Here is a 252,828-nt window from a genome sequence, read left to right as displayed (position 1 = left end):
AGTAACACTAGGGTATAGAGCACACCCTAACTGAAGCATTTCCATCTTGGTTATGTTAGGTAGTTAGAATAGGGAAAAGGAGTCCAGAATGGCGGTGGCTAAAAGATAAGGAAGAGAAAAGCCCGTGAAAATAGAACAAAGGAAGTTCCGAGGAGGACCTCAGGTAGAACAAACAGCACTCTTGGCTAACCCAGCTTACATAGGGCAGGCCCAGGGAGGGGGAAAGCGTATAAAAAGAGAAGCCAAAGGGCTCCCGCTCTCCCCCACGCGCTGGGGCACTCTTCTCTTCGTGTCTTTGGGTCGGCATGCCCTCACGCCTCAAAGATGGATTTACCTGCTATTATCTAAATAAAATAGAGCTGTAACACAGCGCTGTAACACTGATTTGTCTAAGAGCTATAACACAGTCTGTCCAAGACCCGAGAGCTGTGACATGCCGAGGGCTTTTAATGTCCGTCACTCCAAATCTCTGTTGTGACGAGACAGAACCGAGGAGTATACTCGCTTGACAGTTATAACAACTGAAGACTAACTGTTCCTTTAGGGCATGTCTCCCCTTCTACTGAAAGGCAATGGTTCACACTGGTACATCTTTGCCATTGTCAAAAACACTGCTCACCCTTGTTGCTGGCTCTCCATCTCCCAGGGACCTGGTAGGAACATACTTCTTAGCCCCCACAGGTTGGGGTGCCATGTAATTGATTTTGACAAATAAAATGTGACCAGAAGTATGTGTGTAGCTTCTGGACAAAACTAGGAATTGCTGGCCTGAAGACCTCCCAACACTCCTTTGTGGTACATTTGAAATGGTAGCTCCTCTATCAGCCTGATTCACTAACATGAGCAGAGTCCTCTATATGCTGTCAAACTTCTGTGGGTATATGGCTTGAGTGAAATATAAACCTCTCCAAATTGTGGGAGTGGTATACTTGTTACATTGTTACTTAGCCTACCTGTCCGATCCTAACTGTAGCAGATGACATGATGACATAGGGAGCTGATCTCTTTCACTTGCCCAGATTGCATCTAGAACACCCAGTTTCCTATGGGCATTACTGAGTAAATAGAAATTGCTTTTGGTCTGAACAGGGCCTATAATCACTAGTATGATTGGGAAAAAAAAATACAGAGCAAATTAAAATTAGTGAAGAAGGAGTGATTATGCTTAGTTCTTAAATACATTCATAACTGCATCTCTCATTTTATAGAGAAATGGATTAGTGGAAAATTAAAGTTAAAAGAAAATAAATCCTTCCTTAGAGAGTTTACTGGCTAGGACTATAAAGAAATGTAAATGCAAATGCAAAAATGGTGAACACACTTTTAACAATCTCTTTATTATATTTGGGAAATTTTTTAGAATCTTAGAAACATTTCTTATTTTAAAAAGCATTTCAAAGTTAATTAAATCTACTTCATATTTCTTGATTACCAAATCATTCTTATTATTTTCATGCCAATGCTTGTCAAAACTGCTTTCTAAAGAACATCAGGCATTTGCTAATGATGCAAATGTACCAAATGGATTTTTGTATTCTAATTTCTAATGCTTGGTTATAACATAATCTAGCTAGTATACTGTAGCAGGTAGTATTTACTGCTCCTCCCCCACCAATTTATTCAACTCCCAGCCAATGGCCAGTATTTCAGAAGACATTGGTACAGTCCCAACACTAGACCCAAGAAGTAAACTAAAACTTGTTTAAGTCAATCTACAGGGTTGCATTTCCCTCCCAGGTAGTTTGGACATGTACAGGTGATACAAATCTGATGAATGGGAGATGAGGAGCATCTTCTGGAGGGCTTCTTAGAAGGCGTTTCTTACTCCAAAAGAGTTCACAGGAAGGATGGTCTCTTCTGAATGTTGCCATGTCTGAATGTGATGCTTGAAACTGCTGCAGTCATCCTGCCACCATGTGGAGGTTTACATTTGTGGTCCAGGCCAACATATGGAAGAGACTCCACTAGAGACAGAGAAAGAACACTTTGTGGACCCTTGTGAAATCATTGATCCTCTGATTTACCCAATTCTGGAGTATCCATGTTTCTGGTCTTCCTGTTATAACAATTTCTCTATAGCATAACCTATTTTTGATTGTTGCTCTGCTATGTGGCCAAAGGTATCCTGATTCAGAAATTAGTCAAGTTCTTGACGTTTGTACCTTCATGATATTAGTAGATTGGTAATATATTTTTCTTTTAAATGACTATAAATTGTTTTTTTTTAAATGGAGAATTATATCTCTTGGTTGATGATACTAAACTTGCATTTGACAAAGGAAGATGAATCCTCAGAAATGGAAACTCATAAGGCAACAATTTAAGCATATAATGATTTCATCATTTTTGAGAAAACTGAAGTTGCCTCTAAAGCTTTCCAACCAGCCAATAATTAATTGTAGGCCTCCTGAGCACTCAACAGTATGTTTAATTCTATGAGGTCAAAGGGAAACCCAAAGCTTACTAAGTCACTACTGGGCGCCAGAATCATGATAGTTTATTAGGCTTCACAGCCACCTAAGACATAGGTATTATTGGCCTCATTTAGAGATGAAGAGACTAAAGATCAGAGGCCAGAATTACTTGCCAAAAGTCTATACCTTGTAGAAAGCAGAGACAGACCTCAAACCTGGCCAGTCTAACTCAAGGACTCAAGGATCAATGGTACTGTAACAATGTTAAATGTGTTGATCTTTATAATTACACTGTGGTTACCGTAGAGATAATAATAGAGATGGCTGCAAATTTTTTACTCTCTCCCATTAAGATGTGGGTTCTACAATTGTCCATTAATGGATGAATGAATGAACAAAGCATATATATACATACAAGAGAATAGTATTCATCTTTTAAAAAGAAGGAAATTCTGATGTATGCTGGCTTAACTTTGAAGACATTATGCTAAGTGAAGTAAATATTGTATGATTCTGCTTATATGAGTCACCTCAAACAGTCAAATTCATTGAAACCAGGATGAGAGCATATCAGAAAAACAAACAACAATAAGAAAAAAAGCTGGATTCTATTAAATTATTAACAAGAATCATTTAGGACTCTTTGACTGCACTTAAGGGCTGATGGCCACTGATCATTCCACGCAGAACGTTAGTGATCACAGTCCTGATTCTTTCTTGTGACTCTAGGCGCAAATCCCTTTCCTTGTCATTTCTAGCCCCTAGAGTTTTGTCTGCTTTCCTTGGCACATGGTTCTCTTCCACCGTATTTGAACCTAGAAATTTCATCACTCCTATCTCTGCTTCTGTCATCACATCTTCCTCCTTCTCTCTTTTCTCTTCCCACTTTCTCTTATCAGAACCTTTGTGATTACACTGATCCCACCCAGATAGTCCAGGGTCATCTCTCTATTTCATCATCCTTAATTTAATAACATCAGCAAAGTCCCTTTGTGCAGGTAAGGTCACACAGTCACAGGTTCTGGAGATCAGGACATAGACATCTTTGGGGAGACATGACTTTGTCTGCCATATCTGGTGTACTCCAAACATCATTAGCCATAAGAGATTCAGAGTTCTCCATAAACTTGGAAGCTTTTTTTTTTAATTAAAGAGAAATCATTTCACAAAGTAGAAGACCAATATCATTCCTAGAAATAGTAAGGATATCATGTACTCTTTGTTTCTGACCCCATAACATGGGACCAGAGATGTTGGAAATTTCCAAAATACTCACATTTGAATATAATCAGGACTGTCTCCTTATCTCATATTTGTTTCTGTATGCATTCTGCCTTATTCTCTATCTCCACAGATGAGCTCTATCACACAATAGAAAACATGACAGCCAGATTCTAAGGAAATAATGAGTGGATAAATCTTGGTTCTCTGAGTCTCAAGTTAAAACCCCCAGGAAGACTCTCCTTAATCTTGCTTCCATAAGATGGTTATGTCTAGACCAATCAACTGTGATCAGAAGGCCAGGTCATGCAGAATAAAGCAGCTTGTGCACTAGCCCTCTGGAAGAAAGAGAGACAGAGGCAGCTATTACCATACCTAATACAATGGTACAATGTCATAGCAAAGCTTCAAAATTTCCATTGAGTTACGAGAATGTGAGGTCTTGAATCAGAGTAATGATAACTCCCTCAGAAAGTGGAGACACAGTTACAGCAACAAGAAATCTACTAACGGTGGTTCCCAAACCTAGCAATCATCAAAACCATTTAGAGAGCTTTTTAAAAAGATTGATTCCCAAGTCCCACCCAGAGTTACTACATTAGAATCTCCAGAACAGACAAAAGCACACACTCAATTAGAAACCCAGTCAGGAAAACTGTTTCAGATCTAGGCTGAGGCAGACAATTTATTATATAACAGGAATCATACTCCCTACCTGCTCTGAGTCACTGGACAATAGCGCTAATCCAAACCCTATCCCTCACCCACTCTCTCACACCCACTTCAAGGCTTCCACAGCTTTCCTCGCCTTGTGCCAGTAAGATCATGTGGCAATAAGACCACATGGCCAGCATTTTCTGAAAGTCGGTTTCTTCAAGCACTGTGCTCAATCAAGTCCTCCACCTTGGCTGGCCCTGCTGGCTGACTCTAGCTTTAATCTTAGGAATCTCAAAAACTCATACCCAGTGGTCAAGGGAAACATTTCATTTCTACTTATTACCTCTAGAATGTTTATGGCTCTAAAACAGCAAGGAATGGAGGAAAAATAAGGAGAGAAAAATGGTAGAGAGTAAAACGACAGGCTGGGATGAAAGAAGAATGTGCCATGTCAAAGGGCAGGCAATTTATCCTCCAACTCAAAAGTTGGTGCCAAGGTCACCTGTACCAAAATTGACTCAAGTTGTGCTACTCAAAATGCTTACCTGTGAATTATCTGTTATGGTCTCCAGAAAGATAATGGGCTAGCACCAAAATGCAAATCATCAAACTGCTTCCTTTATCCATAAAGTCTTGCTACCAAAAAAAAAGGTAGGATAAAGTAAGCAGTGTAATTGGTACTAAAGTTTACATGCATTCTGTCACAGGCTCCTTGTCCCATGGAAACCAGCAAGACTCAGTTCTCAGGAGACACTCCAAGCATGCTTAACCTAGGGTACTTGTCTAAGTAACAACAACAATAAAAATATACTGAATATTTACTCTATGCTTCAGTGTCATGTATAAAGAGATATTATAAATTTTATTAGTAGTCTACTAAAATTGATAGTGATATACACGAGGAAAGGAGATAAGCTAAAAGTCTTCTTAGTAAATTTCAAAATAAATAGCAGAGAGCTATTGATAAAGCAAGTGATACACTTACTTGAATAGAAGTAAAAGCATAAGAGAAATAAAGAAAACGGATTAGAAGGGGATTAGAAATATAAAAGTATAAGTCATCTACCAGCAACACAAAAAACCATGTAAGTAAATAATTTCCCTAAGAGAATTAAGCCCAATTTTCCTTTTTGAATTATTCATCCACTAATTCATTTTAGTATTTATTCATTCAATTGAGAGTTTACTAAAAGCATTATTAGGGACAAGCATTCTTCTTATTCTCATGGAACATAAATTATTATGGAAGAAACAAACAATAAATTATTAATTACTAGTAAGTAAGTTACAGTATTACAAACCGCAATGAGAACCAAAGAGGTGGACGAAGTCAAACAGCAGGTGAAGTCTGAGGGAGAGCAGAGCAGATGTGGAGAACAGCGCAATAAAGACCCTGAGCTGAGAAAGGGTTGGAGATCTTTCCGAGAAGGAAGGCTAATTTAACTTCTGCTTTCAAGCAGGTTGGAGGCCAACATGCTGTTCAAACAAAAAGAAAAGTCAGACATATTTTTAAAGTGTATCTATTAAGGCGTGAAAAGCTATGGAAGCAACAAGGACTACAGGGAATAACATTTCAGAGAAGGAATTTTCAAGAGGTGAGCTGGTGATTTGCCTCCGCCCCTGGGGACACATGCTGATCCTTAGCATCTTCTAGAGACCAAGAATCGATCGGGGCAAAGACAGGCAGGGGGCCAACGCTGGGGCACAGAGAAACCAGCGGGATCGTTTGGTTGTGCAGAATGGAGTGATAAATGGAGAAGTAAATGGCTTGAGGCACTTGGCCACTTTCTGTCTCAAAATACTGACATTCCAGAGATGTAGAACAGGAGGCTAAAACATTAAGCTGAGTCTTGGAAACGCAGAGGGATTTCTTACAGTCTCCCGGTGCTTGGGAGCACAAGATCTGGGAAGAAAAGACCAAATAGGAAGTGAGGAAAAGACCTTGAGGAAGTGATAAGATAACCCTGGCAACTTCTTAACACATTTTATAGGGGAGCATGTACCTATATGGAGTTTCCCTGGTAGCTCAGCTGGTAAAGAAGCTGCTTGCAATGCAGGAGACCTGAGTTAGGCCCCTGGGTTGGGAAGCTCCCCTGGAGAAGGGATAGGCCACCCACTCCAGTGTTCTTGGGCTTTCTTGGTGGCTCAGATGGTAAAGAATCCACCTGCAGTGCTGGAGACCTGGGTTCAGTCCCTGGGTTGGGAAGATCCCCTGGAGGAGGGCATGGCAACCCACTCCAATATTCATGCCTGGAGAATCCCCATGGACAGAGAAGCCTGGCGGGCTGCAGTCCATGGAGTCACAAATAGTGAGACACAACTGAAAGATTAAGCCTAGCACAGCACATGTACCTATATGGGGACATCAGCACTTCTAGAGTCTGAAAATCCAGGCTGGTTCCTGGAAAAGAGTCACAGACGAGGTAAGGGAAAGCCAGCAGAACTTTTGGCAGTCCTGTAGACTAGGAGTGACAAAAATGGAGATTTATGGGCTTCAGCACAGAGTAGGTCTCTCCCTCAAGGCATCTGCTGGCTGAAACTTCATAGGGTGGCAGGCTAAAGAGCTAAGTCAAAAAGCTCTTATGTGTGTGCGTTCAGTGCTGTCTGACTCTTTTGCAACCCTATGGACTGTAGCCCACCAGGCTTCTCTTCCCATGGGATTTTCCAGGCAAGAATACTGGAGTGGTTTGCCATTTCCTCCTCCAGGGGATCTTCCTGACCCAGGAATCGGACTTGCATCTCCTGCCTTGGCAGATGGATTCTTTGCCACTGAGCCACCTGGGAAGACCATGCAAGCCTCTCAAAATGGCCTAAAATTGGATTGAGGTGATGACTGCACAACTCTGTAAATACACTAAATTCCACTGTACATTTAACATGGGTGAATTTTATAGCTTAAAAAAGCTGCTAAATAAAAAGCTGTCAAAATCAGAGTGGAAGTTTCATACCATGTCTCTCCACTAAGGAGATACAAGTCCACAAGACTCATTGAAAAAGTCCCAAAGGACCAAGTCCTAAGAACGAGGGTGACCTGGGGGTAAACCACAGTCCAACCTCAATCAAGCTTAGCAATGAGTGAATTAAAGCCATCAGTTCTGCCCTCTATCTCCTTAACAAAGAAAAGAGAGAAAGTTCTCTGATGAGTGATAACATCAACTGGAACCTCTAAGTTTTTTAAAATATATATACTGTCTGATACTTAACTAAAAATTACTAGACAAGATCATATAAGGGTTATACAATCAATAACCAACAGGAAAAATAGACAATAAATACAGACTCTAATGTGACCCAGATATTGAAGTTAGGACATGGGGCACTTAAATAAGTATGATTATTATATTCAAGAAAGTATTTTTAAAATAGACAAATAAGGCCAATGTAGCTGGACCATACAAGAGAATAAAATATAAGATTGAAGATATAAGCAGGGGCTGCTCATGCAGGCCCTTTTAGGCTATGGTGGAAAGTCTTGATTCTATTCTGTTACAGTTTTAAGTAAGAGAGTGAAATAACTCAATTTGCATTTAAAAAAGAAGAATCAAGGAAATCATCTAAGAAGCCATAACTCTAACCCAGCTGAGAGATGATGGTAGCTTGGACTGGAATTGTTGTATAAGATATGAAGAGAAGGGAATAGATTCAAGATATATTTTGGAGATAGATGCTACAGGACTTGCTGGTGGTTTGAATGTAATTGGTCAGAGAAAAAAAGATAGTAAAGATCTCTCAGGTTTCTGACTTGAGCAAGATGGGGTAGAATGATAGTAAAATAAGTTAGGGAGCTGAGGGAAGTTGGGAGGCCTTCCTAAGATTACTAACTCAGTAGCAAAAGAACAACTAGAATCCAAGTATCCTGATTCTTACTCCAGTACTTTCTACCACACTAAGCTAACTTTTCTCTAGGAATTATTTTTAGTAGTATGATGTCTGTCTGTTTTACATAGACTGAGCAAAAACATTTTGTGTTTAGAAGTCCAGTTTCCAGGTAGTCAAATACCAATTTTGAGGCTTTAAACATAGGTGACAAATGCCAATGCTTTCAGAGGCAGGACATAAGATGGGTAAAGATCAGGCTTTTTGCTAACAGAGAATGGGGTGGGGGATCTTTTGATGAACCTGCAGCATATACACCATCTACAGCCATTCAAATACAATTTTTAAAATATTTTAATTACTCTCCTGCCAATTAAAACATATTTAAATGCAGTTTACCAATTCCTGCTAATTAGATGCAAATGTGTTTGGAAACACCTTTGCTTTTGAACATGAGCAAAAAGATAGAAGAGCTCAGTTCAAGGACTTTACTCTCATTTAGCCACTTATTGGAAATGGCAACAAGCTCCTAGATGCATGATGTTTATATGTAAAATAGAAGTCTAAAGTTTATTCCATAAACAAATAACTAAAAGAATAAAGCAATCATGATAATGTATTGTGATCCAGCATTATGATTCTTCTAATCTTTTACAACAAAAATTCAAATAAATTAACTGGATTATCTTGCCTGATGCACTTATTGTTCCCTTGAGATATGATGCCAGGAAACTTCAACCTCATCACCTAGGAACAGAAAACAGAAAGAGGGGGAAAAGCATGTTTACAAAATAGAAGCTGCCAGTGACATACTAACATATGGGAATTCAATAAGAAAAAAGTGGGGGAAAATTGTGACATAGGAAACCCTAGTTTATGTCTATTTCATGAAATTTCATAAAGTTTTAAGAAAATGTTTAATTTTTATATGTTTCAATTGGGAAGGCATTCAGCTGAAATATTTCTTGCCAGTTTTATAATTTCTAAAGTCATTAATATAAAACCACATTTGGCAGAATATCAGTGTAGTGTGCTTTTTGACAAAATGCCTGAATGTCTCTTACATGCTTATTTTTTGAAAATGTATTCAATGGAAAAAAAAAGAAAATGTATTCATTGAAAGGACAAAAATTCAATTCATTATATAGTACACAAAGCAAAATAATCCAATACCAATGAAATATCTTGAAGACGTAAGACCCACAGGATTGTCATTATCAAGTTAATATTTTAGAATTTTTATTTCACTTTGCATCTGTTTTTTCATAACATGTTATCTTTTAGGGGAGAGAGGATCTCCCAAGATATCTGTTGTGACTTGATTAATTTATTTCCTTCCACTCCATAATAAAATTGGGCTATTTGATCTATTTCTTTTGCCATTTTGCCATAAACAAAGTAGTTTATATTTTATGTAGCTTTAATATAATTATATAAATATAGCTATTTCCCTTCATTGGCTTCCAAAAATGTATGAATGCACATCAAAAGTAGTGCTGTGCATGTAGAAAATCAAATGCTGTCTTTCGAACAGTTTGTAGTTTTTGAAAAGTAGGCTTTTAAGTGATGACAATCTTAATGTGAGCCTACACTGCAATGATTGCTAGCATTATTTCTATTTCTGCCATTGATAATAACAACGATACTTTATTCTAGTCAAATTTACTTTATTCTAGTCAAATTGATGAATAATTGTAAGATTATTCATCAAATAAACAACTTTAATATAATAAACATATAACAATGATAAAATATCTGCATATGTTTTAAAACATACATATGTATTTGTGCTTAAAACATTATTAACCAGATGTTCATGAACCAGAAAGAGAATTACATTTGATTAAGACCCCAGACCTATTGAATTTCAGGGTGTTAGGAGACCAAACATCTACATCAATTTTTAGGTAGCTCGTTAGAAACTATAATGGCACATTGGTTTTTGTTTGTTTGTTTATTTAGTTGCTAAGCCACGTATGACTCTTTTGTGACCCCCATGGACTGTGGCAGGCCAGGCTCCTCTGTCCATGGGATTTTCCAGGCAAGAATATGGCAGCGGGTTGCCATTTCCTTCTCCAAGGGATCTTCGCAATCCAGAGATCAAACCCATATCTCCTACACTGACAGGTGAATTCTTTACCACTGAGCCAATAAGGAAGCTCACATAACGTCACATATTTTAGACAACCAGGGTCAGTTTTGTGTCATAAATTCAGAGATGGGGCTTCCTGTCTGAACAAAGTCTTTTAAGCCGATTCTATATGGACAAAGTAGTAGCATTTGAGACCACAAACTTGGGTCAAGCTATCTGTTGGCTTACAAAATGTGTCTTTGATATTCTCCCAGCATAACAGACCCTTGTTAAAATACCAAAATGAAGTCTGGTTCCACAGAAACCAGCATATTGGACAAAGCCAACTTAAAAATACTAACACAGAGATATGCATGTGGCAAGGGAAAAAGAAAATGCATACAAGGGCACACACACATACATCCTACACAAAATAAACTTGCAAATAAAAATTTTGAAAGCACCTAAGAATAATAAACATCATTAAGCTCAAAAAACAGAAGAAATTATTCTAAAATAATGGCATATATTAAAACAGTCTTCTAAGAACTTTAAAATCTCCATAAAGAGGAGTGGAGTGATGAGGAGAATAATATTAATAATAAAGCCAACAACAAAACAATAGCAGTTAAAATGAATTGAGTACTTCTGCCACCACTCTCAAGTGGACTGACTCATTCACTATAAAAAATCAATGAGTAAAATAAAGGAGAAAATTGTAAATTTTTTCCTGACTCCCATTCATCAAAATCAATGCTTAACTTCTCAACCTCTTAACTTTGGAATCAGCAGACACCTCATAAGAAAACAAATGGTGCCAAATGCTGAGCATTTTTCTGTGAACTTCTACTTTCTCCCCTGAATCTTGCTCTCATCTCTATAATGCAAAATCAATCATTTTGAAACAAAAACCAGGAAGATAGGACTCAAGAGTAATGAGAGCGAGAAGAAAACAAATCACAAAAATGAAAAATACAATCACTGTAATATGAAGAGACAAAATAAGGCTCTAGCTGATGAGATAACTGGTTAATTGGAGGATTATTCATTTGTGCTCAATCATGTCTGACTCATTGAGACCCCATGGACTACAGCCCTCCAGGCTCCTCTGTCTATGGAATTTTCCAGGCAAGAGTACCGGAGTGGGTTGCCATTCCCTACTCCAAAGGATCTTCCTGACCCAGGGATCAAACCCAGATTTCTCGCACCTCCTGCATTGGCAGGTGGATTCTTCACCACTTCACTACCTGGGAAGTCCAAATTGGAGGACAGTGATTAAGAATTTACCTGGAACCAGGGCAGCAATGGAGACACAGACATAACAGAGAACAGACTTAAGGACCCAGGGTGGGAGGGTGGCGGGGGAAGGAGAGGGTGGGATGTATGGAGAGAGTGACATGGAAACTTACATTACCATACATAAAATAGAGAGTCAATGGAAATTTGCTGTATGTCTCAGCAAACTCAAACCCGGGCTCTGTAACAGACTAGAGTGGTGGGATGGGCAGGGAGACAGGAAGGAGGTTCAAGAAGCAGGGGCATATGCATACCTATGGCTGATTCACGTTGATGCTTGGCAGAAAGCAACACAATTCTGTAAAGCAATTATCCTGCAGTTAAAAAATAAAAAACTTTAAAATTAAAAAAGAATTTACCTGGAAGAAAATGTAGAGCATAAGCAAAAATAAAAATGTAGAAGATAGGAGAGAATAGATAAGAAGCTCCAACATATACCTGACCATTGTTACACAATTTAAGACCAGAGATTTTTGAATTAAAAGACTAATGATTTTCCCAAATTAAAGGAAGTCAGAAATTATCAGAAGGAAAACTCTTGGTGCACAACAGAACAAATCATATCAAGCCTACACCTATGAGTTTGATTATATTAAGAGGGACATTTTCATAGCACTTCACTGAGTGTCTCACATAGGGGTTCTGCTTCTAACAATGGCAATGAGGACAGCTGGGAAATCTAGATAACTTGTTAACAAAATTTATGTGAAGGGCTCAGAGAGCTACCACGAAAATGAGGATCTGTGGTAGCAAGATCTAGGCAGAGGGGAGAGGCATAGAAACTGGCTCTTTCATTGAGATAATTGCCAACTCTGAAAATGGCAGCTGAGGGTTGAGAAATTGAACAGAACTATAGAGCAACCTGTGGTGTTACTGCAGTTGAGTTCAAGGATCGCACAAAAAGATGGGAGCTACTAAATATGCCAGGCGCTTGATTGAGCCTATGAAGAGCTGCACACTGAATAATGCTGTATTAGACCACATATAGGTTCATCATGGTTAAACTGCTGAAAACTAAAGACAGAAGAATCTTTAATGTCATTATAAAATGAAAAAAAAAACTTCAAAAGAATAGAAATTAACCTTTCAGCTTACTTCTAAACAGAAATAATGGAAGCCAAAGATAATAGAATTGTAAAGGGATGGAAAGAAAATGTCTATTAATATACAATAAAAATACCTTTTGAAAATGAAAATGATGTAAATATATTTTCTAAGAAACACAGAGAGTTTATCACTGGCAGACCTATAAAAAATGACAAAAACTGTTCTTTAGATAGAAGGAAAATGATTGAGGGGAAAAGGATAATACATGGGTAAGTGAATAGAGAGTGAACATAATCAGGATGTGTGAGGACTGAACAAAAATGAAGAGAAAAATAAATGAAAACAACATTACATAATTGGAGAAAAGAATAAATAAGGTTTAAATGTTCTAAGATCCTTGCATTGTCTAGAAAGTGATATGTGAGGGATTAGTCACTCAGTTGTGTCCAACTCTTTGGGACCCCAAGGGCTGTAGCCCACCAGGCTTCTCTGTCCATGGGATTCTCCAGGCAAGAACACTAGAGTGGGTTTCCATACCCTCCTCCAGGGGATCTTCCCAACCCAGGGATCGAACCTAGGTCTCCCACATTGCAAGAGGATTTTTTACCAACTGAGCCACCAGGGAAGCCCAAGAATACTAGAGTGCGTAACATATTCCTTCTCCAGAGGATCTTCCCGAGCCAGGAATCGAACCAGGGTCTCCTGCATTGCAGATGGATTCTTGACCAGCTGAACTACAGGGAAGCCCAAGAAATTGAACAAAGGATAAATAAGATTTAAATGTTCTAAGGTCCTTGCATTGTATAGAAAGTGGTAAATGTGTTTAATAACTTAAGGATGCAGATTGTAATCTCTAAACCCATGACTAAATAATAGTAAAATAATAATAGTAATATAATATTTATTATATTAATAATAGTAAAATAATATTTTACTAAATAATAGTAAAAACATATAACTAACAAGGTAATAAGTGATGATTAAAAGTATAATTATGATTATATAAATATAATATGATTAAATAAAATGTTATGATTTAAAATATAATTTGAAAGAAGTCAAAAGGAGCAAAATAAAATTTTATTTTGTAAATATTACTGTGTTGATCATTTTAGGAGATTACAACTAGGTCACACAGGAATGAACACTGTTGAAGCCCTTGGTATAAGCTGCCTAACCTTGGTGATGCTATTTAAATACAATATGAGATTGACTTGAAAAGAAACCTGTAAAATGTAAATCCATGGCTAATTCATTTCAATGTATGACAAAAACTACTGTAATGATGTAAAGTAATTAGCCTCCAACTAATAAAAATAAATGGAAAAAAAAAAAAAGGAATCTGAAAAACAAAAAAATTTTGAAAATGCAAGACTCCCTAATGAAGGTTTTCATTACATAGGTACAGCACAAATACAGCACTTTAACATTTAAAAAGAACTTTCTTATTATATGTTGTTTTTTTTTAATACTGAAAACAATTCTGCAGAAGTGATATGACAGATATTGCCATTGGTAATGTGTCCCAAACCCATCAGTTAATAATCTATATGAAAGTGAAAGTCACTCAGTCATGTCCGATGCTTTGCAACCCCATGGACTGTACAGTCCATGGAACCCTCCAGGCCAGAATACTGGAGTGGGTAGCCGTTCCCTTCTCCAGGGGATCTTCCCAACCCAGGAATCGAACCCAAGTCCCCCACATTGCAGGCAGATTTTACCAGCTGAGCCACCAAGGACACCCAAGAATACTGGAGTGGGTAGCCTATCCCTCCTCCAGCGGATCTTCCTGATCCAGGAATCAAACCAGGGTCTCCTGCATTGCAGGTGGATTCTACACTAGCTGAGCTGCCAGGGAAGTATAATAATCTATATAGTTGAGACCAAAACAGGTCTTTTAAATGCATATATATATATATATATATATATATATATGGATCAGTACTAGCCCTTTTTAAATGAGTGTTGCTGAAGTTTTATTCTCATCCTTGTGTTTAAGTTTTATATTAAAAAAAAAAATAGTAAGAACCAGTTCTGGTTTTAACCACGTAATGGCCATACTATCCTTAAAGTCAGATGGCTTCTCTTCCATATGCACAAATAAGTTCCAAGTGCTGATGAGTTTAGACAAAATGTCATGGGTAATTTTCATCTCTAACATAATAAAAGTGATTGTATTACTCCTACTCAGCACTGGAATAAAAATTGCAGTGCTCCAGGAAAGGAAAATATGATAACATATCTAATGATTCTGGTGGAGAGGATATATGTCCCCAGAGATTTTTTTACTTTGAGTAGAAATTTTACAAGGGCTCATCCTTCCTTTCTGCCTCAACTATACAGACTGGCATCCTTTCACAGCCAAAGTCTATATTCTTAGCACTGAAAACCTTCTTTCCACATATATTTTTTGTTTGTTTCTTTGAAGGGAATTTGATACAGCTCATGAAAATTCTTCCATGACAACAAATTTGTTTCCATCCAGTTCTGTAAGGTCAATTTGGTTTTCAAACATACTACCTCATGTATTCCCAGCATGCAAAATCTCTCTGTTATTTTAAACTCCAATCTGCTGCAGTCTCAGAGAGTGCTGTGATGTGTCTGTAATTCATGTTTATTTTTAGAGTTATATGGCTTTCATTAGAAATCACAAATCTGTCTTAAACCCAGTTTAGACTTATGTTCTGACGGAAGAATGCTCTTGCCAGGAGATATTCAATGAGCATGCTTTGAAAAATAATCAAAGGAATTATTCCTGGGGGGATATGATGATGGTGGAAAATGTTCATTGGTATCCCTCTTATAGGATTAAAAGCATCCTTCTAGGTAATTGATTCATACTACCAAAGAATATCAGGTGAGGGTTTCATTAAAGATAGAGATTATGAGTCTTAAAAAAAAAAAAACATGTCTCCATAAAGCAAGATGAAGAGATATTTGAAAGAAAGCATGTTTTAAGAGGGAGGAACTAGCACTTATAAGTGCTTACCAGGTCCCAAGTACTCTCTGCACCATAACAAGTAAGTATTGTTAGCAGCTCCATTTTAGAGTTAACAAAACTGAGCAAATAAAGAGCAGAGCCAAGATGTGAATCCAAAACTGTTTAAATTCCAAAAGCATTGCTTTCTCCAGCTTTTTGTACTATAGTGCACATGTTGAATGAGTGTGATCTTGCTCATAGTGGTAGTCTGCCTTAATGCTCCCAAATTTTCACCACTTCCTGTACAACCACCCTTTGCCATGTGGCTCTCAGCTTTTTACTACTTCCTGCATATAGCATTTAATTATTTATTTTTGTCTGCTCTGGGTCTTCATTGCTTTGCCTGGGCTTTCTCTAGTTGCAGCAAGGAGGGGCTACACTCTATTTGAGGTGTGTAGGCTTCTCATTGCAGTGGCTTCTCTTGTGGAGCACAGGCTCTAAGCGCACGGGCTTCAGAAGTGACAGTGCATGGGCTTAGCTGTTCCATTGCACATGGGATATTCCCAGACCAGGGATCTAACTCTCATCCCCTGAATTGGCAGGCAGATTTTTTTTTTACCACTGGACCATCAGGGAGGTCCCTGCCAGGTAACTTTATCAGGCCTGGTAGCTCAAATGGTAAAAAATCTGCCTGGAGTGTAGGAAACCTGGGTTCAATCCCTGGGCCAGGAATATCCCCTGGAGAAGGGCATGGAAACCTACTCTAGTATTCTTGCCTGGGAAATCCCACAGACAGAGGAACTGGCAGGCTTTAGTCCATGGGGTAGCAAAGAATCGGACATGACAGAGTAATTAACAGACTTACTATAGGTGGAGTTCCTGCTTAGTTGCTCAATCATGTCTGACTCTTTGCAACCCTTTGGACTGTAGCCTGCCAGGTTCCTCTGTCTATGGGGATTCTCCTGGCAAGAATACTGGAGTGGATTGCCATTTCCTCCTCCAGGGGATCTACCTGAACCCAGGGATCAAACCTGAGTCTTCTGTGTCTCATGCATTGCAGACAGATTCTTTACCTACTGAACCATAGGTGGAAAGTAAACTTCATAGCTCAAGTCAGGTCTCAGCCATGTGACTTGCTTTGTTCCATGGGATGTTAATAAACATAATGCAAGCAGGCACTTTAAAGCATTTGCATGGTTGGGTTTGCCCTCTTTTACCTCTGCCAACACCATGAGAAAGACTGATTCAGAGGGAGGATGAGAAAAACATAAACCAGCCTGGACCAGCTGAACCCAGCAATCTGCAGACACATGAGTGAACGTGGCCAAGATCAGCAGAACCATCCAGTCACACCTCTGCCTAACTCAACCATCCACAGCCAGCCTATAGACATGTAAAAATAAATTATATTGTTTTAATGCATTGAATTTTGGGGTGATTTGTTACACAGCAGTTTTGTGGCAATAGCTGAATAATCTGTCCCCACATGACACACAAATTGGATTATATTTTTCTTTTTAATCCTGCAAGTTGCAAAACCTACAAAAGATTGAATATTGCTTGTATGCACAGTGAAGGAAAACCTTTCAGTCAAACAATTAATCCTAGAAATATTCCCTAAGAGTTCTTTAAATATTAAAATGCTAGCCACACTACACAGTTAAACAACTATGTAGGCTCAAGATCAGCAGCTTTTGACTTCCCAGAATGTAATCAACATTCCAGGGGGAAAAGGCATGTTTCTAAGAGACCACCAGCCAGCTATGACTCTGAAAGCAGGAAGATGTAAAAATTGCAACCTGTAAATTTCACACTTTAAAATAACAGATAGGGAAAGTTAATTAGTTTTTATTGTTTATTCCTATAGTTTCATGGGGTCTCTCTTGCCCCAAAGAACTTACTGAATTCTCCTTTATGTTAGAGAAAAATAACTATGTGAAGATACACAAATCAGTTATATCTCTGCTTTTTGCTTAGTATTGCCCTTCAACTAACACCCAGGACATGCTTCTATTTTACACATTCTATAGTGTCTGCAGACCACTTATTAGAACAAGACTTTTTTGTTATATAATGAAATTTACCCATGCTTTGGGATTCTGATACAGTTTTTGCTCTTTAATAAAGAGTTCCATAGACTGTTCTCGTTTTCTAGCCTAATGACTTGCCATCAGCCAAAAATAATCTTTGTCCCAGAGTTCTCCCCTGGCAATTTATTTTAAAGTAGTTTTATGATACTTTCCAGTTGGATTTTGAGGCATGTTTTTGGGCATTTTGCCTCATCTGCAACACTACGGGCCATAATTTGAATTGCCTCCAAACACTAGAAGGGTAATGATGAGCAAAGAAGACTGACGAATGGCAATCATGGGTGGTGGAGTTCCTGGCTAACTGAAAGAGCACATCCCTTCTGAAGGCAAAAAGCTCTACTCAGGTCCACCACATTTTTGCCAATAAAAGAATATAGGCTCAGATGTGACAGATCTACTAATCTTTAAGATTTGAGAATATAGATTTTTATGTAAGATTGTGCAACTTTATGTGCAAGTCCATGATTTTAAATGCTGCTGTGATAGAGATTTCCTTGTTGTTCTGAATTACACATCCACTGCCTTGATGTGTGTGAAATTCCTGGCCCCTCTGAGGAAGGGCTTGGCCATGTGACTTGCTCCAACTCAGTGTCACTGCAGCCGCTGATCCCAATATGGAAGAGATCCCTCACCTGCAATCTAAGGCAGAACTATCCCAGCCAACCTGTGGACTCACGAGTGATGGATATGGATGTTTGTTGTATGCCCTGACATTTCCAGGTTGTTATTTCACCCAACATTATTGTACCTGAAATAGGACTAAAATATTTGACCATAAATTTTTTTTTTTTAATTAAGGCACAAAACAATCTGGTAGCTATGTTTGGTTCACAAGTCCACAGGTTTCAACCTTCATTACTGGTGGTTTTTTGAAGGGCATTTATAGTGAGTGTATTTCCATTTTAACTCCTTCTTCTCCATCACCAAAAATCTAATATTGTTCATATAGATTTTTTAAGTTTTTTATTTAATAGTAATCTCCCACTTTAAGTCAACTCTCTACTCTTTAAAAATAGAAACTTGTCGAGTCAGATTATGGAGAGGTCAATCTCTAAAGGATGCTGAGTCGTCACCAGAATAAACAAACACATTTCCATGCACCGTTCTACACATAAACCCTACTAAAATAGCACCTGTGGAGGGAAATTTGAAAACACCCCTCCCAGCATTGATTTACCTCTTTTGAGGTGATTGGCCCAGATGGGGAGTAGAAAGAACCCTAAGTTCACCTCTTCTAATGAGCACACCAAAATCACAGTGATCTGCAGAACAACCATCTATTAAAATAAAAGACCAGAACCTTCCAGAAAAGCTCTACAACTAAAGACATAGAGAAGGAACCCCAGCAAGGCAGGTTGGAGGGGTGGACTCACAATATAACTAAGTCCCTGCATCCCTAGGTGGGAGACCCGCAAACTGGAGAATAATGATACTGCAGAGGATCTCCCATGAGAGGGAGAGGTCTGAGCCCCACATCCAGATCCCCAGCCTGGGGGTCTGGCATCAGGAGGAGGCGCCCTCAGGGCATTGAGCTTTGAAGGCCAGTGGAGCTTAATTTCAGGTGTCTCAGAGGGAAATAAAGGCTTCACCCTTAAAGGGTGCACACAAGATCTCACAGGCTCTGGGACCCAGGGTGAAAGCAGCAACTTGATAGGAACATGGGCAGGCCTTCTTGCTAGTCTGGAGAGTCCTGGAGAGGTAGGGGGTGGGGGGCAGCTGCAGCTCTCCCTGGGGACACGGACACTGGTGGCAGATGTATTTGGGAGACACTAGTATTCCAGGGAGCCGTCATGCGAACTTCTGTCCAGATCATTAGTGACAAGACCCAGCCCCACCTAACAGCCAGTAAGGCCAGTGCTGGGACGTCTCAGTCCAAGCAACTTATTGGTTGTGTTGGCTGTGTCCCTACCCAACAGCAGAGAAACTGCAGACTTCCTGAGCCCACAGCTGCTTCTAGACACACCTCTACCCATGGCCCTGCCCACCAGAGGCTCACCACCCAATTCCATCTGCCAGTGGGCAGGCACCAGCCCCTCCCTCCAGGAAGCCTGCCTAACCCTTGACCAGCCTCACTCATGAGGAGGCAGATATCAGGTGCAAGAAAATCACAGTCCCACTGTGATTGGATGCCTGGGCATCCAACCCACCACCACAGGCCAGATTCTGTCCAGACCAGCCCTGCCCACATTTCGGCAAGTTTGGTTTTTTTTTAATTGGAAGATAATTGCCTTACAATTGTGTTGGTTTCTTACCTACAACAAAATGAATCAGCCATAAGTATACATAGATTCCCTCTTTCCTGAGCCTCCCTTCTACACCCTACTCCCACCCCACCCCTCTAGGTCATCTCAGAGCACCAGGCTGAGTCTGACAAGTTTTTAAACATTGATTTTCTCTGGTCAGTGTATAAGTAAATCTGTCTCTTTAACAACAAGCAATCTAACTTCTTTAACAAAGACTGCTTTTTCCTCTTACTTCCGTGAGTAAACATTGAAGACAGATATTTAAATAAATAAATTTAAAGCAAGACCATAATTTTAGGCTGCCTGAAATGGCCAGAGGATTTAATCTAGTCTTTTGCTTGTTTACCACAGGACTGATATTTGTAAACTTCATTTTGAAATGAGAGTGGGTGAGTTTCACTAATTATATGCAGGCAGATGAGCTGCATTTATTCATTAAGTGGTTATTTATTGAAGGGTTCCTCTTCACTTTCTGCCATTAGAGTGGCAGAAACTAAACTAAAGAGCCTCTTGATGAGGGTGAAAGAGGAGAGTGGAAAAGCTGGCTTGAAACTCAACATTGAAAAAACAAATCATGGCATCTGATCCCATCACTCCATGGCAAACAGAAGGGAAAAAAGTGGAAACAGTGACAGGTTTTCTCTTCTTGGGCTCCAAAATCATTGTGGAAGGTTACTACAGCCATGAAATTAAAAGAGGTTTGCTCCTCAGAAGGAAGGCTATGGCAAATCTAAACAGCATACTAAAAGCAGAGATATCATTTTGCTGACCAAGCTTCATATAATCGAAGCTATGGTCTTCCAGTCATCGCGTACAGATGTGAGTTGGACCATAAAGAAGGCTGAGTTCTGAAGAATTGATGCTTTTGAAATGCGGTGCTGGAAAAGACTTTTGAGAGTCCCTTGGGCAGCAAGGAGATCAAATCAGTCAATCCTAAAGGAAATCAACCCTGAATATTCATTGGAAGGACGGATGCTGAAGCTGAAGTTCAAATACTTTGGCCCCCTGATGCAAAGAGCTGACTCATTGGAAAAGACCTTGATGCTGGGAAAGACTGAAGATAAAAGGAGAAGGGGGAGGTAGAGGATGAGATGGTTAGATAGCATCACTGACTCAATGGACATGAATTTGAGCAAACTCTGGGAGATAGTGGAGGACAAAGAGCCTGGTGTGCTGCAGTCCACGGGGTCACAAAGAGGTGGACATGACTCAGCAACTGAACAGCAACAAGAACATTTGTTGAAGGGCAACCATGGCAAGACACTTTGCTCAGCACAGAGGATACAAATGGATCCCAAAGCACACATGATCCTAGTCTTCATGGAGATGAGACAGACATGAATCACATAATCGCGCAAGCATGATGACATTGGGAGACTGGGATTGACGCATATATATTATTGATGCCATGTATAAATTAACTAGTGAACATGCTGTATAGCCCAGGGAACCTTACTTAATGCACTGTGGAGACCTGAACGGAAGGAAGTCCAGAAGGGAGGGTATATATGTGTATTTATGGAGGACTCACTTTGCTGTATAGTAATGATAGAAGCTAAAAAATACTGTAAAGCAATTGTACTCCAATAAAAATTAACTTGAAATAAAACAATTCTAAAAAAAGAAAAGAAATATGATGACAAATGGATGTAAGTGCAACTAAAGTTGATACAGAGCTCAGGGCAGTGTGTAGCCAAAGGGAATATGAAAATAAGGCCTCTGTTCAGTTCAGTCACTCAGTCATGTTTGACTGTTTGTGACCCCATGGCCTGCAGCATGCCAGGCTTCTCTGTCCATCCCCAACTCCCGGAGCTTACTCAAACTCATGTCTATTGAGTCGGTAATGCCCTCCAACCAGCTCATCCTCTGTCATCCCCTTCTCCTCCTGCCTTCAATCTTTCCCAGGATCAGGGTCTTTTCCAAAGAGTCAGTTCTTGGCATCAGGTGGCCAAAGTATTGGAGTTTCAGCTTCAGCAGCAGTTCTTCCAATGAACATTTAGGACTGATTTCCTTTAGGATGGACTGGTTGGATCTCCTTTCAGCCCATGGGACTCTCAAGAGTCTTTTCCAACACTGCAGTTCAAGAGCATTAATTCTTCAGTGCTCAGTTTTCCTCATAGTCCAACTCTCACATCCATACATGACCACTGGAAAAACCATAGCTTTGACTAGAAGGACATTGTACAGGAGGCAGTGATGTTGGAGGGCACAAAAAAAATCTTGTGTGCGCCAGAACCCAGGAGAAAGGAGCAGCGACCCCACAGGAGACTGACCCAGACTTGCTCGTGAGTGTCCAGGAGTCTCTGGCAGAAGCATGGGTCTGCAGTGGCTGCTGCAGGGTGAGGGGTACTGAGTGCAGCACTGTGTGCATGGGATCTTTTGAAGGAGGTCACCATTATCTTCATTATCTCCACCGTAGTTAGGCCTCAGGTTAAACAACAGGGAGGGAACACAGCCCCTCCCATCAATAGAAAGTTGGATTAAAGATTTACTGAGCATGGCTCTGCTCATCAGAAAAAGACCCAGTTTCCCCTTCATTCAGTTTCTCCCATCAGGAAGTTTCCGTGAACCTCTTATCTTTATCTATCAGAGGACAGACAAAATGAAAACCACAATCACAAAAAAACTAATCAAACTGATCATATGGACCACAGCCTTGTCTAACTCAATGAAACTATGAGTCATGCTGTGTAGGGCCACCCAAGATGGATGGGTCATGGTGGAGAGTTCTGACAAAATGTGGTCCACTGGAGAAGGGAATGGCACACCACTTCAGTGTTCTTGCCTTGAGAACCCCATGAACAGCGTGAAAAGGCAAAAAGAAGGATACTGAAAGATGAACTCCCAGTAGGTGCCAAATATGCTACTGGAGATCAGTGAAGAAATAAACTCCAGAAAGAATGAAGAGATGGAGCCAAAGCAAAAACAACATCCAGTTGTGGATGTCACTGGTGATGGAGGTAAAGTCCAATGCTATAAAGAACAGTATTGCATAGGAACCTGGAATGTTAGGTCCATAAATCAGGCAAACTGGAAGTGGTCAAACAGGATATGATTAAGAGTGATATTGACATTTTAGAAATTGATGAACTAAAATGGACTGGAATGGGTGAATTTAACTCAGATGACTATTATATCTACTACTGTGGGCAAGAATCCCTTAGAAGAAATGGAGTAGCCATCATAGTTAACAAAAGAGTCTGAAATGCAGTACTTGGATGCAGTATCATAAATGACAGAGTGATCTCTGTTCGCTTCCAAGGCAAACCATTCAATATCAAAGTAATCCAAGTCTATGCCCCAACCAGTAATGCTGAAGAAGCTGAAGTTGAATGCATCTATGAAGATCTACAAGACCTTCTAGAACTAACACCCCAAAAAAGATGTCCTTTTCATTATAGGGTACTGGAATGCAAAAGTAGGAAGTCAAGAGATACCTGGAGTAACAAGCAAATTTGGCCTTGGAGTATAAAATGAAGCAGGGAAAAGGCTAATAATTTTGCCAAGAGAATGCACTGGTCATAGCAAACACCCTCTTCCAACAGCACAAGAGAAGACTCAACACAAGGACATCACCAGATGATCAATACCGAAATCAGATTGATTATATTCTTTGCAGCCAAAGAGGGAGAAGCTCCATACAGTCAGCAAAAACCAGACTGGGAGCTGACTGTGGCTCAGATCATGAATTCCTTATTGCAAAATTATGACTTTAATTGAAGAAAGTAGGGAAAACCATTACACCATTCAGGTACAACCTAAATCAAATCCCTTATGATTATACACTGGAAGTGACAAATAGATTCGAGGGATTAGATCTGATAGAGTGCCTGAAAACCTATAGACGGAGGTTTGTGACATTGTATGGAAGATAAGTCCTAAGAGAATACAAAAAGCTTCTTAACACTCAAACACCAATGCTAGCTCTCCTTGTTTATCTTTTGTTTTGAGGGAAAATCTAAGGGATTTGTGAAGAATATGCCACACAGAAATGTAGCATATTAACTTCTTGGCACCACAGTTATGCTTTTTACGCATGCTCTATTGATAGAGCAATTAATTTTTACTCCAGTCTAGTTTTCTACGAAGAAAACTGAGTAGTCGGTATGAATAATAGGAAACAGCTTTGAGATATGTTTGTCCCAAGCCATATTCTCTGCTTCTCTCATGAAAATCTTGTTGAGCTGCCAAAATGATAATAGACCTCATTAAGAGCATCCCACCAGTCAGCACTCAGCAGAAATTGAGGAGGAGGATGCTGGGAAATAACCATTGCTGTGCCAAGATGCTGGGTGTAAATTAAAAGGAGTAGATTTTTCCTGTCAAGAGCATCAGGTCCAAAATAAAGTAGCATTTCTGGATTATACATTATCCAAGATATTTTACAGAACTGTGGTTTCTACTTTTAGGGTTTCCATTCTGCACACGTTTGTGTCATATTTTATTGTTTATATATAATGAATATTGTTCCTACAAAATCCCACTCAGTCCCCTGCGTCCTTGGCTAGTTGCCCTTTTTCTACACTGCTGCCTCCTCCATGACACCCAGATGCTCCCAAGAGGACACTCACTCAACTCTCAGCTCTGCTTTAAGCCCCTAGAAGTGCCCTGATCCTGTTCTACTCCTCAGTGTTCAGCAAAACAACAAAATTTTTAAACACCCAGAAAGTTGATTTTCCAGCTCACACTGAGCACCTGCTGGCTTCAATACAAAACCCGTTTGCAGGGCAAGAATAGAAGTGCAGATGTAGAGAATGGACAGGTAGACAGGTAGTGGGGGAAGGCGAGGGTGGAATGAATTGAGGGGTTAGACTTGACATATATACACCACCATGTGCAAAATAGATAGCTAGTGTGAAGCTGATCTATAGCACAGGGAACTCAGATGGTGCTCTGTGATGACCTAGATGGGTGAGATCGTGGGGGGCATGGGAGGGTAGTCCAACAGGGAGGAGATATATGTACTCATATAGCTGATTCATTTCATTGTACAGTAGAAGCTAACACAACGTTGTAAGGCAATTATACTTCAATTAAAGCAAATGAAATTAGGAAAGAATTACTCACGAAGTCAGGAGATGTGAACAAGTTGCCATGTCAGTGGGAGACTTGGTATTCTCAACAGTAAAATAAAATATAGTTTAAAATAGCTATCCTTCTTTACCCTGTGGAGTTTCAATGAGATGAAGTATGTGAAAGCATTTTAAAGATGACAACATACACTATATAAGCCAAAGGCATGAGAATCAAGGTATTCCCTGAACACACTAGGTGTGGGATGTTTTAAAGACAAGTAAAATCATGCCTTGTTCATGACTTCACTCCTCCTTCAAATCTCAGAATAATCGAATTTATAATGATACCTGAAATTCAAACAGTTGCCATTTTCAGGGGTCTCCAGAAATCCCCTAAAAATACCCAGATGTACCCAGTACTGATAACAGTTGAAACTTGAGAACAGATGCAGAGAGATATTGCTGCGGATGCATTCTGATATTGCTATGTGGATGAAATATCTTGGAGAATGGGATACAACATGAGTAAATTTGGGCTGAATTCAGGTTTGAACTACTTATGTGCTTGAGTAAGACACAAGGAGGATAGACATTAGAATCAGTCCCAAAAGGGAAATGTGAAGGCAAGTACTATAGAGAAACTTCCTCTGCTTAACCACTTGACTCAATTCTAGATCAGAAGGACAAGATTTGACTAGGAAAATTAATTATCTTTCTTTCGAAGTCCCTCTCATTACAACCTCTGTCAACTTTGGTTTCCTCGTTTGTGAAATAATAATAGCAATACCTTGTACTTTTGTTGGAAGATTAGATATTAAAATAATTAAATGCACCAAGACATCATATTTAGAATCTAGTATGTGCTCAATAACTTTCTTGTATGATGTTTTTATGTTTAAGGGTACAGAAGGAAGAATGGGCCTAAGGGAAAAAGAAAAAGTAAAATGAGAACTAGGCTCAGAGAGAGTCAATTTGATAGATATGGAAAGTCACAAATAAATGTACAATCTCTATAAAACAGTAGCAAAAACACTATGAGTGCCTAAAAGAGCATAGTTTTATTTCAGTTGGGCAATTAGCAAAAATTCTCACAACCGTATAGTCAAGAGAGAGAACTCTATAATGGAGACAAACAGGAAGAAAAATTTGAAGAATTATTGAGCACAAATCCTCAAACAGCTGGTTCATCATTGGCAATATACCCAGAATAATCTCCAGTCTCAAATTTCAATTCCTGCTTGATTTTCCTTGTTCCATCTGCCCCATTTCTGGAAAGTGACTCTCCAAATTCTCCCTTTAGGCAGCCCAGAATCCGCCATCCCCTTTCCCAAGCCAATCTTGACAGCAGAATATACACCAGCTTCTTGTTATGACCTCACATGGCAGAAAGAGGGCTAGGGAACTCTCCTGGGGTCTCTTTTATAAGAGAATGGCACTAATGCCATTCACGAGGTCTCCATCTTTATGACTTAATTACCTTCCAGAGGCTCCACTACTTAATATTATCACATTGAAAGTTAGAATTTCAATGTACAAATTTTTTAATTTATTTTATTAAAGTATAGTTGATTTACAATGTTGTGTTAATTTCTGCTATACAGCAAATTGATTCATATATATATATATTCTTTTTCATATTCTTTTCCATTATGGTTCATCACAGGATATTGAATGCAGTTCCCTGTGCTACATAGTAAGATCCTGTTGTTTATCCATCCTATTTATGAGTTAAGAGTTTGCATCTTAACCCCAAACCCCCGATCCATCCTCCTTTCCCTTGGCAACCACAAGTCTGTTCTCTGTGAGTCTGTTTGTTTCATAAATTAGTTCATCTGTGTCATGTTTTAGATTCCACATGTAAGTGATATCATATGGTATTTGTCTTTCTCTGACTAACTTCACTTAACTATGATAATCTCTAGGTCCTTCTTCAACATAAGAATTTTGAGGGAACACAAATAATCAGTCCACAACACTGACTCTCCTATCCCTCAAGGTCTTTAAAGCCAATTATACCCAAATCTCAAGAACTAGGAGTAAATCTTGGGACCGGGTAGCAGTCCTCAAATTTCAGGGCTAGCCCCACTTTCTTACCCATGAAGCCAAGCCTACATGATCCTAAGCCTTTTCCACCACTTGCTGTTCTGCTTTGCTCCTCTAGCAGCTGCGTTTCGCCTGTTGGGTTGGGGTTGTGGGGGCCTCCAGGTTCCTGCTGTGCTCCTCCCCAGGACAGTCCTTGGCCCTCACAAACTCACTTCTCCTACCTACTAGCAAGGATCTCTCTCTCCTCATGTCATCTGTAGCTATGATTTAGTCTCTATTTGTCTGCCACCTGAAATCCCAGGATCCAGAAGTCTGCTCGTCTTCCTGAGTAAGTGTAAGCATATTTTCTTACTTCTCTAAAAATATTTATCCTTCATCACAATAAACATGTCTCTGGTGCCTTAGTATTCTCTCCCTACTGGCTGGCCAGTGTTATCAGTTTTAATTATGCCTATGGGTGAGATCATCCAATTTATAGGCTCTAAAATATTTTTGAAAGGTTTATTTTTAATGTATTCATTCAACAAATATTTTCTGAGCGCTTATATGCCTAGCATTATTCTAGGAGCTAGAAACAGACAAATGAATAAGCAAATAAAATTCCCTGCCCTCACTTAAGGTAGATATATTTAATTTTAAAATTTTCTAAAAACTAGGGGGTATATTCAGTAAGTTAGGAGACAAAATGATCAAAGCAAATTTTATGATAAATCAAAATAAGTAAAACTATATTTAGAAAAGTAATACATTTGGTGATAGGCTTTTAAAACTTCTTTGTTTAAATATAAGTTGAGAAGATCTTGTATGCTGGCAGCAAGTAAAAAAGGTCTGTGGGTTAATTACAGCATAGAAGCCCAACAACTACCAACAAATCAAAGCAAAAAAACACTGAAATAAGAAAAGTTCAATGTCCACATCTGAATGAAATATTGTGATCCATTATAAATAATGAAGATGGGCTTTTAAACACTAGAAAATATTCAGAAGGAAATGAGAAAGATGGTAAGAGACTTGGAAACCATGTTACCGGAGGTGGGAAGTAAGGAGAACTATTAAAGAGATCATTTAGAGACATTTTTCCTGGAAAACGGGAAATCTGCAAGGGATAGCAAGGTTCTGGAAACGTTTCCACATATTTGAAGTGCTATCATATGGAAGTGAGAACAGAATTTTTCAACTGCAAAGGACAGATCTGAAGCAAACATAAGCTTTCAAAACCAAAGAAACTCATCAGCTGGGTTTTCCAATAACGTTAAGTTGTGTCAAAGCGATGTAGTCTGGCTGTGTGGAAGCAGGAAATTCTCTGTCCCTGGAAGGTTTCCAGCAGAGGTTAAGATGCCACCTGCGAGGAACTGAGGAGGAGGGAAGGAGTTCTGCAGTCAGACACATGTGCGCCTGTATGACCAACTAACATCTCTCCAATTTTAAAGTCCTCTCCTCAATACTTGCTACTCTACCATATACCAAAGGAAGGAGAGAGAATCCCAGGCACTAGAAAACACTCAAAAGAAACCTGATGATCATTCTGCAATGGAGAAACCTATATCTAACAACAGAGCAGTCAGCACAAAATGAGACAAGATAGCCATTGTGAGGATTTCTAGTTCAGTCACTGTCTAAATTGTCTAAATTTAGATGTGCATATGGTATTCATTTAATAAATTTTAAAAGTGATATTTCTTGACAAGAAAGGGAAATATTTAAGTGCCAACTTCAAAACTACAAATCTGTCTGAATACTATAATTTATGAATGAGATACTTTGCCAATTTTTTATGCAAATAAGGTATATACTTACATATACAGACACAAACACATAGACACACACATACATGCTTTTAGAAGTATTCCTTCTTATGTTGTATACTTTATTTTTATAAAGCAAATGTTTATAGCTTTAACTGTACTGTGTTACTGTTTTTAAGATTATTTTCTCTTCTTTTCCTTAATACCTTTTCTTTTTTGCAGCTACACCAGAGTTTTGTAAATTGGGAAAAAGAATTATTGTGTCATAGCCCACATGTTGTTAAGTAACAGTGGGCAGTAGTAGATTTTGCTTCATGTTGCCCTTAAAACCATAAGCAATATTGTTTATGTATTTAAAATTATATATTTTTATCATTCAGATGAAGAAAACATATTTATCATATATATTTGGTTTCTAGCCGTTTTTCTGGCTCATGGCTTCCAAAACCTTTCGAATCTCCTAAGTACTGAGAGTAATAAAGAAGTTTTTGTTATGTCAGTGAGGTGGCTTTCGGAAAGCATCAAAGGATGGGGCAAGTTGCCGATGGAGCCAACCAAAGGATTGAAACTTTCAGTCCATGACCTCTGCAGAAGGGAGAGGAGCTGGAGATGGAATTCAGTCACCATTGGTCAGCAGTTTACTCAATTAAGCCCATACAATGAAGCCTCCATAAAAACCCAGCAAGAGAGGGTTCGGGGAGTTTCTGGTTTGATGGACACTGGAAGATGAGCTCAGAAGTTTTGAGCACTTCCCCCATACCTCTTCCAATGCACTGCTTCCATCTAGCTGTTCTTGAGTTGTAACTTTTTCTAATAAATTGGTGATCCAGTAAGTACAACGTTTCACTGAGTTCTGTGAGCCACAGTAGTAAATCAGTAGAACCTGAGGAAGGGTTCATGGGAACCTCCAATCTATAGCTGGTGGGTCAGAGTGTGCGCACTCAGTCGTGTCTAACACTTTGTGACTTCATGGACTGTAGCCAGCCAGGCTCCTCTGTCCATGCAATTTTCCAGGCAAAACTACTAGAGTGGGTTGCCATTTCCCCCTCCAAAGGTTCTTCCTGATCCAGGGATCAAACCCTTGTCTCTTGCATTTGTAGGCAGATTCTTTACCGCTAACACTACTTGGAGTGGGTCAGCATGGGTGGTAACCTGGGCTGGTGACTGGCATATAGAAGTCTTGGGACTAAGCCCTTTGCCTATGGAATCTGATACTATCTTTGAGTAGGCAGTGTTACAGATGGGTTGAACTCTTGAAAAGAATCCAGCCAAAGTGGAAAACTTCGTCACTCATGGGATTCAGATAGGACTCAGTCGGCATCACTTCAGTAGTGAGACCAAATTAGATCTTTATTTAGGTTGCCTGGTCTCCACACCTTATAAAACTTAAAAGTAAGCTTGAAAAGGATCAAACTATTTCCAGGTGACTTGATTGTGTCACAGAACAAAGCTCAGAAATATTCCAACAAGAAAAAATTAATAATGTCTGCCATCTAATGGGAAAAAAACATTCAAATAAGCAGGAAAATATGACCAATAACAGAAATAACCATAATCAATAAAGAGAAACAGAAATCACATTCTTTAGGATGTAAACAGCAAGGAAAGTGATTTGTATATTTGCTTTTATATAATTAATATACCATCAGGAAGCAATGAGAATTTAAGGAATATTATTTAACAAAATATAATATAAATGAGAAATGCTTAAGAAGTAACTACAATTGGGTAAGGATTACATTCATGAGTATGATTATTTCATAAAATGTCCTGGAAAAGCATGTGTTTTTTTGAAATCAGAAACGGTACTCTTAAAACCTCAATAAGCATAATGCTGCTGGATTGATGTGGTCTGACTAGTCTGTTCTTTGGTTACATTACAAATTTGACAAGAACCAGAACAACACAAGATAACAGGAAACAATAACTTAAAGAAAATTTAATCTTCTCACCTAACCATTTTACAGAAGATGTAAGTGAGCCTTGGGTAGATCAAGTAACTTTATTGCTTAACATCTCTATTGTTTATTAATGAATATGTCTGTTTTCTACTTTAGAAAGCAAAAAATGCTCTCATGGGCTCCAGTTTCCTCTTCTAGAATGTGTGTGCTCATCTCTGTGCCCTATAGAAGCAGAAGAAGACTGACATACATTAGAGTAAGGACCAGCCATGAAAGTTGTGCTTTATTTCTAAATACTGGGTCTAGAATAGAGTCTTGCGATGTGCCTTCTTTCTGGCAAAAATCCCTATTCTGTAACCAGAAATTTTATTAGTTGAAGTTTTACCTAACAGCTGTTGATTAAAATGTTTTGAATAGTTTTATTTAAGTTGTTTTTACAAAATTCATTGAACATTTGTAGAATTATAAAAGTTTCTAAAATGAGGATATCTACATTTTTTTTTTGCCTAAGAGGTTTATTTGTTTAATTAATTTATTTATTTTAATTGAAGGATCATTACTTTACTATGTTATGATGGTTTTTGCCATATATCAACATGAATTGGCCACAGGTATACATGTGTCCCCCTCATCCTGAACACCCCTCACACCTCCCTCCCCACCCTATCCCTCTGGGTTGTCCCAGAGTACAGGTGTGGGTGCCCTCCATTCATTGAACTTGCACTGGTCATCTATTCTGCCTCTGGTAATGTACATGTTTCAATGTTATTCTTTCAAATCATCCCATCATCGCCTTCTCCCACTGAGTCCAAAAGTCTGTTCTTTACATCTGAGTCTCCTTTGCTGCCCTGCATGTAGGATTGTTATTACCCTTCTTATAAATTGCATATATATGCATTGCTGCTGCTGCTGCTAAGTCACTTCAGTCATGTGCAACTCTGTGCGACCCCATAGACAGCAAGCCACCAGCCAGGCTCCTCTGTCCCTGGGATTCTCCAGGAAAGAATACTGGAGTGGGTTACCATTTCCTTCTCCAATGCATGCGTGCATGCTAAGTCACTTCAGTCGTGTCCAACTCTGTGCTACCCTGCAGACAGCAGCCCGCCAGGCTCCTCTGTCCACGGGATTCTCTAGGCAAGAATACTGGAGTGGGTTGCCATTTCCTTCTCCAATATATATGTGTTAATATACAGTAATTTGTCTCTCTTTTTCTGACTTACTTCACTCTGTAAGTTTCACCCACCTCAGAACTGACTCAAATGCCTTCCTTTTTGTAGCTGAGTGATATTCCGTTGTGTATATGTACCACAACTTTCTTACCCATTCATCTGCTGATGGACATCTAGGTTGCTTCTGTGTCCTAGTTATTGTAAATAGTGCTGCAATGAACATTGGGGTACATGTGTCTCTTTCAATTCTGGTTTCCTCAGGGTGTATGCCCAGCAGTGGGATTGCTGGGTCATATTGCAGTTCTATTCCCAGTTTTGTAAGGAGTCTTCACACCATTCTCCATAGTGGCTGTACCAGTTTATATTCCCACCAACAGTGTAAGAGGGCTCCCTTTTCTCTACACCCTCTCCAGCATTTGTTGTTTGTAGATTTGTTGACGGTGGCCATTCTGGCCAGTGGGAGATGATACTTCATTGTGGTTTTGATTTGCATTTCTCTAATAATGAGTGGAGTTAACTATCTTTTCATGTGTTTATTAGCCATCTGTATGTCTTCTTTGGAGAAATGTCTGTTTAGGTCTTTTGACCACTTTTTGATTGGGTTGTTTGTTTTTCTGCTATGATATCCACCTTTTTATGGCATATCTAGAAAGCATTGGAACTATCAAAATCATGAACTGGAAACATGTTTTTAATCTTACAAAAAGTAGAATTCAGTTCAGTTCAGTTGACTAGATGGACCTTTGTTGACAAAGTAATGTCTCTGCTTTTGAATATGCTGTCTAGGTTGGTCACAGTTTTTCTTCCAAGGAGAAAGTGTCTTTTAATTTCATGGCCACAGTCACCATCTGTAATGATTTTGGAGCCCAAGAAAATGAAGTCTCTCACTGTTTCCATTGTTTCCCCATCAATTTGCCATGAAGTGATGGGACCAGATGCCATGATCTTAGTTTTCTGAATGTTGAGTTTTAAGCCAGCTTTTTCATTCTCCTCTTTCACTTTCATCAAGAGGCTTTTTAGTTCCTCTTCACTTTCTGCCATAAGATTACTTATTACAAAAAATAATAGAAATCCATTTGTTTCTTCATAATCAAAGTAAAGGATTTTCTAAATACAAGATACTCACCCATAGGCAATGGAATTATCTCTTTTTGATGATAGTTTAAATTTATTTTTCTCTAAAGTAAAAAACAGTCAATTACAAAAATTAATACAGTAGAACTTAATTTGATGACAAAGGTCCACCTAATCAAAGCTATGGTTTTTCCAGTAGTCATGTATGGATGTGAAAGTTGGACTACAAAGAAGGCTAAGCGCCAAAGAAATGATGCTTTCCAAATCTGCTGTTGGAGAAGACTCTTGAGAGGCCCTTGGAGAGCAACGAGATCCGACCAGTCCATCCTAAAGGAAATCAGTCCTGCATATTCATTGAAAGGACTGGTGCTGAAGCTGAAACTCCAATACTTTGGCCACCTGATGCAAAGAACTGACTCATTGGAAAAGACCTTGATGCTAGGCAAGATTGAAGGCAGGAGGAGAAGGGGACAACAGAGAATGAGATGGTTGCATGACATCACCAACTTGATGGACATGAGTTGGAGCAAGCTCCAGGAGTCAGTGGTGGACAGGGAAGCCTGGTGTGCTACAGTCCATGGGGTCTCAAAGGGTCAGACTTGACTGAGTGACTGAACTGAACTTAATTAGAAATATTTGTTGGCGATATAAGAGCACAATGAATGAAACAGCTGACAAGAATATCACAGTATATTTTTAGAACTATTTTTCTATCCCTTAAAAATATGCTGGTGATTGTTTCTTCTAAGATTTATATGCTTGGGCAGTTACAGGACCCAAGTAATCCATTCTGAAACACTGAGGTAATTGAAGAATCTTACTTTGAATTATCTAGCAGCTGTTAAAGGTAAATTCCTCAACCAGAAAGATAATGTTGTATTTTTCACTAATGCAACCTGTAGAACTCTTGAGAGTCCCTAGGACTGCAAAGAGATCAAATCCATCATCCTAAAGGAAATCAACCCTGAATATTCACTGGAAGGTCTGATACTGAGGCTGAAGCCCCAACACTTTGGCCACCTGACACAAAAAGTCAACTCATTAGAAAAGACCCCAATGCTGGGAAAGATTGAAGGCAAAAGGAGAAGGGGGCAGCCAAGGGTGAAGTGGTTAGGTAGCATCACCAACTCAACGAACATGAATCTGAGTAAACTCTGAGAGACAGTGGAGGACCGAGGAGCCTGGTATGCTGCAGTCCATGGGGTTGCAAAGAGCTGTACATGACTTAGAGAATAAACAAACAACAAAACAGCAAAAAAAAAAAAAAAAAAGCAACCAGAGGGTCCAAGAAGTCACTGACAGTTAAAACTTAGTCCTTCTAAAATCTCTTAAGGGCAAACAGGCTTTGGAAAGCAGAAAGAAACTCTTGTGATGCCAGGCCACAAGAGAGGCAGGGTGTTTGGAGGTACAAAGGGCTTAAGTCATGTCTCACACTACTCCAAATTACAAAAGCTGACTGTGTTCTTCTCCTGACATCTGTTAGTAACAAAGATATAATAGAAATGCCTACTATGAGAAGGTGAAATTTTCTCTGTCGTATCTGACTCTGCAACCCCATGGACTATACAGTCCATCGAATTCTCCCAGGCCAGAACACTGGAGTGGGTAGCCTTTCCCTTCTCCAGGGGATCTTCCCAACCCAGGGATCAAACCCCAGCCTCCCGCATTGCAGGCCGATTCTTTACTAACTGAGCCACCAGGGAAGCCCACGGGGAAAGAATTTGCTAGAAAATTAGTTACTCATCTGCAGGAGTTTAAATTATCTGTCACTTGAGAGTGAAGCCATTTTATAAACCCATCAGCAAGTTCCCTTGTCAAGACTAAACTCTTAAGCTAGTTCTGAATTCCTGAGAGATAACTTTAAGACCATAGTCTCAATTTTTAAATGCTGCATGCTTAATAACATACAGAAGAGTAACTGTTTATACGTGTTTCACATTAGCAGTTCATAACTAATGTCACCTGAGGGTTATTAATCAAAAATCATTCATTGAAGCTTAGTCATTTGTGAAAACATGTTCATATGCCTTCCTTTGCTGTCCATAGCGATGGTTGCCTTGTATTCAATCCCTAGATGCTTCTCCAACTTCCTCTCCCTACATCAGTGGTCCTCAACCTCCGGGATCTAATGCCTAATGATCTGAGGTGGAGCTGATATAGTAATAATAGAAATAAAGTGCACAATAAATGTAATGTGTTTGAATCATCCTGAAACCATCCCCCTGACCCAGTCCGTGGAAAAATTGTCTTTCAAGAAATTGGTCTCTGGTGCCAAAAAGGTTGGGGGCCACTGCCCAACATCACTGCTGCCATCGGGACAAGGAAGAAGGAAGGTTCCCTGCTGGGGAGAGTGGGGGAGAGTGTCAGAAATTCCCTGTCCACAAAAGGGCAGTCTAAACAATTCATTTATACATTTGTTTTTCAGCCGCTCAGTCATGTCCGACTTTTTACGACCCCATGGACTGCAGCACACCAGGCTTTCCTGTCCTTCACCATCTCCTAGAGTTAGCTCAAACTCATGTCCATTGAGTCTGTGATGCCATCCAACCATCTCATCCTCTGTCATCCCCTTATACATTTAGTGTTTGGAAATGCAAAACAACACTGTGCATGGTTTTGGTATCACTGAGAAAGTGAAAACAAAGTTGCTTCAAGCAGGGAATGATTTTCAGGTTAACTAACCAGATCCTTTCATCTTTGCTACTAAAAAACTCAAGCTCAGTCCAGAGAGATTGATTTTTCCCTGAGTAAAACAACTAATTTGTAGCAGAATTTAGACATACTCCAAGTTCCTAAACTCCAAGTCTCATACTATTTCTTCATTTCACTTTTGTTTCCTATGTAAATTTTGCTCTGAAGAAAGAAAGAATTTTTAATATATATTTTATCTTAGTATTATGGTTGAATACTTTACATTTGCATTGAAAACAGTAGCAGTCTAAATCTTGTTAAATAAATAAAAAATCAAGAAATGCTATTACTTATGTTTACTGTTCATGTTGATGACAAAATAGGTTAATTAGGTCTGCAGACTTCTACTTAGAAAACAGAGGAAGTGTGTTTCTCTGTATGTTTTTCAGAGGACTCATCTCCACTATCACATAGACTATCCCAAGCACTACCCCAGTGCTCTGTGGACAGAATTCACAATCCATTTGGGCTCTTTGTTTATGCCTTTAGTGTAACTATCACTACACTGGATCATTTGTCAGCCAGCTGTGTCAATGGGGTGGCTTTGCCCCTCTGGTTGCAAGTTCCTTGAGGTTACAACATAGCCTCTCATCATGATACATTCAAGCACCTCCATCATGGAGCTTCTTGCCCAACCAGTAGCCAGTAAATGTGTGTTGAATTGAATCACAGTGAACTATACTGGACATCATTATTTAGTTGTTATTACTTACTACAAGAAGAAAAAGCAAAGAACGAGCAAGAGAAACAAGAGAAAGAAGAGAGACTAGAGAGGAGAAAAGGAGCAAAAAAGAGGGCAAGAGGGAGAGGAGAGAGGGGGAGGGAGAGAGAAAGAGGAAGGGAAAATAAAAAGAGGAAAATGGGAAACTACTTACAACAAAGACATATTTAATCTGTTTGTCTGTGAAATTACCATCTCATATTTCTTGCCCTTCTGGGTACTAGAGTGCAAGGGATTAGGCTTATATCCTGAAACTAACAAAAATTCAGAGCTTAAATTTCATTTTTGAAATCTTTTATAAGATTCAATATTTCACTTAAAGAATAAAGGATTTGTGTTAAGGTTTAAGGAATTATACTCTATAATTCCATTAAAACCACAAAAATTTAAAATTTGATTTTCATAAAATTTTAATTTCTATATTTTTATATTATTTTCATATATCTATTCTCACATCGCTTTATATTTTTCCTTTACTGCCTTATTAATATCCTTGTCCAATAACGCTTCATTTGGGAACTTAGTGCTCCCATAATACTGATAGGGTTGAGTGGTATCATTTGACAAGTCACACTGAAAGAGGGTGGTTACACCATACCCAGAGAGACACCCTAGTTCTTTAGCAAGTTGAACACAAACCCACCTGCAATCAAACATCTAGAAACAATACATCATTAGTTAGCACATGCCATCCTATTAGCTTTGAGAATTAGAGTTTAGCATGCTTCTAGGGATTCAGAGAAATCAAACCCATATTGTGCTAGCCTAGCACAAAAAGTAGGAAATAATAGGAAAATCACTTTTTAAAAAAATATATCTGCAATACTACTTTTTGAAAAGAGAGATCGATGGGTAAATGGCTTTATCTGAAAGAACATTGAACAAAAAGTTGTTTTGATTGCCCTGATAAATAAATTACAAAGTCAGTATAAATCAATCATCTTCTAACTTCCCTAATCTCTATGAAATCAAGAAAATCTTTATGTATGGACACTCAAAAAAATCATTTGCCACCATTCATGAAAAGAATAGGAAATTGATTGTAACAATCACCTGAATCACTGTCTTTCTTAGTATTGATTCTATTTCACAGTGTTCTTTAAGATTCTAAAAACACATCATTTCTATCATTTTTGTTTCGCTATAAGACATTAAGAGATTCAGGTTTCCTCTCATCACCTTATCACCTCTCCGACCCACAAATTCTTAGCCTATCCTCCAGTGGGTGAGTGAGTCATTGTTCTGAAGGTGAGCCGTTGCTATTCTCACCAAAACACAATAAAGACCTACCAAGTAGGTGCTAAATTTTTAATTATCCACTAACGGGTGATTGCACAAAGATCTTGGCAAGTGCGTCTCGGACTTTAGAGGACCTAAGAATCAGTCAGTGTACTCATTAAAAATACAAATTCCAAGCCCCTTTGTAATTTACCAGGTATGACATGTCCCTGGGGATGGACATTTTAAAATAAGGACAACAGGTGATTCCTGATATAACACTCGTGGACCACACTTTGAGAAACAGTGAAGCTGACTTGGGAAGCTGAAAATACTTCTAATCACCAGCCTACTGAACACCTCTGTAATAGATCCAATGTGAAAATACCTATAAGAAGGACAATGAATCCAAAGGTTTAGGTGAAAGCCTCCAGCCTTGGAATCTGAAATATCCTTAATGAAGGGAAGATAGCTGGAGAAGCAGCAGTAACTGAGACTTGTCCCGGGCCCTTCTCCTCAGCCCCTTTCACACCCACACCTAGAGACTGCTGTTACCCTACTCCCACTTCTCTGACATCTACCACCTTAACATACAATCTGGACATACACTGAAAACTGTGAATACATTTAAGCCTGCCGGTGCGGGGAGAACAGACTGAAGTACTAGGAAAGTTGAAAGCATTATAGCCAAGAGGTCTGGATAAAGAATGACTTGAAAATAAGAAGAGAGGATGAAGTCAGAGAGAAAAGCCTGAGCCTGGAGTGAGGGCAGTATCCAGATCAAGTCAGTGACAGAGGGGACAGGGAGGGAGGCTGGGAAGGTCTGGCTCCCCTCTGTCAGTTGGACATTCCATTCAACTGCCCGTGGTGGGCATTCCAGTCCACTGACCATGCCTAGTTTGTGTGACTGACTTTCACCAGGTAGAACAATCAACAAGGTCACCATAAAATTTTGACCAACACCAGGCCAGTAAAGTGACCACTGAAAACAATTTCCACATTTGTGATCAATGGACCCACGTTTAAGGAGAAGAATTCCTTTGGTCTACCAAAATGGTTTGAGTTTCAGTCTCTGATTTCTTCCTTCTCAGATACTCTGATCTCCACCCAAAGGACACTATTTGGTGAGATGAAGCCAGTTTGTTGGTCAGCAGGAGCTCAGAAGCAAGAAAATGTCCCAGTGGTAGAAGACAGCACCATCTTCCTCAGCAGCAGCCCATCGCTGGAAGTTTCCAGAGCGCTGTGCCAATCGAGTGGCGGAGGGACTTTCATTTAGAGACACTAATGTGAGCCTTATGTGAGAAAATCGCAAACCTGTTTCTTGGATTTGTTAGCCTTACTGTTTCTGATACTTAGGTGCTGTCTCTTAGAGACCCTGAAACAGCCAAGACATGGCTGAGGACTTGGAGGAATCTGCAGGTGAGCATCCCTGGACCCTGAATGAGTTAGACCTTTTGTGTCTGTGTGACCATATACATATGTGAAGTGGGCAAGACTAGCATGATTGAGGGAGATCTGTAGACCTGAGAGGTTTTATGAAAAGTTATATTAAAGTAAGATTGTTTCTCTCTACTTTCCCTTTATTCCAAAATGATAAATATCACAAGATTATAAATTATAATTATAAAAGACCAATGATGGATTGGGAGCCTGAGAGATGATTGTGTCTTACCTCTTTAAAAATGTATATAGTCTATTTGAAGAGACAGTGGCTACAACACAAAGGCAGTCTCTTGTTTAATCTCCAATGCTGGCAGAGTCCTTTGGAAATATTCTGCTTTGCCAAAAATGACTGTATGAAAGGGTTATGTTGTTTGATTTGGAGGCTTGTGGAAAATCATTACATCCAAAAATATCCCTCCTACCAACTTGCCGTGTGGTGTGAAATTTCTCAGTTCCCTTGACTCAAATATGTCTTTCAGTTTTCCAATGTGCTTTATTCAAATAATTCCTGAAATGTGCAAGTCAAAAATATTTGGATCATTTTATGAAAAGAGCAAGGTTGCATGAACATGGTACTAGATGAGCTGGCAGGCCCAGAAGGGAAGTCAGAGAGAAAAAGGATGTGAATAAATAAGATGGAGGGGAGCATGGAGGAAGGAGGGAGAAAATAGCCAGCTCTACTACACTCCTGTCTTCCCCTAATCAAGTCAGGCATAAGAGGCTCAGTTCATGGAATCTGAGAGCTGAGCCTTGCTAAGGAGGATATAGAGTGGTACCTACATGACTGGAAGGGTTAACTGAGACATAGCATCTTGTGTCTTCCCCTCCATGTTTAATTTAGGTTTTGAAGAAAAAATACTAAGCATCTTCTATTGTAAAGTGTGTCAAGTATATGAAATATAAATCACACTGTTCCTGCCACCAAAGAGCTGGCAGTCAAGAGGGAAGAGGAGAAAAGTAGGAGGAAGGGAGAGAGGGAGAGAGAAAAGGAGAGAGAGAAGGGAAGAAGAGAGAGGAGAGAGACAGAAAAGAGAAAGAGGAGAGAGACGTGAATACTGCAAAGTAATTAACAGGAGGGCATTTCAGCATGTTTTTTTGTTAATGTTTACAATGTTGTATTGGTTTCTGCCATATTTAATTCTTTTCCCATCCATTTTAGGGATTTTGGGAGATATTAACCTCACTCTTGGCATGCTGAACAAGGAAGATAATATTAGCAAGGTAAGGAAAACAGAGAAAAATCTCTTCCCCATTCACTTTTTCTAGTCCAGTTATTGCAACATTTCATCTGCATCCTTCTTTGCCTCAACTTCCTCTTTTCTTTCTGGCTTCTTGAGTGGTATTCAGTTTTTCAGAAAATGCACTTTTCATGGAAGTCATTTTAATGTTTCCACCATGACACCTGGCATTTGAGGATTCAGAGTATCCTGTTGTAGAAGCTGGCAAAAGAATGCCCCCTTCCATAACCTCATGCAGATAGATGTGGAAAGAGGGGTATGTCAGACACAACCACATGGGTTAGAGCCTACTCCTGTGCACTTTGAGAGTTGGCAGACATTTTTTGGTGCCGACCGAATGTTTTATGAATGTTTTGGTGTGGACCAAATGTTTTGTGAATGTTTTGGACAGGACCAAATGACCTGCTAGGAATTTGAGGGCTCCTATGAGAAAATTCCCCAAGATCCAACCAGTCAATCCTAAAGGAAACCAACCCTGAGTATTCACTGGAAGGAATGAGGCTGAAGCTGAGGCTCCAACACTTTGGCCACCTGCTGGGAAGAACTGACTCAATGGAAAAGATCCTGATGTTGGGGAAGGAGAAGGGGGTGACAGAGGATGATGTGGTGTGTCCATCATGGACTCAATGGACATGAGCTTGAGCAAACTCCAGGAGACAGTGAAGGACAGGTCTGCTGCAGTCCATGGGGTCACATAGAGTAGGACACCCCTTACGGACAGAACAACGAACAACAACGACTCATCTGTAGTGCTGTTTCACAAAGAGAGATGTATTTCTCTGAGATTTGAAGGTTTTTCTGGCTTCAATAACCTTTCGTAAAATCACAATGCTATCCTTCATAGAACACTTATCTAGGGCACTTGATTCTTTCCAAACAATAATGTATTGTATTATGCTCACTCCTCACAACTTTGTAACATAGGTATTGTTATTTCCATTTGACAGCTAAGAAAAGCGAAACCCAGAGAAGTAACATGCTTGAGAACAGTAGACAAGCCCATTTGACTCCAAAATAAAGCTCCTAATCATTATTCAATGTAACCTCCCTGTGAAGGGCAGTACCTACACCTTTATCTCTTAATCCAGTGCTTCTCAACCCTGACTCCATATTAGAATACTGTCCGAAAAGTGAGTTATCTCACACCTTAAACACGGCTCTTGGAGATTTCAGAAGACCTGTCTCTCATCTTCCAAAGGCCTTGTGGCCATCTGAGAGATTGAGAAGAGCCCTCACACACAACATCTGCTCAAGCCATGTAGTTCCCAGAGGCTGCAGCTCTGTGGAAAGGAGTTCACAACTTCTTCTCCACAAAGGCATAGATGAAGTAAGGGCTTACAAATCCCCTTTAGGAACAAGTTGCATAACTTTGCAGCCTCTTTGGGAATCACATCATATTCCTTAGTGCTATAGGTGCTCTTTAGTAGTAAAAGCAACAATTAGGGTGATGGGCATTTCCATTGCCCTGAGGGCCCTACAATAGAGAATTTCAAGAGACTTTAGTCTGTTGGGTAGCCCATTTCTATCTTCAGTTAGATATTGCCTTAGAAATATAGTCATATTAAAACAGGTTTTAGAATGAACTTTGCTTTACCTATAAGCCTTTGATTCCTAACGATGCATACTATGTTAAGTGCATATGCTCTCAGTCATGTTCACTTCTTTGCTACACCATGGACTATAGCCTGCCAGCCTCCTCTGTCCTTGGAATTTTCCAAGCAAGAATACTGGAATAGGTTGCCATTTCCTACTCCAGGGAATTTTCTGGCCCCAGAGACCGAACCCACGTCTCTTGGGTCTCCCGCATTGGCAGGCAGATTCTTTACCACTGTGCCATCTGGGAAGCCCATATTATTTTAAGGAAGCCTCAATTATGATATATAAAATTTCATAGGGATGCATTGCTTAGTTTAATGGCATTATTCATCTGGACATTATCTGACTCTTAGTTTTGCAACTCAAATTTCTGTGTATAACTTTGTATGTTCACAGGAAGACATTTATGGTCATCTCACTTCCGTTATTCAGAATACTGACATCTTGGATGATGCAATTGTCCAAAGGTTGATTTATTATGCTTCTAAGGACATGAGAGATGACAATGTAAGTTTGATCCTTAATGATGCATCAGTGTCAGGGCCAGTAACAGGTCTTTATGTGACGCAACTGCACCCAGGTAAACATCCATAAACTTTTTTTTACATCACTACAAGGACCATAGATCACTTCTATCTGTTTCTCATGGTAACTTGGATATTATTTACCCCATCACAGATGAGGAAACTGAGGTAGAGCTTCAAAAAGTTTTAGAAATAATATCCCATCCACTTTTAGATGAGGAAGTTGGTGCTTAGAGAGATTGTTTGCGAAGTAACACAGCTATCTATCAAGAGAATGAATAAATTAAAACCCAAATTTCTTGGTTCCCATGTGAATTCCTCTCTCTTCATATGCCTAACTGCCACGTATACTAGGCATTGTATCTGAAAAATTATTTGTAGAAATAGTTTGAGTCTTACATTATTTTGTTCCAGAAAGGATTTTTACTTGTTTACCTGCCAAGGCACAAGCAATCTAATTTCAGGGCTTGGGATTTTTCTGGGCAACTTCCATGACTCAGGGTTGGACTATAGTCCGTGGAGAGCCAATTTAAACTTCCATATCAATGCAGTCCTTTGGGGTCTTAACCTGAAAGGTAAAAGATAGCATGACCATGGTCTCACCATTGGTTGGCCCTGGATTCTGACTATTGTCCAAAAAAACTGCAAAGCAGCCCCAGAGGCAGGGTTTATATCTCTGGATATCCATTCTTGTCCAGATTTCAATTCAGTAATTCATTCCACCTCATATTGTGATTGTCTTTGATGTTTCTATGAGTATATTTGTTAATATCTTGCCCAGCATTTTTTCTTTTCCTCAGCAGGGAAAGTGGATCAAATTGACTTCATTCACCATTATCAAAAGCAAAGCCTCCTCCAAATATCTCAAACATTAAGGATAATTAGATCAGGAAAATACTAAAACTCAAAGCTTGGACTCCCAGCCCATTTTTCTTTCTCCATTCCCTTCAGTAATTCATATCACTTAAACATAAATCTTAAGTTCATGGTACCTGATTAATTAGCTAGAAAATTTCTATGCATGGCTTCGAGCTTACAAGAACTCTATGAAAACCTGGTTTTGAGGTGCTTTTGAATTACCTCTGCTTCCCAGCTGCGGACATCTACCCTAGAGTCTTCCACACAGGGTTTGTAACAGCTTGTTCTCCCTAGATTGAAAAGGTAGAAAACTTATAAATATTATGTCAACTATTTCCCCTCTGCTGGTTCTTGCTGGTTGTTATTGTTATTTCCCTTTTCTTCTTCAGATCCTCAGAGAAATCAGAATGCTAGCTGGGGAGGTGTTGGTGTCTCTTGCCGCACATGACTTCAACTCTGTGATGTATGAAGTACAAAGTAACTTCAGGATTCTGGAGCTACCAAACGAGTTTGTTGTGCTTGCCCTGGCTGAACTGGCAACCAGCTATGGTATGGAGGGAATAGCCTCCACATTTTCCCTGGGAAACCATCATTTTAATTGTCTAAACCCAAATGGGAGCAAACAACAGAGGGGGAGGGTCTCTTATACTTCCTTCTGTACTAAAGAAATGCTGACAGCGACATCTGGGCTACTGTTTGTGAGCTTAGATGGACCTACTCGCCAGTCATGGTCCACGCTGCTCTGAATTTGGCTGGACTCTTTCTCCCACCCTCACTTTTCCTTTCATCTGGCTTTGTGGTTGCAGAAGCACATTTTCCACAAGCCATATTCTTCCAACCACTCAACTCTGACATGAAGTAAGGGTTTCCTAGGATGCTTTTTTCTAAACTACTTTATTTAACAGATATTTATTGAGCATCTATCACCTGTGCTAGGCCCTGGGGATACAGGCAAGTTCTGGTGGGAGGGATGAACATTAATGAAATAATCATTCAAGTAAGTAATTGCTACGGACCAACAGGTACAGACAACTGATAGAAAGCACCTTATTTTAAGGTGCTATAACTATAGTAAGTCCCCCAGATATGACTGAGTTCCATTTCAAGAGCGTGTTGGTAAGTCCAGTTTGTTCGTTCAGTCCAACAGAGTTAGCCTAACATGGTTGGCTGTATAGTACCGTACTGGAATAGGTTTATAATAATTTTCATGCAAATAATGCATAAAAGATGAACACAAGATATGAAGAAAATATTTTAATCTTACTGTACAATATGTTGAAAAGTACAGTAATCATAAGCTACATCACCACAGCCTTTGTGCTTGCTTCCAGACATGATGGGCTTGGAATAAAAATACTGTACTACTGTATGGTCTACAGTCCTGGACGGTAAAGAACATATCTACTTGTAGAGGATGCATGCACATGACATTGTATACCAGACACGTGAACTAACGTATTAGGCTGGACATGCAATTGCACATTCTCATCTTTGAAAGTTTGCAACTTGAAGATTCATATGTAGGAGACTTGCTGCACAGCCTGGTACTGGGGAGTGGGCATGCGGTAGAAAGTCTTCCCAACGCACCTCATCTGCCTTGAAATGCTTGTTGACTGATGATGGTTTGGGAAGCTGTGACAGAACGTCCTCTTGTACCCTTCCTGCAGTGTCCCAGAGCATTCCCTTCATGATGATGACCCTGCTCACCATGCAAACCATGCTCAGGCTGACTGAGGAGGAGAGGATGAAAGGAGCTTTCTGCATTGGTGGGTATCCCTGTGGTTTCCCCTTTGTTAAGACCAGACTATAAGTGGAGCAAATGTCTTATTTTTCCTTTTACTCTTGTCCTTTCTAGTAATAGTATCTACCATTTACTGAGGGCCTTCCACATGAAAGGCCTTCTGCTGGGAGGCCTTACCCCTGTCAATCCTCACTGCAATTCTGCAAAGTACTATTAGCCCATTTTACAGATGAGAAACTGAGGGTCAAAGGAGTTAGGCAATTTTCTCTTAAAGTCATGATAGTCAGTGTGATGGAGAGGTGGCATTCAGATCTGTATGACCACCCAGTCCATATTCTTTCCACTGTCCTACTAGTCAGTTTCTACTAGTCTCCTTTTTCGACTGGACCACACTTTCTCTAGTGTTTATGAGATCTTACTAGCTCTTAGCCATAGGCTAAATTTTGGTATCTCTTTGTAATGCTATATTGTGAAAATGATAAGTAAACAATGTAATAAAAATACAAGCAATCATAAAATCAGGAAAAATGGGCAAACAAACTATGGTCACAAGTCCCTTCTACCCCAAAACTGAAAGACATCTATAGTAACCAACAGTCTGTAGAGAATGACATACCCTTCAGTTCTTGGAAAAAGCATTCTTTGTACAACAAGAGGCTTCTCAGATGAGTCTGAAGACCTGGACTCTCTCCTCTGATCAGTCACTGAGCCATCAGATGATTCTATCCTTCTCTCAACCTCAATTTCACCTCTAAAAACAATAAATGAAGTGACTGCTGAGACTGACTTCTTTCCACCACTGACATCTCTGTGACTATTATTTTATAGTATTTTAAGTCCCATGCTGTCAGAAATGTCTTCTTTACTTATCATCCAAGTCTTCTCTGTTCTATTTTGCCCATTTCTTCTTGTCTGTCCTCAATGAAGGTAAGATTTGTACCTGATAAATACTGAGAATTTCCTATCTACCTGGGTACTGCCATGGGTATTTTTAGATTATTGTTTCATTTAACCCTCACAGTTACTGCATTGAGTGGATAACAATTTCAGTTCATTTTACAGATGAGAAATTGAGGCTTAGAAAGGTTAAACAGCTTTCCTGCAATCATATAGCCAATACTTGGCAGAGAAAAGATGTGAAGTATGACTCTAACTCAAGGAGTCAAACTACTATACTAGATTAGCAGTTTTCAATATTTTTTTTATTTTCCCTACTTACCATCACAGTTAACATTGTATTCCAACAAAACAACATTTGGTGCCTCTAAGTGCATTTCTACCTCCAGTATTAATAACCAAGAGAGTAAAAGAAAATAAAATCAGAAATCACAATGCAATGAATAAGGGAATTCTTATCTGTGTACTATAAAGTTATCTAAGTGCTCTTTGGTCCTAAAGCAATCTTGCCTGACTGCCAGTTAAGGTTACATGTCTATACTATAAAGAAAATGTACACAATTTAATAGCCATCCATCTAGCTGTGCAATCAATCAGCAAAGAAACAGATGTTGTGTTTGTTGTTTCAGAAACAAACAAGGTATGTATACACACACTCACAAAATAGATCTGACAAAATGTAACATGAGATTATATGAGAGAGTCTGGAGGGGGAGGAATAAACCAATAAATGACCAGTTCTAAAGTTAAGATACTCGGCATCTTTTCCATAGTATTGTATGACATATCCTTGAGAGAGTAAACTATAATTTTTTACTATCTAATACAAGGGATAGCATGAGGAGCTGAAGGAAAAAACAATTATTTAATGACTTGATGCAAATATATATGATATTTTGCAGGCTCAAGATTTTTTAATTTTATTAAAGTAAAACATACATGGAGAAAAACATAATTACCATAAGTATACAGAGTGCTGAATAGTCACAAAGTCAGTCATCCATTTGACCACCACTCAGGTTAAAACTTTGGACATTATTAACTCCCTAGAGGCCCCCTTCATCTTTTTTCCCAATCATCACCCTCTCCATCCTTTTTAAGAGTAACCACAATTATGGATTCTAACACCACAGGTTAACTTTGCCTATTTGTGAGATTCATGCATGTTGTTTTGTATCCATGGAGTCCATTTTCATCTCTGTTTACAGTTCCATGTCTATATGATAGTTTTTCCATCCTACCTGTGGACAAATAATTTGGATTGTTTTTTGTTTGAAGCTGTTATCAAAAAGTGAATAGAAACATTCTTGTACAAGATTTTTAGTGCCTATATGTATACATATCCAAGGGCTGTATACCTCAGAGCAGAATTTCTGAGCCCTAGATAAAGCATATTCAACTTTGGTTGGTAATGTCAAACCATTCTCTAAAGTGTTTGTAGCGGTTCATACTCTCACTAGCAAAATGTCAAAATACCAGCTGTACCTTTGTCTTGTCAGTACTTGACACTGACTGTCTGAAATGTTAGCAATTCTGGATGGTATATTGCAGTGTCTCATTATGGTTTTAATTTACATTTCACCAAAGTGGCTGGAGCACTTTTTTATATATTCACTTGGTACTGTCATAGATTTTATAGAAATTAATACACATTTGTTAATCATCAGTACACTTTTCTCAGTTATATTATGGCCCATCCCATCTTGATTTTTTTCTCAGTCTGTGGTTGTTTTTAAAATGCAGCACTAGAGAAGTTCAGCAGAGCCATTTACAAGTATGTCAACCACTGGAGAGATTTCCCCTATCCCAGACTGGATGCCAACCGCCTCTCTGACAAGATCTTCATGCTGTTCCGGTATATCATGGACAAATGGGCCTCCACGACCTCGCCCACGCAAGTGAGTGGGGCTCAGTGTGACTTGAGTTAGCTCTCCTCCCATCCCAATTGAACTTCCTCTTCTCTTTTTAACATGATAATTCATCTTAGTTCTTTTGGAAGGTGATGGGTTGTATTTTATCTGGTTTATTAAGTCTTTTGTTTTTCCTGTTTCAAATCACTATTTACTCATTTATTTCAACTAATATTTATTGAGTCCCCATGACATGTGAGTTATCATTCCACATACTGGAGACACAGCAGAGATTAAACAGACCCAAATCCCCACTCTCATGGAACTGACATGCCAAGTTGTGGAGAGAACAATAAATAACTAAAATGAGCAAAATACATGGAATGTTAGCTATATCATAACCCATATTTGGACTGAGTCACTGATTAGGAAAAACACCAGTCCACAGAAAGTTGCTGTGTCTATGACTATCACAATGAGTTAAAATGACATCTAAAGAATGAGCGTGACCATTTCATAATAGTGTAATACCTTATAAAGAATAGATTACAAAGGGCATTCATATATATAATCCCATCCTAATCTTGTTTAATAGCTATAATTTTTAAGTAAACTAAATTATATTTTATTTCAATCTCTTTATTGCTATATTATAAAAGATTTAACATTTAGCTACCTTCTCCAGTTTCTTTTTTATATTTTGAGCTATTATTTTTTCTAACAGGCTCGGATGGTGAAATCATTAGCAAACATGAAATTTTTAAAATACTCTGTAGACGTCTTTTCTGGAAGTCACTTGAGAAGCAAAATGCAATTCAAATTTGCTCACTACAAGAGTTAGGCAAGTAATAAGAAGGTGCAGAAAGTAATAGGAGAGCAAGCACTTAACACCCGATGCCCACTAGAAAGGCCATGACATGAACTGAGCCTGCAGCCTATGAAGTCATTTACTGCTGGGAGATGCAGTCGCTAAAGAGGGGATAAACTCACTGAAGCATAGGTTGGAGATGGGATAACGTGGTACTTGAGTGCGTTAAGTGGGCGGAGGGGAAGCAGGGTGAGGAAAGTGAATATAAAGAGGCAGAAAGAAAAGAAACCCAAATGGTGATCTTGGCCAACAGAATAAAGAGCCTTGAATTCTACACAGGATGTTTTTAAAGACATAAGAAAACTTGGAAGGACTTAAGAAGAATGCGATCTTAGAAACTAAGGAGTGATTTTCAAGAAGCAAAGACAGATCTACAGAGGCCATTGTTATGGTGTTCGAATAAGGAAAATCTTGAAACATGTCCACTGCATGGAAATGTGGTAGAACCACCTCCCAGCTGACACACAGTCTTAAGTGAAATAAATGGTTATTGTTATTAACCACTAAACTTCTTAAAATTTATTTTTTAATTGGAGTATAATTGCTTTACAATGTTGTGTTAGTTTCTGCTGTATAACAACATGAATCAGACATATGTGTGCATATATCCCCTCTCTCTGGAGCCTCTCTCCCATCCGATCCCACCCCTCTAGGTCATCCCAGAGCACTGAGCTGAACTCCCTGGGCTATGCAGCAGCTTCTCAAAAGCTATCTGTTTTATGCAAGGTTGTGTCTATATATCTATGCTAGTCTCTCAGTCCATCCAATTCTCTCCTTCCCCCATTGCGCCCACAACTCTGTTCTTAATGTCTGCATCTCTATTCCTGTCCTGCAAATAGGTCCGTCGGCACCATTTTTCTAGATTCCAAGTATATGTGTTAATATACAATATGATTGTATTGTATATTACAATATACAATATGCAAAGAGTTTTCCTCTTTCTGACTTACTTCACTCTGCATGACAGTCTCTAGGTTCATCCACATCACTACAAATGGCACAATTTTGTTCCTTTCTGTGACTGTCCCTAACTTGCGAAGATGTTTTGCTCTACAGAAAAAATTAGCTAACAGAGAAAAAATTATATAATATTAGGTAGAGAAAAAAGAATATAGAGCTATAGTTTAAAGAATGATGTCAATTTTTAAGAAATTAAAATACATAGAGAAAAAGAGAGAAAGGAAAAGGTCAAGTAAAGAAATAACTTATTAAAAACATAGCAAATAGTGCCTATTCATGAGTACTGTGGGTGCTGTGTTCTCTGTTTCATCCTAATTTTTGTGATTTCTAAATTTTTATCATCAATATATATTGCATTGATATTTTGTGCGGGTTCACTTTTCATGTCATGTGGAAGCCAGAGTATTGTGGACTGAGAAATAAATGGAAGGTAGGGAGTGGAGATAGTAAAGGCAGACCACTCCTTCAATAAATTTTGATCTGCAAGCAAGAAAAGAGAGAATTGAGTGAGATAACAGTGGGGTTGAAGTGATATGGAATCCAAGAATTTTTCATGTAAGGGAGATTTTTAATTTATTAATATATTCTCATTAGTTGTATAGCACAGGGAGCTCTACTTAATTCACTGTGGTGACATGAACAGGAAGGAAGTCCAAAAGAAGGAGATATACATATGGTTGATTCATCTTGCTATACAGCAGAAACTAACACAATATTTTAGAGCAACTATACCCCAATAAAAATTCATTGAAAAAGAAAATATCCACTTTGTTGTAAAGTAAACTTATAAGTAAATTTTCTAGATTATTGACATTTTAAGCACCATGATGTTTAATAATATTATTCAGAATAATAATAATATTCAGAGGAATACTGAAGAAAATTAAATGCTTTTCATGAAAAAAAAATTTTAATTAAAAAAAATTTAGTCTGTAGGAACTTGAACAGAATTTGTATCCTACTATTGTGTGAAAATTATTTAAACCTTAATTATGTTGATTGGCTCGTGGTGCTTTTCAGATCTACTGTATCCTTCTACTTTTCTGTATGTTCTATTAATTTTTGAGAGTTTAATATTGAAACTCCAATTAAAAATCTTAAATTATTTACTTAAAAAAATAATTGTAATATATAGTGTAGCTACATGTAACATTGTTCCGTATTTTCTGAGTCTCCTGTAACTGTGCTATTACCATACTTTCATGGTTTAAAAAATAAAGAAAGAGAAAAAATTTTTAATAAATTTGTTGATATAGTAAAATAAACTGACCATTAGAAAGAGATTAAAGAAATAGAAGAGGGGGCAAACATTGAAATGAGCATAGATATGGATATGGATGTAGATACAAATACAAATATAATTCTTCATCATACAATGAATACAGTGATCTTAGCCTAGATATTTTTTGAAAAAACCTTGTTTGGTTGAAAGCAGTGAGGAAAGGTTTTTGGAGGTATCTAAAGCTCTTCCTGGTATACTGAGAAATGTACAAAAAGCATAATGAAATATTTTATTATGTACTTATGTAAAGTATAATAGTTATTATATATCTTATATTATTAATATCTAATTATGTATTATAATTTACATAGATATACTATACTTATATATATGTATAACATACATAATGTACACAAATATATTATAATGTACTTATAATATACATAAGTATATTATCCTATGTAAAGTATAGTTAAGTATTACCTTTTTTCTAAGTATCTGTCTGCTGCCTCTGCAGATTTTGGCCATCATTAAGGCTCACGGCCCCACAGTGAGCTTGCTGCTCCATCGGGAAGACCTCCGTGAATTCGCCCTGGGCCAGGTCCCGTGGCTCCTTAACCAGTACAAAGACAAAGAGGTTGACTTTCACGTCACTCAGGTGAGAGCCACATCAGAGAAACTGATTCCCACGGTTGTCCGAAGATCATCCTGAAGGATGATCATTCTCAGGAGGGGTTAAGGAACTCAAACATGTCTTGGGGCAGCTGAATTTACATACCTCCCAGGAAATATGAGGTAGAGAAGCAGTAGGCTTCTAAGACGACAGAAACTCCGGAATGGAATTCCTGTTCCAGCTGCTGGGGCACTGAACAAGGTGAAGCAGCCAGAATCACTAAAGAAAACGGGTAACCACTGGAAGGATAGGGGTATGTTCTCCTCACAACACACCATCATTTGCCTTCCACACCCTGTGCCGCCCCCCTGCAGGCAAGCTCCAACTAACCTTGGAGAGCTTTTGTTCCAGAGTCTAAAGCAGATCCTGACCGCAGCAGTCCTTTACAATGTCAGCCTTCCGAAGGCCTTGAAGAAGGCTATCTTCATCGGTTTACTCCACCAGGTAAGAAGACCATTCTGTTAAATCTGTTTCCTTTTCACTAGTTTTCTGGGTTTCACGTCTACCCCCTTAATTTTTTTTTTCTTCTCATTCAGGTGTGCAGAGTTCCAGAGCCTCCAGAAAAAGAAAACGAAATCGAAGCGTCAAACTGTTTCCTCATTCTAGGTAGGACTCAGCATCCAGTGGGCTTTTAATTAAAATGTCTCTGAGTGTTGATGACAACAAGGATGAAGTGTAAGCAAGCTGCCACATTCATCACTTTCACACATGCACACAAAACGTTCTTTTGACTCACACTATTCTGTGTTTTTTCATACCCTACCTGTTCCGAGGAGTGCAGTAGGTGGGGTGATCGATTATCCTGATCTGCCCAGGACTGAAGGAATTCCAGGAAATTAGAACTTTCAGTTTTAGAACCAGAAAAGTCCCAGACATATTTTGGCTATTAACTCCTTACTGGATATGTGGCTGGCAAATATTTTTCCCCATTTCATAGGTTGCCTTTTCATTTTGTTGATGGTTTCCTTTTCTGAGCAGAAGCTTTTTCATTTGATGGAATCCCACTTGTTTATTTTTGCTTATGTTACCTCTGCTTTTAGAGTCAAATGCAAAAAGTCATTGCCGAGACCAGTGTCAAGAAGCTTAGTCTCTATATTTTCTTCTAGAAGTTTTACAGTTTCAGGTCTTATGTTCAAGTTTTAAATTTATTTTGATTTAATTTGTGTGCATTTGTGTTTTTTGAGGTGACAATCAGATTTCTTTCTTTTGTATATGATTGTTCAGTTCTCCCAGCACCATTCACTGAAGAGAATACTCTTTCTGCATTGTATATATTCCCAGGTCTTTTGTTGAAAATTAATTGACCATATATACTTGGGTTTATTTCCAAGCAAACCAGTGTGAGTTGGTAACCCTAAGGCTAGAAAATACATTTTTTCTTGGTATTTGTGATTATTAGAAACTCTATCAAACTAATGTTACCCTTTTTTTCTTCCCTGTCAACTCTTGGTATTTATCACTTATCATTTTCTCCAGCCTTCACTCTCTCTTTTCTTTTTGCTTTCACATCACAGTCCTGCCCATCACTATGTTAGAATCTACAGCCTGACACAAGTTGCAGAGGGAACACCAAGGTCCCAGGGTCAGGATACAAAACTGTGTTCTAATATAGTTTCTCAGGGCAAGGGACAAGAACAATCCTACACCTCCCACACCTGCACCCTCTCCAAAATATGTCATCTCCACTACCTCACTGCATACCTTTCTGGTATGGTCTAGTTCTCTCCTAATCAGTCCCTCTGTCTCTATACTTTCCAGTTCTCTATATGCCAGCCTAATTAACTACTTCACTTTATCATTTCCAGCCCAAACCTCTCCACTCTACTCAGACTTTTCTTCAGTTTTCCGTGCTTCCTCCCTACCCCCACCAGCTGGTGAAGCGTCACTTTGATCTCTGCCTCCATGTTCACAAGGCTTCCTTCTGTGTCTGTCTGTGTCTTCAATCCATCTCTTATAAAGACACCAGCTATATAGAATTAATACAACTTCATCTTAATTTGATTTCATCTACAAAGAACCTAATAAGGTTACATTCACAGGTATGAACAGAAGTGGGCCTAACTCTCTTAGGGACCAAACTGTTAAATTCTATATACTAAAGAAGTATGGGCCTAATAAGATCTTATTACCAACCAAAGGGTGACTTTGATGATTCTCATAGAATGATCATCTTACCATTCATAAGAATTTTACCTAAGGTGAAAATGAGTTCTTTTGACTCCAGTATTTCTTGAACCCGCAGCCCATTCAAGCCCTGCAGACCTGGTGGATTTTTTTGATGAACAAATGAGAAATAATAACGAAGCCATTCGAACAGGAATCTTGACTTTGTTAAGATCGGCTATCAGTGCTGAGGGTAAGAATAGGGATGACCCCAGAGTTGTTTCTTTTGTATTAAGAAGCAGATTGAAACCTGTGCATTGTCTAATTCTATCCTGTGTCTTTGGGAAGTTTACAGAACATCATATTCAAGTAAAGCTAGGTTTTCTTAGTTGTCTATAATCAATCTACTACTTTTAAATAGGCATTTCCAGTTACCTCTGTTCTTTCATGATATTTACGGATGCAGCCAGTAAAGGAATAGAATATTTGAGAATTGAACCTGGAATTGAAAAGAGATACTGGTTAAGTGGTCCAATAAACTGAGGGTGGATGTAAGGAATGCACAATGTTCTAAAAATTTGTTCTTTTAGAAAAGAGAACTTAATGAATTTTCATATTTTATTAATTCCAAAAACTGTTTATCTTTGCAATTTCAGAATGCATCTTATAATTGATAGCATTTTTAATTATCATTAGCCACTATAATTTTTCACTCTTGGTGCAATATGAACTAACGATGCCTCATAAAATTGATACCTTAGATTCAATAGAATATGATCATTCATTTTTGTACAACAAAATAATAGTTTTTTTTAAAAATTCAGTTTGCCCTGTGATTTACTGAAGAATTGACAGAAGAAAACTGAGGTGGTCTCCAAAATTTAAGGCTGATCCATTAGGTATGATGTATTGACTGCACTTAAGAATCTAACAATTTAAACAAGATTAAACAAAGTATAACAGAGAACCAAAAAACCAGTCAACATCTACAAAGAGTTGAAAAAGGAGAAGGTAGTGAAAAGGGAAGTGAATAACGTAAAATGTTAAGGACAAGAGACTTTGCAATTACGTGCCATAACTCTAATTGGTTTTCAAAAATTCCAGAACATACTGTACTCCTACTGAAGCAGGCCTCTCAATTTCTCCCTCTGTCTTTCAGAGCCCAAGTTGAGGGATCACATCACTTCAATTGAAAAAGCAGTCAAAGTCGTCATGGGTGACCTCAGTATTAAAGTAAGAGAATTAATGGGGACTTTTATTTGGATAATGATAGCTTTAGGAGTAAATGAAATGGTTTTGACTCTTAAGGATGTGCTTATGAGACTGATTTATAAAGAGCTCAGTGATCAATTCTACTTTTAAAAGAACTCCATCTTTCCCTAATAAGATAAACTCTATCAAAGTAAAGTTCTGGAGCACATTCAGTTCAAGGGCTTCTCAGTAGGAAAAGAAAAAAAAAAAAAAAAAAAGATTTTGGCCTAGAGCATGATTTTGCTATGCTAGTTAAATAGTTTAAAAATTAATTGTTAATTATAAAGATGATACTCCTTCCTCCAAAAATAATAACCCCTGAACCCTATTTTGAGCAGAGATATCCTATTTTCCAGTCAGGGAGCATCTATAGAAAGTCTTACACACACAAGAGATTTCTCAATAACTCCTGATTATCTGATTAAAGTATTCCATGTTGGAAAAGACAGAACTTTTATGGGAGAAACTTTTAAAATTAGCAATTATAGTATTATTTTGTATGAAAATCCTATTTTATTTGGATCAAAGCCCTATGCAGAAGCCAATGAAGAGGAGAAAATTCCTCCAAGAGGCTTTGGTCACCAATAACTATGGTTAAAATAATCAAAACTATGCAATAAATAATATTGGAGTGATTATGTATAAAAACCTGACCCAGTAATTGAGCAAGCCATTTGAAGCATTGCTAGGATTTAGGGTAGAATAAAAGAGGACAGAAATTTCCAGGAAAGCGCTCACTCCTTGGGCAAATATAGAGAGAAGGTTTACCTCTTTCTCAGTTAGGGAGATTAGAGTCTGTATGTGCAACCTTGTGACTCTGCTTCCCTGTGAAAAATTGTTTTCTTCCTACCCTCCATTAAGAAACCCATTCACTAAGGAATTAGACCTGAGGTTTCTATCCTCCAGGGAAACAATCCAATAAATGAATAGAAGCCAAATTATTAAAAAATTTGTGACACAGGTTCATAACCATTTATTCAAATCCATAGGGCAAGACATTATTTCAGAATTTACAATTTTTCAGATTTGAAAAAAGCATTACTGTGATAGTAGCCCACAATCAAACCTATTAAGATTTCTTCAAGAAAATGTATGCATATTCACACTACATAGAATGGGTAAAGATGTTGGATGACATCACCGACTCAACGGACATGAGTTTGAGCAAGCTCCAGGAGATGGTGAAGGACGGGGAAGCCTGGCATGCTAGAGTCCATAGGCTCACAAAGAGTCAGACATGACTGAGCAACTGAATAACAACAAATAGCTTTAAAACAGTTCAGTTTGAGTTTCTCCACCAAGTTGGAACCAAATTTAAGAAACAAAATTCCAGTTTTCAGTGTCATTTAGAGTTTGAGTTTGTGGATAAGGAATTGTGGAACTTTATTTCAATGTGCCATCTTCCACTGAGGATTTTTAAAGTGAGGCAGTGTTTTAACCTTCTCATAGGCTAAAATAGAAAAGGAAAAGGCTTTATTTGGGAGGGGGGGCTCCAAAATCACTGCAGATAGTGATTGCAGCCATGATATTAAAAGATGCTTGCTGCTTGTAAGAAAAGCTATGACCAACCTAGACAGCATATTAAAAAGAAGAGACATTACTTTGCCAACAAAAGTCCATCTAGTCAAAGCTATGGTTTTTCCAGCAGTCATGTATGGATGTGAAAGTCGGACTGTAAAGAAAGCTGAGCCTCAAAGAACTGATACATTTCATCTGTGGTGTTGGAGAAGACTTTTGAGAGTGCCTTGGACTGCAAGATCAAACCCGTCAATCCTAGAGGAAATCAGTCCTGAATATTCATTGGAAGAACTGATGCTGAAGCTGAAACTCCAATACTCTGGCCACTTGATGTGAAGAACTGACTCCTTGGAAAAGACCCTGATGCTGGGAAAGATTGAAGGCAGGAGGAGAAGGGGATGACAGGAATGAGATGGTTGGATGACATCTCCGACTCAATGGACATGAGTTTGAGTAAACTCTGGGAGTTGGTGATAGACAGGGAAGCCTGGCGTGCTGCAGTCTATGGAGTTGCAAAGAGTCAGAGATGATTGAGTGACTGAACTGAATTGAACTGAGTGTTTTAGCCAGGATATATCGTGGGAACTAGAAAGAGAGAGTTTGGTTAAAGAGAGCTTTGCTAGTGACACTTAAATCATAACCTTATAGATTACTTCCCGCTCCAACAGGGGGTAATTGTTGTTGTTTAGTTGGTCAGTCATGTCCGACTCTTTTGCAACCCCAGGAACTGTAGCCCACCAGGTTCCTCCATCCATGGGATTCCCAGGCAAGAATACTGGAATGGGTTGCCATTTCCTTCTCCAGGGGATCTTCCTGACTCAAGGATCAAACCTGGGGTCTGCTGGTTGGCAAGCAAATTCTTTACCATTGAGCCACCTTGGGAAGCCCCTTCTATTACAGTAATATTCAAATTACAGGTTTTTGTTTTTTTTTTTAAGATTCCCACTGAATGATCCATAAAGGTTACAGAATAGGAGTATCTAAATTTCCATTCTGCCCAAAGAAATTAAATATTGTGAATGCATTTTCCCTACTCTAGGTGAGGAACTCCACCCTCCTCCTCATCCAAACCATGTGTGAAAAATGCTACATTGAAGCCCGGGAAGGCTGGCCACTGATCGACTACATCTTCACCCAGTTTTCAGTGTCCAGCAAGAATCCGGTACGAAGAGGGCGCCGTCTTGAGTGCTGCTCTGCGACAAGTGCAGTTGACTCAACTGGATTTTTAAAAATACCTGCAGTTCAATTTAGTGACCGAAGTCATATTTAAGCTTTATCACTTTTATTAATAAAGTTTTCAGCATCTAGTGTTCTCAGTCCCCTTCCACTGATACCATTTCTAACTTATCATAAGTGCAAAGTAGGTTAAGTCCCAGTTTTCCCTGAAGAGGAGGCAACCTGGCCTCCAAGGCCACGGGCTGGTTTGGAGAGAGGCAGAGAAAGTGAATTGTTTCTCGAAAACAGGAAACATCCATACTCGTTACACTGGTTCCTTTGGATGAAGAGCCTGAACAAGATGTGTCTAAGATCTCAGTGATCTTACAACCTCACTGCAAGTGAAATTGCAGTCCACTCCATAGGAAGTAGTGGAAATTTTTGTCCCAGAGAAAAATGGGGAAAGGCCTGAGTAGAAAGGGGGCAATTGAAGTTCACAATGTTTGTTTTTCTGTGAAAAAAGCCAGAGGCATTTTTGTCTCCCCATTCCTCCAAAGAGCACTTAAAAACAGGGATTAGATACTGGAGACCAAGGTCACTGGGTTCCTCAAGTCCTTTAAGTTGAGTGACTTTATCCTCCAGCCCAGAGACTAAGAACACACCCCAGGTCAGAGGAGACCAACAACAAGGATTATTAACAAGGCACCTGCTTCATCTTTCTTAAAGGAGAAACCAATAAAACCTAACTCCCAGGAGACTGAAAAGGGAGAGACATCTATCCGAGAAATAAGCCTGGAGGTCTTAAAAACCCTGGACCCACTGGTCATTGGAATGCCTCAGGTAAGGAGTCTTCTGTCACCATTCATTGTTCCTTTGATCACCCTTCTAAAGCTCTGTCCATTTAGGAGTGAAGAAGTTGGTGCTCCATCTGTCATCAGCTTTTTGACGCTCTAGCCAGAGAAATTATGTGAGAATATTCAAGGCCAGCAAATAATGGTTTCTTAAAAACAGGTGCTAAATTAGCTACATACTCTTTTATATCTGGAGGCAAATGGCAATTTATAAGCATCTTAGTATATTATTTCTCTTCTTCCCCAAATGTATTTAGACATATTATCAAGTAGTAATGCAGTGAATGCTAAACTTACCCCCACTTACCTGGGAAGGTGTTAAAAGCACACATTCTCAGACCTCAGTTGAGGTCTAAAATAATCTGAACCTCAGGAACTTTGAGATCTGCTTTTTGCTTAAGAAAAACAACCTGGGAAAGGATTTAATGACCAGAAATATATGGCACAGCCAGAAGACAATCTACAGACCAATTTAAGTGAATCAGAGGCTTTATTTAGGATGGTATTTTAAGGTGTGATTGTAGATTACCTGCAATATTTATTTAAAATGCAGATTTCCAGGTCACATGCCAGATCTAAATGAGTCAGCATATCTGGGCATGGGGCCCATGAGTCAGCATGCAAATAAGTTCCAACATTTCCGATGCATATTAAAGTTTGGGAAATTTCTGATCTAGTAGTAAATGATGAAAAAGTAGCCTAGAGCCAGAATCATAAAGGGTCTGAAATGCTAAATTCCTACCTTGTCTTTGATGAGCCTCTGGAAATTTTAAGCAAGGGCTAAACATTTGATAACTATAGGAAGTCAGTGAATTGACATGAGTAGTCTAAGCACAGAGATTATATATAAGATGAGATAAGATTCATAGGGACTGTATATGGGTCATAAAAGTAGGAAGGGAAATATGGAAGGGCATGAGAAATCTTATAATGAAAGAAAGGTCTAGGCTTGGTGATTCAATGGGGTTTCCCAAGTGGCACTAGTGGTAAAAAAAAAAAAAAAAAAAGAAACCCACATGCCAGTGCAAGAGATGTAAGTGACTTGGATTCGATCCCTGGGTCAGGAAGCTCCCATGGAGGAGGGCATGGCAACCCACTCCAGTATTCTTGCCAGGAGAATCCCATGGACAGAGGAGTCTGGCAGGCTACAGTCCATGGGGTCAAAAACAGTCAGACATGATTGAAGCAACTTAGCATGTTGGTGATTAAATACAGATGGCAAGACAAAGTGCAGAGTCCAAGTTGATACCTAGGTTTCCATTAGTACATGAGCCATATTCAAGTTTTCTGAGGGATGTGAAAGACGCAGACTACAGAAGTTAGCACCTGGAGCACAGACAGCAACAACAGTCCATTCGCTATCCATTCCCAATCTTTCTCACTTTGGAGAGTTCCACTCCAGTCTTGGAGCTTGAAGACATATATGGGGCATTTTTGGTTGTCATATTGACAAGGGGCTTAATGGCACCTGGTGAGTGGAGCCTGGCGCTCCCTGCAGTGACCCACATTGAAGAGTTGTCCTGTCCCAGATTCCAGCAGCAACCCCATGGAGAAACACTGACTAACACTCATGGCAAGTAGCACCTGAAAATGAATGTGCTCAGCAGAGACTGGATTTCATGATTTCATTTTGACCTGGCCTGAAGAGCAAAATAATAACAAGTGAGAGGAAGTTTTCTAAACTAGAGGGAAATACACAGTGAGGACCAGGGAGGAATAATGGAAAAGAGCAAGCAGCACTTGCATCTTGCCTTTGTTTTCCACAGGTGCTGTGGCCCAGAATCCTGACTTTCGTGGTACCTGCGGAATATACGGGAACGCTGGAATACCTGTTTAATATCATCAGGATTCTGTTTATGGCAGAGGAAAGAAAGAAGAAGAATGCCAAAGAGTCAACAGCACTTGTCATCTCTACAGGAGCTGGTTTGTACATTCAAAAACAAAGCAAAACATTTCTCTTACGAGAGACTCATTTCCTGAAGGGCTGCGGGGCTTCGCTGCTACACCCAATCCCAATCTGAATTTTTCTAGCCCCCATAACAGTAATGAAAATTACTTTCTCTTTCTAGTGAAACTTCCTTCACCGCAACAGCTACTGGCCAGACTTCTGGTGAGTGAGTTATGAAAAACCAAGGTGGGATCAATTTAAACCAATGCAGATATTTCCAGTTCCAAATAAATGATAGTAAAAGTGACAAAGATACTCCAAACCAAAAGAAACACTAAAACAGCATAATAAATATTCTGCTATATTAATGATACTCATGAAAATTTATTCCTGGCAAGATTATTTCCTCACTCTGAAATGTTTGTTAAAACTTCATTTATGATTTTTAAATAAGAATAAACTGAATCTGATCCGTAAGAATGATTCAAGCAAATTGCATATCTGTTGTTTAGATTTCTCTCTCTCCTTTTGGCCACATAGTACAGCTGTATCTCCACATGTATCTCCTGATTTAATTCACAGATATATCTGTTAGTACATTTCATTTACTTTCAGTTGATGCCTTCCATATACTTTTTCACCTTTATCCACAGGAAAAAATCAGACAGATGGATGTCTAAGTATTTAGCTTTGCTCTAGAATAAGTAAGAATAGACTGTGATGGTCTGTTAAAAGATTATCTAATGAAGGATTCTAGGGAATACAGAACAATGATTAAAAGGAAAAGCTTGGTGAGCCTTTTAAATACCCCTGAGTTGATCAATAATTTTTCTTCCATCCTCCAGGTAATATCTATGCTCGCTAGTGTGGGGAAATTGCTTGGGGCTGGTGCAATAGGACTTTTGAAGATATTGCCTGAGATAATTCACCCAAATTTAGTAGAGTTGTGGAAAACACGCATACCTGAACTTCTACAGCCTTTGGAAGGTACAAGTGCATGGGATCAGGCCTTATTCAAGGAGGCAAGAGCACGAAGAACAAGGCACCCCTTCTGTGTCTTAAGCCATGAGTGTTCATCTTAGACAATAAAAACAGTGAACTCGATATGCAAGGTGGACAGCTCTGTTTTGTCCTAGACGTCTCAGGTTCTAGTTCTCTACCAAATACTTATACTGTAAGAAGGTCAAGGGGGTTATATACTTAGCAAGAACTTTTACTTGTGATCTGGTCTTTTTCTTGTATTTAGAGAAGTTTTCTTTTGGTATTATTTTGAAATGTTATTATTCATCTATGCTAGAATATTAAAATACTATCATTCAGTAAGTACTGTTGAAATTGGCAAAAAGCCTGGATTTTTATCATGAACTAGCAATTTAAGATTGCTAACATAGTAATTTTAATCTGAAATAACCATCCTGTGTAGGGAGAAAACTGAAAATGGAACACTAGCATCCAGTGGGAACCTGGCAAGGGAGAAGTACATCTTGAATTTTCCTTTTTTTTTTTTTTTTGCCCTTATTGCATCAATTTCTATTTCTAGGAAAGAATACTAGTATCGTGCTGTGGGAGACCATGCTGCTTCAGGTAAAGATGGCTCCCAGACCAACTGTTGATGATGGGGTGACGAAACCACCTAAAATTACTCACCTTGACCAGAAAGAATTAGATTCCCAAGGGCAGGAAACAGGATTTCCTTTTCTTGAGAGAATTGTTAGACTATTAGATGTGATCATGTCAACACTGTGCTCTTTAAATGACCATAATTTGAACAACAATCTTTAGTCTTCAGTTTGGTTCAGAACTCAGGACAGTTTTGAAGATTTCACTTACTAATATTTTTCTCCCTGTTTCTTAAATCTTCTCTAATTTTCAAGTTTTCTCCTCTCCTTGCAATTGCATTCTTTCACCCTTCATATAGAGAAACAGAAATTAACATAATTTCCACTTCTTTGCTCCTAAATACAACTCGATTCGCTCCTATATCTGCTTCTCATTATCTTTTTCCTGATGTCTAAACACCAAAAGGCCACATTGCACCCCTTCTCCAGAAAAGAATCTTACTCTTATCCATAACTTTTTGGACATTGACAGCCAACAGTGCCACGATGTCAAATCCCATAACTGTAAGATAGGACTTGCAGATAGGACTTGGACATTAGCATTACAGACAGCACATTGGTTTTAGGAGTTCACGGGAGATCAATGAGCCCACAGTCAGGAAGCTTTTAATCCAACAGAGCTTCAGTTCTTAAACCACCTATATAAAAATTAACTATGGCTTCCTTATATTTTTATTGAATTTATTGATTTACTGATGTACAGCAAAGTGATTCTGTTATACATACCCATGTATATACATATACATTCTTTATTAATATTCTTTTCCATTATGGTTAATCATAGGATATCGAACATAGTTCTCTGTGCTATACAGTAGGACCTTGTTGTTTATCCATTCTATATATAAAAGCTTACATTTGCTAATCCCAGCCTCCCATTCCATCCTTTCCCTCTCCCCATCTCCCTTGGCAACCACCAGTCTGGTCTCCATGTCCAAGAGTCTGTTTCTATTTCATAAAAATTTTCACTTGTGTTGTAGTTTAGATTTCACATATAAGAGATACCATATGATATTTGTCTTTTTCTGATTTACTTCACTTAGTATGATAATCTCTACTTGCATCCATCTTGCTGTAAATGGCATTACTTTGTTCTTTTTAATGGCTAAGTAGTATTTCATTGTATATATGTACCACATCTTCTTTATTCATTCATGTATCTATGGACACTTAGATTGCTCCCGTGTCTTGGCTATTGTGAATAGTGCTGCTGAACATAGAGCCGCAAGTATCTTTTCGCATTATAGCTTTGTTCAGGAGCAGGCTTACCTAGATCATATAGCAATTTTATTTTTTTATATTCTGAGGAGCCTCCATACTGTTTTCCACAGGGGCTGTACCAACTTACATTCTCACCAAGAATGTAAGAAGGTTCCCTTTTCTCCACACCCTCCCTAGCATTTGTTATTTGTAGACTTTTTAAAGATGACCATTCTAATCAGTGTGAGGTAGTACCTCATTGTAGTTTGTTTTCATTTGGGGGCAGTTTTGAGGGGGTATGTTTATTACCATTTATTACAGAATAGGTGTATTTTAAAAAGTAAGCTAAGCGTATTTTTAATGATATTTAAATTTATATTTTAAAAAGTACCTGTGAAATAACTTTTTAGGACTTTGATTATAAAATTTGCTAGATTTTCTTTTGTATTTTAGTTTTATTGGAGCAGAGTTGATTTACAATATTGTATTAGTTTCAGGCATACAGCAAAATGACTCAATTATACTTATACATACGTTCATTCATTTTTAGATTATTTTCTCATGTAAGTTATCACAGAATATTGGGAAGAGTTCCCTGTTCTATACTGTAGGTCCTTGTTGGTTGTGCTAAGTCACTTCAGTAGTGTCCAACTCTTTGTGACCCTGTGGACTATATATAGCCTGCCAGGCTCTTCTGTCCGTGGGATTTTCTAGGCCAGAACACTGGAGTGGGTTGCTGTGCCATCCTCCAGGGAATCTTCCCAGCCCAGGAATCAAACCCACATATCTTACATCTCCTGCATTGGTGAGTGGGTTCTTTACCATTAGCACCACTAGGAAGCCCCCCATGTTGGCTATCTCTCTTACATAGTAGGTGCTCTCATGTTTTCCCAAGCTCCTGATTTATCCCTCCCCTTCCCATGTTTTCTCTTTGGTAACCATAAGTTTGTTTTTTATATCAATGTTTACTTCTGTTTTATAAATAAATTCATTTGTATCTTTTTAAAAAAATTATATCTTACATAAAAGTGATATCATATGATATTTTTCTTTCTCTGACTTACTTAGTATGATAATCTCTACATCCATCATGTTGCTACAAATGGCATTATTTCATTCCTTTTTATGGCTGGATAATATTCCACAGTATATATGTACCGTATCTTTTTTATCCATTTCTCTGTTGATGGACATTTAGAGTTGATTTGTGTTCCTCTAATAATTAGCAATGCTGAGCATCTTCATTTGAACTATAATTTCTATAAAATGTCATATTTCAGTGACCTCTCCACAGCACCTCTACCCCTAACACCCCCCTTCTAGAATCAGAATCTCCAAGAGTGGGTACATGACAGCTTACAGGTCTTGGTGATACCCACAAATGAGTCTTATCCAATATGAGGTTTGAAAGCAACAGCTCTATTCTTCCTGTTCCTTAAGTCTAGAATCTATCTTCCTCCTATATTAATGCTTCTTTTACCTCTCCCTCCCTCTATCAAAATTTCTACCTTGTTTCCCCACTGCCATTTTAAAATAACTGTTCTTACTAGGAAGGAAAGTTCCTGAATCCTTGAGAACATTACTTTTCCTTCCTCCTATCTTGAGTATACTTCTTGGCTTCTTTTTCCAAAACTGTCTCCATTTGCTTTCTTCCCTTATAATGCCAAGGTTGTACAATTTTTACTTTTCAAAAGATCCATTGAATGAATTCTTATTAAGAAAATACATTACAAACTTTTTCAATGGTTTTGACACTGTGTTCTTTCTAAGCTTAAGGTAGAGAAAACATAAGAGAAATCATAGATTTTAGAAATTGCAATGGATTTTGTCCTCCAAAAAGACAAAAATACCTCTTCATGTATGGTTCAATAAAGAAAGACATGTGTTCAGATGACTGATTGTGGCCCTGGCTCAAAATAATTGGTGAAATGAGGAATATTTCATTACTCCAGTTGAAGTTGGCAACTTATGCTTGTACATCTAATTGGTTCTTCAAGGCCTTTAATTCACTATTCCAAAAATGTCCCTTTTTCTTAGTATATAATAAAACAAACTAACTTTGACAAATGGAGTTTTTCCAAATCTACTGAAAACTTGAAAAATGTTAACTTCAATTTAAGTTTCAGATTAGATGAGTTTCTATTGTAAGTCTTTTGGCAATTTTTATTTAAAAGGAAAACAGAAGGCTCTTACATGGAGTTAACTTCCACTTCCTATGGATCTGATTCTTACTGGAAATTTGGAACAGTACAGAGTATGTCTTCTAAAATAAGAAGAAAAGTTTAAAAGTAATGAAGTTTTTATGGGAAAAGGAATAGTCCATATAATATACATTTTATACTTCTAGAATATATTGTAACAGAAAAGTACCAAGAAAGCACATTAAACAGTCACATTCATATCTGATTTTCACCTCCTACAACAGTTGCTCAAAGAATCGTTATGGAAGATCAATGATGTAGCCTGGACCATTCAACTGAGTCGGGATTTCAACCAGCAAATGAATAGTTACAGCAACACCTCTGTCGAGAAGGTTGGTTTTTCAACTAGAGACCGTATCTTCTAATTTATGACCAAAAATTGTGGTTCAAGTTCCAGCTGTCTGCACTGCAATGCAAAGGAGGGAGAAGTGGTTAGAAAAACGCTCCCTTCTGTTTCCCTTTATTTGACCCAAAGTCACAGGGCCACAGCCTATCTGCAAGGAAAACTGCTGAGTACAGCACCTTCGAGATAAATACATGCCTGACCAAACTTTGGAGGTTCTCTTTTAGAGAAGGGGGAAAAAAAATTACTGGAGAGCAAATAGCAGCCTCTTAACCATAGCACTGGTTTAATGCCAGTTTATGTCTTGGTTTCCATTCCACTGGGCCACTCTTGTGAGGCTGGCTGAGGGAAATAATCTTTTTTTTTTTTTAATTGAAAAAAAAAAAACCAGAACACTCAAATTTACAATTTTTACAAATTTACATTTTTACAAATTTACAAATTTTCATTCCTCTCTCTATACATGACCTCTACCAAACCCTCCACACTGTAGCTGTCCATTACAAGTGGAGTTTGAATCCAGCTTCCACTATTTAACTACTAATGCAGCTTTTGGTAAAATTTTTAACCTTTTCGGAGCCTCAGTATACTTACCAATAAGATGGAAATTTTTATCTCTCTCTGAGAACTATATTGTTATAAGGGTTCAATGAGATAAAGTATATAAAGACCCTAGTAAAGTGTCTGGCACATGGCATGTGTTCAATAAAAAGTAGATTGTAGTGATCACTGTGGTTATATCATTTTGAAATTTTTTCCCCCTGGAAAAACATTTCCTCAGTTATTAAGTGTTCCCAGTATTGAGTGTCAATTCCCACAAATCCTTTATTATCAACCTACAACTCTCCTACATCATTTTCAAATCCTAAATCTTTTCCTGGAAAAAAAATTTCCTAAATCATTGTGTTCCCAGGATTAGGTATCTCTTTCCACAAGTTCTTTATTAGCAACCTGCAACTCTTCTATGTAATTTTCAGAATTCAGCTCATTGATTGACTCTCTAATTTGGTACAGAGTAGTGATTCTCCAAATTGGCCTACCCGGCCTGCAGACACACCCATCAGGAAGATTTGTTGAGCAGTGCCTCATCTTCTCATACACAAACAGCCTTGTGCATCTTATGTAATACCATTCATCCAATGGCTCCCAAACCCACAAGATTAGTCCAAGATAATGGTGGTGAGAGTAGACAAAACAATTCAAGCAGCAAGGTGCCTCGATGTCTCTCAACTGCTGTGCCTAACACCAGAAAAGTAGGAGTGTACCAAGTAGCTTTAAAAGCATGACAAACTATCCTTAGTGGCTTAAAATAATGGGCACCTAAAAAGCTTTTGATTTTGCAGGTTGACAGTTTGGGTTGGACTCAATTGGGAAGTCTTCTGATCTCAACTAGCCTGGGTGTACTGGGGATTGGCTGGTCTGGGATGATCTTATTTAGGACAGCTTGTTTCTACTCCTCGCAGTCCCTCATCCTCCAGCAGGCTATCAGGGGCTTGCTCTCATGGTGGTGGCAATGATGTGTGCAAGATCCTTGAGGTCTAAGCTCAAAAGGGGCATACTGTCACTTCTACCACATTCCAGTAACAAAAGCAAATTGCAAGGCAAGCCCAGATGCAAAGAATGGAGAAATAGACTTGTCTTGATAGGAATCGTAAATTTCCATAGCAGGGAAGCATGGATAGAAGTGAAATAGAAAGATTATGGCTATTTTATGATCAACCACAATTTCCCCCCAATTCAGGCTTTCTGATTTCTGGGATTCCTAACTAAGTCCCCAGTGTGTGAATGCACTATTCATTTAATCTGACAAAATTCAGCAGATAAGCAGAAGTACTGGGAGGCACTGAAGCTATATTATAATATAATATATTTTCCTCCTTCATCAAATCAATATTGCTGCAGCACAAGATTTTCCCAACTCTTTCCTGCCCTTCTCCCAAGATGAAGCTAAATAGACTCTAGCAGCTTTGGCCCTACTTAGGGGATCTTTTGCCTAGACAACTGAGAATGAGTGGATGCTTCCTCATCAGATTCTTACTCTGATCAAGTCTACTCTTTCTCTGTTCCACCTGTTTTATAGCCTTACGGCCCCCTCTCATCCCAAAGCAGATAAATCTGTACAATTTCTCCTGAATGTACTAATTTGACTTTATCTGTTACTCCTAGATTTTCCATTTCTCCTGTGCCATAGATCCTTTATGATCACTAATGATCACTCAATAGCTACAATCCTTTGAACTCTGCAGAGTTTTTGGAGTGGACTTCCAACTGGCCACTTTTCTCTCCTTTCTGTAACAAGATGGACATTTTAAATTAAAAGATGCCAATCTGGTATTAAGTTGCAATATATACCTGCATGTTCATACACCTATTTACAGCCAGGCATGTGCTATAATTTTCCAACACAAGCTACTGCAGGGCTGTCCCATGCCCCTAGTCAATAACTCTACATGGCCTCCAGTGAAAGATGACTGGAAGCAGTGTCTGTTCTACTTGCCTTTTCTCCATCCCAACACTACAGAGGTGCCCAGCGTAGGGCTGACATAATGAACCCAACATTCTCACCACCTCTAGAGGTGGTGGAAGCCATTCCTGACATGCTCTTCACCAGTGTTCCTCCATTGGGAGCTTTCCTTCCCCAATTTATCCAGTGTTCATTACTGAAGACACAATGTGTATGTGAAAGTTCTTATGTGACTTTTTTGCTTCATTCCTAACACCATTCTGACAGCACTTCTGGAGAGAGAGAATGGTTGAGAACCCACGGTATTATTTTCAAAACTACTGTTAAATCTCTTAAACTATAAACCAAGTCAATATACTGTGAAGTTTGAAAATATCAGATGACATTGCCTTCAAAATAACCCAAATTTTCATTGAGCATGTTTATTCAATAAGCACTTATTAACACTTGTTTGTACATAGCAGATAATCAGTAAAAACCTCTGCTACCAAGAACTGAAATTCTAAGCATAGAGACAATAAGAAAATTAAAAATCACAGTAGGTAATAAAAGGTATCACTATGATGACAGGGCACACAGCAGAGGAAGGCAGGAGAACACAGAAGGAGGACAGAACCTGTGGGGAGGGAACACTTTGAAGAAGGGACAGTACATGAAAGGGCTTGATAAGTAAGCAGTCCTAAGTCAACTCAATGTCTTTTTTTTGAATGACTGTTTTTACTCTTTCTACTTTTTATCAGTCTTGCTTTCCAACTTTTAACATTCTGTTGCTTGTCCTTTGTTTTCCAGAAGTTTCTTTGGAAAGCCTTGGGAACCACCTTAGCATCCTGCCAAGATGTGGACTTTGTAAGCTCACAGATTAAGGAATTTCTGGCTGCTCCCCACCTCCTGGGGGACCAACGCCAGGTGGGACCACTTTCTCTCAATTTCCTCTTGTGACGATGATAAGGAATTCCCTCTGGAAAACCTCTGGCAGTTCTCACATTAATATTTTATTTATCCAGAATTATCCATGCATACATTCAAATCAGTCCAACAGAATTTTTTCAGAAAAATGAGGCTTCCCTATTTATTATTATTTTTAGAGTATAATTGCTTTACAATCTGTTATTTTCTGCTGTACAACAGCATGAACCAACTATATATTTACATATATACCCTCCCTCTTGAGCCTCCCTCTCACCCGCTGTTCTGCCTGGGCTGAGCTCCCTGTGTTTGTTTTACAGCAGCTTCCTACTAACTATGTATTTTACACATGGTAGTATATATTCATATGTCAATGTATATGTCATATACATTGTATGTCAATGTATATGTATGTGTCTATGTCTATGTCTATGTCTATGTATATGTCAATGCTACTATCCCAATTCATCCCACCCCATTTCCTCCCAGGGTCCACATGTCTGTTCTTTACATCTGTGTTTTCTATTTCTGTTCTGCAAATAGGTTCCTCTGTACCATTTTGCTAGATTTCAAATATATGCAATATTTGTTTTTCTCTTTCTGACTTACTTTACTCTGTAGACAGACTCTAGGTCCATCCATGTCACCAAAATAACCCAATTTCACTGCTTTTTATGGCTGAGTAATATCCCATCATATGTATGTACCACATCTTCTTTATCCATTCATCTGTTGATGGACATTTAGGTTGAGGCTTCCCTGTTTAAAAATCAGTGCTTCATTATCTAATCAGATTTGTGAAAATAGTGAAAAATGAATTTCAGTCTCTCCTACTCAATAAGAGTATTTTAAAAATATTTTGGCCTTGGCTTTGTAACATAAGGGTATGATTGTAAGTATCGAAATCATTAAATGTGTAAGCTGAAAGTAAGGGTATGTATCATTGGTTTTCCTCCTAGAGAAATTACAAGTATAACCTGGAAAGCTTTGGCAAATAGCTTTTGCCTATTCCCTACCCTAGTCAAAGCTGGAGAGCATATGTGAATCTGGGAGAAAAAGAAAATGTCTGTTTAAGAAAAGAAACCACTCGGGAATAAAGACCAGCCAGTAAAAAATAACTTATCATAGTCTGTCTTTTTATATGCCCTTCTCAGAAATTCTCAGGTGTTTAGGGTCCTTTCCCCATTGTAAATAGCTAGAAAACACTACACTTACTGAAATTTTAAAACTGACTTTAATTCTTATTAGTTCTTTTTTCCATCTCAGATATTCAGCCTTTAATTATTTCCCACTGACATTATTCCTACCACCATTATTTCCATTCTAGTTGCCCTTTTAGTTCTGCTCTGGGCTAGGAAACAACTAAGTTTATTTTAGATCCAAGCATACCATATGGCCATCATTCAAAGTCTGAGGGATTCACAAACCTTAAAAGATGAACTTTGTGATATCCACTTAAGCTTCTCAAATGCCTCTTTTACTTAACTTTACTTAAAGTTCTTGAGTGTATCCTGCACACTCAAGCCTCTGGGTTGGTGAGGAGTTAACGCATAACTCTCAGGTCTCACTGATCAGCTGGCCTTCCTTCTCCTAAGAGTGACTCTCTCACTCAGGTGACAGCCAGGCTCTGATTCTGGTGTCAGACCAGCTGGATTCAAATCCTGCCTCCACAACACACTGCCTGCATCCCTCAAGTTTCTCCAAATAAAATAAAGGAAAATAGACTCCTCGAAGTTCTTTTTCATAGAAAATGCTTAGTAAGGAGTTTCAGGAGAGAAGATCTGAAATGACAACTGTGAGGAACTGGAGAGAGAAAATAGATTAAAGAAGACAAATAAGATATGTATGCAGATTTGAGGGCCACTTGGGGAGTTGAAATCATCTTATACTCCAGCAGTTTTCTCAGTGGTGTCATTTTTTTTTCCCAGCAAATGAGGTATACAGATAAGTGATAGACAAGATTGAGAGTCAGATTTATCCAGGGCCTGGGGTTTGTCAGACTCACAGGATAGAAAGACAGTGGGACATAGGTCAGAGTTGGAAAGTTGGAGAAGGATTTAAGAAGTTAGGAAGATGGGTCAGGAGAGGAGAAACACAGAGCACTGTGGGGTTAGAAGACCCAGAGATGGAAAAACACAGAGGTTTACATCTTGGGATATAAAGGAACCAAGGAACCATGACCAAGGAACACAGAGACACCAGGCCACCAGCCTTTAAACATTTCTTCCAAGCATCTCCTGGTAGTGGAGGGTGTAAGACCTGATATCTAAGAACAGTACTGGTTGAGAGCTTGATGACAGAAGTCTAGTGCCTGGATTCTCATGCTGGCTTTAGCAGGGTTATGCAACCAAATGAAGCAAATCAGGACTCATGAACAAACTGGCATGAAGGTACAGTGGTGAAGTGAGCCTGAAGCAAGAGAGGTGGAATGTGGGCAAGGGGAAACTATGAACACAGCGTGTGAAACAGGAACTTTCAACATTTTAACCACCTAAGGGTGAAGTTAACCTGGGCTTCCCTGCTGGCTCAGACAGTAAAACATTCGTCTGCAATGCAGGAGAGCTGGGTTCGATCCCTGGGTCAGGAAGATCCCCTGGCGAAGGGAATGGAAACCCACTCCAGTATTCTTGCCTGGGCAATCACATGGACAGAGGAACCTGGAGGGCTATAGTCCATGGGGCCACAAAGAGTTAGACAGGACTGAGCAACTAACACTTTCACTTTTCAAGGAAAAGTTTCAGTAGGAGAGTTATCCTGTAGAAATTATAGTCAACTCCAGCTCAAGAAAACCTCCACTTGCTTCCCACTGGTCTAAGATTAAAAATCCAAAGTATTGAGTGTGGCCTAAAAGACCCTACTCAGACCACCCCCCACTTTCTCTCTGACCTCATCTTGCACTTCTTTGTTCCATCTGCCCTCCTTGGTGGACCTCAGGACGTTTGCACTTACTCTCTCTGTTTGGAACTCTCATTTCCAGGAAGTCCATTGGCTCACTCTCTTGCTTATTTCGGGGCTCTTCTCCACGTCACCCTTTTATTGACAACTTCTCTGGCTACTCTATTTGTATTGCCAACTCCCCCAGCTTGCAGAAGTTACCGTTTTTTTTTTTTCTTTTCTTACAGCCCTTATCACCATTTGACATACTATATATTTATATGCTTACTGGATTTACGTATTCACTTTATCTCACTTCCTTGTGACTTCCCCTGGTTTTACACTCAAGAGTTTGGTGTGTTCTGTTGACTCCTATTTCTCCAGTGCCTAGAGTTCCTAATGCATCAAAATGCCCTGTCTTTTCTGATTTTAGGGAATAACATCTGTCTTAGGATACTGTGCTGAGAAACACTTTGAAGTTGTCTTAAAAGTTCTTAAAACATTCCAAGATCGGGAAAAGTTTTTCATGAATCGATGTAAGGTAAAAAAAGATATCCATCTCCTCCAAAGCCCTTGGTCATTGCAAAGGCAAGTGACACTGACTCCATCAGTGGACATCCTTTCTCCATATCACACTTGCTCTCGTCCCCAGGTCTTTATATCAGATTGGAACCATCTGAGCCCAAGCCCTGTAGAATGACCAGCTAGATAACAAGTCTCCTCCATTTCCTGTCACTCTTGCTGACCTGGGAGGCCCTGAGGAGCTGTGTGTGTCTTGTTTTCTCCCTTTACTGGCTCCCCAGGCCTCATGGACCATTTCCATTGCATACACTCTGCTTCCCCTAAAGAAGAGGAATAAATGAGTAAAAATGAATGCAAGCCCTCTCACAAGTACCTCTATTAAAGCCTGGTAGGTCCACCACACCGTTTCGGGTGTTTAAATTTATATCAGCAAGTGCATCAGCTTCAGACTCATTTTAATAATCCCAGTCCCATTTCTTAACTCCCATAGTGGCCCATAGGATTAGGAAAAATCATGAGAGGAAAAGAAACTCCTTCAGTTGTATTTTTCACGCCTCTCTTTTCTCCTCTTCAGGGTATTTTCTCTGGGAAAAAGAGCCTGAGCAAAACAGATGTCATGGTAATCTATGGAGCCGTAGCCCTCCATGCACCCAAGAGTCAACTCCTAACCAGGCTTGATCAGGACATTGTATCCCAAGTCCTGTTTCTCTACGGCCAGTGCTCTCGGGTAATAGCCAACACAGGGCTACTTCAATTTCCAAGACTGGGGTTCCCAAACATTAGAGGAGCTCAGCTCTTGGAAATCTTCATCCTCAAAGGATACAGACCAAAGGGAAGATAGGATCTGGTACATTTGGAAGATGAGAACATATTATTGTTGCTCAATCACTCAGTCATGTCCCACTCTTTGCTACCCCGTAAACTGTAGCAGGCCAGCCTTCCCTGTCCTTCACCATCTCCCAGAGTTTGCTCAAACTCATGTCCATTGAGTCAATGATGTCATCCAAACATCTCATCCTCTGTTGCACCCTTCTCCTCTTGCCCCAGTCTTTCCCAGCATCAGGGTCTTTCCAATGAGTCAGCTCTTCACAGCAGGTGACCAAAGTTTTGGAGCTTCAGCTTCAGCACCAGTCCTTCCAATGAATATTCAGGACTGATTTCCTTTAGGATTGACTGGTTGGATCTCCTTCCTGTCCAAGAGACTCTCAAGAGTCTTCTCCAACACCACAATTAGAAAGTATCAATTCTTCAACTCTCAGCCTTCTTTATGGTCCAACTCTCACATCTGTATGTGACTATTGGAAAAACCATAGTTTTGACTATATGTCTGCAAAGTGAGAACATATGGGAAGAGAAAATTTGATTATGAAATGGAGTTTAGTGATTTGTTTCTTTTGTAAGATATTGGGCAGAGTTCCAAAGAATAGCAAGGGGAGATAAGAAAGCCTTCCTAAGCGATCAATGCAAAGAAATAGAGGAAAACAGGAGAAAGGGAAAGACTAGAGATGTCTTCAAGAAAATTAGAGATACCAAGGGAACATTTCATGCAAAGATGGACTCAATAAAGGACAGAAATGGTATGAACCTAACATAAGCTGAAGATATTAAGAAGAGGTGGCAAGAATACACAGAAGAACTATACAAAAAAGATCTTCATGACCCAGATAATCACAATGGTGTGATCACTCACCTAGAGCCAGACAACCTGGAATGGGAAGTCAAGCAGGTCTTAGGAAGCATCACTATGAACAAAGCTAGTGGAGGTGATGGAATTCCACTTGAGCTATTTCAAATCCTAAAAGATGATGGTGTGAAAGTGCTACACTCAATATGTCAGCAAATTTGGAAAACTTAGCAGTGTCCACAGGACTGGAAAGGGTCAGTTTTCATTCCAATCCCTAAGAAAGGCAATGCCAAAGAATGCTCAAACTACTGCACGATTGCACTCATCTCATATACTAGCAAAGTAATTCTCAAAATTCTCCAAGCCAGACTTCAACAGTACGTTAACCAAGAACTTCCAGATGTTCAAGCTGGATTCAGAAAAGGCAGAGGAACCAGAGATCAAATTGCCAACATCTGTTGGATCTTAGAAAAAGCAAGAGAGTTTCAGAAAAAACTTCCACTTCTGCTTTATTGACTATGCCAAAGCCTTTAACTCTGTGGATTGCAACAAATTGTGGAAAGTTCTTCAAGAGATAGGAATACCAGACCACCTGATCTGCCTCCTGAGAAATCTGTTTGCAGGTCAAGAAGCAACAGTTAGAACTGGACATGGAACAGCAGACTGGTTCCAAATTTGAAAAAGAGTACATCAAAGTTGTATATTGTCACCATGCTTATTTAACTTATATGCAGAGTACATTATGTGACATGCCAGGCTGGATGAAGCACAAGCTGGAATCAAGATTCCTAGGAAAATATCAGTTACCTCAGATATGCAGATGATAACACCTGATGGCAGAAAGTGAAGAAGAACTAAAGAGGCTCTTGATGAAAGTGAAAGAGGAGAATGAAAAAGCTGGCTTAAAACTCAACATTCAAGGTCATGGCATCTGGTCCCATCACTTCATGTCAAATAAATGGGAAAACAATGGAAACAGTGAAAGACTTTATTTTCTTGGGCTCCAAAATCATTGTGGATGATGGCTGCAGCCATGAGATTAAAAGACATTTCCTTCTTGGGAGAGAAGCTATGACCAACCTAGACATCTTATTAAGAAGCAGAGACATTACTTTACTGACAAAGTACGTCTAGTCAAAGCTATGGTTTCTCCAGTAATCATGTACCAATGTGAGAGTCAGATTATAAAGAAAGCTGAGCACCAAAGAATTGATGCTTTTGAACTGTGGTGTTGGAGAAGACTCTTGAAAGTCCCCTGAACTGCATGATATCAAACCAGTCAATCATAAAGGAAATCAGTTCTAAATGTTCTGGAAGGACTGATGCTGAAACTGAAGCTCCAATACTTTGGTCACCTGATGCAAAGAGCCAACTCACTGGACAGGACCCTGTTGTTGGGAAAGAGTAAAGGCAAAAGGAGGAGGCAGCGGAGGATGAGATAGTTATATAGCATCATGGACTCAATGGACAAGAATTTGAGCACTCTAGGAGATGGTGTAGGACAGGAAGCCTGGTGTGCTGTATTCCATGGGTTCCAAAGCATTGGACATGACTTAGTGACTGAACAACAACAATGAATCAGTCTTCAGGGATAGATCACTGAATCTGTCATTTTAGACAGATTCTAAATGTGATTCTGATGCCACACACCCAAAATTTGATAAATAATGATGAGAACTGAAAACGTAGTTAAAGAAGGTATTTTATATTAAGTCCATCACTGAGTAAAGTTATGGTAAAAATAAAATAGAAAGGAGACAAAGATGTTTTAGATAAGGATCACTACACTTTAAGTAAGTCAACTCTGCTAAAATGCAACTTTTGTGCAAGAGAGAACAGGAAAAACCGCAGGGATTATGGGGGAAATGAGATGAGTGGTACAATATTCAACAACCCCATTAATGATGTAGTTTAAGAAAAACAAGAATTTTTTAAAAACAGGAAGTACATAAATACTACTAAAAAATGATGGAAATTTTCCTTAAAAAACCCCTGAAGTCAACTGCACAATTTATGAGCTATTATGAAATGGTGGTGGGAAGGAGGGCTGTCTGAAATCCGACAAACAGTTGTAATGCCAGATTTGGGTGAGAATAGCTCATCACACACAGTAAACAGAGGCAGCTGATGACGTTTGTGGTGTATGTGCAAGTCTTCCTCAGGCTCAGTTCATGTGGTTCACCTTTTTGCCCTCACAGACAAAATTGCACATAAACAAACTCAAAATTCAGAATACGCTAAAAGTATTCCCTCATACATCAATTTCATTGTAACAAATTTGCATTTTCAACACAGGTGTTGTCACAGAACTGACTGTATCTCATTTCCAAAGTCAGCTGCTGCATTAACTTTCACTTTATAAGTTTTCATTGCTCTTTCTGCCAAGAGCTTTTGTGCCCTTTTTCTTACCAAGGTCTGATAGAGCCTTTTAAAATGAGAAGCCTGAAATCCAAAGGCTTGAGATCTTTGTGCTGCCTTTTGTAGTTTAGTCATGATTCATCCAGGGCAAAGAATCCACCAATATACAGATGTCCCTTTGAAACTGAGGGAGGGAGGTAACAGCCCCCACCACTTGGAAAGGCTGAACATCCTGCCTCACTGTTGTCCTTCAGGTTGATGTGTGGGTCTTTGGTTGGGGTGAAGGCACTCTAACTGCTACTCTAGTATCTGCCTTTCCTTCTGATTTTTTTCAGGTTCTGGGCATGTCTGTGGTGAACAAGGTAGGTGATATATTTGATATATCTGAATACCTGTGTTTGAGTATAAGTATATTTAAATACAAATTATGCTCCCTGAAAGTACAGTAAGCATAAATGTTCTCTTGATTTGATTCCACAGAAAAGAATCCCAAAATTTAATTAACTAATCCAATTCTGAAGTAAGGATTCCTGAGCCTAATTTAAGACAGAACAAGGAACTTTATTTGGTTATAGGTGGTTTGGAAGTTGACTGTAAACCAGAACAGTGTTCTTAGAACTGTGGGTTATGACCCACCAGTAGATCAGGAAATCAATTTAATATATCTAATAGATCACAACCAGCAATTTTTTGTAATAAAATAAAAGAGGAATAGAAGATAATTTTTGAGAGTTTGATATTGAAACTCCAACTAAAAATCTTAATTTTTCTACTTAAAAAATAATTGTAATATATGGCGAAACTGTATGTTACTTTGCTCTGTATTTTCCAAGTCTCCTGTAAATGTGCTATCATACTTTCATAATTTAAAAAATAAAAAGAAAGAAAAATGATTATATATAGCAATAATAAGTATCACAAAACTTTTATTTCTGTTATGTAATATATATATATATATATATATATATATATACACATCATGTATTATATACATGCATTCAGTTCAGTTCAGTCACTCAGCCTTGTCCAACTCTTTGTGACCCCATGGACTGCAGCACACCAGGCTTCCCTGTCTATCACCAACTCCCAGAGCTTACTCAAACTCATGTCCATCCTATTGGTGATGCCATCCAACCATCTCATCCTCTGTCGTGCCCTTCTCCTCCCGCCTTCAATCTTTCCCAGCATCAGGGTCTTTTCCAATGAGTCAACTCTTCTCATGAGGTGGCCAAAGTATTGGAGCTTCAGCTTCAGCATCAGTCCTTCCAATGAATATTCAGGACTTATTTCCTTTAGGATGGACTGGTTGGATCTCCTTGCAGTCCAAGGGACTCTCAAGAGTCTTCTCCAATACTGCATTATACATGCATTATATATATATATATATATATATATATATAATTCATATAAGTACCGAGTAGATTTGTAAACTCTTTCCTATTTTGATCCTGGTTAGAAATGTTTGAAAACCACTGTTCTAGAGAATCATCAGTCCATGGTGGAGGCAGGAGTTGGAGAATGACCATAGTTTCTCAACTTCCCTGCAACTTGGATCTGAGACAGAGGTGAAAATGGCAAAAGAAGCACAGTGTCACTGCTGTCTGGGCACATATTTCAACCATAGGTCAAACATTTGTAGAACTGGGTGCAGTGCCTAAGACCCTGACTTGCATTGTGAGTCATTTTCCTTTAGGACATGGATCTGCAGATGAGTTTTACCAGAAGTATCACAGAGATTGGTATTGCTGTCCAGGATGCTGAGGATGAGAAGTTCAAGTTCTCCTACAAGGAGGTGCTGCTGGGTTACATGCTGGTGAGTGTGCAGGAAGGACATGGGCAAGATCCTGAGAAGTTAATTACGAAGAGTGCAAGTTGTCTTTTTTTTTTTAAGTGGGTAAAACTTGCCAGTCCCTAGGAACAGAACTTTGCCATGGTTCTGCCTGAGGGCACCCAACAGTCCAATGAGGCTTCCACCTCAATACATCTAGAAATTCCCCTAGTCTTCCCTGAGACAGTTCACCACCTTGTCTGTGTTGCAGGACTTCATCAGGGATGAGCCTCTGGATTCCTTGGCCAGCCCTATTCGGTGGAAAGCCTTAATCGCCATCAGATACCTCAGGTAGAGAATTTTTTGTTTCTTCTCATTGATAAAATAAAAATTTCCTCCCCCATATACTAATTCTGATCAACTGACATTGATCAGTGCAGACTTTAGTGCACCTTCACAGAAAGGACACAGTTCATCAATGTGTGCATTTTACCTAAGGTTGCTTCAGTCATGTCCAACTCTGTGTGACCCTATGGACTATAGGCCCCCAAGTTCCTCTGTCCATGGGACTCTCCAGGTAAGAATACTGGAGTGGGTTGCCATGCCCTCATTCAAGGTATCTTCCCAACCCAGGGATCAAACCCATGTCTCTTATGTCTTCTGCATTGGCAGGTGGGTTCTTTTACCACTAATGCCACTAGGTTATTTCAAATAGGAGCTTTTTCTTTTTCCAAAGTGACAGAATTGACTGAGAGCCTGGTCATTTGATGACTGACAGGGACTAGCAAGCTGCTTATAAAAGTCAGATTTATTGATATATGATGACTAAAATTGTGTGAAAATAATTTCTCTTGGCCTATAGGCAAATTTTAATCTTCCCGTTAAAAACTTATGAAAGCCTTAGTCATACCCAGGTTTGGTTAGCAGCACTATGCCTGAAGAAAATGATAATTTTAAGCACATTTTAAAAAATAATATTTTCCCCTGCAGTTAAAGAAATAGAAGTTCACTGATAAAACTTGGAAACTGCAGAGAGTCTTTAAAAATAGTAAAAAATCATACCTAAGCCTACCCTATTATCAAAATTTTGGTATATTTTCTTCAATTCTTTATTCCTAATTGTCCATGTTGATTACAGAGCTGAGATTCTGCTCTGCATATAATTTTTATCCTGTTTTTTTTCCTCATCTTATATATTCCCATGTTATTTCCAATTCGTCACAAACATCATTCATTTTTCATTAAATTTTTTATTGTGGTAAAATATACATGTTTATCATCTTAGCCATTTTTAAGTGTACAGTTCAGTAGTGTTAAGTACTTTTACATGATTGTGTAACCAATCTCCAGAAATCTTTTCATCTTTCCAAATGGAAGCTCTGTACCCATTAATCAACTCTTCATTTCCTCCTTCCATCAGCCTTGGCAACTACCGCCCTATATTCTGTCTCTGTGAATTTTATACTTTAGATGACTCCTGTCACTAGCTTCATATAGTATTTGTCTTTTGATGTCTGACTTATTTTCCTTAGAATAATGTCCTCGAGATCCATTCATGTTGTAGGGTGTATCAGAATTTCATTCCTTTGGATGGCAGAACAATATTCTGTTTGATGTGTATACCGTACTTGGTTAATCCATTTATCTATTGGACATTCATCTGTTGGGGGGTTTTCACATTTTGGCTACTGTAAATAATACTGCTATGAACATAGGTACATAGATATTTCTTCTGGACCCTGCTTTTACTTATTTTGCATATACTCATGCATATACTCATGAGTCAGCATGTTGGATCAGATGGCAAGCTTGTTTTTAATCTTTTGAGGAACCACCATACTGTTTTTTATAGCAGGGCACTATTTTATATTCACCAACAGTACACAAGTGTCCTAAGTTTTCCATATCCTTGCTGTCACTTTCTGATTTTTGTCTGTTTGTTTTTACAGTAGCCATCCTAATGGGTGTAAGATGGTGTCTCATTGTAGCATGGAGTTGCCTTTCCCAAATGATTAATGACTTTGAGCACCTTTTTATAGGCTTATTGCCTGTTTGCATATCTTCTTGGGAAAAATATTTGATCCTTGTCCATTTTTCTCAGTTCTTTCTTTTTTTTTTTTTTTTGAGTTGTAGTTCTTTCTATATTTATACTTTTCATATTCTTTCTATTCTAGATAAGGTTATTAACCCCTTATCACATATATGATTTGCAAATATTTTCTCTCATTCCATAGGTTGTCTTTTTACTCTATCATTTGTGCCCTTCATGAACAGAAATTTTTAATTTTGACATAGGCCCATTTGTCTATTTGTACTTTCATTGTTTGTACTTTTAGTGTCATATCCAAGTAATCATTGCCAAATCCAATATTATTCTCCTCTGAATGGTCTTGGAATGTGTTGAAAATCATTTCACCATATGTACTAGAGTTTATTTCTGGGCTTTCTATTGTATTCCACTGGTTTGTGTGTCTGTTTGTTTATGCCAGTACCATACTGTTTTGATTACTGTGGTTTTGTAATAAGTTTTGAAAACAAAATGTGTGAGATCCCAAACTTTGTTCTTTTTCAAAATTGTTTTGGGTATTTGAGGTCCCTTGAGATTCCATGTGAGTTTTAGGGTGGATTTTTCTATTTCTGCAAAAAGTATCATTGGGATTCTGATAGGAATTGCATTAAATCTGCAGACTGCTTTAGAGGGACATCTTAACAACAATAAGTATTGCAATCTAAATATGAAACACCTTTCCCTTCATTTGTGTCTTCTTAACTTCCTTCAGCATCATTTTGTGGTTTTTTTGTGTACAAGCCTTGCACTTCTTGGTTAAGTTTATTTCTAAGTATTTTATTCTTTTGATGCTATTGTAAATGGAATTGCTAACTCCTTTTTTGATGGTTCATTGTTTTAAGTGTATAAAAATGGAAGTGATTTTTGTATGCTGATTTTGTATTCTGCAACTTTAAAGAATTTATTAGTTATAAAATTTTTGTAGATGTTTTAGGATTCTCTATATATAAGATCATGTCATCTGCAAACAGAGATAATTTTACTTTACCTTTCCCGTCTGGATGGCTTTTATTTATTTTTTTTATCTATTGCTCTGGCTGGGACTTGCAGTATTATGTTAAATAGAAACAGCATCTTTGTCATGTTCCTGATCTTAGAGGGTAAGTGTTCAGTCTTTCACCATTGAGCATGATGTTAGCTTATACGGTTTTCATATATGGCCTTTATTATGTTGAGGTAACAAATATTTTAATCACTGCCTCATATCTTGATGCATAGATATGCCTCATATTGTTACCTTCAATTATTAATCAACCTTCTATTGCTACATTTAACTACTTCTTGTTTTTAAAACCTGTAAGTAATACTTTGATGAACATCCTCATGCAAAGAAATGTTCTCTGAACATCTAATTATAAAAGCTGACAATTTGGTTCAGTAAATATTATTGAGTTGCCTCCATGTATCAGGCATTGAGCTAGGTTCTAAATGGACAATGTTGAACAAAATATGACCTTTCTCTGAAGGAGTTTTAGCCAACAAAGGGAAATGAATTCAAAACATATCCACATAATTTTTCTAAAATTCAGTAAGAAGAAAAATAAGGGAAAGGCACAAGTTCCCATATTTATAAAGATAAGGGAGGTTTTGAGAAAGTGCAAAGAAATCTTGAAGATGAATTAAGAATTAACCAGGTTCCAGAACAGCATTGTTGAGTAGAAATAAGTATAATACAAGTCACATTTATTGTTTGAAATTTTCTAGTAGCCACTATTAAATATGTAAAAAAGAAACATTAAATCAATTTTAATAATTATTTTAATCTAATATATCCAGTATATTACTTCAACATGTATTTAAAATAAAGAATTAATAAGATTATTTACATGATTTTCATACTACATCTTCAAAATCCAGCGCATTTTACAATTACAGTGTATTTTAAATCAAACCAGCAACAACTCAAGAGTTCAATAGCCACATGTAGCTAACGGCTTCCCTCATATGGACAGGACAACTGTAGAACTTGAAGACTAATGATAGAAAGCAAATCAGTGGTTACCTTGGGCCAGGGTGGAGGAACAGATGAACTGCAAAGATGCATCAGGAAAAATTGGGGACTGATAGCAATGTTCTATATTGATTACAGTGGTAGTTTCATGAGTGTGAAATTTATTTGATTGCACACTTTAAATGGATGCAGCTTGTTATGCATAAATTATGCCTCAGTAAGTGGATATTTTTACATAGCCAGCCAGACAATAAGGATGAGAAGATTACACACTATATATCAACACATTTAATAGTCAATAAAGCTGTCGCAGCTTTATTGACTTTTACTTCTCTGTGAAAGTGAAAGTGAAAATCTGTCAGTCGTGTCAGACTCTTTGCAACCCCATGGACTGTAGTCCATGGACTTCTCCAGGCCAGAATACTGGAGTGGGTAGCCCTTCCCTTGTCCAGGGGATCTTCCCAAATCAGAGATCGAACCCAGGTCTCCCGCATTGCAAGCAGATTCTTTACCAGCTGAGCCATACAGAGAACCAATTTCACCCTTCTCTGACAGTGTCATCATTTTTTATTTCTTTGCTAATTTTGTTGTGGACAAACAGTGTTGTATTGTCTTAACTTACATTTATTTAATAACAAATGGAGTTTTTCATATTTATTGAATACTTACATTTTCCTAAGTTATGTCCAGGTTTCTTTATATCCTCGGGATGTCTATACTATATGTCAGATAGTGAGAAAGGAAAAGGAAGTTTCCAGTGTCATATAAACACTCATGTGTTTATAGGTGGTGGTTTAGTCACAAAGTTGTGTTCCATTCATGCAACTACGTGGGGAGTAGCCACCAGACTCCTCTGTCCATGGGATTTCCCATGAAAGAACAGTGGAGGGGGTTGCTCTTTCCTTCTCCAGATCTTCCCCACCCAGGGATCAAACCTGTGTCTCCAGCATTGCAGGTGGATTCTTTCCAGACTGAGCGACCAGGGACTACATATGACATGAGAGGACATATGAAATTGATAAAACTCACTGCTCCAAACTTAGAATCTCTCTTCTCTCTCTCAGTCACAAACACACACACACACACACACACACACACACAAACACACATATACTCATAACTTGAGTGCTGAAAAAAACAAGTAGATAAATGCTAGATCATATAATAAAGGGTTAAGTAATGCCAAGCAAGTGATGGTTTGTTTATCATTGTAATAAATTAGGCCTACAGTCTGGTTTTATGTCCCCAATCTCTCTCTACTCCTGTTACCATCTCCCTCAACACTGCATTCCCATCAGAAATGCATCTGACCCCTTCAAGCCCCTTCAGATCCTCAGTTCTCGGGAACTCAACTGAGATATGTGTTGTTTGGTGATATAATATCCACTCCTTCAATTGGTTCTCATTTCAGTAAACTGAAACCTCAACTCTCACTGAATGAACATCTTAATATTCTTGAGGAGAATATTCGAAGGCTGCTGCCCCTTCCACCTCTGGAAAAACTCAAAAATGAGGGTGAGACGGACAAAGACAAGGAGCACATCCAAGTATGTGGAGGCAAAGCTGGAGGAGGGTGAAGAGCCAGGTAGAATGAATCAACTTGAATGAACACGCTGCCCTCAGCCTCACTCACACTCATTTCAATTTCAGTTTCTCTACGAACGATCCATGGACGCTCTCGGAAAGCTGCTGAAGACCATGATGTGGGATAGCATGAAAGCAGAGGACTGCCAAGAAATGTTTAACGTGAGTAGGTCCCATGGACCATAACCTGTGCTCCAGGGCACCCCCCAAACTCAGCCTCGTCCAGGGGACTTGTCCAGCCTGACCCACCAGCCCCCGGCCAATACCACAGAGCCAGCCCACTTACACAGTGTTTGTGGGGAGGCCAGCACCATATTCCAGAAGAGGCAGACTGAGAGTGAGAGAACAAGAGGGGATGAATATGAAGGTTACTAAGGAAAGGAGATCAATATTTCCAATATGCTACCGGAGATCAGTGGAGAAATAACTCCAGAAAGAATGAAGGGATGGAGCCAAAGCGAAAACAACACCCAATTGTGGATGTGACTGGTGATAGAAGCAAGACCCGATGCTGTAAAGAACAATAGTGCATAGGAACCTGGAATATTAGATCCAAAATCAAGGCAAACTGGAAGTGGTCAAAGAGGGGATGGCAAGAGTGAACGTTGATGTTCTAGGAATCAGCGAACTAAAATGGACTGGAATGGGTGAATTTAACTCAGATGACCATTATATCAACTACTGTGGGCAGGAATTCCTTAGAAGAATTGGAGTAGCCATCATAGTCAACAAAAGAGTCCAAAATGCAGTACTTGGATACAATCTCAAAAATGACAGAATGATCTCTGTTCGTTTCCAAGGCAAACCATTCAATATCACACTAATCCAAGTCTATGCCCCAACCAGTAACACTGAAGGAGCTGAAGCTGAACAGTTCTATGAAGACCTACAGGACCTTTTAGAACTAACACCCCAAAAAGATGTCTTTTTCATTATAGTGGACTGGAATGCAAAAGTAGGAAGTCAAGAAACACCTGGAGTAACAGGCAAACTTAGCCTTGGAGTACAGAATGAAGCAGGGCAAAGGCTAATAGAGTTTTGCCAAGAGAACGCATTGGTCATAGCAAATACCCTCTTTCAACAACACAATAGAAGACTCTACACATGGACATCAGCAGATGGCCAACACCGAAATCAGACTGATTATATTCTTTGCAGCCAAAGATGGAGAAGCTCATACAGTCAGCAAAAACAAGACCGGGAGCTGACTGTGGCTCAGATCATGAACTCCTTATTGACAAATTCAGACATAAATTGAAGAAAGTGGGGAAAACCACTAAACCATTCAGGTATGACATAAATCAAATCCCTTATGGTTATACAGTAGAAGTGAGAAATAGATTTAAGGGACTAGATCTGATAGACAAGTGCCTGATGAACTATGGATGGAGGTTCATGACATTGTACAAGAAACAGGGATCAAGACCACTCCCAAGAAAAAGAAATGCAAAAAAGCAAAATGGTTGTCTGAGGAAGCCTTACCAATAGCTGTGAAAAGAAGAGAAGCGAAAAGCAAAGAAGAAAAGGAAAGATATACCCATTTGGATGCAGAGTTCCAAAGAATAGTGAGGAGAGATAAGAAACCCTTCCTCAGCAAACAGTGCAAAGAAATAGAGGAAAACAATAGAATGGGAAAGACTAGAGATCTCTTCAAAAAAATTAGAGATACCAAGGGAACATTTCATACAAAGATAGGCTCAATAAACGACAGAAATGGTATGAACCTAACAGAAGAAGCTGAAGATATTAAGAAGAGGTGGCAAGAATATACAGAAGAACTGTACGAAAAAGATCTTTATGACCCAGATAATCATGATGGTGTGATCACTCACCTAGAGTCAGACATCCTGGAATGGGAAGTCAAGTGGGCCTTAGGAAGCATCTCTATGAACAAAGCTAGTGGAGGTGATGGAATCCCAGTTGAGCTATTTCAAATCCTAAAACATGATGGTGTGAAAGTGCTACACTCAATATGCCAGCAAATTTGGAAAACGCAGCAGTGGCCACAGGTCACTGAAAAGGTCAGTCTTCATTCCAATCCCAAAGAAAGGAAACGCCAAAGAATGCTCAAACTACCGCACAATTGCACTTACCTCACATGCTAGTAAAGTAATGCTCAAAGTTCTCCAAGCCAGGCTTTAGCAATATATGAACTTCCAGATGTTCAAGCTGGTTTTAGAAAAGGCAGAGGAACCAGAGATCAAATTGCCAACATCCGCTGGATCATCAAAAAAGCAAGAGAGTTCCAGAAAAATATCTATTTCTGCTTTATTGACTATGCCAAAGCTTTCAACTGTGTGGATCACAATAAACTGTGGAAAATTCTGAAAGAGATGGGAATACCAGACCACCTGACCTGCCTCTTGAGAAACCTGTATGCAGGTCAAGAAGCAACAGTTAGAACTGGACATGGAACAACAGACTGGTTCCAAATAGGAAAAGGAGTACGTTAAGGCTGTATATGGTCACCCTGCTTATTTAACTTATTTTCAGAGTACATCATGAGAAATGCTGGACTGGATGAAACACAAGCTGGAATCAAGATTGCTGGGAGAAATATCAATAACCTCAGATATGCAGATGACACCACCCTTATGGCAGAAAGCAAAGAAGAACTAAAGAGCCTCTTAATGAAAGTGAAAGAGGAGAGTGAAAAAGTTGACTTAAAACTCAACATTCAGAAAACTAAGATCATGGTTCTGGTCCCATCACTTCATGGCAAATAGATGAGGGAACAGTAGAAACAGTGGCTGACTTTATTTTTTGGGGCTCCAAAATCACTGCAGGTGGTGACTGCAGCCATGAAATTAAAAGATGCTTACTCCTTGGAAGGAAAGTGATGACCAACCTAGACAGCATATTAAAAAGCAGAGACATTACTTTGCCAACAAAGGTCCATCTTGTCAAAGCTATGGTTTTTCCAGTAGTCATGTAGGGTTATAAGAGTTGGACTATAAAGAAAGATGAGCACAGAAGAATTGATGCTTTTGAACTGTGGTGTTGAAGAAGACTCTTGAGAGTCCCTTGCACTGCAACGAGATCCAACCAGTCCATCCTAAAGGAGATCAGTCCTGGGTGTTCATTGAAAAGTCTGATGTTGAAGCTGAAACTCCAATATTTTGGCCACCTGATGAGAACAGCTTACTCATTTGAAAAGACGCTGATGCTGGGAAAGATTGAGGGCAGGAGGAAAAGGGAACAACAGAGGATGAGATGGTTGGATATTATCACCGACTCAATGGACATGAGTTTGGGTAGGCTTCAGGAGTTGGTGATGGACAGGGAGGCCTGGCATGCTGCAGTTTATGGGGTCGCAAAGAGTTGGACACAACTGAGCAACTAAACTGAACTGAACTTTTACTCTTTGACCAACAGCTTCTCCGAATGTGGCTTGTCTCACAAAAAGACTGGGAAAGAGAGAGAGCCTTCCAGATCACCTCGAAAGTGCTGACAAATGATGTCAAGGTGAGTAAGCCCCTGGAATGGGTGGATGTCATTGCTTGCTAACAGCAAGGACCTTGGAGGCCGCTGGAATCCAAAACTCCTGTGTGATGGATCTCCCGTCCAGGCAGAGTTTTCCCAGAGAACCACCTGAGATCTGCCCCAACCCACAGCACTGTGAGTACAAGCACGGGGTGGCTGAGGGGTTCTGGGGGGTGGGGGGTGGGGATTGGGGGGAGGAGAGTGAAGCGATTCAGTTGTCTTTGCTTGCCTGTCTGCTTGGAAAGTCCGAGATTCCATTTTATTCTAAGGATCTGCATGGAGAAAACAAGGACTTAATATCCAGTGTTGGGACTATCCTGGAACATCATCAAGCCACCCCATCACCTCGGGATCCTCCTTTATCCTGCAGGCACCAGAGAATTTTAAGATCGGCTCACTCCTCGGCCTCCTGGCTCCTCACTCCTGTGACACCCTGCCCTCCATCCGCCAGGCTGCTGCTAGTTCGGCTGTTGGTCTGTTCTGTATAAAAGGTGAGGGAAGGATGGGAACCTCACAGATGCAAAGATACCTGTTTTCATTTTTATCAGCTTTTCTCTTTGTATATCTCTGTCTCTCTCCTTCCTCTCTTTCTCTCTTTCTTTCTCCTCCCTTAGTTCAGTCATTTCTGAGTGATGTCACACAATTTCTCTCTCTCTCTTAGATCTTTTTTCTTCAGTGGCTCTGCTTTTTGGTTTTCTTTAAAAATAAAGATAATAGCACCAAAGCATCATAAAGATCCATTAAAACAGGTAAAATGTTTTGAGAGTGTCTGATTTAAATCACACACCAATTGGGCATATTAGCAAAGCTTTTTCTACCACACAGTTTTCTTTCAGAGGAAATCATACTATTATCCTGGTGCTAAGTGAATTTCAGAGTTCTCTAAGAGAGAGAACTTTGTGGAGGTTTTTGTAGCTTGCATAGCAGGACCTATGCCTGCTCTGCCAGGATGTGTAAATACCTATCAATGTCGGGAAATAGAAGGAATTTTAAAACCTCTGTATCAGGCTGAAACCAACACTCAGGGCTTCCTGATTAAATCAGGATCGGGATGGGGAATACATGTAAATCCATGGCTAATTCATGTCAATGTATGACAAAAACCACTACAATATTGTAAAGTAATTAGCCTCCAACTAATAAAAATAAATGGAAAAAAAATCCAGACTAAATCAGCACGTGTTTTGCCAAGGTGGAACCTGCCTTGCGTACAGTTCCCTCCAGACCAGGTGCAGCCTGGATCCCTCAGCCAGCTTGACAGCCACTCATGCCTACACTAGACTCTTCGTTTTTTTAGGTGTAGCATTAAGAGTCTAGATTGATGGGAGAAATATTAATAACCTCAGATATGCAGATGACACCACCCTTATGGCAGAGAGCGAAGAGGAACTAAGCCTCTTGATGAAGGTGAAAGAGGTGGTTTAGCCACTAAGTTGTGTCCGACTCTTTAGACCCCATGGACTATAGCCCGCCAGGCTCCTCTATCCAAGGAAGTCTCTAGGCAAGAATACTGGAGTGGGTAGCCTATCCCTTCTCCAGGGGATCATCTCAACCCAGGAATCAAACCCTGGCATCCTGCATTGCAGACAGATTCTTCACCAACGAGCTACAGAGGAAGCCCCTAGGGAAATATTTGAGCGCCTTTTTCTGTGTCAGGCACTGTTCTGATGCTGGAACACAAAGATATAACAATTCTAAATTTGCATGCTAAAAGTGTGTAAAAGACAGAAGGTGCAATTTGGTTAAGGGCAGGTGATAGAGTCAGTCAATAGGGGAAAACTATTCAGCAGAACCTGAATAGATCTGACAGTCCCTTGGGATTTGGGAAGATAATTTATGAAGGGTGTATGATTTTATCAAAGCCAGAAAACAAATGAATTAAGGGGTGCGAATTAAAGGACCATTCTAATAAGACGAGAAATGTACCACAAAAGGACCTCATAGGAAGAAAGGAATTCTGTTATTGTTCTGCCTGGTCTTCCTTTGTTGTTGTTCATGTCCGACTCTTTGTGACCCCATGGCCTACAGCATGCCAGGCTTCCCTGTCTTTCATCATCTTCTGGAGCTTGCTCAAACTCAATTGAGTTGGTGATATCATCCAACCATCTCGTCCTCTGTCATCCTCTTCTCCTCCTGCCTTCAATCTTTCCCAGCATCAGGGTCTTTTCCACTGAATCAGCTCTTTGCATCAGGTGGCCAAATTATCGGAGCTTCAGCTTCAGCATCAGTCCTTGCAGTGAATATTCAGGATTGATTTCCTTTAGGATTGACTGGTGTGATCTCTTTGCAGTCCAAGGGATTCTCAAGAGTCTTCAACACCACAGTTCAAAAGCATCAATTCTTCGACGATCAGTCTTCTTTATGGTCCAACTCTCATATCCATACATGACTACTGGAAAAGCCATAGTTTTCATTATATGGACCATTGTCGGCAAAGTAATGCCTATTTATTAATATGCTGTCTAGATTTGCCACAGCTTTTCTTCCAAGGAGCAAGTGTCTTTTAATATCATGGCTTCAGTCACCATCTGCAGTGATTTTGGAGTCCAAGAAAATAAAGTCTCTCACTGTTTCTATTGTTTCCCCATCTATTTGCCATGAACTAAGGGGACTAGATGCCATGATCTTAGTTTTCTAAATGTTGAGTTTTAAGCCAATTTTTTCACTCTCCTCTTTCACTTTCATCAAGAGGCTTTTTAGTTCATCTTCACTTTCTGCCATAACGGTGGTGTCATCTGCATATCTGAGGTTATTGATATTTCTCCCGGAAATCTTGATTTCAGCTTGTGCTTCATCCAGCCCAGTGTTTCTCATGATGTACTCTGCAAATAAGTTAAATAAGCAGGGTGACAATATACAGCCTTGACATACTCATTTTCCTATTTGGAACCAGTCTGTTGTTCCATGTCCAGTTCTAACTGTTGCTTCTTGACCTGCATACAGGTTTCTCAGGGGGCAGGTTGGGTGGTTTGGTATTCCCATCTCTTTAAGAAATTTCCACAGTTTGTGGTGATCCACGTAGTCAAAGGCTTTGGCATAGTCAATGAAGCACTAGATGTTTTTCTGGAATTCTCTTGCTTTTTCTATGATCCAACAGATGTTGGCATTTTGTCTTTGATTCCTCTGCTTTTTCTTAATCCAGCTTGAATATCTGGAGCTTCTCAATTCATGTGCTGTTGAAGCCTAGCTTGGAGAATTTTGAGCATTACTTTGCTAGTGTGTAAGATGAGTGCAATTGTGTGGTAGTTTGAACATTCTTTGGCATTGCTTTTCTTTGAGATTGGAATGAAAACTTACCTTTTCCAGTCCTGTGGCCACTGCTGAGTTTTCCAAATTTTCTGGCATATTGAATGCAGCACTTTCACAGCATCATCTTTTAGGATTTGAAATAGCTCAACTGGAATTCCATCACCTCCACTAACTTTGTTTGTGGTGATGCTTCCTAAGGCCCACTTGACTTAGCACTCCAAGATGTCTGGCTCTAGGTGAGTGATCACACCATCGTGGTTATCCAGGTCATGAAGATTTTTTTTTTGTATAGTTCTTCTGTGTATTCTTGCCAGTTCTTCTTAATATCTTCTGCTCCTATTAGGTCCATGCCATTTCTGTCCTTTATTGAGCCTCTATTTCTCTGCATTTTTCACTTAGGAAGAGTTTCTTATCTCTCCTTGCTATTCTTTGGAACTCTGAATTCAGATAGTTTTATCTTTCTTTTTCTCCTTTGCCTTTTGCTTCTCTTCTTTTCTCAACTATTTTAAGGCCTCCCACACAATCATTTAGCCTTTTTGCATTTCTTTTGCTTGGAGGTGATTTTGATCACTGTCTCCCATACAATGTTAGGAACCCCTGTCCATAGCTCTTTAGGCGCTCTATCAGATCTATATTTCTCCCTTTAGGTTCCTTTATTTTCCTGAAACATACAAAGTTCCAAGTTCTTAAATATTCTTTGTTAGCAGGAAATACCATACTTCATTATTCATGTTAACTCTTTTTCCTGGTTGATCAAATAAACATGGTAGAGAGAGAAAGAATATGATCATTAAATTAAATATACTCGATACAAGTAACTAGTGTTTTACTGAATTAAATGCCCACTTAATATTTGTAGATGTTGTTAAGCCCATTGTTAATGCAGATAATAGACCAGAAATTGAGAAATTTACCAGTTGCTTGGACAACTGAAAGCAGTGAAGCTGGACTTTGAGCCCAGGTCCTCCACTCATGAGGCTAAGCTACCGCCCAGAGAATGATTCAGGTGTGTTTCCACCAATTACTAACTCCAAACAACAAACAGAAAATCATTACCATTGAGGTCTGCATTGCAAGTCCATATCAACAATCACACAATTGCAATGATTACAATGGTTACCTTACCATTCCCTTCAACAGAAGCTCACTGCAGAATAGAACTCCACCAGAGCCAGCAGTAGAGCAGAGTAGCAAGAGCCTTGGCAGTGGTGTCAGACCAGGGTTCAAGTTCCAACCCTCTATTTTCACTCCCTGCATGACCTGGCCAAATGACTTTACATCTCTCTGTGTCAGTTTTCTCAACTGCAGATAACCTCAGATGATCTCTAGGAGTAATAAATGAGATGAGAGTATTTAGCATGCTTTCAGCATGCAGAAACTCCTCAATCAGTGTCTGCTCTTATGCTCATCAGAGAGGCTTTCATGTGTTTGTTAAAGGCATCCAGCAGCTGAATTAGTGTCACATCAAAATATAAACCATCTCTTCAACCCCTTTCAGCTCTTTGAACTCCCATGTCACCCTTTGTTGATTGTAGGTGTTCACCTGGAAGTAGAAAGACTACAGGATTTGCAGGAAGGGCTGCAATGTGATGATGTGCAGGTCCAGATCAAGATTTCCTCCAAAATAGCAAAGGTAATAGATGTGGAGAACTGATCAAGGGACATAAGGATGATTCTGGGTTGATTTTCAAATGAGTCAGCTGTATACGCTCCTCTACCAAGGAGGGCAAACAGTCTAGTCATTCTAGTGAAATAAAAGACTTTTGTCCATTCATTATATCTGGGTCCATGTATACAGGCAACACCTGCTAATCTCATTTCAAACTCTGCAAAACCTAGGGAACCATGCAGCCCTCTCGAGGTGAAGGAGGCAGTAGGGTAAAATGGGAGAAATGGGCATTGGAGTCAGTCAGATGTATTCTGTGTGCACCCCTTGAAGTGTGCGCGCTATGTGATCCACTTCCTCATCTTAAAAAAATGCATAACCTCCCTCTCAGAGCTGCTATGAGAATTGGTCAATCAATTCATTCATTTATTCAGTCACTTATTCATTCACCACATGTGCCCTGTGCATCTACCATGTGCCAGGCTATTTTCCAGGATCTTAGGATAGAAATGCCTGCCATCATTGAGTTTATGTCCTAGTGGATGGAGCAGTGAAATAAATCTGATGTCAGGTAGTGAAGAAGTGAGAAATACAAAGTCAAGGAAGGGAATAAAGAGTAAGGTGGGGGCAGATCCCCTGGGGATCACAACTCTGAAAAAGAGAACCACCAAGATATCTGGCAAGAACATTCCAGGCAAAGCAGGGAACAGTATGTGCAAAGGCCCTGAGGTGGAGAAAGAAGTGGGTCATGAGATCCAAGAGATAGCCCACAGCTGATTGAAATGCCTTCCAGGCCTTATTAAGAACCTTGGTTTCACTCTAATAAAAATCAAAAACCAGCAGAGGGATTTGAACAGAAGAGTCAAAACCACTACGTACAATGTGGCAGGTATGAAATGTACAACTTGTGTGAGACAGCATTATTCCTAATGCAGACACTATGGATTTATATGTATACTATGGTAATTACCCACTGAGGGCAGTAAACAACAAAATTGGCCATTAGGACAATAACAGAGAAAAGGGTATTTTCTTGAGAACAAAGCATTTTTCCTAATTTGCAAAACTCCATATGGGCTAGTGGTGGTTCTGTGAGGAAGAATATGATACAACTTTGTTTCTGAAGGGTCACCTGGCTGCCATGTTGAAACTAGACATAGGCTGGCAAGAGTGAAACTAGTGAGGTCAGTTTGGAGGAAACTTTAAGAATCCACATGCGAGCTCAGGTGGCTTGGACTAAGGAGGCGGCAGCAGGGACAAGAAAGTGAGGAGTATACAGGAGAGAAACTCGTGGGGGCACAGGGAGAGAAAACAGGTCCGGTGCCTAAGACAGTGTCTGATGCACGAGAAGTGTCCAAAACATGACTGCCCTTCCTTCCTTTATTCCTAAGCCAATATCGTCCCAATATGAGAAAGAAAAAAACACAACTGTGGAGCTTGGACCCAGGCAGACATTTGGTGCTCCGTAGAACAGACACACGAGTCTAGGCCTTGATCTTAGAGCCATGGTAACTCAGAATCCAGCTACTCATGAAAAGGAATCCATGTCCTCTCAAAGATTGTTCTACCACACATCACTGGGCCATTTAGTACAGAGGGAATTCAGTTGTGAATAGGAATGTTTTCATACCCACAAACTCATAACCATGACCTTCTTGTTTGCTTAAGACCCCAGATATTGCTTCTGGAATTTATTCAGACTGCTAACTTTTCACCTCCCCTGCCTGCCTTTTCATTCACACATACACAGAGACATATACAATCAAACATTCTGTATAATTATTGTCTAGAGACAAAAATTGCAAAGTCTTATTTTCTTGACCTTTTGTTGACTACTCAATATTGAAACACACAAAAGCAAAAGACAGGGTTCATCTTAATTCACCCTCCATTTGGATACTGTGAGGCACAGACTATTTAGCCAGGCACTTAGTACTTGGTGATAGATTTCCTGAATCCTCAAGCCTAGCTACTAGCTACTCTTTGGCAGACACAAGACATTTCTATGATAGATGAAATGTATATGAAAGTACTTGACAACATTTAAATTACCATTTATGCATTATTTTTCCTTTATGGGGCATATTGTAAATTCAGGTTTGGAGAGGAAATTGCCTTGGAAGACCTAGAATTTAATAAATATGAAATGATTTTTAAAAAGCAACTTCAAGGAAAGTTTTACTTAGACTGAAAGGCCGTGTCTATGTCCTATTTTAGTATTTTCTCTAGTTTCTGTGACCTCAATCATACGCTAACTCTTTGGAAAGTCCAGTGGTTCCTAATATCCTAAAACAAAGGACAGCATGTTTTGGGTGTCCAGATAGGAAATGAGGGGCTTGGTTACATGAGTCTTTCTGGGTCCAGATATGAAGTGAGGGGTTGGTGACATGAGTCTTTCCGGGTCCAGATATGAAGTGAGGGGTTAATGACATGAGTCTTTCTGGGTCCGTTCTCAGATTGTCAGTAAACTCATCCCCAGTGAAGAAGTGCTCATGTTCCTGGAGGAAACCCTGGATGGTCTGGAGAGCCTCAACCCCCCATGTACAAAGGCCTGTGGCGTCTGGATGATCACCGCCCTGAAGGAACAGGGAGCTACTTTGGAAGACCAGGTGAACTGACAGCCAGTCTGACAACTACTGAGCACGATTTTAGCACTTCTGAAATGCTAGTACAAGAAGCAGGCCATCACTGCTCAGCTGGTCCTCTGATGAGTCACAGGCAAGAGCATACACAGCCTCAGGAGGCCTCAGCAGAGACCCAAGTTGTGTATGAGCAACCAGGCTCAGGCGGAGGGCCCACCTCAGCCTGACTCAATTGCCTCTCTAGTCTGTGTTGATGAGCACTTTCCAAGCTGCCACTCTGGCCAGAGGAAGAATATCTGAACCAGAAGCATGTGGGGTGTGGAAAACTGGGTTGTAAGATCTGCAAGCATAAGACTGATCTTGTGAAACTTTGAGATGGCCACTGAGGGCCAGGCGGGTTTTCTAACTCACTGCCACCCTGTGAGCTGCTCTTTAACACCCTTTAGGTATTTTCTGATAAAGAAGGTGATCCTCGAAGAATTGACTAAAAGAAAAGTCCTCAATCCTTCCTCCCAACTAGAGAATTAAGCAGAAAGAATTGGATTTAAATTCAGGAAGTCTGGTTAAGAGCTTCAAATGGATATGCTGTCTTCTCTCTCCTAAAGTCAGAATCAAAATATTAGCAATTCAGAGATCAATGATGAGGAAAAGAATTTTTAACGCAGAAAGGCTTCCTTCCCAAAGGTAACAGGAGGAAGAAGTCATGGTCCCCAGAGCCCGGAGTTAATCATCCTAAATTAAAGAATTCTCCAAAGCCTGACTTTTACAAATGACCTCTGTTCTAATTACTGTCCAGTCATTTGTTTGTTTGTTTGTTTTAAAAAATATTTATTGAGTCTATACTCTGTGGCAGGCCCTAGGCCAGTCTTGGGGGAATGAAAAGTTAATAAATTTAGAATATCCATGTGTTTGTGTGTTAAACATAAAAGGGGAAGTTGTTCACATGCTAGGTAAAGGCTAGGGACCTAAATGTTTTCCAAGAATCACTAGTATGGGACTATGTGATAATCAGGCTTGCAGGATATTTATGATTAAGGAATTACAATTCCATGAAAAAATGTTATATTTAACCTAAAAATGTCTATCCAAAGTAAACAAGAGAAATATCTACTGGATGCAAAGTCGCTTTAGCATAGAGACATGTCCTAATCCATGCCAAAAATCCAAATGCATGATATCATTCCCTACTGCACACAGACTAACACCCGAATTCAGAAAGGTGGCCCTCAATGCCCTTTTGGATTCAGCTTTGTCTTTTCTATCAAGTTATCCTCCTCTTTTTTCTCACCTTCATTCTTTCTGTGCTCCAAACTGAAGCAGTCTCCTATTCCATAAAGCTTTTCTACATCTGCTTCTACCAGGCTTCCATGTAGTTTTTATATAGATTATACCTTTTAAAGCCATTAGGTTCACAGTAAAACTGAGCAGAAGTTAGAGTTTCAGTACACCTCCTACCTCAGCACTTCCAACATCCCACACCTCAGGTTACGTTTGCTACAATTGATGAACCTACATTGACCCATCCTATAATCACCCAAAGCCCACAATTCACACTAGGGATTTCAGTTTTGGTGTTGACAGATGTATAATGACATGTATCCAATAGCGGAGGATAGATTAGCTTCACTGCTCTCTGAACCCTCGGTGTTCTATTTGCATTTTTACCTGTCTTGTTCCTTCTGATGAGGATTCCTTTCCTCGCCATCTCCACCTTGCCTTTTGGAATTGGTATATATCCTTTGAGACCCAGACCAGACGTGGCTCCACAGTGACCTCAGTTACTTCTGGATTCCCCTATCAGTCCCGTGAATCTCTTGTACACCATTTGCCATACACAGTTTTGTGCACAAGCCTTTGGATGTAAAGCTGAAGTCCTTTATGAGATGACTCAATCCTTTTGAGAAAGGACTACATCTTATGCAACCCTGGTAAATCCCCCACAGTGGCTAACTCAGCGCACCTGGCACAATGCTGCCTTTTACTAAATGTTTGCTAGACTGATTTAAGGATAAATGCCTAATTTATCAGTAATTGTCCTGAGCAAGAGACAGGTCATGTGTAGAATCAATCACTACCTTAACATTATTTCTAATTCATCAATCACCACCCACAACTTGCTGACTGTACATGACCTAAGCCAACCACGTCAAGGGAAAATGGTGATTCACTGATTGAATTGGCTTTTTCTTTTTAGCTGTTGGAGATCTTGGGCATAATTTACCATCACATGCCGGTCCTCAGACAAAAGGAGGACAGTTTTCAGTTTATGCTGGAAGCCGTCTCTCAGATCGCCAGCTTTCACATGGACGCAGTGGTTGCCAACCTTTTACAGAAGCCTCTGCCCTTTGACAGGTAGAGTCAAACTAAGCCTTTTCCCAGGGAAGACCCCTCTGTAAGGCACTGGAGAAGAATTTTTGGTTTGAGAGAAAGATAGCAAACAAAAGTTGAAAACATCTCACCTGACTAATTTCAGAAACAGTGCTTAAATCACAGGTAATGGTTTTCCAAGTATTTTTCAAATATATGTCCTCATTGGATGATGAAAATTTTAGGTATGTGTATATGTATGTGTGTGTGTGTGTGTGTGTGTGTGTGTATTTAAAATAGGAGTAAGTGAGTTTTAGAAAGTAATTATTTCTCCCCTTTCTGATTGCTGAGAATGCATCTACATGAGAGGTTTCTGTCTTGATGGATATTAACAAACCACAGCAACCCAAGACTCGAATGCTAGGTTATTAAATAAAGCATCTTTATTATCCTCAGGCATGTTGGCATGTCCACTCGTCCCCGCAATTGTGATTAGTCATAATCACAATGTGATTTTAGAGTGGATCCAATGGAAAAGCGCATCTCCCAAGGAGTTGAGCCTCATCAGCTTCCTGCCTTCCTTCCCTAGGGACACAAAGACACTGTGGAAATCTCTGGCTGAGAACTCAGCTTCCAGTGGCAAACTCTTGCGAGCCTTAGTCGACAAACTGGAGAACGAGCTAGAAGATGACCTAGCTGGGATAGAGGCGATATCTGTGAGTTGGACAACCCGACACATCTGAGCTGTCCCCACCTGGCGCTGGGCGGTGCAGCATGAATCACACTTCTTCCCCTCTTATACTCTGGTTTTAAATCGACTCCAGTTTGTACTGGACAATCACGGCAGTGGTATGGCAATGACTTTGTCTGTGGCTGATCATGTTTAGAAGCCAATTTCTCATCAGCCCAAGGAAAATCTGTGCCTCTGTTTTCAAATTATCCTTCAAGACATCTAATTGTTGTCAAAAGACCCTAAGCCTACCTGATGGTGCTGACTAGACTTTGGAGTCACCCCACACGGGAGCCTTGAGAGAAAAACACAGCCTGAGTTGAGAAGTTTCCAGAAAAATAAACCCTCCGTTTTCTCCCTTTTCTGTGTGTTTTTACCACAAGTGTGGTCCACCTGGGAAGCAATCCTGTGGAGGGACAACAGCCTGGAAGGTCAGCCCCGCCTGACACGAGACCCTTCCTCCCCGCAGGTGGCCTGTGCCATGTATGAAGTGGTGTCGACGGGCACCCCTGTCGGGAGTCTGTACCCGGAGCTGTTCGCGCTTCTCCTGAAGCTGGTCAGCTGCACACTCGGTCAGAAGATGCCCACCTCCGCCCTCAGCCGCCGGCGGCGGGTGATGCCGCAGGGCGAGCAGCAGCAGATAGCTGACCCCTGCAGGTAAACGGCCAGGCAGGAGGGCCTTCTGGAGACATCCTGACCTGAGACTCCAGAAAAGGGCCTGGCATGGCCTCAACTATCCATGAAGAAAAAAGGTCCCGCCATCTCTGAGTCTCATAGCTCTTCCCGAAGCTGGTACCCAGGCGCTGTTGTCCAGAACAGTCTTAAAAGCTGCAAATCCTTTTCTCTAGAGTGCCCCATCCACTTCCTTTGTCTTCTTGCCTTGAAACCTTTCAAGGAAAGTTGGAATTCTGTAATATTCAAGGCAGGTGGCACTAGTGGTAAAGAATCTGTCTCCCAACGAAGGAGACTGCCAATGCAAGAGATGCAGGTTCAATCCCTAGTTTGGGAAGAGCCCCTGGAGAAGGAAATGGGACCCACTCCAGTATTCTTGCTCGGAAAATTCTATGAATTGAGGGTCCTGGGGGACCCCAGTCCCTGGGATTACAAAGAGTCCAGCACGACTGAGTATACACATATACACCATACAAGGAAAAAATAAATATCATATTTCCTCAAATCTAAGACTTCATCAATTGAAGGAAGCAATATTATTTCATGAACCATTGAAAAAGGTAAAAAAGGGTCCCAATTAAGTCATAAATTAGTGCTTTCTTAAACTATTAAATTCGTATTTTATATTGTTCCATAGAGCTCTTGAGAATTATTAGGTATAGATTTTTATCCTGTAACACATTGCTCTGCTTCCCTGTTCTCTTGCCTAATTTTATTCCAAAGTCAAACCAACCTATTAAAGGGCATTTTAAAGAGCAGTTAGACCCAGTGAGCATGCATGTTGGGAGGGTGGGCAGGGGTTGGGTCTGCTTGCTTGCCCGTGCAGGCTCATGCACTCAGTCACTCCCATCTGACTCTTTGTGAACCCACAAACTGTGTAGCCCACCAGGTTCCTCTGTCCATGGAATTCTCCAGGCAAGAATACTACAGTAGGTTGCCATTCCCTTCTCTAGGGGATCTTCACGACTCAGGGACTGAACATGGGTCTCCTGCATCGCAGGCAGATTCTTTATCATCTGAGCCACAAAGCAAGCAGTTAGGCTCAGCACATGTACATACATGCATATAACTTTAGTAAAATACCTATAGCTCTAAGCATGCATGTGTGCATGCTAAATCATATCAGTCATGTCCCTCTCTTTGCAACCCTATGTAGCCTGCCAGGCTCCTCTGTCCATGGGATCCTCCAGGCAAGGATACGGGAGTGGGTGGCCAGGTCCTCCTCCAGGGACAGCTCAAACAGCCATACCTAAATCTGTTTGTGTACACGAATTGTATACACAATCAATAGAGACTGCATCACAACTACTGTTTGGCCAACAATTGCAATGCACTATCCATTGAGAGATGCAACCTGGTTTCCAAGGTGCTGTGTTTAAACCACTCAAATACAGTATTTCACACTTTCTATCCTCAGGGCTTGATTTTCTCAGGAGCGGTTAAGATTTTGTGGGATTATTGACTGACTTCCGGACATGTCAATATCCCCTGTGGCCCCAACACCAAAGTGTGAGATCAAGGCTGCCTGTGTTTTCCTTGCACAGCCTCCATTCATTCAGGAGTAAGGGACCATTGTGGGGAACATTTTTTTTTTAAACAAACAAAATGTGTTATATGTATTCTGTAGAATATAGTGGTTATAAGTAACCATATTCATAGACATCAATATAGAGCACCAAGGTATAATATGTGAAAATACAGAATACAGACAACTTGATGATATTTATTATGGATTATGGACTTGGGGGCTTAACAATTCCCTGCCCGGTGTGGATTTATTTTATGATGCCAACTGTCTCTTTCAGGCTCTCAACTACAGCTCTGAAGTGTGTGCAGGCCCAGGCCATGAGAGAAGGGCTGACCAAAGAATCTGATGAGGGAGACAACGTGTGGAGCCTCCTCAGCAGCCCCAATACCCACCACATAGGAGTCTGTGCACTGGCCAGGTAATGTTCAGATACTCCAAAACTAGATACCAAAGAAAAAACTGAAAACAAAGTGAAAATGCAGTGCAGGCAACTTCACTGAAAGCCATTGCGCCACCAAGGACTTAGAGTCAAGGAGAAAAAAAAGAAAAACAGAGGAAAAATCAAAGGGGATTGGGAAGACATGGTAGGATCAGCTCCAAACCCAGCAATTCCTCAAAAAACTTTGATACAAATGAACAGTTTTAGGCAAACTACACTTTAGAGTTTGAGTAAACTCCGGGAGTTGGTGATGGAGAGGGAGGCCTGGCATGCTGCAGTCCATGGGGTCGCAAAGAGTTGGACACGACTGAGCGACTGAACTGAACACTTCAGTCAGGTACTTAGATAGGGTGTTACAAAATTTAAGGCTTGATGCTCTTTCTTTGTTAACATCCCTTTTTAAAATAATTTATTTTCCTGATAGAGAAATAGACTAAAGTGTCTTCCATTGTTTAGAAAGAAAAAAGTCTCCGCTACAATGGGAGCCTTGGTTTTCTAGGAGCATGGCCGTGTGGCAACATGGAATCATACTGAACATCACAGAACAACTCCTCCCATCCCTGACCTCCTCCTCGGAGAACTACCGGATAACGGGCACCACTTTCTTCTCTGAGGCAAGCCATCCCAGCAGGCTCGTTGGGTCCCACGGGGTATCTCTCTCAGGAGTTCAATGGGAACCAGAGCTGCAGAAGAGGGAGCTTCACTGGGAGCTGTGGGAGTGAAGAGGCCCAGTGACTGCCAGGGGTACAGTACCTGAGCAGAGGGAGAAGGGAAAAAGAACCCAGGCTTGTCCTCTTCCTGCCCTCTGGTCTGTAGACATCAACCTCCAAAGCAGAGAAGGATAGAGTAGTAACCTGGAAAAGACAAAACAAAATATAACCAACAAATATATCAATACTACAGTCCTTCCACGCTCTAGGGTAAAGGCTGGCCCAGCCAGTCCAGAGAAATAACATCATCAGTTACTCCTGTTTTCCATGCTCCGTTTTCCCATTTAGATTAGAATTATCTTTTTAACTGGGCTTCCCTGGTAGCTCAGCTGGTAAAGAATCTGCCTGCAAGGCAGGAGACTCCAGTTCGATTTGTGGGTTAGGAAGATCCCCTGGAGGAGGGCATGGCAACCCACTCTAGTATTCTTGCCTGGAGAATTTCCATGAACAGAGGAGCCTGGCAGGTTTTATTCCATGAGGTCGCAAAGAGTCGGACACAACTGAGCGACTAAGCACGTGCATGTGTATTAACTAGGTGTTTTGGTTCTCATCAGCTCATAACCTTGACCTGTGGGTTGCTCACCGATAGAGCTTAGTTCCTGCCAGTTTTGAATATTCACCCAAGGCGTCTTCTTCTGCTCCACAAGCAGCTGGGTCCCTACCCTTTCATCATAGCTGTGATGCCTTCAGAACTCTCCTGAAGGGAGGCCCTTCCCTCAAATAAAGGGGAGAAGTATGTCATTTTCAGCTCATGAAGGAGCCAATCCTTTGGAAGCATGGGAATCTACGCGATGTGCTTGTTCTGATGGATCAGAGCGCCTGGGACTCCAACCCCATCCTGAGGCAAATGGCCATCCGGGGTCTCGGGAATACAGCTTCTGGAGCCCCTCACAAGGTAAAGGGGGTTGGGGAGGGACAAAAAGTAGTTCATCTAAGTAGAGTTAGGGGCTTCCCAGGTGGCTAAATGGTAAAAAAAAAAAAAAAAAAAATCCATCTGCCAATGCAAGAGACACAGGAGACACTTTCCATCCCTGGGTTGGGAAGATCCCCTGGAGAAGGAAATGGCAACCCACCCCACTATTCTTGCCTGGAAAATCCCATGGAGAGGAGCCTGATGGGCTACAGTCCATGCAGTTGCAAGGAATTGGACCCAACTGAGCATGCATGCACACAAGTAGAGTTTTAAAATAATTATTTAGTAACCCATACCCCATGGTTACACATGGGTAACCATGTATGCTAATTTCAGAATTTAAGTGAAAATCCAAATAAGTTACTGAACTAGTGGCTCTTGGGTTGAAGGATCTGTGACCTTAATAGAATGTCAGTCCCCTTGTCTGGGGTCTCCTACCCTATTCCAGATACACATAGAACAGTTTTCAAGATTAAGAGACCTTTTTTTGAAATAGGTGAAGAAGCACAAGCAGATAATGCTAGAATCTGTCATCAGAGGCCTCTATCACTTGGCCCGCACTGAGGTCGTCTGTGAAAGCTTGAAGGCTCTAAAAAAGATCCTGGAGCTGCTCACAGACAGAGATGTGAGCTTCTACTTCAAAGAAATAGTGCTGCAAACAAGAACCTTCTTTGAAGATGTAAGTGAACCTGTTCAGGAATCTTCCCTCCCCAGAAGAAGTGAGTGAACAGAAAGAGGTTCAGGCAGTGCTTGCAGCAGACCAGCCATACTCACTAATATTCCCTTTCATAGTCTTCCTCTCTTGTCCATCTTGCTTCCTGGGCTCACCTCCCACATAAATCCCTTACACTTAAATCCTTACCCCATGTTTTCTGTTGGGGAAAACAGATGATGACAGTACTCATTACAGGGCTAGACGTTGATGCCTCCAACACTATCTTTTTCATGTGCAAGATTTCAAAGATTCAAAATGCTTGCGTAGTTCATTTCATCCAGGAGTCATTAAACTTCCCCATGGCTCATGGGCCAAATTTGACCCAGAACATCTTTTTGCAAGTGTAGTGTTATTGGAACGCAGCCATGCTCATTGGTTACATATTATCCATGGCAGCCTTCACACTTCATATGCAGAACTGATTAGTTGTTACAGAAACCATGTGACTCGCAAAGTCTCAATTATTCAGCGTTTGGTCTTTTATGGAAAAATTTTGTCAACCCCTGATGTGGTTTACAGACCTCATTTCAGAAAAGATCAGTCAATGATCCTAGGCAAAGGAAGGTCATTTTTCTTTATACCTCCTGGGAAACTAGCTTTTAATATTTCTTCTTGGTTTTTTCACTGTCATTAATGTAGAAATCTATTTCACTTCTAACATAAACCTATTTTTTATCATCTATACCTGTCTGCTCCTGTTGTGTGATGGGAGGAGATGGAAACTGTTGGCTGCCTCTAGTGCATCCTTCTTAAACGTTCAGGCTTTATTAAATTACCTATTCACCTGATAGTCTCCAGAATGAAAAGTCTTTATTTCCTTCATGATTCACCATAAACCTAATTTTTCAGCTCCCTAATATTTTACAAGCCAGTGACTGTGTTGTATCTCTAAATGAGACCTGAGAAGTACTGAATAGAATCTGAAGAAAAATCACCTCTCAAGGCCATTTTTTTCCTATTTATTCACTCCAGTTTTTTTTTTTAATCTTACCCTTTCTTCCTGACTCTTTAGCAATTTACTAACCACCTCGACCTCCAGATTCCAGTTTGTAATACATGCCCTCAGTCCATATTCCACCAGTTTTGTGTGTTTCAGTTCCTCTTGTATTCCTCTAAACCTGACCTTTGAAAGCAGCTTTCTGCTGGCATTAGTGTTACTTTCTCCAATATATTAGTGTTACTTTTCATTCTCATTTTGTACTCAAAAGTAGTTTATGGGCTTTCACTCAATTCAGTATCTTCTGTAAAATAACAAAGATGTTCTCTTCTTCACTACACAGATAATTGAAACTATCTTTAACAACAAAGAGCTGAAGTCAGCTCCAGAGAGCCCCCCACCTGTTAGGTTTTCTGGACTGTTGTTGATTCAATGCTAGTAACACTCTTGGATCTGAGCCTTCAATAATCACAAGTCTTTCTACAAGTTTTATGGTCAAAAGAATGTTTCTCACTCTTACTGCAAAAGAAAAAACTAGTCTTTCTGGTTGTTAAAACTTTTTCATTTCTAGTATGTTATCAACCTCATCAAATTTGCATAAAATTTGACAAAAATTGAGTCTTAATAATGACATGTTCTTTACAGTCCTGTAATGCTCTTTTGGGGTGGTACTAGTGGTAAAGAATATGCCTGCCAATGTAGTAGATTTAAGAGATGCAGGTTTGATCCCTGGGCTGGGAAAATCCCCTGGAAGAGGGCATGGCAACCCACCCCAGTATTGTTGACTGGAGAATCCCATAGACAGAAAAGCCCGGTGGGCTACTGTCCATAAGATGGTAAAGAGTTGGACACAACTAAAGCAACTATGTGCATGCAATGCTTTCTTTCTGCAAATAAATTATGATACTTTGCCCCTATATTTTTCAATAGATAAAACATGCAATTCTGTAATCTCCAAATTCTTTTTTTCACTATAGAAGTACTTTCTTGAAAATCCAAAAATATGGTGACACTTTGAAAAAATGGTAGAACAGAAAATACAGCTGCTGTCCCATACTCCAGGCCCTGCTCACTGCTATTTCCCATGCCAGCACCCAAGCACTCATGTCACTCTGTATTACAAGGACATTAAACTTTAATACTTCTTTGAGCACCCAAGACACTTCTGCCCTTCTCTTTTCTGCTTTCTCATTGTCCCAATTGGTTAATTCCTCCTTGACCTATCTTTAGGTCTTTGATTTTAGAAAATTCAAATGGGTTCTTTTTTTTTTTAAAGTAAATAACTCTAGCTTTTGGATACTTTGTCATTGGGTTGCTTCTCTTTCTAAAAGGAGATCTTTTAAAAATATACCTTAACCTTACTTCTAGTACATTTAAAGAACATGTCTACTTCCATCTCCATTCTACAAGGTCATATCTCATGTATTTAACTTTTCTAGCCTTTTCCCAACAAGCCATCTTTATTTTTTTATGGTAGATCTTTATTAGCGTCCTTTTTCATAACATTGCTGTTTATACGCCCACTTCTCACACACGTTTTATTTTGCTATCAAAGTTAACTCTTCTGTCTTCTCCCCCTCATGTCCATGGGAATGCTTTTTTATTGGTCCTTGTTTGTTGCTAATCTAAATAACATTCTGTTATCCAGAATGACCTTTCCCCTTATCCCTCTGCCTTCCTATAGGTATTTTAAACTAGTTTTCTAGATACTCAACTCCCTCAAGAAAAAGAAAGATAAAAGAAAACCTCCAGAAAATTCATCAGAGTTTGTTAGAACTCTAAACCATATCAACAAAGTGTCTGAGATAACAGAAGGCCATCTTTCTCCACCACCCATTGAGGTCACATAAATCTTTTGCCTTTTAAAAAGCATCGCCAACCCTCCTGGACAGTAAGCAAGGGAGCTCCATAACTCCCTTGGAGTGGGGCTAAGCACTTTTTTGTTTATCCTCTCTCTCTCTCTCTCTCTCTCTCTCTCTCTCTCTCTGAGACCCAAAACCCAAATTTCTGAGCTTCCTGTAATCCCTTTGGAAAGTGTATGGGATCTTGGAGAAGTATCCTAGACCTTGAGCAGTTTAGATCAGAGGCCCCATTACTCCAGGCTAATGATGCATTCAGACTAATATGTATAAAATACAGAATAAACAAGAACCCTCCCTGGCCTTCTGCCACCAGCACCCCGTTTATTATTCCTGTGGTCACATTTCCTCACTAGTTCCTCAAAGTCAAAAACCAAGTCTCCATCTCTAAACTCATGTCATGTGGGTGGAGAGATACTGGGAAAGGAAGGGCATTCTTGGAACACACAGGAGCTGTGACAAGAGAGCGCAGGCACTGGGGCTCCTTTCCTGCATGGGAAGGGGCAGAGTGGGCTGGGGGGGATTCCAGCTGGGAATGGCCATGTGGGGGACTCACCCATGACATGCATCTGTCACCACAGGAGCAGGATGATGTGAGGCTGACTGCCATCCTCTTATTTGAGAATCTGGCATCCCTAACAGGAAGAAGGTGGAAGATTTTTTTTGCTGAAGAAATAAAAAAGAGCATGATTTCATTCCTTCTCCACCTCTGGGACCCCAATCCCAAGATTGGAACTGTAAGTGGCCCCTGCACAGACAGCTGCGCCTCCTCCTCTGCCCATTGCCAAGAGGTGCCAGGAAGCCTGGTCTGGCTGGACCAGAAGCCATATCTGAAGACACCATTCTCAAATGAACCTGAAAACCAGTTATCCCATCCTGGGTTCTTTTTTGGCCATCACTTCCTGAGTTTGCACTTCCATCTTTGAAACTGGGAAGGTGGTAGCACTGTCTAGCCCTCGCATCACTCTTTACTGCTCTTTTCCCAACACACCAATCAGCCTGCCTTCCCTTCTGGAAGGGGAACTAGCATTATGCACTATGACACAGAAAACTCTGTTTTCCAGGCTTGCCGTGATGTCCTGATCATCTGCATTCCTTTTCTGGGCCTCCAGGAACTCTATGGGGTATTAGACCATCTCTTGGATGGTCAGGATCTTCCAAGGGCCAGGGATTTTTACAGGCAGTTCTGCATGAAGCTGGTGAGTGTGCGATAGGTGCTGCTTCCAAAAATTCAGGCCAAGAGTCCAGGCAAATCCCAGAAGGCAAAGCACATAGCAAAGAATCCCAGCTAGAGCCAGAACCATCTGGGAAGAACAGTGATACCGGAAATCCTGCCACATCACTCTCTACTCTATCCCCAAGTTCCAGCTGGAATCTGCTTTTGATTCCTGAAACATCTGTTGATTAGTCCTATAAGCTCCAGTGCCACCCTGATTAAATTTAGAATGAAATAGCCATAAGACACCTTCCAACAGAACAATTAACGGCTGTATGCATGCTCACTGGTCTTTTGATGTCTGTTCTTAGGGCCTATAGGATGCTGAATTTCTTAGAGTTACTTCTCAGTTGCCCTCTTTTTTTTTTTTTTCTCAAATTTATTTAAGTATAATTGATTTACAGGGCTGTGTTAATTTCTGCTCAACAGCCAAGTAACTCAGTTATACATATATATTCTTTTCATGTTCTTTTTCGTTCTGGCTTATCACAGGATATTGAATATAGTTCCCTGTGCTATACTATAGGACCTTGCTGTTTATCCATTCTATATATACTAATTTGCATATGCTAATCCCAAACTCCCAGTCCTTCCCTGCTCACCCGCCCCTCCCACTTTCAGTTGCCCTCTTTGTAACACATATCTCTTCCAGTCAAAGAGAAACCAAGAAATCCTATGGATCCTCCACACACACTCATTCACCTTCTTCAGCAGCAGCTGGGAGACCATCAGGAGTGCAGCCATCAAACTCACAGGTGAGGCCACATCCACTCTCTCCACTCACAGGTCTGCTCCTTGCCATCCTGTTTTGCTTTGCCTGGAAGCTACCCCAGCATGAATGCTGGTATGATTGTGTGCTCTTGCTTCAGTCATATCTGACTCTTTGCAACCCCATGGACTGTAGCCTGCCAGGCTCCTCTGTCCATAGGCTTCTCCAGGCAAGATTACTGGAGTGGGTTGCCATGCCCTCCTCCAGGGGATCTTCCCAACCCAGGGATCAAACTCATGTCTCTTATGTCTCCTGCATTGGCAGGTGGGTTCTTTACCACAAGTGCCACCTGGGAAGACCAGTATGATTGGTATGACCAAAAAAAGCCAGAAAATTCATTTTATGTGTTACAACATCTTCCCTCAAAAGAACCTGTTCTCTTTGCAGACTTACAGTAACAGCTTCTGAGTTTCCAACACTCATTTTCTTTCTATCAGACCATTCTCCCTGTTCGGGTCCTTCATGCTTCTTCTGGTCCCAAGTCACTGTCCCCTCTTTTCCCCAGGTCTCTGATCCAAGCATGCAGCCCCTGCCAAATTGTTTTCCTTTGTACCACCCATTAACATAAACCATAGTCAACCTTCTAAGCTCAGTTCAAGCTGAGAGCTTCAGCAGCAGCGTGATAACCAGTGAAAAGGGTATGGGTGTGTGGGGGCCAGCAGACCTTGGCTCTGTTAGGTGATTCTGGACAATTCACTGAACTTCACTGTGTTGCCTCTTTGTTTGATCTATAAAATAAAAGAAGAAAGTAAATGGATCTCTGAGGATCAAGTCTTATCATGAAACCCATTCCATCTAATCAGGCCCACAATGAATAGGCCCACTGGGTTGGCCACCTTTAAGAAAGAAAGTGAAGTCGCTCAGTCGTGTCTGACTCTTTGTGACTCCATGGACTGTAGCCTGCTGGACGCCTCCGTCCATGGGATTTTCCAGGCAAGAATACTGGAGTGGGTTGCCATCTCCTTCTCCAGAGGATCTTCCCGACCCAGGGATTGAACCTGTGTTTCTCACACTGCAGGCAGACTCTTTACTGTCTGAACCACCAGGGAAGCCGGATCCTAAGGATCCCTTATTGGATCCTATAGAGGATCCCCTTTTTGTTGTTGTTCAGCCACTAAAATGTGTCCAATTCTTTGTGAGCCCATGAACTGCAGCATGCCAGGCTTCCCTGTCCTTCACTATCTCCCAGAGTTTGCTCAAACTCATGTGCACTGAGTTGGTGATACCATCCAACCATCTCATCCTCTGTCACCCACTTCTCCTCCTGCCCTCAGTCTTTCCCAGCGTCAGGGTCTTTTCCAATGAGTCAGCTCTTCACATCAGGTGGCCCAAGTATTGGAGCTTCAGCTTCAGCAGCAGCCCTTCCAATGAATATTCCAGGTTGTTTTCCTTTAGGATTGACTGGTTTTGTCTCCTTGCCATCCAAAAGACTCTCAAGAGTCTTCTCCAGCTCCACATTTCAATAGCATCAATTCTTCAGTGCTCAGCATTCCTTATGGTCCAGTCTCACATTCATACATGACTACGGGAAAAACCATAGCCCCCTAACTACATTCTAAATTTTTGGAAGACAGGGGACATATATGTTTGAAACCCTGACAACTCACGCCGCGCCCTGCCCCCCGCCCCCCCGGAGGACATAGTGTGTTTTCCCAGCAACATGGTGAGCGAGCAACCACTTCCAGTCACAGGACTCAAGACTCCATACACATCACTCTCACATCATCCTGGAGGTGCATGGGGAGCCTAGCTTGTTCATTCACTATTCAGACCACTTAACTTCTGACCAGGTGCAGAGTCTGTCCTGACTTTTCGTGGCCAATTCCTCTATAGCAAAATCAGTAACTTTTCTTCTTCTTGATTTTAGATGCCATTGTTCTCAATTTGACCTACCAATATGTGGAGCTAATAGACAGAGAACAACTGACTACACGTGAGTACCAACCCTAGTTTCTGTCCAGATCTCTGTTATATTATTTTTTTTTTTTTTTCTTTTTTTTCCCATTTATTTTTTATTAGTTGGAGGCTAATTACTTTACAATATTATAGTGGGTTTTGTCATACATTGACATGAATCAGCCATGGATTTACATGTATTCCCCATCCCGATCCCCCCTCCCACCTCTCTCTCTACCCAATCCCTCTGGGTCTTCCCAGTGCACCAGGCCCGAGCACTTGTCTCATGCATCCAACCTGGGCTGGTGATCTGTTTCACCCTAGATAATATACATGTTTTGATGTTCTTCTCTCGAAACATCCCACCCTTGCCTTCTCCCACAGAGTCCAAAAGTCTGTTCTGTACATCTGTGTCTCTTTTTCTGTTTTGCATATAGGGTTATCGTTACCATCTTTCTAAATTCCATATATATGCGTTAGTATACTGTATTGGTCTTTATCTTTCTGGCTTACTTCACTCTGTATAATGGGCTCCAGTTTCATCCATCTCATTAGAACTGATTCAAATGAATTCTTTTTAATGGCTGAGTAAAATTCCATGGTGTATATGTACCACAGCTTCCTTATCCATTCATCTGCTGAAGGGCATCTAGGTTTCTTCCATGTCCTGGCTATGATAAACAGTGCTGCGATGAACATTGGGGTACACGTGTCTCTTTCAGATCTGGTTTCCTCAGTGTGTATGCCCAGGAGTGGGACTGCTGGGTCATATGGCAGTTCTACTTCCAGTTTTTTAAGAAATCTCCACATTGTTCTCCATAGCACAGAGCCCTGTTATATTCTTAAAGAAAGAGAAACTAACACCACTCCAAGTTCCACATCAGCTGTAAAATCATAGTGTACCCCATCATCAGTGGTCTCTGATGCTCGCCAGATACTGGACTTTCTCCAGAGTGTAAGGTGACCCTCAGCTCCATCCCATTGCAGACACCATTCCCAACAGACTTCAATTTTTCGATAGTTTATAAACCTACTGGTCCCAAGGTCAGCATCTTCTCTTCCCTTATTTCGGTGTCAAAATAGTTTCTAAATTGTGGAACCAAATCCTACCCATTAGGGTGAAATATAAGCCCAGGGGCCTGAGCCCCACGTAGCTCTGATCCTTAGTGGAGGCTTCCCTGTACTGCGAACTTAGGGCCTTGGCTTTCTTCCCTCAGTTGGCATTGCTCTTCTTTCCATTTCAGGGCTCCAAGCACTTCGACAGGACCCCTGTATCAGTGTCCAGAGAGCAGCCGAAGCTGCCACGCAGACCCTCCTAAGAAAGTGTAAAGAGATAAGTGTCCATCTGTAAACCATCAGGAAATAAACTGCTAGGCTTTTTCTATAACTGACTCCTGTCTTCATCCTCACAACTCACAAACTTGTAATATCTTGAGGAAAGAGGTGGCACCCAGGATGGGGATCTTGAGGTAGTGGTATATATCCCTTACCCTCCAGACTCTCCCTGGTGGCTTCTGTTAGCAAAAACCACACTCACCAGTTCACATGAGGAATAACCTGTGATGTGAGTGGTGACAGCCACATGGCCTTTGCACAGGACAGCCTTCTATGGAAGCTTACATCCCAGCAGATGCCCAAAAAATGACAGAATGTCAAACAGTTCTGCTGCCACTGAGGACTGCTGCTACTTTCCACACATAGCCCCTTTTCATATCTTTGCCTGTTTTGACTTGCTACTCATGCTCTTTTCTTTCTAAAAAAGTCTTATGACAAACTTTAACCTGTCTGTTCTTACTTTGTAATTTATGTGTCGAGATTGCACCCCAGGGACTTTTCTACAAAAGGCCCTTCCTGACATTGTATTAAATCTCACTGTCTCCTTTCATTTTTATCCTAGAGCATTCCCCTCTTTGAATTGTGTGTGTGTGCAAGTGCATATGTGTTAACCTGCTTCATGGTATCTGAATCATAACTCTTCACTCTTTTTCACAGTGCACACCTGAAAAGCTATGTACAGGAAGTCATGTTCAGGCAAAGAAACTTCTAACACAGAGTCCGGACTCAGTTAACACCACCGCTATCACAGTCATTCATTAGCAGCCTTATTTTTTGCTATTATTTTTGTCTTGTGGACATAAAATTTCAAACACTGAGCTCAAGTATGATCTGGCCCTTTGTTCAGATTTCTAAAATAAAGATAAACTGATAGTCAGCTTTAAGGGTACAATGTATTTAACACTGTACATTAAACAATTAGAGAAAATCTAGGGGGTATCATAACTACATCTTTTATATTTAGTAGCGCAAGTATAGGGACAAGCCATGCAATTGGAGGAAAAACCTGTTCGGGACTGACAGAGAGGTCCTTGGTTGCTGGCAGGATCTCCTCCTGACTCCAGACTTGAGAAAAACCAGGAGTCTGTCAGTATACGAAAACCACTGAACTCAGGACAAACAGTTACAAGATATTAAGGAACTGGCTCTTGGCAATTCGGATTTTGGGGCCCAGTTTGAGGAAAGCAGGGTTGGCTGGAGACTGGAAATGGTGCAGTTCAAGTCTAGAATCGATGGATTAGCACAGAAGTCTAGAAACAGAATGTTAGTGCCTTCTTCAAAAATCCCCAGTTTTCCAACAAGTTCTAGGATTCTTTTCGCAAACAATGGCAACACTTACTAAATTGACGTCTCTCCTTATAAATTCCTCTAGTCTATATTCTAATCCCTTCATCCTCAAGTTCTTGAGAAAATATCTTTCATTCCCACCAAACATTTTAGGAACCAAAGGAGTCTTTTAGGTCAGAGATTTTAGACCAGAGTCTCATTTATTCATCTGTTCAACAAATATTTATTGAGTGCATATAAAGGTGTAAGGCACTGTTACAGCCACTGGGGCTACAATGATGAGGAAAAAAAGTAGAAAAATTCTACCCTCATTAAATTTATACTCTATGACATCTGTGTATAATTTCCAGAGGATTGAGCCAGCCTCCAAGATGGCTCCAAATGATTCTTGCCTCCTGGTGTTCCTGTAACCCTCTTCCCACAGTGAATAGAAATGCCTGTTCAATCAATACAAAAGTTCAGAAATGACAGTGTGTGACTTTCAAGGCAAGGTCATAAGTGGTACTGCCTTCTCTTGAATCACCCACTCTGGAGGAAGCCAGCTGCCAACATAAGGATGCTCAAGCAGCCCAAAAAGAGATCCATGTGGCCAAGAACTGATTCCTTCTACAAACAACCATAGTTAACTTGCTAGGTTCGTTAAGGAGCCATCTTGGAAATGAATGCATGAGCCCTGGGCAAAGCCTTCAGATGATTGAAGCCTCAGTTGACACATTGACTGGATTATGAGATAAAATATAGAATGCCCAATGAAATTTGAATTTCGGGCAAGCAATGAGTACTTTTTTCAGTAAAAGCATGTCTTGATTATTTCATGGGACACACTTCTACTAAAGAATCATTTATTGTTTTTCTAAAATTCCAAAATTAACTGAACATCTTGTATTTTTATTTGCTAAATCTGGCCACCCCAGTACAATCTAACCATAATCCTGGGTCAGAATCACTAAGCTAAACCACTCCTTGATTCCTGAACCACAAAACTGTATGAGATAATAAATCTATGTTGTTTTAAGCCACTAAGCTTTAAGGTAATTTGCTATGCACTAATGGGTAACTATTAAACAGAAAGTCTGTTATCCCACCTGAAGTCATAAAGTTTCTGTGTATAATTGCATAGGTGTATTTTGGGGTAATGGATTTAATTAAATTCTTAATGGAGTCAGGAGCTATTCCAAAGCATTAACACACATGAAACAAAGCAAGAAGGCAAGAAATACAGTTTAGTTGACTTCTTTGGCAGGTTATTTTAAGTCAAATGACATTTCCAATAGAACTTTCTCCAATGATGGAAATGCTCTATATCTGCACTGGCCAATATGGTAGCTACTAGCCTTAGAATATGGCTAGTCTATCAGAGAAATTAAGTTTTTAATTTTAAGTAGCCATATGTACCTAATAGCTACAGTATCCCACAAGACAATTTCAGAATATGGGGCAAAGAGTTGTAACAGAACTTGGGCTGAGCCACCCATAACTACAGGATATTCTCAACAAGTATAAATTCATTCACACAAGATCTTGTCTGATACTTCTTCACATATCCATCCCCACTATTACTCTTCACCCATCCTGAAAGGAGCCTCCCTTATCATTGATTGGTGGAAGTTAGGTAGAATGGCCACATGAAACACATACCACAACTGAACTTTTGTCTAAACCCTAATCTTAGAGGGATTCACCCTGACACACATTTCCAAGACTCTTTTTATCACATTCCAGCTTCACCCTTTACTAGTTGTGTGACAGGGGGAAAAATCATTTTACCTGCCTGTACTTCAATTTCCACATCTTTAAACTGGGATCATGGAACACAGTTCCTTGTAAACTGGGAACAAGTAACACCGCCTTGTCTAACTCAATGAAACTATGAGCCATGTGGTGTAGGGTCACTCAAGATGGATGGGTCATGGTGGAGAGTTCTGACAAAATATGGTCCACCAGAGAAGGGAATGGCAAACCACTTCAGTATTCTTGCCTTGAAAACCCCATGAACAGTATGAAAAGGCAAAAAGATAGGACTCTGAAAGATGAACTCCCCAGGTCAGTAAGTTCCCAATATGCTACTGGAGATCAGTGGAGAAATAACTCCAGGAAGAATGAAGAGATGGAGCCAAGCAAAAACAACATCCAGTTGTGGATGTGACTGGTGATGGAAGTAAAGTCCGGTGCTGTAAAGAACAATATTGCGTAGGAACCTGGAATGTTAGGTCCATAAATCAAGGCAAATTGGAAGTGGTCAAACAGGAGGTGGCAAGAGTGAACACTGACTCTTGGAATCAGTGAACTAAAATGGACTGGATTGGCTGAATTTACCTCAGATGACCATTATATCTACTATTGTGGGCAAAAATCCCTTAGAAGAACTGGAGTAGCCATCATACTCAACAAAAGAGTCTGAAATGCAGTACTTGGATGCAGTCTCAACAATGACAGAATGATCTCTGTTGGCTTCCAAGAGAAACCATTGAATATCACAGTAATCCAAGTCTATGCCCCTACCAGTAATGCTGAATAAGCTGAAGCTGAACGGTTCTATGAAGACCCTCTAGAACTAACACCCAGAAAGGATGTCCTTTTCATTATAGGGGAGCGTAATGTAAAAGTAGGAAGTCAAGAGATACCTGGAGTAACAGGCAAATTTGGCCTTGGAGTACAGAATGAAGCAGGGCAAAGGCTAACAGAGATTTGTCAAGAGAACGCACTGGTCATAGCAAACACCCACTTCCAACAACACAAGAGAAGACTCTACACATGGACATCACAAGATGGTCAATAATGAAATCAGATTGCTTATATTCTTTGCAGCCAAAGATGGAGAAGCTCTATATAGTCAGCAAAAACAAGACCGGGAGCAGACTGTGGCTTGGATGATGAACTCCTTATTGCCAAATTCAGACTTAAATTGAAGAAAGTAGGGAAAATCACTAGATCATTCAGGCATGACCTAAATTAAATCCGTTACAATTATACAGTGGAAGTGACAAACAGATTCAAGGGAATTAGATCTGATAGACAGAGTGGCTGAAGAACTATGAACAGAGATTGGTGACATTGTACAGGAGGCAGGGATCAAGACCATCCCCAAGGAAAAGAAATGCAAAAAGGCAAAATGGCTGTCTGAGGAGGCCTTACAAATAGCTGTTAATAGAAGAGAAGCAAAGGCAAAGGAGAAGAGAAAAGATATACCCATTTGAGTGCAAAATTCCAAAGAATAGCAAGGAGAAATAAGAAAGCCTTCTCCAGTGATCAGTGCAAAGAAATAGAGGAAAACAATAGAGTGGGAAAGACTAGAGATCTCTTCAAGAAAATTAGAGATACCAAGGGGGTATTTCATGTAAAGATGGGCACAATAAAGGACAGAAATGGTATGGACCTAAAAGAAGCAGAAGATATTAACAAGAGGTGGCAAGAATACACAGAAGAACTATACAAAAAAGATCTTCATGACCCAGATAATCATGATGGTGTGATCACTCACCTAGAGCCAGACATCCTGGAATGGGAAGTCAAGTGGGCCTTAAGAAGCATTACTACGAGCAAAGCTAGTGGAGGTGATGGAATTTCAGTTGAGCTATTTCAAATCCTAAAAGATGATGCTGTGAAAGTGCTGCACTCAATATGCCAGCACATTTGGAAAACTCAGCAGTGTCCACAGGACTGGAAAAGGTCAGTTTTCATTCCAATCCCAAAGAAAGGCAATGCCAAAGAATGCTTGAACTACTGCACAGTTATCTTACACGCTGGCAAAGTAATGCTCAAAATTCTCCAGGCCAGGCTTCCACAGTGCGTGAACCGTGAACTTCACATTCTGTTGAAATCCAGCTTTCTAAATCCAGCTTGGATTTAGAAAAGGCAGAGGAACCAGAAATCAATTTGCCAACATCTTTTGGAGCATCAAAAAAGTAAGAGAGTTCCAGAAAAACATATATTTCTGCTTTATTGACTATTCCAAAGCTTTTGACTCTGTGGATCATGACAAACTGTGGAAAATTCTTAAAGAAATGGGAATACCAGACCCCCTGACCTGCCTCTTAAGAAACCTGTATGTAGGTCAGGAAGCAACAGTTAGAACTGGACATGGAACAGCAGACTGGTTCCAAATAGGGAAAGGAGTACGTCAAGGCTGTATATTGTCACCCTGCTTATTTAAGGTATATGCAGAAGACATCATGAGAAATGCTGGGTTGGATGAAGCACAAGCTGGATTCAAGATTTCTGGGAGAAATATCAATAACCTCAGATATGCAGATGACACCATCCTTATGGCAGAAAGCGAAGAAGGACTAAAGAGCCTCTTAATGAAAGTGGAAGAGGAGAGTGAAAAAGTTGGCTTAAAACTCAACATTCAGAAAACTAAGATCATGGCATCCGGTCCCATCACTTCATGGCAAATAGATGGGGCAACAACAGAAACAGTGACAGACTTTATTTTGGGGGCTCCAAAATGACTGCATATGGTGACTGCAGCCATGAAATTAAAAGATGCTTGCTCCTTGGAAGAAAAGTCATGACCAACCTAGACAGCATATTAAATATCAGAGACAATTCTTTCCCAACAAAGGTCCATCTAGTCAAAGATACGGTTTTTCCAGTAGTCACGTGTGGAAGTGAGAGTTGGACTATAAAGAAAGCTGAGCGTCAAGGAACTGATGCTTTTGAACTGTGGTGTTGGAGAAGACTCTTGAGAGCCCCTTTGACTGCAAGGAATTCCAACCAGTCCATCCTAAAGGAAATCAGTCCTGAATATTCATTGGAAGGACTGATGTTGAAGCTGAAACTCCAATACTTCAGCCACCTGATGCGAAGAACTGATTCCTTTGAAAGGACCCTGATGCTGGGAAAGATTGAAGGCGGGAGGAGAAGGGGAGGACAGAGGAGAAGACGGATGCATGGTATCACCGACTCAATGGACATGAGTTAAAGTAAACTCTAGGAGCTGGTGATGTACAGGGAGGCCTGGCGTGCTGCAGTCCATGGGGTCACAAAAATTGGACATGACTGAGCAATTGAACTGAACTGAAACTGGGATCATACTTATCTACCTCAAGGTGCTATTGTGAAGATTAGACATGTTAGTGTACAGGTAAAGAATGTAGAAATCTGGCACAGAATCTTCATTAACTAAATGTCAACTATTCAATATAAATATTAATGAGTAACAGATTTATTATTAGAATCACAAATCTTAAAAAAAAAAAAAAGAATCACAAATCTTGACATAAATTCCATGATTGATAATATAAAGCCAACTGATTATCCCACCCCACATGGCACATTCCTAGCTCATTGAATGCTGCTGCTCTTCTAGGGAGGGTGGAAACAGCGTGGCCCCTCTAGTCAGAGGATCCAGCTCAGCTGCTCTGGCAGCCTCTTACAGACTGTAATTTCCCACTGAAGCCTTCTTGCTTGCTCTCATAACGTGCAGAATAAGTCACAGTCAGGTTGTGTGACAGGAGAAATTTAGATCTATTTGCTCACCTCAACAAGTATTTCCATTAACCCCTCCCAAACACTACCATCCACTCAGAGTGGCCCACCCCCACACCCCTTGATGCCTCTCTTTTGATTAATCCTCCACTGGCCTCCATGGTTCATCTCTATGGTTCACGCACAGGCACGTTACTCAGCGGGGAGAGACTTCTTGACGATCTCAGGAAATAGAGTTATAGAGAAAACATATATTCAAGTACTTTTGAAGAAATTACAGATTTGTTTTCCAGTCTTACTCCTGCTGCTTGCCTCACTATTACTTGCACATGTAATCATTTTTCAACTTGTGTTTACTTTAGGATAGAGATTCGGTGATGTTCACAGACTGCTTAATGGGTCAGCACTACTCTGAAGCCCTCTGAATGACATTATTTTGCAATTCAGCACTCTGCCCTTTAACCCAACAGTGAGGGCAGTGTTCTGCCAGAAAATCAGAGACGTTTAGCTTGGCTGACTTTGCTAAGAAGGCAGTTTTACCAGAAAACAGGAAAACAAAAAGCCACAAATGGGAAGAAGAAGACACGCTTCCAGAGAAAGAAGCCAGGGGGATTGCTTAATTGAGATTTTCCCCATACCACCACAGTTTTAAACCATAAAATCGAAGACCAGGCACTTCTTCTGGAGCCCTCAAGGGATTCCAGCAAGGTTACAGCAGACATCTTCTAACAGCGTTTTATTCTCAGGTGACTTAGTCCCCAACTCCATGGTTACCCTTCAGATTATCTAAGTATAAAACTAGAAAACGCATGTCAATCAGACATGGTAGCAACCTGTAAGCTAATCAGAATATTTGATCTACGTCCTGACAGAAAGAAACTCTCTGGCAAGAAATTTTCTACAGCTACAGTCTGAGAATTATCATTCTTCAGAATTTCTCTTTCTTTTTAATTTACTTTAAGTATCCCTAAAACCAGGACAGTGTAAAACATGGGATGAGTCAGGAGCAACGTGAGGGAAGGGCAGTGGGGCTCATCACAAAAATACGTGTGTGTTTGTGCACATATAGAAACCACTAAGACATGACCTGGGAAATGCCATTTGCTTCTTCCCTCTGCTTTACCAAACTTTATTTATCCAATAAAACAATATTACTTGTTTGTATTCCTTCTGGACACACTGTCCTGGATTTTATTTATAGCATTAGGTGCTTATCCTGAAAGCAAGATAAATTTGGAGAACACAATTTTCTAAATATATGTGACTCATAGTTTCTTTTTCAATTTGAGAGCCATCGGAAAACACAAGATAAGAAATCCTTCCCTCTACCTTACCTACCACTTCCTCCTAATATTCTGAAGTAACTCTTGGGAGGATTAAATTGACCAATGCCCTAACACCTGAATTGCACAGCAGTCAAAAAGAAACTCTATCTTGAAAACAGGGAACATGGAGAATTGCTTATTAGTCTGCAGGACAGGTTCACCAGGACTTTTTAAATTTTTCTGAGAAAGATGGGGGAGTTGAAATTTATCTTTACTTTCATTCCAGTGGAATTATAATTATCTCACATCCAACCTTCAGTGGCTCTGCTTAGAGTTGAGATGGTGAGAATGTGCCAGGCGTGTGGATGGGGGTAGACAGGTCTATGGGGACATTTTGCAATCTGTAACATTTCATAGAGTGTGGAGTGGAGCCCCATGACTGTACCAAAAAGGTGTTACTAAGAGATAAAGACAGCTAAATAGCAAAGGGCCGAATGTTGAAGGACAAATTGAGTTATACTGTATTTGGAAGACACCAGGTTATCAAAAGAAGTTCTTGATAAAGGTAATGAAGTAAAAAACTAGTATTTTAGCATGCAATTAACAGAGTAGATAAGCTAGCAAGTTAGACATAGGTGACTTAGTCCTTTGGGCTAAGGACTATTATTTTTAAAAAAAGACAGAGACTTCCCTGGCCATCCAGTGATTAAGACTTCACCTTCCAAGGCAGGGGATGCAAGTTCAATCACTACTCAGGAAGCTAGGATCCCATATGCCTTGCAGTCAAAAGACCAAAACATAAAACAGAAACAATATTGTAACACTAAATAAAGGCTTTAAAAATGGTCCACATAAAAAAAAAAAAAAACTTTAAAAAATAAAAAGAAAGAAATGAGAGGGTCAATTACCAGTAAGGAGATTGAATCGGTAATAAAAATTCTTCCAACAGACAAAAGTCTAGGACCAGATGGCTTCACCAGTAAATGCTACCAAACATTTAAAGGAGAATCAATACCAATCTTTCTCAAAAAAAAATCTTACCCAAAAAATAGAAGAGGAAGGAACACTTCCAAACTCGTTTTACAAGCCCTGCATTACCCTGATACCAAAACCAGACAAGGATGCCACAAGACAAGAAAATTACAGACCAATATCCCTGATTAATATAGATGCAAAAGTCCTCAGTAAGATGTTAGCAAGTCAAGTTCAACTGGGTATTAAAAGGATCATACACCACGATATGCTCAAGTGGGACTTATGGCATAACAATTCATAGGAATATAGATCACCTTTCTCTTTTACAGAATATCACATCACACAATTGCATTGCTGATAGTGAGCAAGAAATAGCAACTACTCTAGATTTATTGGTAAAACCTTAACATGTTCGAGGTTGAGAAATATCTACCTAAACTGAGAGCATCTCCCTCAGTGACATGTCTAGGGGTCCAGTGGTATGGGACCATGTGGAGATATCCTATCTATGGGGAAGGATAAGTTATTGCATCCTGCTGCTCCTACAACCAAGAAAAGGCACAATGCCTAGTGGGCCTCTCACTTCACAGCAAAAGAAGTGCTACAATAGGCTTTTGTATTTTGGAGCAAAGGCCTGCCACCCTCTGCAAATTACTCTTCTTTCAAGAAACAAATTACTCTTCTTTGCCTGTTACTAGGCCTTAGTAGAGACGGAACACTTAATTGTGGGTCACCAAGTTACTATGTGAGCTGAGCTGCACACCGTGGACCAGGTGTTATCTGACCACCGAGCCAGAAAGCTGATGAGCACTGCAGCATCCCATCATCAAAGAGCAGTGATGCATACGTGATTGGGCCTGAGCAGGCTGAAGAGCGTAAGTTATGTGACAGTGTGACCCAAATGCCCAGACTCCCTACTCCTGCTATCCTGCCCTCTTTCTCCCGGGTGCACCTATGACCCCTAGGTGCATGATGAGTGCCGCAATCAGCTGACAGAGGAAGGGACAACTCAGACCTGGTTTACAGATGGGTCTGCACAGTGTGCAGTCACCACTCAGGAGCAGATGGCTACAACACCACAGCCCTTCCTCTGAAAACAGCAGGAAGGGAAACCCTCCTGGTGGACAGAACTTGGAGCAGGGCACCTGGCTTTTCACTTTGCGTGGAAGGAGCAATGGTCAGATGTGCATTATACTCAGATTCTTAGGCTGTGTCCACATGACCAGCTGTATAGTAGAGACGGGAGCTATAATTGTCATGAATATTTTCTCTTTGCTTTGTTATGAATTTGTGCATGTATATTAAGCAAATATAACTTTTTTCTTTTCTTCCTTATTTCCCTATCATGCAACATACTTTACATCATGCATGTAAGTATTGTTCATTTTGCATCATAGTATTTATGTTACAGGATATCGAGGAGAAAAGTAAACATCTCTCAAGTTCTCTGCCTCCTCTTCTGGGGAAAGGATGAGTATGTTTTCAATTGTATGTAAGAGAGTTAGGTGGAATTAAGACCTTATTATTATCTTCATTTGGAGATTAAGTATAGTTTAGAGATGTGCATGGGTGCCAAGCTAATAAGGGATGGACTTGTGATGGTTAATATTGTGTCAACTTGACTGGGCCACAAGATGCAAAATATCTAGTTAAACATTTTTTTTCTGGGTGTATCTGTGAGGGCATCTCCAGAAGAGATTCCCATTTGAAAGTGGATAGAATGAAGCAGATTGGCCTCCTCAATGTAGATGAGGACCACCCAACCCATTGAGGGCCCAAATAGAACCAAAAAAAGCAGAGAAATGTTGAATTTTCTCTCTCTACTTGAATACTTGATCTGAGACATTGGTCTCCTCCTGTCGTTGGAATGAGAATTACACCATTGGCACTCCTGGGTCTCAGGCCTTCAGAGTCAAACTGAAATTTACACCAGGGGCTTTGGGTTCTCTAGCATGCAATGGCAGATCATTGGACTTCTTAGCTTTCATAATCACATGAGCCAATTCCTAATAATAAAATTTATTTTATATGTGCTTGTATATATTTATACATGTTTATTTGGAGAACCCTAACAAATAAAATCTACTTATATGTACAATGTTTATACATACTACTTCAATAATCAAAGGGAAACTGGAGTAGCTATGTTAATACCAGACAAAGTGACTTCAAAACAAAGAATATATCAGATACAAAGAGATGTTTGATGGCAACAAATGGGTCAGTTTATCAAGAGGACAGAATAATCCTAAAAGTTTATGCATCTAACAATGGGGCTTCAAAACACAAGAAGCAAAACTGATGGAATTGAAAGAAGAAATAGATAAATCCACACAATAGTTGGAGCTTTCAACACTCCCAATAACTGATAGAACAAGCAGGCTGAAGATAAATAAGGATACAGAAGACTTGAACAACACTGCCAACTTGACCTTATTGACATTATGGAACACTCGACTGAACTGCAACAGAAGGCAACTTCCTTTCAAGTGCAAATGGAGCATTCACCAAACTAGATCGTATTTTGAACCATAAGACAAATCTCCATAAATTTAAAAGGATTGAAATCATTCAAAGTATGTTCTATAACCACAGTGGGATTGAGCTAGAAATCAATAACAGATATTTTGAAATATCCAAAATATTTAGAAAGTGAATGCTATTTAATTAAAAAGTCAATGTTTATTAAACTTTCATATCCTTAAGATAAAAATCACAATAGACATATTTCTGGGTAGATATACCATGTGTGCATATGTGCTCAGTCTCTCAGTTGTGTTCCATTCTTTGTGATCCGGTTGCAGGAAGGGGGACCCCTTCCAGGGCCTGAAACTGTACTCTTGTCTAACTCTTGGAAGTGAATTGTTCAAGGAGACACATGTGCTGACAAAGCAAGAGATTTTATGGGGAAAGGGCACCCGGGTGGAGAGCAGGAGGGTAAGGGAACCCAGGAGAACTGCTCTGCCACCAGTTTTATGGTGATGGGATTAGTTTCTGGGTTGTCTTTAGCCAATCATCCTGACTCAGAGTCCTTCCTGGTGGTGCATGCCTTGTTCAGCCAAGATGGATGCCGGCGAGAAGGATTCTGGGAGGTGGTCGGACATGTGGTGTCTCCTTTTGACCTTTCCCGAACTCTTCCAGTTGCTGGTGGCTTATTAGTTCCAGGATGATTGGCTAAAGACATCCCAGAAACTAATCCCATCACCATAAAACCTGAGACCATGAGCCACGCAGCAGAGCAGTTCTCCTGGGTTCCCTTACCCTCCTGCTCTCCACCCGGGTGCCCTTTCCCCATAAAATCTCTTGCTTTGTCAGCACATGTGTCTCCTTGGACAATTCACTTCCGAGTGTTAGACAAGAGCCCAGTTTCAGGCCTGGAAGGGGTCCCCCTTCCTGCAACAACCCCATGGACTGTAGCCAACCAGGCTCCTCTGTCTATGGAATTTTCCAGAAAAGAATACTGGAGTGGATTACTGTTCCCTATTTCAGGAGATCTTCCCAACCCAGGAATAGAACCTGTCTCATGGATCTCCTGCATTGGAAGGCATATTCTTTACCACTGTACCACCTGGGAAGCCAGGTATAACCGTAGACACATTCAAATACACACAGTAGATTCATGAAGCATTAAAAAAACATTTATTTCAATCCATTTTAAAAGATCAGTTTGAGGAATTCATCATATTTACACAGTTGAATCTTTTTTTTTTTTAAAGACTGATCTGAGTTAACGACAAATATTCCATATTGGTTGCTGAACACCAGAATGCTGTCCAAGGAACCATCATTTAAATAAAACAACCTGAAAATAAGGCAATTCTCACATACACAAGCATACAGCTGAATCTTTTTAAAAGAGCTATGGAAATTACTGTGTTTTCATTCCAGTAACCAAATATTATCTTGACTGTTGGTTTATTTTCTTAATAAGACGAAGTATAGCAAAAATTTTAGAACCGGTTGTTGTTGTTTAGTCGTCAAGTCATGTCCGACTCTTTGCAGCCCCATAGACTGTAGCCTGCCAGCTCCTCTGTTCATAGAATTTCCCAGGCAAGAATACAGGAGAGGGTTGCTGTTTCCTTCTCCAGGGGATCTTCCCAACATCGGGATTGAATCCATGTCTTCTGCATTGGCAGGTGGATTCTTTACCACTGAGCAACCAGGGAAGCCCTTGAATCAGCAAGAAATGCTATTGTCATGCTATTGCTACCTGTTGCAATAACTATTGCCTACCTCCAATACACCAAAATAGTGGTTAAGAGTGTGAGCTACTGAACAAAAGGGCTTGGGTTTAAATTCCGTTTCCTCTAATTGTTATCGGTGTAAGTTGGGTAAATCACTGTTTCTCTATGCCTCCATTTCCTCATTTGTAAAATGAGACTAATAATAGTACTTATTCACGGTGTCATTAAGCTGATTAAATGAACTAATATATGTAAAGTGCTCCCAGCAGGTTTAGGTTTTCGTATTAATATTGCTCCTTTCCTGCATTCAGGTTTTTATGTTCCACAGCCCAAGACTGAGTTCCAGTGTTGCTTTTCAGAAGAGATGGTATATCGCAGCCTGAGTTCCTTGGGACCTGGATTAGACATTCAAAACACTGTCTTTAAAATGTGAGAGAAAAGTGTCTCCAAGAATATGTGAGTTTCCATAAATCTGCTCTGCCCTATTTATATTATTTGCCAAGATTGCCAAAGGGCAAGCTCGTAAGATTCCTCACCAACCCGCTGGAAGAAGCAGCAGGTTTGACCAATAAATCACAGCAGTTTATGGTCTCTTCTATGGACTAAATGTGTCTCATCAAAACCCATACGCTGAAGCCTTAATCTCCAAGGTGATGGTATTTGGAGACGAAACCTCTGGGAGGTAATTAGGTTTAAATGAGGTCAGAAGTCATAAGGGCAGACCCCCACGAGGGGATTGGTGCCTTTATAAGAAGAGGAGGAGACCAGAGCTCCCCCTCCATCATGTGAGGACACAATAAGAAAGCAGTTGTCTGCAAACCAGGAGGAGGGCCTTCACTGGAGGCCCAATCTGCTGGGACCTTGATCTGGACTGTCCAGCCTCCAGGACTGTTTACACCTTCCAGTTTATGGTAGTATGTTATAGCAGCCAGAGCTAAGACATCTTGCTCTTTTACCCACTAAATGGGAAAAAAAGACTGTTCATCACAGATCAGAATTCCCAGTCTGCATCCCAGGGAACTGCCAGCTGCAGCCAGTTCCACTCTCAGAAGCAGGAACAACAGTCTCCTAATAAGCCAGCATCCCAAGATCAACTTTTCCAGAACTTAACATTTTTTAATATTCATTTATTTATCTGACTGTGTCAGGTCTTGCTTGCCGCATATAAGATCTTTACTTTGTCATGCGGGGTCTTTCCTTGCCACACACTGGCTCAGTCATGGTGCAAGGGGCATGTGGCATCTTTAGTTCCCTGACCAGAGATCAAATCCATGTTCCCTGCATTGCAAGGTGGACTCTTAACCACTGGACCACCAGAGAGGTCCTATCAATATCATTTAGATCTCAGGAATTTCTGCTTCCTCCGTAAGTCCTCTGCCTCATTCTGTACCGCCGTTCTCAAGTGCAAACAAACATCCTCATCCTAGGTCAGTCCTCCAACAGGGGACATGATTCAAAATTTCCTAACAATATTCCAAAAAAAGAAGGGAGAGAATTAGGAGGCCCACACTTTGACAGTACAAAAAGAGAAAGCATATCTACTTAAATCCAAGTATTTCAGAATACCTGCCCTGTGGGTGTCATAAGAGAACACTCTCACATAGCACATGAACCTGCCCCTGCCTGGCCAGACCCAACTCAAACACAACAGCGGGTTCACAGGACAGTCAAGGCACCAGCAGTATATAGAAATGGATGAGTACCACTCTGGGAAGCATAAGAGCCATTTCCAGACCAGGTCTGCCAACCAGCTATGTGACAATGGAAAATAACTGTAGAATGGCAGTGTTATTGAGCATATACAGCCAGTGTCCCGAGCCACAGGGCGCACAGAACCGTATCGTCAAGTCCCTACTCTCACCAGTCCAGAGGAGACTTGGAGACAAGATCTCTTCAAATGTGACTTCCCCTCACATCTAATGAATCTGTGCACCATGTCCTTGGTAAACAACCAATCACTGCATTTGTAAGAGACTCGAGATACTTTGGAAATCTTCCTACCGAAGTATTTAATCCTATGGGGCCACAGTGATCCCATCAGTGAGTATATCCAGGTTTACATCACATCTGACTTCAAGATTCACACCCACCACCCACCCCCACCCCCCACCCCATGGTGCTCAGCGTCTGTACAAAGAAGAATTTCTGGACTTAGAGTTCAGTGGGAGCCCTTTATGAACTACCATCATGGTACACACTTGGGTTGCATATGGTCTAGTAATACACCAGTCCTGGGACCTTCCTGTTAATCACTTTCTCCTGAGAATGTCTGGTAAAATTTTCCCTTGATGAGAAAATTCCACTCCACTATTATAGAAAAGTCCTTTGACCTGTCTGTATTCCCAGCCCACTTGGTCAGCAGATTCTTGCATCACAGACAGTTTTTCAGCAGCACATCTGATTTATTCTGTCAGTGCTTCTCGGTCGTGAGCATCATTGACCTGTTGTGTACCTGAGGCCCCTCCCCTGGGATCCAGTACCAGCCCCGTCTTGTAGGGATGCACAGAAATAATAGTGATAACAGAGTAATACTTAATGTTTGTCCTTTCTCAGGAAATTGTCCTCAGCCTGTAAATCAAAAAGCACTTTATTGTTCTTTCTTCTGCCCACCTTTTCACCTTCAGCCCACCCTTTCTGAAACAACAGTCTTCTCATCTGGTCTTATTAACCCTTGGCTAAAAAAGCAAATTTTTTTTTACGTGATTGATGTTTTGAGAATCAATCTGGAGCTTTGCATGACAGGAATAAATAAAAAGACAAATTGCAAGTGCTTTGGTTGTCACAGCAGGGACTCCTATCATGCCATCAGCTTTCTTGTCCCCAAATGTGTGAACTGCCTGAAAGACCAAGGTAATTGAAAAGCATGCATATACCTCGGGTTTCTCAGATATTAGGAGGAAATTGCCTCCTACTGCGGTTGCTTTCTGGCTCAGTGTTCTGAAAGAGAACAGGTCATTCCATTTCTAGCTGAAGTATTGAATCCATTTTAACTAGTCCATCAAGAAGAAAAGTCCTGGTACGCTGGTAGGTAGCTAGGATTAATGTGGTGGCTCAGTTCTGCTACTCCTGTACTAAGGAAGATCCAGTCTTTTTTTTTTTTCCCTCTCTCTCTCTCCCTCCCTCTCTCTCTCTCTCCCTCTCTCTTCTTTTCATTTCTCTTCTCTCCTCTTGTGTCTCCTCCTCCTATCCTACCTCAGACAAAGAAAGAGTCATAGATACACTTGAAAGCCCTAAGTATATAGGATCTTCATTTATGTTTACATTTATGATGACCACCTTCACTAGCTATTACGCCCATCTTACAAATAATCCAAATGCCTGTGGTAGGTCAGTATGCGTGCGGGTATGAGGGTGTAAGAAATATTGGTAGTACAGAAAAAATATAGAGCAAATGATAAATTGTGGGGTTGGTCCAAAAATATTGATAAATACACATACCTTAACCAAAAGCAAAAATAATTAACAGTCTCTGGTGAAGCTGTTTCAGGAAACACTGAGAAAACCAGCTGCTCAGCACCTGCAGCTCTGAACAGCTGCTCACCAACAGGATGGGCTCGCAAGTCCCATGGGAAGCTGAGATTAGCCGTGACCTGCCCAGCTGAGGTGGGGGTTGTGGGGGGGGGGGGTGGCTTCAATCCAATGAGCCAGTCACCTGGCTTGTTGTTAGGAAACTCAGAGTTCCAGGGGACATTTGTCAGACATCCCCCTTGCCATTCCACATCCCCACCATACCCCACCTGAATACCAAGAGCCTGCCCTCTGTTTCAGGGAGATTACAGCCATCCTGGACTGTTGCTGCTGGGAGGGAAGCTCCAAACAGAGCAGTTAGGATGGGGCTCATTAAATCCCAGGGCATTGATAAACAGCACTTCAGTTGGTCAATTGTTAGGAAATGTGTGGAGTGTCACAAGAAGACCCAGTCCAGTGCAATTAGGAGAGCTTCCAAAGCAGCTTCTCTGCCCGGTTGACTCACAGGGTCCACTGAAATTGTGAGTGATGGCCGGTAGGATGTGACTGGGCTCCCATGGAGCTCCCTGCAGCTAGTTAATGCCGAGCCGATTCCCTCCTCTCCCTCTGTCCCCCAGTAGGTGCAGACAGCTTCCACTTCAGCATGTTCTGCCTTCTCCTCCAAGGCTAGATCCCAGCCTGGTGCCCCTCGCCTGGTCTGAGGCAGAGGGAGGGACAGACAAGGGCATTCTCCCACTGTCTCTGTTTGCCTTGCGTCAGTTTTCATGACATAAACAGTCCTTCCAGCTTTCCTAAAGCCTTCTCCTTAGATGTTCAGGAACTCATTTTGGAAATCTCAAAGATTTTTAATGCTGTAAGTTACTTTCTTCCTGCAGCCCTGCTGCCATGATCCTAACTCTCTCATAGACAATTGTGAATGTCTCTGTCCAATTAGAGAGGAAGCCAAGGATAAGGATGTACAGAAAAGGAAAAAAACATGAAATTTAGTATTTCAAGACAGCATCTCTGTCCAATCTCATTCACTGGTCCCTGTTTAGCCACCAGTTATTCACTCATCCAGGATAGACCTGGAGGATATTATGCTAAATGAAATAAGCCAGACACAAAAAGATAAATACAGCATGATCTCACTTTATATAAGGTATCTAAAACAGTCAAACTCATGGAAACAGAGAGTAGAATGGTGGTTGCCTAGGGATAGGGGCAGGGAAAATGGGGAGGTGATGGTCAAAGTATATCAAGTTTCAGTTATACAAGATAAATGAGTTCTAGAGACCTCCTATACAACACAGTGCCTATAGCTAAAAATGTTGTAATGTATATTTAAATTTTTCTGAGAGGAAAGATCTTATGTTAAGTGTTCTTTCTGTTCTTATCATGATAATAATAATAATTACAATGGGGGTGGGAGAGAACTTTGGGAGGTGATAGATATGTTTATGGTCTTGATGGTGGTGATGTTTTCACCCATGTATGCATGCGCGAGTGCCAAGTCGCTTCAGTCATGTCTGACTGTTTGGACTGTAGCCCACTGGGCTCCTCTGTCCATGGGATTCTCCAGGCAAGAATACTGGAGTGGGTTGCCATGCCCTCCTCCCAGGGATCTTCCTTACCCAGGGATCAAACCCATATCTCTTATGTCTCCTGCATTGGCAGGTGGGCTCTTTACCACTAGCACTACCTAGGAAGTTTCTCACAGATGTATACTTATCCCCAAACTCATGTACAGTTCTTTACATGTCAATCATACCTTAATAAAGTAATTTAAAATGTTTTAAATATAAAAAAGAGCACATTAGCCATTCTTCATGGCAAGATTCTTTAAAATTAAACACAGATTTTTTTTTAATTCCAAAGAATGGTATCTTTAATGAGTTTTTAAATCATTGTCATTTAAAGTTTTATTAAAATGTATCAGAAAATACAGATATTATTTGTATATAAACACATATTTTAAAGCCCATTGAAGCCCACACATTTAACCTCCTACAGCTGCTATTTTGTTTTGATGAAAGATGAATAGGGGATAAATAGAAAGCTAATGCTTCAAATGGGTCTACCTGTAGAGTGCCTGGAAAAATCTAGGTGTGTATCCATATTAAAGAACACTCTTCACCCAAATATGCAATCACTCAATAGCTCAAGGATAAATGATGTTTCCTACCAAAAAAGAGAGAGAGAGAGAGAGGAGGAAGGCAAATTGCAGATCTTGAATTTGTCACATACTAAAGAAAAGCTCCAGAGAGAAGCCTGAATCGTATTTGTTCTCAGACAAGAAGGTAGAAGGCGCTCCTGTGGCCATCACGTAATGGATTCCACTTTGATGATGGGTGGTTCAACCCTCTGGTAAGATTAGGGATCTCCAGGTGTCCTGCCTGGGTCAACAGGGTGAAGCCTGGGATTACCATTTGGGATGGAATAATTGGATTCATCTTCCTCCACTCCAGGTCCCCTTTGTATTCGGTTTCACTGACTGAAGCCAGCCTCTCTAATCTTTATGTTTTCCTAATCAATTTGTAGAATGTATTCTGGCTCACGAGCGGAGTCAATCATACTTAAAAGAATCACAGAGCTTTGAAATTTCTCTAGCCTAACACTCTAATTTTCAGATTTTTTAAAAAAAAAAAAAAAAGGCAAGGTCCAGAGAAGTACAAAACATCTGCAAAGGTTCATCAATATCCTTCAGACTGACGTTTTTCAGAAAGAAAAGAGAAAGAAGATTTGAATTCAGGTTTGGGAGGACAAAGGACTGTGGGATTATGCAGCGGTACGAGTTGGAGGAAGGGGACACGGGGCGGGAGGAGAAAGAATGGGCCTTCGTGCTGGGAAGCCGTCTACAGCGCGGCTGGGCAGAGCTTTAGTTCAGCCACAGCGCCTGCGGGACGGCGAGCCGGCCCTCGGGCGCCCGGAACTACGCGGCCTCGGCGGCGCAGGGCCGGATGCTGCTGACGGAGATGCTCAGTCCCCTGCACCTCAGGACGCCGGCCTCGCACTCCGTCATCGTCTGCTCCCTGCCGTTCACCTCCACGCAGACGCTAAATCCTGCTTCCTCGCACTCCGAGGCGGCTCTGCAGACACATTCCCTGCCCTCGGCTGGAAAAAGAAGCGAGAGAGGCTTGATGGCACCTGGTGGAGGCGGGGGAGGCCTGGCGCATCCCCTCTAAAGTTATGCAAGTGGTGACTGGAGAGCTACGGGTCACCCACTCCCTGCCGCGCCCCTGGTGGCTCCGACGGTAAAGAATCTGCCTGTAATGCAGGAGACCCGGGTTCAATCCCTGGGTCAGGAAGATCCCCTGGAGCAGGGAATGGCAACCTGCTCCAGTATGCAGGACCGGGCAAGGGAGGCATTTTGCTCCAGAGTAAGCAGGTTCTGAGGCTGGTGCCAGGCTTCCTGTTGACTGGACCCCCGTGGGGCGGTTCTTTCCTTCAGGTGCTGCCCAGAGGGTCCCCAAACATGATGTGACCCCTCAACACCCAGACCGAAGGTGGAGACCTCAGCAAAGAGCTAGGCGGCAAGCCTCAGAGGGAGACAAAGAAAAGGAGAATTAACTTGCTTTGAGAGAGAGGCCCTGAAACCTGAAAGGCCTTATACCCCATAAAGACCAAACAGAAACGAATGGGAAGGAAAGTGGTGTGGGCGCTGAAGGGGCGAGGCTGGAATACACCGGCCAGGCATCCCCCGAAGGAGGGTAACCAGGTCGGCCTGCAGACTGTGGTGACTGCCAAACCGAAAGTGATGCAGACACGGCCATGGAGTTGTATGTGTCACCGTCTCTGCTGCAGACGGGACAGGGGTGAGGGGAGAGGTGTCCGGGGGTACCAGCCAGGAGCGGGAGGCCCTGAGGAGCTGGTAGAGACCTTACAGATCCAGAAAGCACCTTTAGGCTCCCAGATTTATAGATGGGGAAACTGAGGACCGTGACCTGGCGTGAGCAGCTCAGCTCTCCCCCCTCAGAGGTGGGACCCCTGGTGGTGGTTGTCAAGACCACTGTTAAGTGCTACCAGAACACCAGGACAGAAGGCCAGCAAGTGGTACCTCTTTTTCCATCACATCCTTCTGATTGCTTCTAGAAGAAAGTGTCAGCTTGACACTGGTGTGCTTCCAACATGCCCCTTTGTTATTGCTAGCTTGCTAGGTTGTGTCTGACTCTTTGCAACCCCATGGACCGTAGCCCACCAGGGTCCTCTGTCCATGGGATTCTCCAGGCAAGAATACTGAAATGGGTTGCCATGCCCTCCTCCAGCGGATCTTCCCAACCCAGGGATCGAACCCTTGTCTCTTGCATTGCAGGCAGATTCTTTACCACTGAGCCACCTGGGAACACATTTTTATGGTTATCTAATATTTATGGTAAGTGATATTTCCTATTAAAGATGTGCTATTAAAAACTATTTTTATGTGAGTCTGTTTCCTTTTTTAATGAGTACATAATGTGGGTAATACAAGGACAGAGCACAAATCATGGGGGTGGAATGTGATCTTTGGGAGGACATTCAGATTAGCAGGGCTTCCCTGGTGGCTCAGACTAACAACTCCACCTACAATGCAGGCAACCTGGGTTCAATCCCTGGGTCAGGAAGATCCCCTGTAGAAGGAAATGGCAACCCACTCCAGCATTCTTGCCTAGAGAATTCCATGGACAGAGAAACCTGGCGGGCTACCATCCACAGGGTCTCAAAGAGTCGGACACGATTGAGTGACCCAACAATTTCAGCCTACCAGGAAGGATTCTTCATCCACCACTCCCCCTCCCCAGGGAAGGCAGCAGGGGAGGATCGTGGGGGTAGCAGGAGACTGGGGTTCGATCCCTGGGTCAGGAAGATCCCCTGCAGAAGGGAATGGCTACCCGCTCAAGTATGCAGGACCGGGCAAAGGAGGCATTTCGCTCCAGAGTAAGCAGGTTCTAAGCCTGATGCCAGGCTTCACACTCAGACCAGTCTGAGTCTTTGACATACTTAGGGATGTGCTTTCATCTGTTGCTAAAATAGCAAACTACATTTTTTTAAACTTCACTCCTACTACTGAAGTACTTTTATAATCACAAATATGAAATGTCCCTTACCGTCACATTTTTCCCATAGTGGACACACACCGCAAGCTTTTTCAGCTGGGGCAGGCAGAATGCAGCTCTCCCTACCAGCCACAGTGTAATTTCTACCCTGGCACCGGAGAACGTGCATCTTGCAAACGGTCAGAGGCAGTATCCTTTTGCTTCTCTCATCTCGAGCACATACATCCAAGGAGGACCTGAAATAAAATTTTTAAATTACTTCCTTTACAAAATTTTCTTTCCTCAAAGCTGAGAATGAGAAGTGAAAGGTGAGGCTGTGGGCTCAGTGCCTCAGATGTTGTCTCCCACAGCCAAATGAGGGGACAGAAACTCAAATCCCCCACATTGCTAGGGCCCAATCCCCTACAGTCTTCAAAATGAACATATTTTGCTCTTTATTTGCACACAAGTTTTATAATCTTAGATATCTGGTGTCGATCTAGTTTCATTTAGAACGGATCAGATACAGCAAATTAAAAGAGAAGGCAATGGTCTGTTAGCAACAGCTGGTAGATTGATGACAAAGGAGGAGACAGAAAGTTAGCAAAGATCACCGGAGGAGGGCATGGCAACCCACTCCAGTATTCTTGCCTGGAGAATGCTGTAGGCAGAGAAACCTGGCGGGCTACAGTCCATAGAGTGGCAGAGAGTCAGACTTAGCAACTGAAGCGACTTAGCACACACGCACAGACTCAGAGGGACCAAAGTCAAATGCGACCATGTATACCTATGGCTGATTCATGTTGAGGTTTGACAGAAAACAACTAAATTCTGTAAAGCAATTATCCTTCAATTAAAAAAATAAATAAATTTTGAAAAAATGGGACCACTAACTGCAGAAGAAAGCAGCTCTTCCCAGCCCAGCAGCCCTGAGAATTCACGTCCACATGATAGCATTATCCCCAGCCGATGACTAAATTCTCAAGGGAAGATGAATTCTATTTTTCAATGCTATTTTTAGAGTATCTATGTTTACAAAATAGTTTAGAAATATTTCCTTGAAATGTGTTACTTTTTTTTCTTATTCATTGGTGCTAAAATAGCGCCAGTATTTGAAATGTCACTAATAAAAACAACCATATATCTGAATACTGATGGGTAAGAATGCCATTACTGTAGTGAAACCTTAGACAACAAAAGGCATTTTTGAATAACAGACAGAATCTATATTTACTTACATATATTTAGCTCTAATGTTTTCTTCTCTAACCAAGAGCTAAATTTGTTTGGACAAAGAAATACAGAAATACATAACAGAAACAAATCCTTGTATCTTTTTTTTAACCTGTCTATTTAAACTTTAAATAGAAGGGCTCAGAACAGCTTAAAGGGCAAAGACCTTACAAGCTACCTCCCTTGTTATCCGCGTACATTCAGTCGCTCAGTTGTGTCTGACTCTTTGCAGAGGAGCCCAGAGGACAGGCCTGTCTGTCCGTGGAATTTTCCAGGCAAGAATACTTGAGCAGATTGCCATTGCCTACTCCAGGGGATCTTGCCCACCCAGGGATCAAACTCATGTCTCTTGCGTCTCCTGCATTGGCAGGTGGATCCTTTACCACTTGGGCCATCTGGGAAGCCCATATCTGACATTAAAACTCTTACCATGTATATAAACAACAGGCTGCAGATAAACTCAATGAAGCAAAGAAGTTGAAAAGACGAAGGTGAATCAAAGTAAACAATGATTAATAGAGAATAACAGCACAGTCAGAAGATTCTGGGCTGACCTTTTTTTGTGTGTTTGTCTGCTTTTTCTCCTTTTTCTTTTTTTGCCATTTCCATTTATGTTATTCAGCTGTATATTCTCTTTCATACAAGAAGTTACTTCTTATAGGATACCCCTTAGTCATCACTACCCAATGTAGGTGTTCAAGGAGTTTGATATGTGTCTTGATGACCATACTAACTGAAAGCCAAGCAATTGGCCAATAAATTTGTGTTTTGATGCTTAACCTTAGAGATTAAGAGATTTTGATTCTTAACCTTAGAGACTAAGTCCTAGGGACTGGATGTTGCCCATTTGCCTCTCCAGATTCACACTCCCTCCTGGGAATCTGAAGTGTATGAACCACATCAATAGACTTCCTTGTCCTCTAGCTTCAGGGGTGTTTGATCATTGTGGGGTTCTGACAGAAAAGGAGGGGGGAAAGAGTACAGTTGGGGTGTTTATCCCCCTGGCTCACTCCTAGGCATCTCTGAAGCCCCTAAAATGAGAGACTCAATTCCTTCTCAACTAACCCTCTGTCAACAGGTTTTCATAAATGCTTCTCTCTCACAACTTCTGACTTAGGCATGGAAAAAAATGTAAACCAATTCAGTTCAGCTTCTACCCGTTCAGGAATACTGCGCTGTGGTGTGCAGTTTTCTTCACTCGACCCATTTCTGTAAATAGTCCCACCAATAAACCTCCTCTTGTCCTAATTTAATCATGCCATCTGTATCCAACATGTAGTAATTACTTCAGCTATATTTCTACAATGGAGTGATTTCAAGTGGGATGGTGTTCTTGGAATGCAAATCTAGAAACATATTTCAAGAATTAGAAAAGCAGCTGCTTTCTTCTCTGTTGGTACTGCTTTAAGAGTGTCTGTCTCTGGGACTTCCCTGGTAGCTCAGTGGTAAAGAATCAGCCTGCCAATGCAAGAGAGACAGGTTCAGTCTCCAATCCAGGAAGATCCCACATGCTACGCATAACTAAGCCCATGCATCCCAACTATTGAGCTTGTGCTCTAGAGTCTGGGAGCCGAAACTGCTGAGCCTGTGCGCCCTAAAGGTCATGCTCTGCACCTGGAGAAGCCTTGGCAAAGAGCAACGCGTACACCGCAACTAGAGAGGAGCCCCGCTTGCAGCAAGGAAGACCCAGCACAGCCAAAAATAAATAAATAAAACTACAAAAAAAAGTTTATGTCTCAAGGGAATTTCAGCCCTAATCTCCCCAAACTCTAAATCCTCAGGTGAGGGTTCTGTCATTTTGTCCCATTTTATATAGAAAACATGCAGCCTCAAGCAATCTTTCATTCTCACCAGCCAGACTAGAACACTGCCTGACACCACCAATGGTCAGCCCTGGTGATCCAGGCAAAACCAAGCAGCAAATGGACTGGATTGAAATGCAAAGGGCCTTGATCCTTGGTCAGTAACGGCCTTGATCCAACAGAGACTAACATCTAAGAAATCATTCAATCTATTTTCAATAAAATAAAACAGAGAAGACAACAGAGCTTACCCACATTCATAGGGCATTTTACAAACACATCTTGAATTCTTTAGTTTCTCCCAGGGCTGACATTCAGGCACTTTCGGTGTCAAAGGCGCTTCTAAAAGAAAAGAATAATGGAGATGTGACCATTAGGAGAAGAGCTTCTTTTTAGTAAATAAGAATTATTCCAATTGTTGAACCAGGCAACAAATTCTTATAATCAATAAATCAATAAAGTTATAAAGCATTTTACAAGAGATACAGCGACACAGACCCAACAAAAAACATCTTTGGTCATAATAGCCACAATTTCTTGAGCACTGAGTGTTGGTCCTGCCCTTTTTATATGACATTAATTCTCCTTAATAAATTGCCATTTAAGAGAGATGAAGAAACAAAGAGTCAGAAAAGTTAAGAAATTCCTGCTAGTTAACAAATTGGCCAAGCCAGGATTTAAGTCCATGTTTGTCTGAAGTCCCACGGTATAGACTCCCTTTCTTCAAAAAGGTGGAGTTTAAAATATCATATTAAGAGTGTAGCACTGAAACATAAACATTACATATGTAAAATAGATAGCTAGCGGGAATTTGCCATATGATGCAGGTAGCTCAACCCGGTGCTCTGTGACAATCCAGAGGTATGGGATGGTGTGGGGAGTGGGAAGGAAGTTCAAGGGGAGAGGACATATACATACTTATGGCTGAATCACATTTTTTGTATAGCAGAAACCAATACATTGTAAAGCAATTGTCCTCCAATTAAAAATTTTAAAAACGAAGGTGGGGTTTAAAATCCATGTGTTTATTTGGGTATGTTTTGCCTACTGTGCCTATCACAAGACAAAAAGCAGACCATAACCTGACCTATACAAGAAGAACTCTCATTATCTCAAGGATGACTATAATAATCTCCTACATGTAAATGTCCAAGTGGTCTCCCCTCAACAGTGAGTAAATGCCTGGAGGTATTCACTCGATAAAATCCTTTCCTTCATGTTTTCTACAAACTGATAGAAAGCCAATTACCATTCCAGTTTTGTCAGGGAAACACCTTGGTCCAACTTGCAAGAGCTTAATTTGCCATGGCCACAGCTAGGCCTGACTACAAAGGGAACAGTGTACACCGCCTTGCCATTTCCACTTCCTGGCAGCTCCATTATAATGGAATTCTGTGGCATATAGTTTTTCGTCATCAAACTAGTTACCTGTTAGATATACCTATAAAGGTCATTTGTCTGAAGGTCATGTTTTTATGGATGCACAAACTGTAGAATGCTTCCTTACTTTTGGAAAACTTAGGAGCTTTAGACATGACAGGAAAATCTCATGAACAAGGAAGTCATAAACATAAAAATGGTAGCAAGGTGAAGTATGTCTGTCATGTCCAGCATTGTCTGTAGCAAGTATTTATTCTTTAAGCATTTTTCTTTAAGATGGAATTATCTTAAATGCCATGCAGTATCCTGAATTGGATCCCAGACCATGAAAATGACATCCGTGGAAAAATGTGATGAATGAAGAGTCTGTAGTTTAGTTGACAGTGTTGTACTAATTAATATTAATGCCTTGGTTTTGACCAACTAAAATATGTCAAGGTATGTGAGATGTTAATAGTATGGGAAGATGGGTAAAGGGTATATGGAAACTATACTTGCAACTTTTCTGAAATCTTAAATGGATTCCAAAATAAAATATTTTAATGGTATTAGTTAGATCAATACTTCTCAACCAGGGACAGTTTTGCTCCCCAGGGGACATTGGGCAATGTCAAGAGGCATTTTCAGTTGTAACCCCTGTGAGATAGCAGAGACCAGGGATTCTGCCAACACGTTACAATACATAGGACAGGCTCCCACAACAAAGAATTATCAGGTCCCAAAATTCCAATAATGTCAGGGTTGAGAAAGTCTGATCTAAATGTACCTAAGCTGAAGTTCAATGATTAAGCTGTGTAAATGAATTCTGCATTATTATTAGAAGCTTTTTTGCTAATCATTCTTAAGGATGGAATTTTAGATTTTACATATTTTCTAAAAGTTCTCGTAACTGCTTTGTGAAAAATCGCTTGTGGAATTACCTAGACAAGAGACTTGCATGTAGAAAGAACATAGCTTTGTCATCTTCATAGCTTAATTAACCAAGTAAACCCACTCTTAGGGCCCACCTACAGAATGTACCTTCACTATTTTAAAATCAAATATCTTCACATCAAGGGTATACCCTTAATACCACTGGGGGTGGAGATAAATGAGAGACAAGTGTTTAATGGGTAGAGTTTCAGTTTAGGAAGATGGAATGTTGGATGACAGTGATGGTTGAACAATAATGGGAATGTATTAATGCTACTGAATTGCACATTTTTAAATGGTTAAAATGGTAAATGTTGTGTGTATTTTACTACAATTTAAAAAAAGAAAGACTACTTAAACAGCAGGTATTTTAAAACTCTGGAGGTTAACAAACCTGGCCTTTTTTTGTTTGTTATAGGCTTATTTTAAGGGTAGTTATTATTGTTATCCACATCTTTCAAAAAATACACAGGTTTGGAAAACATCCTTAATTAAAGCCTTAATAGAATTTGCTGAGGGGGAGAAAATTCATACCAAATTGTGCTATAAAGTGACTGAAAAAGACATTTCAGAAAAAAAAAAAGTATATAATCTCATTTAGAGGAAAAGAGAAACCTCATCAACTGTACATTGTTCTCTTTAATTTTAGCAATGTTGGTACAGGTCCCTTACTTTATCCCAAATAAATCGCAGTTCTGCTTCAGTGCGTGTGGAAAACAAAGCTGTCATCTCTGCTGGGTCCTCTGACAGCCACAGAGCATGTGGGATGGGCATGGAGGCCCTTCCACTGAACACGCTGCCCTGCTGTTGTCCTCTATTTGATACCACAGCCCAGGTCTCCCGTCAGCCATAGAACCCTCCAGGCAACCTACTCTCTTTTCAGTTGTGCATATCTAATCTACCCAGTATCATTACTCATGGGATCAACTACTTCATCTTCACCATAGATGACAAACTTCAAACTGAAAGTTGCTCAGTCGTCTCTGACTCTTTGCAACCCCGTGGACTGTAGCCCACCAGGCTCCTCTGTCCATGGTATTCTCCAAGCAAGAAGATTGGAGTGAGTTGCCGTTCCCCTCTCCATGGGATTTTCCCAACCCAGGGATTGAACAGAACTCTGCATTGCCAGGTGGATTCTTTATCATCTGAGTCACCATGGAATATTATTATTACTTATGGAATCAACTATTTCATCTTTGCCATAGAAGACAAACTTCAACATCGAATTAAAAATCATGTACTCATGTACAGCAAAAACCAATACAACATTGTAAAGCAATTATCCTCCAATTAAAAAAAATTTAAATCATATACTCAAGAAATAATATCATATAAAATAGAATGCAAGTATGATTTCTTCCTTGTTTTTAACTGTTGCAAGCATAATATTTTCCATTTATTAAAGTGAAAGTCACTCAATTGTGTCTGACTCTTTGTGACTCCATACAGTCCATGGAATTCTCCAGGCCAGAATACTGGAGTGGGTAGCAGTTCCCTTCTCCAGGGGATCTTCCCAACCTAGAGATTGAACCCAGGTCTCCCACATTGCAAGCAGATTATTTACCAGCTGAGCTACCAGGGAAGTCCATTTATTAGAAAATGTAAACAAAAAGAAAGAGGAGTTTATTTTGAAAACAAATACAACCCATCTTAACTATCTCTGAAAAGAAATAGTTTGGACCATTTTATACAAGTGGATTTATTTACAAAACAGAAATGGAATCACAGATGTAGAAAACAAATCTATGGTTACCAGAAGGTAAAAGGGGAAGAGTTAAATTGGGAGGTTGGGATGGACATATACACATTACAATATATAAAATAGGTACTAATAAGGACTTACTGTATAGTACAGAAACTCCACTCAATACTCTATAAAGGCCTACATGGGCAAGGAATCTAAAAAAGAGTGGATACATGTATATGTATATTCATTTTGTTGTACACCTAACACAACATTATAAATCAACTATACTCCAATAAAAATTAAAAATATTTTAAAAGGCCATTTTAATTTGCCATGTGTTCAAAATATTGGCTATCTGGATTTCTACTATTAAGAATAATTTCACAAACCACAATACTTTTCCTTTCATAACTTCTGCTTTTCAGGCTTAAATGTAAATGCTTTTAAATATTCAATTTCAATAACACTAATAAACATTAAGAGCCTAAAAATGAAATAGGCAGAATTGTATATAAATTGTGGTCTCAACTCTGTATTTCATAAAAGTACATTTTTAAAAAGCCAGGAGGAAGCCAGAAATCAGCTTTTAGAAATTCTTTGTTTTCTTGGTATCCTACAAATATAAAACTAATCGTGGATATGAAGGATTTAAGTTAAAATTTGAGAATCACCTGGGCTATTCTTGCCTTTCCTTGAATTCTGTGAGTCTATGTGTTATGTGCAAAAACATCTAGTTAGCCAGTCTACACCTCATTCTCATAGTGCGGTCTAGATGGAGGGAATGATTCCATTGCAGCAGGTCAGTGCCTTGAAGAACGGCCACAGGAACTCTCACTCCCTGAGTCCACGTGTCCTTGGACAGACCCAGGAGCCACTCACCTCTCTGCACACACTGGACATTCTTTATCTCAGGGCTCCACTTAAGGCTGGAACTACAGAGAAATGTCGAAGGACCTTCTAAGGATCTGCCGCCTGAACAGGAAATGGTCACCTTCTCGCCAATGGTGTAGAAAGGTTTGTGGGGATGACTCTGTATGCCATCCATCAATGCAGGCAGAACGCAGGCAATTTCTGAAGAGAAAAGACAGCAGAATACAAGGTTCCTTGCTTTCCTGGACCATCTTTTTAAAAATGACAGCCCTGAATGGTGCTGATACACATGTTCTGCTTTTTCAAATTAGAGGACAAGGTAGAAGAGGTGAGTTCACTCTTAGGGGGCCCTGAAAGACATGTCCCACCATGCCTGTCATGTAGTGATGTAAACAACTGAAAACCAAAACAGCTCCCACCCTCTCACCCCTGCCCTCAAAGTCATATGACAACTTAAAATGGATAAGCATTATAAGGTCCCCAAGTCCAGCCTGCTGTCAAAACCAGACTTTTCACAGCTGCCATTTCTCTCTCTCATCTGGTGACATCTCACCAAAATTTTCCCAAGAGCCATGTTCATTTGCATATCATTGCATATATCCAATTAGATATTTTGCTATCTGAAATTTTTAAAGAACCACCTTTAACCTTGCAACCACAAAAGTGTTAAATCTTTCTTGGTTTCCCATTTCTATCTTTCCTTATTCTATTAAAGTTATTAGTTCATATCTTCTACTTAAAAAAAAAAAACAAGGAAAAAAATTAAAAACATGCATAATGCTAGAAAGCAAGTCAGAATTCATGACTTAAAAAAAGAAAACACCTTTCTAGTGGGATTTTGGGCAATATCCTACAAGGTCCTGCTCTATTTCTGCACCATTTTTATCAGAAAATCCATTCATTCATTCATTCAAAATCAGCATTTATTGAGGGCCTACATTTGGCCAAGTATGTTGAATGCTGCTAAGGACACAAAATACTGGTCACATACTCTGCCTTGAAATAGCTAATAATCTAGCATCAGAACTGTTTATTTCTGGCCATGATACATTTGCTGGTTTCACATTAATGCTCCCTCTAAGACATATAGGAAGGCTGTAAAAGTTATAAGAAAAACTATTTCTGAGAGCATCAGAGAACAATCAGAGCAGTAGAAATCCCAAGGTATAAGACTCTAGAAAAAGGAAAGTCTAAAGCAGTGATTACAAAATTTGGTAATGCTTTTGTCCTTGAGGCTATTTGTGAATTTGAAAAAAAAAAATTTTTTTTTTTAATGTGCTGAAGGGCTGCTAAACTAAGGAGAAAGCTGCAGCTCAGAGGCTGAATAGCTGCAGAGTTTTTAGCAGTCTCACAGGGCTAGGAGATCAAAAATTACAGTCCAGTCCTGTTACAAAAGAGGAGCCTCAGTAGAAATCCAATACTTTCCCTTATGATCCCTTAATCGTTATAACCTAGGATAAAGATAAACTGGACATAAACCAGCCTTGTTCTTGCCAGAAACAAACCTAACTTTTTTCTAGAGAAGGATAACATCATGCAAAGTCTCAAATTATTTATTTTTTTACAAATAAAATCTGGCATTCAATCAAAGCTAATCTAATATTCAAAAATACAATAGAAACATCTACAGCAGATCCAGGTGATGGGGCTAATAGACATGAACCATGAAATAACTATGATTAGTATGTTGGAAAAAATTAAATTAGAAGAGGGAGAGTTTCAACAGAGAACTAGAAAGTATAGAAAATTGGACAAAAGGTTTATTTGGAATTGGAAAATGAAATTAAGAATTCAGTAGAGCTCTTGAAAGCAGATTATAACAAGAGTACCTAAAATTAATAAACTAGAATATAGATCAACAGAACATACTTAGAATGAAACAGAAAGAGGAAAATTGATGTAAAGCAAAGAAATATAGGGAATTCGCTCATGGTCCAAGGCTTGAGACTCCGTGCTTTCATTGCCATGGGCCTGGATTTGATCCCTGGTCAGGGAACTAAGGGGCTTTGGCTTCCCTGGTGGCTCAGATGGTAAAGAATCTGCCTGCAATGTGGGAGATCCAGGTTTGATCCATGGGTCAAGAAGATCCCCTGGAGAAGGGAATGGCAACACACTCCAGTATTCTTGCCTGGAAAATCCCATGGACAGAGGAGCCTAGCAGGCTACAGTCCATGGGGTCATAAAGAGTTGGACACAACTGAGTGACTAACATTTTCACTTTCAAGTAGCTAAGATCCCAAAATAAGCAAAAAAAGAAAGAAAAGTAGCACATACACACATATATATACACGTATGTATATGTGTATACATTGTAAAAAATGTCTCATCTATGTCTCATGAGCAGAGGTGGGCAAGAATTAGACTGCAATATTTAAAAACAAAGGTGAATAATTTTCTAAAATTGACAAAAGACATTAAAGGATAGGTTAAAAACTGCCTTGAAGAGCAACCAGGACAAAGAAAATCACACTTAGGCATATCAGAGTAGAGTTGCTTCTAAAAAAAAAAAAATTCTTAGAAACATCTAGACCAAAACTGTATATTATTTCCAAAGGAGAAACAACAAACCTGAAAGTTGACTTCTTACTAGAAAATAATGAAGTCAGAAGGCAATGTAAAAAAATCTTTAAAGGGTTTAAAGACAATAACTGCTAACCTAGAATTCCTTACCCAGTAAAAATATCCTTCGAAAGTAAAGATAAAACAAGAATGTTTCAGATGAACAAAGAGTGGGACAATTCCTCACCAGCAGACACACAATAAAGAAAAAGGAGCTCTTCAAGCAAAGTAATCTTTTCAAAGAACCAACTTTTAGCTTTATTACTCCTAGCTAGGGAATATTGATTAATACATTCTATTCAGTAATATTGATATCCTATTTCTTCTGAAAAACTCTAGGGTGGAGAGACAGAGAGACGGAGACAAAGAAAACAGGAGACTTTCCAAGTCATTAAGAAAAAGGCTAACAAACCACCAGAAAAAAAATGCCCAAAAGATTAGACAGCCACTTCATCATAAAAAGTATCCAAATGGCAATAAACATATGAAAACAGGCTTAACAACATTAGTCATCAGAAGAAATACAAATTTTAAAATACAAATTAAAAAACAAGATACTGCTACACACTCACCATTATGGCTAAAAAAATTTTTTAAAGATGGATGTTATCAAGTCTAACATCTGTATCACAGAGCAATCTTGACTTCTTGGATTCTGCCCAAGACGTAAATTGGTACAACCACTTGGAAAACTGGTGTGGTGCTTTAGTCCCTAAGTCATGTCCAACTCTTGCAACCCCATGGACTGTAGTCTGCCAGGATCCTGTATCCACAGGATATCCCAGGCAAGAATACTGGAGTGGGTTGCCATTTCCTTCTCCAGGGGATCTTTCTGACCCAGGGATTGAATTCACATCTCTTGCATTATAAGTGGTCTCCTGGCCTGCAAGTGGATTCTTCACCAAAACTGGTAGCATACCAAATCTAAACGTGTGTACGCCTGATAACTCAGATATTTCACTAATAGGTATGTACCCAAGAGAGTAAAATGTATGTGTGTGCACTCAGATTTTCCTCACATAGCACAGAACAATCAACATAGGAAAAATACATCCCAGTAGTGCTGTCTATCCATCTGCTGCAGAATCTTACACTGTAGTACAGCTGAGATGGAAACCAGAGAACAGTGTTAGGGGGATACAACGTGCAAAAGCACTTACTCAGATACCTACATCTAAACAGACTAGGATCCAAAGCATTTGAGGAAGTAGATTGTAGTAAATCCCTGCTAATTGAACTCTGAAGAATGTCTTAAGTAGAACTGAGAACTGGTTAGAACTGAGTTCCCTGAGCTATTCTGATTTACCCCAGAAACTTTAAAATTGCAATTAGGATTTCTCTGATGGTCTAGTAATTAAAATTCCAGTAGTCACATGCTGCCAATGCAAGCGATACTGGATTAGATCCCACATGCCATGTGGTGCAGCCAAAAAAAGATTTGGGGAAAAAAAAGGAATAAAAATGTAAAACATGCCTCACTTAACAGGACCACTAGCAACTAGAGAAAGCTGAGGATTTTTCAAAGTACTCCTGAAACCTGAATGGTATCATATGAGCCTCTCAGAAAGAAAAAGATCAAGATAAGAGCATACGATGAGTAGCTATTTATTCTGATTTATTCCCTTCCACTCATCTTAAATGAAATACCACAACCAAGACCACTCACTCTGACAATGCATTTTCCCAACAAGCCACTGCAAATCTTCTCCACATCTGGCAACAGGGTCTCCAACCAGAGAGTATCCTTCATTGCAAGTATACATTATGTTTTTCCCAACAGGAAATGTGGCACCTTCATCCTAAACAGAAATAAAAGATGGAAAGAGGAAGAATACATCTCTTTTGCATTAATAAATTGTTTTTTAGATATATTCAGCCTATAAACCATGACTTCTTTAATCACTAGGCAACCTACATTCAAATAGCTCACTTTGAAAACTGTCCATGAAATCATTTTTTCCTGTACAGTCCTAATTAACAACACTGATAACCATCATTTATTGAAATAAAGATATTAATGTCACTGTACTATAATTTATTGACTGCTCCCCAAATGAAGCACTGTACTAAACATTTTATCAAAATTATTTTAGTGGATGCTGCCCAAGTAACTTCTCTTATACTTTCAGGAAAGTCTGTTATCAGATTTTAGGAATGTCTTTGTCAGTCAACTCTTCCTAGTGAGGTGTTATGGGCTGTCCACTGGCAATCACGCCCAACAAAAGCCATTATGAACAGGGAGAAATGTTTACATCTTATCAGCATGTTCATGGGAGTCTGAGTTTCCCACTGATGACTTTTAAGAGAAGCATAATGTTGCTCTTCGCCCACCACTCTCCTCTGCCCCATCCTGTAAGGGAAGTGTTGCTGGAGCTGAGTCAGATTTGAGGACATGTTATTAGCCTATAATGCCAAGAGGTGAGATTTCATGGTGAAGCAAGGAAGAATCTAAAGTCTGAGCCTTGAGGGAGTCCTCATGCTTGTTTGGTTTCTCTATTGTTGCCTTTCCTTATCCTTTTACTTCTCTGCTACTCAGGGGATGATAAAGAAAATCAGCCTGGAAGAGGACTTGCAGCTGGAACAGCTTTGCTGTTGGCATTAGAACAAAATTCTATGGAGCCTGCTTCTCACAGTCCTACTCATCCTAATCCATTCTGGCTCCATTATGGGAGTTGGTAGGAAACACAGCACCCAGATTGGCATTAAGATTTTCAGAAAATGGAGAAAGATACTTGATCTGCTTTAGTTCTAATCCCTAAGCCTTCCTCTTTCTTGCAGAAGGGACCTCTATATGAGAAAGTCTAACTCAACAGTGTCTAAACCTGGCCATCTCTGTCAGAATCACTAGCAGCAATTTTAAAACAAAGAAAAAAGATTCTCAGGCTCTACCCCAAACTTACAAAAGGCGGGGGGGGGGGAGAAAGGTCAAGTAATAATCCATTGTTCAGTTCCACAGGTGCCTGTGAGGTAGCCAGTCCACAGGACAGTGTTTAGAACCTGCAGTTCTTTACAGGACACCACATGCACAGAAGCTGAAGACAGCACATACACCTCTGAATAGTACCTACATTTGGAGAAATTTCAGCAAACGCTCAGTGAGTATATGTTTAAGGGCCTGGCATTTGAGAGACAGAAACTGTCATGGAGAAAGCCAGGCTGGTGGCATTGAGAAAATCCTGATGAACAGTAACTCCTATGTGAGCACAAAGAGACACTTACTGGGGTTTGGAGCCAAAGTCTCATCATAACAAGGAGTGAGAAGAACACAAATTAATATGGCCCCAAAGGCAAGAAAGTTCTCCAGAATGACAGTGGCAGATGACTCGTGTTCCTTCCTGAACAAGAAAATTGCTCCAAGTACAATGACCCATATCTCACCAGACACCAGCTAAATGTCTCACTGGCTCCTGGAGTAAATGGCATGCTTCACCCCAGCCCTGGTAGTTATGAAAAACTTTAAACAACTCCTTTCAGTGATAAAAATATGGAAAGTTCTCTATATTGAAAACCTTGCTTATAGATTCCTACTTTCATGTTCAGAATGGAAATGTTTAGCAGCCCTCTGGCATGATTACATTTCTAATTCATTGGGTGGTGATATTGATTTCCCTTACCGTAGAAGATACACTGCCTTCTGCAGAATTCTAATCACCTCGGGCCAAAGAAGAAAAGTCACAAACCAAAAGCCTCACCGATAAAAAACTAAAATGCACACATAAAACGTTTTTAGCACTGCTTCATCACAGGAGGAGGAAATAGATTATGAACATCAGTAGAGAGCTAGAACTTGGAGCAAAAAGGATATGTAAAGAAAAAAATCTCTTTCATAACCAACTTGAACAAATCCATCTTTCAAGGCAGGAGGTGACGAACAGAATTTTGTTGGAACCAAAGACAAGGGAAAGCAATGTGGTTCGAGCAATCTGAAAGGAAAAGGAAATAAAACATAATTAATGAGATGGATTTTCTACTGCTAATAAATATTTTACACTACAGTGAATTTTTCATTTGCATCTGAAGGGATTCCATCATGTAAGTAAGCTGATGTGATGTTTTTGCCATTCTCAGAACCAAACATCTGATCACATCCATGACAGAAGACCCAAACAGAAACTTGAGCTTCCAAAAGGTAACAACCAGGTCAGTAGTGCAGAAAATAAGCATAAAGAAAAGAGAAAGAAAGAAAAGTGATTGGACAACACACATCTTTATATGACTTCTAGAGGACATCCATCTAACACTACTTTTTCTCCTGCTGTCTGTCTCTTAAATACTTTAAACACAAAACTACTTCTCTATTGAAAATAAGGCAATTCAAGTTCGTAATGCTGGAAGAGTGATAACACACAAAAACCACTTTTGACTGAGCGCTCGCTATGTGCTAAGCACCATGGCAGATGCTCTACAAATGTGCCTCAGCTCAATTCACGTGCACAGTGACCCCCTGAGATATGTGGGAAGAGTCTCAGAAAGTCTGAGTAACTTGTCCAAGGTTATAGAGTAAAAGATACCAGGACTAGATTCACATCTAGCCAGTTGTTGTTCAATCGCTCAGTCATGTCCGACTCTTTGCAACCCCATGGACTATAGTACGCCAGGTTTTCCTGTCCTTCACCATCTCCCGAGGTTTGCTCAAACTCATGCCCATTGATGCCATCCAACCATCTCAGCCGCTGTAGGCTCCTGAAACTTAGGATCTTTCTACCTCTCACAAGGCAATCTCTAGCAGGGCCCAAAATAATTGAATTCAAGCAGGTCCCTGTGGGGCTCCCAGGCAGGGAGGCCTATTTTTGTCCCGTTTCTCACAGGCAAGACTCCAACCTCCATGACCTTCCCTAAGGGCAGATTTAAATAGTTGCTAATCAAGGGAAAAGCAACCAAGAAAACAGCTGAGGCCAGACTAAAGAGACCCATCACCAGAGATGAGATGAAGAGAGTGCAAGCTGGGTACACACCCTGATCTTGTCAGAGACCCCACCCTCGGACTTTTGTTATAAAACCCCCTCAGCAGATCCTCTGCGCTTGGGACACATAGTTTCTTGAGGCAGGAGCCTGCTATGTCCTCCTTTGCCTGGCACAGTAATAAAGCTATCCTTTTCTACTTCACCCAAAACACTGTCTCCGAGATTTAATTCGGCACCGGCACAGCGAGGCTGAGCTTTCGGCATCATACTCATGGTAACATTGACATTCATCATTAGGCAATGATTATCAGTGGTGCCTCTGAGGTCACTCTTCCACCAATATTAGCTCCACTCCAGAAACATGAAATCTGAAGGGAACCCTTACAAATAGCCTCTGAATGTCACCTCCTTCTGAGCTAAGTTCCTTATATTCTTGTCACAACTGAGGAAACTCAGAAATGTGAAGCAGTAAGCATAATTTTCCTTTTTGTACTAAGGAGGAAGAGGATATTTTCTCTCTTCTGAGCACCAAGAAGAGTGAGAATTCTCTCAGAGCTTCCATAGGAGGCTCATGTCCATCCAGTTTTATGTCTGCGGGTGGGGAAACACACCCGCTGGGGCCAAGGCTCCCTCAGAGACCCTTGCCTTCCCAGAAATCTGTGCCCTGAATGCAGCTTTCTCCTCCTTCCAGATTTCCTATGTTTGCCAGCTGCCACAGCCAAGAGATGGGACTTCCAGGTGGCACTAGTAGTAAAGAACCTGCCTGCCAGTGCAGGAGATATAAGAGGCACAGGTTCAATCCCTGGGTCGGGAAGATCCCCTGGAGGAGAGCATGGCAACACACTCCAGTATTCTTGCTGGAGGCACCCAAGACCTGGGAATAAGGCACCCCATTTCCCTATGCTAATACCACACACCCATGCATCTTACACTTTCATCAACTCACGTGACCTTCAAATTATCTTTGTAGAATGTTTGATAATCTCTGATCAGAAAAGGCTGATAAGGACAGTGTTAAAGAATAGGGTGTGCCATAAAGAATTCCAACCCAGGGGAACAATTCAGCAATGAAGCATTTTTAAGGATAGTTTTGGCAAGATCCTGACCAATAGGAAGCCAGTATCAGACAACTGGATTAATCAGTGAAGATGTTAGCCATCTCAAATATGTTCTTGATGCTTCATCCAAAGAAAATAAATAAGAGGGGGTGGTAAATCTGAAAATAATACAACTGTTATTGACTGCCTACTATGTGCCTGGCACTGTACTAATTACTTTGTGTTCTTAACCTCATTTAATTCTGACAACTTTCGGTTATCACTGTATCTACTATTTTTATCCTGATTTTAGGGGTGTGCAAGTAACTTGTTCAAGGTCTCAGAGCAGGAAGGTAGCAGATCTGCTTGACGCCAAAGCTGCTGCTCGCATCCACTGAGCCAGACCACCTCCCAGTTCCCCAGCCTTTTGTAACAGCTGCATCAGGAAAACTTGAAGCACACACATGAGGACTTCCCAGGTGATGCTAGTGGTAAAGAGCCCTACTGCCAATGCAAAAGATACAGGTTCAGTCCCTGGGCCTGGAAGATCCCCTGGAGTAGGAAATACAAACCACTCCAGTATTCTTGCCTGGAGAATCCCCATGGACAGAGGGCTACAGTTCATAAGGTTGCAGAGTCAGACACAACTGTAATTGCCAGGAGGTCTGGTCTCCATTACCGCAAATGCTCCAGCTCCTCGTCTTCGCATTGCCTGGTTTCTGAGGTTTCTCCAATGCAGGATTTCCCACCCCCACTGGGAGGTGGGTTATTGCATTCTCGGCTCCTTGTTTTCTTCCCTTGAACACAGGGACCCCAAGAGGACCAGCAGTTCCACCCTCCATCCACCCCTCCTGCAAATAAGAAAGAGATTTTTTGGAGAGCACTTAGAGAGAAAGATTCCTGAGCTTAATACTAAGCTCTCTGCAAAGTGGTTATTGAGGGCGGCGACAATTCGGAGTGTACTCCCCTCACACTGTTCACTGAGGCCTTCCACCATGGCAGACAGTCCCTGCATGCTGACTAGGATTGTCCACATTAAGACTGCACTAACAAGCTTCTTGCAACAATACCTTAAATTTGTGTATTATTTTACAACTATTTTCAAAGCACTTCCACGTGCATTTTTTCATTCATTTACTTCTCACTAAAATGAATGGAGGTGGCCAAGAGGTCTGTTAACATTTTCATTTGATAGGCATGGAATCCAAGACTAAATGGTTAAATGCTATGTCCAGTGCTGTACTGGCAGCTGAGTGCCACATCCTGACTGTAACTCGGTCTTACAGCTGAATCCAGGTTCTTCTTTTATCACCTCACAGTCTCTCAATAAAGGCCCATAAGGTCCTATTGTTAAAGCAGTGATTGGGCCTGAGAAGAACATAGTCTTTTGGGTATCCAGGTTGCCAACCCTAGGGTTGGAGCTGGATAACATGAGAAAATATGCAAGTAGGAGAAATGTGTCTACCTTCTGTCAGAATCCTTCTTAACCTGCAGGCACCTCCTCACTCACTCTGGCCACCTTCCACCTCAGGGCTGGTTCCTGTCTCACAGTTTTTAGTATTTTCCCCATCATGGTCCTTGGGGGAGGTAAGAGAGAATTTGAAGCATATTCTAGGAACTTTTCTTTCCTAGTTAGAAACCAGTCAGGAACCACCCGCTCAAAGCATTATTTTCTGCTAACAGAAGGGGTGTTTACTGCTCCTTAGCTATTTCTACTGCAGGACCTGCATCCCTCTTCCCCTCTCGCCCCCAGCACTCACTCCTCAGTATTGTACACAGCGAAACTAAAATAATTTGTATAATAATTTCCCCCAATCTTCCTTACTCTTTCTTCCACAGTTAGAAGTTGTGTGTATGTGTGTGCTTAGTCGCTCAGTCGTGTCCGACTCTTTGCGACCCCACGGAATGTAGCCCACCAGTCTCCTCAGTCCCTGGGGATTCTCCAGGCAAGAATACTGGAGTGGGTTGCCATGCCCTCATCCAGGGGATCTTCCCAACCCAGGGATCGAGCCCAGTCTCCCACATTGCAGGCAGATTCTTTACCATCTGAGCCCTCAGTATTAATAGTAGGTAATAAGAGCTTGATGATTTATGATTGCTACTCCATTCCTCACCAGCAGGGGGAGCTTCCAGTTTAGCAAATAGCTGTAAATCAAACCTTCGAAGGAATCAATCACAGAGGTGGTATTTTAATTTATCAAGACTGGTCAACTGGGAAGATGTTAGGAGGCAAAGATGCTTTCTTGATGCTTATCTGTAAGCAACCATGGTTTCGTCATCTATTCATTCATTTATCAAACATTTATTTATTAAGTGACCTTATGAATTAAGCCCTATGTCAGGCTCCAGGAATAAAGGAAGCAAACAGTTCTGACCTTAAGAAATGAGCTTTTGAGATTAAACAGCCACATAAATAAATATAAAAACAAGTATACACAAATCGTCTCATGCTTTGCCTACTCATAAAGTCAACTTCATGTTGACTTCAAGCACCAAATGCTCTGTTGAGCACACAGCTGTTGTTCAACAAATATTTGTGAATGAATGATTAATTGGTGGGGACATAATGGAAAATAGAAACAGTGGTGTTTCCAAAGGCTTGCCACCAGAAAGGTCAGTCAGTTCAGACGAAAGCTCTGTAGACCTAAGTTAAGACAAAACTTTACTGAGATGACCATGGAAGGATGGAACATGTTTCAGGCGATAAATCTATTCTAATAGAGAGTGAAGGATTGAAGGCAGGTCTATTAGTTCAAGGGCTTCCCTGGTGGCTCAGATGGTAAAGAATCTGCCTGCAATGCAGAAGACCTGGGTTCATTCCCTGGGTCAGAAAGATGCCCTGGAGAAGGGAATTGGCAACTCATTCCATTATTCTTGCCTGGAGAATCCCATGGACAGAGGAGCCTGGCAGGCTATGGTCCATGGGATCACAAAGAATTGGACACCGTGAAGCAACTAACAGTTTCTATTAGTTCAGATGGGGAAATCAGTGAGACAGCAAAGGGCCCTGACCCCATTAGCTATAATCTGGAGGTGGAATAGAGAGGGAGAGTCAGAGTCAAAACCTGATGAGACTTCCCCCATCCATCCATGAAGAAGCACAATCTCAGAGGCCAGAGGGAAAGTGGCCACCATAAATGCAGCACACTGACCTGCTTGATCCCCTAAGAGGACTCCTTGCTCACACGCCACACCAGACGTGTTTGGTTTGCAGTAACATTGACACCGGGTTCCCTGAACAGTGGCCATGCCACCGTTTTGACAAGGCCGGCAATGGCAGGGGTCAAATTCATCCAGATACTCCTCGAAGGCCCGTTTCAGGTACAGCTTTTTCACAGAGGCACAGGGTACTTCCTTGACCAGTTCATACAAAGGTGTTAGCTACACAGATAAAGACATCACATGGTCAGGAATCAGAGTTTTAGTAAGAATATTTTCCTTCCAGCATTTTGGCTCAGCCCTATGAAAACATAATCAAAAGCCACTCATCTTCATTCCAACTATTTCTTGTTCAAATAAAAAAAGAAAGCAACCCACTTTCTTCACAAGACAAACCTAGGGAAAACTAGAACCAGATAAGGAAGGAATCTTTTTTGCATTTGGTGTGAATGCATAAAATTTTTTAAAACTGATAGGACCTTCATTTTTTAGTTATTAAAAGATTATTTTGAAGACCACACATTTCCACCCTTGCAAGATTCAGGTTCTCTTCAAGGTGATGTGCCACATTTGTTGTAGACTATGCATTTAACAATTTAACCTGTATACATCTGCAGCTGTTTTTATTGGTGCCTGTCTTTTTTTTTTTAATGAATGTCACAGATCAAGTTTTTGTGTGTTGTATTCCTAACACCATTTTCCCCATAAGCCCTGTGGTGTTTGTTGCACAGTTTTGCCTAACTCTCTGATTTTTAGGAACACATATGTTGTGTTATACAAGAACTGACTGTACCAATAAAACATCCTAAAATTCTGCCAGTCAAACTGATTCTATCTTTTTAGAACTAACCTGCATGACTCCAGAAACTGCTAAGCCATGGGCACAGTAAGAAAGATGATCTGACAAACCTAATACTAGACAAACCTAAGTACCTTCCTATTGAAAGAATCTGTAACTCCTCTGAATCAGGGACCAGGAAAGCATAACCAAAATTAGGTCAAATGCTAGAAATGCAAATTTTAGCATTAATTTCTCTTGGGATTTACAAGACATTTAACCTTTACAACTGAAATATGGACATACAGGATAATGAACCTTCTGTTTCCAATTATGTATGCATTCATTTCACTATACAAACCATAATTGGGATACAGAAAACACTAATTACAACCTTCTCTGTTTAACCACCTTGATTTAATCTCACTCTCCCAGTGCAAATAAACATGTCTACTTTCTGGTGCTTTCTTCTTTTTTTTTTCTTTTTTCTTTTTTTAGTTTTTTATTGGAGTACAGATGATTAACAATGTTGTAACAGTTTCAGATGCACAGCAAAGGGACTCAGCCCTACATAAACATGTCTCCATTCTCCCTCAAACTCCCCTCCCATCCAGGCCGCCACATAGCACTGAACATCACACACCTTTTGTTTTATGACTTCAGGAAGATCAGGTACAGATCCTGCCCAGCGAGAATAGCGTTGTTTGTTTCCAGCAGGATTGTCCAGGTCCAGGTAACTAAGGCCAGCAATTAAGCCAGAACGTCCCCCTCTGACAAATGGGACCCCTCGCAACACATTGTCCCCGCTTTCTGCTCAAGGAAAAGTCAAATAAGTTCAGATGTGCAAATGAACTGAGAATGAGAAAACGAAATTGAAAGTCTGTCAAGTATTTTAACACAACCCTTTCAACTGTATGACATTCTGGGAAAGGAAAAACTATGGAGACAGTAAAAATACCTGTGATTGCCAAGCAGGAGGGATTTTTAAGATCCTTAAAGGATTTCTAGAGCAGTGAAATTGCTGTACATGAAACTACAATGGATTGTTATTGAATTGCTGAGTCGTGTCTGATTCTTTTTCGATCCCATGGACTGCAGCCCATCAGTCTCCTCGGTTCATGGGATTTCCCAGGCAAATATACTGAAGTGGGTTGCCGTTTCCTACTCCAGGGGATCTTCCCAATCCAGGGATGGAACCTATATCTCTTGCATTGGCATTCAGATTGTTTACCACGGAGTCACCAGGGAAACTCACTATGATGTTTACATGTCATTATGTATTTGCCCGAACCCACCGAGTATGCAGAACCCTCATGTAAACTATGGGCTCTGAGTGATTATTCTGTGCCGGTATGGGTTCATTGGCTGTAACAAATGGACCACTGTGGCCTGGATGTTCACAGTGGAGGAGGCTGTGCCCATGGTTGGGGATATAGGGATTCTCTGTACTTTTTGCTCAATCACTTAGTGAACCTAAAATTACTCTAAAAACGGTATCTATTAAGAGAGAAAAGAAAACAGACACAATCATTACCTAATAGTAGATGATTATTAAGAGATTATTATTCATATTCTTAATGTTCTTAGTGAATAAGAATATTTGTTATACAGGTGACTGTCTTGCTTCTTAAAAAATACATGTATATACTTAGGGATGAAACATCATGTTGTTTGAAACTTCCAAGTGGTTCAGCAAATATTCAAATATTTTAAATACATATTTTTGTATTGCTGACAGTCAACATTATAAATACTATACATAGATATATATATAAATATATCAAAACAATAATTATTACATATAAGGGATGGGTACATAGGTGTTTATTACTATGTTCTTTCAACATTTCTGTATGTTAGAAATTTTTCATAAGAAAATGTTGGGAGGGAAAGTTCACTGCATCTGGAATACTATAGTAAGCAAAATGCTTTTAATTAACAGGCTTACATTAACACATAAAAAGTGTTTTAAAAAACTCAAATACTAATCAAATCCCTTTTTTTTTCATATCTGTGCCTTATAATTTCAGAAATATTTTCATCTCCTTGTGTAGCTGATTTCTACACTGATCATGACTGGAAATTCCTAACTTGCTGATCAGAGGTTGATTTTCATTTCCTTTTTTTAATCAAATTTTACAATTTCATCCAATTTTACAAATTAAAAAATTACAGTTTTATAATCAGAAGTTCATATTTTTAATAAAAATACCTGAGTGAGTCCTCATCTTCCTTGTTAGTTACATTTTTAATATACAAATAGAACCACTTTTAAAGCAATGTATTGCTAAGTTCAGTCCCTGAACTACGAGAATCACCTGGAACGACTGCAGATTTCTCATATCAGATGGATATCTAGAAGGAAATAGCTGGGAGAAAAGCCATGGCCTGAGCAGCTGATCAGGCTAACCAGGTAATCCTCATGCACACCAGAGTGTGACAATTACCACCTTAACTGATAAGCTTGTTTACAAAATACAGAGTATAAGAAATCAGCTTTCATATTTATTTTTAAGCTTATAGCCTTTCTCTCTACACCTCAGTAAGCAAGCTCTCTGCTCAGCTGGCCCTCTTCCCCTAGACAATAGGCCCCGGAAAACAGCAAAAGGTCCAGACTACGAAGCCAGACATTGGAATCTCAAGCCTGACACCAACTGTAGTCTTAGATAACCTCTCTGTGGCTTGTGCCCTTGTCAGTAAAATGGAGATATGGAATAATATCCAACTCTTAGGTGGAAGTATATTGGTTAATTCTTATAAATCACTTAAAATGGTGCTGGGCACATCGTAAGTGCTGTTTGTTAAGTCTGAAAGAAATAATAACACAAAATAAAATTGATGAGCCACTTCTGATCACCAACCCAGCTGATAGCTGATATTAACATCTTTTCAAAGCTCCCACTTTCATTTCTATTTCCAGATCATTGTATTTCCACATGTTCAACTACTTGTCCTTCTCTTTTGTCCTGTCTGATCTAAAAAGACAGGCTCTTTCTCTAGCGTGTTCACTGCTGCCTCACCAGTGCCTAGAACAATTTCTGCAGACACTATAGTTTCCATAAATAGTTGATGAATACAGTAAGTAAATGAGGAATTAAAGCCTGGCTTAACAGTGTCTCCTTCCTCCTTGCATTTATCTGCTAAAGAATCCTCACTTCCTTGATGAGGACCTTAGCACCTGCATCAGTCTTCCCCTTCATCCCAAGAGAACTTGAGCCCCAATATCACTCCATGGCCTTACACATTTCATGGCACAGTCTCATTTCTATCCCTACCACACTAGAAATCTCTTCATGTTAGGCAATTAAGTCTTAATTGCCAAATCCAATGAAGAATTTTCAGACTTTCTCTTACTTAACTTCACTCTAGCACTTCTCACTATCAGCTTCTTCTCTACCTTCCATTTTACTCATCTCTTCTGGTTTTTATCCTATCAGATTATCCCCTTTCAATCCCTCTTGTTTCACTACAACTTTATATTTGTCATCTTTCATTTATTCGCTCCCTGTATTGAATCCTTTAATGGCATCCCTCGCCATCAGGATGAAACCCAAACTCCCTGACACAGTGTCTAGACAGTCTAGACAGTCTTACCCTTCCAGTTCCTTCTTCAATCACTCAAAGACTAACACACCACCTCCCCTACTCTGCCACCACCATCACCAAATCTTTGGTGATGCTGCACTGAACATCCATGTTACAGAGAGGCACTGAAGCGTCCCCTCTTGGTGTCATTTTTCTAGACTGGTTTGCCAACCATCCTCACAGGAGACAGGGGTGGTGTACACAGAGGACATAGTTACAGTACACAGGACATACTCAGCAAACCTTCTGTTCTGCATGATGGATCACTGCCATGACATCCGGCAGAAAGATCACAGGTACAATAGCCAAGTGTTTGAAAAACGCAAAATAGAATGCCTGCTGAAATGTCAAAGTCCCTTGGAGACCAGCAATTAACCACAAGGGGATAGAGGTAAACTTGTAATGAAAATTACCCGCTTCTCATTTACCTGAAACCGATTTTAAGGCATCATCCATCGTTGTGCATTTTTGTTTTGATAATGTAAACAAAAACTGGAAATGTGAGGAAGCACATTTCCTCTTATCCTCTGAATGGAAATCTGGGGGGAAAAATTTTAAACATGCTTAGTTTCCACATTTGTTGAAAATCTCCTTTGAGATGCCAGGTGTGAGAGTGGGAGAAGAGGTTGTTTCCTACCACTGTGGCCATATAATCAAAAATGATATGATGTGTGTATTTTCAAGTGCTCTAGGAGGATCAAGGGTCAGAAAAAGCAATATTTGATCTTTGTTATAAACAAAATAAGATACATGCATATATTTAGGGATAAGGCATCAACTGTCTGTCTCACTTTCAAATGATTCAGCCAATATTGACTTCTAATGTCTTTGACCAGAGGGTGGGGTTACATGGATGATTTCTATTTGAAATAGTGGAGGGAACTAAAATTGAACACCTCGGAGTTTAATATCTTTCACCCAACCACAGTCAGCTTCTCAGGCACAAGGCAAATAGGTAAAAATCAATATGCAATGACCTCCAGCCCACCTACTGGAGATGCCAAAAACTGGGTGTGATTCTACAGTAATTAATTCCTAAAACCCTAGTTCTAGTGCCTCAGTCTCTCCATCTTTAACATCTCTGGTTTCTACATTTTCTTCCAATGACATCTTAGATGGTTATAATTTCTATTCATTATCAATTGGAATTTTGCTGATGTAATTTTTAAAAAGAGGATAGAAAATAATAAAGAATAGAAATACATTTTTAATATAATTTTACTAACAATATTATAATAAACACTATTTCTTAAAGAACACTTGTGTGTATCATATCCCAGGAGTCTTGATTAATTTCAATTAAAACTTTTGGGAGGAACAGAAACTGCTCAGGTAAAATTTTTACTCAAAATTTTTACCAACTCAGAAGGCTTTTTTTTAAATCCTCTTCATTTCTTTTAAGTGTTAAAGAAAAAAAAATGATCATGAAGCCGAGTTTAGATCAAGCCATTTTCTGGATTAATTCCCCAAAGAAATATTGCCTCTATTGTTGCTACAAAAACCTGTACTTGTGCATTCGTTTCCAACCTGTTGAGGTTGGAGAAGTTCACATATGTTGAATCACAATTGGTAAAAAATAAAAAAATAAAAATTAAGCCCTGGGGGGAAAATAGTCAATGGAAACAGAAAATATTGTGGTTTACCCACAAGACAAGGCTATGTTCCTCCTCTGAATCTCATCTGAAAAGTCTTACTCTCCTCCAAAGTGGTAAGAAAGTCTTGACTGAAGAATAAGGTACTGAAGAGGTGAATTTGGATAGAGAAGCAAGTGTGGCCATGAGCTTCAGGACAAAACTGGGAAGAAGTTTGGACTTGGCCCATAAATAAGTGAAACTGCTCAGTCGTGTCCGACTCTTTGGGACCCCATGGACTGTAGCCTACCAGGCTTCTCCATCCATGGGATTTTTCAGGCAAGAGTACTGGAGTGGGTTGCCATTTCCTTCTCCAGGGGATCTTCCCGACTCAGGGATCGAACCCAGGTCTCCCGCATTGTAGGCAGACGCTTTACCCTCTGAGCCACCAGCCAGGGCCAAAAGGTCTTTGGAGAGGAGGAACAAATCTTAAGACTCACATGCTCCTCCAACATTGCAGTAGCTGGTGAGGAATATCCTCTCACTGTGGAATCAACCAAGCATGAACTCAGTAGTGTGCCCAGTTTCTAACAAGAATCAGGCAATTCCAGCAGCAACATAACATAAGGATAAAGCTAAGCTGATGCTGGAGCCAGTTAGACCTCCTTACAATCTATATGCCCTGAGATGAGTCTCTTCACAGCACTGAGTCTCCATTTCTCAGCCTGTGGTGCAGGAGCCATAGTGGACATCTCACTGGGTAGCAGTGAGGACCATTGCTGACATAGACAACTCACCTGTTGAGAAGGAATCAATAAATTTAGGCTATTGTTACAAGTCTTAGGTAGTAAACAAACTTGTGATATTCAGAGCAGATTTGTTTTTAAAGGCATGTGAGTGGTAAAGAACAGAGGCAAATAAAAAAATTTCATTGAAACATTTTGATTTCTGCAATATTAGTAAAATCCTCATCAGTTTTCCTCAAGGAATATTAATTAATCTGAGAAATGGGGAGATCAAAAAGTATTATAAAAAGCCAATCAACATCCTCTAGAGATAACAACAATGGTAACGACTTAACTCTCATTTCAGGATACTATCCAAAAGAGTAGGCAAGCTTTTTCTTAAGGCCTGGAAGGTTTTGTGTAGAGTATAATGGATTAATACAATTTTGGATTCCTTTGCAATTTAACCACTATTTTGTCATATTTTAAAGCTCTAAAGTTTAAGTTAACTATAGGTTATTCCCCCATTAAAATCCTTGCAATGCTTATATATAGCAATGTTTTTAATACTCTACCAAATTTTTTGACTTTTTCTGAGTCCATATAAAAGATAACTTTGTATTCTCCTCCTAAGGACCCAGACTGAAGATAATGTGTCCCATACTGGTCAATCAATCTTCGGTAGGCGCTGTAGTCATACAGAGAGGGAAGGTAAGAGAGTTCCTTCCAGAATGACTCAGCCAGTTGTAAAAATTCCGGATTGTTATTGATAAACTGAGCCACTTCAACAGTGTTCCGAAGAACCAACAATTGATAACTCTATAGGAAGAAGAAAGAGTAAAAGGCGTTTTAGGTTGAAGATTAAAAGGCAACGGAAATATTTTCTGGCCCAATGTCTCCATCAACAGTCACCTACATTAATGCAGACTTTATGAATTTTTGTTTTTGAAGCATAGCGAGGTCTCTTCTGAACACATCCACTTGAAGCAATCTAAGGAATTTTTGGAATCTCGAACAGGAATAACATCTGAGTGATGACTTCATAACTTGTTTTATAGCTAACTTTTAAAACCCCAAGACAAAATTGTTATGCCCTCCTCAACTAGCAAAAAGGAATCTGCATCATTAACTACTAAATAATCTCACAATTAGGGATATAATGTCCTTAGAGTCCACATCTTGACAATGACTTTATCAGTAGGGTGATCATCTAATTTACCTTTCATAGTGGGGTATTTACAGGGTAAGCCACTTTATAATGAGATCTTTTAAACCCTTCCTAAGCATCTTTTCATGATATCCAAGACAGAGTTAACTTACACCAAATTCTCACTTATATGAATAATATAATATGAATATGATAAATGTTTTTACACTCATATTTCCACTTAGTCATAAAACAAACAATATTTATATTCCTTTATACATTGCTTATGTGATTTATTTATCAAGTTACTGACTTTAAAAATGAGATGAATTGTGCATATTATGAATGATAATCAGCCTGAAAAATCCTTCAGCACTAAGTATGTATCAATAAGTACAATTCATCTCAACTGTTCAGATTGCCCGTGACGAAAGTCTTAGTATCTCAAAACAATAGAATATCTAAAGTTAAGTCTTTTAACTCCTCAGATGAAAATGTTGGTCTCTCCAAAGTAATAAGGTATATTAACATCTTTTATTGTAATACACCTCTTTGAAAAACTCTAGTATTAGTGTTTCAGAGCACATCTTCATTGAATTTTTGAAATTGCATATAACAACTATAGCACCATCAGTAATCATGAATTAGAAATTTAGGCTAGTTTTAACTAGAAGATTTTAAAGTTATAAGTTTTTTTAGATTTTTAAATAAGAACAAGTAATGAGAAAATAAAAAGTGTAAATAAATACAATATGAAAGAGAATTAACAAGACAAAAGCTATATCTTTTAAAGAAGTATATAGGATTATCTCTTTGAAGAAGACACTATGCCCTAATTAAAAAATGATAGCTGATTTTTTTGGTAAATACATTTTTGTTAATGTTGGAAATACTTAAACCAGCAAAATATGGAAAAGTTAATGAATATTTCACACTAACCTTTTTCTTGATGAGTGTATTCACATTTGAAGAGTAACTGTATGAAGAAGATGAAGAACCAAAAAAGAGAAAACGTCCTTTACTAGATGATGAATGTTCTGTTGATGTTTCTTTTACATAAGCCCAGGTACTATTGTAAAATTCATTATTAAAATCATTATTTATTTTCACCTATAAAGAAAATGAAAATTTTTGCTATGAGCAAATTAAGGTCTTAGATGTAACCAAGAGTAATTTGTCATGGCTTCCCTGGTGGTGCAGAGGGTAAAGAATTTTCCTGCAATGCAGGAGAACTGGGTTTGATCCCTGGATTGGGAAGATCCCCTGGAGAAGGAAATGACAATCCACTCTAGTACTCTTGCCTAGGAAATTTCAAGGACACAGGAGCCTGGCAGGCTACAATTCTTGGGGTTGTATAAGTCAGACATGACTTAGTGACTAAACTACAACCACCACACCTTAAATATGTACCATAAAGAAAATGAAAAATTTTGCTATGATCAAATTAAGGCCTTAGATGGAACCAAGAATCTTTCATCATGGATCCCTTAACATGGATACTTTCTTCACATGATCTCCAAAAGACAAAGCTCCTCATTAATGTAAAACAACAGTGATTCTAAGACCAGGCCTATACAACTGTAAAAAATTAGAGTTCATTATAACAATTACTTACTCCATTATTACAACAATTAGTGCATTATTAGAATTACTCTTGTCAAGCAGGAGACATAGTATTAATAACAGCAATCCCATGTGATTCACAAAATATGTTTGTGTACAAACATCTTGCATTTCCCTTTAATGCCAGCATTTAGCCCAGAAGTGAGCAAATTACCAGAATTACACTAACAGAGACCTACGAAGCAGCTGGCTCTTGACTTTTCATTCAATAGAGGGACACAGAGATGCAAAGAGGTGATATGAACTAGTTAGATCTTTGGGACTTGGTTTTTGAAATGTTCTACTTCTGTTAGACTTAAATTAATGCTAAGATTGGAATTGCTTTTCCTTTGCTAGATGGTAGAAGAAAAAGCCATCCCAGAAGAAGTTTAAAACCGACAACAGGATAGTCACGTGTGTCTGAGAAGTGACAGCTCCAGCGTTCATGGAGAAGACTATCATTTCTTTATCCTTTATTTTGTCCTAGATCAAGTGTCAAAATGAGGGCCGTCAAGTAATATAGATGTTGGAAGCATCCAGTGGAAGGTAGGGTAATGAAGAAGTGAGCATACATCCCATCTAAGAGGGTCTAAACATTCAAACCGATCAGACAGTCTTGTATGTTACTGCAAGTTCTAGTATTGACAGATACCTGATGTCTCAGGAAAATATATATATATATATTATATATATATATATATATATATATATAAATCTTCATAAAAAAACTAATTTTTTAAATCATAGGCAACTTGCTAAAAATGTGAGTCACCAGGAGAATAAAACAAAACAAGCAATATGACTCTCAGTCTGTTCTGTATGAATATTCAAATCAGTAACTCTCCTTTCACAAGTATTTGTCTTTTATTATATGTTTATATACATCTGTATTTAAAATCAAGGTATAAAAATTGCAGAGAAAACTTAAATGATGAATATGATACATTTTTTGGAGAAGGAAACGGCAACCCACTCCAGTATTCTTGCCTGGAAATTCCCATGGATGGAGGAGCCTGGCAGGCTATAGTCCATGGCGTCGCAGAGTCAGACACAAATGAGCTACTTCACTTTCACTTTTCATGACACATTTTTAAAACAAAGCTAAAAATAAAATACAATATTATGCAGCCATCGTAAATGATGCTTGTGAAGACAAACTATTCATGTTAAATGAAAAAGCCAGTATAAATGTGATATTTAGAAATCCAATTAACTACAAATATGTAAGTATATGCTCAGTCAAAAAAAAAAAAAAAAAAAGACTAGAAAGAAATTCAGCAGAAGAATGCCAGGAAATATTATAATACTTTTGTCACTACCCATGTTAAAAATTAGGCATGCCTTCTAAAAACATGCCAGAAGAGAAGAAAAAATGGATTTAGCTATACCTTTTATTTCAGCAGTATTTTCAATATATTATGCAATTGACTTGCTTAAAATTCAAGTGCAAAAATTCAGCTCAAGTCAAAATGAAGAATACACTATTATTCTTGATTACAAAGAGGATATTATCATTTTTATTATTGACTATAAAGAGGACATTATTTTTTTTTGGCTGCACCATTGGCATATGAGATCTTAGTTCCCCAGCCAGGGATGGAACCTGAGCCCCTTGCAGTGGAAGCACTCAGAGTCTTAACAACTGGACCACCAGGCAAGTCTCAAAAAGGACATTATTAAAAATGTATTAGAGATTTCTAGAGTCATTAGATAGTGTCTCAGTCATATTTGGTCTTGGATAGACACAGAAGTTCGTTTTTCCTTTCTTAAAAAAGAAAAGTTATCTAACTTCCTGTCAAAGCAAAAAAAAAAAAAGTCTATTTTTTCTTATCTTCAAATGCACAATTCAAATACTTGATTCATGATCTATGCATATAAGCTTCTTCAGAACATGAATTCAGCATCTCCTCACTCCTGTGAACTCTCCATATAGCCATAGGAATCTTTTCTCAAGGTAGTGTGATCTTAAATTTGCTTCAATTAACACCCTCTTCATTTTGGCTAAGATCCTGAATTCTCCCAGACTCAGTCTTCCTCTGAAATCACAATTCAAACATCCTACACTCTGACTTTTTTACTCTTTCGACTCTCATTCTACTATTGCCATAGCTGATTATTCAACTTCATAGAAAGAAGCTCTGCAAGTTACTTCCCCTTGTCTTTCCCTATCAGCACCCTCACTTTTCACTTCCTTCCTGTTGTAGGTAAGCTTCATGGTTCATGACTTCAACCACTCTCATGCCAATGAACCTAATTCTTGCCAGTGAGCCTTGTCTAGGTATGTCCTGCCACAGTATTTGCCAGGCAAAAACCCAACCCTAGTTCAATCCTCACAGCCAAGCAGCTTAGCACTACTACAGAAAAATCACACAACTATCAACTGGTGTTTTGATAAGTTCATTCATGATTTCTAATTTCAGTGGAACCCTCAATACATGCCAGCAATCCTAAATCTCTAGCCAATTCTTTCTCCCATTCCCTACAATATTGGTTTCAAAAGTTTTGCACCCATCTCAATCCCTCACTCTTACAGCCATTTCTTTCACTCTTAGAAGATAACCTGAACCTCTTTCTTTACAAATATTTCCTCTGTCAGACAAGAGACTTCTCGTACTTCTGGCTAGCAAATCTACAAACTTATGAACACCTTCACTTCCTTTCTGCACATGTGTTCCTCCTCCTATCTAAGGCTAATTTCTCTGACTTCTTTCTATACTGCATTTCTTCCCACCTTTCCAAAGGACCGATTAAATCGATTACTCCCTGTCTTACAGCTTCAAGTTTTCTTTCTCTACTGGCTCATTTCTATTAACACTTACACATATTCTGGGGCTTCCCAGGTGGTGCTAGTGGTAAAGAATTTGCCTGCCAGTACAGGAGACATAAGAGACACGGGTTTGATCCCTGGGTTGGGAAGGAAGATCCCTTGGAAGAAGGCATGGCAACCCACTGCAGTATTCTTGCCTGGAGAATCCCATGGACAGAGGAACCTAGCGGACTACAGTCCATGGGGTCGCAAAGAATTGGACACGACTGAAGTGACTTAGCACACACACACACACACACACACACACACACACACACTCTAATCCTACCAAAGTAGAAGGTACTACAAGGACTCCAAAATCACACTTCTGGCCTTCACACTCTATAGTTGTCATCTGTAAAAATAGTAGATGGTACTACCTGACTACTTAGGTTATTATAAAGAAAGAATAAGGTGCATTTAAAGCACTTGAAACAGTGCTTAGTATACAAAGGGCTCTTAATATATGTGAGCTATTTTTATCATTATTCAAATTATTTTTTTGTTAACAAAGTAGATTTAGAAATCTCAGATAACAAGACTCATACCTTCAGAGGATGCAGAGGATCAGATAACTAAGCATTAGTTAAAATTGCCTTTAGAAGGTGTTTTTGCTATTAATTTGACAGACATATCTGATCTCTAAATAACAAAGTGAAGTAAATCAAAGACAAATATCACATACCACTTATGTGTGGAATCTAAAAAAATGACACAAATGAACTTGTTTACAAGACAGAAATAGACTCACAGACATAGAAAACAAACTTATGGCTACCAAAGGTAAGGAGAGGGATGATAAATGAATTGGGGATTAGCAGATATCAGCTACTAGATGTTAAAATAGATAAACATCAAAGTCCAACTGTATAGCACAGAGAACTCTACTCAATATTTTGTAGTAAACTATAATGGAAAAGAATCTGAAAAGAATGTATATCCATATATATTTAAAGACTCACTTTGCTATACACCAAAAATTAACACAATATTGCAAATCAGTTATATGTCAATAAAATTTTTAATATTACGAAGTACATCCAAGACCAAAACAGGAGGATCCAGAAAGTTATTTTCTCCACCCTGATCTTTGCTTACTCCCATCTGCAACTCATTACATGCTGAGAATACACAAGACTGTCTTTCAGCATGTCCCAAGCTGAACTAAGCAGGGTGGCACCTTCCCAAAGTGGCCATGGAGCAGGAATGTGCTTGAGTTTCAAAGGCTCCCTTGCAGTGTGAAAAACATGAGCAAACAGAGAACATGCATAGCTTCAAAGTAAGTGGCCTACTCGGTAAGGAACGGGGTTTGTCCTGTATAAACTCTCAAGCTGATTTCCAAAACAGAGATTAGAAGAGAGATTGACTGATTCTGTTTTCTGTTTATTTACTAATGTTTATATTCCAACAAGCCAAAAGTCATGTTCTACCTGGAGAGGGCTGAATCCACAGTGGCCCCCAGTCTGTCTGAACTGAAGAGAACGTAGACCACCTCCATATTGGCACCTGGGTTTCGCACTTGCTTGACTGACTCACTGCCTGCTACTTCCACCTCACTTCCCTCTGGCTGGATTCTCAAAACATCTCTACTCTACACTCAATAACAGGCTATAATTTCCCTCTACCTCTGACAAACATTCCTTCAAATTCAGCGACTGAAAAGGCATTTCAGATGTCAATCCAAAAACCAAGCCATGCTGTGAAAAACGAATGGCAGGATTATGCTGCTATTAAATTATTTTTCTTCTTCAGAAGTGGCAGGCTTCCAACATGTCTTCCTTCCAACCACGTCAAAAGTCCTCTCCCTTATTATTTCTTCTGTTCTGTATGTGTATGTATACACATACACACACACAAACACACACACACACACACACACACACACACTCTTCTCCCCCTCATGATAATGAAAGAATTATCAACACATTACCCTAGGAATAAGAGGAGAAAAATCTCTCTGCATATACCTACCTCACATTCTCCCTTGAGGCCAAAGGATAAATTACATGTTTTTTACCATGTTAGAATCTAGAGTTGAAAAAGCATTTAATACAATACATTGGAAGAATAAAATGGGCTTCCCTGGTAGATCAGCTGATAAAGAATATACAGGCAATGCAGGAGACTCCAGCTTGATTCCTGGGTCGGGAAGATCCTCTGGAGAATGGATAGGCTACCCACTCCAGTATTCTTGGGCTTCCTTGGTGGCTCAGATGGTAACGAATCTGCAGTGTGGGAGACCTGGGTTCGATCCCTGGGTTAGAAAGATCCCCTGGAGGAGGGCATGGCACCCCACTCCAGTATTCTTGCTTGGAGAATCCCCATGGACAGAGGAGCCTCCTGGGCTACAGTCCATGAGGTCACAGAAAACAGCTAAGCACAGCACAGGGACAGTAAAATATACTGGAAAAGTGAAGGGCTGTGAAGTCTGACATACTGGAGTGTGTGCTAAATCATTTCAGCCATGTCCAACTCTGTGCGACCCTCTGGACTGTGGCCCGACAGTCTCCTCTGTCCAAGGAATTCTCCAGGCAGGAACACTGGAGTGGGTTGCCATGCCCTCCTCCAGGGGATCTTCCCAACCCAGGGATCAAACCCATGTCTCTTAGATCTCCTGCATTAGCAGGCAAATTCTTTACCACTAGCACCACCTGGGACATGCTGGAACCAAGTCCTAAGCCCTGCTACTTATTAATTTAGTGACTTAGAGCAAGTCAGTTGAAGTCCTCTGAGCCTTGATTTCTACTTATATAAAACAGTAAAATATTACTTCCCTTCCATAGATATTGTGAAGATATTGTGATTAAAATTATACAAATTTCTTAAAATAGTGCAGATGCCACCAGAGATATTCATAACTTGGTAGCTATGATCATTTTTCAGATCTGTTCCACTTTCCATTTTCATGATTCAATAATTTTTAAATGTAACTTAATTCCATTAAAGTTGGAGGTTGGTGGATTTGCTCCTTATAATCAGAACTGCTTTCTGAAGATGGTTAATTTTGGTAAAGTAAAGACCCTTCCCTCTGAATATTCTAATAGTTTTGCTTTACAAATTTGGGAGTAATCAGTAAAGAGGGTTGAACTGGAAAATTTTGAGTTCTTGAAAGATGAAAGGAAAGGCATGAGAGAGGAAACCTTGGAAAAGAAGAGCAAGAAACAGGCTAAAACAGGATGAGACCAGAAACTTCTTTTTGCTGGGGTGTGGCTGCTGCTGCTAAGTCACTTCAGTCACGTCCAACTCTGTGCAACCCCTAGACGGCAGCCCATCAGGCTCCGCCGTCCCTGGGATTCTCCAGGCAAGAACACTGGAGTGGGTTGCCATTTCCTTCTCCAGTGCATGAAAGTGAAAGTGAACTTGCTCAGTCGTGTCCGATTCTTTGCAACCCCATGGACTGCAGCCTACCAGGCTCCTCGGTCCATGGGATTTGCCAGGCAAGAGTACTGGAGTGGGTTGCCGTTGCCTTCTCCATGAGATTGTGGAAGGACAGACAATTTAAGATGGAAGATCGCAACTGTTGTTGTTGAATGAGTTGGCATTGCTACAGCAGAAAATCTCTATGTTCCCTTTAAATCTTCAGGAATTTCCCCTAAAGCCATTACGCTTTTGTCTGAGTAGATTTTGTGTGGAAATGAAGGAACAGGATGAGTTTAGGTAGTGTCTATGACAGAAACAGCCCACAAGAAGCAGAGGAGACCTCAAGAGCATAAATGAAGTTTAAAAGCCTGGAATACAGATGCTGGCAATGATGTGGAGCACAGGTCTCTCTTCCACACTGCTGGTGGAGTATAGATGGACCATATATATATATATCCATTTTGGAAACTTTAGTAAAATATAACCTATACATAACCTACAAGGCAGCCATTTGAGTTCCAAGTGTTTGCCCTAGAGAAACCCTAGCTCATCGGCATGGAACAACTCATGCACAAGAACATTTAAGGCATTTTCATAAGAAAAAGGAAACAGTAGTAAAAATACCATCTATGTCAGCATGAATAAATTTCAAAACTAATTGAGTGAAAGAACAATTCACAGAAGAAAACATACTACATGATTTATCTGTGTAAGTGGCAAAGAATAAGCGAAACTAAATCACAGATTTTTCTTTAGGATAAAGACACACGGGATAAACATATACAGGAAAACAAGGAAGTGATTATATCAACACAAAATGTAAGATAGTGGCTACACGGGCTGTACCAGTGGAGAGGATGTGACAGAGAGGGGTAGATGGGAGCCTTTAAGTCACTGGCAATACTCTGTTTCTTAAGGTGGGTCCTGGGCATACATGAGTCCTATTAGTATAATTGTTTTGTTGCCCAGTTGCTAAATCGTGTCCAAATGTTTGCAACCCCATGGACTGCAGCACACCAAGCTTCCCTGTCCTTCACTATCTCCTGGAGGTTGCTCAAACTCATGCCCGTTAAGTCGGTGATGCCATCCAACCATCTCATCCTCTGTTGTCCCCTTCTCCTCCCGCCCTCAATCTTTCCCAGCATCAGGTTCTTTTCCAATGAGTCAGCTCGTCGCATCAGATAGCCAAAGTATTGGAGTTTCAGCATCAGTCCTTCCAATGAATATTCAAGATAGATTTCCTTTAGTATTGACTGGTTTGATCTTATTAGTTTTCTCCAAACTGCAAGTATATATTATTCACAGTCTTCTGTACATATGAAATATTTCATAATTTAAAAATAAAAGCATACTTGGCCGCCAGACCTGCTGCCACCAGGGAGAGACTCTATGGCCAGCAGAAGCCCCATTGGCAGTGCTGCTTCCCTACCCACTGGTCTTCAGGAGTTATTACATCAGTGACATCCTGGATTGTCTGCTCTGTTTTGGAGGGGATATCCTGAATATTACAGGGAACGTGCTCCTGGCACTCTGAACAGTGGAAGAGAATCCACTGGGTGACATCATTACCCTGGTGGCCAAATGGAGGCTTCAGATATAGAAGTAATCTGGGATCTACCATATCAGAGTTAAAGATAGTTCCCTGCAGCTAAAGATAGTTCCCCCACCAAGGACTGACCTCCCCCCAACCTCCACAGCGAAAGCATGGAGTCCCAACCAAAGGACCACCAGAGAATTCCTTATTCTGCATTTTTAAGTAATGTTATATAAGTGGTATCATACAGTATGTACTTGTGGGCTACTTTAATTCAGCATAACTTGCGATTCATCCATGGTGTAGTGTGTGTGAGTAGCTCATTCCTTTGCATTGCTGGGTAGTATTGTATTGTATGGATGTAATATCTATTCACTTTTGATCTATAATTGGATTGTTGTCAGTTTTTAGTTATCACAAAGCTGCTATGAACATCTGTTTAAAAAAATAAATTAAAAAATAAATGCATTTTTAACCATGGCAGTGGTTAGGAAATTATCACAATCGATTATGACCAGAGTCTTGAGTTTCAACACCCACACAGGGACAGACCATCAGGTTGTGGGAGCATGGAATTGAAAATGAGACAATAGATATTTCAGCAGAATGACACAAATTAAAAGTATTATTGCCCTGTACCCCAGAGTTAAAGAATATGTGTTCTTAACAAACTAGAGAATATAGCATAAAGGAAGTAAACTCACAGATAAGGAAAACAAACTGGGGGTTACCAGTGGAGGGGGTGGGGGAGGGGGCAAAACTGGAGGGGGAAAGTAGGAGGTACAAATTAGTAGAAGGTGTAAGATAGACTCAAGGATGTATTGTAAAACACAGGGAATATAGCCAGTGTTTTTTTTAACAACTGTAAATGGGAAATAACCTTTAAAAACTGTATAAAAATTTTAAAATGTTTATGAATAAATAAAACATTTTTAAAAGGAAAATGTATTCTTTTTAAGCTCATATAAGACATTTATAAGAAGTGATCGCATATGAGGCTACAAGTAAACTCTCAAGAAAATATCAAAAAGATCAATATCATAAATAATGATCTCTGGTAACAATTTACAGACTAGAAAGAAATTAAATCTGTAATTAAGTACCTGGAATGTGTAGGAGAGGATATTCCCACTCAATCTATAGAAATCTCTCCCATCCACACTATACACCTTTCTGCACTGACCACCAAAACTTTTGGTATTGAGGACTTGGTTTCTAAACTGGCCCGTTAGCGCATTATAACTGTTAAAAAAAAAAAAAAATGAAAGAAGAAAAGGCTGTTAAAAACCAGAAATAGCAGTTGCTGAAACATAGTGAACTCTGGATATTCTTGAAACACATTACAGTTAAGCATCTCTGGGCGATCTCAAATAAAAGCCTCCTAAAGCACACCATACATTACCACCTCCCCCTGACTGGTATAATGGCTAACGCTAATAGATGGGGAAACCCAAGATCCTTTTAGCCTAAGAACAGATCTAGGAAACTCACAGCTCTTTTGTATCTATGGCAACAGCTGGTTTTGAATTGTATCTTTAGATAAAATCAATACAATTAAGATTACTCTTGAGGAGACAGAACTGGCTACAAATGAATTTCAACTAATTGGCCCTTGAACATGCTAACTGGTATACTCTTTGGAGTAATTTTACCACTTTTCTGTTAACAAATTTCACACTTATCAGTCTCAGAGATTATCTTAAAACCTTGGAAACTTAACTTGAGCCTGACCTTTAAAAGTTTTTCAGAATTCTTTTTGAAATGGCAAAGAGGATCACTCTAACTTCACTTGAAAGTTCCCAGCTAGCTGAGACAATTTCTTTTCATCCCAAAGGGCCCAGCACACTTTCTCTTTTCTTCCACCACTCTCATTCTATGGTCTCTGAATTCCCTTAAATAGCCCACATCATTGAATTAGTTCTCCCTATCTCCCTCTTCCATAGGGTGACTCACTGGCCAGGTTTTCCCAGGTCTGAGGGGTTTCCTTGGATGCAGGATTCTCAGTGCTAAACCCAGGATACACCAGGGACAACTGGTCCTTCTATGCTTTATCGCATACACTTACAGGTGCATATGTAGGAATTTTTTTAATGTTTCAGGATGTGGCAAAGAGTTCTAAGCAAAGGTTGACTATTAGTTGATCTGCTGTTAGATTTACCAAACCACAGAATAAAACACAACAAAATGAAAACTACATCCTGTAGATCTAGCCCAGCACCTTACCCAAGTCCAGTGAGCTCTATGTTGGGAGGAGGTTTATCACGGTCACAGGCAGGTCTGCTTTCTGCATCCTCGCATCTGTCTTCATCAGCACCATCCTCTTCACAGTCAGAATCCCCGTTGCAAACCAAAGACGTGCTGATGCACTGACCTGAGCACAAGACAAGCCACCACACAAAAATAAAAGAGGAAAAAAGGAAAACACTACCCGGGATCGAAAGGTTTCAGCCTGGGCTCCCAATGTAGTACTGATACTCTAGTGCGAATTTAAGATAAATCCTCACTGCCCAAGGAAGGAATGCCGATTATTTTGGTCCTCATTTTGCAACATGCAAAATTGATGCTGACCTTCCATGAACAATAAAATTGAAAATAGAACCCAAATTCTAATTCCAGGCTCTTATCCACAGCCATCAAGCACTTTGGTCTGCATTCTCCAAAATCATACAAGGTCAACCATTGGGAAGACAGATTATTTCCTGCTCTTCAACTTGATTTCTTTTGATTTCTTTCCTGAAATCACTGACGAAGATGTCGAAGTCCTGCCTTTCTTGGTATTTTAAATATATATGCTTTGAGAGCATGGGGATTCGATTAAAAAACTAAAACTCAACATTTATTTAGCACCTTCTTTGTTCTAGACACTCCTGGGTGTTGGGATGCAAGTGAAAAGGGATTCATTCACCAGGCTTTTCATACACTTTACAATCTAACAGGAAAGAGTGTGAAGATAGAGCATTGCAATTCAGCAGTATAACTGTCATGATAGACACAAGCTGGGAGTAACAGAAGCACATGAGGAAACAGTAGAGGTACCAGATGATCTAGCCCCTGCCTCCCTCCCCAGCATCATCTCCAGCCATTCTCTTACCAGCTGCTTACGCCTTAGTCATACCGGATCACTTACATAAATCAAAGGTCAATCTTTTTTGCCATCTCCACTTACTTTGCAGATAGTTTGCTCAACCTCAAAGGTGTTTCTCTACCTCTCACCTACTTGTCCTTCAAACATCAGATCATATATTATCTTCTCTCAAAAACCACCCCTCCCCCACAAACTGATGTATGTCCTTCATCTGTGTCCTTATAGCAAGCATCGCACAAAACTGTCCTGATAGCCCATCCCACTATGCTGTCATTTGATCCAATGCAACAAACATTTGTTGAGAGTCTACTATGTACTACACACTCCAGATGAAAAAAATAAAAGAAGTAGAATCCACATCTTCAAGGAATACACAGTCTACCAAGAGATACCCAGGGCAACATATACTTCAGATTACAGATGATACAATGCACAAGGAAAACATGGAAAGTAGTTTGTTAAGTAGCTCTATCAGTTGGGTGTTTAGGAAAGGTTTCCCTAAGGAGGCATCATCTGACCTGGGTTTTGAAATTAAAATAGGAGTTTGAGAGGTATTGTTGAGAAACACTTCTAACACAGGAATTTTTTATGTACTATTCTGCCCATAAAACTAAGAATTTTGAGGGAAGAGGCTGTTTCATTCTACATCCATAACCCTCATTTCTGTATCTGAACATAACAAGAATAATAAATGCTTGCTAAAAGTTGTTGAATTACCTGTCTGCACAAATGCAACATAGTGCATGCCTGCTAAGTTGCTTCAATTGTGTCCAACTCTCTGTGACTCTATGGACCATAGTCCACCAGGCTCCTCTGTCCACGGGATTCTCCAGGCAACAATAATGGAGTGGGTTGCCATGCCCCCTCCTCCAGGGAATCTTCCCAAATCAGGAATTGAACCCATGTCCCCTACACCTCCTGCAGGAGATGCAGGAGGGTTCTTTACCACTAGGGTCTCCTGGGAAGCCCAAGACAAGAGGTCAAATAATATTCAATCCAGAACTACGTTTCAGTCTCCTATGCATAGGGGTGACCTGTATCACTCCTTTATTAACTAATTAGAGTTAATTTTCTTGTAAGCATAAAAATAATTTGGGCAGTAATATTGGTTTTGCCTGACTTCAGTCTTTATTCCAGTCTCCTTCTACATCTTAACCAAAAATGCAATGTCAATAACTGTTTGGGTCTGTCAACAGCCATGTTTCTTTTCAAAGAGTATCCCCATCTTTATTACCAGATGCCACCCATGCATTTGAAAGGATGATAGTTGAGAATGAAAATAATATGCCAATAAAAATCCAACCAATTTGGGTGAAAACTGGTATAGGCTAATATAAATGCAGTACAACTCAACAAGTATATACTGAGCAAGATTAACAAATAGCACTTGAATTTACCCTCTGCATGCTGAGCCTATGAGAAGCAAATACCTGAGAAACACCTGAAACGTTCTCCACATCCCTCTTCTGTTGGACATCCTCGAGTAGGTTTACACGGCTGTGTTTCAAAAGCACTTCCCACACAGGAATGGCCACCATACTGTCCATAAACAGCAATTGATCGCCTGCGAGTCTAAATACAAAACAAATAGATTTCTAGTATTTCCACGTTCCTTTATCTGAGAAATAAAATCTGAGATAAATTAATACACTTGGAGAAATGACATTCATAAAATTTTTCTGGTGTACTACAGAAGTAAAATGTCCAAAATCAATGAATCCAGAAACCCACTTGTCTTTGAGTCTGGTGACACTCGGGTTATTATTTCTAGAGCACTCCCAGTTTATATTTACACTTAGGGTTGAGTGAAAAAATAAAATAGTGAATCTTTAAGAAAGAATTCTGGACAGAACTATAAGCAAATAGATCACAATACAGAATGATTCATTTTTCACCAAAGCAATGTACCAAGGGTTAACTAGAAAAGGTGAAGTGAATTTTGCTGGAGGAAAAGTAAGGGTACTGGAAAGGGGAGCTAAGATGAAGTGGAGTTCGGGAAACCTTTAGAAAAGTGGTGGAAATTGATTTGAGCTGAACCTTAAGCCTTCTTCAGGAAGGCAAAACAGTCCAGAAAGAGATAGATACAGGCTACCATGAAAGTCAAATTTACAAAACAGAAGCCTAAGTGGTCCACAGATGAAGGTACATCTACAATGAAACTTCACTGGAAATCCAAAATCACTGATCTATGAAATTAGAAATATATCAAATGCACATGCTGGGGGTGGGGGTAAAAAAAATTAGGGGAAATCACTAAGCCAAATGTGAAAACTAATTCACCTAAACTTCATTTACTCAATATGAAGACATGTATCTAGTGTTTAAACAAAAAGAAAGATTTACAAAATCCTTTTCCTCTCCAAAGGCAATCAAAGGTACATCTTTTAAGCCTCTTTTCCATTTATTAATCTTACCCATTAATAAAAATGGGCAAAATCTGAGATCCCAGAAAGTTTAAACCTTGAGCAAAGACCAACAGGGAAGACTATATATATTTATAAACCAAGGTTGCATCTATTCATTCATCCTAGTTGAGACGACATGTAAATTGAACTTTGAGCAGGTTTGCACCGGCCTGGGCCTGGTTCTGGCACATTTCATTGCATCTAAGCAGAGACGTCATGGAGAAATGAGTGAGGAATGGAGCTCAGTAGTTTCCCAGTTAAGTTTTTAGTTTCTGTATTTAATTGAAGACATCTCTTATACATGGCTTAGAAATGTGTGCTTTTCTGAAGTTCCAGAGCATAGATTGTGTTGTTGTGTAAGTAATGTTTTCCTTCTCCACAGACACCAGCATGACCTTGATGGCTGCCTACTCTCAGCGTCTCATTCTCGCCTGTCAAATTCTGATCTCATAACCTTATTTTCATTTTCACTTGTCTCCTTCTGGATGAAAATTCTGTTTTTATAATCTGAGCATAATGACCGTCCCTCAAAAAAAATTACTCATATGAAGAGCACCTTCTATCTACCTCTATTTAATGTTCTTTCTTAGCTTGTTTTTAAATTCTAAAAATGTTTTCTGAGGTTGGTGTTTGTTTGAATTTTATCTTGTTATTCATGCACCTGTTTGCCTGTAATCAGAGTTGTCATCTATTGTATTTGCCAGAAGCCAAATTCTACACTTGTGTAATTTATTTTGTAAATACCCCTCATGTAGATACTAAATAAATGCTTGAAAATTGTGATAATGATGATGCTTCCAAACATAAATTATCTTCTATAATATGGTTCTTTTAGTACTTCTAAATGATTTTTAAACACACATTTTTATCTAAACTGAACTACTTTTAAAATGCTTTATGAATATCAAATCATGTTGTATACTTGAAATTAATGTTATATGTCACTGTATCTCAATAAAAAAAATTAGCCATTCAAATGTTCAGAACCTTTGAAACAGCATTATATTTTTTTAATTTACCCTAAAGGAGATCAGTCCTGGGTATTCATTGGAAGGACTGATGCTGAAGCTAAAACTCCAATACTTTGGCCACCCCACGCGAAGAGTTGACTCATTGGAAAAGACCCTGATGCTGGGAGGGATTGGGGGCAGGAGGAGAAGGGGACGACGGAGGATGAAATGGCTGGATGGCATCACCAACTCGATGGACATGAGTTTGAGTAAACTCCAGGAGTTGGTGATGGACAGGGAGGCCTGGCGTGCTGCAATTCATGGGGTCGCAAAGAGTCGGACACGACTGAACGACTGAACTGAACTGAACTGAAGATGGTTATCAGAAAAAAAGACATATCTATATATAAAAATGCTCATTAATGTTTCATTCATAATCACAAAATATGTAAGTAAACTAAATCTCAAACAATAAGAAAATGGATAAAGAAGATTTGTATATTCATATAATGGAACATAATACAGCTGTTAAAATGTGTGCTGATAGCATAATATTAAGTTAAAATAGTAGAACACAAAATCATGAACAAATGATCCTATCTTAAAAATCACTAGCACACGGAAAGAATAAATTGAAAGAATAAATATTAAAATGCTAGTATATTGGTTTCTTCTAAATGGTGAAATTATGAGTAGCATTTTCTTTATACTCTTCTATGTTCTCTCCAATGAATAATTTATAATAAGGAAACAGTAGACATTTTAGGGGTGCTCTATAAGCTCCAAGTCAAGTCAGATTTTTTATTTTTATTACTTTTGTATTAAATTTAAAACATTGAAAAATGTTTGACTTTCCATGGTCATTCACTATTTGTTAGGTTAAATGAAGCAATGATTTTGCTACTCTTAGTGTTTGTTTCAAACGAAAAGTTGGATCCAGGAAATATGAAATTTTGAATTATTTACTGACTTCATTTCAAGCTATTCTATTTCTCTGATAATGAAAGAATAAGTGAGTAGCTTTTAGCTTCTCTCCCATGTATATTTCTAGGCTCAAATGTATTTAGAAAAGTCCTTCAAGAAAAATGAGACTGCAAAAAAACTCTACTACAGTATTAATTATTAAATAAATCATACTTTTCCCCTTCAGAATTACTAATTACACTTTCAAAAACCATAAAAAGTAACATTCAAAAGTTAATGTCATTTTGTTCATACCTAAGCTATTTTGGCATATGAATAAAAAATATTAAGTTTTCACATGGTCCTACCTGAGTCTTGGTACAACCATTGCATTCTGACCAAGGAGCATAGGAACCCCACTGGCAGTTGATTGGCAAGGAGGCACTGTCATAGTGTTGAATCGTCCATTATAAAGCCGACAGAAAGGTAAGACAGAAGACATAAACAATAGTCAAGAATAGTCAAAAGCAGTCAAAAATTGTGAAGCAATTTTTGCTTCACCACAAGGATCTCAAAATACATTAAAAAATATATAGGAGGGGCTCACTTTTTCAGAGATTTATTAAATATCATTTATAAGATATCTAGAATGTTCCAGGCACTATTTAGACCCTAGAGCTATAGACATAAAAGAGATAGGATAGGACATCCCTGATGGTACAGTGGATAAGAACCCACCTGTCCGTGCAGGGGAAGCAGGTTCCACCGCTGGTCCGGGAAGATTCCATTTGCCTCTGAGCAACTAAGCCTGCAAGGGGAAACTACTGAGCCCACAAGCCAAAACTAACTAGGCCCGAGTGCTGCAGCTGCTGAAGCCTGAGCGCCCAGAGCCTGTGCTCTGAAACAACAGAAGCCACTGGAATGAGAAGTCTAAGCACGCCAACAAAGAGCAGCTCCTGCTCACCACTAGAGAAAGCCTGTGTGCATCAGTGAAGACCCAGACAGACAAAAATAAAATAAATAAATAAATAATGCTTTAAAATGAGATCGGATACTGACCATTGATAAAGGAACGGAAGAAGACACAGATGTGTAAACAAATAATTATAACACAGTAATATGATCACAATGTGACTGTGACCAGCACGTTCTCGGTCGCTAAGTCAAGTCCCACTCTTTGCGACCTCATGGACCACAGCCTGCCAGGCTTCTCTGTCCATGGGATTTCTCAGGCAGGAATACTGGAGTGGGTTACCATTTCCTTCTCCAAGGAATCTCCCCAACCCAGGGATCGAACCCAGTCTCCTGCCTTGACAGACAGATTCTTTACCACAGAGCCACCAGGTAAGCCCCATGATCACAATACAATATGGCTAATTAGACAAACTTACTAACAGAATTGTGCACATTATGATGTGTTGTGGAAATACAGATAAGAGTGTCCAGAGGAGGGGTATAATTGAGAACATATGGAAGGAAGGTGTTACAGCCTTTAAGTGATTCTGGATGATGAAGAGTTATACAGAAATTTAACTGAGAGACAATAAGCTGTAAAATGACCACATGAGAGGTAGGAATCCAAATCTGGCACAGGCTAGATGGATGAGAACTTAGTTTTACATGCTCTGCCTGCTTATTGAGGCCACTTTCTCAAGCACACACCCAAGTACAACAGGGGCAAGCTGAGCTCAAATAATTCCACTCAGATAAAATACACGTGGAAAATGGTGAGCTGACTCTTTCACAATGCTTACAATGCAGAAAATCTTGAGGGGTTTTTAATCGTCAGGTTTTTTCCTCACAAGGAATAAAATAAAGTAAGAATAAGAATAAAACATGCTTATTATATCATTGTCTTTTCTGAAAATGTGGAAAGAAACAAAATGTGTGAGGGAAAAACATGCTCACACTGCAATGTAAAAATCAGACCATAGTTTCCTCAAAATAAAAGAAATAACTGTTCATGATTTCCACACACAATCCAAAAAAATTCTCACCTTGAAAAAACTTGAAACTCTCCTATAAATCCCACCAAGAAGAATAAACTTATTGCCTAGGAGGGAAAAAAAAAAACAATAAAGCAATATTTGAGCTTGCGTTGCTTTAATGAGTCAAAAGTGAATACATTTGTACAAATCAAGATTTGTGAGTTGGGAATAAAAAGAGTGAAAGAATCATGGAGAAGCCTCAATGATTCTGCTCATCTTACAATTTTTCATCGTAAATAAAAGTTTAATATAATTATCTTGAGCTCACCTCTCACTGTTCATTTCTAAAAAGACTACTAAGCACTAGATGATGTCATAGACAAATTGAAAAGACTCCCTAAAAGTTAAATATTAACAAACATTTTTCTAGGGTTCCATAATTTTTTATTCCTTAATCCACTCTCATCTCTAACTTTGGTACCATGAGAACACTGGAGCAAAAAAAGCCTAGAAATAGCAGTTCCAAGGGTTGAGGAGGTGAAAGGGAATCAGTTTCCTAAATGGAAAAATCAAAAGTGGAGGTGCATCACTAGCCAGAGGAACCAAGATGCTCATCACAATCCCTAGTTCTATAGGTGGTACCCAAACATGACAGAGGCCTTTTATAATCATCTTTATGTGATAGGGAAACCTAAATAATGAGCATCAGACAGGCTACAAAACTGTATGCAAAATGTAATTACATTTCATTTGAAAATCAAATGTGTCTTGAAAACAAATCTAGAAAGAAACATAACAAAGGAAAATAATTCCCGGTTGTGAAATTATAGGTGACTTTCATTACCTCATTTTCACTTTTATGTATTTTCCTACTTTGACAACTGAAAGTGTAAGGGAATACAATTTAAATTTGTACTAGAGACTCTAAGAATATTAAATGCATTCAGTTCATAACCTCACATGTGCTGTCTGGTGCTCAGTTGCTTCGGTTGTATCCAACTCTTTGTGACCCAATGGACTGTAGTCAGCCCAGGCTCCTCTGTCCACGGGATTCTCCAGGCAAGAACACTGGAGTGGGCTGCCACGCCCTCCTCCAGGGGATCGTCCCAACCCAAGGATCAAACCTACGTCTCCTGCATTGCAGGCGGATTCTTTACCCTTGAGCCACCGGGGAGGTCCATATCCTGGGATAAAAGTCCTTAAATCATCTCACCCCACATTTTCACAGGCCAGTATTCTTTCTCTTCTCTTGACCTCTCCAAACCTCTTTTCTCTCAGTAGCTGTGGAATGGCTTCTCAGCATTTCTTCTAGACCCTTCCACTCACCTTCTTAAATCACTTATCCTCTTTTTAGGTATCTTCCCTTCAGTTATAAAATCCTAGTTGCCTACTTCTGCCTTTTATAGTTCTACAAACTCACTTTCACTTTTCACTTTTATGCATTGGAGAAGGAAATGGCAACCCACTCCAGTGTTCTTGCCTGGAGAATCCCAGGGGTCACACAGAGTCGGACACGACTCAAGTGACTTAGCAGTAGTAAAACTTTTAGTTTATATTCTGATTAGCATAACCAGAAAGGTTGAGAAGTAACATAGCTGAGAGCACCCCAGAAATGTGAGCAATGGTGGGAGAGGCTATAGACACTTTTCTGATTTTTCAACAAATATATGAAGCACATAATGTAAAGCAACACCTTTAAAAGGTTCTTTTGTTTTTAATTTCAAACTGTACCTTTTTTTTCTTTTTCAACACTACATCTTCACTTGTGCTGTCAACTCATTTTTTCCTGCCCTTGGGCAAGTCTATCTCACAACTTTATTAGTCACTCCCAGTCCCTAATAGGGGCTTCCCAGGTGGTTCAGACAGCAAAGAATCTGCCTGCAATGCAGGAGACCCAGGTTTGGTCCCTGAGTCAGGAAGGTCCCCTGGAGAAGGGAAAGGCTACCCACTCCAGTATTCTTGCCTGGAGAATTCCATGGACAGAGGAGCCTGGTGGGGTAGCAAAGAGTCAGACACAACCAAGCAACCAACACTTTCAGTCTTTAATGTTGTCACATTTTCAGAAAATAAAAATTATGAAACAATCTAATAGTAAAATTTCAATTTATCATTCAGTTTTAAATTTCTCTCCTATTCCCCAGTTCCTGTGGGAGGGGTGGCATCCACTTCAAAATACCTCCTTTTTATTCTCCTGCTTTATTCTCCTGCTTCCCTTCCCCAGGATGCCTCTGTCTTCCTCAGAGTCAGAGCAGCAAGAGTGAAAGGGCAAGAGCAAAAAGGATCTTGTTCAATCAATGCAGCTGAGGTCTGGTGATGGTAAATCAGACTGTGTTGGATGTTTGAATGCCAGTTGTCTATCCCTCACAGTGTTTTCATCATTCTTTGAATATCACTCCTTTGGACATCTACAACCACTGTCCTCTGCCACAAATGATTCATCCCTTTGTTCACCTCTCTTGTCTCTCATCGGTGTCTGCTTACTGATGCTACCTATTGAGGTTCCTTCATCCTGCAAGTGTCTCTCAGGGAGCCCCTGACATCCCAAGCCAAGCCCTTCTCCAAAAATCCACATCTGATCCATGGGATACCTGCACACCTTCTTGTCCTGGCCGGATGTGGCTGACACTGCTATGTTGACTTTGCTAAATGCAGGGCAGTCAATCAGTCTGTTCCTTTAGATTTTCTCAAATGTGAGTAGGGTGTATGCCCCCATCCTCCAATGGACATAAACTTGCCTACTCTTGAGGATGGAGATGGCCAAAGGGTCACCAAACAAATTTAGGGCTACTTTTTGGTAACATTGCATTGTATGTGCAATATTTCACTTTAAAATGTGAGGCTACTTAACACCTCTTATTCTTGGCCTTTGACTCTCAGCCAAAACAAGCATCATGAAAAAAAATCCATCTTAACATTCTACCACGTATTTTTTTAATGTCAATGAAGTTTTAGGGTATTCACTCTCATAAGAACTAGTTTTGCCACTATATTCCACATGTGCTGTGTGCTCAGTCATGTTCAACTCTTTGTGACCCCATGGATTGCAGCCCACCAGGCTCCTCTGTCTATGGGGATTCTCCAGGCAAGAATACTGGAGTGGGTTGCCATGCCCTCCTCCAGGGGATATTCCCAGCCCAGAGATCAAACCCAGTTCCCCCACATTGAAGGCAGATTCTTTACCAACTGAACCACAGGGAAACCCATTTCCTCATATATATAGTATAACCCATGAAGATCTGCTTATCACTAGTTCATGAGTTAGACAAGCTGAACCTCTTAACCAAAAGAATTTCTTGAAAATTGGCCACCTGGGTATCTGAAAATGAAGCAGTTATCATTCCTTACCTTTGGAAAGAGTATCTCATCAAATGGACATGATAAGACAATTACAAATTAATAAGCAAATTAACGACAGAAATAGACATACATCTGAGTTAACTCTGTAATAGAATTCCTTAGTTGAAAAGATACAGGACTTCCCTGGTGGTCCAGTGGTTAAGAATCCGACTGCCAAAGCAGGGTACATGAGTTCGATCCCTGCTCTGGGAAGATCCCACCTGCTAAAGGGCAGTTAAGCTGGTGCACCACAGCTAGAGAAAGCCCTCATGCAGCAACGAAGACCCAGCACAGCCATAAATAAATAAATAAAATTTGAAAACAAAAAAAGATATGGTATCCTGGCAGTGTGTAATATAGCTAAGCTGGAGCCACATTTCCCAGAGTTCTCTTCTCTTCTTCTTTATGACTGAATAAGCATTAGCTCTGCCTCCTTCCTCTAACATTTTCCAGCTACAACCACTGTCTCTATGCTTTTAATTTCTCCACATCAGGCCTTTTACATTTATCTGTTGAACCATGAGCCCATTTAGGGTAAAAATAAAACACTAATTTCTATAGCATACACCAGGTTCCAAATTCCAGAGGAAAAAATGATGGAAAAATTCAATCTAATTTCTTAGCATACCCTAATTAATATGTTGATCAGTAAATTTAGAACATAGGGCACCATACAGATGAAGAAGGAGGGAGATTTTAAAATAAATCTTCTCGCATCTTTATTAGAAATGAACATCAATTTGTAACACTAGCAATAAAGAAATGCAAAATGACATAATAATATGATTGAGTACTTAGTAGCCATTTGAAGCATGTTATAGCTTGATCAATGACAGGAGAACATGCTTATGATATAATGAGTAAAAAGATTCAGATCTAGATTGATAAAAATGTCACAAAATATATCCTATACATATTCATTTTAAAGTCTGAAAAGAAATAGATTAAAATGTTAACAATGGCTATCTCCAAGTGGAGAAATAATAGATATTGTCTCCTTTTTGAACTTAATTACCAAGATGGTAGTACTATAATCTGGAAAAGGACATTTTTAAAAGACACAAAGACCATCACAGTATAATTGGTAGAAGATGGGTGATAATGTCAGGTCAGCTCTGGCTGTGGTGAGGGAGCAGAGAGACTGTCATCTGAGATGTCATTGTGCTTGAACACATCCCAGCCCCATGAGAATCACACTTTAGGTTTACAAACCCCAGGTTCATCTCAGCCCAGGGATGAAAAAGTGAAGGTCTGTGCCACAGTCAGATCAAAGGGAAATCCTTATTTCTCTAAAGTCCCGAAACACTTCAGAACCAATTATATCATATCCAAGGGTTACAAAGAGTACCAGTGGAATTCTGGGACCACCCCTCTGAAGTCAGTTCACATGAATGGGGGAAGAGACAAAAGAGTATTCCTCCTTAAAGGCCAGACTTGGAAACATAGTGTATCACAAAAGCATACCCTTCAGATTTACTGTAAAAGTATGAGTTTCTGCTTTCAAACAGGTGAGAACTCTGAATGCAGCTCACAGAGAAATCATTTATTTGTTGGCATTTTATCAACCAACTGAAAGATAAAAGTATATATATTATCCTGTTAGAAAAATATCGTAATAATCAATGACTGTGAACGCGTCTTTAAACATAAAACAATTATTAAGATGTCTCATCATAAAATAAGTAAGGAAATTGTTTGATAGTTAATACAAATATTAGGAGAAAGTATACTAGCTAGATGACTCTAGGAAAGGCATCCTATTCTAAGTGAGCAAGTGTTCTAAATTTTTTAATAAAAATACAAAACACACTGATAGAGATTAGATTATATCATAATTCTAACTTTGTATGGTTACTTGGCACTCTAGCATTATAACATTTGACAAATTAACTTTGTGATTTGTGTTTAATTTTCAATGACTTAATTAAATGCAGTTTCACACATAAAATACTCAAGACCCATGTTTCAGTCCTCCTCCATCCCCCTGGAAAGTGAGCACAGATTTCAGTACTGTAGTTAGGTAGCATAGTGACAGCAAAAGCAATCTAGCAGCTGACAGGGCTGAAAAATTACTGCTCCAGCATTATAATGTAAAATTTTAAAAGTTTAAATATAAAACTTTACAATAATAAAATTGCAGTAGCAGGTTCAACTTATGTTTACATCCCAGAAACATAGTTTATGATAGTTACATCTATCTTTGGTCCTAGATTTTTTTTTCTTAACATTCAGCCATATTGCATTAGGCCAATATGTGTTTTTGGTAACTCTTTAGCTTCATTCCATTTATCTGTATCTTCTGCTCTTAAAATCCTGATCCTTTCATCCAGATTCCAAATTCTAAAGTTCCAAGTTTCCAACTTCACTCTTCTATAAAGCTGTTAGATAAGTCAAATCACAGGGATTCATTGCATGACTCCAATTCAAACAAACAAAATACATTGGAGGAAATTTTTCCCTAAGAAATAACAGTTGTGTTATTGTATTTTTTAATGGCTTTCTTGGGACTTTCATAAACACGGCTTCCAATTTCTGATTCCCAGGCCTCTAAGCCAATAAACTAAACTACAAGAAAAGAAAAAGAAATTTACTTCAGCTGAATTGTTAAATATATTTAATTAAGGATTTCTTAAAAGTCACCCTCAGAACTTTCTCTTTTCTATTTTCTCATGTCTTTTCTTTTTTTTTTTAATTTGTTACTTAAGTGAAACCTTACTCCCTTTAGAGTTAGCTCTGTTCACAAAAGTAATGAAGTTATTATCTTACCTTCATGTTTGGAAAAACATTCAGGGCAGCAGAGAGAAGGAAAATGTCCTCCTCCAGTGCCCAGTGAATTTTCAACAGTGGGAAGAGGCCAGCAGTCTACTCCCCGCCTGTCTCTGTCTGCTGGGGATTCACTTGGCATTCATATATAAAGCGAGCAGTTCCGAGACTTTGCTCCGACCCCAACCGGGTTCTCTGGGGACACTGAGAACCTGCCCTTATACTGAGTCTGTGTCTTGAAGCCAGATGCATCTTATCAATTTGCACAGGCCTTAGCTACAGTCAGCTGGGACTGTTTGGAAGCATAGTTCTGAAGAAACATCTGTAAATCAAGAAAAACAGAAAATATTCTCACTTCAATGTTTAAGTGGTTTTCAACCAAAGGAGACTCTGTGTAAGGCAGGGAATAAGCGTCCTTCCTGTTTCAATTTATCACACAAAGCAGATGTTTTCATGATTCTCTAAAAAGGGGTTATACAGCAGAATTTGAGATTAGACACTGTGTTAGAAAAAACTTACATGCCATTCTGTCACTCAAAATGGAAATGGAAATTCTGGAATGGAATTGTGTGTGTGTGTGTGTGTGGCCTAACACAATATAATATACATTTCTTCATGTGAAGAATGATCAAAAAGAGCATTGTGTTTTGCAAACATATTTAAAGGCATCACTAATTACTCCCAAGAATTTCCCTTAACCCTATGATATTCAGATCACTCCTTTGGAAAGTTCTTGTCACAGTCATCATTTATGTCTACTTTGTCTTCTTCAGTTGTCTTGTCTTATTGTGCCAGATCCTCACTTTCCATGGCTTTGCATTGATTCTAGCAGTTCTCCAACATCATTTTCACAGATTTCACAAAAGGCTGCATTTTCGCTAGATTTCAGATTTTCTCTTGAAGTTGAGCTACAGTTTTATTTGCATGATTTGGCCAAATATTCTGATGCTTGCTGTTAGGACATCATAGGGAGAAGAGACATAAGCATGAAGTGGGAAAGGAAATTTGAATTTAGAGTAATTTTATAATTAAATATCCCTTTAGTGACTATTTTCCAGTTTTAATATTTTTTCTTTTTATATCCAACATGTCTGAATAATAAACGACCCCCCCACACTCTCCTTTTATAAATTAATGGTGGTCTTCGAGAGACAAAACTTTCCCATCTTTTGTTCAAGCCATTAGTGATTTGTGTGGAAAAAAATTTCTGCCACAGAGAAGAGGATGCTGATTCCTGAAAGATCTTTTTTTAATTCAGCTCCAAGTGCACGAATTCCAAATGTTGTGGGCTCTCTTTAAGCACGCAATGTACATTTCCAAGTTCAGTGGCTGTCTTAGCTTGAGTTTTGCAGGTATTTGCAGAATATCAACAGCACCTGCCAAAGTAGTTTTTCCATTCATTCATACATGCATTCATTCATTTGTTTATTCTAAACTCAACAAATATTTACAAAGGCTGCATAATACAGGCTAGGGGCTTTGACAGATGGAAGCCTTGAGTAACATCCTTCTTTATCTTCATGGCATATCCTTAGTACAGAGGATGAGTCATAAATACAAATGTATCTGCAATAATCTAGAATTTGCATTGTTCAGTTTCCAGACAATGTATTGCAGAAAGTAAATGTAAAAACTTTACAAAAACTTCCTCTCACCAAGGGCTTTGCGCTTGCCCATTTCCACAGCTTTGCTGTCATACGAACAGCATTTTTTCTTTCTAGAGTTTCAGTGGAGAGCAATTGGAACAAAAGTTTCAAGTATAGGTGGAAGCCACACTGTGGGAAATTTGATTACCAGTAAAAGTTGTGTGGACTTTATTCAAAGAATAATGGGAACTCACCCTTTGGAAGTTTTAAGAAAAGAATAAAAGTGATGTTTTAGCATGATTTAAACACTGGTAGTGTGCAGGCTACATGGAAAGTATAAGCAGGAGAAGCAGAAAGTGTGATTTGGAATTCATTTCAGTAATCAGACAAGGGGCAATTGAGGCCTCTTTTGAGAAGAGAAAGACAAAGGACCAGAGGTTTCACAGGGCTTAACGACTGAAAGTAATCTTGTGTCTGATTGACTGAGAAAATTGGAAGAATTTAAGAACAAATTAATGAAAGAGGGAAATAGGAAGTTGAAGAGAAAAAAGTGGTTTTAGAAAAAGGACATTTTTTTTTTTTATTTTGGATAAAGTATGCAACACAGAACTGGAAATGTAGATGTCTTTGGGAAAAAAACATCTGTATCTTGGCAGAGGGTACATAACTAAAGTCATAGGAAACTCATTACAATGAAGAATAAAACAACAAAAAATGCCCCTATTCTGGAGCAAGAAGAAGGAGAAAAGCCAAAACGGGAAGGAGAGAGGTTACAGAAGGAGAAGGAAAACCAAACAATTCATTGTCAAGTTGAGGGTGATTTCAAGGTCAGGCCAGTCAATGAAGACAAGTGCCATATGGAGGTCAAAGAGAAGGAGTATTAAGGGAAGACCGCACTGCTCAGCAATTAAAACATAATGGAAACTGTGGATAAACTGAAGGTAGAGCTTCCCCACACATTTTACCCCCTAGTGCTACAAAACACGTTCAGAAAAAATAATTTTTGCAGCTGAATGTAACAAGCTGTGTATATTATGGGCTTCCCAGGTGGCACTAGTGGTAAAGAAACCACCTGCCAATGCAGATTAGATATAAGAGATGTGGGTTCCATCCCTGGGTGGAGATCCCCTGGATTAAGGAATGGCAACCCACTCCAGTATTCTTGCCTGGAGAATTCCATGGACAGAGGAGCCTGGCTGTCTGCAGTCCATGGAGTCACACAGAGTCAGACACGACTAAAGCAACTTATCAGTCACGTGTCTATTATAGAGCACGGCTTCTCAATCTCTGAATTGCTGACCTTTGGAGCTTGATCATTCTTTGTTGGTAGAGGGAGGTGAGGGATCTGTCTTGTGCATTGGAAGACAACAGCTAACCTGGTCTCTTCCCACTCAATGGTCATAACACCCTTCCCCAGTCATGACAATCAAAAATGTCTCCAGGCAATGTCAGATGTCCCCAGGAGGCAAAACCACGACCCTCCACTGAGAACCACTGTTAGTGTCTACCCCTAGCAAATGCTCGGCCCTAGATTCACAAAGTGCCATGCCCAGGGTAATGTCAATTAAGTATTCTGAAAGTCTGACCCCAAGTAAAACTTTTTAAAACTTTTTCAAACTAGATTTCCCAAATTCATGTGACCACAGAACATGTATTTCTAACAACACTCAAAGCTGGTAAATGTGACAGGCTTTGGCAAAATTGTGTCTGAGCCAACACTGAATTGATAGAAGGGAAAGCAGATTTTTGCCAGACTATGGAAGAGTCTGCAAGTCACACTTGCAGACATCTCTCCCCTTCTCCTGCTAAACACAGGAGTTAGCTTGTGTTCTGTCCCCCACTAGCCCCCAGTTTCTGAGGTGGCACTTTAAAATCTGTTATTATCCCCAAACCCTCATGAAACTATTAATATTAGACCACTGATGATATCAAGAAGCGGTTCTGCTCCATCTCAGAGAGATACTGGAAAACATTTTAACAAGTGTGTTTCATTTACTAGCCACTTTGTTTTGTTCTGTATTGTTCCAACAGATTCCACTTACTCTGGAGAACAAACTCACTGTGGAAGAATAAAGCCTCCTTTTTTTCTGTTAAGCCTGATAAGGTCAGAATGGAAATTGCCAGAGGTGGGCATAAAGAAGCAACAGTGTCCCCTAGTGGCAAGCATGCTCCAGTCCCTGGAGTTGAACAATAACATTAGGCCCCGGAGTCCATTCACAGGGAATGAGAAACTGAACCTTCTTAGGCTCTAAGTCACGGGCTTGTGAAGCCTAATAAGTACTCCTAATAGGAGCCTAATCAAATCTAATAAAGCCTAATAAAATCTCTTTTTCCATTACAGTTTCACTATGTGAATACTCTGAGAATGGAAAATGATTGCTAGTTAATGCCCTAGCTAAAGGAGGATTTCAGCAAAATATTTACTGTTAAATGCTTTATCATTACACCTAAATACTGTGATTTGTTCATAAAGGGGAGGTCACTAGGTAATCTCCTCTGTTGGTATCAAGTCCTTCATAAGGATGTTAAGGTTTAAGTAGATTAAGAGTATGAACAGGGCTTCACACCTCCCTTTGGGAAGAGAGGTTCTGACCCTACAACACTGGACACATCTTTGCTCTGGCGGTCCCAAAGACTGCAAATGGCCAGGATCAAAATAATAGTCAGGAGGTGATAAGACATTTCGTCATGATGGTTTTCAGCGCTTGCTGAATTTAGAAGAGGACCTGTATTTCTCTGACTTCTAGTAGTCATCTGGAGTTTTCACTTCTCTGCAGTACGTGGCAAGAGCCTGCAAGTCTAAAAAACATTTCATTCGGTTTAAATTTGAATTAAATCAAACAGCGCTAAGAAAGATGATATGAAATGCAAAGATCTCCGTGATCAACAGCTGGTACAGCTGCTAATATCACAAAAGACAAATTAGGAGGCAGGAGGTGCCTCCTAATGAAGGAATATACCACCACCATCCATGTTCCTGCCGAAGGGACCAAACCTGAATTTGATCAAGCCTCTCAACGAGTTTGCAGAAAGCTCTGATGATAGAGAAGCAGGCAAAACAGCACCACAATATGCAAACAGCAACATGCAGACTAGAAGAAACTACAAGTCAAACACCCAGGACCCAGAGACCATTTGAGTTTCCTGAGCCATACAGTAACTGTATCAACCTAGAGAGGTAGGATGAGAAGGGAGATGGGAGGGAGTTTCAATCATGTTGAGATCTGACAGAAAACAGCAAAATTCTGTAAAGCAATTATCCTTCAATAAAAAATTTAATTTTTAAAAAACACCCAGAACCTTTAACAGATTCTGAATCATACAATGCAGGAAGAATCAGACTAAATCATAATGTCCAGGGATGCCCTTTAAGTGATAAAGCTTTAGAGAAATGCAGGTGAGATTGTTATGAAATCATTTGGAGGTTGCATTGGTGGGTGAGGCAGGTATGACTGAGATGGACACATGGAGTGGCTACTGGATGACTGAATTTTTTTGCCTGGATAGAGGTTATAGGGTAACAACTCATAAAATGTATTATGTCATATGCTGATTTTCTGTACATGCATTTCATTTAACAATAAAAGTAATTTCAAAAAAATTTTTTAAAGAAGAAAAAGATTTCCGTGGCTCTACTGTGTAAAATCCTGCAGATGAAGGGTGAATATAAAAGCACAAGGTCATTTTTTGATCTTCACTTTAAACTTGTGGTGCCCAAGTAAAAAAGGTTTTTTTTTTTCAGACCAAGAGTTCAGCATATTATGCCCTAAAGTGAAAGTCAATCACTTTCAGAAAATTTCAATCTATCCCATAATTTTAAACATTACTTCCTTAAACTGTCTTTATTTTTTTTAATATTTATTCATTTATCTGGATAGAATGAGTCTTAGTTGTGGCCTGCTGGATGTGGGATCTAGTTCCCTGACCAGGGATCAAACACTGGGAGCAGGGAGTCTTAACCACTGGACCATTGGGGAAGTCCTTTAAACAGTCTTTAAATAATCTTTAAAAAGATGTAATTTTATATCAGAGTCATCATTACATACTCCACAGGTTAAGAAAGAATAAAAGGATGAGTGATGAAAAGGAATAAAATCCTGAATTGTACAAATTTTTCAAATGTTCGTAATAAAATCTTAGAAACCAATGGAAAACAGTTATAAATGTGTAACTAGAGACTTAAAAAGTAGGAATTTTCCTGAAAGCAATAAAAGGTACTAATTTGTGTTTCACTAGTACAAGTGTGTGCTCTAAGGGCTGACGGTCTGTGTTCAAATCCTGAGCAAGTTGTTTAGCCTCCTTGATCCTCTTGCTTCCTTATCCAAAAGGTGGAAATAATATTATCTAACTCAAAGAGTTGCTATATTAAATGAATCCAAATAAAGCAATCAGCACTGCATCTGGAATATAGTAAACTGAGTCCAAATAAACATAAGCTAGCATACAATAGATTAGAAACAAGCCAAATATTCATCAGCAGTGGATTTGTTAAATAATTAGTAGCATACATATTAAATGAAATATTTTGCAGCTATTAAAGAAGTTTCCTATGCAATGATATGGAAAGATCTACAAAATGCACAAGAAGAAAAAGAAAGATACAGAACAATAAGTTACTTTGGGGTTAAAAGGAGGAAGGAGAATAAGAGTATATTGGGATGGGGGTCTCTGCACATCCCCAGAGCAATGCTGTTCTCTGGGTGTGTGAGGCTCACTGAGGGCCCAGGAAGTCAGGAGCAGAGCTCTGCACCTCGGTGGATGTGGGCTGTGCTTCAGTTTAGTCTATGTACCCAGATGATTTTCATCTACCTTGGGTGATTACCCCCTTCAATCATCATCACTGCTGCTTGCTATATATGAAAGTTGTTAAGAAAGTAAATCCTAAGAGTTCTCATCACTAGGAAAAATATATGTTTTCTACTTCTTTACTTTTTATCTATATGAGATAAGGGATATTCACTAAATTTTTTGTGATAATCATTTCATGACGTATGTAAATCAAATCATGTGCCATACTCCTTAAACCTGTATGCTGTGTGTGTGCTCAGACGCTCAGTCATGTCCAGTTCTTTGCAACCACATGGACTGTAGCCCACCAGGCTCCTCTCTCCATGGCATTTTCCAGGCAAGAATACTGGAGTGGATTGCCATTTCCTCTTCCAGGGGATCTTCTCCACCCAGAGATGGAACCTGTGTCTCCTTGCATTGGCAGGCAGATTCTTTACCACTGAGCATTCTTTACCACCTGGGAAGCCCTAAACTCATACAGTGCTTTATATCAATTATATCTTAATAAAACAGAAGAAAAAAAGACATTTTAAACAACTAATTAATTTTAAAAGAATAATTTTCTTTAAAAAAATATATTTACATACATGTTTGTATTTGCATGAAGAAACTCTGAAAGGATATACAAGAAACTAATAAAAATTATGATCTGACCAGGGATGCATAGAAACAAGGACTAAGTGGTCAACTGAAAAAAAAAATTACAAAAACTAAAATTTGAGAATTATGTTCTATTCAGGATTTTCTAAGGACTTAAGCCTGGAAGGCAGCCTCTCAGATGGCTCTGAGGAACTGCTCCAAAGAAGTAGGGGAGGATATATAGGAGTTCTGCAACACAAACCAGGTAGCTGGAACATCAAAAGATTGCTGTTAAAGAAAACCAGACATCTCAGGTTGTTGAATTTAGCTCTGTTCTGTGTATGGGAAGATTCAAGAGTCTGGGCTCATTGAAATCATTCCTTTGATATACACCTAGCTATCTAGAGCCAGTATCTTGCTTTTCTCTATCCTGAATCCCTCAGGGTGTACAGTTGGGGGTGACTGCAGGGGCTGCTGGCTTCTAGCTGCAGAATCCTGTTTTACTGATATGGCAGGCAACATTTTTCATCCACAAAAGGAAAAGATGGAAACAGGTTAGACTGAAAAAGAGATGGGACTAAGGCTTTATACCTTACATTAGTATATTTATTTACTATGTTGATGAATGAATTACCTATTCACAAAAGAAATTTTAAATTATTTAATTTTATTTTGTTAGCTTGTATTATGTTTTCATTCATGCATGCATGCTAAGTCACTTCAGTTGTGTCCAACTCTTTGCAACCCCGAGGACTGTAGCCCACCAGTTCCTCTCTCCATGGGATTCTTCAGGCAAGAATACTGAAGTGGGTTGCCATGCCCTCTTTCAGGGGCTCTTTCTGACCCAGGGACTGAAGCCGTGTCTCTGAAGTCTCCTGCGTTGGCAGGCAAGTTCTTTACCACCAGTGCCACACTTGTTTCTTCATACGTTTGAAGGACCTGGGGTATGTGGTGGGGATACACACAGCCATGATAGAAACAGGAATCTTACTGAAATGGTTCATGGGCACCAGGGTCAAAAAGATGATCTGGATCCAAGGCAGATCTAGTGATTTCTAGATCTTTACTTTAGTGCACTGCTGGTATATTTCCTTGATATTTACCGTGTTTCCAGTGTATGCTCTTTAACAGGGAGCACATGCATGAAGGGCAGTGATTGTGTGTATTTAAATATACATATAGGGACTTTCCTGGTGATCCAATGGCTAAGACTCTGAGCTCCCAGTGCAGCGGCCCCAGATTCAATCCTTGCTCTAGGAACTAGAGCCAAAACTAAGAGTTTACAGGTCGCAACGAAAACCTAGCACAGCCAAATAAACAAATACACTTACACACACACATATAGATATAATAAGTTACTCATATTCATAAAGAAATCAGTTTCACTCTCTTCCTGCTCCTTTTTCAGCTTCTACTGGTATGGGCCTGCTTCTTGGGAGAAAATGTGGCTCACCAGAAAGAGTATCAGACAAATTTTGTCTCAAATGTAGACTTTATCTTTGCTATCTGTGTTATTCTGTTAAGCCTCAATTTTCTTACTTAAAGGATAGTGAAAACTTCTTTACAGAGTCAATAAAATTCAGGATGTATAAAATACGCACTGCGGTATCTTGAACACACATAGGCAATGGGCAATAAGTGAGCTTTTTTTAAAAATATGCCGGGCTTCCCCAGTGGCTCAGATAGTAATGAATCTGCCTGCAGTGCAGGAGGCCTGGGTTTGATCCCTGGGTAGGGAAGATCCCCTGGAGAAGGAAATGGCAACCCACTCCAGAATTCTTGCCTGGAGAATTTCATGGACAGAGGAGCCTGGTGGACTGCAGTTGATGGGGTCACAAAGAGTTGGACATGACTGCAGGACTAACACTTTCCTTTCTTAAATATATGCATAAGGAAATGTGAGCCAAAGAAATTTTAGCAAAACAGTTGATCCAAATATATTCCTCCAATAATATCAAGTTTGGGTGCCAAACTTACTGAGAACAATCAAATCAACTTAGAAACACTCAGTTCAAGAAGAACCTGATTAACAATTTCCAGGGAGATTACCAGCTATCTAGCATTAGATTCTTATGGGTCTGTGAAAATAGTCAGTGGGGAACCCAGTGCTATTTTACAGGTCTAAGTTGATATGATTTAAAATAAGAAAGTACAGGCTTAACCAAGTATTGAGATACTTTCCTTTAGATTGAAATTAAAGCAATAAGCATTGTGATAGTGATGGTACAGCTCACCCAATGAGAAAGTCCTGTTGACAGTTGCATTACTATAACTTTGATGAGGCAAAAAGTGAAACCAATTGTTAGTAAGTGCTCTCATTGTCCCAAAGAATTTTTCAAAGCATGTGGCTCAATGCAGGGTAAAATGAAGAGGGCACCTCATTTGAGAAAACATCAGGAAGAACTTGGCAGAACGTTTAGCACTTAACATAAAGTCAGTAAAGGTTAGTAGCTTCTCCCATCAAGGCTATAAAGTGTGTATGTGTGTGTGTGCGTGTGTGTGCATGTGTGTGTGTGTGTGTGTTCAGTCATGTCTGACTCTGCAACCCCATTGAACTGTAGCTTGCTCCTTTGTACAAGGGATTCTCCAGGCAAGAATGCTGGAGTGGGTAGCCATTCCCTCCTCCAGGGGATCTTCCCAACCCTTGGATCTAACCCAGGTCTCCTGCATTTCAGGAAGATTCTTTACCATCTGAGCCACCAGGGAAGCCCAAGACTAAAGTGGGGAAACCTCAAATTGGGAAGCAGCCTTTCAACATTGTGCAAACACAGGAAGTAACCTCTCAGTTCACTGGGGAAATTGTGTAACACTCTTCAACTGTATAAAACAGACTCATGAAAATGGGCATACTGTTGATTTTTATCTAAAGTGTATCCCTTACTTCTCCTTCCCCAGAATAGACCCTGTGTTTTTGGCCAGAGTAGTTTGAGAAACACATATTTTAATGGGTGTCAGAATAGTTTGAGAAATACATATCAGTGCAATACAAGGTGATAAGACACCCCTGAATCATTCTAGACTTTTTCTTCCTTCTCGCTGTCTCCCACACCCAATTAGTCAACAAGTTCTATAAAATGTACCTCTGAGTTATACATTCCTTCATTCTTTTCTACTGTTAGTGTATAGCTAAGCCCCCCATTTCTCTTACTCCATATTCTTGTTGGGTATTCTCAGTTGAAAGTGTTAGTCACTTAGTCAAGTCTGACTCTTTGTGACCCCATGGACTGCAGCCTGCCAGGGTCCTCTGTCCATGGGATTCTCCAGGCAAAAATACTGGAGTGGGTAGCCATTCCCTTCTCCACGGGATCTTCCCGACCCAATGATCAAACTTGAGTCTCTGCATTGCAAGCAGATTCTTTACCATCTGAACTACAACTCACCCTTTCAAAGTGTATAATTCAGTGGTTTAAAAAATATTCACTTGCGTGTGAAACCATCACCACTGTTTTAGAAGTCCTGTAACCATTAGCATTCACTTCACATTTTCCACAACCTCTAGCTCCTGGAAACCACCAATTTATTTTCTGCCTCCATGGATTTACTTTTCTGACATTTTATATAAATAGAATCATACAATATGTGGTTTTTGTATCTCACTTTTTCACTTAGCCTAATGTTTTTAATGTTCACCCATGTTATGGTATATATCAGTACTTTATTCATTTTTAGGGCTGAATAATATTCTATGGCTGTGATGTGTTTTGTTTATCCATTCATCAGTTGATGGACATTTGAGTTCTTTCATTTTCAGGCTGTTATAAATAATGCTGCTGTGAACACTCCTATAGAAGTTTTCATATGGACAAATGTCTCCAAGTCTTTTGAGACTACTCCTAAGCATAGAATTACTGGGTCATATGGTAACTCTTTGCTTAACATTTTGAAGAACTACCAAACTAGCTGCATCATTTTACATTCCCACCAACATATGAAAGTTTTGATTCTCTGCATCCTCAAAAGTCTTTTCTGTATCTATTGAGAAGATTGTGGGTTATCTGTCCTTTATTCATTTAATATAATCTATTACCTTGATTGATGTCTATATGTTGAACTAATCTTGCATTCCTGGAATAAACCCTCATTTGGCCATGGTGTTTGTGTGTGTGTGTGTGTGTGTGTGTGTGTGTGTGTGTGTAAAATTTGCTCAGTCATGTCCAACTCTTTGCAACCCCACAGACTATACAGTCCATGGAATTCTCCAGGCCAGAACACTGAAGTGGGTAGCCTTTCCCTTCTCCAGGAGATCTTCCCAACCCAGGGATTGAACCCAGGTCTCCCACATTGCAGGCGGATTCTTTACCAGCTGAGCCACAAGGGAAGCCCTTGGCCATGGTATATAATCCTTTTTATATTTGGTAGATTCAGTATACTAGTATTTTCCTGAGGAAACTTGTGTCTATACTAGCAAGGGATATGACTCTGTAGCTTTCTTTTCTTGTTATATCCTTCTCTGCTTTTCATATCAGAGTAATACTGGCCTCCTAGAGATAGCTGGAACATGTTCCCTCCTCTTCTATTTTTGGGAAAAGTTTGTGAAGGATCAGAAAGACTCCATCTCTGTCTCCTTACCCTCCTATTAGTAAGCATTTGTATAAGTAACAATTTCTATTTGTTTGGGGTATCCTTTCAATGTTTCTTTTATGCAAATATAAGAGATACAAATAAATGTCCTTATGATTGGACGGATGGAACAGTTATCCACATGTCTTTCACGGTAAGAATTCTTGGATTCCTACAATCAAAACTACCCCTGCCAATTCGCCTCCATTCCACCCCATCAATTATCCCTAAAATATATGTCAAAATCACAACCCTTGTTAAATTCACTCTGCCTGTTTTCCTTCTGTACCCTGTGATTGGTCTTACTTTAAATTGATGACCATGAACCTCCAGGGCTAAATGGTAATCACACTACTTTGCCTGGTCCTAGTCACTCTATTTCACGCTTCTTTTTCTAAACTTGTTTCCACAAACTCAGTATCTGGTAATAACTTTCTTCTTTACCTCACTGAGACAACTGAATCACGAGAGAAGCTTCCACACACCTTCACTTAACCAATGTGCTCTGCTTTCTCTCTGGTTATAGTATATTTCTTCTTTATACTCCTAATTCAGTACCTAGAAATTCTACCTCTCATTTCTCTACTAGAAGCCCTGAAAAGAAGGAAAATAACTTTGGACCCATACCGAGTCTTTTTGAGTTCCAGAATCCCTGGATGCCTATCACAATAAATTAGTTCAGAACACTCTCAGGCAGGCATTCTAGACAAGAACAGAGCCTCTGTCTCAACCCTCAGCCCTGAAACTAGGGGCACTGGGATGGACGTAAAGATTGGTGAGTTGATGCTAACAAGATTTTAAGTGGCAGAAACAGAGCTCTCTCTTAGCATCATAGCGCTTAGTAGAATTAATACTGAGCTTAATCAGTGTTTATCTTGCATGTCAATCCCCTATGACATTTGTCTCTTGTTCATCTTGTCTTTGCTCTTTCTTTACTGGTTTCTATTTAATATTGATCATTGGAATGCTAGAGATAGATACGAGGTACAATGGGGAAAACTGATAAGTATAACTTAGATGGAAAGAATCCAAGAATTCTTCCACTGAAAGACTTAAGGATAACTATGTCTTCCTTATTTTGCCCCTCATACTTTCAACATCTACTCTTTGACATTTGTTCTTAATCAATGGCCTCCTTATTTCATTGAAAAAAATTCCATTTAAAAGGACTTCTACACACTCTCACTGCACATCCACACACTTACCAGCATTCATGCCCAAATAGTCTTGTTATCTTTTGTTACCACAGGTAACAAGCTTCTAACTGAGCCACCTCCACCAACTGTCAACCAAACTCCAACTTGTTCACTCGCAGTTAGAACCTGAGGAACCAGCCTTCATTATTCTTAAAAACTCGGCTTAGAAACAATCCTGCACTCCGTGAGAGCGCATCCCCACTCCCTCTACAATAAAGTGATTATGCGGCCCTTGTTCCAGCAGAGATATTCACATGGGCCCCAAGCAAGTACATTTTCAGGACCCAGCAATGATTTGCATTTGGGCCTGTGGAAGGTACTCGGAGCATTTTGCAGAATAAATAGCATTCATAGACACAACCCCAGATCCCAGGGTTCAGCTCCAACCAGAGACTTTCTAACTCTCTCAGGAAAAGTTTTGCCTAGTGTGAGATTCATTATTGATGAATGACCCCAATAAAGTACAATAAAGTAGATTGATAAGGCCTATTTCAAGAAGAAAGCTTATTATCCTTTCTAATTCAATAAGTTCCCCACACCTCATGCTGGAGGAACATTTTTTCAGTCTCATAACAACTAAGCACTCTGCTGAGTGATGTGCACTTTTGGTTAAAAAAAAATGATGAACTTGACCCTCCATTTACCCTAAGTTTCTTCAGCAAGAGTATAGAAAATACAATGCTGCCCATAAATAAAATTGAATTTCTAAACCACTTTATATTCCATATGAGAGCATCTTTCAAAAATATATGGAAAAAAATGCCACTGATGATGTAAGCTCCCAGGTATTGAAAGGAGCTATCGAACCTGATTCTTCAAAGATAGATTCAATGCATTAAAGCAGTGTTTTTCGTGAATTAGTGGCAACATCGGGTCACTGCCTAGACTTTTCCATGTGCCTCAGCCTCCGTTATCTGCCTTTTTGTTTTTCACTTCTCTTTCAACCAAAAAAAATTCCCCCATGACAATTTTCAGGCATATTTTCCATATACCCTTAACCCCAATATTCATCTCTCATGACACCTGAAATTATGGCTTTACCAGTCTATTCTTTGCTTCAAACCATCCACCCCTAATCTGGGCAATTTAAAAGTCCTCCTTGAAAAAAATACTGACTATATGAAAGGCAAGAGAAAAGAAGGGAAAGAAAAAGATATGAAAAATAACTGAAGCAGTACATTAGACTTTCAGTTTGTGCCAGGATTAAGTCAGTGATACCAACAATCCTGGGTCTCACTATGGCCTTACCTCCTCCTCCATCCCACCCTGATGCCATGATTAAACAGGTCATTCACTATCTTCATATAGTGACAGCTAGACAAATGGGAATTAAACTTGTCGTGGTACTGATTTTGAAATGTATAGAATATCAAATCACGTGTTGTACATCAGGAACTAACAAAGGTAAATTATACTTCAGGAATAAACAACAAGAGAACTCATAGAAAAAGAGATCAAATTAGTAGTTACCAGAGTTAGGAGATGGCGGGAGCAGGAATTGGATGAAGGCTGTAAAAAGGTACAAACTTCCAGTTATAAGATAAATAAGTTATCAGAGATGTGACATACAAAGTGATTAATATAATTAACACAGCTGTATATTATATATGAAGGTTGTTAAAAGAGTACATTTTAAGAGTTTTGGTTACAAGAATAAAATGTTTTTTCTTATTCTTTCATTTTGTATCTGTAGGAGATGATGGGTGTTCACTATATTTACTGTGATACTAATTTCATAATGGGTATAAGTCAAACAATTATGCTTTATACCTTAAATTTATACAGTAACTTATAACAATTATGTCTGAATAAAAAAGGTTAAAAATTAGAACTTCCCTGGCAGTCCAGTGGTTAAGACTTCAAGCTTCCACTGCAGGGGGTGTGGGTTCAATCCCTGGTTGGGGAAACAAGATCCCGCATGATGTGTGATGTGACCAAAAAAAAAAGATTAAGACTCCATGCTACCAATGCAAGGGGCCTGAGTTGGATTCCCTAGTCAGGGAACTAGACCTCACATGCCCCAAATAAAGATCCTGCATGCCCTAACGAAGATCTAAGATCCCACATGCTGTTAACCAAGACCCAGTGCAGCCAAATAAATGAATAAATATTTTAAAACAAACAAACCAGGGCTTTCTTGACTACAGCTTCACCACTGCCATCTTCAAGGCTGCAGTGTGGTTCAATCACATGAATGAAGCTGCAACATGTGAGCAGACAGATTACTGCTGATTCCTTGTACAAAGGCAGAAGGGATTGTATATTCTATCTTCACAAAGAGCAGGAGATATGTTCCTGCTGTGAGGACAGCATGACAAGTGTCAACAGATATTTCCTTGCTTGAGTCCCTCATCTTGCCTAAAGGATAACTGCAAGCAGGGGTTTTCTTTGCAGGAACACAAGTACACACAGCACCAGAGGCAAAGTGGTTCTTCGTGAAACAGCTGTAGCCACTTCACTCTTCATCCACTCATCAGGTTTTCCCAGAGCCCACTGCAGCCCAGTTGAGAATATTTGGACTCAATTCCTGATTTGACCATGTGCTTAACTTAACTTTCTTCACTCTGGATTTCATTAAATAGAAATATTACCTATATGCTGTCTTTCCAGAGTCACAAAGAAAATAAACTGACTTCTCACATGCTAACATTTAGGACACTTAGCACATAGAAAAGACTTGATAAATCCCAGTCATGAGTACTATGCTTAGTCAATATTTTATTATTAAATAATAAAGATAAGTTAAAAGATATTACCCTGTAAACTTAGATTTCACAGAGCACTAAGTTTTCCTTTCTGTTGCTTTAAATTTTTGAGAAGAAACAACAAAATATAACTTACACTCAAATTATCTTTATCTTACTTATTGTACCCTAGATTATAAAGCTAATATTGAGGACTTTATTGCTTCATGTTCCATTTTTTAAAAAGTGAGTGTATCACTCTTCTAAGGTCAGAAACCCAAATGTAATTTTTGGTTTGGTTTGCTACATAAACATCTGTTAGTTAAAAAAAAAAAAATATGAAAGAGTACTTAATTTGCATTGAATCTTCCAATTCTAGGCGAAAATATTTTATACAAACCTCTTATAATGTCAGTTATTATAACTGGTATATTTAGAACTAACTACACCATTGTTTATTCTTTAGTTTTTACTTTTTGGCCACACCACTCAGCACATGGGAACTTAGTTCCCATATCAGGGATCAAACTCACATCCCCTGCATTGGAAACGAGGAGTCTTAATCACTGAACCACCAGGAAAGTCCTGCTACCCCATTATTTTTAAATACCTTCATAGACCCACATTGCCTAGGTATAGCAGAATCATTTAAAGACTGTGAGTTTTTTTAGTACTTTATAAACAAGATTTTATACATCTGATGTACACATCTTTGTGTATATTAACAAGAATATGCGTAGGATGAATTCCCAAAGTACATTTACTGGTTCAGAAGTTACAGATAGAGGGAGGTAGGAGAGATGTTCGAGTGGGAGGGGACATGGGTAAACCTGTGGCTGATTCATGTTGATGTATGGCAGGAACCAACACAACACTGTAACGCAATTATCTTTCAATTAAAACTAAATAAATTTAATGTTGATATTTGGCATAAAATGACAAAATTCTGTAAAGCAATTATCCTTCAATTAAAAAATAAATAAAATCAAAGTCAAAATAAATGTATAAATTTTTTTAAAGTTATGGACATTTTTACATATGCAATCAAATTGCCTTCCCGAAGAATGTGATAATTTATACTGTCACCAGCAGTGGAATTGCCTTTCTATCCAATAATTCTATTAATGTTAATTTTTAAAACTGTTACTGAAAAAGGTTGAAATTAATGCCCAAAGGTGGAGTTTGAGTAACTTGTAAATTTTAACTACATACATTTGCCTCCATCCTCTACAAGCAAAAATAGCTTACCTCTACTACATATACTTTTTAGCATATACTTTACATATACTATATTTACTATGTATTAAGTTATTTTAAAAGTTTCCAATTAGGTAAAGAAATAATTTTAATTATACAAAGTTTAATATGTCAGCCCTAGAATACAGAGTTGGGCATACCTTGTTTTAAGTGTCTGTATTGTCAATGAGTTTGATAAAGGACGGAAATGGTATGGACCTAACAGGAGCAGAAGATAGTAAGAAGAGGTGGCAAGAATACACAGAACTGTACAAAATAATCTTCATGACCCAGATAATCACGATATGTGATCACTCACCTAGAGCCAGACATTCTGGAATGTGAAGTCAAGTGGGCCTTAGGAAGCATCACTACGAACAAAGCTAGTGGAGGTGATGGAATTCCAGTTGAGCTATTTCAAATCCTAAAAGATGATGCTGTGAAAGTGCTGCACTCAATATGCCAGCAAATTGGAAAACTCATCATTGGCCTCAGGACTGGAAAAGGTCCGTTTTCATTCCAATCCCTAAGAAAGGCAATCCCAAAGAATGCTCAAACTACTGCACAATTGCACTCATATCACACGCTAGTAAAGTAATGCTCAAAATTCTCCAAGCCAGGCTTCAGCAATACATGAACCGTGAACTTCCAGATGTTCAAGCTGTTTTTAGGAAAGGCAGAGGAACCAGAGATCAAATTGCCAACATCTGCTGGATCATTGAAAAAGCAAGAGAGTTCCAGAAAAATATCTATTTCTGCTTTATTGACTATGCCAAAGCCTTTGACTATGTGGATCACAATAAACTGTAGAAAATTCTGAAAGAGGTGGGAATACCAGACCACCTGACCTGCCTCTTGAGAAACCTGTATGCAGGTCAGGAAGCAACAGTTAGAACTGGACATGGACCAACAGACTGGCTCCAAATAGGAAAAGGACTACGTCAAGGCTGCATATTGTCACCCTGCTTATTTAACTTACATGCAGAGTACAACATCATGAGAAATGCTGGGCTGGAAGAAGCACAAGCTGGAATCAAGATTGCTGGGAGAAATGTCAATAACCTCAGATATGCAGATGACACCACCCTTATGGCATAAAGTGAAGAGGAACTAAAAAGCCTCTTGATGAAAGTGAAAGAGGAGAGTGAAAAAGTTGACTTAAAGCTCAACATTCAGAAAAGTAAGATCATGGCATCCAGTCCCATCATTTCATGGGAAATAGATGGGGAGACAGTGGAAACAGTGTCACACTTAATTTTGGGGGCTCCAAAATCACTGCAGGTGGTGATTGCAGCCATAAAATTAAAAGACGCTTACTCCCTGGAAGGAAAGTTATGACCAACATAGACAGCATATTAAAAAGCAGAGACATTACTTTGCCAACAAAGGTCCATCTAGTCAAGGCTATGGTTTTTCCAGTGGTCATTTATGGATGTGAGAGTTGGACTGTGAAGAAAGCTGAGCACCGAAAAATTGATGCTTTTGAACTGTGGTGTTGGAGAAGACTCTTGAGAGTCCCTTGGACTGCAAGGAGATCCAACCAGTCCATCCTAAAGGAGATCAGTCCTGGGTGTTCGTTGGAAGGACTGATGCTGAAGCTGAAACTCCAATACTCTGGCCACCTCATGCAAAGAGTTGACTCATTGGAAAAGACCCTGATGCTGGGAGGGATTGGGGGCAGGAGAAGAAGGGGACGAAGGAGGATGAGATGGCTGGATGGCATCACTGACTCGATGGACATGAGTTTGAGTAGACTCCGGGAGTTGGTGATGGACAGGGAGGCCTGGCATGCTGTGATTCATGGGTTCGCAAAGAGTCGGACAGGACTGAGCGACTGAACTGAACTGAACTGTCGTAGATGTGTTAGCATTCAAAAGATCCAGAAGATGGCAGTATAATGATGTTTTTCTTAAATTCTAGAGAAAAATTTAAGCGGGTAAAATCTGAAACTGCAGATTGTTTCCATTTTTATTTTCTTTTTTCTTAAAATTGTGCACGATCATGAGATGTAAGGCAGTAAAGAATGAGTAGAGGAGCCCTCACACTTAGGAAAGAGAAGTCGTGGTGGATGGACAGGGAAATTGAGCACTCTTGCTTCAAATTTCAGACCTTTGGGCCAGTACACTCTAAATCAACATTTATCTGTAGGTGAAACCATCTAGTTAATGCCCTCCCTGCAAGACTATTATGAAGATTAAATAAGATAAAATGTATAAATGTGTGCAGCCCTGAGAATATCATGAGCATTCTGGTTTTAGTTTTTAAAATCCTCCTCTGTTAGAGATATCTACTGAAATATGCATGCCTGAAATAATGTGGCATCTTAAATTTGCTTTTAAATGCTTCATTTAAAAAAAGAAAAACTGAGGTAGAGACATGGATAAAGCAAAATCGACAAGTTATTGATAATTCTTGAATTTGCTATAAGATTAAGGGGATTGGTGATGCTATTCTATTTGTGCATATGTTTTAAACTGTCGTGTATATACACACATGCATCACTCTGGGTGAAACGCAGAGACTGGGTTCCAGGGCAGCAGCAGTGGAAGCAGAGAAGGCAGGGAGAATGATACTGCAGTAGTCCTCATAGAGGTGGGGGTGGCTGAGATAGGACTGGTGGGAGTGGAGATCTTAGAAAACTGGATGGGCTCAGAATACTATGGAGATGATTTGGGAGAGGAGGGTTGATTTGGGATGGAGGAAAGGCGAAGTAAAGTTCTAGGTTTTGGCATTATTACAACTGGGGGATGGGACTGTGGGGGGCTGCAAATTTGGAAAGAGTTCTAAGTTTGAGATTTCTTTCAGGCATGTTACAGAAATGCTGAATAAACAACCGGATGTAGTTCACAATACAGGTCAGGACTAGAAATGTAGATGGGGTGGGGTGTGAGGCAGAGTTGTTAGATGCTATCTACTGTCAGGGGACTAACTGATGCCAACAAAGGAGTGAAGAAATAGAGAGGGAACCTCAGGACAGATGTATAGAGACTGGACGAAGGAGAAGCCAGCAGAGTAGTGATGTCCCTTCTCTAGAACAGGACTGGCATAGGGCAGGCTAGATGTGCTTTGGTATGTAAACCACTTAGCAACTAGGGCTTCCCTGGTGGCTCAGAGGATAAAGCGTCTGCCCGCAATGCGGGAGACCAGGGTTCGATTCCTGGGTTGGGAAGATCCCCTGGAGAAGGAAATGGCAATCCACTCCAGTACTCTTGCCTGGAAAATTCCATGGACTGAGGAGTCTGGTAGGCTACAGTCCATGGGGTCGCAAAAGAGTCGGACACGACTGAGCGACTTCACTTAGCGACTAAACCACAACGACCCATTGTGGCACATAGTAGGGATTCAACAATCATTATATCCTTTGCCCCATTTGTTTCCGGCAGATGGCCTCTCCTCTCACTTCCCTGGGGAAAGTAGAAAACAAAAGCTGTCAGGAGCCAACACATCAACTTCCTGCTTTCCTCACAACTCAAACCTACCGCTGAATCTATCATCCACTCCCTCTTCCTTCCAGCGTCCCAAGAAGGCAAACTCCCTTTTCAGAGTTCATTGTTCCCCCACAGCCTGCCAATTCTCTCTCTCCGTTTCTGGGACATTGCCCTACCAAGTATGACATTTTGTCTTGTACTTTCTATTCTTTCCCTTGTGTAGATTCTTCCTCTCAGTCTGTAAGCATGAGTTCATTCCAACTTAAAAAAAAAAGTCTTCCTTTAGTGATTTTTCTGTAAAAAGTGCTGCTCACTTTGTATTGTGCATATGAAATACAAATGAATGTATTTACAGAACAGAAATAGATACACAGGCATAGAAAACAAATTCATGTCTACCAAAGGGGAAAGGGGAGAAAGGGATAAATTAGGTTGGGATTAACACATGCACACACTGCTATATATAAAATAGATAAACAACAGGGACCTTCTTTGGTGTAGGTATGGAAGCTTTTGGATGGTCTCTTATTCCTTAATGTTCCGTGTGGTCAGGAGTTTTCTGGTTTTCTCAGGATTTGGGCTCAAGTCTCCTGCCTCTGGATTTCAGTTTTATTCTTCTAATAGTCTCAAGGCTTCTCCAACTATACAGTACTGATAATAAAACTTCTAGGTTAATGGTGAAAAGATTCTCCACCGTGAGAGACAACCAGAGAGGTTCACAGAGTTACATGAAGAATAGGAGAGGGAGGAAGGAGATAGAGGTGAGCAGGAGGAGAAAAAGGGGACTCAAGAGGAGAGAGACAGATCTACGCAGTTATCTGTTCCCAAAGTGTTCTCTGTAGCCCAGACACCCACAAAGATTCACAGAGTTGGATTGGGAAGAGAAGGGGAATGGAGGAAGTAGAGGTGTTCTGAGGGAGAATAACAAAGATTGAAAATCTAGTGTAGAGGTTAGACTCTTTGAAATACAATATTTAAAAACAAAAACACACAAAAAAATTTAGAACTGTATATGAAGTTCAGTTTAAAAATAGGGTTTCTCTCTCTCTTTTTTTTTTGTGTGGCTATAGTGAAATGAAAATGAAAGTTAAGGAATAATAGAGGAGTATTAGAGGACTCTAAAAGGAAATAGGAGAGAAAAACAAGAAAAAGAAAAAAAAAAAGAAAAGAAAAAAAAATTTTTTTTCCCAAATAAAAAAATCGTAAAAATATATGAAAATGAAAGTTGAGGAGTAATGGGGGAGTAATAGGGAATTATAAAAGAAAATGAAAGAGAAAAAATAAAAAATTTAAAAAAAAAAAGGGAAAGAAAAAAAAAATTTTTTTTTTAATTAAAAAAAAAAAATGTACATATATATCTAGGAATTTCTCTGAGGTTGTTGCGGTCAGCGTAGGTTCAGTTCAATTTCAGATAGCTCCTCTTTCCAGCTTACACTTCTCGATATCTGTAGGCCCCTTCCCGTGTAGTCGGTGTTACCTTCAGGGATTTTAATCTGTTGCACTGGTCCTTTCTGAAGCGGTTCCCTTTGTTTATTTGGCTTCTGTTTGCTGTCTCTTTGGTGTCTAATTTCCGCCCTGACACAGGCGGGCGGAGGTGATCTCTTATTTAGGTTCTCTAGTTCAGTTCAGTCCTGCTACGGGGAGGGCGGGGCGCTGCAGACAGACACCGCTCTGTGTGGATAGCGCTCACCGTGTTCCGGCCACACTGGGTTTGCCCCGCTCACGGGTGTCTGTGCTTTCGCCGTCTACACTGCTCAGGCTCCCGGCTGCTCTATATGGAGCGGGCCCTGCGTTGAGTGCGGTTCCAGTTTTCGGGTACTCCACAAAAGCGCAGATTCGGTTGCTCCTGCGTTTTGTGCCTTCCCCGGCCTGAGCGGTTCAGGCAGCCAGAGGCTTGGGCGTATTCTCCCCGGGTGCGGCGCGCCTTTTCCCTCCGCGGCGAGCGGCCCAGGCAGCCAGAGGCTTGGGCGTACTCTCCCGGGTGCGGTGCGCCTTTTCCCTCCGCGGCGAGCGGCCCAGGCAGCCAGAGGCTTGGGGGCCCTCTCTCCCCGGGTACGGCGCGCTTTTCCCCTCCGCGGCCCCAGCGCGCGCCGCCAGCCGGGTCTCAGGAAGTCTTTAGCTAGAACCCGGAGGCCTGTTTGCAGTGTGGGAGGGGGTGGCTTCTCAGGGGCTGAGTTTGCCCTTTTCCCCTCCCCCCCTGCCTCCCACCTCCAGCGGGGATGGGCCGGCTCTTCTCTGGAGATTCTCAGTCCCTTTGTTTTGCGAACCGCCGGCAGTGTGTTCGGGCCGGTTAATTTTGTCCCTTGCTATCCCACAGTTTAAAAAAGCTCCCTCCGATTGCTCTCAGGGTCTTCGGGCCGGACCTCACCCTAAGCAATGCCGCCCGCTCCTCTCCGTTCCGCCCCGCTTGTTGCTGGCGGGTACGGGCGTCTGGGGTACTTTTCTGCTGGGAGTTGCTTTTAGGCACGTAATCTGTGGGCCTTGTTTAATTTTTCCTCCCAGTTACAGTGCCGAAAACTTCCCCCAGTCCCGCCAGTGCGAGGGTTTCCTGGTGATTGGAAACTTCCTCTATTAAGACTCCCTTCCCGGGACGGGTCTCCGTCCGTAGCTCTTTTGACTCCCTTATTATCGTTTATATTTTGTCCTACCTCCCTTCGAAGACAATGGGCTGCTTTTCTGGGCGCCTGATGTCCTCTGCTAGCGATCAGAAGTTCTTTTGTGAAATTTGCTCAGCATTCAAATGTTCTTTCGATGAATTTGTAGGAGAGAAAGTGGTCTCCCCGTCCTATTCCTCCGCCATCTTAACAGGGACCTTCTTATAGTGCAGGGAGCTATACTCAATATTCTGTAATAATCTATAATGGAAAAGAATATATATACACACACACACATATATATGAATCACTTCGCTGTATACCAGAAACTAACACAACATTGTAAATCAACTATACTTGAATTTTTAAAAGTTAACTAAAAAAACAAAAAACAAAAAATAAAATAAAAAATTAACTATATTTTTTACATTTACCATAAATGTAAAAAAAAAAAATTGTTGTGCATGTGAGATATAAAGGGATACTGCTAGCATGTAGATTAGCATTCAGTAGGTAGAGAGGCGCAGAGTTGAGGTTCTCCTGAATGCTGAGGCTGATGCCACTAGCTCACAGACCACACTCGTAGCAGCGGCTCTCAACTTTGACTGTGTGTTACCTAGCGAGCTTTAAAGAATGCTAGTTTCTGGGTGCCACTCCCAGAAATCTTGGTACCCTTGACACAGAATATGGGCTCAACATTGGGCTTCCCTTGTGACTCAATCGCTAAAGATTCCGCCTGCAATGTGTGGAAAGAGGAGCCTCCGGGCTGTAGTCGGTGGCATCACAAAGAGTCAGACTTGACTAAGCAACTAAACGCACACGTACATGGGCTCAACATCAGAATTTTTTAAAACCTCCCTCGGTGATTCTAATGTGCAGACAATATTGAGAACTCTTACTACCCAGAAGGTGGAATTACAAGGGACTTTCTACATCATACATTTCTATAGTGTTTGAACATTTTGCCAAATATTACATCATTGCTGTTGTTTAGTCACTAAGTCTTTTGCAACCCCATGGACTGTAACCTGCCAGGCTCCTCTGTTCATGGGATTTCCCAGGCAAGAATACCAGGGTGGGCTGCCACTTCCTTCTCCAGGAGATCTTCCCAACCCAGGGATCAAACCCATGTCTCCTGCATTGGCAGACAGGTTTTTCTTTTTAACACTGAGCCATCAGGGAAGCCCAAATATTATATTACCTTGGACTTAAAAAAAAAAAGTGAATTAGAAGAACAATGAGGAGGGGAAGGAAAAAGAAGGAAGACGAGAAGAAAGAGGGGAGGGGAGAAAGAATAGAGGAAGAAAACATGTTTTTAACCTAATAGATACAGCACTTTCCTTTTCAGATTTTTTGAATAGTCCACTTCCTCAGTTTCCATTCACATCTGACCCTCCCCAGCCTGGCTTCTGTGCCTTTTTCTCCCTAAAGCTGTCCTGACAATAACCACACGATGCAAGGGGCCGCGTCTCAGTTCTTACCTTACTGATCTTTGACCAATGTTGCAAGAGGTCTTGGGAAACTAAAGCCATATTCCAGCATGCACCATATCTTTAATGATTTTTTTCTTCTTTCTTGTTGACTACAAAGGAGAATAGTAAATTATGAACCATTCTATTTTGTCATCAAGCTAGGAAGAGTGCTTATTTACACCTAGCAACAGATGAAACATTTATGCATGCAAAGTTCTTGTTTTAAAAAATCTCTCAAAAAAAATAAAAATTTAAGAATCTCTGTATATCCAAAAGTAATGTCCACTAAAGTCCTAAAGAAGATAAAAGAGTCAAAACATTTTTCCCTTTTGAAGCAGACTCTCAAGCACTGTAGAGAGGTTTCCCTGGGTCTGCTCTCTCACAGAAGGAGAGGGGGAAAGTAGGAGTGTCCAAAAGAGTTTGAACATTGAAAAAAAAAGGAAATATTTTTTACAAATATTTCATAGCTTGTGTCAGTTCAGGTCCTCCAGGAAGCAGATGCTAGGATGAAATTCAAGTCCATGAGAAGTCTGGGACACAGAAAGGGAGGAGGGAGCAGGAGGGGGTGGGGAGAGCCTCACTCTGCGAGGAAGGAGAAGGGAGGGGTTGGAGAGGAAGAGCATCAGGAGAGAGTACAACTCGGAGAAAGTCTCAGCCAGGCCAGTTGCCCAGCAGAGGCTTCCACCCGTGGGAAGGACCGGCCCGGATCTGAACCCCTACCATGCTGAGTTCCTGGCTCCAAGCAGCCTGCCCAGGGTGGGGGTTCTGGACCACTACAGTGGGTCCCCACAGAGGGCTGCTGGCCCTTGACTTTACACATATTAACAAATGGTTCTGAATTTCTGCATTTGACTGAAAACAATCAGACTTGTGCATTATACAATAATAGTCTTCGACTATATTATATGTCCTGAATGCAGGTTTTCTTAAGACATCCGGAAAACCAGTATTTCATGCTGTTTATATTGCCTGCCCCTAACACTGTTTGACTTTGCCACCTCAACCCTGGTGCAGACTCAAAACTGAAATAGAATGCTGCCTGTAAATACACAGACATAGGAAAAGTACATGAAAATATTGTTAGCGAGTTAGAGGACTATTCTACTAGTTATTCTGAGTCATGAGGTTACAGGTTACTTTTATGTTCCTTTCTTCTTTGTCCGTTTTGAATTTTCAAAACTGTGTATAGAGGTTACAGTTTCACAATAAGGAGGAAACACAAATTTATAGGATTTCACAACTATAGTTGAATGGCTGATACAGGTGGCTCAGACAGTAAAGTTTCTGCCTACAATGCAGGACACCTGGGTTCAATTCCTGGGTCAGGAAGATCCCCTGGAGAAGGAAATGGCAACCCACTCCAGTATTCTTGCCTGGAGAATCCCATGGATGGAGGAGCCTGGTAGGCTACAGTCCATGGGGTCACAAAGAGTCGGACATGACTGAGTGACTTGACTTTCACAACTATAGTAGAATTCTCATTCTGTTTTCAAGTCTTCTCAGCTCTGAGTCCAATGACTCACAGATAATAGATGCTTGATAAATAAAAATAAGAGAAGAAAGTAAACAAGAGGGAAAAAGGAAGAATGGAATGGTAAAAGATATCTTTAGAGTTCCTTCTGTTTGCCACTCTGTATCCATCCTCCACCCTGCTCTGAATCCTAAAAGACTGACCCACATGAATAGCCTAGGTGAGCTCCTTGTTCTACTTTCTGGTTAGGCTGGCCAAGGGGGAGAACCCTGGCACATCAGAAGTAGGAACAGATGTTTATCACCTGAGATCCCTCCCCATGGATCACTGCAACCACCCAGACCCAAGACCCTCCCCACACAGCTCTTCTGATGGGTAAAGCACACCCTCCCATTTCCCTTCAGATCTTAAAGTAATGATGTGTCTTGCTTTTACTAGATCCAGTCCTTTGTGCTGTTTTTACATCTGGCCTAACCCTTTATAAATAGTCCCTTTATTAAATTCTCCTCATTAGAACTGATTCAAATATATTCTTTTTAATGGCTGAGTAATATTCCATTGTGTATATGTACCACAGCTTTCTTATCCATTCATCTGCTGATGGACATCTAGGTTGCTTTCATGTCCTGGCTATTATAAACAGTGCTGCTCTAATGAGGTGGATGAAACTGGAGCCTATTATACAGAGTGAAATAAGCCTGAAAGAAAAACACCAATACAGTATACTAACGCATATATATGGAATTTAGAAAGATGGTAATGATAACCCTGTATGCGAGACAGCAAAAGAGACACAGATGTATAGAACAGTGTTTTGGACTCTGTGGGAGAGGGCAAGGGTGGGATGATTTGGGAGAATGGCATTGAAACATGTATATTATCATATGTGAAAAAAATAGCCAGTCCAGGTTCGATGCATGATACAGGGTGCTCAGGGCTGGTGCACTGGATGACCCAGAGGGATGGGATGGGGAGGGAGGCGGGAGGGGGATTCAGGATTGGGAACACATGTACACCCATGGCGGATTCATGTCAATGTATGGCAAAACCAATACAATGTTATGAAGTAATTAGCCTCCAGTTAAAATAAATAAAGTTATATTAAAATAAATAAACTTTCCTCAGATTGTCCAGTTTGAATGTACTCTATACGTATCATTAACTCCAGACAGATACATAGCCTGTTGGTGACAATAACCCAACAAGTTCTATTCTACAGGAACTAATCTTGAAGGATATGGAGAAAAGTTTTTAAAACAGTACTTTACTGCTCATTTTAGATGTTTAAACAACAAAAAATTTGTTTTCAGTGAGAAACTTCACTTTTACACCAAATATTTTGTAGTTATGAACTAGTTACGCTTTTTTGCCTGCCAAAAGACAAAAATTCACATGCACTGTCCTCTTTTTCTTTCTTCACCTTTGCAGAAATCTTGAGAAAGGTTGAACACGCTCTAAATACTCCACGTTGATTATTTAATATATGCAGAAACAAATGAAGGATACCTGTTGCAGTATGAGAATGTGCTCAGAGATTATTTCTTTTAAAAGATCATTTCTCATCTGTTTGTTAGTAGGATTTCTTTGTAGGTGTCTTTGAAGACAATTTTTTTTCCCCCAGAAGACATCGAGAGGCTATTTTAATACTTGCAACTAGTTCTAATTTTATAAAAGTTACAAATTTAAAAACCAGGGCTCTTAATTCAACTTATAAAACTCATTATTTTATTTCTAAGCTTAATTATGTAGATTTAAAAATACTCAAATTTAAATGGATTTAAAATTAATCTACTGAATTTTAACATTTTCCTTTAAAGTGGCCTTTTTTTAATATTTAGTGTCACTCATAAACTTAAACTTCACTTAGATTTTATTTTTAATTAGGATATAGTTAATCCACAGTGCTGTGTAAGTTTCAGGCATGCAGCAAAGTGAATCAGTTATACATTTACATTTATTCACTCTTTTTAAAATTATTTTCCCATATAGGCTATTACAGAGTATTGAGGAGAGTTCCTTGTACTATGCAACAGATTCTTGTTAGTTATTCATTTTATACATAGTGATATGTATGTGTCAACCCCAATTTCCCAATTTATTACCCCCCCCATCCCCTGATAACTGTAGCTTTGTTTTCTACATCCGTGATTCTTACTGTTTTGTAACTAAGTTCATTTGTACTCTTTCTTTTTAGATTTCACATATAACAGGAATCATATATTTGTCTTTCTGTGCCTGACTTAGTTCACTCAGTATGGCAATCTCTAGGTCAATCCATGGCACTGCAATTAAATATTTTAAATTTAATATTCTTTCTACTTAATGTTCTAACTAGTAAAACTTAACCAAATGTTTAGACAATGATGAATCTAATAAATTAAAATTGAAAATTCGGCAACTCTTAAGTTCTCTTATACATTTCAGTGCTTTTTACAAACTTTGTAAACCTATCTTAGCTTTTCAATTTAATAAAATCACAACTCTAAAATTAAAAATTCAGTTTTACATTTTAAGCTGGAGCCATGAGGCTAATATATCCAGATCCTCTAATTAGTCAAATTATCTTAACTATGACAAATATTAAATATTTAAAACATGAAAAATACACAATCACTCCCAAAGTTTAGGCAAAATAATTAACTTTATTGGTTGTTAGTTCATTATTTCTATATGTAAGGGGCAAATAAGCTTTATCATCCAAGCAATTTGGGGCTATTATTACAAGCAGATTGATTCAAAAATTCCAAACAAATAGGGTTATCTGCTTAGTGACTGATATCAAACATAAAATTTTTGACCAAAACATCTCTAGAGCAGCCAACACCTAGAACAGTTTCTCTTGCAACACTGAGGCTATTTGTACCCTGTTTTATGGTCACCTTGAAATTAAAGGCTTCATCCTTACTTTTCTCCAAGTGAAATAGTTTTATAGCCTCTATCCCCTAGGTTCAAGTTGTGCGTGCTTAATCGCTTAGTCATGTCTGACGCTGCAACCCCATGGACTGTAGTCTGCCAGGCTCCTCTGTCCTTGGGGATTCTCCAGGCAAGAATACTAGACTGGGTTGCCATGCCATCATCCAGGGGATCTTCCCAACCCAGGGATCGAACACAGGTCTCCTGCATTGCAGGCAGATTCTTTACCAGCTGAGCCACCAGGGAAGCCCAAGAATACTGGAGTGAGTAGCCTATTCCTTCTCCAGGGAATCTTCCCGACCCAGGAATTGAACCAAGGTCTGAATTCTTTACCAGCTAAGCTACCAGGGATTCAAGTTATATATTACCAAATATTCAAGGTTGTATTCAATTTATTTATTTACTGCTTGATTCTATCCTTTATTCTTTTCACATTTTCCTTTTCTCTAGGGACATTATTCTCATAGATATTTTTATAATATCCAGTTACACTGTCTATATCTTGTTTCCTGTGTCATGTTAATGATAGTACATTTTTACCATCACTGCCACTCTCCTTCAGGTTACCCTACATATGATAGGAAAGGCCTGGGCAAAGGATACATTTCACAGGTCCCTAGAGTAAATATTTTAATGCTTCCCTCCCTTCTTGGGCCCTGCTCTTGGGTAATATGCCTTAGCCTGTGAAGGACCAGTATGAGATGACTTGGGTTGAGTAGGTCTGGGCTGAGAAGGTTTAGATTGGGAGGACTGGGGCTGGCATGGCTTGGGCTGAGTGGGTTTGGATGGAGAACTTTCAGCTCGGGGGGCCTGGTGCTGAGTGGGTTTGGGTTGAGTGGGTTTGGGTTGAAAGGGCACAGGTTGGGAGGGTTTGGGCTGGGACTGCTTGACCTGGGGTGACTTGGGCTGATTAGATTTTAATTGAGAGCTGGGCAAATACATGCTGTAGGACATAGGATGGAATCCCGTTTGGAAAGATGGATTTGAAGGCCCACCTTGTGTCTTCAGCTTAGCTCCTTGCTGAGAGGCAGTCCTTCTTGGTTTTTGTGTGGCTCCTGCTGCTTGAAAGGCTTGATGGTGAGGATTTTCAATATGGGGTTTTGTTCTCATGAATGTTCTAATTGTTTCTGTTGGCCTTGTTCCCCAGGCACTGACTTGCCCAGGCTTCCCAACTGCTCCTGCTGGCTTTGAACCCAGGGAATGGTGGTGACTTCCCTGGGAGTCCACTTTCCCAGACCTTTCAAGGGTTCCCATCGTCTGTGGTCTCTGAGGCCAGGCCGGTATACGCTGAGAAATGGGTCTTGGTGGTCTCCCAAAAGTTCTACCCATGTGATGTCTCCAAGGAGCTCCTGAGAATCTCATAAATGTTTCACCTGAATAAAATCTCTGGGGCTGGAAATACTGAATTCCAAAATGTTTGCCTGGACTCTGTGCCCTTGTATTCTGAAAGGGCACAGGATGGAAACCCTTAGGCCTCTGCTGTAACCAAAAGCGGGAGCCCATAGGCCAAGGGGCTTTCAAAGAACCACGGTTAAAGTTACCTCCAATTCTGGCTGGAAAAGGACGGAAGTTTCTCAGAGGAGGAATGAACACTGGAGGGAGATGGAAATTCTGACGATTTGGGCTGATCTGACAACTAGTCTCAGACATCTTAGCAGGGCTTTCAGATGAGTTTTCTGACTGACTGTGTCTTTGTGATCCCTCATCTTCAGCTGTTCCAGTCACATTTTCACTAGAAGAAACTTGAATCCCCTGAATGTTCTCAAAGTCTTGGTCTACCTGTATCCCCAACTCTCTGGCCAGGGGGGCCATATCTTCCACAGACACACATCTGAGTGAAGAGGACATCACTTCTTGGAGGGCGGCTTGAAGACCCTCCATGTTCCTCCCTCTCTGCCCCGCTTCCTCCTCCTCCCAAAACAGTAGCTGTGATGGCTTCAACTTCAAGACCCTCTGGAAAACCTGAGCCTCTTCACTCTCCCTGGCCTGGGGACTGAGGACAAAGTAGCATCTTTCAATGGCAGCTTCTCCTAAAAACATTAGCAAGTCCCATTCCTTCTCACCTAGGCAGTCAGTGAAAAAAAACACAGCTGAGGAAACCTCCATCAAGAAACCAAACTGTGTCCAAAAACTTTCTAGATCTCCACGAAGGTTGGCCACAGCAACAGGCTTCTGGGGGAAACTGGGCTTTTCACTTAAACTGCTGCTATCAGGAAAAGACCATGTTATCTCAACCAGGCCATCAGAGATCTGCCGGGGAAGCACCTGAACAGGCAAGTCCTGATGAAGAAAGATTTTGTGTGATTTCAGATGGGTAGGGCTGAGCAGGGCATTGAGGATTCTGGACTTGGAAAAGCTACAGTATCCTAGACGCACAAAAGAGATGACAGGCATCTTCATGAGAGTCAGAAGCTTTTCTGTATCCCCTGTAGGCCCTCCTGAAGACTGTGTTGACTGCTCCTTCACAATGGCCTTCATGGCCCCTAGCATTAAAATGCTTCTGTTGTTTTCTGCATCTGGCAGTAGCAGGGGAAGAGCAAACCGGCAATGATACATGTTTGACATGACTTCACGTTGCAAAGAGCTGTCTGAAGACAGCAAAGAGGCACAAAGGACATCCAGGGGATTAATGGTTTCTGTTTCTCTAATTTCCAAGTTCTCTACTCCAGTCAGCAATTCCCCTTTGCTCTCTTCACCCAGAACCTTGGGTCTGAGGACTGAATCTCTGGCTGTCACATCCAGTGCTTGAACTTTCATCAGGAAGTTCCAAGCCAAGTCACTTGGAGTCTCAGGCACCCACGTACATCCTCGGTCTAAGGAGAATTGTTTCACGAAGTCTGACCGAAGCTTTCTGCTTGTGTCCAGGTTCAAACAGGACAGGACATCTTTAAACACATTTTTTCTTTCTGTAGGAAAAAAAGATATAGTCAGTGAATGTCATGCTCAGCATCTAAGCTTTCTTCACTGACTTTTAAAATTAAGTAATTGATATTGTCTTTGAAAAAAAGAAAAGATGATCCACCATCTGTCTGTTCTTTTTGTGGTTGAGAAATATTCCATTGTATATATGTTCTACAACTTCTTTATCCATTAATCTGTTGATGGAGGAGGGATGGAATGCTGTGGGAGATGGAAGGGTGGTTCAAAAGGGAGGGGACATATGTACATGTATGGCTAATTCATGTTGATGTATGGTAGAAACCAATACAATATGATAAAGCGGTTATCCTCCAACTTAAAATAAAATTTTAAAAAAGATTAAACAAGTAAAGTGAAAGTGCTGTTTCATCACTCTGCCAAGTCTACTTTCCTTCTAAGAGATATGTCAATATGGTATGGTATGTCTCCTTCTCTTCCTTTTTCAATACAAGTACGTAAGTATGCTTGCATATGTAGAAGTACACAGTTTGGTATAATGGATGCTATTTTATTCTATAAAAGATATTATACCAAATGATTTTTCCACTTCTTTTCACTCAGTGGTATTCCTTGCAAATTTTTCCAAATAAGTATATACAGAGAACTACTTAATTCATTTTATTAATCCATTGTACTTAATGGTTTGGATGAACCACTATTTATTTAACCATTGTCTACCGATGATCATTCAGGTTTTCAAATTTTTTGGTTGTGTTCATATGCAGTAATGAAAAAGCCTCTTAATGCTACTTTATACATATGTATAAGGAATTCTCTAGGTCAATACTGATTTATATTAAATGTTAACTCTTGCTAAAATTTGGAGAAATGGAAGAGTTTGTCTTCTCAGAATTCACATGTTGTATATAATTTTTCCTGATGTCATTTTCTAATTTATCTTCTAGCCACTTATTGAGAATACAGAGATAGTGCTAAGTAGAGAAAGAAAATCAGAGAGCATTTTCTGCTCCCCATGGATAGTAACTTAGCATAAGCTTCTTGGATCCCTTGTAAAAATAGCCTAGAAGAAACAGTAGACATGAGAGAAAGTGTAGGTTTCAAGAATTAACAAAAGGAACTCTAAGAAGTCCTTTGACAGTCTGAAAGTTGCTTGAACTGGTGTATCTGATGGGTGAGAAGGTGAGGGAGAAGTTGAGGCCAGCACGAAGGATCCCCAGAGGAGGAAGTGAGAAGACAGATTGCAGAAAACATGGAAGTTCTGCTCTTGCCTCTCCCCTGCCTATCCCCCGCTTTTCCTTAGGACAACCATCCTCTGTTTCTTCAGCACAGCAACCGGTACCCACACGGCCCAAGCCAGATGCCAAATGTTGACAAGGTAGTATCAGGCTACTGTGGAATAGTACAGTGATTTGTCTAACAAGCACAGAGATGAATGAAAATTAAGAAGCAATAATTTCCAGAACCCAGTACCATTTTTGTAAATTAAAAATTCATGAAAATAGCCCAGGTAAGACAAAAAGAAATGACTGGAGATTTTAGCTGCCACCCACTGAAATGAGACAGACTTTTTATTAATTTGAGTCCCACAGTTGATCAATGGAGACCCACTCCAAGATGACCCAGATATTGGACATAGAAGAAAAGTATTTTAAAGTAGCTATCTAAACTATTTTTAAGAATGTACAATAATATAAACCCATAATGAATAATTTAATAGAAATTATCAGGAAAAAAGAAGAAAGCATTTAAAAATTTAAATTCTTGAACAAAAAGCATAATATCTGAATTTTTTCAAAAATCAGTAGATGGACTTTAAAAAAGACTGGAAATGACAGAAGAAAAATTCACTGTACTTAGAAATATAGTAGTAGAAATGATCCAATCTAAAGAATAAGGATAAAAAATACTTTAAAAAAAATGAACAGAGCCTTAGGGACCTTGGGAAAAATGTCAGAAACTGTAACATACATGTACTTGGAGTTTCAAAAAGAGAAAGGGGCACAAGTGGGACAAGAAATATTTGGATAAATAATAGCTGAAAATTTTCCAAATTTGGGGGAGGTGTAAATTCCAAATTTAGAGATTCATAAACCCTACATAAGATGAAAACAAAGAAAATCACACCTAGACACATCAGAGTTAACCACAGAAAACATTTTAAGGAAAACATCTTGAAATCAACTAGAAGAAAAATAGCACAACACAAGAGGGAACAATGATAAAATGACACGACTTAGCATCAGAAAGAATGGAAGCCAAATGACAGAAATGATATCCATCATTTCTGAAGGCAAAAAGACACCAGTCTAAAATTCCTTACAGAAAAAATATTCTTCTGGATTGAAGGCAAAATGAAGACATGTTTCAATAAACAAAAAATAAATAAAATTCTTCAGGCTAACAGGGAATAACATCAAATAAAAACTTGAATCTTCAGGAAGAAGAAAGAGCAGAGAAAATGATAAATTTATGGGTTCCTGGACTTCCCCTGCCTGGCACTAGTGGTAAAGCACCCACCTGCCAATGCAGGAGACATAAAAGACCCAAGTTTGATCATTGACTGATTCCAAATAGTATAAACTAGAAGGGAAAGTGAAAGTGAAGTCGCTCAGTCGTGTCAGACTCTTTGCGACCCCATGGACTGTAGCCTACCAGGAAGAGAGTTGATTACATTAACCTATACATGAATTGACGTTGCAGAACAGACAGGCAATGCCTTGAGTCTTCCTGAGACTTCAATTTGAGATGCAGGGACGGGGTGTGGGAGGGGCTGGAAGAAAGTGGCTTAAAATTTAACATGACAAAGAGCATGACAATCCTTCTCCTTTGAATCAGATGTATTTGATTTTTCCCCCCAGTTCCTAGCTGCATAGACAAATATTACAGAGGCAAGAGACAGAGCATAGCCATGAATTATTATTAAAAAAATTTTTTTTATCCTCCAGTCAACTAGAGTGGATTGGAAACCAGTAGAATTATATACAGTCATAACTGCATTATTATTGAAACTTTTCTTGACCTGTTTTCCTAAGGCTGTGTCAAATACAAATTGGCGCTTGTCAAGGGCATTTTCCATCTGCCTCTTCGGAGACTGAGTCCTGTGCTGTCGCAGCTATTGACCTTCAACATGACCTGAAGGGGGCTCAGAGTGGAGACTGAGGCACTCTGTTGCTGCAGGAAGATTGGTGGAACAGGCCTTTAGATGGTTAGATATTTTCAGGAACAGATTTCATGATCCCAATCCTTACACTTTCTCATATCCAGAAAAGCACTCAGTCCCTTCATGGTGACAACATCAACAACTGGTGGCTAGCAGAAAACCTTTTATAAAATAAGCGCTTGATTGTGTGAACTCCTCCTTCACTGAAAATCACATACATTGACCGTCCCCCACTACTCCTTTGGAGCAGTTTCTCAGTGCTATCTGAAATGCTCTCTCCCTGGCTGCAGTCCTCATTTTGACTCAAATAAAACTTAACTTGCAACTCTCATGTTGTGCATCTTTTTTTAGTCAACAAATGTTAGATTGGTTGCAAAACTAGCCCCAGGTAATGGCTTTCCTGGGTTTCCCTGATGACTCAGATGGTAAAGAATCTGCCTGCAAAACAGGAGAACCAGGTTTGATCCCTGGGTCGGGAATACCCCCTGGAGGAGGGCATGGTAATCCAGTCCAGTATTCTTGCCTGGAGAATTCCATGGACGGAGGAGCCTGGCAGGCTACAGTCCATGGGGTTGCAAAGAGTCGGACACAACTGAGCGACTAACACACAATGGCTTTCTGGTATCCACACCTTTTGTAATATTACTTTGCAAGAGATGCACCCTATTCTTCCCCAACCCTTAAAGCTTTGTGACTTGCTTTTGCCAACAGAATGTGGCAGAAGTCAAACAATGTTATGGATTGAATTATATCCCCTACAAAAAGACGCTAATCCTCCCAGGACTTCAGAATGTGGCCTTATTTGTGAATAGGGTCATTACAGAGGTCATCAACTTAAAGTGAGGTTATTATGGTGGGCCTATTATGGTGGGCCCTAATGCCTCTGATCAGTATCTTAATTAAAAGAAGTAGTTTGAAAACAGACACATGCACCAAAGGAAATGACTTGAAGACACAAGAGAGAAGATGGTCTTCAAGTCAAAGAATTCCAGAAGCTACTGGAAGCTGGGAGAGAGAACTGGAACAGGTCCTTCCCTAATGTCTTCAGAGAGAGTATAACCTTGCCAACACCTTGGTTTCAGTCTCCAGGCCTCCATATCTGTAAAACAATATATTTCCCATTGTTCTAAGCCACCTTTTGTAGTATCTTACTGTGGCGGCCCTAGGAAACCTATCACACAGATGGCATGATGGTTCTGAGTCTAAGCCTCAGAAGGCCTTCAGGACTCTGTCTCTGTCTCTCTGACTCCTCTGCTCTCACTATAAGACTATGCCTGACATAGTCTGAGAGTTAGCCCAGACTAGCTTGTTAGAGGGCATGGCAGTCCACTCCAATATTCTTGCCTGGAGAATCCCATGGGTAGAGAAGCCTGGTGGTCTATAGTCCATGGGGTTGCAGAGAGTCAACTCAATCAACTGGCCATACATGTACAGCTTGCTAGAAGATGAGAAATGAGCCAACAGCTAGCTGACCACCGATACAGATGTAAACCCAGAGAAGACCAGAAGAATGCCTGCCAGTTATAGACACATAAAAAATTATACACTCTTATTGTTTTAAGTGACCCTAATTTTGAGGTGCCTATTATATTTATTATGGCAAATAAATAATACAGAAAAAAATGCAAAACAAAACAATATCATGCAAGAAACACATAATATTAGAATGTTACCTATGGAAGAAGGTGAATAAGGAATGGAGAAAAAAGTCAAATAGATTAAAAAAGGGGGGGGAGCTGCAGAATAATGCTGATGGTATGCAATGAAAAAGTAATTCAACCCTATGCAACTACGGTAATATATTTAAAAAATTAAGAATGAGGTCTAAAAGGCAGTGGGGCAAGAGTTGTGTTATAGGTTGAATTATGTACCTCTCAAAACCATATGTTGAAATTCTAAGACCCAGTATCTCAGAATGTAATGGTATTTCGAAATGGAGTCATTGCAGATGTATAATTAGTTAAGATGAGGTCATTACAGTGAGCCCTGGTCCTATGACTGTTATCCTTATAAAATAGGAAAGTTTGGGAATTCCTTGGTGTTCCAGTGGTTGGGATTCAGAGTTTCTCCTGCAGGGGGCTTGGGTTCCATCCCTGGTCAGTTCAGTTAAGTTCAGTTCAGTCGCTCAGTAGTGTCCAACTCTTTGCAACCCCATGGACTGCAGCACAGGGAATGATTAATAAGACCCTGCAAACTGCATGGTGCGGTCAAAAAACAAAAGAAAAGGGGGAAATGTGAACATAGAGACACGAACCCAGGAAGACAACCAAGTGAAGATAAAGGCAGATTGTAGGGGATGGGGGGCTGAGTGCTTCCACAAGCCAAAGAATTCTAAAGATTTCCAGCAAACTACCAGAAGCTAGGAACAGATTCTTTCTATAATCTTCAGAAGGAACCAACCCCTATATACATCTCCAGGCTTCCAGCCTGCAAATTGTGAGACAACATATTTCTATTGTTTATTGTCTTACAGCCATGAAATTAAAAGACACTTGCTCCTTGGAAGAAAAGTTATGACAAGCCTAGACAGCATATTAAAAAGCAGAGGAATTACTTTGCCAATAAATGTCTGTCTAGTCAAAGCTATGGTTTTTTGCAGTAGTCATGTATGGATGTGAGAGTTGGACTATAAAGAAAGCTGAGAGCTGAAGAACTGCTGCTTTTGAATTGTGGTGTTGGAGAAGACTCTTGAGAGTCCCTTGGACTGCAAGGAAATCCAACCAGTCAATCCAAAAGGAAATCAGTCCTGAATATTCATTGGAAGGACTGATGCTGAAGCTGAAGCTCCAATACTTTGGCCACCTGATGCGAAGAACTGACTCACTGGAAAAGACCCTGATGGTGGGAAAGATTGAAGGCAGGAGGAGAAAGCGACAACAGAGGATGAGACGGTTGGATAGTATCACTGACTCAATTGAGTTTGAGCAAGGTCTGGGAGTTGGTGATGGACAGGGAAGCCTGACGGGAAGCAGTCCATGGGACTGCAAAGAGTCAGACACGACTGAACCACTGAACTGAACTGATTGTTTAAGCTACCAAGTTTGTGGTACCACTCTGTTACAGCATTCTAGTAACCAGGTCAAGGTGTGCAGGGAAGGAAATTACTCTTTTCTGACCCATAACTGGATTATGAATTTGGGCTGAATGTGAGTTGGTAGTTACCTTCCCCTTCTATATTCAGAAATTGGTGGTGTTTATTTTCCCAGACAATATCTCTCCAAATTAAGCATTTCTCATATTTTGAATTTTCATTAAGAAATATTCAAATTCAAGGTACTGGTATAATCTTCCACATTGAAATGGCTATATTTGGATAGCTCAAGCCAAGCATTATTTTGGGACCTTATCCATTTACCACAAATGCCTCTCCTGTTTCTGCTTCAAAAGTTAGGTCCATAATCCCCATATTCTATTGATCACAAAGGTTCTAAAATGATTTTAGACTTAATCTGAGGTATAGAAGGCAACAGCTAAAATTGTGGTTAGCAACTTGTTATATGTGTGATGGAGGTGACTGCAGAAGCCTAAAAGCTCATAGTCAATACTTACTTTATCTTATACTGTCCACTTGGAGAAGAACATGGCCACCCACTCCAGTATTCTTACTTGGGGAATCCCCATGGACAGAGGAGCCTGGCGGGCTACAGTTCACGGGGTCACAAAGAGTCGGACACGACTGAAGGAACTCTGCACACATGCACACACTGTTCACTATTTCTAGGTCCTGGTTTGTCCTCCCTGTCAATACCCACCTCTGAGGAAGCTCCAAGTTAGACAGGTTCAAGGAATTTTTGAGGACCTACTTTTCTGCTTCCATCTGGTGCTGTTCCTCAGTCCCCTCCCTGTTATGATACTGCAATTGAGATTTAAGTTTTTGCCTAAGTAACTCTACACACATCATTCCCATACCTTCCATACTCTTCTCTTCCTCCTCCAAAGACATGCCAGTTTCTGGATCCTCATAATTCTGTTCTTCATCAGAGAACTCCGTGGTTCCAAGGTACACAGAGTCCTCTCTGCCATCATAGATACTGCCCTCTGGGTCACTGTAAGCCTCCTCTTCCAGGATGATGTTTGCATCTTCAGAGTACCCCACAGATTCTAAATAGTCCTCTTGTCCTAAGTATAAAGAATCATCTGGCTCCTCGTATCTCTTTCCATCTGGTAAATACTCAATAGTTGCTGGAAATTCATACTCAGTGATCTCAACTGACTGTGGTGATGTGAGTTTTGATGTGTTGTCTTCCTTCTCATTTTCCTTTGAGGACCAAGCAGTTTCCTGATAACCAGTTTCCTTGCCTGTGGAAGACTCAGAGGTTTCCAAATCCAAGCACTCTTTCTCTTTGAAGGACGTGGTGATCTCAGGGTTATCAGGCTGTTTTTCTCCAGGAAGGAAAACATCTTCCTTGCTTGCTCCTATCGGTGGAGGTGGCTCTCTATACTCATGTTTCAAAACTTCTGTAAAGAATAATAAAGTGTGAGAGATTTTTATTTTCTCTCTCGAAATTAACAGATGTTATATTAGGGAGCTCCCATGACCTCAAAGCATCATCTCTCTATTTCACTAGATGATAGGAATATCTACATAAATGGCAATAAGTCAGCTCAGAACTTTCTTTCTCCCACTGAAAAATATCAGATCACACTCCTGCCCAGCTCAAAAGTTTGAGTCTTTCATAGCAAACTCAAAGGGTAAGTGGGTGAAATAGAAAACTTCAATCCTTTGTTTACTTGTCGATTTACTGTAACCCCAAACCGGGCTTCCCTGGTAGCTCAAATGGTAAAGAATCTGCCTGCAATGCAGGAGATTTGAACTTGATCCCCAGGTTAGGAGGTTCCTTTAGAGAAGGAAACAGCAACCCCCTCCAGTATTCTTGCCTGGAAAGTCCCATGGACAGAGGAGCCAGGCGTGCTGCAGTCCAATGGGTTGCAAAGAGTTGGAAACCTCTGAGTGACTAACACTTTCAACAGCAGCTCAGACTTCCTAGGGTCATTACTAATGAAGTTTGATTCTAATAATTTCTAATGAAGAAGTGAATAGCTCTTATTTAGAATAAATCCTGGAAATACTAAGACCTATATCTCCAAGTTTATGGGTCCTATACTACATTAGAAACCATTAGCATTAATATTTTTATCTTAGCCTCTGCCTCTCTGAGTTGTGCTTAGTCGCTCAGTCGTGACTCTTTGCACGTGACTCACTCTTTGCAACCCCATGAACTGTAGCCCACCAGGCTCCTCTGTCCATGGAGGTTCTCCAGGCAAGAATACTGGAGTGGGTTGCCATGTCCTCTTCCAGGGGGGTCTTTTCAACCCAGGGATAGAACCCAGGTCTTCATGCATTGCAGGCAAATTTCTTTACCATCTGAGTCACCAGGGAAACCCAAGAATACTGGAGTGGGTAGCCTATCTCTTCTCCAGGGGATCTTTCCAACCCAAGAATCAACTGGGGTCTCCTGCATTGCAGGCGGATTCTTTACCAGCTGAGCTACCAGGGATGCCTTAAGTGCTTCCTATTTGCCACTAATTATCATTGCATATTGAAAAATTAGCATTTGATTTGCTCCAGAAAATGAGGATTCAGCTGGCATTCTTCTTACAGAGAAAATGAAATTGCTAATCCACCACGTGTGTGTGTCAAAAATTATTTTAACTCTATTTTCAAAATGGCCGGACTAAGTGAAAGATGCAGCTTTTGGTCTTGAGGTTGTTAATACCTATGAATTCACTTACTTGATAAAGAAATCCCAATGTATCACTAACAGTAGTCTCTTTCCAACTATGAGTATTTCGGGATGTCACTGTCAAAACAGTAAGATGTTTATACCAGCAAGAAAACAACTGCTGGTTTTGGATTGTGTTTGAACAAAAAAGTTATAAATCCTCCAGAACAATAACATACATATTCCCTGCTTTTTAAATCTTGGACACTTTTCCCTTTTATCATATTTCACTGAAAATTATCTCCAGGAGAATGACAAATGAAAATAAAGGGTAGTCATTTTCTTTTTTTTCAGGAAAACTGCCTTCTCCCTCTTGGCCCAAAAAGTGTAGAAATGTAACTTACCTTGATTTAAGTTGCAAATGGTAGCTGACTGGGAAAAAGTATTAAACAAACAGTTGAGAAAAAGCCGACAGCTCACTTCTCCCTTTTTCTGTACCAAAATCAACAGCTTCCGACTTTTCTTCAGGGGATCTGTAATATTCTCCAGAATCTCATACTCTTCCTCAGAAATCAACTTCCGAGAGGTTAATGTATCTAAGATACAGTCGGGATCCTGTTGTAGGATTTTTAGTAACTTTTTTCTTTCTTTTTCTATGATTTGGGAGGGAACACTCCCTGCAGCCATTGTTCTGTTTTCTGCAGACCAGGAAATGAACTATGAAACTGTGTCAATGCAGAAACAGGAGTTCGGTTTTGCTTTTTTTTTTTTAAAGGCAGAGTAATGCTTTTTGGCAAAGATTAACCATGTCAGTGACCCTTAGTGTTGGAGAGAGCTGAGCAGATAGAAACAAGCCAAAAAGTCGGGGGGAATCCAGCCATGAGCCCCCACAGATCCTGGATCCCTATAGATTATTTACCCTTTTTTTTTTTTTTTTTTTTTTTGATGACTTGTCTCAGTTTCACATGGTTTAGCCTCCAAGAACTCTTTCTCTGAGAAGTGCCTCTTGAACTTCAGATTCCTTGCTCTGAACTCTGCAATAACAAGATCATGAATTGATTAACCCTTTTGGAGAGAAATCTGTCAATGTGCAGCAATAAATAAATAAATGTGACAGATAAAAATAAAAATTAAACCATTCAATGCAGCAATTCCACTTCTAGGAAATTATCTTAAAAAATAATGAGACAAACGACCAAAGATGGATGTGCAAGAACCTGTACTTTCACATTTTTATAACAGTATAAAAATGAAAGTAATTCAAATTTCCACAAATTGGGATTTATGGAACAGATGTTGATACATCAACAATGGTGTTACCAAGTAAGGTCTGGCTGCTCATCGCTCAAAAACCAGTAAGTGAAAGTTGCTCAGTCATGTCAGGCTCTTTGCGACTCCATGGCCTATGCTGTCCATGGAATTTTCCAGGCCAGAACACTGGAGTGGGTAGCTGTTCCCTTCTCCAGGGTATCTTCTCAACCCAAGGATTGAACCCAGGTCTCCAGCACTGAAGGAGGATTCTTTAGACAAATATTGGAGACAAATATTGATAGAAAGGAAAGTTGTTTTTAATCAGAATGCCAGCAATCTGGGGAGATGGTGGACTCGGTGTCCTCCCAAAAACAGCTCAGAGGATTCTGGTTGGCCATGAAATTTTTATAAGGAAAAGGGGAAGTAATCTCAGTTAACCATTGAAATAGGGAGTCAGAGTTGTTGCCATCTCCCTCTGTGCAGACTTGTGGGCAGACCAGTCAACTTCTTAGGTTTTTCTTTAGATGCTATCTTGTTCACACAGTGTACTTGCAAGATTATACTAAAGAGGAAGCTAGGGAAGAGATCTGGTCATCTGTTAATTACTTATTCTTCATTTCAACATCTTTGATGTATGGAAAGAACCGATAGATTAGGCAAGGTATGGAGTGATCAAGATTTGAAAGGCATGCTAGGGCCAGAGACATGTCTGGGCAGAACAGCATTGCTTTCTTGTTTTAGGGCATGACTCATGCTTCTGCTGCATGATTTTGTTGCTAAGCAATCCACTTGGCTTTGTGGTTAGCTGACCTGTTTTCTTAAGTGATCATTAACTTATGGGGGTCTCCCATACTTTTTTCTTTACATACAGTCCTCTAGTGGGATTAACTCTGTCCCTATCAAGTGCCTACCAATTCTATTTCTATGGGATTATGGGCTAAAGGCTGTCTTTTGTAACTTCTTCATACTGACAGAGGGTGCCATATTCTTAGAGTGGAAGATGTCAGATGGGTTTGTAGCATCTCTTTGCCTAGTTTTGGTTGCCCACTTACATATGCAGACAGAACAAGCTACAGTTATTTTTCTTTTAAATATAATGTATATCCACATATACATATTGTATACATACACTATACATATTAACATTTTAAAACAAAACTGGGTTCTATAACCTGCTGTTTTCCATAATAATATATCATGGATGTCACTATTTGTCAATATGTATAGATTTACTTCATCCTACAGTTATTTGATGTCCACCAAGATATCGGTTATTATTGAAACAGGGAACTGAATTCTGTTCACAGAGCCAAAGAATGGAATTCACAAACTAGCAAACACTCATGCACGCAAAGTTTATTTTAAAGGACAGAGATACAAAGCCCTCAGCATAGACACTGAGAAGGGAGTACAGACACTGAGAAGCATAGACACCAAGACACTGAGACAGGAATAACAGCAGCTTTTATATCTTGATGAGAATTGATCTGTTCATTTTTGGTTGGCTCTGGGCCAGAAGCATGTAATTTCTGACCATCAGTTTAAATGTTGCAATGTCCAATTTGCCATTTTTATGGCTTTTTTTGGGGGGGTGGTTTCCAGTTCCTCAGTTTCTCTAGACATTGTGACACCATCCCTTGACCCTTTCTCAAGACCCCAGATCATTACTTAGAGACCAAATATATGTTTAGGAGCTAATGGTCCACCTGCAGTTTTTCTCCTTGATAAACTGGACAGCAGTTAATGATTGTCTTGTCCTGGGTCTGAATGTTTTAAGACCCTCCAGACGAGGGAGGCATTCCTCAGAATGCCTAGAAACTGGAGCAGTAAATATAGCTTTGGGCTAACAGAGCAAAATGGTTATGTGAGAGAATTAAAATTGAAATTTAAAAAAGAACCAAGGCCCTGACTCTACACTGACTGCCTAACAATTTCTACCTCATTATGAGCCATGGAGTTAAGCCCATTCTAAGGCCAGTTCTTGGAATTGTACTGGCCATAGATTCAGTATTGCTCAAGATGGAACAGTTTACGTTATGGCTACAGTCTGCTCATCATGCAGTTGGCTTTTTCCCACTGGTGGCAGTTACAGTATCTGTAAAACAACTCAGGAATGTGCATCAGACACTGAGTCTGTGACTCTGCTATCTTAATCATTAATGGCTTGAGTTTGCTGTTTTGTGACTCAGGGAAGCCTGAAAGACTTCAGTTTTCCTATAAACAAGAAGCAGGAGACATGGAGGGGCCCTGGTGATTGGGATGGGATGGGGCAAGCCGAGCTCTGCTCAGTTCCAATGGAATACCAAAATGAAGTTAAAAAGGACAAAGTAAATCTATGCATATTGACAAGTAGTAATAGAAATAATATATTATTAAGGAAAATAGCAAGTTATAGATCCCATTTTTGTTTAAAAAGTTAATATGTATAGTGTATGTATACTATTTGTATATATTGATATACATTATATTTAAGACAGCCAGGAAAGAGATAACACAATTTTACCTCTGCTATCTCTGGTTGAGCTCAGAGAGGCAGCAGTGAGTGGTGGCGTAAAATGAGATCTTAATTCCCCGCTCAGGAATTGAACCTGGGTAGCCTGCATGAAAATCAGGATTCCTAGCCACCAGACCAGCAAGGATTAGAGGCTAGAAGCTGTTTTTCCTCGGCTTTTGTCCCAGTGAAAAAGCATTTCTCATGCAGGCAAAAACTATAAATGCAGGTACAAAGTTTATTATTAGAGACATGCATAGCACAACACATAGGAGAGCACACAGAGAAATAGTTTGTTAAGACAGAAGCAAGACAGACACACCTGGAGAGAAAGGTTGTAAGCTTCCCCACTAGCGAGGAGGAGCTCAGCAGAGAGGCAGTTGAGTCATTTATATAGGACATTTCTTCCAGATCTTTTTCACACCTGACCTACCCTTGAGCCCTCTCAGACATGCATGTGCAACTTGTTTCCAAGATGGATTCCAGTCCAGAGGCCTATGGGATCACATGTTAGCATCACATATTATGGGGTGGCATCCCCTTTTTCGACCCTCAAGCAGCCTTTCTGCCCACGTGAAATGTCTCCCTTACCCCAAGGATGGGAAATATATGACTTCCTGATTCTTTGCTCAAGCAAGGTTTAGCCCTTCTCTGTCCCTGCCATGACCGTTGTCTTAAGGTGTCCACTGGAGACAAAGCCTGGCTGCTTACCCTTTATCTGTTGTTACTTCCATTTTTGGAGGGCACACAGGAGGATGGCTGTAAGTAACTAACCTGGAGCCCACCCGTCCTGTTTCAGGAGATGCAAACAGGAGGCTAGTTGCAAGTGTCTGGCCTGAAGCCCACTTTTTTCCTGCCCAGAGATATGTAAACAGGAGGCCAGTTGTAAATGCCTAGCCTGCGGTCTATCTGTCTCCTGCCTCATGGTGATGTGATAACAGCAGTATTCAAACTTTCTACTTTAAACATTTCTATTTATATTAACACTTTTTTGTTATCAACAGAATTTAATTTTCTAAAAAGTTATCTGGTTGGTTTTTATTTTCAGTTATAGTTCACAAGAACCTGAAAACAATATAAATATCAACAGAATACTTGATGAGCAAACTGTAGTATTTCACGCAATGTAAAAGACAGCATTCAAAAAGAATGAATTTCAGTGACCCACAGTATAGATAAATCATAAGCATTAAGGGGAAATTTTAAGTCCTCAAATATTATATGCAGCATAGCACCCTCCTACAAGGCTCAAAATAATGGAAATCCAGACACACAGATTTTAGGAATACACATTGAATCAATGGAAACAGTGAGAGACTTTATTTTCTTGGGCTCCAAAGTCACTGCAGATGGTGATTGCAGTCATGAAATTAAAAGACACTTGCTCCTTGGAGATCAAGATCGGTGGGAGAAATATCAATAACCTCAAATATGCAGATGACACCACCCTTATGACAGAAAGTGAAGAACTAAAAAGCCTCTTGATGAAAGTGAAAGAGCAGAGTGAAAAAGTTGGCTTAAAACTCAACATTCAGAAAACTAAGATCATGGCATTCGGTCCCATCACTTCATGGGAAATCGATGAGGAAACAAGGTTAACAGTGAGAGACTTCATTTTTGGGGGCTCCAAAATCACTGCAGGTGGTGACTGCAGCCATGAAATTAAAAGGTGCTTGCTCCTTAGAAGAAAAGCTATGACCAACCTAGACAGCATATTAAAAAGCAGAGACATTAGTTTGCCAACAAAGGTCTGTGTAGCCAAAGCTATGCTTTCTCCAGTAGTCATGTATGGATGTGAGAGTTGAACTATAAAGAAAGCCAAGTGCTGAAGAACTGATGCTTTTGAAATGTGGTGTTGGAGAAGACTCTTGAGAGCCCCTTGGATTGCAAGAAGATCCAACCAGTCCATCCTAAATGAAATCAGTCCTGAATATTCATTGGAAGGACTGATGCTGAAGCTGAAACTCCAATACTTTGGCCATCTGATGCAAAGAACTGACTCATTTGAAAAGACCCTGATGCTGGGAAAGATTGAAGGCAGGAGGAGAATGGGGATGACAAAGGATGAGATGGTTGGATGGCATCACTGACTCAATGGACATGAGTTTGAGTAAGCTCCAGGAGTTGGTGATGGACAGGGAAGCCTGGCGTGCTGCAGTCCATGGGGTCACAAAAAGTCCGACATGACTGAACAACTGAACTAAACTAGAATCAATATAATTACAAGAAATGAGAAGGAAGTGAAATTCTGAAGGATGGCTACCTTAGTTGGGGGAAGCTGGGGATGGGATGGGATTGGGGGACAGGGAAATTATGGAGTTAGACATATGGTATCATCTGGGGATGAGTTTATAGGTATTTATTATATTATTAAAGGTAAATAGTTAAATATATAACTGAAATTATACTATGTTTGTGTTACTGAGTCCAAGCTTACTCTGCTCACCACATGACAGGCCAATGAATCTGAAAGACTAAGTATTGAGGCAAGGAATACAACTTTATTTGGAAAGCTAGCTGACAGAGAAGATGGCAGACTAATATCTCAAAATAACAATCTGGTTGGAGTCTGGATGGATGCTAGGTTCTTTTATAGACCAGAGAGGGTTAGGAGTTAAGGAAGTAAAAAATCCTTTATCTTGAAATACTCTTAAATGGCCAACCTCAGGAAGGGGATCTGTTCATCTCTTCATTCTTGCAGCCATTCACAGGTGAGCAGGGTCAGATTATCTCCCCGTGAGCTGAACAAGGGGCAGGGTTCCCTGAGGCAGACCATTATGTATAATTATAATAACAAGTCAGTCAATTGTAAAGAAAATAAACTCTGAATATCTATTGTAAGGGCTGATGCTGAAGCTGAAGCTCCAATACTTTGGCCACATGATGCGAAGAACTGACTCCTTGGAAAAGACCCTGATGCTGGGAAAGATTGAAGGCACAAGGAGAAGGGGAGGACAGAGGATGAGATGGTTGGATGGCATCATCGAATCAATAGACATGAGTTTGAGCAAACTCCGGGAGATGGTGACAGACAGGGAGGCCTGGTGTGCTGTAGTCCATGGGGTCACAAAGAGTTGGACATGACTGAGTGCCTGAACAATAATAACAAAAGCAACAAAAAAACAAAGGTTAAAATCAAACAAACAGATCTATCATGGAGTCAGAACTGGCTCTTCCTTCCAAACACTTGGACTAATGCTGAGCATGTAGTTCTACTGAAAGTGGCACCTCTCTGAAGCGGCACCAGTGCCGAATCAAATCCCTCAAATCCCCAAGACAAAGTTTTTGGTGAATTACTTTGCCAGGCAAAGGAGGACTTCTGCATCAAAAAACTATATCTCTACCCAAAAGAACTTGATGAGGGGTTTTTATAAGAGGGGGTTTCAAAGGTGGGGTCTCTGACAAAAGTAGGGTGTAAGCAGGGTTTATACCACCTTAATTTTGTCTCAGGTGGTCAGTCTCCTAATCTCTATGAGCTTCTCTGGTCCCTTTAATTTTGCTTCCTGTGGTTTCTTGGCTGCCTCTCCCTTGATTGTAGAGGTTTAGTAGCTAAGTTGTACCTCACTCTTTTCGAAACCATGGACTAGCCTGCCAGGCTCCTCTGTCCATATGTGATTTTCCAGGCAAGCAAGTGGGAGTGGTTTGCCATTTCCTTCTCCAGCGGATATTTCCAACCCAGGGATCAAACCCAGGTCTCCTGCATTGTAGGCAGATTCTTTACCAACTGAGACATCTGAGAAGCCCTTGATCAGAATTGTTCAAATCTGCCCTTTGAAACTCAGGAAAAATTATGCCTGGAGTCTTGCCTACAAGAAATGGGGGATAGAAAGACCTCATGCTTGGAAGTCCCACAGGGCTCCACTTGGTTTCAGTATTAGAAACCAAGGATAATGATTCATTAAGTTTTAGGGACTCTAAGGTTGAAAAAGAATAAGAAAAGCCTTTTATGACATTAAAAATTAACTTAGGTTGAGTTTTACAATGTGTCACAAAGATATGGGTTTCAAGAGATGTATCCTACTTAATATTAACAATCTGATTGTCCATTTTAGTAAGTTTCCCAACTTTTCTTTTTTTATTCAAGTTGCTTGGCAAGGTATTCTAATAACCAGCTTCTCAAATTGGATCTCCTCTCCACTCATCTCCCAAATACCATCCTCTCCCACAAAAACCTACTCCAGTTCTCAAAGATGATGGGAGAAAAGTGTTTCTTTGAAGCTGGATATTTCACAGTAAAATTTAAATTTAAGGAAGGCAGTTTAAATTCAGTTCCTTGGTAATAGGAAATGTGCATTGCACACGCTTAGAATGCAAATGGAAGTGAGTTGGGGGAAGGGTATGTATTTGATGTATTTGAAACTACATCCCTCAAATTAAATACAATGAAACAGGAGTAAAATTTTTGTTTTTAGCTAGGAGTTTAAGTTACGTGATTTTTTAATGATGAAGTTAGTTAGTTGCTCAGTCGTGTCTGCCTCTTTGCAACCCCATGGACTGTAGCCCACCTGGTTCCTCTGTCCATGGAATTCTCCAGGCAAGAATATTAGAGTGGGTTGTGATTTCCTTCTCCAGGGGATCTTCCCGACCCAGGGAGTAAACCTAGGTCTCCTGCTTTGCAGGCAGATTCTTTACCTTCTGAGCCACCAAGGAACTCTTTAAAGATAAAAGTCAACAGTAACTTCACCTATTGTAGGGGGAAAAGGCAGGTCAAATTAAGAGAACTGAATTGAATCCAAACAACAGATGCAAGACTTCTGATGTCTCTATCACTCTCTACTAAAAGGCAAAATGCCGTAGGGCAAATACCCAGGTAACAGCAGAGCTCACCTGTTTCAGAAGTCAGTCTGCTCCTACCCAAACCTGGCATCTGGATAAAAACCTGGGGGTACTAAACTGCCCTGATAGACCTCTGTAGAGCCAAGGGCCTACTTGACCAGGCTTAGAATGGCGTGATTTCAAGCACACCAAAAAGGGAGAGGAGGAGGAATTTTTCACCCTGACGATTTGGGGAATGTCTGGGGTAAAAGAGACTGTCGCCTAGTACCTGTTACACAGTTCGACTCCTCAGTGGTTGCTACCTGTCCTATTCTTTCTGAAACGGAGTAGGACCCTGTAGGGCCCCCCTGGGTACAAAAACCTTTCCACTTGCCTCTTGTTTTTAAGAAAAAGGTTTCAGCCTTCAAGATCTCTCTTGTGTTCCAAAGGGCAGACAGATGAAACAGTTAGCTGTTCAAACAGTTACTTGTTAAGGAAGCGAGGGGATGCATAAACAAAAGAAAGGCAGTAAAGGACTTCCCTGGTGCCTCAGTGGTAAAGAATCCGCCTGCCAGTGCAGAAGACACAGGTCTTCCCTGGTCCTGGAAGATCCCCCATGACAAGGAGCAACTAAGCCTATGCTCCACAACTACTGAGCCTGTTCTCTAGAGCCCAAGAGCCACAACTACTGAAGTCTGTGTGCCGTGCCCTGCAACAAGAGAAGCCGCTGCAGCAAGAAGCCTGCACACAGCAACCAGTGAGTAGTCTCCGCGAGCCAAAACTGGAGAAGAGCCCACACAGCAACGAAGACCCAGCATAGCCAAAAATAATTTTAAACACTTATTTTAAAAGAAAAGCAGTCAAGAAACAACAGTACAGCAATAAAGCAGAGTCCCGGTTCCTCCCCAATGGGTATACATAATATGCTGATACAAATCTTTGAGTTCTGCTATAGGAACTCAGCTCCCTTCCCGCCACCCCCAACCCCCAGCTCCACTCAGGTGGAAGATGGCTGAGCACGTTTCCTGGAACATCACCCTCTTACCTCACCACCACCCAACTAGAAGAAAGTCACAGGCCCCCGCAGCCCTTACTTGGTCTTTAAAGACTTCCCTAAGAGAATTCCTCAAGGATCCAGGGGCTTGCACTGCTGAAGGCCCAGGTTCAATTCAATCCCTGATCCAAAAACTAAGATCCTACAAGCCCCACAGAACAGCCAAAAAATTAATTAAAAACCAAAACATAACAAAACCTCTTCCCTGAAAATCGTCGGACAGTTCAGTTTTCTGAGCAGGAGCTATGCTGACCTCCTTGGTTGGTGTTTGCAAAACCTTTGCTCTAAACTCCAGTTTTAGTTTCTTTGGCCTCACTATGTCTCAGGCACACTAACTTGGGCTCAACACTGTGTCTCCGCTGATCTCATTTAATACCTGTGCTAAGCAAAATAATGCTCTCCCCCAAAGATGACTGTGTTCTAATCTCCACAACCTGTGAAAATACTAGTTTACACCAAAGGACAGCTAAGGTTGCTAATCAGCTGACCTTGAGATGTAAGAATGATCTGGGTGGAGCCAAAGCACTCTCAAGGGATTATTAAAAGATAAACAGGCATCCAAAACCTAAGTTTAAGCAAAAATCTATCCAAAAAGGGCAGCACCAAACTGGAAGTGGTTAGTAGCATTCTAGAAGCCAAGGGACTTTATAAAGTGTGGAAGCAAAGAAAGGAAATTACTTGATTGGCTGTAGGTTAAAGACTAATTGGTGGTTTGATTGTTGTCCTTAAGTATACAATACAGTATTTTCAACTGTAGATGCAACACTGTACTGATCTCTTACATGTTACATAACTGAAACTTTATACTAGTTGGTTAAATGTTTTGTCTTAAACCATTAAGTTTGTGGTAAATTGTTAGAATGGCAACACAGAACTAATACAGTACCTAATCCAGTTAAGTCTAACCTGAACTGCAGTTTGTTTCAAAAACTCAAATGTTGGTCTTCTCACTCTCTCCCAGCGGGAGGGATCTCCCCCTGAAAGCCCCCATTCCCCACCTACCATTTCCATAACAACAGCAACTCTGTCCTCTCCTCTTCCCATTTCCCAGAAAAGCCTAGGGCTTACTACGAATTTATCAACTGTTAACTTGTCAAAAATTTAACCTCCTAACTCCTAGACCTCATCTTGTTCTTTTAACTGGGTGAAAAACGCTCAGTCGTGTCCCAGTCTTTGCGACTCTATCGCCTGTAGCCCGCCAGGTTTCTTCCTCCGTCCGTGGGAATTCTCCAGGCAAGAGTACTGCAGTCCCTCCTCCAGCGGATCTTTCCAACCCAGGGAAAGAACCCAGGTCTCCCGCACTGGGGGGTAGATTCTTTGCCCTTGGAGCCACCAGGGAAGCCCAAGAATACTTGAGTGGGTAGCCTATCCTTTCTTTAGCTGATCTTCCCAACCCAGGAATCCAACCAGGGTCTCCTGCATTGCAGGTGGATTGTTTACCAGTTGAGCTATCAGGGAAGCCTAGAAGTTAATTACTTCTGCCAATATTTCACAACTGTTAGGTCACTAATTGCTTCCTTTAGACAGCACGCGTTTAGGATTGTTTTTCCCTACTAACTCTTAAATGTTTGGGTATTTTACCCTTTTGCAAGGGTGGGGGTTTTCCCTGGAAGAGGGCTGCAATTGAATTAAGTGTTTGTATCAACAAGGTCTGGGAACCAACAATATTAACACTTTAAAGTGTTTTGGACTACACATGTCCAGGCCCTACCCAAAGCTGTCAAAGCATATTTCCTCACGTTAGAGTTTAGGAAACTTGTTAACAAGTTCCACCTCTGATTCCTATTCCTTGGCATAGTAAAATGCGAGATCAAACCATAAGCCTATTATTACAGTTTAAAAAAGCATTTTCTGCCTTTCTCTTCATAATCTGAGCCCAGCTGTGTCCTCCTAGCAAGTGAGGATTGTGCTCAGTAGCTTAGTCGCAACCGACTCTTTGCGATCCAATGGACCGGCCCACCAGGTTCCTCTGTCCTTCGGATTTTCTGGGAGCGGGTTGCCACTTTCTTCTCCAGGAGAGCCTCACCATCCAGGGACGGAACCCGCGTCTCCTGCTCTGGTAGGCAGATTCTTTACCGCGGAGCCTGTGAGGATCAGTCAGTCAAAATCTTCAGGCCGGAATACAGAGCAACCTGGAGAAGTACACCAGCCCAACCCCCAACCCTACAGAGACGCCGGGAGGGCTGAGCTAGCGCCTGCACGCCAAGCAGGGGAGCCTCTCTACCCACATTTCCCATCCCCTGGGAAACCGGAACCCGCAATGCGGCCTTAGCGCTGACAGAACACTCCTAAAGACCGGAGGGAAACAACAGGAGGGTAGGTAGTCGAGTTCCGGTCAAAAAGTTTGCTGCAGGGAAAGGCGGGTCCGGAGGGTATACGCCCAATCCCTTCCCCAGAAAGTTGTGAGTTCCGCTCCGCTGAACTCTCTATTGGCCCTAACCGGCTCCGCGATCCCACCCACACTACAGTGACGGACGCTTGAGAGCGGTGCACTGCGCCCCGCCGGAAGTGCTTCCCTGGGCGGAAGCTTCAGAGCGCAATATAGCGGAAGTGCTTTCTCTTCCGGCCTCTTTGGTCTCGGCGGCAGAAGCAAGATGGTGAGTGGTTTCCAGGGGCTCTCGTCATCGGCTTTCATCCTCACCCCCTGAGCTGCGCCTCATGCAATCCGTGGGGGTCTTGGAAGCTTTCGGATAAGAGTAGCCGGTCGGCGGAGAATGCAGCTTTCAAGAGGCACGAGAATGGGGATGCTGATGTGGGGATGCTGAGCCTGCCGTCGTGGAGCTGCAGCTGCCCCAGGCCCCTTTCTAATGTCTGACCTTTAGGGAGCCCGCACAGTCCTGCCCGCCAGTGGGAACTGATGGAAGAAGCATGGTCTGGGGGTATTTGGCTCTGTAAACAAAAGAATAGTTGGCGACAGTCCCTGGGCAGGGGCTCTTAGATTTTGGAGTAAGAGTAGGTAGGAAAACCACGTTACCTGGTCTTTTGCCTTTTACTTTTTTCATTTCCCTTTTTAATAGTGTAGCAGGTTTCGAAACATGGCTGCTCTTGCAGGGGCTTTAGATGACGTGAAATTCTAATAGTGGTCATCTAAACAGTGTCAGCCCTTGTGATTGTCATTAATTTATATCAGTAGTTACTTTAACTGGAAATGTTGAACATGTGTATAGAAATGACTAGACTTAAACATTTATTCCCTTAACTTGCAGACGAAGGGAACGTCATCGTTTGGAAAGCGTCGGAATAAGACGCACACGCTGTGCCGCCGCTGTGGCTCTAAGGCCTACCACCTTCAGAAGTCGACCTGTGGCAAGTGTGGTTACCCTGCCAAGCGAAAGAGAAAGTGTAAGTTAACGTTTATAAGTTTGCTTTGAGATTGAGAATAGTTTCTTGTTTCATATGTACCTCAGAGGGGCATTACCTTGAATATTATTTGGTTCCTAGCAAAATTGTACATCTGTATACCACTATGTTGATTAGTTGCTGAGTTGTGTCCCACTCTTGCAACCCCATAATCTTTAGCTTAGTAGGCTTCTCTGTCCAATGGCTGTCCCAGGCAAGAATACTATAGTGGGTTGCCATTTCCTCTTCCATGTATGGGCTTCCCTTGTGGCTCAGCTGGTATGCTGAGCTTGCAGTGCAGATGTGGGTTCAGTCCTTGGGTTGGGAAGATTCCCTGGAGAAGGGAAAGGCTACCCACTCCAGTATTCTGGCCTGGAGAATTCCATGGACTGTATAAGTATACCGATAAAGTGAGTTTAAAGCCAAGGCAGGCGTTTTTAATTATATTGACAGACAGTGCGTACTGGGACAACAACATGAATCTTAACCTGAATTTTTTTTTTTTTTTTTTAAGATAATTGGAGTGCTAAAGCTAAAAGACGAAATACCACCGGGACTGGTCGAATGAGGCACCTAAAAATTGTATACCGCAGATTCAGGTAACTTTTTATGTTTCAATTATAGGTGGGTCTATGAGCTTTTATAACAGTTGTCTCAACTACCCTGGTTTTTGGGATGAGGTGTTGCTAGGATCCTTTTTCTTCTGCCACCATAACCTTCAGATCAGTCTTGAACTTAGGAATCAGTGAACAGTAGTACGCACTGAATAGGCTGGAGTGTAGTTTGAGGTAGACTCCAGAAAATGATGGCATTTATTCACATACCTACATTTCATTTTCCTGCCAAAGTTTGTTGAGATGATAGTATGTAATTGAGGCCTTCAGTTTTGTGGCTTTGGGCAAGTCTGCTTGCTGTAAAACACTGTTGTACTTAAAGAGGGGCCTTAGAGTTTTAATTTCAGCCCCAGCATAGTCTTACAGAGAAACTGCATTTTAGTGGTAGCAGTTGAGGGGTGTAAGACCTCAATTGAGGTGATTTCTTTGTTGGGGACTGAGGTTGTCCTGTGCAATATAGGATATTTAGCAGAATTTGTGATCTCCTACTCAATTCAAGATCTTCACGTTTTAAAAGACCACAAGATAGTTTGGGGGCTGAAAACAACACACTTAGATGTATTTGTGTGCTGGACTGATCTTTGAACTTAAGGCCAATATATAGTAGTATGGGCTTAGGGTTCAGTGGTCTGCTAGTCTGAGTTAAGAGCATGAATTGAAGCTAGTTGTAACCTGTGTGTTCCTCAAAAGATACATTTCAAGTAGATGTTAAGTGAGTTAAGATGTAAAGCATAGAACCCATTTTCCCAAAACCTTAGGAATCATAAGGGGTGGGGAAGTACTGATCACTACAACCAAATATGTCGCATTGGCTATTTTGAAGCAGAGGGAAGTTATTAAAATACCACAGCTTATCAGTGATGTTCTAAAAATAAATGTCTGAACTTATGAATTCAATATTGATTTCACCATTTAACTGAGATAAGCTCATAAAAATATATTTTAACAAAGATTGAAATGTATACATTGACATTGCTGAGGTAACCATTCTTGTCTCTAACACAATGCAGGCATGGATTCCGTGAAGGAACAACACCTAAACCCAAGCGAGCGGCTGTTGCAGCATCCAGTTCATCCTAAGGATTTCAACAATTAGTCGCGCAATAAATGTTCTGGCTTTTAAAAATATCTGGTGTGCTAAGGTATTTTTAATAGGCTTGTATCAGTGATTTACATAGGTTTGTGAATGCGGCAACTAAAAATCAGGTTTACTTGTTAAGCGGCTGTTTTGGAACACTAACTTTGAACTGGGTTGTGATACTGCTAAAGAGGACCAGGCCTTGACAAGCAGAATTCTAAGATTTCCTTCAAGCAGATGACATTAAGAAGTAACATCTGTGCTACTCTAAGGACTATGTTATCTAAGGTTTTTGTGGAATGGTTGGCTTTGGATTACTGGTGAGAACATGAAGGACAGGAGTTGAATGAATTCCATTTTGGAAAGGTGGGTTTTTTTTTTTTTTTTTGTGTGTATTATATTTGCTTTACAATGTTGGCATTGGTTTTTTACAGGAAAGTGATTCAGCTATACATTTTTCTTTTTCGGATTCTCAGGTGATAGTAACTCTTGGCACCCAGTTCGAGGCTGTGCGTGCTTTTTAAGCTGGTCAGCTAAGTGAACAACTAGGTATGAGTCAACAAGAAAGTTTGTAGGGCCATGTGCAAATGCAGTGGATTGAGCAGAATGTAAAGGAAGGCCAAGTATAAACTCGTAGGCTAGTAGAACTTTTTTAATCCTCATCTAGCTGATCATTGACTTTTCAGGGCTCTGAATATTTCTGCCTTGCTTTCTGGTGTTTCTGCCAGACAGTTTTTGAAGTGAAGATGATACTAACTTTGTTGGACTGGTGAGAGAACAGAACATTAATTAAACAGCACAAGTGTTAGAGTAACTAGCATAAGATAGCAATGTGGCCAAGCTGTGCTGTCCCAACTTCTAACTTCCCATTTTGTTAAGAATTTAACAACTTTAATCTGACCTTGAAGGAGTTTTTATGATCATCACTGCCTCCACAACCTTACCTTTAAAAGGTGCCCTAGAATGCATTCCAAGATTAATTGCTCTCTTGCTTTTTCCCTTAGCTCCTAACTCTTTCAGGTCTCAGCTTGCGTCTACAGGAGCCCCAGCTGATCTGAACCTATATTTGGTTTCCTCCCAATATGTGTGGTGTGATATAATGACTCTGTCCTACTTTTGCTGCTGTTTGCCATTGAGCTGCTAAGTGTCTGACTCTGCAGCGCCGTGGACTGTATTCCACCAGGCTCCTCAGTCCATGGGATTTCCCAGGCAAGAGTACTGGAGTGGGTTGCCATTGCCTGTGTCTTCTTTGGCAGGCAGATTCTTTACCACTGAACCACCTGGGAAGCCCTATTCTACTTTGTTTTTTGTCCACTAAATCTAGTCCTACCCTTTGTGACCCCAAGGACTGCAGCACCCTAGGCTTCTCTGTCCTTCACTGTCTCAGTGGAATTTGCACACTTACTTTTAATTGAGTGGGTGATGCCATCCAGCCATACCCCAGGGGTGCATAGTAAGAACAAAGTTCCTGTGTCCAGTTGATCACATTTGATCATGTGATTTTTTTACTGGTATACCTGTGCTTATTTGTAAGCTGGAGGTCTAACTAACTATGGGCTTGCAACTTAAATATTTGAAGGTGCTTTTACAGTGACTGTAGCCTAGTTACTATAGTGGGTCAAGTATTTGAAATTGCTTTTGACCTATAAAAATAGTAATTTTATTTTGGCTTGAGTACTGAATAATCTGACTTGGTGTTAAGATCTTTCTGAAATCTTGCATTGTTACTAAAGGTTGATTACTGGGTGGTGAAGAGGCCCATTAAGATAGGAAGTATCCAGGGTGGAATAAATATAAGGCCTTGAGTTAAGTAGGTGCTGATCTGAAGACATGAAATTTCTAAATCCTGGATCAGAAAATAATTGGCACAAGAGGGGTGGCATGAGAGGTAGACAGTGATGCCTTAAAAAAGGCCTGTGAGTATAAGGTGACTTAGTCCTTGTTTGCCGGTGCCTGTGGCCTTGACCATTTGGGTTTCAGTGGGAAATTTCTCTGATAACATGGACGTTGTAAGACCCAGGGAGAAGCAGTGGGCTAGAGATGGAGCTGGTTAACACATTACAGACAGGTGGGTTCAGTTTATTCAAAACTAGTTGGCAGACAGTTCATACCTGACTTAACCTCATGATGTCCTGAGGATCAAAGTTGGTTTGGACAGTGGATCTCCATCTAACAGAAGATGCCTGAGGCCAGTGCCACAACTAAGGGATTTATGTTTCTTGGGCAGGGGGAACTCAGGAGCGGTAAGACCCAGGAGTGTATTGTTTTGTGTATGTGTTTGACCTTTCAGTCACAGCTACTGTGATTTTGTCAGTTGGAGAAAATATCAGAGGTAGGGGTCTTGGATGTTCTAGGGGGCAAGGAGTTGGCCTTCACTGAGGAATATAAAATGGAAGCAACAGGAAGAAATTGTTAGGTGTTGTTGATGTCTGTGGGATACTAGAAGTATCTTGGAAGAACTGAGTAAAGCTAGTGGCAGCTGAAGTGGAAAGCCGAAAGCCTAGGCTGGAGATTTGCATTTGGAAATAATGAACATTGAGTTCGTGGGAACTGATTTAGGGATTAGAATGGTGAAGATAATTTAAATGGAGGTATAAGGTGATGGTGAAACCTGGTAGGCATTTAAAAATGATGGGAGATGGAAGAAAAGGATTGTTTATTTTTCTCTCTTTAAAAATTCAGTTTCTTGACTCAGTAATGGTTGAAACCATTTGAAAAATACAGAAATGCTAGAGAGAGAAGACAGTGTAGAGAGGCACAAGGAAAGGTTTGGGGAGATGTCCTTAGACAAGAGGGATGAGAGTGGTTCATTAATTTGTTCAGCATACATGTGATGAGTGGGAACAAAAACCAACGTGGTTGAAGTTGACTCCAGTCATTGCAGAAATAGCCCAGGACTAGGATAGCATTGAGTCCCACAAACTTAAGTGTCCTGTGGGACTAAGGCCAAGGAGGAAAAGATTTTAAAATTAAAAAAATTTAATGACTCCTGGGTTTGGAAAACTTGGTTCAGTGTTTACTTTCAATCAGCCTTGTTTGAATAGAGCATCAGGAATAAATTCAGAGGTTCAGGGGTGATTGGGCAATAAAGAGTTTAGCTTAAAAAGTACTTTTGGAAGGTTACCTAGTTATTCTGTAGTTCCTTTTCATTTCTATTGATGATACAGTGCCCCTTATGAACCAGATCTATCTGGTGACCTCTGTGTGCCAGGATGGGAGTAGAGGACCCATTAGAAAGGTGGTTAAGATAAATATGGAAATTCCCTGGTGGTCCAGTGGTTAGGACTGCGAAGGGCCCCAGTTCAGTTGCTGGTCAGGGAATCGCAACCCTAACCGTTGTCAAGTTAAATGTTTTTCTCAAAACAAAAGGTATTTCATAATCTTAACAGAAGCATAGGTCGGAGACTATCAAACTGAGAAACTAAGAATGAAATGTGGAGCAAAAACTTATGTGTATGGTAAGGTAAAGGGATGTCTTGTCAAATAACCAATGAAAAAATGGTTCTCATGTATGTGAGTGGTCTATAGATTACCACAGGCATGGTATGTGGATTGAGATTTTATTTTTGTGTGTTTGTCTCTGCAATGGAGATATGCCCTGATGCCCCAGGATCTTTTTTTTTTTTTTTTTTAAGATTACTCAAAGACAAGAAAAAATACCCTCCAGTCATGATTAGTTGTAAAAGTAGTTTTATTTCGCAAAGAAATTTTCGGGTTCTGTGTTATAGTCAGACTTCAAAGTTGACTTAACCTTATCTTTCAGCTTGGGCCTCTTTTGGGCTGAAGCCTTTGGAGACGGGGGCATGACCCCTCTGATCTCAGTTTTCTCCCTGAGATCAGCGGCTTGAGAGCTGCAGTTTCACTCAATGGGGTTAAAGAGTAGACCAGGGGGAGTGGCATTTCCTCTTTCTCTGACACTTCCTCTACTTCTGTGGGCCCTACAGACAGGATCCCAAGCTCTCCCTCCCTCCTGAGTGGCTCACATGGTCCACAGGAAGAAAGTTTCCTAGGTTTAGAGCTAGAAAGTAGTAAAACTACTCTGAGAAGGTTGCATTAAATACTTAGAACTCAAATTTCTTTATCTTTGATTTGGCTGAGGATTCTAAAAGCTGTGACCAGATGTGAGCCACTCAGGGAGAGTGGATAAACAATAAGATCCTACTGTATAGGATGGAGACCTGTATTCAGTATCCTCCAATAAACCATAGTGGAAAAGAATATAAAAGGAACATATGTGTAACTGAATCACTTTACAGCATAAATTAACATTGTAGACCAGCTCTAGTGTTGGCGACTGTCATGTTCGACTCTGCGATCCCATGGACTGTAGCCCACCAGGCTCTTCTGTCCATGGCTATTCCAGGCAAGAATATCAGAATGGATTGCCATTTCCTTCTCCAGCTGCAGTTTTTAAAAAGCTGTGACCTGGTTCTTGGATACGTTTCATGTGTGTGTGTCTGTCTCCACGCTTCGTTACTCCACTGTGTCTGACTCTGCAACCCGTTGGACCGTAGCCTTCCAGGTTCCTCTGTCCATGGGATTCTCCAGGCTAGAATACTGAAGTGGGTTGCCGTTTGCTACTCTAGGGCATCTTCCCAACCTAGGGATCGAACCTTGGTTACTTGTGACTCCTGCATTGTAGGCAGATTCTTTACCTGCTGAGTCTGTCTGTTGTTGAGTCACAAGGTTGCAGCACACCAGGCTTCCCTGTCCTTAACCGTCTCCCAGAGTTTGCTCAAATTCATGTCCATTGAGGGGGTGATGTCATCCATCTCATTCTCTGTCACCTCCTTCTGCCCTCAGTCTTGCTCATTATCAGGGTCTTTTCCAGTGAGTTGGCTCTTGTAGCTCAGTTGGTAAAGAATCCGCCTGCAGTGCAGGAGACCTGGGTTCAATCCCTGGGTTGGGAAGATCCCCTGGAGAAGGAAATGGCAACCCACTCTAGTATCCTTGCCTGGAAAATCTGATGGACAGAGGAGCCTGGTGGGCTGCAGTCCATGGGGTCGCAATGAGTTGGGCACGACTGAATGACTAACACTTAACACTATCAGGTGGCCAGAGTATTCAAGCTTCAGCATCACTCCTGCCAATGAATATACAGGGTTGATTTCCTTTAGGATTGACTGGTTTGATCTTGCAGTCCAAGGGACTGTCAGGAGTCTTTCCAGCACCACAATTCGAAAGCATCAGTTCTTCAGTGCTCAGCCTCTTTATGGTCCAACTCCTATCCATACATGGTGGGGGTGCAGTTGCTAAGTCATGTCTGACTCTTAGAACCCTGTAGACTACAACCTGTGAGGCTCCTCTGTCCATGGGATTGTCCAGGCAAGAAGACTGGAGTGGGCTGCCAGTTCCTCCTCCAGGGGATCTTCCCAACCAAGAGTTTGAATGAGTCTCCTGCATTGCAGGCAGATTCTCTTCTGACTAAGCTGTGAGGGAAGAGGCATCCATAGAATACTACTGGAAGAACCATAGCTTTTGACTATGCCCGACCTTTGTTAACAAACTGATGTGTTTGCTTTTTATTTTTAATTTATTTTGTTTGCTTTTTAATATGCTGTCTAGGTTTGTTATAGCTTTCCTTCCAAGGAGCAAGCATCTTCTCTGATTTGATACCTTCCAGCCCACTGAGAGCCCTAACCATTGGACTGCCAGGGTATTCACAGCCTTAATCTTAAATGTTACATTTGTATAGTTCTGGAAGAGACATCTATCTAGCACATGTAGGTGTGTGATTTGCCCTCCGAAAATGTTTAAAATGATCTGAACTCTATATAGAGTTACTATGTGGAGATAATTAAGTCCTTTAGGGGAAAGATCTTTTTAAAAAAAACAGCCAAGGACTCCTGGTGATGCAGTGAATAGGCATTCGTTTGCCAATGCAGAGGACATGGGTTTGATCCCTAGTCGGGAGATTACACATGTTGCAGGCAACGAGAGCCTGTGAGCCCTAGAGCCTGTGCTCTACAGAAGAAGCTACTGCAATGAGAAGCCTGTGCACCGCAACAAAGTCCCAGGGTGACTAAAAAAAAAAAAAGTTTTTTAACTGATAAGGTGTTGGAGAAAGGTCTAGCTCCTTTAAGTTAGAGCAGGTGGAAGAGGTGATGGAGGAGGAAGCAAATGGATGCCATGGAAAGGGCACAGAGCAGAAACTTCATGGTCCCTGTGTTGCAGGGGAACAGCCCTCAGAGAAGTAGCTCCCCAGGGCAGGAGACGGAAGCAGGAAGCCTCAGAGGGAAGTACTGTCCAATTAGGGATGACTCTGGAGAGAAGCCTCTGGGAACATATGCCTCTGAGGGAGCACAGCATGATGCTCTGCGTTTAGAGTTGCAAGAGGCTTGAAATGGTGTAATTAAATTTCCTTATTTTAGAGACGAACAAACTAAGGCATAGATATTTATTGTAGATATATATTTGGTAATAAGGCTTCTGACAATTGAGTGTTGGAATGCGCTGCTTTAATTACATTGTACAATGTAAGTTTCCTTTTGTAGAAATTTGTCTTTATTAAATACAACCCTAATTCATCTATAGCCTAGACATGGAAACAGTGTTAATCATACATCATATAGTACAGAGATCTAAGATACCATTCACATACATGACTTTAGCACTGGATTCTCTTTAAAGGTAATAGCAAGCCATTTTCTGGTCATCTTAGAGCAAATCTGCCCTTTTCTGATTCCTCCTCTCCCCTCCCCAAGAAAGTCCTATGAGAATATATTATGGAGTAAAATCCTCAATGGTTTAAAATTTTTGAACAGTTTTAAATTTTGGATAAATTTCATATTCTTCAGAGACAGCTTTTCAAACCTGCATAGGTGAACTCTAGGCAGATTTATCACACTGTGCCTTCTAATATTTTTCAACTACTTGGCATTTAGATCATTTATAAAATTCAGTTGTAGATGCAAGCATAGACAGGAATTTAGTATTTGCAAAATAAAAACCAGCTATTGCTCAAAACATGGTAATTATAAATACCAGAAATAACATGTAGTGAATAAAATACAAGCATCCAATTAAAATAGCTGGTATATCAGTGATGGCTCAATTAGGAGACAGAAGTCACATAGTAAACTTGAACAGGAAAAGATGAAGGTAATAGGGACTGGTAAGGAAAAACAAGTGAACTCTACAGGAAGAGCAGAGAGAAGCAGCAGTCACTTCCCCTAGAGCTGCCAGAGCACCCAAGGAAGAGGCCTCCCCACCCCCGGATTGAGAGCCAGATGTTGGAGAAGGTGCAGCATAGTTCACTGAATGTTGGAATGTCTTGTTTCTGGGACTTGCTGGGAAGCCACCAGAGGCATGACGCCGGGAAGTCATTTCTGAGGATGTGCTTTGCCTAACAATGTTTTGAAGCTGCCTGAAGGGAAAGCTTCTGGAAAGCCTTTTATAAAAGTCAACTATAATGTACATAATCCAATAAGTCACTTAGAGCACTCTCCATATTAAAACTTCAGAGTCAAGTAATCTAGAAGCATTTCAATAAAAACAAGATATACCAGAGTTAGGGCTTCTCTGATGGCTCAGATGGTAAAGAATCTGCTTACAGTGTGGGAGACCTGGGTTCCATCCCTGGGTCAGGAAGATCCCCTGAAGAAAGGAATGGCTACCCACGCCAGTATTCTTGTCTGGAGAATTCCATGGACAGCGGAGCCTGGCAGACTACAGTCCATGGGGTTGCTAGAGTTAGAACAAATTCCTAATATAAAAAACTCCCAATCCCAAATAAAATCAACTTAATTTTTTAAATTAAACACTATACATTTCATGATGTACTTGAATTTAATTGTATTTCATTTTACATAAGAGAAATAATATAAATGAGAATTAGTAATTTCACATAACCACATGTAAGAAATAATATTCTTTACTAAAAAATAATCAGGTCTTTAACTCTTATGTAGTTCACTAGTTATTAAAAAATCCACCAAAGCTATATAACAGCTCAGTTCTTTAGAGTATATCCTCAATACATTTACCGTAACTTAGTAAGTAACTTACCATATTAAGATTCTTTTAGAAAGTATAAAATATCTCAAAATATTTGGGGACTTCCCTGATGGTCCAGTGCTCTGCCTTCCAATGCAGGGGACAAAGGGTTGATGCCTGGCCTGGGAACTAAGATTCTGCATGCCTTGGACACACACAACTAGAGAGAAATCCAAGGGCTGCAGAGAAAGATCACGTATGTCACAACGAAGACCTCAATGCAGCCAAATAAAGTATTTTAAAAGTATCTCAAAATATTTGAAGAAAAATATTTTAAGATGGAGACCAATATACTTTACATTTTTAAAATACTTCTGTTTTCCTGTTTCAAAAGCATTTAAGGGTGACAAAAAAGATATAGGTGAACCTTAGTGGAAATTGCTAAGGGAAAGAGCCAGTTTGAAAATACTACATGCTATATGAGTCCAATTATATGATATTCTGAAAAAGACAAAATTATAGAGACAGGAAAAAGAACGGTTGAATATGTGAAGTAACGACAATTTTTAGGGTACTGAAACTGTATGATATGGTAATAGTGGATTTAAAAAAATGGTGGATACATGACACTGTTAAAACCCACAAAAATTTGTAGCACAGAGTGAACCTTTTTAAAAAAATGTTTATGGACTACACTGGGTCTTCCTTGCTCACGACTTTCTCCAGTTGCAGAAAGCAGGGCTACTCTTCACTGAGATGCATGGGCTTCTCATTCTGGGTCACTGCTCTCGTTGCAGAGCACGGGCTCTAGGGTGTGCAGGCTTAGTTGTCCCGCTGTGTGTGGGACCTTCCCAGAGCAGGGATCAAACCCGTGTCCCCTGCATTGGCAGGTGGATTCTTTTTCGGCTGTGCTAGGTCTTCGCTGCTGCACAGGTGTTCTCTGGCTGCCGACAGCGGGGCCCACTCTGTAACTGCAGTGCATGAGCTGCTGCTGACGGTGGCTTCTCCTGTTGCAGCGCACACGGGCTTCAGGAGTTGCAGCTCCCGGGCTCAGGAGCACGGGCTCAATAGTTGTGGCACATGGGCTTAGTTGCCCTGCAGCGGGCTCAATAGTTGTGGCACATGGGCTTAGTTGCCCTGCAGCATGTGAGATCTTCCTATTTCAAGGATGGAACCTGTGTCTCCTGCCTTGGCAGGCAGATTCTTAACCACTCGACCACCCGGAAAGTCCCAGAGTGAATCTTAATGTGTGCAGATTTACTTGGGAAGTGGTAGTATATGGCCTAATGTTAAGGCTCAATATTATGTGTTGCCTTAATAGTCATGTTTATCACTTGGTAAAACTGGGAGGGCCTAGAATGGCTTAGCTGTATGTCCTTCTCAGTCTTCCCATAAATTAGTTCCTCTGGCGAAATCTCTAGCTTTCCTTATTGAAGGGATCAGGCACAGGCAGTGCTAGTCCCTGAGAAGTGGGTTTCAGTTCCCTGCCAACTTGTGGAATTATTCAACCATATTCTTAATACTCAAATAATCATATCCTTCCCAGGAACCGGGGGCACCGTGCCCTCTTGGTACCACAAATCTGCCTTCCATAGCCTCTGGTTGTTTCTTCTCCTCGAGTGTGACTTCCCTGTGGCCCTGAGTGGTGGTGTGGTATCTATGGCTACAAGTATCTGTGACTACAGACTGATGTTGGTATCATCTGTCCTGTGTCAGGAGTTGCTTGCCTACTCCTATAATAGCCCTAGGAGAATTGGAGGCAATTAATAGGGGAACCTGAGGATGGAATACAGATTGTGACAACATAATCTATGTGTATTATACACATATGAAACCACCTCACTGAAGAGAGTGGAAGAAATAGGTGATTATCTAAGGAAACGGTAAGGTTCAAAATTACCATCTGGAAGGGACTTCCCTGGTGGTCCAGGGGCTAAGACTTGAAAATGAGTGAAGTCTATAAAACTAAAGACAAAATGAACTGCACACAAGCACTGGATTCAGTTGATAAAATTGTTATCCACAGGGGTAAGGTTAATAATTCTGACACTTCCATAAATGTAAACTCAAACTGAGCAATTAGGTAAATGGATATTAGAAAATGAAAGCTAGGTTTCTCAGTGTTGGAGCAGGAGTTTACAGATAAGCAAAGGGAATAATCTATGCAGCAACAAATTAAGAGTTGTTTGTATGGATCAGTATGAAGTCATGTTTAGCTTAATATAGATAGGGGTGATTCTACACAGAAATATAGATATGGGTATATTTATTAGTTAGAATACACACATATATTTCTTTGCTCTGTCAGTTGAGAGAGTCTCAGTTCAGTCACTCAGTCATGTCTGACTCTTTGCGACCCCATGGACTATAGCATGCCAGGCCTCCCTGTCCATCACCTGCTCCCAGAGTTTACCCAAACTCCAGAAGCAATTATACTCCAAACAGCAAATTTTGGTTTCTAATATCACTCTCCAATAAAAGTAACAAGGACACCTTTGAGAAATGACTGATCCTAGGACCAGGACAGGACAAGTTGAGCAGCTTGTAGTGTCAGAAAGTGACAAAAAAAGAATAAAAACTACATTGATGGAGGCATATTAAAGGGATACAGGAGCCAATTAAAAGGGCACCAAATGAACAAAGCTGGAATAATCTGAGCAATGAAATGAAGGTGTATCAGATTATAACTTGGTGTATAAAAAAATAAATATTCATGAGTCCATACTACTATAAGCAAATGAAACATCCTCCCCACCCCACAAAATACATGCTTAGCTGGCCTGTGAGCTGCTCCCTAAAAAGTTAGGGTCTGGTAACTACAGGGTCCTTGTTTCCTGGGACATCACTCCAGCTGTCCTCTTTCTCTGCCTTTCCACTTAAATTCCGAATCAACTTTTCAAGAATACTGTTTTGAAGGAGACCAAATTACTAGTACAGATAGCCCAATTATTAACCTATTCAAGGCATCCACCTGTCATCAACCCCTTTTATTACCAAACTAAGTAAAAAAAAATCTTAACAGTGACCAGAAACAGTCCAGTGATTTCTCTCTCTGATAGTCTCAGCTGATCCAAGGGCACAGTTTAGATGATCAGTCTACTCTTCATGCAATGATCCAGGCCATTATTTCCCTTAACTGATAAGAACAGGGCAGCAAAGAGTTTTGGAGTTACATTGTTTTGGTGAATGACTATTCTTTGTGCTACTGATCATGGACAGATCCACATGCCTGATACTCAGTGAATCAACTGAGCGGTGGGCAGGGTTGACATCTTTTTATTAAAAGTAAGGAACCCATCCAGGACTAAGCAAGCAGTTACCTAGAGATAGACCGAGGGGGTCCTTGTGAACAGTACCAAGATTTTCTCTAGAAAACAGCTCTGGGCCTATTTCAACACGGGTGATTGAAGGTTAAAATTCATCATCATGAGGGGGTTGCAAACATTTTAACCTAAAAATATTTCAAACCAGGAATTGGGAATCATCTACCCTAGATAAACAGGGGGACAATTATCCACAAATTTTAATCACTAATTTCCTGGAGAATGTCTAACTTTATGACTGTTTTTTCCTTATTTCTTTCATAGGCTCATATTGCTTCTGGATCTTCTTAAGTATTCATGTTTTCTAAGTAAATGTCCTGTTCTTGGGTCCCTTAACTCCACAACTTGGAGAGATCGTGCCCAAATTCCCTTCCCTACTCTGCCATTTGTTTGATGAGGACACCCAATCTGTATCTCTAGACTGACCTTTCTTTGGGCTGCTGCTGCTGCTGCTAGGTCACTTCAGTTGTGTCTGACTCTGTGCAACCCCATAGATGGCAGCCCACCAGGCTCCTCCATCCATGAGAGAATCCCTGGGATTCTCCAAGCAAGAACACTGGAGTGGGTTGTCATTTCCTTCTCCAATGCATGAAAGTGAAAAGTCAAAGTGAAGTCGCTCAGTCGTGTCTGACTCTTAGCGACCCCATGGACCACAGCCTACCAGGCTCCTCCATCCATGGGACTTTCCAGGCAAGAGTACTGGAGTGGGCTAGTGGACCTGTATTACCAGTGTATTTCTGGATACCTTTTGTGACTGTCTCTCAGATGCCTTGATGTTATAGACAGAATTTATTATTTCCGTTGAACCTCCATTCCCCACCCTCTTGTGAACCTCTCCAGAAACCTGGGAGGTTAGTGTGGACTCTCTGTACCTTGCTAATTGCATATCTAAATAGGTCTTGAGTTTTTCCTTTACATATATGGTGCCTGTGTTATCATTTCTTCACTAGATGATTGCAAGTCTCTTATTTTACCACACTTTCGTCTTGCTCTTCTGCAGTCTATCCTCCGTACTGATGGCAGAGTCAAAAACGTTTTTTTCCTAATGGTTGATTTTTTTTTCCGACTCTAATACGTCCTTGAGGTTTAAAGCCAAAAACAGTACAGAGGGCAAAGTTTGCACTTTGCGCCTGACTCTAAGTCACCCAGTTTGCCTTCCTGGGCAAACTTTGCACCCAAAGCTATCAATTCCTTTGATAAAGAATGTATTTATTTCTCAAATGCATCTACTTTGAGACTTCCCGGTGGTCCAGTGGTTGGGACTCTGCACTTCATTGCAGGTGGCAGGAGAACTAAGATCCTGAATGGCACCCTGTGCAGCCAAAAATAAAGTGCATCTACGGCACATCTTCCCTTGGCTCACCACTGTCTGTAAGAAAATGGAGACCTTGAGAAGCACAGTCCCCCAGGATTTTGTCCTATTTCTCATTCCTTTTAGCCATTCCCTCTATCAATCCAGATTTTGTCCTCTGTAAACATTTTTCTTCTCTAAAAAGTCTAAGGCTTCCTTCCCTCTGTGATTTTGCATATCCTCTTTCTCTCACCAGGGCTGCCTTCTCCAAGTTCTTTCATCCCCATGCCACCCTTTTTTTTTTGAGTACAGAGTACCACCTCTTAATACTGCTCTAAATATATTCAAGTTCAAAAGACTGTGAACCTCCACAGATAAAGGTTATACCCTCCTCTCACGAAGCCCTTTTAGAACCATATATGTGTGTGTGTGTGTGTGTATATGTGTGTGTGTGTGTATATATATAATTATAGCACCTGTCACACTGCTTGGCCATTTTAAAAGCAGTATTGTAGGTTCCTTTGTCTTCTGTCCTCAGAGTCAATTTGCCTAATACCTAGTTGTTGTTTAACAAATAATGAATATTAGTTACAATGTAACTGCAATTAAGGAAATATTAGCCTGTATTAATAGCACAGTACTGAAAATTTTTAGTTCTGGCCACCATGTATACAGATAGACACTAAGGAAGAGTACTGTCTCCCTGACAGTATAGTGTAAAATGTATTAAGAGGAGGTGGAAAGAATACACAGAAGAACTATCCAAAAAAGATCTTCATGACCCAGATAACCATGATGGTGTGATCACTCACCTAGAGCCAGACATCCTGGAATGAGAAGTCAAGTGGGCCTTAGGAAGCATCACTGTGAACAAAGCTAGTGGAGGTGATGGAATTCCAGCTGAGCTATTTCAAGTCCTAAAAGATGATGCTGTGAAAGTGCTGCACTCAATATGCCAGCAAATTTGGAAAACTCAGCAGTGGCCACAGGACTGGGAAAGGTCCGTTTTCATTCCAATCCCAAAGAAAGGCAATGCCAAAGAATGTTCAAACTGCTGCACAATTGCACTTATCTCACATGCTAGCAAAGTAATGCTCAAAATTCTCCAAGTCCGGCTTCAACAGTACATAAACTGTGAACTTCCAGATGTTCAAGCTGGTTTTAGAAAAGGTAAAAGAACCAGAGATCAAATTGCCAACATCTGCTGGATCATCGAAAAAGCAAAAGAGTTTCAGAAAAACATCTACTTTTGCTTTATTGACTATGCCGAAGCCTTTGACTGCATGGATCACAACAAACTGTGGAAAACTCTTAAAGAGATGGGAATATCAGACCATCTTACCTGCCTCCTGAGAAATCTGTATGTAGGTCAAGAAGCAACAGTTAGAACTGGACATGGGACAACAGACTGGTTCCAATCGGGAAAGGAGTAAATCAAGGCTGTATATTG

General features: G+C 40.2%; 4 protein-coding genes and 1 non-coding gene across 12 annotated transcripts; 3 read left to right on the top strand and 2 right to left on the bottom strand.

Moving 5' to 3' along the window:
- The first annotated feature begins 38,190 nt into the window (after positions 1–38,190).
- On the top strand, positions 38,191–110,468 carry MROH2B (maestro heat like repeat family member 2B). Of its 3 annotated transcripts, XM_070476628.1 has the most exons (43): positions 38,191–38,273; positions 38,444–38,771; positions 39,955–40,016; positions 42,026–42,136; positions 43,401–43,560; positions 44,679–44,777; positions 47,393–47,547; positions 51,067–51,207; positions 51,574–51,666; positions 51,759–51,828; positions 53,465–53,578; positions 54,485–54,558; positions 57,134–57,256; positions 57,976–58,089; positions 59,867–60,023; positions 60,170–60,210; positions 60,834–60,975; positions 61,529–61,572; positions 65,233–65,340; positions 68,605–68,721; positions 72,029–72,136; positions 72,692–72,844; positions 76,435–76,461; positions 77,793–77,912; positions 78,139–78,218; positions 83,298–83,433; positions 83,537–83,632; positions 86,846–86,935; positions 87,324–87,444; positions 91,738–91,835; positions 94,265–94,417; positions 96,585–96,742; positions 97,287–97,413; positions 97,897–98,084; positions 99,905–100,045; positions 100,566–100,680; positions 101,525–101,671; positions 102,186–102,368; positions 105,782–105,937; positions 106,265–106,399; positions 107,069–107,171; positions 109,053–109,118; positions 110,326–110,468. In XM_070476628.1, exons 2-43 carry the CDS (start codon positions 38,744–38,746, stop codon positions 110,430–110,432), a joined length of 4,761 nt encoding a protein of 1,586 aa, XP_070332729.1. In that variant the 5' UTR covers positions 38,191–38,273; positions 38,444–38,743; the 3' UTR covers positions 110,433–110,468. The 3 variants fall into 3 exon arrangements, 2 of the variants coding, with proteins under 2 accessions (XP_070332729.1, XP_070332730.1); XM_070476629.1 differs by lacking the exon at positions 72,692–72,844 and having other exon boundaries at positions 38,193–38,771; XR_011491203.1 differs by lacking the exons at positions 107,069–107,171; positions 109,053–109,118; positions 110,326–110,468 and having other exon boundaries at positions 38,193–38,771; positions 105,843–105,937; positions 106,265–106,355.
- Positions 110,469–128,140: 17,672 nt separating this feature from the next.
- Positions 128,141–184,149, bottom strand: C7 (complement C7). Its single transcript, XM_070476625.1, has 18 exons — positions 184,041–184,149; positions 178,008–178,063; positions 176,379–176,454; positions 173,183–173,324; positions 170,891–171,038; positions 169,771–169,909; positions 160,305–160,475; positions 158,794–159,037; positions 156,351–156,461; positions 152,981–153,147; positions 151,553–151,781; positions 149,080–149,251; positions 146,295–146,382; positions 144,126–144,258; positions 139,910–140,101; positions 135,303–135,393; positions 132,089–132,273; positions 128,141–130,118 (listed from the first exon to the last, which is right to left on the bottom strand). Exons 1-18 carry the CDS (start codon positions 184,044–184,046, stop codon positions 129,937–129,939), a joined length of 2,532 nt encoding a protein of 843 aa, XP_070332726.1. The 5' UTR covers positions 184,047–184,149; the 3' UTR covers positions 128,141–129,936.
- Positions 184,150–184,294: 145 nt separating this feature from the next.
- Positions 184,295–236,020, bottom strand: CARD6 (caspase recruitment domain family member 6). 6 transcript variants are annotated; one of them, XR_011491202.1, is made up of 6 exons: positions 235,875–236,020; positions 224,652–225,281; positions 222,494–223,042; positions 213,540–215,450; positions 208,170–208,270; positions 184,295–184,359 (listed from the first exon to the last, which is right to left on the bottom strand). XR_011491202.1 is itself a non-coding variant. In XM_070476624.1 (4 exons), the coding sequence occupies exons 2-4, from the start codon at positions 224,932–224,934 to the stop codon at positions 213,175–213,177; spliced, it is 3,108 nt and encodes a 1,035-aa protein (XP_070332725.1). In that variant the 5' UTR covers positions 224,935–225,281; positions 235,825–236,020; the 3' UTR covers positions 212,254–213,174. The 6 variants fall into 6 exon arrangements, 4 of the variants coding, with proteins under 4 accessions (XP_070332725.1, XP_020770572.2, XP_020770573.2 ...); XR_011491201.1 differs by lacking the exon at positions 184,295–184,359 and adding an exon at positions 206,283–206,949; XM_070476624.1 differs by lacking the exons at positions 184,295–184,359; positions 208,170–208,270 and having other exon boundaries at positions 212,254–215,450; positions 235,825–236,020.
- Positions 236,021–236,291: 271 nt separating this feature from the next.
- Positions 236,292–238,879, top strand: RPL37 (ribosomal protein L37). The gene is made up of 4 exons (XM_070476626.1): positions 236,292–236,395; positions 237,005–237,140; positions 237,652–237,736; positions 238,762–238,879. Exons 1-4 carry the CDS (start codon positions 236,393–236,395, stop codon positions 238,829–238,831), a joined length of 294 nt encoding a protein of 97 aa, XP_070332727.1. The 5' UTR covers positions 236,292–236,392; the 3' UTR covers positions 238,832–238,879.
- On the top strand, positions 238,600–238,679 carry LOC139038305 (small nucleolar RNA SNORD72). The gene has a single exon (XR_011491304.1). It is a non-coding gene; the product is annotated as a small nucleolar RNA SNORD72 (small nucleolar RNA).
- Positions 238,880–252,828: the final 13,949 nt, after the last annotated feature.

This window comes from Odocoileus virginianus, chromosome 14 (genome assembly GCF_023699985.2).
Source record: "Odocoileus virginianus isolate 20LAN1187 ecotype Illinois chromosome 14, Ovbor_1.2, whole genome shotgun sequence".
Classification (NCBI taxonomy): domain Eukaryota; kingdom Metazoa; phylum Chordata; class Mammalia; order Artiodactyla; family Cervidae; genus Odocoileus; species Odocoileus virginianus.
Note: the sequence above shows the minus strand (reverse complement) of the source record. Positions and strands in the feature narration are given on the sequence as shown.

Excerpts from the sequence above, each read along its gene's own strand:
- MROH2B (XM_070476628.1), top strand. The coding sequence starts at position 38,744 with ATGGCTGAGGACTTGGAGGAATCTGCAG. Across the intron at positions 53,579-54,484 it reads ATCGGCTATCAGTGCTGAGG|AGCCCAAGTTGAGGGATCAC; the intron begins GTAAGAATAGGG and ends TCTGTCTTTCAG. Across the intron at positions 87,445-91,737 it reads TGGTCTGTTCTGTATAAAAG|GTGTTCACCTGGAAGTAGAA; the intron begins GTGAGGGAAGGA and ends TGTTGATTGTAG.
- C7 (XM_070476625.1), bottom strand. Across the intron at positions 169,910-170,890 it reads ATAGAGCTCACTGGACTTGG|TTATAATGCGCTAACGGGCC; the intron begins GTAAGGTGCTGG and ends TTTTTTTAACAG. Across the intron at positions 159,038-160,304 it reads ATACACTCATCAAGAAAAAG|AGTTATCAATTGTTGGTTCT; the intron begins GTTAGTGTGAAA and ends TTCTTCCTATAG.
- CARD6 (XM_070476624.1), bottom strand. The coding sequence starts at position 224,934 with ATGGCTGCAGGGAGTGTTCCCTCCCAAATCATAGAAAAAGAAAGAAAA. Across the intron at positions 223,043-224,651 it reads CATTTGCAACTTAAATCAAG|AAGTTTTGAAACATGAGTAT; the intron begins GTAAGTTACATT and ends TATTCTTTACAG. Across the intron at positions 215,451-222,493 it reads GGAAGAGAAGAGTATGGAAG|AAAGAAAAAATGTGTTTAAA; the intron begins GTATGGGAATGA and ends TTTTTCCTACAG.
- RPL37 (XM_070476626.1), top strand. Across the intron at positions 237,141-237,651 it reads TGCCAAGCGAAAGAGAAAGT|ATAATTGGAGTGCTAAAGCT; the intron begins GTAAGTTAACGT and ends TTTTTTTTTAAG. Across the intron at positions 237,737-238,761 it reads ATTGTATACCGCAGATTCAG|GCATGGATTCCGTGAAGGAA; the intron begins GTAACTTTTTAT and ends AACACAATGCAG.